The sequence below is a fragment of the Apteryx mantelli genome, chromosome 29 (genome assembly GCF_036417845.1).
Source record: "Apteryx mantelli isolate bAptMan1 chromosome 29, bAptMan1.hap1, whole genome shotgun sequence".
Classification (NCBI taxonomy): domain Eukaryota; kingdom Metazoa; phylum Chordata; class Aves; order Apterygiformes; family Apterygidae; genus Apteryx; species Apteryx mantelli.
Window position 1 is genome coordinate 3,878,705 of NC_090006.1, and position 279,403 is coordinate 4,158,107.

The following is a 279,403-nucleotide window of genomic DNA, read 5'->3' on the forward strand; positions in this document are numbered from 1 at the left end:
CACCATTGTGGGAAGAAGCCAAGCATCATCACTGTTTTCAAAAACTAAGGCTTCCTTCACAAAGCAATACCATACCCCATTCACTAGGCACAAAGCAGGGCTTGCTCTAAGCCAGATCCCAGGTGACAATTTGTCTACCATAGAGCATCCCCAGCAATAGGAAGCTTATAGCTTCTCCTTGCTTATACGTACCAAAACTACATTAGGTCACACAAATGGAGAAAGATAAACATAAAAAACAAATCTGAGGAGAAAACCCTCTCAGAGAACTCACCCTCCACAAAATCCAGTGTCACCTGAACTAGGGCTGAGGAGAAGAGTGTAACTAGGGGTAATCAAACACACCTGAGCCCAGCCTGCTCCACAGGTGACTCATCAGTTCACAGCACAACTGTTGTGTCTTAAATTTCCTTCTGCAGCAACCCTTTCTCTCTTCTGTAAAAATAGCGGCCTTCAGCTGTGCAAAGCAAACGCAGGGCCATGTAGCCACAAAGTTCCATCAGAAGAAAAGGAGAAAATGTGAGCATAGTATTTTACTTTCTAAATGTTAGCATATTTGGAGTTACAGGCACTTCCATTGTAAAAGGGGGAGTTACAAAGTTGTGAATTTTTGCAATCTGTTTTGGGTTTATCACTGTTATTTAATCATTATGTTAATGCATTCCTATGTGTGCATATATGTTCCTTTGTGTGTGTTGCTCTTTGGGATGTGCTGGCCTGTCCCTTTCAGATAGATTTAGCAAAGTCTTTTTCTCTATGTCTAGTAGCTGCTGAATCTTCAAGAAACTTTCATCTGCAGAGATTTACTCTTTTGAGGTGTGGCTTTTATGCAGCGCAACACAGAGGAAGTACACACCCTTGGCAATTATGAAAGCTTGATTTCTGTACTTATTTCTTTGCTTCCCTTCAGCACATTCAGGAAGTAATTGCGTGTGGAAAAACTTTTCCCCTCCCAGAATTAGAAGTCCTAGGATATTTGAAACTTTATTAAAAAAAAAAAAAAAAAAATCACATTTGCTTACCTCTCTGGTGAGATTAGCTGAAGTCCTGCCAGAGTTAAAAGCAAAAAACCTTAAGCCTAAGAGGCTAAAAGGAGAGGAGGATGGGAATAAATGCTTTATTCAGGCAGGCAGACTTGTTCCACCTGCTGAAGAAAGGAAATGAAATTAATTCCTCTTTATTTTGTTCTGTTTCTTCCTCTTTTACAGTAGGGCTGATGTCATGTATTCCCTGTCCCCACCTGCTAGTAGCAGAAACGTAACTATTTTCTAAGGGTGGACAGTAGAAGAAAAAGTTGTATGGTGATGGGGAGGAGGGGGAAAGCTGAAATAGAGGGAGATATTAAGTGCTTTGCTGAAGTTCAGTTTTGGCTGAAGCAGGTAAGACGCATGTAGCACTTGGGCTTAATCGTGAGTCAAACTCGCCAGTTTCCACAGGCCAGTGTGACTTGCAGCTGCCCTGATCGAAAGCAGGAAATTGCATTTTTGCTATTTATAAGCTGTGAGAGTGTAATAACATGAATACTGTATGTCTCTCCGGTCTCACCATCTGAGAGGTTTTAAGTATCTTAAAACTCCCAACAGATAATGCTTCTAAGATCTTATACAGGCATTCTCATCATACCAACCCATAACATGGCTCAGCATAACTGCACCCTTGTCTTCCATTATATTAAACTGGAGAAGTTACCTTTTGGGTCATAGCTCCCATACAGCTCAAGGTAAAGTGCTTCTCTTTAGTGCAAGTAGTAGGAGCCAGTGCTTTTGGAACAAGATGGTCATTTTATCTGCTATGAGTGTTACCATGTGGTTGGTTGAATGATGGGCATAAAATCCTAACAGGGCCACAAGCTTGTTTATAGTGCTTCTTTTCTCATGGACTAAATTACATTTTGTACCTTTGTGTATACAAAAGATGCAATGTAAGAACAAAGCGCACAGTCTCGGGTGAAGTCAGTCTAACATGGCAAGGATTGTCTCTAATTCAATCCGGTTTGTATGCAGTCTAATGCAAAAATACCTCAGTACAACTGTATATGAAGCTGCAATATAAATGCTGCTGTAATAAAAATGAGTGGGCCTGTTTCCACTGTAAATACGGAGCTATTCCGCTAGCTAAAGATTAGTAACACATACTGCCTCATGCTGCAAACAAGCATTAAATTTAGGCTGGCATTAAAGTAATATGTATATGTACAGATCATATACCTTGTAAAGGGGGTAGCTCATGTTGCGAGCAAGACCCTATATTCTGTAGAAATACAGAATGCGTTTCTGTTCATTGCTGTTTCCCAGATGAGTCACCTATGAGAGTTTGCAATGAAGCACTAACTTGCTCAAGTGGGTTGTTCAAACAGATTACTGCTCATAAAATTTCCCCAAGTAGAGCACTGTTAACTAGAGACTCTGGTGCTGCACTACTTATCAGCTGGGAAAAAAAATGCAGTTTCTACCAGTATTGTCAAGTTCAGCTTTTCAGGGAAGGGAAATTCCCACAGGGATGGGGAAGACTATAGCTGATGAGCACAGGCATAATAATAATAATAATAAAAAAAAGGCACTAGTGATTGTACCAAGATAATGACAGGAAATAAAAAGATTTCATGCACTGAACACTACAGTATTTAATCAAAAATGCTTCCTCAAAATGGCCTCCGAACAAAAAACTTGTTCTGGCATTTAGGAGCTTCTGAGATGGGATCCCTCCTGTCACTGTCATATTTGGTAATCAACTCTGTAACCTGTGCAAGTCTCATCTCCTTCCATCAAAGATACTTCTTCCCTGCCAACAGGGGGCTTATTAAGACTGACTGATGTCTACAAAGCAATTGGAAAAGGGACAGTGCCGTTTCAGAAGAGTGCTAAGCAGCAATTCTTTTCACAGAACATTATCCTAAGACCCCACCAAATATGCAGATGGCTTTTGCAAAGCAAGTGAATAGACTGCCCTGCCTTAAACATTATAATCTAAACTGACACATGTCCTAAATGGAGCAAAATGGGAGAAAGGGAGGGGAAAAAAAAAGTTACGAAAACTTAATTTTTATGGTGCAAAAAGTACAAGCAACCCTCTTTATCAGGTGTATGGCTGAGAATACAGCCCCAAGAATGACAGCTGATCTAACCACCACACTGGATTCCTTTCCCAGAACTTGCCCATGACCTCACTTACATCCTCTGTTCTCTTCATTCTACAGAAATTCTCATGAGAGAACCCTAAAAGGTGTCTACAGTCTATTTTAGAGGAGGCCTAAATTCCCCCATCTGACAGCATCCAGTTTCCAATAGCATGGCCAAAAAGCAGAAAAGCCCCAGAAAACTTTGTGCCAAGCATTCTCAAACACTGCCTAACAGAGCAATGCAGAGGGCCACCATACTGTGGTTGAGCATGCTTGATGCACCTTTAAACCAGTTAAATCAAATTAGAGCCCAAAAAGAAGTGATCACCTCCCTTCACTTAAACATCTATTCTTTCTTAATAAAGTATCCCAGGCATTAAATTTCAGGCCCAGTGTTTTCAGGGATACACGGGTTATTTCCAAGCCGAGCTATTACCAGTGAATGCGGTGACATTAATATGAGTAAATGCAGGAAAAAGGATGAAATAAAACATATCCTATTGAAGGAAATGAGAGCTCCTTAAGAAAGAAAAACACACATAGGAAAGACGTGGGCATATCAGGATACAAATGGGACACTGGGGAGCGCCGGATTCCACAAGCATGATGTTATTGAAGTGTTTGATACCAGAGTAAGCACCTGCAGATATGAATTACATCCTTGTTCAGACCACTAACATTGGAGTACTGACATCTCAGGAAGTGCTTATGTTATATTTCAAATCCCACTGCCAACTGCATAAATATCAAATAAATCAATCATAGATATAAAAGACATTATCTTAAGGACTTTAAAAAGCTGAACAAGCCACCTCTCTTCTAAAAGCAGTGCCACCCTTAAATCATTTGGGCTTTTTCTCAGTCACACCTGAACAGCAATAACATTAATGCTCCTGACCATGAGATATTAACTGCTTCACCTCTGTACACACAGATAAAATTGGTATAAAAATAGTTAAAAACACTAATACTTCAATGGTTGTGTCACAGTGTTTTGCAGACTGGAAATATACTTTCCACTGCTGTCAAGAGGTGGAGAACATCTCATTTTACACATGTAGAAACTGAGGCACCGAACTATGAAATGACTTCTCCAATATCAAAAGAGCTCTAGAACATCATAAACAAAAGCAGCTCAGGACTAGGAATCCTTGTAATGTTTATTAGATCACATAGTCTTGATTTTCAGCATATTTTGAGAAGGTATGCCTGCCCGGGACAGAAGACGCATTGTAGAAATGCAGTGATTTTGTGATAGAAAGACATTTTGTCACGTGCGTACATCAGGTAAAAAAGACTTGTTAAAATAGTTAATCTCATTTTAAAGTAATCTTGTAGTTTAACTGGAAGTATCTATTCTGTGTTGAAAAATTCAGGTCTTAAGTTTCTGCTAGGTCTTTGATAACTTAAAAAATTAAAAATATACAAATACTGAAATATAAAAACATAAATAATACACATGGTAAAAAATAATTTGGATTTTAATAATCCTTTGAGTTTTAATAACCTAACGTGTTACTAGTGTTAAGGAATTTTGGATTTTAAAAACACTTTTCAATTTAAGAGTTTCCCCATAAGCTCTTATTAGATTCATTTGTTATTTTTCTTGCTTGCCATGGGAGTCTTAATTACTATTGCTCCAAACACAGCTACCATCCATCTTAATCAAGCAGGGACTATTTGGCCATACCGTTAAATCATCTGGTATAATCGGTTTTTAAAAGTTTGTTCTGCAGTGAAAAAAATGGCTGAGAAAGGAAGCAAAAGTAAATATATCTTTTTACTTTTTGTTAACAGCAGCAGGAAGATTAAGCAGCCATTGATTCTACTAAATATTCTTAGAGTTCAGAACTTTCAAGTAGATGTGTTTTCTGACACACACATTCTGAGAGGCATGGTAAGGAAGTATGCTGGAAAGGATGATTTTTAAATTGGAATGAGTTTGTGAATTAAAGCAAAAGCATCAGCAGTAAAGTCTCAGCTTCATTACTGGTGATAATTTTAGTTAGAAAAACTCTGAAGAACACAAGCTCTTCAAAACCAAGTGATTTCCAGTGGCAACATCTGCAGGACTACCATCTTAAATGGATTGTTAGAGGAAATTCTGGTCCAGTCTCATAGCTGATCAAGCTATGGGGGTGACTGAGCTTCCTTTTCATAGAAGCACCCACAATTAAAAAAACCACACACTTCGACATGACTTGTCACTTGCTCTGGAGATGACATTACTCTTGCAAACTAAATACACCATCTGCTGCCTTAAAGGCTTGAAAAGCACTGGGAATTGTCAGTGTGAGAAGTTGGCCCTGTTGTCAACTTCGTTACATTTGTTCTATGGCAGAAATGAAACATCTAAATAGTTGGTTGCATCACGGTTCTGGACATTAGGTCAAACTGCTGATCTTACAAGGAGATTGTTTTTCCCTACTGAAATAATGCAATACCAATTATATACCCTCATCTAGAACCCACTATTTTGTATTTTTTGTATTTCCATTGATTTCAATATGCTTCAGAACAGTTTCACTCTTCTTACAATGCTGTATTATCTACTATATACTGTTTCTGTTATTGAATGATTTCATAACTTGAAACTAGCAATAACTCAGTGTAATTAGTGTGTATTTAATATGATTACATAATTTAAATATGTTTTGGCAGAAATCTTTTACAACCCTGTGCCAATTTCCAGTCATCAATTTTAGTGCCAGTCCCTCAACAGCTGGACCAGCTTAATGGTCTTTTTTGTTATGAACAGTGGAAATCTGCCTTTGCTTTCATTTAAAATAAAAAAATCACCCCCAAAAACAAACAAACAAAAACTTTTAGAAAGAGTAGATCTCAAATAAGAATAGAGAAAGCTCCTCTAAGGTTTGACCTTCTCTTCAAACACTTATGATTATAGAATATCATATAAAATTGAGTGGGGAAAAAAACAAATTCAGTTAAGTTTTTACTTGTTTTTGCTTTTCTAAGCACTGAAGGTGCCAAAGAAAAGACTCTAGAGACAAAAATCCTCTCTTTGTCCATCAAACAAATCTGGGGCAGTAGAACACGCTTTCCCCAAATGCCCACAGGAACATGACTCAGAATTGTTGCAAGACGCTCCTTTCTAATTCAGCTCCATGGTCCATTCAAGCCACTCACCAAGCACTAAAGTGTCCTGCATTTGGGCATGTTTGTCCAGTGTATTATTCTGGTAATATCTGGCTTTTAAGTTTTATTACACTAGTATCTATTTTCATTTTACATGCTGCAGGGTAATTGTGTGAACCAAAGATGAAGAACAATTCAAAACTTTTCTAATCCAACTTACATCTTGTATATGCTTTTAGGTCCTTAATTTGTCTGCAAAACAGACGTGGAGCTTTTTGAAATTGCAGGCTTATCAGCCCTTAAAGAACAGTTCTACAGAGTAAAAATGCTGAATTTTAAGAAGCCTGTTGACCTCCACTACTAAATTTAACGAATATATTTCTCATTGTTCTGAGATTTTCATTTGATAAAGGATACCGTATCAAGCACCTCCATCTTTGATGTGGAACTATTCCACAAACTAGAGGAAACACTATGCTGTTCCAGCTCAGACATTGTTCTTATGGCTGCTGTCCCATAAATCTATCCAAATACCTCCATCTTCTGATCTTCTCAGAGGCTCCTCTCATTTTAATCCTCAAACAAAAACTAAATTCAGAGTTTCCAAGGAAGCTTTCATAATTGTGATTTCATTAGTGGTGCATACATAAAACAAACACACCTTTATGCAGTATTACTGTCAAAAATGAGACATTCCATTACCAGTGTCCAGCTCACAAGATACAATAAGGGGAAAAAACGTAATGACAAAAACAAAGAAGGTTCACATTTCCTTAAAAAAGTCTAACCACCCCCCTTCACTCTGTTCAGCTGCAATAAGGTGAAAGGCTAAATGTGGACAGAATGGTAATATGTAAGCAGTTTCTAAGCTTTCTGGTGGGAATACTTAACAACATAAGTATGTTTCCCCTGGAGACCTTCTCCACCATTTGGTCCAATTTCTTACTCCAAGAACCGAACCAATTCATGATGTAATGCTCCAGGGAAAACATTCCTCTTGAAAAAGAGTATCTTCCTAGGGAGAAGTTTGAAGAAAACATCTTAATATTGTTTAAACAGCTTTTGGCACAGTCATACTAGTTGCACTGCATTCAGTATCGAAAGCAGAAAGCAGACTAAAAATAAGGAAATGGAAAGTTTTAGGATTTAGTTTAAGACTTCTCCTCAACTACCACCCCAAGTCCCTAGCCCTTACTGATCCTTAGTGGAATGAAAAAAAAAGAAACGTCCAGAAGCAGAGGTTTTCTTTGCTAATAAGAGAAAAACAATTTAAGGCTTTGGCTATTTGGTGTGTCAGTATGAAACTACATAGTTAATTCTGCCTACAGTCTTATCATTTTCTTTAACCCTTATACAAAGGTGCGACTCCAAGGTGTTTAACAGCACAGACCTGGCTGTGACTAAGGTTTTTTGAGGCTCTGCTAAGAGGCAGTATGCCAGGCATTAGAAAGAGTTCCTGGCAGCACTGCTTTGATTTGCTTCTTAACTCACGATGTCTTGTGTATGCATAATTCTCTGGGCTACCAACTGCTTCATTTCCCTTCTCAGATCACCACTTTGGGAATGAGCCTGGCATTTTGCAACTGGCAAGAGCTGGAAATTGCTGCATTAAGCAAGAGGAGAAAGTACTGGGAAGTCAGCAGCAGGATAAGAGAGGCAGACCAGAGGGCACCACACTCCAAACCAGAGGCAGCGGGGCACAGTGGTGCAGGAGAACTCAGCAATGTACAATAGGCTTCTATCCATTGTGAGAAGCAAGCAGTGGGAGAGATGCAACAGACAAATATTTAAGTGAGATTTGTATTCCATAGGTTATATTATGTAATGCTTAGCATTAAGATAAATTAAATGTACATTACTTACTACTTCTATAAACCTTACAAAGCTCTCTTCGCATAACATGGGTATTTATGCCTTTTTTTTCTTGAGGGGAGAGTAAAACTACCTTTTTAATCGTTATTAGTATTTGTACCCATATAATTACTTTTTCCCCAACAATTTTGCACAGATGAGGGTACTTAAAATAAGGAAATCACAGTCCAAACTTGAGTTCCCTTGCAACCCTACTGTTTTTTTATTAATGAATATTATTTACTACCAAAACTCAGCATTACTGACCTTCTGAACACGGAACTAAGTACATTTGTTTGTCCAAACATTTGTTTGACATATGCAGGTTATTTATGACAGTGAAGCACGACTTCAGAAGTGTCTTCAGTATACCTCGGTTGATTTAATGGATGGTGGTATTAAATCCATATTTTTCACCCTGATGCTACAGTGCTGGCAAATAAATGAAAAACAAAAACAGCAAGAAAACTGAGTAATACTTGATCCAAGGAGCAGCCCAAGACCATACACAGACCATGGAGAAAACAAAAGCCCAAACATCTGATTCCTAGTTGGGGGTTTAGTTTACTACACCAATATGGCTTTCCAGGAATAATTACAATTTGTTTTTACAACTTCTCTCCAGACTTTCAGGTACTTCATTTATAATCTTTTACAATTTCATCATAATGATTAAAAAAAATGAGGTTCATTTATCTACTTAAGAACATTAAAAGTTTTGTATTTTAATTGTTCAAAGTAATTTTTGCTTGGAGGGTGGGACTGTCAGAAATAAAGGATTTGTTTGGGGGGGGGTTAAAGGCATGATGCCACCTTGATAATTTATAATTTTAGTTTTTCATTGTTACTGTACCCAGAGGCCTTTGGGCATAGGTGTCTAAATTAGAAGTTGTTATTAATAAATATGGTTGTTCAGGCCATAAAACATGTTGCATCACATGAATCTGAGTTACACAGTGCAAGGTCTTCACTGAATTGATTGGCAATGCCAAAAAACAGCAGTAAGCCTGCACCATAAAGAGGGTATTTAAACTACACTTTAGTGGAGCTGGAAGCCAGTCCATAGCAGGCTTCTGTCAAGAGGTTTTTCTGCTAGTTTGCTGGGTCTTGCGTTTGTAGAATTTTCAGTTTCTTGGTAAACCTGAAACTTTTAAAGCCTTGAATCACAGCTATTTATCACCCATCAGGGAGCTACATAAAATGTATTTTCCTTCAGAGTGACTGTTCTCTTAAGAAAAACTCATTTGAAAAAGAAAGAGGAAAAAAGGAGACAAGAATATTTTTTTTAAACCTACAGCATAGCCCAACTAACAGGGATTCTTAAAACTAAATACTATGAACTGCAAAAATTAATGCCACCTGCAAGCTGTAAATATGTGTATTATTTAATTTTTTTTTCCCCCAAGTATTTTCTTTGGCTGTTATATTCAGCTGAACAAGGCCTAAAAATTGTCAAACTAAATTCTTGTTTAAGAGTAGAGCTCTAACTACTGCCAGTTTGAGTGAAACACACATCCAGGTTTAGGGAATACGTTTTGTTTGTTTTGGCTGCAGCACAGGGTAGAACATTTTCCATCCCATCCGAATGCAGTCAAAAAGGTTTTGAAATATTGCACAATAAAAGCCATTCATTATATCTGTCTCCTCTCCCTTCCAAAAACAGAAATGGCTGACCAGTTCCAAATCTGTGCAGGGGGCAGGAAGATGGGAGTCAAAGGGTCATTGGAAATAACCCAAGACTAACACCAGGTTTTTCAGGTTTGAGTTAGGGAATATGTTCCATGCCCTCATTCCCAGTGCACACAGGTTTTTCTTCTTCCCCCTCCAAAGCTTGGTTAAAGTAGTTAACTGCTCTGTTATGCACAATTTACAGGACTTAATTACAAAACTAATACATTAGCCTTCTTGTCTATATGTCATAGGCACAACTTCATCTTTTCCATGGGGACACAGGAAAATTAGACCCTACCTTACTTCAAGCTAGAACACTTTGATTTGTACTGTTTACCTCCTAATTTAAAAAAATGTGCAATTTGAAGGAATACTCAACTACACTTAACAGTTTGTTTTTAAAGTTATTATTTCCATTGCTTACCTACCTGTTAGCAGCTTGAAAATCATATTTCTTTCACTGCCCACTCCTGTTCCTGTGTGCTTAAACTATATTTGACACACTTTAAAGGCTTTTTTTTTCAGTTCCTTGTATATAGCTCTAACAATGCTTTTCTGTTTACTTCCTTGTGTATAGATCAGTTCACCACTAATATCCTTCCAGTTCTAAGTGAATTGTAAGAGTGCTAGAGGATTCAGAGTCAGGAGGAAGAAAAACACAAAACATTTTAGTGCAGTTCTAAACAGCTACATGATTATCAAGACTAGATGAACATAAAATAGTGAAGTTGATATACAACCCTTTTGTATTTCAAAATCTCTTTTTATTGCCCAAGTAGTCAGCAGCAAGTAGAGAAAAATAATTTGAAGATTACACAAATGTTTAATTACAGCTGACTATTTTAAAGTATGGCTTATCAGTAAATTAGAAAAAATGGCACATACTATTCTCACTATTTTCTTCTCCCTGCTTAGAATGACTGTCAGGTTGAGGAAAGCTCTTATTTCTGTTAATTCACAGGTGGGTAAACTTGGTTAAAAGTCATCAACTTTTATAAGTGATATGCATCTTAATTATGGCAAATTACTGGCATAAAATAATTACTGAAACCAACAATAGTAATAGGAGCCTAATCCTTCCCTTTAAAGCTTTCTGAAGAATTCAAGCATAAATATCATCGTTCTTTGTATCTTCAGCTCACTGACATGATGCAAGTCTAAGGAAAAACAACTCCAACGGTGGTATACTCCTTACTGACATTTTTCAGATATTCAGCTGTAAGATTGGACTTCATGGGACAGTGTAAGCAAAAGTAAGTAATTGCCCTTGCTTATTAATGACATCATTTACAACAGAGTGGCAAAATAATCACTCTCTTTCTAGGACCCATCATTTGTCCTCCAACTCAGTCAGTGCATGATAATTACATGGCTACCTGCTAAATGCAATTATTCACTGATATATACTTAATACTAGCTACTGAGAATATTTGAAACTATCTAATGTCTATACAAGACAGCACTTAATATCACTGAAGCACTTCAAACACAAAGTAATCTTTATAACAACCCTCTAAAGAAATAAAAAGTATTAGTTTCCCTTTAGAAAAACAGGGAGAGTGAATGACAGGTGAAAGAGACTGGCCAACGCCATAGATTTATTTAAACGCCACAATAATATACAGATTGACATGGAGCTCAGTACCGCACAAAACAAGTCTAATCAGTGACTTAAACTGAAGGCTACAAATGCCAACCTTCAAACTGGGAGACTGCATCTGCTAACTCCTCAATCTAACAGCCTCTGTAGTGATTCTTTACCAATCAAACTAAAACCATGGCTCATTTTCACATTGTTGATTTTGTGCATTCTTCTGACCAATGACTTTCTCTTAACTAAAACTGCAGGCTGTGTTAGAGTCACTAAGCTAACCTAGCAGGACAGAATACTATTAAAATCCATTAAAACTCCAGCTAGCACCACAATTAACAGCTGAAAACCAGAATTCCAAGTACAAAATAATTTGAATTTTGAGATCTGTCTGCACTCAGACAATACACCGGAATTTTAATTACTGCATCTCTAAGTGACAATGAAAACAAGAGACTTCAGAAAATACTTCTGTTGATTGAAGAGGGATAGTGAAGTTTGCTGGTCATTCAAAGCTTAATGTTAACTCAATTTTAGAAAAGTAAAACTGAACAGGAGGCAGAATTGTTCATTCTGCTGATCAAATGTATGAAAAACAATGGCAAAGAGTCAGCATCAGGACCACACTTCCTGCATAACAGCATGGCCATCGGCTTGCAGGTCACACTATGCCAGGAGTCTATACAGCTATTTTTCACTTCCTAAAAGTGACAGTCACACAAGATCTGAATGTTTAAAATATCAAGACCTTTTTGTTAGCCTTACATTTACAGATAGACTCTAAAGATGAAGAGCCCTGTCCCAAATTTCCCTGTTCCTTCCCAAGCTGAACAATTCCCAGCATTAGCAATTCTCCCACTCCCTATTCTGTGATAGATACTAACTCAGGTCTTAACTACAATCAAGTCCCAATTCACCCCTTGCATCCCTAATCTCTAGCAATCATAGAAAACACAGCCAGAAGGGACCTCAAGAGGCCATCCAGGCCCTACTCTTACCCAAGGAAGGATCATATGTCATTCCTGACAGATATTTGTTTAATCTGTTCTTAAAAGCCTCCAATGATGGAGATTCCACAGCTTCCCAAGGCAATGTATTCCTGTGCTCAAATATCTCTACTGCTGGAACTTTTAAAATGTCTATCAGAGATACTTTCCTCTAATTTAAACACAATATTTCTTGTTCCATTTGGTATAGATATGGAGAACAGATTATTAACCATGCCCCCCACTTACAGCCTTCTGCATAATTGAAGACTTGTCTCAAGTCTTCTCTCCAGATTAAACCTAGTTACTTCAACCTCTTTATATGTCTGTAGGCTACAACCTCACCCTCATTTAAGCCCTGCAAATTGCAGTCAAGCATCTACATGTAATTCCTAACAACTCTTTTCAACCAGGTTGTGCCATGACGCAAATTCAAACTTTGTTTTTCCTCCCCTTGGCCTAGCTCTTTTATTTCCAATTTTACTTACACTTCATATCTAAAGTGCACTTAACCCATCCACCTATGAAACCTGAGGGAGAATTCTCTTCCATTGCTGCTGTATTTGGTGCATAAGTCAGCAACATCACAAAAAGCACCTTCTGGGCAGCATTTTAGAAACTAAGCCTTCTAGTATCATATACACTAGTTCACTGCCTCTTCTTCCAGGACATCCCTTTAGTTGACCTGAATATTCAAGTCTGCTATTCAGTATCCGAGGCCCAAACTTTCAGGTTTCACTCACTGCTAGATTTAATATAACAGGTAAGCCCTAAGATCTCGGCTGTAATTGTAGATCTCTATTGTGTTTAAAAGAATGCTATACAATTTCCATACAGAAATTCATACCCAGAACGTAATGCATAAGCATTTCATCTTTCTAGTACAGATTAATTTTAATGTTTAGAAGAATGGTTCAATTACTGTTAAAAGCTAGTTTTGATTATTTTGGATATTAGAAATAGCAGCTATTACTAGTTAGTTTTAAACTCAAGTAGCTTTAAATTTTATCCTCAGCTAGTAATTTTTCAATGATGTTGTACACTGTGATGTAGTTTTCAAAGTAATTCAGATTTGCCCATAAAAACTCATGTCAGACTGCCCTCTCCTGGTAAACCAACATACCGCTATCACAAGAAGATTTAACCCAAGTAACTGTTGCCATCCTGTTTCCCAATCTAAAGTGTTCATTGCGACACAAAAGCAAACCCCAAAATAAAATCAAGGAGACTGTTTGGATAACTTCAGTAATGTTTCTAAAGCAGGACAAGATGAACAGCATTTAATTAATGAAGTTTCTTTCAAGTTGCCTTAGGATTTCTTGTCTTGGGAAAAACTGATGATGTCTGTAGAGAGAAGTAAAACATGCATAAAAATGAAACTGTTCTGTTTCTTTTAAGCTTTATAAAAGCAGCCAAGTACATAAAATACTTTATTCCACATCAATAATGGTAAAAACAAGGTCACAGCAGAGAGCATTTTCAATGTAAAGCTATTTCCTGAAAGCTGGCACAGGTATTTCACTAGGGCTGAAACAGAACAGCATGAGAAATGAAAGTAATGCCAAATGTTTAAGTAGACCACCTATAGTCATCATTTTTTATTACATTGTTCAAACTAGACAAATGAAAAGAGTAGGATGACAGGTCAACTACTGAATATTATGCACTACATTTAGTACATACACATTGAAGATTGAAACGTTCATCATACAATAAAATTGCACTTCATTTCTGTACACTGACTTTTCTTAACCAAATTAATTTTTAAAAATTAGTATGTTACATACAATAAATATTTAAAACAATTTTTTAAAATGATTAACCTTTCCAAAGAAGTATAGTTTAGTAACTCTAATACAAAATTTAGCCTTTAGTTATATGAACTCTACCCCAGCTGGTGCCCAGAAGGTAAAACAAAATCTCTGCAGAAGATGGGAACAGCACCCCCCCTTCTCCCCTGCCTCTTCAAGCCAGAGGTTGTTTCTTTATCTTATTTGCAGAGAATTTCAAAAATTTTTAGGACGTTTTTGAAATCTGGAAGAAAATACGGATTTCAAAAGCAATTATTTATAAGAGCAATATAAAATAAATATGAAGAAAGATCTAGCACATGGGAAATAACGTTTCAAGCAATTATAGCTAGAAGGGCATACATGGCCACACAACATCATGATTTAACTACTAAAGACAAACTCAGATTTTATATACTGTGATTAAACTTTAAAATATAACAAAACTTAGGCTTGAATCCTGTTCTTTCGAAAAAAGGAAAAAGTCCTATCAGCAAAAAAATGTATTAGTAGCAATTCACACCCATCTAAAATGTAGCTTGTCACTATAGTTTGTATTTTTGGAGCTATCAGCTTTGCTCCTCTCTACTTACAACAGCCAAAAGCCACACACATTTGCTGGCATTTCTCCACTTAACTTCATATGTTGTTTGTGCCTGAGTGGGGCAAATGTGCCAAGATGGCCTATAAAACAAATCAACTAATATTCACTACTAAGTTTCAAGGGCAAAAAACACCACACTGCTGTGCAAGTACCATGACTAAGTATATCCCAGTTGAGAGGAAATTCATCTTTTCCTTCTTGAAATGATCAAGCTTAACATTGCAGAAAATTTGTCCAGTTTTTATAACATTAGCAGCATTTAATTGCTGCTAATTTATTGCTCTAATGACAGCACCACAGTATAAAAACACACAAGCAAGGATGAGGACTAGAATAAAGAGGTGATATCAAAATTCAGTTCGTCGTGGGAGAAAAAGTTTTACCTTCTTGACTACCTGTCATTACTGTCTACTAAAATTCTCTGAGCCAAGCTAGGTCTTCCTTACAGTTCTGATTTTCAAGCACTTTAGAGTCATCAAGGCAAGGAAAAGCAATTTTAAGTTATTCAGAAAATGAGTAAGGAAATAAGGTTTATGTAATGCCTTAAGTGGAAGAAAGACGTAATGTCTTATTTCTAAACAGCACTTAGGACAGAGAATATCTATATTAAAATACTGACCTTTTCTTTAAAAATCAGAGGTAGCCAAAGTTTTGCTAAATGTCAGACTGGTTTTCGAGAGATATTTCTACTTCTTCATGGTGTTTTTGGTTACTTCTGTCTTTCCTGCATCCCAATTCTGTTATGCTCCTTTTCTGGGTTTGAGACCAATTTCTTGTTTCTTGAGGTGTGGATACACACGTGCTTTTCCTCCTACACCTTTTGCAAGGACCATCAGCAAGATGAACAGAGTCATTGTTTTCCTTTGCTGGTGCTGAAAATTGGATGAGGTTTTCTTCTCTATGGTGAACTTTCTCAGATTCCTTAAGAACAGACAGGCTTATTGTTCTTCTCCTAATCTTGCAACAGGAAGCTAACAGTGGAGGTTTCATTTGAATCTCATCAGCTACTTGAATCCATGCAAGTCCTTCAGTTTCTGCATCTTTATGTAGTCTCATGCTGCGTCTCACCCTCCTTTTCCCACCACTATCATCACTCATTCTTCTAAAAGGCTCTTCTAAGGAGTCATTTTTCAGTTGAGGAGCAGATAGGACTTCTTCCACATTAAAAGAAGAAATTGGAAGATTGTTTCCAGTTGTTTCAAAATGGTAGCTTTCAGTATAAGGAATATAGACAGTACTACTTCTTCCTCTTCTTGGTGGTCTACCTCTTGAACAGTCTTTTGGTGAACATTCCATTCTTCGGGCATCCTCATATACACCAGTGTCCTGAGGTTCCAGGAATTCTAGCCCTGTTAGCAGCTCTGCCTTATTTAAGAAATTTCCCCATAATTTCTTGTTTTCTATCAAGGAATTGCTTTTTTCTTCTATACATGCAGTCTCTTCATCTTGCTGGATGTAATCAGATGTATCAAATATGCCCTTTGCTTCTGGCACAACAATGTTTGGAAACTACAAAAAAATATGATTTTTTTTAATTACAGGTGAAAGGTAATCCGCTCAAAGATGGTTTCAAACAGCTGACAACTGGACTACTGCTCCTTGTTTTCCTCAGTAGCCTAGTTGTTCTCAAAAGTCATAGAATCCTGTATGTTGGAAGGAACCTGCTCCAAAGTGGGGCCAACTTAGATTGTGTTGCTCAAGGCCTTGTTGAGTTTCAACTACCTCCAAGGTCAGAGATTTCATGGCCTTTCCAGGCAGCCTGCTCCAGTGATTAACCACCCTTACAGTTAATTTTTTTCTTGCCCCAGAATATTACGTTATTTGATCTAACATAACTACAATTCTGACTTATTTTCTAACAGCATATCCTTAAACAGATCAGTTACCTGGTAATCAGTGCTTGAAACAGACTTTGGATCACCACCTGAAGTCTGAAACACCGCGTCATTGGAGCTGCTGACTTCCACAGTGTCCAGGTCCTTAGAGTTTGCACATGTGTGAACTGCATGGATGTCTTTCCCTCTCATTCTTTCAACCACTTTTTTCTGTTGAACATCCTCATAAGCATTCCTGCATTTGGAATTATCTAAAAGTCATTTGAATTAGAATAAACACAGGATTACTTGATTCTATTTGCAAACATACAAAAATCAATTTTTTAAATATTATAGTAAAAACTTCACAGTATTTTACTCACATAAAAGTAACCTTCTAAACAATCATTTCAGATAACTATCATTAACAAAACATATCTAGAAAGATACTGCACATCATTCACCTATTCAGGCCCAACTTACCAGTTTTAAAGAAAAAGAAAATACTGGAGTCCAGTCAAGTTACAGAGAGGCTTTTCTTTTTTTGGTCTAGCTGTCAGCTCTACACTGGAGTTCCATAACAGTTAAATTTATCCAGTTTGAAATTATGACATATTAGATCCTCTGGGCTCTACTATTAAAGATTACTATTTATTTCTTCTCCCTCATTGCACTCCAGAAGCCATTAAAGGTCAAAAAATGCATACTGGGCTTTACCTATACACAGAACATGATAGCTATCAACAGTTTTATAGATAGCAGTGTGAAATAAAAAATTAGAAGCAACAGAAGAAGTAAGGCAAAACAAAACTAAGCAGCACATTACCTGGAAAAACTGCATTTGTCTTGTGTTTGTCTTGCATTTGTCTTGGTGTGTTTGGAGATGAGGCAGAAGAGAAAACCTCTGGAATCTCAGGAATTGGGCTCAGGAGCGGTTTCTTGGAAGCCATTTCTCTTTCCCCATATAAAGATTTCTTTACCTTTTTCTTTCTTCTTCTTTTTCCATAGCTTGTATGTTTTACTCTCTGAAGAGATTGAATAGAGTACAATGCAATTATAATGATCCTTTGCAATATTTTCAAACAAGTGACATCATTTCTGGATTTTGATGGAAAACTGATTTCCCTAAAATTAAGGTTCCATCTGTTTTAACATCTACAAGTTAACCTAAATCTGAAAGGCTTAGAAGAATTACTTCTCAAATATGAGATACGATTTTTGTATCACTTAACCAAATCCAGAAACCACAGAGAAGAGTCTTTTAGCACAAAACTGTAGATTCCTCATTTATGTTTATTTGTATCTTTCCAGTTTAAAAACCAAATATGTTTTCCTTTCCAGTACAAGAAAAGCTCAAACTTTAGAAGTCTCACACCTTTGTAATACTTAAAACAAACTGGCATATAACTGGGCAAGTTTAAAGAGTTACTACTACATACTCTTGAGAAGAGCCTAAGCTCATTTTCTGTCAGTGAAGTCTGAAAGGTCCTTCTCTTTATCTCTGTGAAGTATCCTTTTTGCCCTAAAAGTAAAAACTAGCCAACCTTAAACAATAGAGAGGTGTGTGGCAGGGAATCTAGGAAAACAAGATAGACAGAAAAAAGAAAAATATTGGCAGCAACAGGGAAAAAACACTTTTTGGAAAGTCTTTACTACAAAGATCAAAATAATCATGCGAAATATACACAGGAAAAAAATTAAATGCAGAAGACATTTGGACAGAGAAATAAAGGCAGTATTCACAGATTACAGTGGGCTGTCACTTACTGGTGTCTTCTTGGCAGCAGATGCAGTTATGTTCTTTTGTCTTTGAAATTTGTTCTTTCTTGGATTTTTAGCATCGTTAGTATTCTTAGTACTTGTGGTTTTTGAGATGCTAAAATCAATCCCCTCTGAAATGGTACTATACTGTTGAGGAACATGAATTTTAAGTTGTTTGGGTGGGTATGTGTGTGCACACTCATACATTTGCTTTTTTAAAAAATACGTCCAGCAGCCACAAGAATCACATTGTAATTAGTCTCAGATACTTCATACATGTGGTCATGGAATTTAAAGATTCAAAGTCAGAAATTAAGATTTATAGAGATAGCCTCTACACATACAGTACAATACAGTTCTATTTGTTAAAAAAAAAAGGTATTTTAATGAGAAAATAGTAAATGTTCATCTTGCTATTTCTTTCAGAGAAGATGGGTTGCTTTTTTGGTATTACCTTTTTTTCCCCCCCTCTTCCCCCACCAATAGTTCTAGAACTAACACATCACTAGAGCAAGTCAAAAAACATTTCTTATAGAAATTGCTGTACAATAAGTTCTATGCACTTTAAAGTTCCAGTAACCAGAGGGATTCCTGTATGACATTGTTTGCCTTATGGCTAGTGGACAAAAATGTTAACAAGACTGAACATCTGAATGCACTGAACAGTGGACCTGGAACACAGTCATTTCCAGTGATACTGAAAAGGCATCACAGTTTACAGAACAAACTTGAATTTACTAGCCTCTATCTTACACTCCTACATCTCAAGGAAATTAAACCAAACAGAAAAATTAGACAGAAAACTGTTTCCATTCTTAATTTTGTGTGATTATAACTTTTTAGATTTCCATAAGTGAATCTCGATGTCATTCATTCTCTTATGAACGAAAGTCCATGAATAAGTCTCTTCTAAACTTTTTGTGGTAGCTATATGGGAAAGTTCCTGGAAAATTCAATAGAAATAGTAAATTTAAGTATGAGTCTTCAGCTAAAGTTGTTTTTAACAACTGGAAAACCACTTTTGGTCATAAATGACTTTTCCTCAAGACCATTAGCTACACTAAGAGGATATATTTCTATACATCTGGCTCTACACAGTCTTCATACCTGAGGGTGTAAAAGAATTCTCATAAACATTAAGAGATATAAAGAACATTGAATTCTGTTTTAAAAAATAAAATTAAACATCATCACTAAAGAAACTTACCTTTCTTTCAGTATAGGACCGAGTTCTTCTCATAAAAGATCTGCCAGTTTCTGATATTATATATAAAGAAAATAAAATATTGATTCAGTTTTAGCACAAAGTATTTGGATAGCCTCATCAAAATGTGATATAATTTTAAATCATCAGGCACAGCATGTTTAATTATCTTAGTCTTGAGTAATGCACATAAAGGGCTATCAAATATGAAGAGATAAAGCATGACAGTTTTCCTTACAAAATAAATCAAAAAAGAAGAAAACAAAATCTGTAGGAATTTTTTTGTAGGAACCCTTCCCTTCTCTTTACTGTTTTGCTTGCTATTTTAAAAACATCAAGACTACAATAACAGAATCAAGATAGTAAGCCCAATTATTTAAAATTTCAAATGAATTTAGAGACCATCTACAATTTAATACCATTTAACTATGGCATTCGCTAGGGTCTATTATATTCAACTTAACACCAGGGAACTGATCCTGTACAGCTGCTAGTAGTGCCAAGATGTGTATGCTCTTTAGTAAAAGCTAGACCCGAATTTTAAAAATTCTAAAACTGAATTCAAGATGATAAAAGCTTTCATGTTCTTTCACATCATGTCTCTCATGTTCAGTTCACAAGACCACCTAAATTCAGTGCTCTGTTAAGAAAATAGTATTCCACTAACATGCAAGCAGCAAGCCTAATCAGATCAGCCATTGCCACAGAAAAATACTAAAAGTTCAAATAACACCCATTTAAACTACACAGTGAACAAACACTGCAGCTACAACAAAGAACTTTATGAGAAGGCAAGAACATTTAAATGTTAGCATTAAGTTTTAATACATTTCATATAGATAAATATATAAATATAAATATATATAAATACAAATATATATATATAAATCTGTGGCATCTCTCAGTTTTCAGATAGAGAACAATGCATAGCTCAGAGACAAAATTAAGGACAAAATACGATTCAAGGTTACCTTCCATATTTTCAACATAATCCTCCACAGCAACATAATCCTCCACTAACTCTTGAAGAGGCTCAATACATTCCTTTAAGATAAACAATAAAAATTAAAGTTTAATTTACTACCAATATACTATACCAAAAATATACTAAAAAACACTTTATTCATTAGAGTTTGGAACAGCCAAATAACATGTTCTGTCTTAAAGGATGATGCAACTCATTTGCTGCATGTAACAAAAAGAAACATGATATCAGAAGTGGACACATAAGCCAAGGCAAGAACATTCAATATGCTACCAGTTTTAAACCCAGCTTTACAGGCAGAATTACTATTCAGAATTCATAAAGCAAGGGAAAAAAAAAAAGAAAGGTTCTTAACATGTCATTCTAAAGCATCAAGTAGTCTGTATTTTCATATTTTGGCAATTTCTTTTCAAAAACCAAACAGTCTGGAAAGAATTAAACATTCTAGGAGACTAAGAAGCTGTTTTTATAGTTTAAACAGACTTACATCACTGCAGTCAAAGTTTGGCTGGGATAATGGTTCTTTGGTCAGACTTGACCCTGTAAATGGACTGTTGCTTTGTGATTCTGGATGACGGACTGGCGTTGCACCTTTGCGCAATGGAGTATTTGCGGGCAAAGTTTTGTCAAATATTTCTGGACTTAGATCTTCTCCAAAAGTAACTTTTTTCTTCTTTCGCTTTTCAGAGCTGCGTTGTTCAGTTTCCTCTATTGTAAGAGGATATATTGACTGCTTAGTGAACTTAAAATACAACTTTCAATTCATAGGTCTCCTCAAGTGTCATAACACTCTTAAAAACCATCTCCCAACTAAACAGCAAAATACAACCCTTAGAAGCCTTTGGATTCAACCAGAATTTTCAGTATAGTTTTGTTACGGTATCAAGAATCAACGAAGGTGGAAAATAGAAGACTAGAAAAATCAAGACCAACTATTCTACAAGTTCTAGTTGACAGAAGTGTAAAATTTCTTGTAAAATAGGTGATTCCATAACTCCTGCTGTTAGACTCTTCCGAAAGGTTTTTCTTTTTTTAAATAGACATTATTTTCCTTTGTAACCTTATTTTCCACTTCATACAGTAAGATGTCATGCAGGAGCAGGTTCATATGCACATCGTTCTTCAGATATTGTAAGGAACAAAACCCTATGATCCTATGACATATGGTGCCTATTCACAGAAAAACACAGAAATGGAATCTGACCTGCTTGCAATAATTCACAGATGTTTGTGGTACTGCAGACTTTGAGAGATTCACCTCCTCTTCTGTCCACAGGATTGTCTGATACCTATCAGATTTAAGTGATACTTCTATTGATTGATAGGCATATTTAGCAACCATCTATTCAATGGTATTTAAATATTGCCCTTGTTCAAATCAAAAGTGAAAATAATTTTTTCTTTAAGTAACATTTAATAATCAGCCCAATCATTTAACAAACCTATTTGTTTTCTAAACAAATAAAATACAACAACATAAACATATAGCTTCTTGTAGCATGAAAGCATCAAAGCTTTTAAGATTAGCAAACAGCAGACAGAACTTGATGTTATCTATGAATATCTTTCTGAAGCATGGTTTTATCAACAGGCAAAGTATCTTTAACCATGATTCAACTCTGAGGAGTTAAAAGATGAGTGTGGAAGTGCATCCTTAGTATTAGTATCTACATTCAAGTCAGTCAACCAACCTTCATGCCATCCATTATTTGCTTTACTGGTGTTTTCTTCAACAGAGATCGAAGACGGGAGCCACTCTGTATATGTTCATTTAAGAAAACATTCCCTGTTTGTAGTGGTGGCTTGGTTTCATCAAATATTTCCAGGCTCAGTTCTTCTGCAAAACTAACTTTCTTCCTGCTTAGATCTGATGTAACATTACTTCTATCTTCTTTAGTGACACAGTCAGGACTGGAATCTTCAGAGCAAGTACACAGATATGAAAATTAAAGACTGAAGTAAAACTGAGAAGACTTTAGTTACAGCAACATAAGTTATAAATATACATGTCTCAGTTGATAGACTGTGTGCATCAACATCACTCAATATTTCATTCTTCTAAATTACTAAATTCATTCTTCTCTAAATTTCTGCTGCTACTATTCATCACCTACATTTCATATTTCAAAAATATATACAACATATAAAGGTGAAAAGGGAGTATTACCTGAAGAGATTTTGCATAAGGATTCATACCTCATCCATGTAAACCATGGAAAAAATTGTACTCAATCCAGAAGGACTCTCTCTACCTTAACATTCCTCTGCTTCACAGAGATAAACTGCTCAACTACACTTCTCTAAGCATTGTCTAGCTAACAAAATTAAGGGAAACACAAAGACATTACTTCCAGCCTGTGTTTATTTTTGGGCTTGCTTTTTGTATCAGAATTGGAAAAGGGCTTGCATACTCAAGAACTTGCCCCATCCTCAACCCAAACATTTCAGCTTCTCTAATAAAAGCTATTTGCTCTCTCTGTGAGCCGTCAAAGAAGAACTGTGAATTTTTAAACTGAGACCCGAGCATTGTCTGCAGCACCACTTGAAGAAGTCATGATTTACGGTACTTATTTTGTTCTTGTTATCACATACCCAGTTAGCCTTTATGCCGAAGTTGCATCAAGTTTCTACTGCATTACAAATCATAGACAAGACGACAAATATAGGATCACTGTTTCTGATAGAAATACTCTAGTTTTTTTAGTTTCTGATAAGAATATAACAAAAGTTATAATAGTGATGAATCCTCTTACCATGGCTTGTTTCTAAGATATCTTTAATTAGAACAGCCTCCAAAAACTCAACAGGCTTTTGTTGCTCACAAATCAGTTTCTAGAGAAAAAGTGATAAGAGTAGAAAGGTATTATATGTAATGACACGATAAAGAAATTAAAAATACAATCTGTTGGCTTTTTCTTGTGAAGCACTTGATATTGATCTGTTTTGCCTCTGTAGTCATTATTCGTTTTTTTGAAGTATTGCTTCAAGTGTTTATTTACTAATATCACAAATATCTGCCATACTTAAAAGGGAAAAAAGTGTGGAAGAATACTGAGGTTTCTCAGTCCTCAACCGAAGTAACAGCTGTTGAATACAGTAGAAATATTTCTCTTCCACCCATTTGCTGAATATTTTAATCTAAAGAGAATATTTCACATTTATCTGACCAAAGAACCGTAAGATTTCAAATCAATCTCTATACTCAAAGATAGTATGTAGTGAAAATTACACTATCCTGCCCTATGAATAACCTGAAACTGGACAAAACACAGTAAAAAAAGAACTGCAAGTCTATTAAATACAGGACTTTAACAATAGGGAAGCATTTTTCACCATATCTGGTCAGTAACTACTTGTAAATGGCGTCTTTTAAAATAGCATGAACTACAGAGCTTTTTAACCCCTTCAATGATAAAGATTTCAAAGTTTTTTCAATCATCTACTACTTCAATTGAATTAGTTTTCCCAAAACAACAAGGCTAAATGCTTAAAGGATTAGATGTCAGAAATGAAAGAGATGGAATGAAAAACCTTTATATTTTAATCACTAGTTTATGAAATTTCTTCCTAAACTCCATACAACTGTTCACACTGTTGCAGGTGTTTTACAACTCAGAAGCTTCTGGGTCCTGCAACATCAGAGCAATGTCAACATGTCTGGCAAAGGTGGACCCTCACTTCACTATTTTTATATATGACACTAATAAAAAGATCACTAGAGATATTTATATGCAAGGTATTTCCCACAAATTAATTTCTCCATCTGTATACAATACTTTGTTCTTTTCTTCGCATGGGATATCAAATAATTGCCAAACATAAGAGACAAAGATTAAGAATTGCATTCAAAGGCAATGATTAATAAAGTTGGAACTGACTTTTGTAAAGTTGTATTTGCCAAATCTGTGGATCTGAGATCCCACATAATTGCAGCTATGGATTCAAAACCAGAATTAAGACATATTTACATTTTATTAATAGAATAAAATAATTTTTCCCTTTGATTATCAGAATAGAACATAATCTTTTTGACTAGAACAGCTTATAGCAACCACATTTAATATTTGCATATAAAAGAAAACTGAGCACAGCCTCAGAAGAACCAGCAATAGATATCTGAGGTTAGGCTATATTTTCTGTCAGTCCAGACAAAGCAGTGTCCATACAAGATTGTTTCCATTGACTTTCCATAGTAAGTAAATTCTTACAAGGGAAATTTGCAGTGCTATTTGTCTTCTTCAGGTCCTCTACCCACACTCAGAGAGTACCTTTGAAACAGCAGCAGCAGGTTCAGTGACAATCACATCTTGGCATGAAGACCAAGTACTGCATATCTTGGTATCAGCCTTATCGCTGTCGGTGAAATTTTGTTTGGAATCATCTCCACTGTAGACGGACATTAAGTTTTCACTCCACTGATCCTGGCTGCGCTCTTTTGTAAAAGGTACTTTGTTCTGAGCTGCATCAGTTAACAACAACAACAAAAAAAACAAGCCCATACACAAATACAAACTTCAGATTTTTCATAAATGCTATTTTTGTATTTATTTACCAAAAAGATGGTGAGATTCAGCTAGCTAGATTTTTTCCCCCCTCACTAGAAAAATAAGCATGAAATTGAGTTTTACTTTGCAAATAACATTACATTACCAATTCTCCAAAACAGAGTAATCTTTTTCATATAAAGGTTATGAAAAGCATCAGTACTAAAAAAGTAGAGCATTACAGTTTGCTTTACAGTATCATCAGCTCATAGTTATCGCTGTACTGCCTTGATTTGCTTTTGAAATATTTAATATTTTCATTAAGAAATAAGGAAATTAAGCACTGTAAAACACTGTTTGTAAAGTTACTGCACTTAAAAGTTATTAAACAGAAGTCTCCACATCATGATCAACACAGATAACAGTTGCAAGAGCTAAAAACAATTGTTATAAGCTTTAAAATCATTTTGTTTTTATGGAAGAAGTGAGAAAGCATGAATATACTAATGCTTAGTAAAAAGTAAACTAGAAGTTATACATCTAGAAAAAAAACCTTTTCTTCAGAGGTTATTCTGAGAAATCACTATTCAGGATACTTTAAGAAATAAGACAAGTTTAAACCCACAAAAAACCTTCAAACCAAACACAAACACAACACTGTCAATCCTTATAATGGAAGATATTTTTGTTCTAGATTAAGCATTTGTTGTTTCACTTTTTTGCACTAAAGGAAGAAGTAATGCTTAAGATAAACTTTTGACCAGAAATATTTAACTTACAATAGCCTGCTTCCTGGGAAGCATCAGCCACCTGTGAGAGTCCAGAGAAGCCAATCTTCCCTTCATCTTCTTGCACTGATTTAAAAGATGTTTGAAAAGCACGTATTTTGTCCTTTAATGATCCAGCATTTTGATAGTTAAAAGGACTAGCCTGTGAAAACAAAATTAAACCTCATGAGACTTTTTTCCAGGATGAGGATGTCTTTGTTACTTGTTATTTATATTTTAGCATAACACAAACTCTGAGAAGAAGCAATTCTTGCCTTTAATATGGCTGCTGCTTTAGTTGTATGGTAAAAATATATTAAAAAAGAGATTAGATCAAGAAGTCTGTTAAGTTTTACTGTCATTTCATAATACATCCCTCTAGATCATATCCAGAATTTGTTGTCTAACAGTTTATGTTAGCTTGAGTGAAAAACGAGTTTAATTAAAAAAATAAGTCATTTATGCTAGTATTTACTTCACTTTGAGCTATCAACACTTTAATTACAGATAAATCAAGTATGACAAATGCAGGAAAGTTTACATTAAAAAAATTAAAGTGTATGAGTATGTTGGACATGAAGAAGAGACTCCAGACTATAATCAAACAAAACCTATCACATTCACTATTTTAAAGTAAGGTACCCAAGAGAATTCAACAAAATTAAGGCCATGGTTATTTCTTATATTGTCTTCCTTAGACATACCTTCTCTTCCTGTCAGTATACATTACATTTGAAGATTTACATATCATTTCCTAGGGGAATAAACTGACACATTAGATATTTGAGAAAGTCTCACCATTCTCACCTGTGTAGAGAGCTCTTTCTGCCTATTCCTTCTCTGTTGGGCAAGGTATCGAATAAGTGTGTTATTTTCTGGGGACCCCCGTACTCCAATTGTTGATCTTCGTCTAAACTTTAATGATGCTGGAGACTTCTCTGAAATTAACACAGGAGGAAAAAATACTATGAAACTTTACATGTTAAAACACTTAAAGCTTTAAATAGTAGAGAAAATTTTAAAAATAATTAAGTAATCAAATTAATCTTTAATTATTTTTTAAAAGAAGGGTTTATGCTGTTTATAGAAACATCCAGATTGAGCTGTTCAGCTCAGGAAACCTTCCTTCTCTTCTATGCTATTTTTCAACAAAATCCCTAAAAATAGATTCTAGAACTCTGCTCAACAAGGATAAAAATAAGAAATTAGAACATTCCGTTTGTCTGCAAATAGGAAATCAGAACATTCTTTTTCTACACACAAAAAAGAACACTACAGAAAGCAAGTTCATGGTTAAACTATATTTCTAGTGAGGAACTCTGTCTTTCCCTTTTTCAATTGCTCATTAAGGAACTGTCAAAAATACTTGCAAAATTTGTCTTATTACTTCATTCAGAAACTCACTGACACCATACAAATTGGATAGAAAAAAGTTTAAATGGAGAATTAAAGCAACATTACATCAAAATCATATCTTCATTTCAAACTCAACTGGACATGGTCCTGAGCAACCTGAACGTGACCTAATTTTGAAGCCGATCCCATATTGAGAAGCTGCTGGACCAGATGACCTCCAGGGTTCCCTCCCAGAAGCACAACAGACTTCATTAGTCACCCCAGGCTTACCTATAGATTGTTTAGCAAAAGATTCTGGAGTAATTCCAAATTCAGCAATTGTTACAGTTGCAAAATCAACAGGCTTTCTCCTCAGTTGCTCTGATATTCCACAATCAGATTTTTCTTCTGCTTTATTTCTGTTAGGTGTCAGGTAGCTTTCACTCCCCAGAGAAACAGGTCTACTTTTTGAAAAATTTTCCTTATTGCTCAAGGGCAACGTAGATTCACCAAATGTATCTCTATTTAGCGTATCAAAAAAGCATTCAGTGAGCTGATAGTTAACAACATCCTTGAAGTTGTGGTATGAATCTTTCTCTAGGTCTTTAATGTATTTCGACGTGGGTTTTTGCAATGGCGCTTGGTTCCCATCACTAAAATTCTCCTTCTCAGATGCCATTGTGATTTTGGATTCAGTCACTTTGCAAGTCTTCTGGTCTTTTGACAGATCAGGAAAACAGGCCTCTTTCTTCTCTTCAGTACTTCTACTCTTATTTTCTTTAACTTCCAGGGTAGCATTTATATTTTTTGATTGTCTGTGCATTGTTAGTGATGTATTCTAAGACTACAGAGATATTTAATCAGTCTCTGCCCTCCTGTAATTACAGCTCCCTACCAAAAGGAAGAAGAGATTTAACAGATATTTGGTAGTAGCTACTGTTTGCAAACTTCTACCAAATCTAGGAAATTCCTGGAGGAATTTTCTAGAGCGAAGGAGTTAGCAGTGTGAGTGGAAAGGGAAAAAACATATCTCTGGAAGGCTACACAGAAAGGACATATAAGGCTGGTACTAAACAGAGAAATGCACACTAGTGTAAATCCACAAAAGAAATGTTACACAAGTAAGAAAATACAAGGCTGTACTTTTATCCTACACAAACCTAAATCTTACATTAATATAAAATATATTAAGCACAACTACTTTTGTGGTGATTACTTTGCTGTAAGAACTGTTGCAATAGGTATCAGCACTTTGAGATTAACTTTGGAATGTTTAAGACACTAACATATTTTGCATTCAGTTTTCTAGATTTAAAAGCTAAGCACACAGAGTTCAAGAAAGTCACTCAAACTTTAGCTTCAAAAAAAATGTTTTCTCTGTATTTTGCCATACACAAACCAAAGCCGTTAAATACCGTATGTACAGCTTTTTTTAAGTGAACACCAAAAGCTGACGCCTGTATCTATCTGGTCAGAGAAACGAGACGTGGTTACTCAAGCGAGAAGAAGCGTCCAACATCGGCCGTTCCCAGTGACGCAGTCTTTCTCCACGCACCCCTCACCAAAGCGCAGCCCACATACACCCTTCCCCAGGCACCGCGCTTCCCTCGTGCGGCCCCTTCCCCGGGCAGCCCCTCACCGGCGCACCCCTTCCCCAAGCACTTGCCCCTCGCACCCCCCCGTGCCCCGCACCCACCCTCTGGACCCCGCCTCCGGCGCACCCCACTCCCCTATAAGCCCCCGCCACTGCTCCCCACCCCCTTCTGCCCCCCAGCACACCACACCCACCCACCCCCTCTCCAGTTCACCCCCCGCCTCACTGCGGCGCCCCCTCACCTCCGCCCTCACGCCCGCCCCAGCGCTGCCCCACAACCGCCAGCCTCGCGCCCGCCTCCCACATTCAAACCGGGCCGCACCACTGCGTATCCCTCCGCGCCTCCGCCCCTCTGCCCTCCCCCTTAGCGCCCAGCAGCCGGTAGGCGTCACGCCCAGAAATGCGCGAGGAAAAGGCGGTTCAGGGGAGCCCGGCCCCGTGCCTCCTTCCCGCCCCTCGCGCCGCTAGGGCTCCACGGGGAGCAGGGACTCTTTGCCTGCGGTGCGGAGGCATCACAATCCGGTACCTCACGCGGTGAAGTGACCCTTTGGTAACGGTCCGCCGAACGAACACCGCCCGCGTGACAGGCCTCACCAATCAGGAGGCTAGGCTCCAGTTCCGGTCTTATGCAAATATAGCGCTTTGCTCCTCCCCTGATTGGCTACGAGCGGCGCTACTCCCGCCCCACTCCCCGCCGCTCCCATTGGCACATCCCCGCCCAACCCGCTGCCCCTCCGCTCCGGCGGGGCGCGCTCCTTATTGGGCAGCGGGCGCGGCTGCGATTGGCCGCAGCCCATGTCGGTCAGCGGGCGCTGCCTTCCGGGTGCGGCCGGAGGAGCGGGGCGCCGCTGCCGCCGCCGCAGCATGAGGCGGGTCACGCTGTTCGTTAACGGCAGCCCCCGGAACGGGAAGGTGAGGGGCGGCGGGCGGCGGCGGGGCCAGGCCCGGCAGGCAGGCAGGCCCTCCCTTCCTTCCTCCGCGGGGTGCCGGGTCCCTAGCCTGCTTGCGGAATCGAAGCCCCCCCCCCCCGGCCCGTTCCATTCCCCTCCCCGCGCCGCCCCGGGGCTCGGCGGAGCGCCCGGGGTGGGGGCCGCCGCTGCCGCCACCGCTGCCCCTCGGCCGCCCCCCGCCGCCGCGCGTTCCCCTGCGGTGCCGCAGAGCCGCGGGGAAGCCCGGGGCGATAGCGCTGCCGCGGGTCTCGCTCCTCCCTTCCGCCCCCTGCGCTGCTGCCCGGGCTCTGGTTTCGTCCCCGTGGGGGCCTGGTCCTGGGGCCGCTGCAGAGCCCGGCACAGCCCGCGTGGCCTTCGGAGCCAGCCAGGCTTCATTCGCTGTATTCCGGCATCGACTGACGTTTCTGCACGCGGGCGCTCGAGAGAACCGCCGGCGGCTAAGATGCGCTTGCTGACGTTGCGCTGCGGTTAAAGTCACCTTCGGATTGCCATTACTAATGCAGGTCCTGGTATTCTGGGCGACAATGTAAATTAAGTCCTGCAGGCTGCTTATGAAGCTGTCTTTTGTGAAATGGCCATCTGAGTCTGGAATGGCCATTAGCCTTAAATTCTGCGTAGAAGAAATACCACCAAACCAATACGGTTTAGAGCCGGCAGGTCTCTGCCGTGTCTAACCAATACTGCATGTGACCGTTTTCTGTTGGCTAGGCAATAAATAATCTTGCTTAAACTTTTCTGACTTGTTAAAACCTATCTAGTCTCAAGAGTGAGCGTAGCTCAAGTTTCAAGGCTCAGCCACCACACAAGCAGAATAGGAAATGGCCCAGCTATGCAGTTCTACCAAATGTAATCCATGATTTCCTTAGAGAAATAAACAACTGAGTCATAATATTCCTATAGCACTGACAGGCATTCTTTAACTGTTGCTACCACTTCTGTACATTGAGTCTTGGCTGAGAGATGTGTAAGTTGCCCCATTTTAAGGGAATTATGTTTCTTATATCAAAGTTGACCCTGTTTTTTTTAAGGAAAGGTCCATATCTGTCTTCCTCTCCCCAGTGAGAAGACACTGATAGCCTACTACTCTGCAATGACAGAAACTATACATGCACAGTAGCTACAACTACCTCTCTTTTCTTTCGCAGGTTGTGGCTGTGTATGGGACTTTATCAGACTTGCTGTCTGTGGCTAGTAATAAGCTTGGAATAAAAGCAACTAGTGTTTACAATGGAAAAGGTGGACTCATTGATGATATCGCCTTGATTAGGTAAGGCTTGTCCAATAAAAGTTATCATGGATGAGGATTAAGACACTTAATATCCTGTTAATCCTCTGACCTTAATCAGTAACCAGTGCTTTCCTTAAAATCATCTCATCATTTCTAATCAATATGCCAGAGGTTCTTTTATGCCTCAAGGAAAATAATACTGTCTCTTAAACTTCAGAACATGAGTCAGAAATTGATGCAAGCTGCATTTTATGCCATTTAACATCACTCTGTGCTGATCCACAGCACAATGTATACACCAGGAGCATCCCACTATTCTAGTCTTGCACATGTCATTCTTATTTTTGTTAAACTAATGGGGTAGCATTTAAACGAGGTTTTTAGAATAGGCAGACGAATTGTAGCATTGCATTAACTTCATAAAAAACTCCCAGAGTGGGGGGAAAAGAAACTATTGTGTAAAATTTAACTGGCTAAGTAAAAGAAGTGATCCCTACCAGGTTCGTACGGGTACATATCAGTAGCATCTCTAGCGAAGCTGATAGTATTAAGCTCTGCTGGAACCTGCAAAATTAAGATAAAAATCAGATACTGAACTTCTAACTAATGGCAATTGATTATTATTTACCTGAGACTAATCAGGAGGGGATCCCACTGTCACTTATATAAAAGAACAAAAAAGTATGATTAATGATTTTTCTGCTCTTTCTCCCCACTCCCCCATCCCCTCCCCTTGCAGAGATGATGATGTTTTGTTTGTCTGTGAAGGGGAACCATTCATTGGTAAGTGTGTGTAATTCTTATGTTTAACATTTTGCTTAATGAAAAGAGGGTTTGTTTTGTTTTAATGTAAATCTAAAACTTTCTTTTCTGGTATTTTTCAAGAGACCTTTACCATATAGAGGACTCAAAAATATTCACAATTCTTCCAATAATTATTGTGTTCTTCTCACTTATGTAGATCCTCAGACTGATGTGAGACCTCATGAAGAATTAACAGGATCACACACAGATTGGTTAACACTCAATGTTGGAGGCCGATACTTTACAACTACACGGTAAAAGTACAACTAGTTTAGTTTTATTCTGAAAGGACTTGATTTCAGTAAAGTAGTTATAGTAGCTTGTCCTTAGTGTACATTCATTTTGTGAGGCTTCAGATGCTCATGAACTAGCAAAATCACTTTGTATGGGGCAGGGGGGCTTTGACTTCTGCAGCTTTCTCAGGATTACATATTTGCTACTACAGTTTTGCAACAATGTAATTCTTTAACAGTTTACATGTGAAATATAACTGACGAAAAGCCTGAACAGGCCTGGAATTATCCCTGGAATATTGCAGTTAACTAAGTGCTTTGTGTTTGAGATACCTTTACAATACTTCAGTTTACTAGGTCAGAAATGTATTTCTCTATCACGTTATATGAAATTAAATCAGTCTAGTATTGTAGCTGTTGGAATGCATATCATGTACCATTATTACCTGCAAGCTGCCAAGGGGAGGAAATACACTCTAACCAGCAAGTGTGTCTCTTGAGCAAAACATTCCATCTGAAAAATAAAATTGTGCTACCTTTATTTTCTAGGAGCACTTTGGTTAATAAGGAACCTGACAGCATGTTGGCTCATATGTTTAAGGATAAAGGTTAGTATATTGAAATAAAGTTTACCTTTTAACCTAGGAATTAGCAAAAGGCACTATCAAGGTAAAACTCTTGTCTGTATGTTAAAATATCAAAACAGAACATATAATTTATTTTTCCAATGCCTGTGTGATGTTTATCAGACATCTCACAAACTGAGAGTATAATTTCCACCCATAATAAATGCTTTGGGTGTTTTATTTTGATATTGGATTTTCTTCTTTTTCTTGCACCTTGCTCAGCTTTGTTAATAGTAGTCAACAGAATCAGTTTGCAAACACTGTACAAGACAGTCTTTAGAAGCAAGGGCAGACTAAAATCTTAACACTACTTTTATTCTAGCAATGGTTCTTATACCTATGATAAAGTGTGTTTTAGTTATGTAGAGTAGAAGAGAGAGATTTTTAATGTGCTTTTTTCCTGCTCTTATTTTCCTTCCTTTTCTCTAATGAAATGCCCTTTAAAGTGAAATGTTTGTCATCATAATCCAGGACCTTCTGGTAGTAACAATCTGAAACTGAAGCAAATGCTCTTCTCTTAATACATCAAGTTTAATTTTTTATATATATATACTTTGTGGAAACAGATGCTTGGGGAAATAAGCAGGATCATAGAGGAGCATTCCTAATTGACCGCAGTCCAGAGTATTTTGAGCCAATCCTGAACTACTTGCGTCATGGACAGCTCATTGTAAATGATGGCATTAATTTGCTAGGTAGGTATTACCTGTATGACTCCTAAATTATTACACTTTGGAAGTTGAACTTTACCTTCAGATTAACATGATAAGACCAGTGGGACTTGTATATGTTCACCTAAAGATTTGGTGCATTTTATTCTCAGTTCAATTCCACATGTTTGGTTTAATGAAGATATACTGTTTAAACTTACTTATCCTGAGAGCTTTAAAAATTCTCCATATTGGATTAATGTGTGGCTGTAATTTTGGATTTGCTATCTTTAACCTACTGCTGGCATTGGAAACATCCTTTCTGAGTTATTTTTTCCTTTTAGCTAAAAGCAAGCTAACGTTACCCAATTACATCTGATATGATGTATGTGGTTGACAGTTTTATTAGCTTATGCATTTCTTAGAGACTCCTTAAACTTCAGCAAGTGATCTATTCATCTTTGTGAGTGTGGCTAAAATGCAGAGTTATTAGAAGTGAAAATCTGTTGAATTCATCCTCTTGCAACAGTAAGGATGGATTAACCTAAAGTTTCTGGCATGTTCTTGGTGTGGCTGTACACTGTCTTCTCCAGTAAGGGAAGAATGCTTTTTTGTTTAATGTCTGCTTGTTGTAAATAATGAACACTGCTTTCTTTTGTTAGGTGTTTTGGAAGAAGCCAGATTTTTTGGTATTGATTCATTAATCGAACATCTAGAAATAGCTATTAAGGTAACTTATTTTCTTTTGTATGTGACTGCACATGTCCTGTTCTTCCAGGCAATGTATATTTTTAGTCCTGTCCATATTAGTTTTTAAACAACTCTCCCAACAGAATTCGCAGCCAGCTGAGGATCATTCTCCTATATCTCGAAAGGAGTTTGTCCGATTCCTGCTGGCAACCCCAACCAAGTCTGAGCTGCGATGTCAGGTGCGAAAACGCAAACTTTGTCTTGATCTATAGTGTTGGGGTTTGATGGTGATATACTCTGCCAGCATCATGTGACAAAAAACATGAAATTCAAGCCATATGTGTGCTTTTTCCTCTTTTTAGTTGAGTTTTTATTCTAAGCTATAGCAGAGTGACTTTAATGTGCAATTAAAGTGTGCTCTTTGGGGTGCTTTCCTTTAGAATGAAGGTTTCCTGGAGCAGCAGTTTGTTAAGCTGTTTATTTGCTAAGCTGTTATTTAAATGTAAAATGGACTAGCATAACCAAGGACAATGCTTGATAACTTTGCATTTACAGTACATTAGTCTTATGTAGCAGAATAGCTAGTCTTGTTAGATATATCTGATGACATAACAGGAAAAAGCCTGTATAAGTACTGCAAACTCTAGTTAGGTTTGACCTGAGGTGCCTTATATTTTGCTCTCTGAAGATCTGAATTTAAATATAATGAGCATATAAGCTTCCCATTCTTTTGCATATGAGAAAAGTTTTTATGTGGGGGGCAAAGTCTTCTGAGATGGATTGTAAGAATAAATGTCTGGTGTTCCAAATGCTCCAGGAGTTCTGCATCCTATGTGCTATATTATTCTTCTGTATGAATGAGAAGAGTGTTGTAGAAAGCAAATTTTACAGCTGAAGAAAAGTACTGAAGGTTGTATTGCAGTTCCGATTCTCTTAACTGTTTTAGTTTCAGAGCTACGTCTCATCTTCTCTTTTTTTTTTTTAAGGGTCTCAATTTTAGTGGAGCAGATCTTTCACGTCTAGATCTTCGATACATAAACTTCAAGATGGCTAACCTAAGCCGTTGCAACCTAGCACATGCCAACTTATGCTGCGCAAATCTTGAAAGAGCTGACCTCTCTGGATCAGTGCTTGATGTAAGAATTGTTGTGTCTTGGGCTGTCCTTTAGTTATTTTAAGGGAAGAGGAATTGGAACAAGCAGATAAGTGTAAAACATTTGTAGTTCTTCTGTTTTCTTGAATTATTCTAGCTAGATCAATTCAAAAGCTATTTGAAAAAAAGCTAAAAACAAAAGTAAAAAGAAAAAAAAAAGAAAAAAAGGCATTGGGAGAGAATTACCTACCTTCTTACAAAGATGGAGAAGTAATAGTATAGCAAGTACTTACACTGCCTCCCAATACCAAGACTGTTCTGTGCTTTAATAGGATTCACTGCATAAAGAGAAATGAAGACTATAATCTGATAATCTTTGGTATTGTTAATCCTCGCATTTTTATAAATGTCAATGATACATCTGTCTCTTATCAGTGTGCAAACCTCCAGGGGGTAAAGATGCTGTGTTCCAATGCAGAAGGAGCATCTCTAAAAGGGTGCAATTTTGAAGATCCATCAGGCCTTAAAGCTAATTTGGAAGGTAAGAAGTCTTTGCCTATTAGCTACTGTGTGGAAACTGAACAACGTATGTTTTTAAATAAAGAAAATACATATGGCATGTGAAAGATTCAGCCATGGTTTGTGCATTCCATGTTTTCATGAGAAGATGCCACAAATATGGGATTGAATATGTGACTGTACAATCATTAAATCCCAAGTTCTACCCTGACCTCTATCAATTTACATGGGTCTGAGCAAGCATCATTGGAGTTACGGAGTTTCTGACTGTTCTTTCTCATAAAACTACTCTTTGTGTATTTTAGGGGCTAACTTGAAAGGTGTTGACATGGAAGGCAGTCAAATGACAGGAATTAATCTCAGAGTTGCAACGCTGAAAAATGCAAAACTAAAAAACTGTAATCTTAGAGGAGCAACTTTGGCAGGAACTGATTTGGAAGTGAGTTATGATTCATTTCATATACTGACTAGTCAACTGATAAAATTTTAGGGATTGCTGGCTTTTGGCTGAGTTTTCCAGCTTCAAACTAGTCATAATGCATAAGTACTTAAGGAAAATAGATTAGCTTTTCATTAGTCTTAGTGAGATATGGATGATCTGGGGAATCACATTTCATTCCTGCCTCAATTTGGAAGATTAGTCTAAAGTCTTGGATTTGCCAGCTCCACAAAGGCACAGGAATGGCTTGTATCTTCTCAAAAGTGATGCATGGAAATACTGTTAAACTTAACTGTTAATGTTAGATCATGCCATCACTGGAGAGAAATGCCATTGCTTGGGCTTTGTGTTTTTTCTGCTGGGACAGCATTTATAGAGTAATGAGAGACTCTTACCTGACTGTTGGCATGTCATATACACCACTGTCTCTATTACAGTAGAAGGACAAACTAGCTCATTTTGCAAGCTATTTACATGGCAGTTCTTCCTCAAGTATTAGAGAAGTATTCAGAGTAATAACTGTTGAGATTGCAAGAGGCAGCTTCTTTGTAGCTTTTTTCAGCAATGCATTAGTAACTTCTGTAAGATAATTTGTTATGAAGAGTGTAAGTTTAACAACTTAAAAATAAGTCCAGCTGTTACTGTGAAAAGCAACTACTCTCTTACAAGAAATAACCAAAACTCTGAACTAGAATGATAGACTACAAGAGGTTGAAATTAATGATAGTGTACATGGCTTCTGTATCAATGTATTTAAGGTAAAATTTTGAACTAAGTTCTGGGTATACTTCAACTAATACATATTTTTTCTTTTACCCTTTAGAATTGTGATCTGTCAGGTTGTGACCTACAAGAAGCTAATTTGAGGGGATCTAATGTAAAAGGAGCTATCTTTGAAGAGATGTTGACACCTTTGCACATGTCTCAGAGCGTCAGATAGGGAAGAGAACTTGCTATAGAGGAAGCAATCAAAACACTTATTGTGACTTTTTTCACCTGCTCCCCTTATTAAGTTAGAAGCAATGTTTATTAGACAACTTATATTTGCAGTAGTGCCTAAGTAAACTCTTCTCTGATCACTTTTGGGGGAGGGAGCTTTTATTTAAGAGAGAGAAATAGATACTGTTTCTACCTTTGTGAATAGAGTGAGGAAGTGGGCCGGTTCTAGAACCGGAATGTGTGGCTTTTAGTTTTTTTTAATAGATTCATTGTTTAGCATTGCATTTGGAATGCATTTTAATTTATAAAGCACAATATATGCAATTCTATTTATTAAATCTGTAGCTGCAATATGAATAGAAAATGTTATTCATGTATAGTAGCAAAAAAGTTGAGGTTTACAGTTAGATTAGTGTATCTACAGTTAGTTTCTTCATTCATGCACAATGTATTAAATGACAGATGTGGTTGAGCCAATGTCCACATGACACTTTCAGGTACTCTTTTCTTTTGGGGTGAAAACAGTAGTTAACTGTAGTTATGGGTAATGTATTGCCTTGTAGTAGTTTGTATTCAGGTATAGAACAGCTCTATCATGTTCTAAAATACACAGTGGAAGTCCCTTCCACTGAAGAGATTGCATTTTAAAAAAGAAAACCTTTACATACACAGCAGATTTAGTTATAACTAAAACAATCCTGTTTAAAAAAGCCATCCCATTTTTGATCCTTTCCAAATTAGTGTGGAATTGCATTATCACAGCTGGTGAGAAAAATGCTCTTGCTTTCAAATATCCTATCCACTCCCAAGCTTGAGTACCTGTAGATTTTTTGTTCTTAGTGGGCAATTAAATGTAGATAGAGAAATATAATCTACTGTCACCAAACTAGAGATGGGCATTGGGGCCACAGCACATACTCCTTCCTCCCTGTCATTACTCCACTATATGGATGAATGGCACCTGTTTCCCTCAATGTACTATGCAAATACCCTTGTACACTGAATCCTTGAAAGCATGGGCATAATAACCCTTTGCCAGCCAAATCTTATATTCTTCTTTGGGCCTGCTAAAAGTGGCTGTGGAAGCCTCTTGCATGGGGCAAAAGCCCCTTTCTACAACTGCTTTACTTGTGAGCAAACAGGGAACTACATGACTTCTGCAGTGCAGAAAGTGGTGCACTTCATTTAATAAGCTGTTTCCACTATAGTATCAATCTAGGAGCTCTCATCTAACAAAACTTTTATTTTATACACAATCAAGAAGCACATGAAGAAACTATACCAAAAAAAGGTGCATCAAGAACTCTTACCTCAGATGCTTACTCAAAATACCCCAAAGCTGAAACTAACCTTGAATCTAAGGGAATACAGCTATTACTGGAAGTTAAGAACAAATGTATCCTAAAACTTACAGACTGTGACACTGTTAGCAGTGGTTTGAATTTCCACAGCTACTTCAGTGGGTTGCCTTGTACTTCTTGCAGTGTGGATTTACTGCCCTCTGAACAGAAGTTGTATTGTCTCAATAGTAACTATGAAAATGCTGCTTTGCCATTAATCTAGAAACATTAGTTTAGGAACAATATATGATTTCTGTGGGGGAATTGCAAGATTCTCCCTTTTCAAGTTGGGTTGACTCAGGCATATCACATGAACTTCTGGGACTCAAAATCCCACAGCCATGTGGTTCAGAATTGTTTTTTTTTGTTGTTGTTGTTTCCAGATTCCCAGGCCTCTTGATCTGGCTCTAGGACAACACTGTGTCCTTGGTAAAATACATCTGTATGTTCAAGGGAAATGCTTCATCAGAATTTTTGGAGTCCTTTCTCCCACATCATCACTTTCATTAAGAGTGGTGTATATGTTGTAGAGGAAGAAGACTCCTAGGGCTAAAGAAATAAATGAATTATTTTTCTTTATCATATTTTGTAGCTGGCAGAAGTAAAATATTGTATGGAAAAAATCTATTTTCATAATCACTGTGTATAAAATATATTTGAACTTTCACTGAAGCACTATGTTTTGAATAATCACAGCATGTGTCATTGTTCATTCACTTACAAATTTAAGGTACCTCTTTTGCTATGACAAAGCTGTATGAATAGCCTAAAGTGGCCTATTCAGAAATTGCAGGTTCCTGCCTAATTTAAACTGCATTAATAAAAGTGTAAAATATAAAAATGTCTTTGTGTTCTTAATTTAAAAAAGAAAATCTTAAACTTATTTGACTTTTAGTGGAAGGACAATAAGTTAGAAGAGAGTGGCAAATTTGATAGCTGGTGCTTTTCTTTGTATATAAACTTAAGATATTTTGTAGCTGAAGTTGGTATTTGCCTTTCATGAATCCTTCACTGTCACCTTAGCCTGTATTTGTATGTAACCAGCGCCTTCTTAAAAGGACTACTTGCTGTACACTAGGAACTATCCATGCTTGATTACTCATTTTATGAAAAGACTGAGTTTTAGAAGTCATTATTTCTGCACAGGCAATATGCACCTGGGCAGAAAGCAAAAGAACTATTTTTGCTTTCAAACTTAAAGCTTATTTGTCAGAAAAATAAGTAAACATACTTTGTGTTGTGGCAATTGCTGCGATGTTTCTGATTCATTCAGTTCCAGAACTTTAACATGACATCTTTTATGGTGTTTTGACTTCTCATTCATCTGCAACAATTTTCAGATTTGCTTTGTCCCCACCATTCATACTTGCTTAATACATTTTTGGAATCAGAAGTCATTAAGCCCAATTTACACAGTGCACATGCCTATTTAAAGCACTCTTTCCACATTAAAGATCATCATCACATAGCACAAGCAGCTACAGAGCAGTAATCTTGACCATGTCTTACTGCACTAAATAAGGAAGTGCTAAAGCACTTCCATAAGGAGAAAAAAAAAAAACCCAAACCCCCCCACTTTGTTCAACTTTGCTTTATGAAGTACTTATGATTTCAGTCTAGTAAACTCAGCGGCACTGCCGTGACAATACAAATTCAGCAAATCTACATAGATGTTAGAAATCACCCTGAGAACAAAATTGGGAAAAATCTAGTTCTTATTGCAGTGTCTCAAATACAGTGTACTTCTGGGTTAGGAATGCTCTCTAAAAGACATGAGAATGACTCAGTATGTTGGGATAAACCTTTCTAGCACTTCTGATGGAAGAGAGGTCTTGACTCTTGGAACTGATAACCACAAATGCAGATTTTCCAAACAGCTCTTAGGCTTCCATTTAGGTACCTAACTGCAGTGGCAAGTATTACAATTGCTCTTCCTGAAAAACAGAAGAATCTAGTGCATTTGAAGGTCTGAACTCATCTGAAAAGTCTACCTCAGCCATGTTTTCAAGTCTCTGAAAAGTAAAGAGAAGTCACACTCTAGACCCAGCTTTGCACTTTAATTTTTTTGACAGCATAAAGCTGGCACCTGTCTGACAAGCCCAGACTGAAACACTCCCAGACCTTGGATCAGACTTCCATTCGGACTCTGCCTGTGCCAAAATCTGAGTACAGCTAGTTGGTTTCCATTATGCAGGGCTGTAAAAGTATTTGTGGGTTGCTATGCCATGCAAATAATAAAACGAAAACAGCTGTCATCTTTTTCTTAACCTCCCAGCTTCTTTATATAACTTGTGACTGCAGTCTACAGTCTAAGAGAAGACAGAGGAACACTCACTAACCAGTGCAGTTCACAGCGCCCTTTTTGACATGCTTCTGTAGGTCAGCTCTGCAGCTACAACACAATCCTGTGCAGAGACATAGCTGTTGAGAGATGTTAAGGGTAGGCTGTCAGTAGACATAGCTTAACACGGTGGGTTAATAACAGGTGCAATTACTGGGCTAAGCAGGATCCCTATCCTTCAGGATGAACAAAATCTTCTATTTACCTTTAAATAACCTTAATTTTTGGCAGGCTGATCAGGGAAGGAAGTAGCCTTAAAACACTATTGCAGGAAAATCTCCCTTCTAAAATGATTGCCTACCCTGAACTAACATTTCTCCAATGGAAACAAACCATTCTCACAGCTTGATCAGTTTTATCAGCTAAAGTTAAACGTTGGCTAGTCTTGCTGTGATGTTGCATTAGAGCAGGAAGAATTACTTTTTGTCAGAGTCACTTAATCCTTCTTAAATTATTTACTTATTCTTTAATCCATTAATCTGACAGAAGTCATGGCAGGGGACCCCATCGGGGAAAGAGATGTTAAAAGACTACTAAACGTGATACATTCATGTATTATCATATATTATGTAATGATACATTCAATTGCACATAAAAGGGTGCATAGCAAGTCAAAATAGCTGCCAGAAGGATAAAAAAATCAGATTTCTGCAGTCAAAGTTACCGAGTTTGATGCCTCAATACAAGTGGCTACCAACCTCTTTAAAAATCCTGCAGTGCATAAACTCTCAGAATGAAGAGCCCCAGAAATGCTTATATATATCCATATGTAATATTACACATATATAAAATGTTAGTGCCTGGAAGTCCTATTCATGAAAGAGGCCCCATCATAACATAACAATGAGAAGATCCCTTCCCCAGCACGTTTACAATCTACTCGTCTATTAGATCTACTTAACACCACTTTTCAGTTTATAGATCAAAGACTATGAAGACACTTTAAAAACATTTAAGGGCTGGACTTTCAAAGGGACATGCAAAATGTTCTGTGCACTTGTGCAAACTTAGGTTCTTATTTACATCCCAAAGGACTCTGTGTTTCCTTCAGGCCTGACATAGACTAAATGGAATTCCTCCTCTGTTTCAACTGCTGTAAACCCCTCTCAACAAATTCAAACTTACCTTTTTTTTTTTAATTTAACAAATTAGAAGCCATTGAAAAGAAAGTTTGCGTTTTCTCCAAGGGGCAACAGCAGTCAGCTAGGTTGGCTGTTACCTTTATGGGCTTTAGAGAAAAGAGCTGAATTTAACAGCTACATCAGGGGTGTTCCAATTATGTGCTTTACTTCCGCATTACAGCAATTTTAAGAAGAAAATTGCAGCCCATGAGATAGAATTAGATTAAGTTACCTGCTGTGAAAGGTTTGGTGTTGAGGTGGTTGTATATAAAAAGGGAGATGACAACATGCAGGACATTTTCGAGACAGGAGGAGCTGGAGCAATTCTGCAGCTTCTTTCATCAAGCAGGTAATGTGCTTGAACAACACACCACATCCCATTTTACTTAGTCCTTACAGATGCTTGCAGTAGAAGTCACTTGCATTGGAAGAGAATGCAAAGAGCCCTTTATAAAGAGTTGGGACATTAGAACTGGCTAAACTGAACGTATCTGTCAAATATCAGCAGGGACTTTCACTAAGCCTTTGAGGTCCCGGCCCTCCTGAAATTCTGAAAGGGTGTTTAAAAAACCTAATTTAGAGCTCCATCCAACTTTTTCAGATATCAGTTTCTTGATAATGGGCTAATTGCATTCTGAGGGGCTCAAAATCCAGCTGTGGATCACACGTTGGCATAATACCACTGGAATGCAGAAGATTGGAACTGAAGAGTCACTCCAGAAATGTAACATTTTCATGATTCTGTAAGATAGAAATTGACCTATAATGCCAGTACAATAGGAAAGGTGTTTTGCTCTCTCACAGAATGGAGAAGTCCAGGAAGATGTTCATCAGTGTCGTCCTGCTTATTGCAGCTGTGGAAATCTGCTTTGCTCAACACTGGTCTTATGGCCTACAACCAGGGGGGAAAAGGAACGCTGAAAATCTGGTAGAATCATTCCAAGAGGTAAGTTCTAGATTTTAAAGCAACTTTGTCCTTCTAACTAGAATACCTTATATGTACAGGATGCAAGCAAGACAACCATGACAGTATCAGAGATGAAAGAGGCTTTGCTGTATGCGTATATATTATACACACACACTTCTTTATTAATCGGAAAGCTAAGAGTGATGCAGTTTAGGCAAAGATGACATTTGACAAGATCTGCACCAGCTATTACACGCAGATATCTCGGGCAGCCTGCTCTAAGGGCAAGATGGAAGTTTTAATTCTAAATTAAACCCGAATTCACCATCTCCATATTTTCATCCAATATTCTGAATGGCAGTTTTATGACAACGTTCATCCACTTCAGTGTGAATGTGGCAATGAGCAGCTGTCACGTGGTAACCAATTAGACAGTAACCACTTAGATGAAGTATTCAAGTCATAAGGCAGATGTGAAAGGCTCCATCCACCACTGTTTTTCCCCATGCTTTCTAATATTCTATTGCTTCATCTGTAGTCCCTCAAAATAGCAATTCCTACATCATAATTTTAAATTTACTGCAACACAGTAGTAGCAGTTGGGAAGAGGTGAATTTAAATTGTAAAGTGGAGCAGTTTCATCTTCATCTGCAACTATGGTGGGCTTGCCTTAGAAGAAGAATCTCCTTTCATGAAGGCTATATCCTTTCCCAATTCAGATTGAAAACCAAATGGAAAAACTGGAGGAAATGCAGAAGACTGAATGCCCAGGCCCCTATCAGCATTCCAGGTTTAGTGATCTGAAGGGAGCCCTGGTAAGTAACGTTTGTTTAGCACTATGGGAAAATTAAGGGACTGTCTCAAGCTGGGAAAGGGCAGAGAGGGGGGAGAAAAAGGGGTGGAGGAGGAGGAAAAGGCATCTAAGTTCAGTTCATATGTGGCAATATTGACTCTGCCTTTATTATCTGCATTATTATCTAGTACCTCAGAATCACAGTCCAAGAACAGGACTGCATTAATCTTGATGTTCCCATTCTAGTAAGGTCATTACTCACCAAATTAAAAACAAAAAAAATAAAAGGAGTGAAATACATTCTACCTTCATTCCAAATCTTTGCAGCATTCGCAGATGCTTAACTTCAAAGGCACACTTTGCCAGCTGAAGGATCAGGCCATATGGAAGCTGCTGCTCCCAAGGTCCCTAGACTGGGAAATGTATTTTCCATTAGATGCTGTAATGCAATGACAGCAGAGACTGTGTACAGACTAACTGCCACAAAAAGAACACTCAAGCAAAAATGTGCTCTTTAATTAATATAACAGCACCTTAACTAGGGCAGACGCTCACTACTTTCTGGGAAGTGACTCTGAGCTGCTCCTAAAAATTGAGACACTCAACCATCTCTACTTCATTTTTGAAGTGTTAAAAAAAAAATAAAAAAAAATCAACTACATACTCTTGCCCTTCACTGAGGAAAGCCTGGTCTGAACAAAGGCTCATAAACTCAAACACACTAAAGCACACTGAAGAGTTTAACTTCATTTGGATTTTCATGCAGAAATTACCTAAACTCCTTTTTTTTTAAGATCATCTTTAATCATGTTTGTACTGAACATATCATTGTGGGGCATTCATCTACATCTCTGGCTTCCAATAGCACTATTGGCAGTATGAAGAGCCAACCACAGTAACTTAAGGTGCTTACATATCTTTTTTTATTGCAAGAGACTATATTAGGCAGGGAAGAGATACCAGAAAAAAATGTCAGAATATTTCAGATGAGTTCTTTGATATCTCTTGCTCACTCAGGGAAACTTAGCTTTCCTTTGCAGAGCTGAAGGCTACCCAACTGGATGTTTAGGTTTGCTGGTTGGAAATTGCTGGTAATCGTGCATGATAAGTATAAAAAGTGTTTTTTTAGATTTATTTTGCATCTCTTACTCCTGTAGCATATTCTGAATCATGTGGCCTTCTCCTTTTTTTTTTTTTTAACTGCTTAATGACAGTGAAAACAAATTAAACCTTTTCCAGATGCAGCTTTTCCAGTGTAACACATTCCTGGAGTTGCTACAGGAATGTTATGCAATGAGAGGGGAAGTGTCAGGAAATGGTCCACCCCATGGAAAAAACTTTTCAACTTATCTTCATCATTTCCTGGAGAAGCTAATAGTGTGTGCAAATAAAGATACACCTAGCTAAGACACAGAAGGAAAAAGCATATTCAGGGAGCATTTCTATCCAAAACACCTCCACCTATCAACTCAGAGACAATAATGTAAACAAACATTCCAGTAGAAGACCAGATCCAGTAGGATGTGATAAAAGAACATGTTTTCCCTTCTAACAGCACTAAGGTTTGCCATGGAATGGTAACAGGGCAAATTTCCCACACTCTAATAACCCTCTAACACTTCTGCAAGCGTAGCTTTCTTGTCTCTGGTATCCTGACCAACTGCTGAGCTCACAGAGACATTTCACATACTGACGCTTTGGATAAGCTCATGCTTCTTGTCCTAAACTGCTGCCACAACGTACTGTTCAACAGCTGTTGGGTTGTACTCCAAGAAGTGCTGCAGTGGGGGGCCCATTAACAGATGTAAAGTTGGGCATGCACTTTGGGATGAAAAGGGCTATTATAAGTGTCAGTTACATTACGCCATGTTCAGATCCACACGCAGGTGGCACAGAGATCAGCTTGGGTCAGTTTGATGTCATTCTAATCCTCCTTCCAATCAAGATCATAATACAAACATTTCAGCATCTGACCACGCTTTAAAATTCCATCAATGTAACTTTTTTCCTTCTAAACAAAGTATATAATGTGTGTTTACAGGCAAGTCTGATTGAAGGACAAGCTAGCCGGAAGAAGATTTAAACCAAAGTCAAATGGAACAATGAACTCGGAGTAAAATTTGAAAGCAATGTTAAAAACAATTCCTCCTAAGATGACCTCTGCGTAGATTGCATTATGTGAATAAATATTCTGAAGTTACATGTAAATTGTGGAAGATATTGTTGTGTAGAATACTAGCTTATAGGTAAAGAGAACACAGTCTAGTGCAGTGGCAGGAACTCAGTAGCATAACATCATCTGCATCATGGCCTGCAAGGAAAACTCAAACCTGACAGCTTTTGTTTCACACGTACAGACAACGCCCAGGCAGAGGCACTGTCTGATCTCAGAGTCTCTAGATATGATGGTAATACAAGCTTTTTTTAAAAACTCAGAGATAAACTTACTGTTGGAATGCAATTCCACTCACACTTCAGTAATCTATGCATGTACGAAGAACGTTTTTAACCGGTCTTTTTTTGTCGGTTCACTCAAAAACTACATTTATTCTAAAAAAAGTATTTACAAATTTTACAGTAGTTAATACATTTAAAAAAAAAAACACAAAAAATTTATACATCTTGCTTTACAGTCTTAGTGAATCATGCCATTTACCTAGAAATTCAGACTCCTGTTCCAAAGCTTAGCTCCTACTTTTTCTCCAAAGCAGTTTAAAAGTCGTATACCTCTGTATAAAACAAACAAAAACTGGAGACCATGTTTCTGAAAGTTTCAAAGTATGCAGACATGCACATTTAGTGTTTTCAATGACAGCCTTAGATCAGAACAGTCAGACAAACACCATACAAACAAGTTTTTGTTTTGTTTTGTTTTGTTGTTTTTTACTCCTCTCTTTCCAAGCAGTTGTGAATCCTTTACGTACTTGCTACAGTGCAGATGCACACTATCCTCAGGGTGCTTACCAGACTCGATTTTCCATACTGCCATTCTGGAAAGCATCCCTCAAAGACTGCGATATGCAGGCACAGATACTAGCATGACCTGGCTTTATCAACTGGGGGCAGATTTTCCAGAGCACATACTAGTAAACCTAGCTGCTCCAATTAGTAAACGTACGTTAGCGTCAGAAGCAGTTAAATATACATTGCAAGCATTAATAGGAATTTTAAGAGGAGCAGAATTAGGTGAATCTCACGTGCTTTTAAAAAGCCCAAGTCCTGCCATGCCATCAATTGAACCACATTATTTATAAATTTTTGTTTCTGATGCAGTCCTAGGAAAAGCTCACCCTGGTCCACTAGATAATTTGGTCTACAATAGTAAATATAAGATAGAGAAGCTTTTAATTAAAAAAAAAAAAAAAAGTTGAAGAAGGGAAGCAGTAATTATCAGGAATGTTTTTACTACAAAAAATGAAGTTAAATTACAGATATCAATACTTTCATTTACAATTATATTAAATAAATAAGGAGAGAAAATTTGAGCCATTATCACTATGAGTCTAACTTGCTGTTAATCACTCACCGCAGAACATACACTGGGCTGCATAGTGTGAAGGTTATTAGATGCAGACTCTCAACAACTGCTACATAAACATTACTGTATTTTCTGCCATTGCAGATCACAGAGCAGTTCTCACTGGAATCAGTGTCCTTTCCTAATCCAATAATCTTCTGAAACAGAAAGCTGTCTGCTTCTCTCTCCCCCTGATGTGGATTACAGCCTGTAACATTTTTAAAGAAATTTATCACAGCATGACAAATTTTAATTAAAAGCTCCAGAAAACAAGCGTTGAGCATATTTCTCGAAAGAAAGAAAAATCCTCTAAGACTTGAAATTTAGCACTAGCTTTGAACAGCATGGCTATGAAATGGGATTAGATTTTGTCTTCTCTGAAGACCGGATATTTAACTTCCAGATTTGTTTTATTCATAACTACGAACTTGGTAGAAATGCTGCTGTTTGCTTTCATTTCTGGTATGCAGAAATGACATCATTATGGACTGCTCCCCTACCCCCATTTTTAGCCCTACAGTTTGAAGGATATTAGATGACTTTTCCAAAAGCATCCAAGTCATGTGGAAAGATGATTCTTATTTTGAAAACTAAGCAGTGAGACTTTAGATCATCTCTGGAATTTAATCTCAGAACTTAAATCAGGTAGGTACTGTAGCAAAACAAACAAAAAACACTAAAAATCACAATACTTTAAAAGAAAAAAAAAAAAGAGGTCTGGTGGGATTTTTCACAAGAATCTGGGCACTTAATTCCACTTCATCAGAATCAGTGAGGCCCCACACTTATTCACACACTTAAATGCCCAGCTGCTTTTAAAAATTTGCCACTTAGAAGACAATATTTTTTTCCCCCCAAAACTGGCAAGAAGTCCCTAAATCATTTAGGCACAGTACAGAAGTTTCAGCTTTTACCTCTAAGGAAGCTATGGTGACTTGTATCAGCTGAGAACATGACCCTTCGTCACCACCAACAAAACCCCCAACTTTTAAGTCCCTTTCTGGTATAGAGAATCTACCATGAAAATGCCCAAAACATCTTGGGAGGGGAGGTCTCCTTCTCACCCTCTGCTCTTTAGGCAAACAGTTGTCGCTTTCCTTCCAACAAGGGTGAGGTCTCAGCTACAACAGTCTCCTTGCTGCCTTTGTTGTTGGCCAGCTGAAGAAGAGCCTGAACTGTGCAGACAGCAAACCAAGAAACACTCTAAGGTGAGACAGTGCAATTGCAAGGCAGAGCAGACAGTAAGATAACATCTTCACTGCTTTTTAAGGAGTTTGGCTCTAAAGTAAAAGCCAAAGATCAAAACATAAATGAGAGGCCTGTATCAGGCGCTGCTCAAATTACACAAAGCACTGGAGCTTCCTAAAGTTCTGCCTGCATTAGGGTGGGTTAAAACAACAGCCCCACTTGCTCCCCTGACTCTCTAGGTGACTCAGGCATCTTGCTAGCTCAGATACTAGCATCTAGGAGCAGCACACAGGAGAGAGAGAGCAACTGTTGATATTCCTGATGACTGGCAGCTGCATGATCCAGGGGTAGGGGCAAGGGGAGGATAATTAACCACTTACATACACCAAGTATTTTGTCCATAAATCTAGTCTATAATGACAGCAAAGAACAGGGGGGGGGAAGGGAGAAAAAAATGGTAGGGAGATGGACTAACAATGGACTCAGAAAAGCAGTCAGAACCAAATCTCCTCAAGGTTCAAGTGCATTATGTTAAGGATCATTAAAGATCAGCTGAAAAATCCTTCTCTGAGGTCAGACTCATCCCAGTGAAGTCTTTTGGCTCAGGCCAGTTCCCTGCTTTAGGAAAAACATGTAGTGAGCACACAAGATACATTTAAGAGTTAAAGTTACTAAAGCAGATCAGAAAGGCAGGGAAATAAGACTCCACAAAAGTTACCTGGAACTAAAATACCGAAACCTGATCCCTACAGTGGACAAACCATTAGCTGGGATTCCTGCAGAGTCTCCTTTGCGTCTGCTGACTTATTGAAAGAGTTAAGAGGCAAATCTGCTCTGAAGAGGAAAGGCATGTAAGAATGAGGTAACTGACAGATGTGGAATGGAGAAAGGGACTGAATTAACAGTAGGTGATGTGAATATATACATTTCCTCAGATTACATCCTGCCATTCTGCCTTAAGCAAGATTTGCACTGAAGACAAAAAGTTCTTGTTCAAGTGAAGAATTTGAGTGTGTGCAGCAGTGGCAGAACGAAGATGTAGGTTACAAGAGGAAGAAGTGGACAAAAACGGAAAGAAAAGAAAACCCAATGGTTTTCAAGTCAAGTAATGTCTATGTCCAAGAACATAGCGAGGAGCTGACAAGTCCTACAATGCACCACAGTGTGGGGGTGAAATATGGTCAAGTCATCCAGAAAGGTTTCAAAGATTCCTCCGAGAAGGCAACAATCCAGAAGACAGTTGTATGTGCACTATAGCAGACATGACTGTGGATATACATGATGCGACTGAAGTGCAACTTTTGAAACATCTCCAACCTGTTTTGTGATGTGAATCTGATACAACTCTTTAATGAATGAAATTCATTACATATGGTTACAAAACCATATGGGCAGCAAAATAAATGCAGTTTCTGCAAGTTTCTTCAGCTGGAGTTGCACAGAAGCCAAAGGAACACACAAAGACAGGAGACAGGACACTTCAGTCTGAACAAAAAAACCCTAAGATTTGGGTTTTTTGAGGGTTTTGTTTTGGCTTCTGAAAAAGGCTTTATTGAAAAAGGCCTTAGCTAGGTTTAAAGAACTTCAATTTTTCAGTAAGGTAATGAAATCAGTTTGAGTCACATAAGTGACTCAACCTCATGGTGTAGTAACCTGCAAAAGAAAAGTATATATATTTATTATTATAAGGTACATATTCAGCAGAGTTTTTAATGCGCCTCCACAGCCTATTCCAAATAATCAGAAGCTAAATGACAGTTATGGTTAATAAGCAAAATCATTTCTTGGAAGAGACGGCCCATGACAAAATCTTCAGTAACACTGATGGTAAAGAAATGGGCCACAAACTGTATGCAAATACCCCAATTTTGCATGGGTTTGGATATAAAATTAGGTCCAAATTCCTCAGCTAGTTCCTCTTTATGATAAATTTTAAGAAACTCTGAACTTCCAAAATTTTGGATCTGGACTTTGCAGGCAAACTCTTTCATGTTTCCACAGACTCATAGTGAAAGGGAACAATAGCAACCAAGTGAATTTTTCCCTTCCCTGGAAAAAAAAACAGTGGAAATAGCAGCAACTACAAAAGCTATGTTTATAAATACGCTATTTGCATAGGCAGAATGGCATGATGAAATATTCTGGCTGAAGGTGACAAGAATAATTCTTACAGATCAAAATAAAAAGAAAAAAAGAATCCTCAGAACCTCACTGGCTTTTCAGCTGGTGGTATATGGGGCACCAACTGGCAGTTGAAACTTTGGGGAGGTATATAAAGAAAGTTTTAATTACATAGTTTAAAAATAAAAGAGGAGGAAAGTTCTTCAATGCATTAATTCTGAAATAGGCAGGTTAGGAATATCTGCTCAGCACAGCAAAAAAAGCTGCTGTAACTATATTTGGAGTGATCTAAGTCTTATAAAAGTAGAGCAGAGTAGAAATTCATTTTGCAAGAGAGGATTTTAAACTGAATTTGCTTCTGGCTTAAGTGCCGCACAAACCATCCGTAAGCCTGCTGCAGAACAGCAAGTCCCCACCCCAGCAGAGCAGCGGTTCTAACTAAGCTGCCTGAACTCCGAGACAAGTAGCTGAAAAGAAGCTGCAAGGTGCAGAATGGATCTGCCAGCTTTAGGGGTATTAATCATAAGTGGTGATGTCCTGTTTTTTAATCAGTCCTCATGTGGCAACTCAGGCATAGAGGAGTGCTGAATGAGTCTAAGGCCCATCTGATCCATAAATAAGGATGACACCTGTGCTGAATTTTCAAACACTGTACAATTGTGAGGAAAGGCTACTCTAATTGTGTGCAACAGCTTTTTCTATAATGGATCATATGAATTTAAAAACATTAGAAAAAGACACATGAATCTAAAAACATTAAAAAAAATCAAGATCATGTCATTTTTCTCTCTAGACAAATGGAAAGAATGATGCTGACATCCAGACAGAGCAGGAAATAAATAAAAGAGGAATTAGATTAATAACATACTTATAACAGCGTAACTATCCTGTCCTCCAAGGAAAAGCTGCAGAGAGCTGGAGTAATCCAAGCAACAGCAAACTTCATGGTTAATTGTCAAGTCTTTCACATGCATCCCAGATTTAAATGACTCCTTAAAGTCTAGTGCTTGTTAAAAAACTAGACCAAGGAAGGCTATAAAACACAAAATGCAAGAACTGCAACAAATGGGTGTGGGGTTGGGAAGGCGGTGAGGATTGTTTGTTTGCGTGGATTTGGCCAGCCAAAGCATAGGTTACAGTAGTTATCAAACTTGGTTTCTGAGGTCAAGATGTATAGCTAGCCCTACACGCACTCCATCCTTGAAGTTGTTGATATCAATACAGTGCTGGTATCAGTGCAACTTCTACCAATTCTGATATGTTCACAGGAGAGAAGCAACTTTTTACACCCTATTAAAAAAAAAACACAAAGATGACACATGGTACCATGTCCCAGATGTGTACAGAAGCCAAGCAGGTAACAATTCAGGGAAGAATATCAACTGCTTTGCAAGTGTTAAAACCAGAATCAGCAGTGAAATTATGACAAAGTACTGGTGAACCTAAACTCTCAGGAGTCAGCAACTACCACTACTGGAGCAGAGATGTTGTAAGGCAGAATTGTCTGTCTTCACCTTAAATACATAGGATCACTAGCAAAAAAGAGACTTACTCTGCTAACAAGGCTCAGGTCTCTGCCTGCAATCAAGAATCTTAGGAGACTGCACATCATATGCTGGCACCTGACATTTCAAGACCTGATATTTTACAACTAGGAAGGGCTGCAATCTGTTTCACTTCATGAGAATCAGGGTTTCGCTACACTTTCAGGGGCAGGAGGAGGGATCAGTGCATTAGAGCAACTGTATGGCTGTAATAAACCTATGTGAAAATACCATAGGAAGCATATCATAATGGTGTGGCTTACCTTAGTTCAAACGCTGAAGAAAAATCACTACTGTGACAGATTTACACTAGGAATGAGCTGATGAAATTGCATTGGAGAAAAACCCCAGGACAGACAAGACTAGGAAAGACAGCAATTTTAGTAGTGTGACTTCTCCCCCCCATGTGATTAGTGTCTCAGTACTGGGAAGGTCAATCAGAGGTTGTGAATACAGTTCCAATAGCAGCTTCTTTTGGTATTTCCCAGGAAAAACTCCAAGGGAAGTGAACGGAATAGGAGGAGAGATTACTAGTCTTTAGTGTTGGAGAACCCAGCATGTCAGTAAAAGGAGAGCAGCCATTTCACTCCAGGCATTTGCTGTTTTGCAAGCCAAGTGACTATCTTCACTGCAATCCTTGCTCTGAAGAGAGGACACTGGATTTTCTGGTTTTGGGGGGTGGAGGGGGAGGTTTGGCTTCACGTCTGCTGGGCAGTGGTGGGGCAACCTGAGAAAATAAAACGAAAATACACAGAAAAATAAACCATGACCAGGCAGTTAAGGCACTCTTCTTTCCTAAGCAGAAGAAATCCAAAACGTCTTACACTTGACGTTTCTTTCAGGACTAAATCCTCGAATTCAACCTCTCAGTACTACATGCAATCAATAAGGGGACAAACACACACATCCCCAGGAGATAACAGAAGCAGATATGCTTCAGCTGCTAGAATGGGAGTCTGGGATTCTTTCTGCTTCTGATCTGCAGTCTGACTGAATCAAAGTCTTTTGCTCCTCTGTCCCATCTTTTGTTTTTTAATAAAACGGAAATAAACCCATTTTCCCTCAGCATTTTAAGGTTCAACTATTTTTATCTTGATGGCATGATTTTCTAGCGAGTTGCATCAAGTAAGGGCCAAAAGGATGTAAAATGTTACCAAATCAGAATGCTGCAACTAACTCCACATCCTTCATGCCCAAGACAGGGGCTTGTAGGGTGTTCCTTGTTCTTGAAGGAAACTGCATTAGTGGGTTCTCCCAAGTTTTCCCTTTGCCTGCTTCAAGAGGCATCTTGTAAACAAACGATATGTGAAAGGTCAGGTGAACAAGAGGCTTGTGTGGCTTACAGCTTGCTTAGCCTATAACTTAAAACTGCCAAGATTTAGGGACTATTTTAACTAAGGAAGGAAGTCAACTCAAAAAAGAGTGCCCAAACCCTTCAGAAAATACTTTTACAATCTCTCTTTATAGCCCAAAGAGTTCGTTCAATTTGGCTGCAAGCCAAGCTCAATATTGTGAGCCAGAGCATGTTAGTAATTAGTTTTCTTACAAGACTCGAGGGAAGGAATATCTTTATTAATCCTCTTGAACCAGCGACTCCCACAGCATTCCTAGAGCTGGCATATTTTGTGCAGTCACACCACCTACAGTCACTATACCGCCCCTTTTCAGAAGCTCAGTCAATTCTGACCAGGTGAAGGTTCGCGTAGAAAAATCTCCCATTTATTCCATGTTTCAGGGCTTTATGCAGGTGTTATCTCTATCAAAAGTAAACAGTCAACTGTTTTGGTGCTTTCCAGTGCTGTCAGAGGTAACATCTTTAGCATCTTTTGGACTGGATGTAAAGTCTGACCATTCTTTGAATTCACTATTTTTGGTCAAGTTCCAGTTCAGCTTATTATGCTAAGTCCCCTTTGCAAATTTGACTGGGGAAGATAACCATCCTTTTCACAGTTCCAAAAGTACGCTTTCTGTTGCTGTGCACTAGTAAGCAATTACAGCTTCATACCATAAACATCTGCACTTCAGGGGCAGAGAAAATGATTCTGACACATAACCAGGGTACCTGCATGTTAAGAACTGCGAACCATTTGGAATCCTGTAAGAGACACTCTAGTGATACAGCATAAAAAAGCAGCTATACAATGGTCCTAGAAGGCAACTGACTTCATGAAACTGAGAAAAAGACTGTGGCTAAGATGGTGATATAATACAGGTTATCTGTTTTAAATGACTGATGCTATGCACTCTTCAAAAAATCAGACTCATCTGACCTGAGGACTCAAAATTGGAGACAGTCCTTTAACGCTTTTGAAAATGTGGGAATTCTTCTTCCTTCTTCTTTTCTCAGTAACACATTACTGTGATATTCTACATGTTGATCATGGTTTTTAAAGTCTTCAATCATTGTGCGTTTTTGGTTTTCTATATATTTTAATCAGAGAGTTTGCCTAACCAAGGACAACACAACCCTTTCACTTGAAAAAGGGACTGCACTTGACAGCCTTCTCTAAGTGAAAAGCTTCTTATTCTTTCGTGGTTTCAGGGAGTGAACCAGTAAAATGATTAGACAAATTTCAAGTAGCACCACCCTAGAAGCAGCTTGGAAAATTCCACCAGTGCCTCTCTCTCAAAAGCTGGTTTCCAAAAAAATGTCAGATCTCATTTCCTTACCTCTACAGAATTCCTTGAGTTGCTATTCTCATAGGGTTTGCTTTTGGGCGGAGGTGGGGGTGGTATGCTCTGGAAGCTAGCAGTTACCAATCCATCAGCTTGCAGTGAGGGAAAACCTAGAAGCAACAACAGAAAAAGGTAGTTAAGGCAGAGAAGGCTGAAGAGGAGTGGGAAATGGGATTGACCACATGTAATTTTAAGGGAGAATCATTTAATATTTTGCACTTTAAGTCTGCTAACAGATCTGTTTTAGTAGCTAAACTTAAATGGATATGTCAAAGCAGAATCACAGTTGTATCTCCCTTAAGTTCAGAATACCCAGAAGAGTTCTATCTCCATAAAATGAATCTAAGCTTATGTGAAAAATGTATGCCTGAGAGAACAGAAAATTGAATCCATTATCACATCTGGAATGTTCAAGGGATTTTCCTTTAAGCCCAGGCCTCAAACTGAATATTCACTTTGATTTTAACTCTGGTTGATGGGGTAAATAACTATCCAAACTTCAGAAGAATTCCTGGGGAGCTGTCCTGCTACTAATAGCAATTAAACCCACTTGCTAAGTGAAAGAGTGAAGTTTCAGATTCCTTTCACAGATCTTTTTCACATACTGCTCCTGTATTTCTTTGTATTTCTTTCCCCCTCCCCCCCTTAATTTTTTTTTTTAATTCTCTCATACCAGTTTTATGCTAGTTTATTTCATTATCTACAGTTGACTTGTTCTGAATTTACATCCATGTAAGAGGAAAGAGTCAGATTCTACATATGAACTTCTGTCCCTTTAAAAAAAAAAAAAGAGAGAGAGCAGTAGAGTGAGACAGTAGAGTGAGAAATAAAACAGCAAGAATAGCAAGGAAGTCTTCAGTGGTGACACTGTTGTTGCATTTTTACCTTACACATATATTTGCATGTTGCATCAGAGTTAACTACAGAGCCTACTGGATAAGCAAGGAAGGTATTCAGCAAATTATTTGTTTTGCTAATTCTTCAAGATAAATTCTTTCTCTTTCAGGCGTACCAGCTCTTATTAGCTGAATTTCCAGCAGCATAGGAATGTCTCCTCCTAAAACATTTTGCCACATGATGGAGCTGGTAGTTATTCATTAATGAACATGAAAGCCTTCAAAGCTTGCCCAGAAAATTTAGCCAGACTTGTTCTGAAACAAAACCAAGATGCTGAATTGAGGCAATTCCCCTTCTATTCAGTAAATTCACAGAGGTATTCCTCATTTATGGTAGCTGAGATTAGAAACTGGTTTTACAAACAGAACACATGCTGTTGGGCCATCTGACTTGATTTCCAGAGCAACAGGTTTTTAAAAACGTCTACATCATTTACACGATGCTCACCCTGAGATTTAATATTCCTTCCCACAAGTCAATACAGAAAAAAAGCAAGACAGAAATTGAAACAGATAAAGTGTTATCTGAAGTTCATCTGATTTTCTAATTTCGAGAAGTGGTATGTAATTCACAAGTATGATATCAGCCCCTTTGATAACACTTCCAAGTAATGTTACATGACAAAAATTTCTACAAAAGCATTAACAGCCTGGGGTTGCTTTCAGTAAACTACTTCAAAGTAGTTCTTTCCTTCATCCCCAACTTCTCAAAGTGAGGTTACCTCAGCAAATGGTGATTCCTACTATCACAGATACTGTCCTGAAGGATGTGCCAATTACTGGGCTACAGAACTTACTGCGGGTTCTTGGGGTTTTGGGAGTGATGGGTGGTGGGCTGAGTGGCGTTGATTGCTGGAATGAAGAACTCTGAAGCAAAGTCAGTCTGTTGTCTCCTAATTGAAGACTCTTTGGCCTCTGCACTTTTCCTGACATGCTCTGGTTGAAAAACAGAGTAAACAAAACCTTTAGAAGTCAGCAAGGTTGCTGCACACGTATCAGATAACCGGACCTGTCAGAAAGGCATCAACATGCTCCAGAAGAGCCATGTACAAGAAAGAAAGGTGCATTCAGGTGAAACAAAGTGCAACCACAGAACTGGCTGAGCCATGTCAAAAGGCATAAACAGTGCTATGACACATCCAGTTTTCTGTGGGACCTTACTAACAAGGTAGCAACAGCAATCTGCTTTTAATGACCTCAGTCTATTAACTAAGAAGGGAAGAGGTCAGAGAAGGAGGTGAGGCTAGAAAATGGTTTTACTTGACTAGCAAAAAAAGTCTGTCAAATGGGCATAATGACACACATTTTACCCTGCTGAGATACCATGGGGTACTGCTGTTAGTCATCCTGAGAGTGCAGTCATCGTCCATGGGACATTTGTACAGAGGTCCTCATATAGACAACCTGCCATAAATTTGCTTGGTCTTAACTGTCTGTAGTGATGGATGGTGCTTTGGCCAGCTTGATGTGATGTGGAGACTGCAGTATTCAGCTTCCCTTCAATCAACAAACTTTCTTCCTATTAGTTATACATGTCAGTAATTTAACAGCCATCAGTAGCTTTATTCACAGTCTAAATTCCACCTCAATCCCTGTGCCCAGGGTTCCCTACTGGCAGGACATGCCTAAAGATTTGGAGGTAGCCAAAAGGAAGTACTAGCCAAAGAGACAGAGGTAGAATTTAGGCCATCTGAATATGGTCCCAAGAGTCCACTATATGAAATATTTTGGTCCATTTAAATATTACTTTATTGCTTTACAGAGAAGGTTGTCATGCTCGCATATGTAATTGAAGTCGATGGGCTCTTTTAGACATTAATTCTCTATCTCCATCATTGAGCAATGGAGTATTTCTCACAGCACAGAAGGGACAACACATTGGTATACAATGAATATAAAACATATAAATACCAAAGCTGTTGGACATACAGCAAGCCTTCGGTTCCCTCTGGCTTTCTAGCTCCCAAGCAACTTAGCCAAGAGCTGCATATTAGCCTGCCTAATTTCTGTGCTGCACCATACAGCTACAGAACAGACCAGCTATAAAAAACAGTTTTCTGTGTGCTTCACAATGTTCTTCAGCATGAACATAACCCTTAACTGCTCATATGCTTCAGTAAGCTGATCACACATGCAATTTGCCCTTAGAGATATTGGGGGAGAAAGAGGGCAGGAGTTCTGTTTTGCATCTCTCAGCTCTCTGCAATGCAAATCTCAGACAAGTCTTACTGCCCTAGGAAACTGGTTGATACAAGTGGGCTTTCTTCCAGATCTTTTTCTACTAGTTTTACTTAATAAAGTGATCAGCAGCTGACATCACAGTTTGTGGGTTAAACCCATTTAATTCAACAGCAGCACTTCAAAGGCAGAGGGCCAGGCATCCTGAATCATTAATATTTACAACCTGAGACTCTCTTCTTGGGTGGAAAGCCTGTCAATATCAAATGGATTCTAGAGCCACAGTTCCCCTCTTTAGAAATATTCTGCAGCCTCCAAGTGCTGGCAGCATCACTCAGATTTGATGAGAATTCCTGAATCTACAGCAATGTAACCCGTTCCTGCCAGATTCAGCTCTGAGAGCTGGGGAGGGAAAGGAAAGAACTGTTAATTATTTAAACAGAGTATGTTAGGTCAAATAAGTATTACTGAGCCACCAGCTTAAATACTCCGATGCCTAATTCTCAGGTACTCTGACAGTGTAACGTAGTCTTAGCATAAGTCAGGATAATACTCCAAGGTCATACAATTCTGCTTCTGAGCTGAAACTTATCTATACATATTAGGTGATTACCGGGACCCCACTGTCAACCTGAATACCTAACAGTCTCCAATATATTCCTTGTTACAACACTGTCAGGGTGGAGAGTCTTTTATTCCTCTTTTGCAAATGATTTGCTCAAAGAGTAAATACTCATGCAGGCGGTTTGTAGCAGAGTACAAACTTAGACAATGAGTTTTTCAAAGTCCAGGCTGGTGACCTAACTACCAGACTATCCTTTTTCAATTCCCAGATCTCTCAAACTGATCTTCACCTTGTAGTACATTTGATTCGTGCAGTGATGCTGACTGATAGCAGCTGAGCATCTGGCTTGCCAGCTGGATTTTGAGTGGGCTAGCAATATCTACTTGCTCCAACACAAGCAGAACAATTCTGCGTGGTGCTGAGTGTATTGCATAGTCTTCAACTCCTGTAAGAAAGGAGGGTACTGAGTACCTAGATGAAACATCAGTGCCTCATGTTTCAAATCTGTACTTTAAGTCAAACTGCAGTTCAGTCTGTGACACAAGTTTTCCAAATAAAAAAAGCAAGCAATTACTCAGATGACCAATGCTTTTGGTATTTGAACCCCTCCCAGTATTTAATGAAGTTCCCAATGGCAAGCATGCCTGAAAGCAAAGGAAACACTAAAATCTCCTGCTGTGGATTTTATTATTATTACTATTATTTTTACCATTTTGGAAGTCAGTTCGGTTTCTGGCTCCTTCTCTACAAGACCCTGAGACTTGCTAGTACTCCTGTCCTTCCGCTTGACTTTGTTAATCCAGTTATCAACATCATCTTTTATGGGCAGTTCCTCAGCTCTGGAAGCTGTTGATGTTCTTCTCTCCAAAAGAGGCTCCAGAATAGATCTGCAGCCCACACCGAAAAAGTGAAAAAACAAGAAACATTAGTCCAGTCAAGTCATTTCACGTATTATCTGTGAAAAGGATGTGATCTTTTATTGTGTGTAAGAGGTTATTGTGGAAAACTTTAATTAGGACATAGGAATTCTCAGCAAAATTTCTGCTCTTAAGTTACTCAAGCAATTTTGAGTATTATGGCTTATGTACAGGACAAAGCGTGATCTACTTGCAGAGGGAGTAAGATCAGCATTTTATGCTGATCTGTGCCACTCAGTCTGCTGTGTTACCTTGAACAAGTCATCTAGACTCCCCGGCAATAACAGATATAAAGTAGATGCAAAGAAGTAACAGCAGGAAGATGTATGGAAGCTCCTTTTAATACCATGTAAGCAGCTGCAAACAAGGGGGTGGAACTAGTACCATATGGCTATACATCTCTTTGCAGACCACACTGAACTAAATCACATGACAGTAATCTTACTCCTCTGTTTTCCAGGATCCCAGGGGAATAGAAATAGCATACATCTGAAATACACTGCCTACATCCTTTCTCGGTATTACATAAGGAATTGGGTCTCAAAAGGCAGAGAATTCTGGGTTTAATTCCCGGATCTATCTCTTTGTATGCTTCAAAATCCCTATCTGTAAAACAGAATAATTTGACCTCCATTTAAAGCTCTCTAAAGGCATAGGTATTATTATTTTTATGGAACAATTCTTCATTTTAAAAGTGACTAATTATATTGAGAAGCCTCATCTTTCGAGAATACCATAAAATAACCCACTGTGGCAAAAGCATATCCCCACTCCTGTAAATCACGTTTAAAAGCTGACTACTAACCCGTCTGAACCTGGTCTGGAAGAAGTGCTGTCAGATGATGTGGAAGATGTAGAGATAACAGAAGAGGCCACAGATGTCACAGAGAGCCGTCTCAGTGTGGAAGACATGATGTAGGGCAACACAACAGAGCCTGACCTGCTCTGTTTCCTTTCGGTGAGGGAGGGACGCTGCAGACAAACACACTTATGATAAATCAGGTAACGCTAACTTACAAGCTGGAAGAGGAGAGGAGTATCTGAGTGTGTTCTTTTAAGGCAAAATACTAGACAACAAGATATGTTTACCAAAGTTATTACACCATATTGCTTCTCCACCTTCCTCTTCAGCTCTTTGAAGCAGGCAGTCAGTCTCTCATGTAGAGGCTTCAGCTGTTCAGTCAGCTTCTCACCATGGATCCTAATCCCTTCTGCCAACAACGGCATCTGAAAGCAGCAGCAAAATTTTTGCTCTGAAAGGACCCATAAGCTCTCCTGCTGCAGGAGAGAATTTTCTACACCTATTAACACATCTCAGACGCAATTAATGGATTTAAAGTCAATGTGTTTTAAGTTTGCAGAGGAGAAAAGCAGTCATACAGTACTGAAGCTCAGTTACTGACTCATAACTTGTGCACTACAGTAACTTGACTATCTGAACTCTGTATGTGTACTACAAAGAAATATGAGCTCTTTCCCCACCCATACCTATGTGTCCTCCTTCCTGATACAGATTCTATATTCTGCTTTGGTATACACGGCATGTAAAATGTTAGAACATCACTCCCTTGGCCTGCAAAGCAATGAGATTGTGAAGTAGCTTCAACTTGCCTCTGTTGTATGGAAAGGTACAAAAACTGGTAAATAATTTGCATGGATGGAATTTGCATTACAAAAACAGGACAAATTTTCACTGCTATGCAGGTGAAAATAGACAACTTTAATGGTCAGAGCGACAAAATATTAGGTCTGATGATTTCATAGGAAAGGTAATAGATACTTTGTTAGATTCATAAGGAAAAAAAAAAGAAAAATCTATGCCACACTGGCAAATATTCCAGAGTAACAGTTCGGAGCAACGCAAGGTAAGTGGAATATTCTAGACCACAATTTTACAACAGACAGTTCTCCTTTAAAAAAAAAAAAAAATCCTGTACGCATACCAAGACTTGTTCTTATAGTATTTATCTACAGTCTCTCCTCCAAAACAATAATGCTGGAAAAACAGAAACATCTGCACTAACACACATCTTTCCCATCTTTCACAACATGATACCTGTAAAGCAATTAATTCCTTAAGCAGTTCAACTTTATCTTGGTCTTCAGGATGTTCTTCAAGATACTTTTCTGTGAAAAAGGCCTGAAAGTAAAGAAGAGAGAAGATGATATCAGAGACTGATACTTTCACAGCTAGCTTTGAGTAAGAGACAAAGATCCCTGCACTTAAAGAGCAATTCATTGCTCTTATTCCTCATAACAAGATTGTTTTTAGTTTCTCCTTGTCATAAAGCTGAAGGAGAAAGTGAAGAACCATGATTATTTGTCGAAAACAGAAAAAAAGACTTCTCTTTTGTGTAAAAAAAATAAATAAATAAAATAAAATTACTCTTTTTTCTTTGAATCACTGATACATGAAAAACTGCAGTTACTTCATCAGAAGGGTTTTTTTTTTTTTCAATTCCAATTCCATTCTCATAAAATAGTATTGATTTGAATAATCAAGGTTACATGGTTACATTACTTGTCATTCAAATGTGAGTACCAGAACCAGTCTCAGGGTTCTCATTTAAGAAGTCCCTTTCACTTTTAGGATTCTCTAACCTACAGTACACAACTACATGCAAACAACCTAACCTCAGCTGCAGAAAGGTGAACCGGCCATCTCTTGCCTGCGATTTCTTTCAGCACTATGATTCAAAACCTTCCATACAACATTTTGCATGGGGCTTGTTATGAAGAGTTAGTAGAACTAAGACTGTGTTGAGATTTTGACTCGTATTTTTGGTTCAGTGAAGTACCTGTACTCTACACTTCTGTGTGTATTTACCTTTAATCAATAGACTCATGTATGGGCTTAAAGTTGAACAAATGCATGTACACTTTTCTGGACTGAAGCCTTAAAACTGTGCCAATTCGCACTACGTGCTATAGAGCATTGCCTTGAAATGTAACATAACTCCCAGTCAGAGTAATTTAATTTTTCTTTTCCTAGATAAAATACTTAAAAATTTTTCCTTCAGTTTTAAAACGCATCTCTGACCTATTTCAGCCTGTGCAAACGTTTTTTAGTTCTGCATTCCATTAGCTGGACGGTATGCACAAGTGTTTATAGGCCTACTGGTATGATTCTGAAACAGGCTAATGTCAAGAGGAGGTTAGCCTGTGAAAGGACTGCTGGGTAGGTCCCAATGGATTTTTCTTGAAAGTGTTTAATTATTGCAAGAAGAAAGCCCATGTTAAAAATGCAGACTTTGGCTTCTGGCTACAATGAAACAATTAAAACTCAAGATTCTAGTCGCCCACAAAAGCCAAGTGTTCTCTGCTGATCTTTAGCTGAAATAGGAAAATATGAACCAGAAATGAGTATTTCCAGATGTGGTTACAGATACTTTGCATTTCCTAGTTTTAACTGCTTTCCCACTTTTGTAATTCTAAACTTTATGTCAACTTTAATTCATAAAATGAGAGTATTTAGGGCCAAATTCACCCCAGTGAAGTATGCAGCTCCTCTGGAATGAGGAGAGTTATACCCTAGACAAATCAGACCCTCTCCCATTTAACTTTTGTACTTCATTTCATGTGACTGCAACACATCTGAAAAAAATTAAACATATTTTAACATCATCAATTCAATACATGGAAATAAGCAATATATTTCATGCTGGGGTACCATACTTAGATACCGGGAATAAACAGCTTAAGTTAAACATCATAACTGAAGAAGAACATACACCATGCCAACAACTGAACAAACCTGGGCGGTGAAGGCTGCTTTTATTCTGAAATATATGCTCTTTGTTGCAACACTACAAAGACAGAATATCAGCTGGAAAGAAAAATCCTTATCTGCTTTATCATTCTATATTAATACAATAGAGAAACATAAGCCCTTTTGCTTCCATTTCTGGTACTTGCACAGTTCACTGGGATAACGATGCACCTCACAATGCCTCCACGAGGCAGGGCCATGTTTTCACCATTGTAAAGACCAGAAAATGAGGCCCAAAAGAGGTGGATCACTCCTTAATTCTACAGCAGTGCACAGCTCTGAAACTAAACACAAGATGTGGGGGGTTTCCACATTCCAGTTTAGTGGAAATCTCTCATCCTTGTTCTTTTCTCTCCATCTTTGAGTTTTGAACAGATGCAGATAAAGCTATAGAGTACACTAAATCTGAGTAACAGTTGAGAATTGAACTCATTTCTCCCATGACTGAGCTACAGATAAATATGAAAAATAACCTTTTCATAGTTGGTATATCCCCCCATGACTGCTGGGTCCACAATCCCATTCAGGAGCATAGAAAGAGGATGTACAGGAAGACTCCGGTCCCAGACATGCTGCTGGACAATGTTGCTAATTTTCTCATTGGTTAGCTCCATGGTTTCTATGGCGTTCTCCAAGGGGCTGATCTCTTCCTGAGAGAAAGAAGAACTGGAATAAACCTTCATTCTCCTCCACTGAATATTACATTAAGTGGCTCCCACACATGAATGGTAGCACAATAGTTTCCAGCAGAGGATTTTGGACTCCCTCTGCTGTTTTGCCATTCAGAGAGATAAATGCAAGAATGACCTCACGCCTAACCCTGGAGAAGCAACAGTTTAGGAACTGGCTGCTGACTGTGCGGCGTGTTACAGAAGTAACCACTCCCCCGTGCACGATACAGTCAATGTAGAACTTTATTGCCTGGGGTAGAGCTTCCGCAGAATGGTATAAAAATACAAACATGTCAAGCAAGATACACATTTGCTTTTGTCTAAAGCAGAAGCTATTGGTGTGTCGCATCTAACAGTGGAAGAGGTAGTCCTAAATGTTGCAAGACTCTACTCCAGTAAAAATTCGGTGGGCTGAGATCCAGCCCACATGCAGAACTCACCGTTGTAATCTGCTTGACTTCAAACCACTTGAGGATGCCTGGGAATGAATAAGCTGTTGTGTAGGTTGTCCTTTCTATCCACATAGTCTAGTTAGAGAAGAAAAAAATTCCAAGATATGAGGAAAATACTAGTCTTCCAGTTCAATTCTCTCCTGTACTACAGCATGGAACCAGGCTTCCAGCACTAGCAGGCAGGACTGATGCAATGATTTTCACATTTCATTAATTGGGATGGAACTCAGTGTTTTTGGCAGCAAATACCACCTCTATTATTTAAATAGTACCAATAAAGCAACAGTAGGCTGTTCTCCTGTGCGGACCACTACCAGTAGGAGCGTGATTACAACACATTTACCTAGAGCTACATGCATCATGCACAGCCAGTACATGTAAGCAACAATATGCCTCACAGCAGCAGAAAACATGCTAATATGCTACACCCATGGCTCACTCTCCACTGCAAATCTTAAAAGTTGGCCTAAACTTGAACCTATCCTTCATGGTTAAAGGTTGGCTTTTTTTAAGGACAGCCACAATTCACCAGGCACACAGCTGTACTCTACAGGAAACTGCAGTTAGAGCACACAATATTTATGGCTCCTAGATCAAGGATTTTGAGCATTACAGCTTCAGCTACGGAGTCCCTCAACATACCAGATTGGCTCTGCCTAAAGATTGCAATATAAAGCGCAGCCCATTGCTCCTCCTGCATTTTAATAACCAAATTCCATTGCCACAGGCAGAGAAAAAGAAATTGTGACACTGCTGTTCAAAATGCCACTCATATAATAATAAATAAATACACAGAACAGTTTTCTCATTGCAAACACTCCAGGCAGTTGGAATTAGATGTGAAGGACTCACAGCGAATTCATTCTCTGGATCTTTTTCTCCTTTCCTGAATGGCCGGGAATGGGTGAACTGCTGTACCTCGTTTGCTCTGTAGTAGCTACAAAGAAGAAGAGTAAATAGTGAGTCTTCTCACCTTCCATCCTCCTTGCACTAATGTTCTTTTGTTTCTTTTCAAAAATAAAGAAGTTTAAACTGGACTGTGAAACAAATCTGTAGATGAGAAACAAAGGCACTCTACCTTGTGCCTATGCTACTTGAGAAAAAATATAGAGTAAATGTTGAGGGAAAAGGAAATTACTTTAAGATCTGTTCAGGAACAGGTTTGTCTTTATAGTTAGGTGGCAGGTTCATCACAGGCTTCACTATAAAGCATTGCACATCTGAGCAGTTACGGTTAAGGATGAAAAACTATGAATCCTTTTGGGAAAATAAAGAGAGAGAGAGAGAGAGAGAGAGAGAGAGAGAGAAATACCCTTCCTGTTTTCATCAAATGTCAAAACTTCTCAACAACTCCCTGTGCTCTTGTCACATTTAAAGAAAAAATAGTCAGTTGCTCATCAGCAATTCCAGGCATTATATTGCTTGTTGTGATCTGTATGCTAGTCATGAATCAAAAGCCCCAAAAGATAAGGGCTCTAGGAATACTTCCAACTACTGACATTCCCTCAGAAGCTTGGGTGTTCCAGATTTCTACTTTGGGGATAGGAAAATAGGATTCTGGACCAGGTTCCATAATGGATTTATCTGTCTCTTCCCCCCTCTAATTATTTGTCTCAGAACCTTCCAGTACAGACAAAGCCTCCCTCCCAGCCCTCGAAGCACAATGAAGCTAGTTGAAGAATGTAGGCTCTTATCAGTAAACATCTATTCCAACTTCAGCTTTTGCTTTTTGTGACCCTTGATAAAAATTCAAGAAAATTTTGTAATAATATCCCCAAGCACAACAGCTTACAAAGTTGTTCCTACAGTATTCATTTTTAAGAACTGTACTGAAGACTTTACAGCAGCAAAAACCCATATGAAAGAGTAAAGCATAAACAATTTGATCCAAATTAACAGATTATTTCTGTGAATCACCTGACAGCTTCACTCTGAAATGGCAATGTTTTACTGGCAGGTGGGGTAGCCCCCGTACAGCCTTCAATTCACTGAGGATATTTCTAACATAGTATTTTTAAAGCAAAGGCAAGGTCATTCTGCCCACATTGAAGAGCCAGCTGGATATATGCCAAATCTGAACCCCAAACTACACAGACACATTAGATCAAGCACTGAGCCCAAGCTAAAATACTTTTTCTCTCAAGAGAGCTTATTAGCTTCGGCTTTGGGCCATGCTAAGCATGCTATACAGTTTCTATTTCAGAACTGGTGCAAAACTAGCTAGTTTATGCATCTAGGCATTCCCTAAATGTTGTACAGCTTAATTAATGCCTCCATTACACTTTTATGAAACAACCAAAGCAAACAGGAGACATTGCATTTTAAGAGTGAGGAAACTGATTCCAAGGAGAGAGAAAAAAAAAGTCTAACGAAGGAATTAAAAAAAAAAAAGCAAGAAGTTATTTGGGCACTCAAATTCCTTGTCTTTTCCAGCGGTGTCTGCAAGAGTCAGAAAAGAACCTGTATCAAATCCAAACTATGCAGCTGCTCCCTCTTATAACAGGACTATGCCAAAGACCCAGAACCAAACACCCCCAAACTTTTGAAAGAGTTCAGATCTGGATCCAAATTTTGCAGTTCAGGTTCATCTTGAGCCAGAAACATTAGAACAAACACAAACAGATGCAAAGGAAGTAGCTGAAACAAAGCAGAAATAGAGAAGGCATTTTTTGACACCAAGTTTGGTCTTGAATGAATTTTAATTTCCTATGTGGATTTAGTGCTTGGCAGGCTCATTGCAAGGGAAGCATCTGGTATCACTGCTTGAGTTGTGCTTTTGTACATAGATTTTTAAGGCCAAAATGGACCATTAGATTCCTTAGTCTGGCCTCTGTAACACAGGCGAGAAGCCCAATAACTTGGTGTTTACTAACATACATCTTCCAGCAGCACATCTGCTATTGACTTGAAGTCACAAAGAGAATCTAAAGTATCTTCATGAGGTTGCACTTGGTCACACTCACAACTAAGAGAGGTCTTAAGCCTAATGATCTTCTCTACCACATAGCACAGAGAGGGGAAGGAAAAAAAAAAACAAAAACCAAAAAACCACCACACAAAGTGCAAAAAACAACCCCCCCCCAAAACCCAGAGATCTATCCTTAGGGCTGTTTACCCATCAATATAAACAAACATATTAAACATATTACACTTCCTAAAAAGCAATTTCGGGGGGGGGGGGGATGAAAGCAGACACTTCATAAATTCTTGTTAACTGCAAGGAAGTAGAAAGAACACCTCCTTCTTCGTATTCCACTTCCACTGTCTGTATTTTACCTCTTTGACCTGGAAATACCAAACTGGATCACACACACAGTGCTGCAGTCAGCACCACCTGCTTGAAAGGAAGGTACAAGAAATCCTGTAACCTGTTAAGGTTTCAATCTAACAGCAACTCATTTAAGCCTGACAACATCAAGTTCTCCTTTTACAGTATGTTTCTAAATTCACTATTCCAATAACAGATATTCCTATTTTCATGCCCAGTGTCTGTTTCAAAGACCTCCAGGAGCAATATGTTCCTTGCTTATTGATCTGTTGTTTACTAATTCTCCTATTCAAGGAAGAACAAGGAGGACCAGTGTGCCAAAACATATTAGAACTAAAAGATACACTGTTTAGGAGAAGACTTGATCTCTTCTCCTGGGGGAGCAGTGCTGGTCATCTTCTCAGCACTGGGAAACTGGGTCAATAGCTTCAGGTTGAAGTCTTCCCTTCGTTCATATTCTTTGCCACGGTAGATAAAAATTTTATTCTGTGGGCAGAAGAAAAGCAGAATTAGCACTAAACAAGGCAATGAGAATGAGCTTTCCAAATATACACAGAGTAGTCTCAGAGGTCTAGTTTACGTCGAAGGTTGTTTCCTAGCTTAAAAGGCAGTTGGAGTAAGTGAGAGAAGAAACACAGGCTGGAGTGACAGAGCAACTCATAGGAGCAAGGCCCTGCAATGGCATCCTCATGTTTGTCTTGAAAATTCATTTTTCCCCACAAACAAGTGTTATTGAACATGCTCACACTTTCTGGTGATTTTGCTTTATCCCACTTGCTGCGAACTGTTGTATACTTATCTAGTGCGTATACTGGATACATTTGCTGCTGGTAAGCTGCTGCCATAACTGGTCTGCATACTCTGCTGGCAGTACTGTTTTGGGCCTGTTTTATTTAGGAGTAGGAAACTTCACTACAGTATTTGACACAGATTGCCCCACTGACAGCCAACACGGACACACACAGGCATATTTGGGCATGTGAGATCATGCATTTTCTGGAGGGCACAATTCCCTCCATGCCTCAAGTCACACTAGTGGGCTCTTGATCAGACAGTAAGACAGCTCTGGGGCTCCCTAAACAGGCATCAAAGACACAGCAATTGACTTTTAAAGGACAGAAGGGGGAACTAGGATTAAATAGTCTGACTTCATCCTTGGCACAAGTCATGGTGTGATTGTGATTTTCAGGATGGGCATCATGGAACTTGTGTGTTGTGAGATAATGCACAACGAGAAGCAAAGAATCTCACCTATCCTTTCCTCCTCACCTTCAAGGTCACTGTAAACTCCCCAAACTCACACATTCCATAGATCAAAATTCAGTCAGACATTTAAGAGAATGTGTGTCGCAAAAGGTTCTTTAAAGCGGGGAACTGTATGCTCCTTGCCAGTCCACTTCTGATATGACATGGACTGAGGGACCTCTTTATGCACAGAGATTTGAGTTTTACCTCCATTCCATTTCTGGCTCTCTTCAGCTACAGCTAACAAAATGATGAGTTGTGCTGGCAGTTTTGCACCACAGAAATAATGCTAGACCATGGCCAGTTTATTTCACATTGGCCACCAAGCAGTGGTGGTTTCTGAAGGGGCTGGATTCAAACACAAGACCTCGAGGTGAAAACCTTCTATACAATCCAGTTCTGCAGTCCTGTTAACTTTTTTTTTTTTTAATTGAATTTGGGTTCCATTTAAGGCCAGCAGCTTCAAACCACTCCAATCTGAAAATGTAAATTTTCCTTGATTTTAAATAATAGCTAGGAATATTTTCTAGTATGCTGCACACCGCCCATCTGACTCATGTTAGCTAGATTCTTGTATTACAGCTAGCATACACTCAACAGTGCTTAGCAGTGGTCTCAAACAGGTAACATCTTTGCATTTTAATTGTTCTGCACTGACGTGCATTAATGTTGAAATGATCCACATCCTTAAAAATTAGGTTGATTCAGACTGAAAAGAGATGAGTAAGTTCTTGTTAAGCTAAAGATGTTCTAACAGCAATAATTGTCTCTCTGAAAATCACTAATACCTACGGTAGATTCTAAGTCCATATAAGAGCATATTAATCATCTAATAAACCCAACTGCAACACATTGACTTTAGCAAAGCTGGTAATACAAAAAAATTGGTCCCTTAATTGTCTTTCTATATAGGCTGAAACATTTCAAAATGATTAAGGGATTCAGATCTCTGAGTTCAATTCAAAGGAAAAGAAGTTTAGCATCTGAATTTTTGAGGAAGCTCTGAAAATTTATCCATTGGGGCTTCTGGGGAACCTGCGACTCCAGAACTTGAATGCTTACCCGGAGGAAAGAAGGGAAGCCCTGACCATAGTATCCAACAGCAAAGTACTCAGGTTGAGGTCTCATTGCCTTCATGATATTCTCATAAAAAGTAGCTCGTTTTTTCTGAAAAAGAAAGAGGTACCCAGCATTTTCACTTTTGAGTTCTCAGAGACACTGTCCAACTACAGTTCGTATTCACAGTGAAAATTCTTGATCTATTAGTTCTCCTCTATAGAATATTTTTACATGGGTTTTGGAATAGCTCATATTTGTCCTTTTACTTGTTTGGGCCAGAATCAACTTCATTTCCTGGTTTGCAGACATGAGAACAATGCCATGTTTTTTGGGATTCCAGGAAAATATTTAAAACCCTTGACTATTGCACACAAATTAAAAATAAAAATGTTAGGAAGCAGACACAAATGGTGACAAATGTCAGAGAACTGGCAGAAAAAAAACTGGGCAGATGATTCTCATATGAAAGAACATAAAGACCAGCTGGTTACATCTTTAACCTTAAAAGAAAAAAAAAAAAGAAAGAAAAAAGAAAATCAGTACAGAGACCATTTTATAATTCTATGTTTGTACATGAAAGCTTTATCACAGAAATAACAAGGTGAAGAGATATGTGGAGCCTGATAATACAGCATGCAAATGTTAGCTTATTTGATTAACACCAGGACTGCTAAACATCTGCACATGATATTATCATGCTAATAAGGTTAAAAAATACATATTTTAAAAATAGGAATTATGAAAATACTCCTCTAGTTTTAAGCTTAAAAAAAGATAGGGGGGTTATGTTTGCTTGTTCTTAACATGTTTGGAGCTTAACCTGCTCAAGAACATTAATGTAAACAGCCAGTAGCCTGCTGAAAACAGAGAAAGAAACCTTACCAGGAGATTTCCAAGTCCCTCATAATCAAAGACCTTGTTTTCATACATGTCAGCCAACTCCTTGCTTAGTTGAATGGCTTTTTCCCACATCTCCATGGGGGATGAAGAGAGGCAGGTGGGGAAAGCACAAACAAAATAAAAGACTCAGTTAAAAGCATTCATTTATCACAGAAAGATAAGCACTTCAATGCACTGCCAACTTTCCCTTAAGACTCCATGCTATCTATTTCTACTACGATGATCACAGTCGCACAGCTCTTAATCTGTAGATCTCAAAGTGATTTATAAAGCAGGGTTACTATTGCTACTCCTGATAGAGAAAACTGAGGCACAAAGAGATGGAAGGACACGCCTAAACAGCAAAACAGAGAAGCCTCCTACACTAATACTTCAGCTCCTGTGTCACACTTCCTCAGGTTTGTTGCATTTAGCTTTTTCTCCTGCCACAGACAACTTCTCATAAAAGGAAAAGATCTGTCTCTTGTAACAGCCCCTTACAGTCAAATTCTCTTCTCAGCATATGCTCCAAAGAACAGCCACCTCAACAAACCTTCCCTTCCATGGCCTCCACACTCACAAGCAGTGAGCAAGAAGAGAAGAATCCAAAGTGCAACTAACACAAACTTCAGTATCAGCCAGGCAAGCCACATTTATTGCCATACTCTGCAAAAGCCATTGCCCAGGGAAAAACAAACAAAAAACAACACAAAAAAAAATCTATAGTTTTCTGATCTACTCAGTATCTTGAACGGGATTTTACAGATGCTCTTTGACTAACACAGGAATAAAAAGCTTCAATCATCTAAGACAAACAGACACTCTGCTTGTGCTAGAACTCTGATCTTTTTTTAAGAAGTCAAGCCTAAAGCATCAGACCTGTTGCGGAATCATGCTTGCTTTTCCCTCAAATCCAACTTCTACTAGCTACATTCACCAAGCTAAGTATTTACCAGTGAACCAAAGGAACACTGAAGGGACTCACTTTGCCTCTGTCAAAGAAAGAGATAATTTCTTGGTAGAGTTTTTCCTTGAGTTCCTGTTGTGAGTAGACATAGTAGCTGTCCCTCTGCAGCAGATGAGCAGCACATGGCTTCTCAGACCACTAGAATATAGGAAAACAGGTAAAGTTAAAGGAACTGGAATGTTTTAGGTAAACAAATCCTACAGTGGCTAGACTCACCTTCTGTATGGATGTTCTCAAGACAAATCCAGCATCAATACAAAGGGAAATCAAGGTGATTTTAGCAGTGATATAAGTCGAGTTGGCTGACTAATACAAACTAGGAATGCACACACAAACACTGTATCTCAGCTGCATGGCTAGTAAAGAGTAGCCAGTAAACAGTAATTTCTTATATCACACCAGCCAGCAGCTCAGAAAAAACATCTGATTATGCCCTTCTGCTACACATATCAGTGGTCAGAAAGGTTTTTCTGCATGCAAAAGTTCATATTAAGCAACTTAAAATTCATCTGAACTTGTATAATTGGTTTGTAATCACATTTAAAAATCACATTAAAATTGTAATACAAGTTTTGTTGTATCTGCAAAATTGGTATGGTTTTGGCTTAAGACGTTATCATCAACTGAGACACTGTAACTGAATGGGCATGCTCTACTAATCTGTGGTAGATGTGAAGTAAGAGATTGACTTAAATACAAATTAAGATGGCATAAGCTAATGCATTTTTACAACGCAAATTGCTCACACAGAAGTGGAAGAAACCGTAATACGACCCTGAAGATGGGTCCCTCACAGTTCACAAAGCATGTGATAAACTGATGCTAGTAATGTCACAGGGATTTTTTTTGTGGCTTTTGTTTGTTGTTGTTTTTTTTTCTCTCATCCGTTTAGCTGCTGTGTAATTTCTAAAATTATGAAGCTCCTTAATGACCACTAGAACCTACATTATGCAAAGCCACACAACAGCAGAGAAGAATGAATTGTTTAGTTTTGAGCTGTTTGCATTTAATTTAAAACCCATACACCGACAGTAGAAACAGAAATTGCCTCTAATGTATTACCTGGAGCAGCTCTGCATGGAGGAGGAGAGTGTATGCTGCCTCAGTGAAGTTCTCGCAGTCTGTGTGCAGGTCCCGGAGTTTGTAGAGATACCTAAATAAACGAAAAGCAAATTGTTATTTCATATGAAGGATTCCTGTAACAGTGTACAGGACACCAGGGGAAATAAAGGCTTATACACAGGTCTGTGGAGGGAGCCATCTTACCTGATATAAATATCCTCTCGTTTCTTCTCCTTATAAAAATTCTGCCAAGAACAGGAAAAGGTAAGTCAAACTGATGTAAACCACCATGGATTCACATAATCATCTCTAGAAAAGTAACTTAGGCATCACTCAGATATTGCAATGATCTTCACTATCGTTTTGCTCACTTAAATGCATATATCCCTGTAACCAACCCTTTGGTATAAGGTGGTTTTATTATCCCCTCTAGAGAAGGGATTAAGTCAAAGAGAGGAAGTGATTGTCCAAGGTTACACAGATTTTCTGTAGTGGAACAGGGACTTAAATCCACATTTCCCAAATTATCAGCTAGACATCTTTCCTGCCTGTATTTCAGGACCTTGGATTAAACAAACACCAGCCACATGATTTGATTTTGGAATGTACATCTTTCAAAGGTTTATAGCTGTTGATAGCTGGCAGCCTGATTTGGGCCCAACATTAACCAGAAGAGGCATGAAGAATCATTTAAAATCCTGAAATTTTCCTTTAGTCAGCTCTTATTCAATAGCTTCCTTCCTGGAGCTACACAAAGATTATTTTTCAGTGAAGTATTTTGCAAGGCAAACTGGTCTGCCCCAGGATTGCACCACACAAAGTTAGGTCAGTAAAGAAGCACCCGCATCCAAATCCAACCTTCCCCATACCAGCACATTGACAGTGCAGCTCATGCGGTTCTCCTTGCTTTCATCATGCATAATCGTCCTGTAGTCCAGCAGATTTTCCAGCAAGCTGCTGACCAGCAAAGTAAACACTTCTCCAGAACCAGACAGGTATTTATGCTTCCGACAGTGCTCCAGGAGACTGCAAGAATATCCAGAGAGAGCAAGAGAGAGAGAAAGGAATACCTGGTTAAAGTTCTGAGTGGTGGTAAATAGAACTTCAGTATAAGTTATCCAAACAGTCACTCAACTAAGAGTCAAACACATTCCAAGAATAGACTCCCACAGTGCCGAACAGAACACAGTACCCACAGGCCTGACATACCCAAGTTAGGCAGGTCCAAAGGTCAAAGCTTGCCTTGTCAGTCAAAAGCCTGGGCTTTGCTTTTAGTGCTAAAACAAGGCTCTGATTTTGGTTTAGCCTCCAAGCCTGTTGTTCCCAAGCTTTTCTACTCACAATCCCCTTGCCAGCTTGGCACCTTCTTCTAGGCTTACATCCCCAAGCTTAGAATTATTATGTAAATTGCTGCTCTAGCATAAAAGTATTATTTTAAGGCAGTAAGTCTCAGTGTACCTGCTTAGCATCAAGATTGCTGTCAACTGCACTGTCTCCCTGCTCACTGGACTAATGAATTAGGGTTTCTTTGCATTAGAAAAAAGCCAATTAAGGTGGAAACATGAAAGAGCCTCCATGCTTGTCACAAAACTTACAGTTTCTCCAGCAAAATCTTGTACTGTTCATCCCCTCGGCCACCCTCCACTTCCTGGTCCAGCTTGGTTATCAGCTCGTTTTCAAACTGAAAAGACAAGAAAACATGTCAAATGGACATTAACTCTCAAGAGCATGACTGGAACATTAGTCATGCTTGTGGCTAGTGCTTCTGAACTGCCCACCCCGCCATCACACACTGGTTTTACAAGCCAAGCTAGAGAATGTTTTCACTACTGGAGCAGAATAAAAATGGTAGGAAGTCAATATAACAAGAATGGGGCAAACAAATGAGCCCTCTCCCATCTTACAGTCACTGGAAGTTGATGCTCTGGTGCAGTGTTTCTCCTTCTACCCCATCCACTAGCAATTCAGTTTTGCTAGAATGGAGAAGCATCTGTAATGACCAGCCTACAGATGATAATAGTCATTCACTCACCCTAAAGAAACTTAACTACTACCATCAGTTAAAGGTAAGTCACAGTTCTCTGACCAAAATAAATAGTTGTGGCTGTTAATTAAAGCACTTCTCATGCTACGATAAAGTGAGTGCCATGTGATTATACGTGTCTAGCCATGGAGACATGCTCTGTTATGTGCAAGCACATCAAGTACAAGTCATTTATAATTCAGTTACCAAGATTTAAATATTCACGTTCCAAAATATCAAGGACACTATAGCCAGTATATAAATATTACTGGAATGGAAAATCCATGTCACACATCCTGTTTCCTTCTACTGATTCCAGAAGCCCCTGGGACCCCGGGGCCAACAGTGCCAAAGACTGACGACCCCAGGGGAAGAAAGACCCCACATGCACACTGAAGTTAGGGTTTAAGCTGGTGCAAGTATGGTGCTTAGGGAAACACACGTCACATTTGACAACAGTCTGAAATGCCAAGGTGGCTGCCTCTTGGATGAATGGCTCCTACCCATCTCCAGGGAGAAGACTGTCTACAGCATAACTGGAGTGTCCCCTGTCTGCCAGCTGAGATGTTAATGTCTAATATCCCTAGAGGAAAGCTGGAAGAAAAGTCCTTAGAAACTGCAGTGAAAACTTAACATAAGGGCAAAAGAGAATCCTCTATTTCTTCCTTCTTTACTAGTGTTTTCTCAGTAGCAATAACAGCAACTTCCAGAGGAATTAGCACAGGGTTGGAAGTCAGGGACCCAGGTTCTGTTCCCAACTCTATCCTTTGACTTGTCTAGCCCCCAGCAAATCATTTCTGTCCTCTGTATCTCCATTACATAATGAGGGCATCAATATCCACAAGTGTGTTGTGAAATTTAAGTTAATGAGAAATTAGTCAGTATGTAAATAGCTATGTGGTGTTATTATAATTCAAGTTGGACACTTGACTGTCCAGCAGTTTTCTTTACAGTAACTTACATATACAGCCAAAAATCTGCCTAAGGGGAATTTATATTGTTATTATAAATGTAAATAGTAGACACTACTTTGTAGAGTATCCTTTCAGGGTCTCAAAATTGCTTCACAATTTAGATGTGGGTATTTACACATCTGCAAATGCATAATGCCTTGAAAACAAAGATGTTCATTGAATCACCCAAAGTCATGCAAGGGTACAGTCAGGGACAGAACTGAGGAGTCCTGCTCTTAGTCCTCCACTTCAATTATTACATCAAACTGCTTGTCAGTAACTTCCCAAAGTGTTTGGCACAATAGTGGGGCTTTTTTTTTTTTTTTCTTTTTTTTAATGCTCTCTTCTTCTTCTTGCCCAATGTGTACTGTGAAACAACTGCACTGAAAATACCAAGCTCTCTTACCATATGGAAGTTTCTAGTCACAGTAAAGTTAAACTCGCACTGCATCATATCAAAGAAGATAGGAATAGTAGCTTTCCGTAGCTCAGGCTCTGGAACCAGGGTTACCTCCAGGATTGGGCCTACCATTGCTGGAATGAACTTTATTTTGTGGGGACCTGCAAGAAAGACAAAGTCAGATACAGCCTAATGGAACATGGCTGCTTGAAGGCATGTGATGTGCGAGTATCCACATGTGTAAGCACATTAGTCATATAAAATAAAGACAATAAAACACAGGCATTCTGCTTAGAAAGCAATTTGTATGTGGATAATGGTCACTTCAGGTGGAATTAATATGTTATAGCTCCAAAATTCAGAAATAGTCCAAAAAGGAAGGAACTGAATTGTATGCACATTGTTAAACCATGAAGGTTCTCTGGAAAATTCTACTCTTGTCCTTCACATGGTAGAACATCCTTTATATGGAATCTCTAAGAGATCATCTCATCAGCTGACATGGAAAAAAGATCTGCTCTTGCAAACTGATTTGTTTCCAAAAAAAGGAAAAGAGACTTTGTGATCTGAAACAGCTGAGCCTATATGCGTTTCCTCTACATTAAATACGAGCGGCTTTTACGAAGAAATAAAGAATCTGAAATTCAGCTTCAGAGCTCAAATAAAGATAATTGTCTTTAAATGGAACTCACCCAAATTATACCACATATCCCTTATTTTGAAGCCAATTTCTTTCCTCATGTCCCCATACCTAGAAAGAAAAAGAAAGATGAAAAGGCATATACTTTGGAATTAACTTTGAAAAGCTGCTGAAGAACTTTAACGGTACAACCACAAAATAAAACCCTGTCCTTAAAAAACACCCCACACATAAACCTGAATATGCTGGGCATTTATGACAAGAATTTGGGGACTTGCAGATGATCTTCCCTGCTACGCATCTGCCAAAAGGTTCCTCAACACCACATACCTTCTGTTAAGGACAGTTAAGAAGTTCAACCCTTCCTTTTTAACTCTTCACCCTGCCAGGCACCAATACTTAGTGCACAAAGGAAGACAGTGGCCATGTGCTTTTCTGGCAGAAGACTGTAGACTCCCTGAGAGCAGCTAAAGCTGCCATCTTGCTGCTTCTGCAATTTTACCTAGAATTTTGCTGCATTGCGTGTCTTCCCCTAAAGCTTCAACTGCAGACGTCAAGAGAATGGAAGAATATTTCATTACCAGGATTACTAAAGCCTTTATTATTGCAGAAGAACGCTAGCAAACATAAACAATGTATGCTCTAATGAAACTCCAGACCGACATCCACAGAGATATTTAGGCACTTAATTCCATTGTTAAGTATCTTTGTGAATTTGGCCAAGCTACTACAAATTACATATTTTGCAACAAATTACCACCATTTTGTTGCCCTTAATTCACATAGTGTTAAGCTCATCTCATGACTTTTGGGACTGATGAATGCCTCCTGAAATGCTCTGGCTTTCAAAACAGAAAAAGCAAAGAGGGGGCTAGAAAGCTGCAGGGCTTTAAGGATTCTTGCTCACCTACCTTACATTACAGGTGAGGACTCATAAGGTATTGCTTTGGGAACTATGGCAAGCCTTCTATTGCAGACCTTAAAATGGGAAGACTCTTTTGGCAAGGTGCTTAAATTAATCTCAACAGTTCATGGTCTGTCTAACCAGACTTGGATATCTACTGTGTAACACCTAAACATCTGGGCTAGTTACTCCTCCTCCCTTTATCATTCACTAATCGAGCACTTCCATGGCATGCTTCATCTCACTCGAAGATCGTATAGGGCATATCCGGAGAAGCACAAATACAGTTTCTTAAAAGCAAAAAAGGCCTGGCCACTTCTTAACATAAACTCACTTCTTGATAATTTTGTTGCGTTTGGCTTGTGAGAAGGTCTCCAACTGGAGGGATTCATGAGTGAGAAAGGCCACTGCCAAATGGAAATAGTTATTCCAGAGCTGTGGAAGAGAAACAAGTCTAAAATAGGAGAAGACAAAGGAAAAGTAACAACTGGCACAAAAAAAGCTACCCAGCCTCAAAGGCTGCAGTCTCCCAGGTAAATGTTAATGAGGAAGTAAGTATACTGACAGGGAGCGTAACATAGCTGAGTCAGTGTTCTCAGCCATAACAGGCAAGCAAGAAGCATATATCAACTTAAAATTTTTCACGCATTTTAGCTTGGACTTTCCACCTAGAGGAAATGGCAATGGGTACGTCCACACGAATTTTGTTCTTAACTAGTCACACGTAACTCAGCTTTAGCCAGCATGCCACTGAACTTGAGCTTGTAAAGCCTGCAACAGTTTCATTTGCTTGCACTCGTTGCTGCACTAACAGTAGTTCTGTAATTCAAAACTGGCTTGCATTCAGCCGCTTTTCTGTGCAAGACTATATGGATATTTCTACTTGAATCCTCCACATCAACAAATCCAGTAACAGTGGCATCTGCTTCTTTTTACTGCCTTTCAGGAATCAAGAGGGTCCACAGGAAAGTCCAGAAAAAACAGAACTATTACCTGGAGTTCAAAATTTGTCTGATCCAGAAAAAGACGGTTGAGTACAGATGTAAATTGGTTCACTGCCCGGAGGAAAACCCTGGAAGAGGTAGAGAATTCAATTAAAAATGTGGCTCTTCAAAGAATAATACTGTAGTTTTGGGTTTAATCCCAAGACCCCTACATGCAAGCTCAGAAGGAGATAAGAATAGATGGTCCCAATGAGACAAGTATTCCATTATAATGCTATTTACCTCCTTCCCATTATAGGGACATTCAAGGAAGTTATTCCTCTGTTCCCGAGCAAAAGAAACATTTACTGGGGGCGTATGACAAACAAAAGGCCTTTTGGGTCATCCAGTCTCTACAACAGTGCAGTGTCATTCCAAATGGTAGTTTCTCCTATGCTTAGCCTATCGTCACCACTGAAGCATCCAAACAACTGCCGCCTTCATGTCATTTTCCACACTGTACTCCTACGATACAAGGGAGCAGTACTGTCTCCACTTTGAAGATGAATGGTGAGAGAAAGAGGCAATGAGTGGGCCAAGCAAACAGCAGTTACATGCCTGTTTCCTCATTCTACTCCCTGCACCATCAAAACTACCTGTGGGAACATTAAACATGCAGGCATATAGGCCTTGCTGTATCATGGATAGCAGGCTTTGACCATGCTTTGAAATTTAGCAGAGTAGATAGTAGGTGAGTCAAAGGCGTTCAAACCGTACGGACTTAGTGGGAGAGACTTAATGTCTCATACACAGCCAAACAGAAAGCCCATGGCAGAGGAGAGAGATGAGCCTGGGTAGCTCCAGTTCACGTGCCAGGACACTAAACCCTTGATCATCCTCTTGTTCACTGTAGCTTTGTTTGCCAAGTGATAGTGATTCCCCCAGATTTGAAACCAGAAGGGCTTCTCTGATTTATGTTGCACTCTTTTGCAGATACAGAAGTAACTGGATGAAAGACTTCACGGTCTTGATTGCGTGCCTTTGGGCAGAAGAAAGATTTCCAGTTCCATTAATAGAAACGTTCAGGCACTAGACCTTACTGAAACCTAATCTAAATCACCCTGAATCTGTAAAAGAAAATAAGCCTCTGGAACACAAGTGATTTGCAGGACTGCTAGTGTGAATCACCCTACTTTCAGGGCCAGAAAGACTCCAAAGTAGTCACAGGACTTAAAATAGCAGCAACTATATACCTGCTCTGCATCATATTCATGACTATCCAGTCACTTGCGTAAACATTTTTTCCAATCAGATCCTTAAACATAATGAATGTTTCCATCAGGAAGTCCTGTCAAAAAAAAACAACAACAAAAAACAAAAACACAGCCCATTAGGTTGGAGAGTGTAGTCTTTCAACCACATGAAAACAGAGGAAAATGCAAATGTGCAGCTGCATTGATTAGAGATTGCATTGGTTAGTAATCAATACACAGTACTTCTAAGAAGGATCTTTTATTGTGGGAGTATATTCCAATAACTACATTATTTCTGACATCTCATATATCCAATTACAGAAGGAAAAATAACTCCACAGAACATGCACCTAATCTTTTTAATTAAATCTGTCTTTACTGTTTTGAATTAAGCTGTAGCACAGGGAGCTCTGGTGCACAAAATGGATTAAAAATCAAAACCAGTATTTGAGGACTTGTTTCCAAATGTCTGAATGATGACAGTGAAACAGTCCAAAGCACCATCTTTTATAAACATGGAACTCTAAGGTATTGTCACTTCCCCAATTATTTAAGTCTTTTCTAGTCTGTTTTTTTAAGAAGGGTCGTTAAGAACATACATACAGATACATGGTTTAGAACTTTACTGTAGTAAAGATACTGTTTTCACATATTTCACAACTGATCCAAATAAAGTTATCACACCTTAGGACCTGGGCAAAGTAAGATTGATTTGCAGGATTTTTTTTTAATGCATATGTATGAAAAAAAGACAGAGTGAAATTAGATAGTATTAATAATACTGACCTTCAGACAAAGAAAAAAAAGTGATCTCTACAGATATAAATGCTACCTATCAGCATTTAAATAGATTCTGTTCTTTGCAAAGACAGCACATTTGCATTCAAAATGTGAGGAACCCACGAAGGTCACCTGAGAATTCACCACCTTGCAAAGATCACCAGCAAAGAAAAACTCTGTTGAGCTGAACAGCTTGCTCTAAAGAATTGGCAAGCAACATTGATGTAGAGAGAGAAATGGTCATTTGGTGCTGCCTCAGTAAAAATCCTTTAGTCATTATTAAATCAGAGCTTGATGGAAAGTGCTGGACTTGACAAGGGGCACCTTGAAGATGAGAATTAACTTGTAACAGTGTTAAACCAAACAAGTAAAGATGCAATATCAGGGCTGAAAATACCACAGCATATAAAAGCCAACAATAAACAACAAAAACCAAACAGCAATAAAAACAATCATTGCAATAAAACCAAACGCAACTTTTGATTGGTACTACAACACCACAAACACGGGCTTGCTTTTGTGGATTTAAGAATCGGTAAAAATTAGATTACGAATTGGTATTTTGGATCAGTATCTCTTTAAACGACATTCAGGTAGTTTTAATGATTACGTAATTCATCCCTCCGATATATTTTACTGCAGAAGCTGTGTGTATATATATACATACATACGTACATACATATATATATATGTGTGTGTGTGTGCGCGCGCGTGTGTGTATATATATATGTATAAAATTTAAAAGAAATATTCCCCTATTTGAGTCAGAGGATGCAGAACTAAGGCAAAATAGGGCAAGTCTTCAACTTGTAAACTTCAGACTGAAGCTCAGTTTACATTTCAGGAAAGCCTTTAAGCAGCTGCTTAACTTTACCTTGATCTTAAGTTCAACTCATTTCCTATTAGCTTAACCGCCCTTCAGGAAAGAGGATTTCTGAACTGAGGCCCACTCAACATAAAATTTGTTTCAATTCTGCCTTGAATCCATCTTTTTCTGAAATCCATCAGATTTGCCTTCCTCATACTCTTCTTCCATGGATACAACATTTCTACATAACCCTGCTGAAAACCTTTTTTCCTCATTTATTTAATGAACACTACTGATATTCCTAAGCCTACTTGATTTTTGTTTTCTAACGAGTATTTCAAAAAAAAATTGTGTGATATAAAAAGCAATTCTAAAACTAAAACTGAGTGCTTTCTATAGACTATCCAGCTGAGAAGCCTTTTAGACACAGAAGCGAGAGAGATGTGTGTGTCCTGTAGGTGGCTATGTTGCTCTACAGATTACAAGCAATTCCAACTGTGCAGGGAAAGAGTAGTCAGTCACCTTGCCATTCACAATAAACCATAAACACCTTCTTGTGGGTTTTGATCTAGCTTGTACAGGAAGAACAAAATTCCAGGCTCTTCCCCAGCCAGTATTTAAATAAGCAAGTACTTCTAAGTTGCATAACTAGGAGTACAAGGACAAAAAAGCCAGAAACTGTGCCATGCTTCGGAGACTTGCATAAATATAATTTTTGGTTCCGACTTTCTAGGCAGTTTGAGACAAATCTGGACAGACCAGTCAGTTCGAAAGCCCCTCACCCCCATCGTAACCTAATGTTTCATCTGGTTTCATACTGAAAGCCTTTGGGAGCATGAATTGTACAGGACTTTTAACATGGAGGAAGTTATCTACATTGCTGCCAACTGAAGCAGGACACTTGGTTCTTTGGTTTGAATGGAAATTACTGAATTTTGCTTTTTGGCTATTATCCCATGAGACTTCATTAAAAGAATACTTCCCTGTTTTTAGAAATTAATATACATATGCTTTCAAATTTGCCATCTTTTCTTTCGTTTAAAGGTATTTTTAAAAAGCTTTCCAATCTCTTAATTAAAACGGGGGGGGGGGGGGGGAGGGGAAGGGGGAACACCACAGAAAGAAGTAGATAAACAAAACAGGATCACAAAGATAAAGAAGGAAAAACAGGAAAATGAACTCTTTTCCCTTTCATCGTCATTCACTCTTTTGGTTCCTGACCTTTTGCTTGCACTGACTTAAAGAGCCATTAAACATGGTTTTTACTCAATGCTACAAATGCTAATCTCAGACTCTACTGAGTCAGCAACAGCCAGCCTGTGTACCGAGCGGGGTGATGTGAATATATCCCTAATGACTGTGGCATTAGGTGCCCAGAACTCACTGCTGACTAATGCAGTATAATCACTCAAAACTGAATACAGTGACTTGAAATGACTTTTCAGAAGCAGAGAGCAATTCTTTGTGGACTGAGCTAATCCCCCCAGCAAGGCTGACTTACAACAATGTCCTGCCTGGTTTTGAAAGTATTGATGTAATGGCTGTAATGGAAATCGTCCATCTGCCTCAGGATAGCTGTCATGCAGGCCACAAAAATACCCTACAATAGAAATAAAACAAAACATTTGATTATTTTTCTGTGTTAAGCATCATAAGCTCAAAGCGTGGCATGTGCTTTCAGGGTTCTGCCTAATCAAATATCAGAAACCAAAGTCCTGCCGATCTACGTACTGACATCACTTTGTGTGACTCTTTTCTCCTATAGCCCAAACCAATAAAGACTTGCTGAATTTCAAGTATGAAGTCTAGGAATCGCTTTGTTTTTCACAAGAATCACAGCTTGCAAGAAAAACATACCCTTCAAGCAATGGAATATATTTATGTATGTGGATGACATACTGGTATTAGTGTTGATTTGACCTTTGTGTCATTAAAAATAAATAAATAAAATATTGCTAAGGTATTATTTTTCTATCTTTCTGAACACTAAGCACAGTGTGGATTAGAACGCATCGATTTTCTTACACCTTCTAACCACAATGCCACACAATAGAGTCAGAAATGCAACTTAGGGATGTCTCATCTTTCAACATTTAATCCTATTTTAGCAAAGATAGCAAATGTGCATCTTTTTGGCAAAGAATTCTTGTGCATTAGAGGCTGGGAAGAAATCAGGTTCTCTATGCATAGAGGCCAAAGGCAATTTGAAATCACAGTCAACTATGGATCAATTCAAACTGCTGCTGGAGTAGGACAATTTGTATCCTAAAACCTGTTCCCAGAAAACCACCAAAAGCCACGCTTAGCGGCACAGAAACACTGCAGAAAGCAGAAAGATTTCATAAGATACTGCCACATACTGAAGTTCCCCAGAGAATAAACTGTACTATAACAAAGTATAATAACAAGAGATTAAAAAGGTAATATCTGAAATAAGTAAAAGGCTCTCACAATGTGTGGAGACTGTCTGCTCATTGCAATCACTGTGCGGTTTATTCTCCTCAGCAAGCGCTCCATGATCAGCTGGATGTGGACAGCAGTGGGCCCCTAGAGACATTCAATAAGGACAATTTGAGACAATTCTTAATATGAACTGTTCTACAAAGAGCTCCTTGCATGGAGGGACTGCCCTGACAGTGGTTAGTCGCTGCCGGAGGATACAGAAAATGGGGCTTCCTGCATATTAGCAATTGATTCAAATACTGCAGGTTTACACTTGGTGAAGAGCTAATATAACTGATCTATATTGACTTCATTAGTTCACCCTGGCACAGCTAAACTGAACTTGGCACCTTGATTTGGCAGTTGTTTGCTCTGAACAGTCATTCAGTTCAAACTGTTCTTTTCAAAGAAGCTTAGAATCAATTTCCATGTCCAACACCATGAGTGACTGTGCATTCTAACTTAATAATGAGGGCTATTCCTATTTCATAACAGAGAAAAACAAACCAAATATTTAGATTACTTGCTCCAAGTAATTCTACTAGTCACCAAAGCAACTGGGAGTAATATTTTGTTCCATAACAAGGACTGCAATTGCTTCTTGTACTGCAGTGGTAGCCACTGACGCAACCTTTGCACAGCCCCCCCTTTAGGCACAGCTGCTTTATCTGTAATGAGATTCAAAGAAGTATATGGCAATACAATACAATTTCTGTAAACATCTGAACTTCATAACTCTATAAAGCATAAGTTGAGAACAGTTCTTTGCCATAACTTCTCAAAAGAAGAATTATTCTCAATTTCCACCCCTCACAGTTCACACTCACCACATCTTTCCGATTTAGGACTTCAAGAATATTGCTAAGTAGCTGTGAGCAGGCCTCATGGTCAGGCTTGTTTGAATTGTCATCCAACTGGCCACTTAGCTGGTCTATTAGTAGAGGAAGAAGAGCATCTCTGCATTCTAAAAAAATGAAACGGAGCAACACATCTTGTTGGTCTCAGTATTCTTCAGCATTCAGTACACATAGGCCCTATACGATAACTTTCTACTCAGCTTTATCTTGGACATGAAAATGTATGTTTAAATCCACTTGAGTTACCATTGACAGACTAGAAGAGACAAGCTGTAATTATATGTATTGCATCAAATAGCTCTGTCTCTCCTCCTGTCTCTTTCTAAATACATATATTGGATCAGGATCCTACTGTATTAAGGATTGTATAAACACAGAACAACAACAACAGACTCTTCGGTTCTTCCAGTTTGGGAATCATTTTGTAACCATCATGGCAAGGAAGAATTTTAAATATGGATTTAAAGACGACTTAAAGGACAGGCGAACTTGAAAGACATTTTTGTTTGTAAAGGCGCATGGCTCCATGCAAAACCCAAAGACTGCCAAAGACTACTCACCTGACTGTTTAAACAGATCACTCTCCACTATCTTGGTCATGCAGTTTAGCTTCTGCCGAACTAACTGGTTGTCGGGAATACTTTGGATAAACTTGCTGAAGAGGACACTAGTGTGCAAACCATAAAGTAAGCAGATGGTCAGCATTTTCACCCAGTATGATTTCATCTACACTGACACTCTCCTGCACCTGGGCAAGTCAAGCATTTTTGTCACTTTGTTGACACGTCACCTTCAAGTGGTCCACAGGCAAATTACTATGGAGCTTGACATTTCATTTCCAGGAAACTTAACAGAGAACTTGCACTAAAACCAAACAGTATTCAGAAACTGCAGGCTTATACCCCTCAAAATGAAGCTTGCATCACAAGACACACTAGGTATATCACACAAGCTTATAAATTGGGAATACTATCTACCTGCCCTTTATAGCTAGCATAAAATAATCATATTTCCATACAAAGGGCAAGCACAATTTTGCAAAGCTTCAACACAGCACTGCTGAAACTTGAAACACTGCTATGTATGATGTCAAGAGCATATCCTTCCAGATGCCCCTCTCATCAAGAGTGATGGCTCATTTTAATCCTAGAATTCCATTAAATTAAATTCCACATACATTTGCTGTCTGTCTGCTGCTTACTAGCAAACTATTTGTGTCAGAACAAGGAGACATGGAATGGAGGTTCTAGGCAAAGCTATAAACAGCGAAAAGGAGAAATCCACAGTGTTACAAGTTTCCTGAACAATTACAACTTTTGTTTTCCTGACAAAGGTCCAGCCTTTGTTACACATTTGGATTTGCCTCAGAAGTAATGATTAAGAATTGATGGAAGCTTGTACAGTCTTTCATGATATGGCTTTCCAGTTCTCAAAATTTTGTTTTTGAACAACAAAATCTCAAAGTTCGTAAGAAAGTACAGTTGAAATGCATAGATTCCTTTGAACTAAATTGACTTCCTCTAAAGCCCTGCAAACAGCTTCCTCAAATTCATGCAGCATATGCATCATCATGTCATAATCACAGTGGCTGGTTTTAAGAAAGTTTCCAAAATTCTTCCCAAAAGATGAGTTGGATTTGGAGGACAAACAAACTTAATATAGTCACCTGAGTTCAACAGGGTCAAATACTAGTTTGACATCATTTATAATGCTTGGTAAATACTTTAAAGCTGCCCCCTGCAAGAAAAAACAAGAACACAAAACACAAATGGAAATAGTTAGATTAGCCAGTTCATTCTAAAGGGTGTAAAGCCTCAAGAACAACACACATAGCTCACATGACCCATGGCAAATCTAGTTTCATCAAGAGCAAATATGCAGATACCTGTAGAGAACTGGCTTAAGATAAAATTTATGCATCTGAAGAGCCTCCAGCAACCACACATCTGCAGTGCAGAGTAGAAAAGGTGAAGGAGGAAGGATTCCTGGCCAAGTTCTTTAGTTTTTGCAAACATCCTGCAATTCCAGAGATTAAGCTCCTTGTAGTCTGACATGAAAAGCCCTAGTTAAATTCAGTCCCTATTCTGTATGCTTTAGCATTGTCTGTGTACCCACTAATAAGTTATCTAGGTACTAGTTTGGCTTTTATCAGTGCAGCATCCAAGCACCTGTGTGCAACAGCAACTAAAGGTCTCTGGGTGATGCTGCAGAGAGGTGTTCTCTTATTTACTTCACTGCTCCATGTTTGCTGTCAGCAGGAACTCTCATTGCACGAGAATCAAAGTTGGGCTTTAAATCATCCAAACACTAATTAAAAAAGCGTTTAGAATCAGTCTTTCCTGCAAAGAGAGAAAGGTATGTTGGCCGAAAGAGCTGAAATAAAGCAATCTAGAGGCCTCACTGCAAGGCTGTTCTGTTCCTCCTCAGATCCCAGAGAGAAAGTTCATATTCCAGGCCTCACCAGAAAAACAAGCAAGTACAAAATCTAAGACACATTTAGGAACCGCTTGGCTTGTCAGTACTTTCATTCCCTGAGTTATGTTGATTATTGCAGTAGCCTAACATTTCCATCTCCATCACCCTCAAGCTTGTGTCACTGTCTGAACTGTCTTCCAACATTATATCTTGGCTGGTTGTTAGCTTTCATCCTAGGAATTGCTGCAGGGTTTCAGCTAAGCCACAGTTACAGAATGCATAAAAAGCTCTCATTTTTATTTGATAAACTTTGGGGTTTAAATACTGCTTTCCTGCCACACTCAGTTCATTAGAACAGATATTCAGCAGGATTCAGATACGACTCATCTCAATGGGTTTGAGTATCTCAAAGCTTGTCCCTCTCCCCAACCCCCAGCTGATCAGTTGATCTAATAAAAAATATTACCTCTCCCTGAGAATTATGCATACCTTAATCTTGACAGCCTCTTCTAAAGGCCGGTCCATGAGGACATTGAAGGAGAGGAACAGCTTGCGTATTGCATCATTAAATTCATCTCCATCTTCACTTTTCCCATAAAACCTACAAAGAACAGAAAGAGCTAGTTACACATGTAAATTTAGGCTAGAAATAGTGTCACAGTAGCTGAGACAATTTTGTCCTTTGGAACAGCATCTTAAAGCAATTTCCTTCTACAAAGAAACAAGTGTAATGGCATTGTGGGATACTGCAGTTACTATAGCAGTAATTTCCTGCTGAAACTCTGTTGTAAGTGAAAAGCTGCACTTTTCTAACTGCCAGTGTCTCAAACTGCATTTGTCTGCCGCCAAAAGCTCAAGGAAAATGAGAGAAGACACTGCACGCACATTCCCTTTGAAGTAAATAATATCTGTGGGGGTCATCTTCTGACACCATTAAATAGAGTATTTTTCTTTAGAATATTTGAAATTATTGGTTTTTTTGTTTTTTGTTTTTTTTTTTTTTTTAAGTAATACACCTTGAGAAGTCCTTCAAAACGCAGATTTTTTTAAAAAAGGAAGTCATCCCATTTGTTATATTTTTAATGAAGAAGCACTATCCTATGCAGCTTATAGCATGCTACAGATAACTAAAAGGATTCTCCCTCTTCAAATTAGGTGTTTCAGTCTTTATTCATCTTTTTGTCTCCAGCCATAGACAAGAGGTAGAAGGACACGCTTCTTGATAACTCAAGAATGAAGGATACACCAAAGAATATCCTTTATGGTGGTGCTGAGTGGAAGCAACTCCACTAACTTCCAAAAGGAGGCAAAATAAGGATGGCAAGGACCTTTGCCTCACCTCAGGTACAATATTCGTGACTGAACGATGAATCGGAATAGGTACTTCAAGGCTTTCAGAGCAGCAAACAGCAATTCTGTCTTGCTGGAGTCATCTGCATTTCCCACATAACAGTTCAGTACTTTGGTGAGTTTCCTTTGAAAGCAAAAAGAAAAGGAGAACAAATATAGACACAGTTAAGTTTTGCTGTAAGTCCAGTTTTCTTATTCCAGAGATGAGCCACAATCTGATGTTTAGATAACAGACAGGGATTCCTGTTCACAGCTTATTTCATTCTGAAGCCTTTGGCTTCATGGGGTGCCGGATTTTCAAAACCAGTTCATGAATTCCCAGGTATCTAGCCCAAACCATGGCTGTTAACTGCATCAACAAATTCCAACTTCTTGACTTGCTTCTCATTTTCTGTAAAATGAAGGGTTCAGGAGGCTGGAAAACCCATTACTACTTAAAGTGGATTCACACCTTCTCCATATGTTAGCATCCTCATATGCACAAAGGAAAACGTATGTGGAGCACAAAGGGCTTTTGAAGCAATATTTACTGAGTACTTTGAGAACTGTGGACAGAAGCTGCATAAATACATTATTATCTGTTATCTAGTCTCTGCAAGGATCAGATGTAAGATCAGGTTCTTACAGCCCTTTATCAGAAGGGCAGTGAGAGCTCTGGTAGCTAGTATTCAGGCAAAACCCTCTTCTCTTCATTAAACAACTCACAGCACCCAAAGTGGCGCATGAGCGATAGCTGAGTATACAACAGATTCTGCTCTTGCTTGCTCTACTTACCGCACTGCCAGCATCTAATTCCTTGCTTTGTCAAATTTTAGCATGAGGAGCACACAGAGGACACTACATAACATTCTAGTCCACTTGGCATTAAGCAGATATCACGTTATCAAGCCAAGCTGGAAAGCAAGGCAAGGGAACAACAAAGCTAAGACACAGCATGCCCATTAATCAGACAAAGAGGTTTATTTATAGTAGAGAGTAATAAGAATGATGAATCTTCCACAGGCTACAGGGAGAGGAAACCACACACAAGTAGTGATTGCACAGCTAGGACAGGGAAGAAGAAAGCAACCCAGGAACAGAGGACTTCAGAGCTTTGTCATACTGTGTTTACCCACAGATTTATCTTTAGGTTGACAGTCATTACTAGAAGAGGCTGAATGTTCAGGGTGGGAATTCATGTGTATTAGTAAAAATCCAAAGAGATTTTAGAGGGGAAAGGGAGTTTGTTTTTTGGTTTTGCCCTCCCTATTGGCCTCAGTTTTAACTTTTTATTTTCCTGTTACTGTGACAGTAACGACCTTTGGGTTGAGGGCCCCTAGAACAAGGGGCTGGAAGCCAAATCTGGATTTTACTCCTGGCTTCTCCACCAACATCCTGGTACCCTTGGACATGTAAGCCATGATTAGGTGTAGCACTTAAATGCCTCGCTTAAGCGCATGAAGTCAACAGGGGGACTAACAGGACTAAACTTTAACATGTACCTAATCAAATTCTGTGCCTCAATTCTTCTTCCTTCTCTTATAAAACAGGACTAATGATTGTGAACTGAATTGCTTTGAGGACCATAGATGAAAATGCTCCAGGGAAACAGAACTACTCCCACTGCCTACACCCACACATCTGGATGTGAAGAACTGCAAGTTTCTTTTAACAAATGAGAGTCTATATGAGAGAGTTTCATTATATAAAAGTAATCTCATGTAATCTGCATGTTTAAATCCCACACTGATATTAGCAGTTCTTTGAACTCTGTGGTCTCAACCACCTGCCTGGTTGTAAGCAGACAGTGGGAGCAAACACCGTTCTCTCTGCTATCATTAACAACAATGTCGTGTGCACTGTTTCAGTCAAGTAAGTTTTCTGATTCTCCTCCCCATGACCCTACTCAAACACGCACTGCAAACCGTAGCACTGAGTATACAGATTACATTACTTTCAAACTTTGTTCTGTTCAAAGTTCTTAAAAAGGGTTGGGCTGAAAAGCCAAAGCAGCTCCACAAGCAGCAGTACTTATCAGACCCAACTTCCCATATGTTCCCTGGTCAACAGATTTCTCCCCACCCCAGAACTGAATAATGGTATTTTCCATTACCTTCTCCACATACCTGTAAATTCCCCCTTCCCAAATCTTCTGGCAGCAATATTAGACTAAGAGTACTCAAGAGTTATATGGGAGAGATGTATACAGACGGACTGCATTAATGTCGTTTGCTATATGAAACCAGTCTGCAAAGCATGGAGGTGATTTTACCACGCAAAGAACGTAGACTAGAGTTTGAAAGACTCTGCATTATGCAGATTGATTCAGGATTTTCCATGATAGTATCATCTTTTCTTACAGAAAATTCTGACAATAAAAAACTTCTCATAGTAAGTTGTTACAGGTTTTTTTTCTCTCCTGAAAGCAGGCAAGAATAAGGTGAAACACACAGCTACATGTTCTCATGCAGTCTATGCTGCTCTTAGTGCATCAGTGCAGCTTACCAAGAGCTTCAGTGAGACATAAGGCCTGTGAAGACAGCCTGCAGGTTTGTGGTTACCGATACTTACACGTACGCCAGGGTTGCACTGAAGTGCTTGTAAATGTAAGTTTCAAGTACAGGGTTAAAATGCTGGAACTTGATGTCTCCGATCAAAGAAATAATAAATACCTGCCAAAAATTCAAAAAGAAACAGATATATAGAGCTGCACAACCTTTAACTAACTGCAGTGTAACTCAGCCTCTAATCAGGTCATCTGTTCTGCTGGATCATTGTGCTTTCCCCCCCCCCCCAAGTGCATTAATGTTACAGATAGTGTTGTTCACATTCTAATGGCAACTAAATACTGCGGCGTGCAACCACATCATTTCTCAGACAGAAGTTCGGTAGGTTACATCGGCATTTAGACAGGATTCCTAGAAAATAAGGCAGTTGCTCCATGAAGTGGCAATAGTGATATAGGAAGTGGCACTACTTGCAGTCATTACATGAATACTGTCATAGCACAGGATTAAGTAGGCACAGAGCTGCTGAAGGCTCTGTTTCTCAAACCAGGATAAAGAAAAAGAAGTTCTGATCGCTTATACTCAAAAATGAATGCACACGAGGTCTATAACACTCTTAATCCTGCTACTACAATGAAATGCATTAGAGCAAGGACATTCTGTCTCCCTATACTCATCTTCAACACCAATGTCAGCTGGATACATCTGACTTCATGTTTCTTCCTAAACTGTTAAGCACATACTTGTTGAATAGCATCAAGTGTACAACTTCCTTATTGTGCTGCACATCAAAATAGTGCCTTTCAAACACATTAAGCAGCCTCTCTAAAGCAGCAGCAGACTCTTTGTGAAGTCTTTTGCTCATTTATTACAATCCTTCCCTAAAGGTTCAGGGAAGCACTGACCCCTATTGCATAAGGATTGGGGTAGCGCTTAGGGTATGAGGGTTCTGCTCCCACCATAGCCATAAACCCTCCACTGTGAGCCTGGGCAAGTCATTTCCCTTTGTGCTTCAGATAGATAATACTGCTTTTCTCTTTTGTAAATTGCCTTGATGAGAGAGTTATCTGAACAAGTTACCTATTTATGTAAATGCTCATTATTCTCACTGTGGTCATTAAAATGTCATGGCATATTTCAGTCCTAGCTCCTGAAAATGCTTGAAAATGCCTTAAAAGTGTCTTTAAATATAACCTATTACTCAGAATGAAATATCGATTTACCTATCCAATGGAAGCAAGCAGCATGAACAGACTGAAAATGGGACTGAAAAAGAGATACCCTAAATCCACAGAAAAAAGTCACTCACCAGTGCATCAAACACAAGGAAATCATAGGTTTCATTCTCTGACATTTCCATCATTATATTGAAAAGTGCATCAAGGGTGTCTTGCAAAAACTAGAGACAGAAAATAACGAAAGGGTAGGAAAAGACTACTACTTCTGGAATCCTGCACAAGAGCCTGCTCTTTTGGACCCTCCTTCCCCTTTCGGCCTAAAGCAGTTGAATTGTTAAAGTTATACATGAAAGAGCATTTTGAAATGGGATCTTAGTCCTGCATACATTCACATGCTGGTCATGACTGCCAAGCTATTCTCCCTAGTTATAGGAGCAAGGCCAGAAGCAAAGCTGTAGGTAAACACCTCTGCTGCAGAAGGATCTTACCTAGCTGAATGTCCCAGCTTTCTTCTCTGCCCTGCTGCAGAGCAGAAGTGCAAGTGCAAAGGTAGCTGTCCATGCAAGAGAGCTATCGACTGCACTTAACTTTGTCCATGTACAGTTTCAGCTCGCACTGGATCTACTTAACCACATACAATGTACTAAGGCATGGCATTTTACATAAGTACTGGTTTGCAGGTACACAGCCTTTACTTTCGTTGCTCAGCAGTTAAAACAGGTAAAATCATAGCTTGCATAATCCCAAAGATCCACACTTGGAACCACAGGAAGTCTTAACAAAGCATCTCCTACCTCCCTCATATGGCTGCTATTTGCTGTGGTGCTTCCCCACATTTCAGGTCTGTTCCCCAAGCTACTCTGACCAGAAGCTCTTTGGGCCTTCTCTGCATTCTGTTCCTAGCACAGCAGGTCCTATTCACAAAGGAGGCCCAGAGCCACTACTGAAAATTAACAGCTGGGCTTTGCAGGTATCTTTTTTTTTTTTTTTTTTTTTGGCAAGAACGCAAGGAAAACTGAGGAATCACTCCCTGATTCTCGAAACACTTAATTTCTATGCAGATGAATTCCGCTGATGAGAGATCCTGAGTCAAAGGATATCTTTTTGTTCTCCCGTTGCTCAGCAGCTACAATAACAGCCCTCCTAGTCTATATACAGAGCTTTTGGATACAGCACAATTATAATCCTTCAAGGTTACCATGAAGCACATACATAAGTGTCCACACAACAAAATGACTCAAATCTCTATACATACCTTTACAATTTCTCCTCCTTCCACCTCCATTAGCTTCTTTAGGTTGTGGGCTATGTTCTGAGAGTTAGAACGCCAGTTCAACAAACCTAGCAGGTCAACTAGCAAGGACAGAACATCAGCAATTAGAAACAAATCACAACAAAACAGCTGACTTCCTCTGATGGTTGCAGAACAATAAAGTACTACAGGTTATTTTTAGAATCAGCTTAGAAAAAGTCACACTGCCATGTACAGAACATTACCTTGAGATGGCTCTTTTGTCTTTGCAAGAAAGTTAATTTTGCTATTAATGGAAAACCTTGGCATGATTTTATAAACTAAGGCATTTGGTAGACAATTCTGCAGGCTTTTCATGCACTCGAGAGAAGATACCTCAAGCTGGGAAACTTACTATAGTGTATGACTTTTCTGACAAATGTTCTATGTTTACTTTAGAGCAGTCTCTTAGAGATGTTTCTTCAAGTTACAATTTAAACATCTTGTATAAAGTACATTAAGCTGCAGACTGTTTATCACAGTTCCAGATTATCTCAGGACCTCAGGTTTAGGTACAGACTACAGTTGAGGCTAGCTAAGTAGTTCATCAGGTTTCACACGCATCTCCAAGTTAATGAAAGATGTACACTAACAGTGGTCTGCAACTAAATTCATTTACTACCTTCAAATTTAAGAATACATGTGAAATAGACAGCATTGACAAGGAATGCCATATTCAGAAATACAGTGTACATGTGGGGAGGGTGGGGGAGAAAGACAAACTTGCTCGGCTTGCACTTCCGCCTGGATGATGAAAGTCAGATTCAGTCCTCACACACATGGATGTATCAGTACGACATTTAGCTAACAGGCCCTAAACCTACTCAGACTGCGAGCAGAGCAGTTCGTGCCCATCTCCAGCAGCTATGCAGACACACCTTGATGGAGCCACAGCTGGTGACAATTTTCCACCTGATTCTTTCCCAAAATCACAGATTATGTTATACTAAAAGCCTTCCTGAGCTACACTGGGTGCTTTAACTCATTTAAATCTCACATCACTTATGAGCATATAATGTATTCACTCACATACACACGTCCTTTAATTTGGCCACTTTGGCTGTATGCAAAGCAGAGTTATTGCATAACAACATACTGAAGACATCAGTTCTAATTGCTACATTCTTAACAGCCAGAGGTAAGAAGATAATTAGCCTTTAATTTAAAGGAATCTAAAAACACATTTACACTGTCACTGACAGTTGCCATTTCTATACATGCTGACAAACTTGTTAGATTTAACATAGGTAGTTTGGGTTCAATATACCTGTGACATGGTCTGTAGTGGCTGCATAAACATCTTTGTAGCTTGTACTGGCAATACTGATGCTGATAACACTGGGATCAGGCTGCCATTGACACAAGAAGCAGCAAGATTAAAGCTAAAGGGATATGTCCACAAGTTGTGCAATCCAGGCAAGGTTTTGGGTAAAGAAAGTGCTCTCTTACTTCATCAAATATACATCACAGTACTGCCAGGGTGCTAATGCAAGACCTACCATTCTGGGTGAGCTTGGTGGAGCAGATCAGAGTGGCAATCTGGAAGCTGTCCTTTGTACTGTCCTTTGTGGGTGTGAAGGTGGCTAGATGGTGCAGATTTTTTCCTGAAGGGATCTCCTTCTCCTCCATCTCCATTTTTGTACAAGGAAGAGTTAAATAGCATTTAGCATCTTCCATTTTCTTGTTATCACCCTGTTGAACACAGCAAAGACAAGGGTTATCTTACACTTTGATCGCACCTTATCTGACCTCTTGCACTTCTCATCTGCAGACACATTAACACCATACACACTTCAACACAGTGACAGCCAGAGAAGGCTTTAAACATTTTTTCACGTCTATAGTTATTTATTCACATTGTCTGTTTGGGCATCTAACTTTAGCGAATGAAAGCTGCCCATATAGCCAATGGGCTAAGCTGTTTTACGGAGTCATTCAAGACACGGAAATCAGTTCTTTGTCACTTTGTAGGTTCCTGCAGCAAGGCATTAACTTTTTCCTGTTACTGTGATTAAACACCATGTCTCTCTTCTAGTCAGATACTAATCCTACAAAGCAGGTGTTCACCAGGCCCGTTTCTTGCATGTTGTCTAGATGAATGATGCTAGATGAAAAACGTTCCATGCAGGTGTGCATACATATAAGGATGTAACAGATTTGCATCCACACAGTTAGAGAACCAGTGAATCTAGAGCTGTCAGTGACTTATAAAAAAAATTATTGTCCTATTATCCTGTAAAATATTATTAAGAATCTCTGCACTGGTGCAATAGAATTTGTGTTGCTAAGAAAGAAGTTAGCCAAGAGAGTTTTTCTGGCCAGTTGAACAGAAATGAAGACTGCAAACGCCCAAGCTACCTTATAAACAATCAAGTTGTGTTTGCCGTCCTGCAATGTTGTTCCATCTGCATTCATCAACTTCACGAAGCTCATGCCAAAAGCTCTCTCAGACTTATCCCTAGCTGCAAACAAAGAAAAATCTTTACCAGTATTGGCCTTGTGTCTATACTGTCCATACGCAACCCTATAACTGCACGTAACTTCTTCTTTAACTGCATCACATTACATGAAGGAGATGGCCTACTTTGTGACCCACTGCTGAAAGAGCTGTCCAACTTTCCCTCTCATCTCCAGTCACTTAGGAGGTATCTGCAGTTGCACAGAAAAACTTCCTCTGAAGCTTCTTTCTCCACACAATTTCATTGGTTAGCTGTTCTGCTAGATGGACATGTATAATTTCATAGAGTTTGGTTGGGGTTTTGCAAATTTAATCTGTGAGATATAGATATTTAATTTAACAGCTTTAATCATGGGGTAGTTGACTTATTTAGGATGCTCTGATATTTTAAAAAATAAATTAAATAATACATTTTGAAAGGTAGATATTTGCACCACAGTAGAATCTGGAATCTCCATGGACAGGCCACATCACATTTAGTAAAATGAAAGAAGAGGTCTGAATGCAAACATGTGCATTTTTTTCTTTTTTAAACTTGTATCTACTTGCTCTAGCTTTGAAAGTCTGTCACTGCATCTGCAAATTACCTTAAGAGATTTTTTTTCTTAGAGCCTTTTAAGGGATCAGTCTCACATTGTTCAGCTCATATCACCAGACTCTGAAGTAGTGCAATAAAATTTCTGGCTCTAATTTTCTTATTAGCCTGTCATTAACTTAACTGGAAATCCTCCCTATAGGAAGACCATTAGGGACCAATCAGGTTATAGCCTTGCACTGAATTTTGTCAAGGATTTGAAATGAATTAGAACACCACCATACATGGAGAAGCCAAACTAGCAATATGCATGGACAATTGTCTTTCAAGGGGGATAACACTTTGCTCTCTATATAGTTTCAGTTTTAGAATCAAACCAACAACAAAAGCCTTTTTTTTTTAAAAAAAAAGCTATTAATAGTTTGAATTATTTCTCTTTATTTGCAAACAACATTTTAATTTCCAGCTTCAGGCTGAAAATATCACAAGATAGGCTTCTGTTTTATTTTTGTTCCTGGTAGGAAAATCCACAACATTGGAAATAACAAGGACTCCATCTTTGTTGGATTCTCAAAAAAAAAAAAAAAAAAAAAAAAAAAAAAAAAAAAAAAAAAACCAAACCTCAGGACGAGACTAGGAAGAGTACAGTACCCTGCAGGTCTTAGTTTCTGATACTCACATTCCTGTGATGATCGATGACGGAAAGTGAATCTTAAATGGCAACGACTGACTTCCTCTATTGCAATGGACACCTGCACACGATAACACAATGAGAAAATGCCGTGACAGCATTCTATACCTCCGGTCCACTTACAGGACATTCTATTACTCATTAATCTACTCATTTTAGTCTCATTTTCTACACAAAGGAAGCAAAACTAAAATGCACACTCTTACCTTTACTGTTTCATACCAACAAGGCTGCTTGACTTGATAATAAACAACAGATTTATATTCAGAGACACCTTCATCACCAGCACCGGGATGGATAGCTTTCTTCAAGAAAAGGACAAGGGGGGAGGGGAAAAAAGATAAAGATAAATTCTAGGAGGAAAGAAAAAAAATATCCTAGGATGAAAGTTGTCAAAGAACGTAAATGGCAGGGTTACTCAAAGTCTGTTTCAGTGTCAAGGGAACTCAGTGTGTGTCACTTTGAAAATTTTACCAAATCTTTAAAGATTTCCTCAAATCAGTTATTAATGTGAAAAAAGATCAGTGAGTCCTCAAATTTGGTCACTGTGATCTCCTATAATCTCTTGCTCATTATCACATAGCTCTTGCATACAGCTGAAGAATGAATAAGATCCTACGCGCCAGAGCTATCACATACCAAACTCAGCAGCCTTGCACCTCCTGCAAAGTCCATCATACCTCTTGTAGATTGCCATCTTCATCATGTACAGACATGGTGACTTCTACATTCTTGGGAGTCTTCTTCTTCCCTTTGTCAAACTCCCCTTGTACCAGGGTGACATAGATATCATTTCGAACATCACCTAAAATTCAGAGCCCTTAATGAGTTATTTTTCTTGTACAGACAGCTGTAAAAGTTTATACAAGTTATACAAGTCATGTAAAAACTTTTAAAATGCATAAGTCCCACCAAAAACCTCTCTGTCTTTAGGTAAAATTTATTTTTTAATGAAATCAGCTCTATAGACCTAAATCTGCTTTAAAAGGATTAAATAGAACAGGTTAAAACTGTATGTAGTACAAAATGGCTTTTTGACTAAACAGATTTTTTTTTTATTTTCCAAAGAGTCCACTCACTATAATTTAAAATTTCTCAAAGAAATTTTTCAGTTTTCACTTATTTGACAAAAAATAAAGAGATCAGCTGGAAACTTCAGGAAGAATGAAAACATGTTTTTTCAGCTAGCTTTAGAATAAATTTGTTCACAGCAGGAACTCCAGAATTTCACCCGCCTCTGATTCACAGAGCCATGCGGGTAGGCATATGGGACCTACCAGGAAGGATGATCTCAGGGAATCCCATTTTGCGAGCCACAGCTGTTGATCTGTCTACCAGGTGGGAAAAATCCTTTTGAACCTGTACTAGATCACCAGGAAGCAGTTTCAGGGAAACCCAAAGGCCTAAGAAAAAAAACACTTCCTTACTGGAAAAAAAAACAAAAAAACCCCAAAACAAACAACCTCCCCCCCAAAACCAAAAAAAAACACCAAAAACCAAAAAACATGTGAACACATGAAATTAAAACCTATGCTCAAAGACAGAAAACTGTTTCATCGTCTGATCCCCAAGCTAAAACATCTCAAAGATCCCAAGCAGGTTCCCAGTTGGCCCAGTTTTCCAAGTTTCCCTTGTGCTGAACAGGACCTTACTGCATCTGATCCTCTGAAGTCAAACAGAACCCTTCTGAGATGAATGTGCTAGCATATTTGAGTGAAGGCCAGATACGCAAGCAAGAGCAGGGGAATCCAGAACAAAGCATTCAAACCCACCCAAGCCATTTAGAAGATGCAATCAGCCATGTTCACTTAAAAATAGTGCATATCCACATGAATAGGTGTATCTTTAAAATATTACATTAGTAGCAAATTAACTCATGAGGAGTGTAACAGGGAAAGAGTCTTCCATCGTCTAAATAAATACCGAGTGACTGTCACATGACATGTTTCATTCTAATCCAAAGGATATGAATCTATCAGTCATCAGCTAGAGAAGCAGTTCTTTTTACCCAAGTAAGAGCAGCTCCTGTTTTTATCATTTTAGCTCCCAGTGTGCTGGGATGACAGCCATCACAAAGAGCGCAGGTTTGGCTCACAGGAGGTAGCGGACTCTAGTAAGCTTTGATCTCTGGACCTTCACTTCCTTTGTAAGGAAGGGGAACCTTTCCCCACATCAGGTTTTTTATTAGCTTCTCGCCTGACTGGTGTACCTTGCCCTTTATGATTCACTTCCTTTGCAGCGATGACTTTGTTGAAGACAGAAGTGAGGGGCTCATTTTCTCCGATCACATGGGAAGTTATCAGAGGGGACATGATTAGCTGTCGCTGTCTGATGTACGTTTCCATGGCAATCCTGAGAAGAACAACAGAGGCTGGGAGGCAGACAAACACCAAGCATGTGCTCTGCAAGACAAGGGCTGGCCAACAGCACACTTTGTTTTCTTTTTGTTTTCCAACAAAATTTTAAAAAAAGATTCCACGAGAATTGTTTTTCCCCTCACCTGCACAAACTCAACAGAAATACTTTTAAACTCTTGAAGTATGAGCTATGTAAGTGCTTGCTCAGGCTTAGAATAGCTAGTATAGGCCAACCCAAAGAATCCCTGGCTACATTCCTATCATATTGAAATTGCAGCCTTCAAAACAACTGTAAGCACAGCCAGCTCCACATCATTTTTGTTTTTCATCCACAGACTGCCTTGCGGACCTGTGAGAACAGGTCTCGCTATGGGTAACTCGCAGGAAAAGCTCAGCACATTAGGCCTTGCACTCCCATCCCTGACTTCAGGTGTGTCCCAGGGCTGTCTCTGGGAGACCAAGTAGGTGAACTGGTCTTCACTTAACTCTGACTGATGTGAAATCACAGGAGCGTTGAACCCATCCCAAAGGAAACCTTTGTCACAAACATGTCTAGTGAGCTTTGGATCTAGAACCAGGCTTCACTTCTGTTCCCACACCACCATTAATGAACCAAAGCACATATAAAACAGTATCTCCACAGGTTCCCGTTCACTTTGTGTCCAGATTTGGATTCAAACTCAGCCTCATTAGATTAGAGGAAAAATTAAAAGAAAAAGAAAAAAGGTACCAGACTAACATTACGCAAAGGAAAAACATCCTTCTTTGCAGCCTTTCAGGCCCTGAAAGGTAGGGAAAAAAAGCAAACTCCCCTGAAAATACCTTGAAATGACACACAGCTTCACCAAATGGATTGCTATATCCAAGACTAATAACATGACTGAGTCTACTCAAAGAAGGTTATTGCTTCTGCACTGTAATGTGCTAAAAAGTGAGCAGTGTAATCAGAAAGCAGGAAGAACATGAGTCTAACTCTCGTTACAGAAATGCGTAACACAGTGGGGCTTGAATTTCTTTCTCAGAAAGAGGAAGAAAGCCCTTTCCCAGAGAAGAATCCCTCCCCTCTGACTCACCATTTCAAGATAAATGTGGAAAGGAATAAGCTGACAATACACAGGGTGCTGTACAATAGCAACAATGAGGAGTTGTGCTCCGCATACACTCAGGTGTTTCTGAAAATCTTGCCTCTCACACCTATAATGTTTTTTTTAAGGTCACATCTCCCAGACCCCACATCATCACTTTGGGTTGTGCTCTTATCTAACTCGGATGATATTGGTGTCTAATAATTTCAGCTGCAGTGCCAAGACTCTCTAAGCTATTTAGCTTATCATACAGACATGTAAATCAAGAATGAAATCTTGCTAATAATATAAAGGATCTTCTGGCGAATGTGAGGCTTCAGAAGACTGACAAAATCTTCTTGTTCAAAGACCTGACAACTGCCATTAGCTAATCTATTTGTAGAGGCCTTCTCGGTACACAGCCAGACTCCCATACAAATTTGTCCTTCTCTAAAGGACAACTGTCCCAAATAAGCGAGAGATGTCATCAACTCTGAATCTAGTACTTACTGCTGAAACGGAATAAAATGTTGCTTTTCCTCATCGTCCACCTTTCCATGTATGATATCAGTTATGTCCATCACTGCAACAACAAGTTCAACACAGTTCTGCAAAGTTGCTAAAGGGAATCTAAAGGGAAAACAATTTTTCCCAATCTAAAGGGAAACAGCAGTTGCTTAGTTTTGGTCCAAAATCCCTCATGACAGCAATATAGAGAGACACTCTCATCTTCTTAACTTTTTAAACAGAACCTTTTCATGGATGCATAAGTCAGCATATGGTAGAGAATGTGAATACTCTCTTTGTTGAAAAAGACAGGTGGGACTCAAACATTTCTATGAAAAGAATTTATATTTAGGTTTCAAATGCTCGTTATTTTGAAGCTGTTTTCCCCACACAATTTCAAATGAAGGCGATCACAAGATCTGAACAGGAACTGGATGCCTTACTCACTAAGGCTCCTTTGAAAACTTCAGCTTTATTCCATTAATCATGAGGACCAAATCCCTCTTTAATAAAGACCTGAAAGTCTATCGTGCTGATGGGAGTGCATTATCTTTTTATGGGCTGACAAAACAAGCAGTGAGTAGTGACAGTACTTCATCTTCATATACAACTTTCATTAAAAGATCTCAGAGAAGTACTATATGCAGCTCAGTATCAGCATCTCCATTCTGGAGACAGAGATGCCAACACCAAGAGACTGATAGGCTTTTGCTGGCATACAGCCTATGTTTCCTGATTTCTAGCCTACTGTTGCAAGCACCGGACTATCATGCTCTTTTCTCCAACGAATTAATTTAGCAACTGAGTATTTTTCAGTCTCATACCTGCCACACCAAACGGTCTCCGGAGTCCGCAGGTATGTTTCTTTCCATCTTTTAGCTCCATATGCCCTACCCTCACGATCTGACACACCAAGCTGATCTTCGGCCTGATCAAGTCAGAACTGCTTAAATCCTAGAAATTATTTAAAATAAAGAAAGCTAAATCCATCTGCTTCATGAATGGGGAAGAAGCCAACAGAGAGACTAAAAGACTTTTCTGTTAGGTGGTACACATATATGAAAGGAAATCTGTTTTTTTAAAAAGGGGGGAAAAAAAAATTGTTCCCTTTTTACCCTAGGAAAAACATACTGCAAAGATTCTAGCAATTTCTGTACAGCAATTTCTAAATGTCCCATTACTCTTTGATAACACAGACCAGCAACAGTACTGAAAGGAGACTAAATGGTGTTAATTGTCAGAGTGATATATCCTGATGACCAGACAATTAGTTTGTCACCTGTTACTTGTCAGAAATTATTCCATTCATATGTTATTCTTCCATTACTATCTTGTTGCAGCTGACAAACTCCAACACAGAAGAGAATCAGCAAAGCAATGAATTACAAAACAAACAAACAAACAAAAAAAACCCAACAAAACAAAACAAAAAAACCCCACCACACCATTATCATCTCAGGGCTAGATTTTTCAGTAGAGTTAAGTTCCAAAAAAAGAAGTGCCAGCAGGATTTTCAGAAATGCATGGGCAAGGAACACCTACTGACGGTACCATTTCAAAATAATATCCCTTTATTAGAGCACTGGGCTGCCATAAAAAAAAAAAAAAAAAAAAAGGAAAAAAAACTTTTCAGAAGTGTTCTTCTGAGGCTGCCTCTAAGATCTTAACCATCCACCAAAAAACCTCCCAAACCCCACATATGACCACTCTCTACCCAGGGCAGGGGGAGAACAAGCACAGAAAAAACAACAAAAAACCCACAAACACAAATGTCTGCAGCATGGGGAAGAATTTCAAGGATGCAAACACAACTTACAGTAAAGACTGCTTGAAGATTATTTAGTTTCTCAATTTCTTTAGGCATCCCATTACTGCCCCAACGAACCAGGTAATTTTCACTACAAACAGAAGAAACAAAAAATTCAACACCTGGTATTCCCATTTCCTGTGTAACAGCTCAAAACCATTCTGATCCTGTAGGAATATTTGAAAATTTCTGCCCAAATCCTCTATCCCAAAGTGATTCCAAAGTGACTCATTTCACAGAAGCCAGAAGGCAGCATGATGGGAATGAGTACTCGCAGTTACTTCCCTGCCAAATAACCCTGGCAACATGTGCCATACCTGGTAACTTCAATGAGGGAGACAGAGGGTGCCTGACACCCTTGTGCCTCCTTGACAAAGTTCTTCATTTCTTCACCTACTGGTGCAAAACACCCAGCCCTCCGATGTGTGAACTTGCACTGACTTGACAGCAAACACCATGCGTACACATGAGTTTAAGGGAATCAATGAATCAAATACATCAAGACTGGTGACAATAATAGGGAAACTTAGGAACATAAGGAGATAATCTAGGATTTGACTAACACATCACAGAAACGCCCTACTTTAAGAAGGGGAGTGCATGGGCTCAAGATCTTGACTCCCTATCTCATATGAAATTAAATAGCCCCTTCCCAAACCACCAGAGGGGCCGCAACCAACAGAACTGATAAACTTCTGCCAGTTCTTCCTTTTTAATCTCCATACTGGGTTCATTTAGAAAGATCACCATGATGATTATATTCCTGATGCATCTAAAAAAAACCACCTGATGAATTTGGAGAGGTCAGGATCGTAGAGGCTCATTAACAATTCTGCATCTTCTCCAATATTGCAGACAAAATTCTTGAAGTTTACATACAGGCTATACGTGTGTGTTGTGTTGAATACTGCCTGCCCTCGAAGGTCCAAATTCTGTTGCAGGGACTGCAGAGCATAAGGAGAGTACTCTCATTAAAAACAACAAGAATTTAGCTAAAGTAGCACAATATACTTGAGAGATGTACAAATACAATGGGCACAAATTACTTGAAGAGGACTAAGTTAGCAACAAGAAGTACCTTCTCTTCCTGGATTCTTTCATCGATCCTTTTTGATGCAGTTTCATGGGACTTGAAGAGAGAGATTGTGCTAGTTTCATCTGGATCCAGGATATTTCCATTGTCATCTCGTACAACGAGATCCAACCCTAGGATCCTGGATAGCATACAAGTCAGAGAAGGAAAGAAGTGACATGGTCTGTTGGAATCAAAGATGACTTAAAGAGCACAAAGAAGAGATCAAACTGTGGACTTGCACCAGCCAGCGAGCACCGACTCCATTCCTTGCAACAATCACACTGCTGGTTTTCCTGCCCAGAAATCCTTCCCCCTGCCCCAGTATGTTCCCTTTAAAGGAAAAACAATTATCCAGGTGACTTAATTCTAAGATGATAATTTCTTTGTTCTCACTTAAGGTTTTTTGTGTTTTTTTTTTTAAGGTCTGTTTATCTTTGCATCTCTTGTATCTATGAAGCTTATGGATGATGGCTAGTTATTATTCTTTGCCATAAGCTTTCTTCTCAGTTGACCTATTTGATCTGAATGATGTCTGACAGGCAGATAAATGAGCTATGGAGACAATTCTTATTCTCTACAAACCAATGAAAGGAGGAGTTTTGGTGGTGTATGGAATTGTATTACTTAACATGCTAATAAAGCAGTTTAGTTCCTAACTAGCATCTAAATCCTGGCTCCAGGTAGCCAGCACAAATTGTGCTCCATGGGAGACGCCATGCGCCAGTATTTCTGCAAAATTAAGACACGTAAGATTTCCTGCCAAGTGAAGGAGAGTGCTGGCATATGAAGAACCAAATGCTACATGCCCACCTGCCAGGTTAGTCAAATTCTGAGGGGAACTGAAAACTGTAATTATCCCCTTTCCAAGGAAAAATTTAAGGCCGATTCAGTGTTGCTATTGCATGGTCATTCTCAAATCCGAGTTTCAGAGCCTTTACTGAGATTTGGAATTCTCCCCTGCCCGCAGACCATAGTTTGAAGTTTACCTGTTGCCATAGTCAATTTTAGCAGTGACTTTCTTTTTGAGTTCTGCCAGCTCATCTTTGGGAAGGGTCCCAGACAGTATCTGTGACCTCCATTCTATCAGGCTGTAGGTCATTTGCTGTACATGACGAAACTGTGTTGTCTTGTTATCCTACAGGGGAAAAAGGACAGTTTCAGACTAGCAGTAGCTTGAAAACTATGAGCTCAGTAAGCTTTCTGAAATGTATTCTACTGAATCGTTAATACCAGTTGTGTTTAACTAAATAAAATATCTGTGAGACTGGCACTGCATGACATTGACAAGATTAGACCATGGAGAAAATTCTCCAGTGCTTTACACTCCCAGGGTTCAAATGTCTCAAGATTTGGGGCCTTCACCATTTCAGATTAAAAAGACTCTGGATCAATGCTGTTAATACTTAACTATGCACCCCAATTGCTCCCACACAGCAGAGGGACAGAGACTCATTTCAATTACTTCCCCATTCTGGCTTCTGCAAAGAACATGAATGATATCAACTATTCATAATTTGCCCCTCAGGAACACAAACCTAAAGGGAGCTACAAAGAGCCAACTTCCATTTGATTTGGGAAAAAGTGAAGGGGAAAACAGAAGCTAGATTAATCTTTAGTTTCTATAGGGAAGACACTAGAGACATGTTTACTAAAGGGAAAAAAAAAAAGTGTTCTTAACTCAGGTTAAAATAACTGCAAAGAGAAGGCAACTTGGGCTAGCAGACTGAGTTAAAGCTTTCGGGGAAATACAGGCTTACCTAACTGCCAATTTGAGATCTGCCCCAATTTATCTACTCAACTGGTTACACTAGCTAAGGCATGTTAACTTAACTTGTTAAAAACTCCCACCCATTTTTATATTTATTTTGCAGTGGAGATATATCCACTGGTGCAATGCTTGCTGGAAAATGCAGAAATTAAAGTGACACAAAATGCTGCCATACAGAGAAATCCTCTCTATTTCTTTTCTCTCAAGTACCTCCCTTCTCCTTTAGTGTTTTGTTTTTCTTTAATATATACTGCAGGGGAAAATAAAATAAACCTGAATCCATTTCAAACCACAATATTTTCCAAGACTATTTTAAGTCTTATGTGGGTTAAGCAGAGACACACAAAAGATTTCTGCTCTTAAGAAAAACAGATTCTGAGGCTAGGACCTTAAAGTTATTCATGGAAGGAAAAAAAAGCCAGGAACAAAACTCTCTTCACACAGTAATTACGTCACATAGGGCTTCTCATTAAATTAAGAGGGTGGAACAAATTCTTGTGGTTTCATGGCCCACAAACAAAACATATTTATGGTTTGGTGAAATTTTCAATAGGAAAGCTTGCTCTGGTTAAACTATATGTTTAGAGCTAATTTAGAACAATTCTCTCATCTTAATTAAAGTCTCAGAGCACATACTGGGCAGGCTGAAATCACTACTGACTGAAGAAAAAAATCAAGTTTGAGTGTTTTTAATCTGCCTAAATCATCAGCTTTGAAAGAAAGCAATTCATTGTGAACCCCAGTTCTTTGAGCAAGCATTTCACCTACCTCAGCAAAACTACCCAATCTGTGCAATAGCGTGGGTTTTCTGGGATAACTTTGTCATATGGCCAGGTCACTAAACAGATTTAGGAGATAAGAGGTCTCTTCCCAGCTCTACTGAGAACTAACATATTACGTGACTACAGGCAAGTCACTTTTCCCCCGCCACCTAGGCCCTAATTCTCTTCCCATCCTTCGTCTATCTTGTCTGTTTGAACTGCAGGCATGCTGGGATGAAGACAGTCATTCCATTAAGTATCTACAACGTGTTTAACAAAAAGGGGCTCAAACTTGTTAAAGGTTAAACATCGTGGTTTCTGTGGACACAGCCAGTGGTCTATGTGGGTCCGCATGGGATTCTATAAAACTGTTTGATACTTGCAATTTATAAAGAGGGTAGACAGCAGGCGCTTTAACATGAAGCGTAAAGAATTGCTGCTTAATTTTATAGGCGGACAAGTGGAGACAGAGGGTCACAAAATGACTCAGCAATAAAGACTGGGAGAAGAAGCGTAGGTATTTGGATGCCATCTCCTATCCATTGGAAAATTGTGCTGATTCATCATCATTCTGCACTGTTTAGGAATAATTCTGGCTTTTTTCCCCTGCTCTCCTCTCTGTCCTTCATTCAGAAAACCTGGGATGAGATAAGCACAGGTGGCAGTTAAGACTATTTACAGAATGAGCTGACCATTGACCAACGCTCTGAGTTCCCTCTGGGCTTAGGACAAGTAGTACTGCAGCTCAGAGTAGGGGCAAGCAGATTTTCTGCAAATTTTATAATGTGTATTCAATCTACTGATCTACTAGGAACAAGTGGTGGTTGTATGGGGTTTTTTTGGCTTGTCTTTAAAAAAAAGTACAATTTATAGAGAGTATGTGTGGCCCTCCAACTTCCACCAGATGCAGGTTTTTCAGTTCAAATATCTCTAGAAACATCAGATGGCTTCTTACTGATACCACATTTGCAACCTACAGCATATCTCCCATAAACAGCAGCTATTGAGGTTAATCAAGCTTCCTTTCCCTCCCTCCCCCCACCAGTTAGCTAGCAAATTCCCCTTGTTGCATGGATTAATATGCTTGGGGGAAAAGTAAACTGAATGAAGATATCTGTAAGTGACAGGCCAAGTTTTAACAGGCCACCAGCTTCAACCACATTCCTGAATAAACAATTCTCGCCCCGTTACTCCTATTGACTCTTATGCCCTCTTCCTCCCAGACAAGGCAGAAAGAGCACTAATATGTATTAAAACAACAGAGCATGGACTAGGTAATTCAATTTGCCACTTTGGGGGGGAAAAAAATGGCTGGTACAACACATAGAGAAGCTGAACACCTCCTGATGCATATCGCTTTATCGGAAAATCATAATTGACAGGAGGGAATTTTAGGCTAGCTTTAAATAAAGTTCTGTCAGGCAGGAAATAAAGATACTGCTAACAGCAGCTTCCAACATTGATAAACCACAAAATAAATAAATAACACAACCCCAAGCCCTTCATCTGATGAATAGGTACTGGTCATATTCAGAAGCGTTGTTTGCACAGAACTTCAAGCACTGGACTAAGGGTTGATAAGGGTTTGTTATCCTGCCTACAAGTTCAGAAGGATTTAAGGGACTATGGAGAAAAAAGAACTGTGGAACAGAAAGCTATGACTCTTGTCCTGAGCAGATGTTGGAGATTCTGGGGAAAGCAACTGCCAAGATTAGATGGCATGCTGTAGCCATTCTGGAAGAGACAGTGTAGGAGAAATGTGTATTTCAGATGTATAAATACAAATGCATATTTTCATCTAAGTATTCAGGCATGCACTAATGCATGCATGCACTAATTCTCATCGCTGATGCACAGAAACAATTAGACTGAAAGATACACATTAAATAAGTGTTAAGAGTCAATTCAAAGAATAAAGACAAGTGTGCTGGTTCACTGAGGTATCCCGCCCTCATACAGGACAGATGCACAACGGGCAAGGCAGGAATCCTCATTCTGCTAGTGACCTGTGACTCACACACACAGTCCCTAGCAGCTGACACGATGCTGAGTATGACTTGGGCCAATGCTGAGAGTCAAGTCTTCGTCAGTGCTCTATCATCACACAATTATTCAGGTACAGCAAATCCTTTGTAGCATAGACTGAACTGTAGTTCTGTCTATGCTCTCGTATCTTGTTCAGTGGAGAACAGACCATTTTTAACCTTTCTTCAGACCTATTTTACAGTAATGGTAGTTTTCAATTCTGCATCAGGTTCTATTCAAAGATCTTAAAGTTTCACACAAAATGTCCAGTCTCAACTCATCTGAGGTCATTTAATATTCTGTTCATTCACCAGAAAACTGAAATGCAAAGAAGTTATAGGCTAAAATACAGCAAAGCATATAAGCCAGTTATTCACTCAATAGCTGAAGATAGTTCTGCTTATGTATATGCTCAAGACTCCTTGAATCCAGGTCTTACATGACTCAATATCACCCACCATGCTACTAAGCAAACAAAGCTCAGTCAATCTAAATCATAATTTACTTTCTCTAGTGAGCCTATTGTTTAGATAACACTGCCTATAACTAGAGACCTTTTCCTAAAGTTGGGAATGATCCAGTCTAACCCAATTGGACCTCTTCTGTCCCTCTTCCTCCCATCCATAATTTGAAACACAGATCTGAGTCTCATAACAAAAAGCGTTATCAACATAACTGGATTTTGAAAATCCCACTCTTAAAACACTCTGATGCTTACAACGTACAGACAAATTTCTGGCTGCACAGATGGCAATAAATAAGAGTCTTTAAAAGTCTTTCACATTGTTTGCATTGCAGCCTGCTTACCTGAACGGAGTACCCCTTCTCCCCCTCCCTGCACCAAACACCAACCACTGAAGAAAACTTACCACATATAACTTGTGCCAGATAACTGCCCACTCCCTCAAAGTAGAAGTGAGTTCTTGCCCAAGGGGCAGTTCACCTGGAATCACTGTTTCGTGCTGTCTAGAGAAAAAAGGAGAGAGAGAGAGAGAGAGAGAGAGAGAGAGAAAAAGGGTGTTACGCTCAAGATTAAAACCTATTAGTAAAACAACCTTTTTTGATAAATACATAACTAGAAATTAGAGGCCTGGATTTTCATACAGTTCATTCACACACAGTGCTAAGATTTTTAAGTCTTCAATTGGTTCTCCAACAAATACACGCACATTCATTATCTATTTTTAACACAAATATATTTCCTTTTAGTCTTATTTGTCCCCACGGATGCACTCTAGAAATGTAACACAAAACCAGACAGAACTTAAGTTTCAAAGAATCACCACTTGAAATTGTAACGTGGCCACAGTAATAAATAACAAAAGTACTTTTTAAACTAACTTCCTGTTGCTACAGCAGTAGCAAAAAATAAAATAATCAGAAAATAAGCTGTAAGAATCAAATGAGGAGTGATTTCCTTAAATGTTTTCCAAGACAGGAAGGGATCCACACTCCTGCTGGCTACTTGGCTGCAAGCAAGAACGTGTGATGACTTGAGGGAGTCCCCAGAGGAGCTAAATGTAAGTTGATTGACCTGCCTCGCTGCTAACATGTCTTGCAGAGCTTTATTTTGGCAAATAGAATTCTTTTGCATCTATGCCTACAGCTGTTTTGGGATGTAGTGTGCTCCGGAAAAAGAAAAAGCTATGCAGCTCCAGAAGTCTAATGTCGGTGAGATCCCCTGTTGCGCACACAGACCAGTGGCATTCATTACAAGCAACACTATAAGTTTCCTAAATGAAACAGCATTCTGTTTTTGCTTCCAACAGTACATCTCAAGAAACTCCAACCTACCCCCGATCCTTCACAGTTGCCTCTTTTAAATGAATGTATGTTTCTGGGAAAATGCCCTAAAAAAGACAGAGGAAGAGAAATCATACTCCAACATATAACATGACAGAAATGCATTCAACAGAAAGCAGCAAAAAGGGGTAAGAACGCTATCAGAACAATAACTGACCGATGTTATTGTTTACCTACAAGAGAAATATCTTAGGTCAGTCAAACAGCCTGGATATCATAAAAAAAAGGAAAGGTGCCTCAGGTTATAAGTTTGAGCTCTATATTTGATATTAGCACCTCAGAGAACTCGCTTCCTTGCTTCACTATGATGATACTTATCTTCCTGTATGAAATGCTGTAAAATCTTACCAACCATCAGTCATACTTGTTTGTCCTTGCTACAAAACATTCTGATAGTCATTTGTCAGGTTGCTCTGGACCTGTGGTTGTCTACAAAAGCTCACAAATGACAGCATTTGTAGGAATTCACCAGCCCCAAACTTCCATTATTTAAGTGAAACAACCCTTCTAGGAGTGTTGCAATCCTTTTCTATTTTCTTTTCATTCCCATTCAGGCCTGGAAAAACGCAGAGGTACTGTGAAAGAGGTTATCCCATGAGAGGTGCCAGGATTCCTATGGGAAACTAGATTTCCAGGCAGTTTTCACTCTGCTTTTGCAAACCTCAAGAAATTTGGCTGAGATCCATCCATGCATAACTTTTGGAATATGTTCCAAGTCAAATCCAAACTGTAATCTCAGCTTTATTTATAACCAATGGTGGGTGTGTATGGGTCCAAGACCGTAATAACACAGCAAAGAGCTGGTGTACCTGCACAGGCAACAGTCAACTTTGCTGGTTCAAACTATGTTACACTTGCTTATAATGGGGAGTACCTAGTTAATGGTTCCAAAACATTTAGCTCAAGGATGTTTGTTTCTATCACTAAGGAAAAGGACATTGATCAGGACACCTGCATAACATCAAGGCAAGAAATAAAACAGGAGAATAGCTGACCACAGCAATGGATGGGGTCTGGCAAAGGTGTCAAATAAAAGTTAGTTACCGAAAAGAGAGGTCATACCTTCTTAGACTTATTTCGGAGTGTGTATCCTCGGTACCAACCTGTCAAAGGGACACAAGTATTTTTCTCTGTATGCAGCAATTACATAGCCATTATCATTCTCATCACAATTTACAACATTAATCCTATTGATCTTGCTCATTTGAGATCTACTACCGCAAATGCATCTCTATCACATTTGTAGGAGGATTTGTTCCTAAGACAGTAGAGCAGAAGGATACCTCTTCCTACTATAAACCAACACTCTCATTCCACTTTGTACTTCTATTTGGGTTGTACTGATAGGGTTCAAAAGAGAAGCAGGCCACTTCATGCTATATATTGAGAGTGTTGGCCCTTGCTCTGTGAAGCTTACAAATGAAATACACAGAACAGAACTACTGCTATGATCATTCGACAGGGAGGGAGGGAGGAAGGGAGACACAACCGCAGGCCCACGGTCACATAGGAAGTCTCTGACAAAAAAGAGAAATAGATTCAAGTGTCTTAAGTCCAGTTCCATTCCACCCAGGGTAAAGTCTTCTTTCCTATGAAATGTATTTTCACCCAAATCAACACGAAGCTTCAGCACAATCTGTATGATATGTAGGTCAATGAGCCAGCCAAAAGTCTGAAGACTGAAAGAGAACACTTTATTGGATAAAGAAAGAGATGAGACAGTAGGAAGGAGGGAGAAAAAAAGAAAAAAAAAGAATTGCTTGCCCCTGTACAGATACTGTTTTTCAGTATTATCTTGACAAGATCTAGCAAAGTCTAAAATACAGTGTAATAACTGTGCTACTAAAGACTCAGAAGCATATGCCACTTTCAGACGTGTATTCTTCTCTCTTCACACTTGGGTTTTGACCAGTATTTTGATTTCAAGGACACCGAAATGCAAGTGTATGAAAGAACTAGTGTATTCTGTTCTTCTGCCCTCAAGTGAGCCTTGCTTCATGAGTAGAGAGGAGAGGAGTACAGTGGTGGGCAAGTCACTCCCTTTCTTCTCCCGCCATCTCTAAATTGTGTGAGGTAAAGGGCTTTTTCCTCTCCACCCTCAGTTTTGTCATTTATATCGACCACTTCAGAGCATGTGTATGATCAAATGCTTTTTACTGAGAGCTTGTACCTTGCCCTGTGTAATAGTCTCAATCACCTTCAGGCCTTACAAAGTAATGTACTTCAAGTAACACCACAAAACATTTCAGAGAGAGAATCTGTTCCATTTTAAACACTTACGTGCAGACATTGTGTCCCTTGTATTGTTCTAGGATAGGATGCGAACTTGCATTTTCTTAGTGACTCTTTGCCACTAAAAATACCATTCAAGGCACATCAAGACATTTTGCTGCCTCAGCTTTCAATTAACCATACTCCTAGCACCCAGCTTTTTGAATCCCTCCTAAGCTTCTACTTGCATTGCAACTGAAAACCCTGACCCTATCTGCTAGCAAACATGAAGGGTATAGATTATGGTCCACATTGCACGAATGATGTTCAGAGCCATGAAGACAGACAACATCACTGACCCAAGAAGATGATGCCCGTCTGACTGGCAGAGGGAGCAGCACCAGGAAGGCAAAGGGAGCTAGAGAATAATCAGTGACACAAGGGTCATAGAACTTAACGAGAATCTTTTCCCAGTGATTTCAATTTGCTTTAACACAGGCTCTTAACTCTCCTATATCACAGCTTCCTCATATTTAAAATGGCCTGCTGGTATTTACCATAACCTTGTAAAACATTTTGCAATCATTGCACAAAAAGCATATTATATATTGTTATGCAAAACTGTATTTCAACACTCATTTTGTGCAATCTTTTCAGAATTCTTCTCCAATTTTCAATAATCCTTTCTGTTCTTTTTAAAAGAATAGAAGGTTTTTTTGGCAATGGTCAATGGTCACTTGACTATTTTTTTTTTTTTAAAACATACAAGCCTAATGCTCCAGAAGAATGGTATTTTAGCAACAACAGGTTCAACCGTTCAAATGTAGCCATTTCTAGAACATTATAAAGGCGTGTTAACAATGCTGAACACCACTACATAACGGTTCGCATCAACGTGCTAAAGGAGAAAGGCTTTTCAGTTGAAGATGACATGGCAAATTTCAACTATTACAACACTCTTTCAAGCTGAGGTCTCCTAAAGAAAGGAGGGCTAGCAGACTGACTCTTGCACAGAAATGCCATAAAGATTTTATTTCTTTAACTGAACACAAGTTCTCACTTTTACCTTTCATTATACCATTTTTATGCAGTATGTTAAAGAAGGTTAGACAATCCAAACAAAACTGCTCAAATTAAATTAGTTTAGACAACCGGAAGTTGTGCTCAGTGATGCAATCACAGAGACTGTCCCAGGTCACGCGCTTAACACAAGGTCTCTGCCCCTCTTCCACAGTAATGCACTGTTTCTCAGTACCACCGTATACACTACTGCACTGTACTGCAATAAAAAAAAGGGGATCCTTCATTTACCTATGGCAGAGGAAGGACCAAGACTGAAGCTAAGAAAAAGTTACATGCAAGCTTATTAGTATCAGGAGATGAAACTGGTCTGAACCATGGTATGTGGGCACACATTCCTTCTGTCCCTAATTTGGTTATTCCCCGCAGCTTGCCAAAAAAAGTAAATGTATATCTGTGTGTATATACACACACACACACTGCAGATTAGTAAAGATTCCCCCCCTCAAGCAGAAATGTATCCTACCCAGCTCACTACTCAAGGACAGATTTCCAGAGTGAAAGTGAATCCTCCACCGAAAAAGCCCTCGAAAGTTTTGGAGGCCTCAAGTTTCCTTATTTTCTTGAATTTTGCAGCATATGGCCAATCTTGCCACTATTTGGCAAACAGGATAAGCAGTGCTTGGCTTACTATCCAGGGGGAGAGGTCATTCTGTGCAAAGACCTCATGCCCTTCTGAAACCAAACAGCCAACCTTGCTTTCCAGTTTACAAGAGGGTATCAAGCCCAAGACACCCAGACTAACAAAACTGTATGCTTTGTTGAGGGTATATGTGCATTTTTTCTTCTAAAGAGAAGGTAAGTCTAAAAAAAAACCAAAAAACCAAAAAACACTGTTTTCCTCCATATGTTCATGTGTAATAAATACACCATGTTGTTTCAAAGCCTGCTTGAAGCCAAACTAAGACATCACAGAAGTTCTTTAAAATCAGTCTCAGTGTAGGCAATGAAGCAAAACACTGAATACGCAAATTCAGACTTTCTTTGTGATGCAGATCTACCTCATTTAAAACTGCACCTGACAGCAAACTGGTAAAACTGCAATATGCCACAATCTCCGTTTTCCTGGATTGAAGCAAATACTCTACGGTCTGAACTATGGAGTTACATAACCCAAAAGTGAATGGCTCTCACAGGTTCTCCCTTTCTGGGCTCAAGCTGCAGCGAACGCTAGCATGTTACAGCCTCAGCTGCCGTTTCTGCTCTGAAGGCCATCATTTCAATCTCAGATTTGTTGCCCAAGTTGAAACAACCTTTTACAGGGGTAATCATCCTTTGACAAACCCTTGACATAGACAAGCTGCAGCCCAACAATATGAACAGGCAATCATCACCTGTTATCATCCCCTTACCTTCTTCCACACACTCCTACTCCAAGCCTAACTGCAGCCATAACTGGGACTTTTAAAGTGTTAGTCAAGGCACCCACTTAGTGCAGGAGAAAAGAAAGCTTTACTAACAAAACTGGAATGTTAGGGCCTCTTCCCAAACTTAGTCAACTTTCTGTGGGCTTCCAGCCTTTGCAACAGACCTATAACCCCTGATAGCATGAACTTAACTAGCATAGATGAGCAGGGGTTTTCTCACTGTGAAGCCCTGAGGCAGTACAACAGCAGCACTCGGCTGTTAGGCACTCGGCCTTAGAGTTTGCCAGATGCTGCAGTCTCTGACAAAGCCATAGAACCTTAGAACTTTGCGGTGCAGGCCTCTGTATTAAGCAACCTGCACCTCTACCTTCTGGCTTGCACTTTAATTCCCTTTATTGCTCTTCGCTTCTCCTACACCTCCCCCAGTGGCTTAGCTGTATCAGTGTTATGTCTCAAAGCTATTCAGCCAGTTGAGAGTCAGATAACATTTATTGTTAACACCAAAACCCAGCGCAAGCTTCAACCTTGCTGCCTCCCAGTCAAGGAACAAACTGTGCACTTCAGTTCTTACAGACAGAGTGGAGCCAGCCAAAACCCCAGACGCAGAATACAAAGAGCTTTCAAGTGAAGGCTGCTTGATACACAGAGACCCTTCACTGAACGAGGCTGAGGAAAGAATACCAGCTGGCTTCAGCCAGAAGGAAAAAGGAGGCATGTTCTAAATGATGGACAGAACGGAAAGGGAACTGCAGGTACAACAGTCCTGTCAGCCCTATGGGAACTCAAAGATACTCAGTAGAGCATCCTAAAGTAATGAACACTGGCAAGAAACAAGGTTTTCGAAGTGATTGTTACCATTGCACAAGATCCTCTGGACAGCCCTAAAAATGTCCCCCTTAACTCCCTAAGGAATGCTACTGATAGCCTACAGAATGCCCTCAGCTGAGAACTGGAGGGGAACTTAAACCAACTGAAAAAAGAACTTTTTCCAGGACATCTCTGAGCCTTTCTTCTTGCAAAGCCAACGCCCTGGTTAAATGGAACCTTCTTCTAAATTGCGACTTGTGTATCCAGGTAAGAATGGCAATTACTGGAACAAAAACAAACAAACAAAAACTCCCCCAATCCCCCCACTTTTATCAGACTGGAGTTACATTTGTAAGTATACATCATTAATGTAAGAAAAAACAAAAAAGGTTTCTTGGGAGAACACTAATTCTCAGAAGCACAACCACAGAAGTCTGGAAACACAGCTGAAAGTTAATGTCCCAAAAGAAAAAAAATAGATATAACAAGCTAGGAGAGTTTCCACCCAAACAGAATATCAGAATTTGGAGTTTCCAAACTGAATTCTATTTATGGGAAACAAGAAAAGACCCACAGCAGAATTACCATTCAAGAGGCCATCAGCATCTTTTTCTTTGAAATTACTGTAGTACAATTAAATATTTTTCCTGGAAAGTAACCAAAAATTTGGCATTTGAGAATCCAACGTGCCCCACTCACAAACTAGGACTCCACAATGCTAGTCTCAGTGTATGAAAACAACCAAAATATGTTTGTTTTCCCAAACAATTACAATCAATCCTACCAGGTTAAAGTTACAAACTGGGAAATTTCAGGTTAAAAAAGGGGATACTATTTGAGATTCATTCTGTATTATGGACTGTCTCTCTGTTAAACAGCCGAATAAGCAGCAAGTTGCAGGACTGAACCACCACCTTGCTAAAAAAACAACCCCCCCCCCCAAATAATCACATTTTGGAAAGTATAAGATGTATCCTTTTCATAAAAGCATAATAATTTAGCACTGTTGCATATTTTAAAGAAAAAAACCCCACACCCAATATCACACACATCAGCGTAAAAACACGCATCAGCAATTTGCTTTGACATGTAGGAACTGGCTGGCTCCTTCCAGTGCCAAGGTCAAAGACAAGTGGAAAGAGAACAATTGGCTAAGAACAAATTGCTAAACAAGCAGCCTGCTGCACCAAGCAGAGATACTGAAAAGATTTTGTAGGCTGTTTCTTTTTCAAACTGATGAGGCCTGTGAAAATGACTGAGTTTATATTTCGGAAAGAGCATTTGGATTTTGGAGAAGGTAGACACAACCCTCCAAATGAAGAGGTGATTAGTATATTCTTTAAAATAATTAGGTGGCTGCATTCTGTTCCTAATAGTGAAATAATCGTTAAACAATATAGCTTAATAAGTAGATATGAAGCACACAATGCCATTTTCACCTAGTTTAAAGTAGGAATTTTGTTTCCCTTCCTGCAAGATACTTTACATTAAGGTAGATACTAGGAAAAACTTACCTGTAAAGTACTGGGAGAGACAGCCTACTGAAGGCTTTTAAAAGCATATAAAGCCAGTTCGTGGCTTAAGCCAACATTACTGTTTAAAAAAGTAGACCTGTCCTTTTCTTTCTTTCATCCATTGCCTCCCTTGTCTCAGATCAAAGAACTAATTCAGGTTAAAAGCAATTTTTTTTGTTTAATTGGGTTATTTTTCAGCTGGATCAGTTCATCACATGACTACACAAGTGCTTGGGATGGCAGAAGGAGAAGCTAAGGAAGACAGGTATGGAGTAAGAACAGGAATGAATAGCCAGAAGTAAGACAGTGTGTTTCTTTCCCTACCGGTGCTGTCTCGAGATGCTAGTGAAGCCTTACCTGGACAAACTTCTTCCAGGAACAGCATGAGTATGATGGCTGCTTCTCTGTTTTATGTATTTTTAATACTGTTTCAAAACTCAAAGGTATCCAGCAAGCACTACATAGTGAGCTTTGGGCATGGAAGATATACCAGAAGTTGGAAATCTAGATCTGAACTTTGGATTATTTTTTAAAATGCTTGATTTGTTATATTTAATTTTAAAACCTACTGCAGAGTACCTGAAAGTGATCTGGGACCTACCTTCATACATCTCCAAAATGTGAACAGTATCACCAACTTGCAAGGAGAGTTCCACATCCTGGGCAGCATCATAATTGTAGATTGCTAGAAGCGGGAAGAGAGGCAGAGAAAGGTGAAAAACATAATCATGAAAGCAGTGAAGTACACAAAGATAACATAGATGTATCCAGATTTGAAAAATCTGATTACAGAAATCATGTATCATATCCTGACAAAAGCAGGATATGATTTGGAAAAGGCATTATAAAGCTACTAAGCTACCCTGTGTACACGATACACTGAAAAAAGTATGTATCATATCTATTTCCAGATTGTATCTTCAGTTCCCACAAGGATAAGAGACATTATTCTTACCAGCCAACAGAGTTAGTCTTTTAGGATACAGATCTGTGATACCAGAGGAAGAAGTTGTCTTCAGTTGACTCACAACCTGCCCAGCAAAGGGTGCTATTACCCCAGGCAGTGGCTATGGATCAATCAGATAATTTTTATTTTTATTAATGTTTCACAGAGCTAACTACAGTATAATATTCACAAAAACAGGCAAAACAAAATAAAAATAGTTTTAAAACAAAAAAAAACTGCTTCTCTTCTGTATTAAATGCCTCAAACTATTGCTACTAAAGGCCATTCCCAGACAAGAACTAATTTTAGCATGACAACTTGAAACTCCCTGCAAATTTAATCCCTACAAAAGACAAAGCTAATCTGAATACTTATCGGATTTCCAGTGGGAATAGGATTAAGTCCAGCAGCCAATGCTTCTGAACTGCCTTTCCTCTGGAACCTTCCTGAGGTGCACAGTTTCACTGCTCTCACTACAGCTGCTGAAGGCTCGTCAAGGTGAGAAAGTTGTGCGCTCTCGTTTGAATTGACTTTCAAACCAATACAAGTAAAGAGGTATACAGAGCAGTGAGGAAAATGCTTTGCTATGGTACAATGAATTGATCAGTCAAATCAGAACAGACCATTCCTTTACCAAAAGGAGACTACCTTCTTTATTTAAAACCCTGGTTTAAGCAGAGATAAAATCCATGTCTTAAAATGCAGCAGCACAATTTTCTCCTACAGATGAGTGTTTAATGATGTTCCTCAGGTGCAAGGAAAGTAGCAACTCTTATTTAAGTCTCCAATTGTTCCTGAATAGCTATTCCCCAAGAAAATGTATTTGTGAAGTACAGCACAATGCTTGTTTTTTAAAAAGGCAAATAAATCAGATAAACATTTTCAGGGGCTCTGGGAAAGTTATTCAGAGTTCAGAGGGTTTGTATTTGAAGAACACTCTCTGAAAATTAAATAAATAAATCAGCTACTATGTCAGGAAATTCACATCAAATGCCTATCATTTCTGTCAAGATGAGGTATATTGCCTCCTGGCAGGAATCCAGCTTAAACAAATGACTGTGGCTTACCACAACAGAAATTATCTAACGAATACTAGCTTTCTTTAAAATATCGTAACTATAAATAATCTAGCAGGAGCAGGCAGACTATGTGAATTCCCTGCAGTATCTAAAATAGACCCTGGTCACAAATAGATGCTTGCTTTCCTAAGCTGCAGGGCCAGTGTTTGTCCACAGCGGCCCTAATTCATGCCTGCTGTAACTTCAGTGACTGCAGAGATAGGCGCAGGATGTGTTTAATCTATACATTGTTTTCCAGAGGGTTACAGGAATGTTTGCTAGACTTTTGATTCTAAGGCACTAGTTGTTTGACATTCCTGTTTCTCTTCCCTCCCCTCAATAGTGTTCTAAGCCAAGATATTTAAAACTCACTAGTGATACGGATGTCCAGTCTAGACACCTAAAAGGTCCCAGAATAGGCCCAAAGTAAAATCCCATCAGTGTTTTCGCAGAAAAGCTTGTATAACATTTATGGGTGGAGACAGACATGAATGTTTACAGGAGTAGATGAGAGTCTTCCAGTAAGAGCTGCCATGTATTGACATATGCCAAGATCACAAGTTAATCTGAGGGAAGAAATGGTTATTACTGTATTTGATTCAGTTAAAAAAACCAAACCATTCTGCTAAATGCAGCAAGTAAGTCTGAAAGGATTTGCAGAGGCCAGCATAAAAGGATAGCGCCCAGGCCGAACTAACCTAACCTCCCTGCAGCCATACCTTCTGTTGCAGTAAACCTGCCAAATCACTAGCGTTGAGCAGGGATGTTGCAAGCCATTTCTTGGATGGGACAGCTCCAAATCTCCCCAAGGTGCAGCAGGAAGTGGTGTGGATGAATAAAACAACCCAGGCTTCCTTTTGGGTCGCTGCTGGACTGCTGGCCCACACTGTGCTAAGGAGACACTGTGCCACAAGGAAGTGTCATTTCTCAGATGCAGTCCAAGCACCGAGCAGTCTATGGACATTAATAATCCTACAGCACTGTCAACAATGTTAGAAGATTTAAACCGCAGCATCTTAGCCAAATTCTAACTTGGCTGATTGCATTCTGCCTACCGAAGCTTCCTCCTGCGGTTACAGCTGGACTGCCTTACTTTAAGTCTTAAAATAGTATTTGAGATTCCTGTTTCGTGTCTGTGCTCTACATGAGAAATGGCTGCTTTTTAGAAGTGCACATGTGCTTATACGTATAGGAATTCCTACATACAACTTTTAGATGCCTTGGGTTTCTTTGGGACAGACACTATAGAAATACAAGTCTCTATTTTTCCATAAAATGCTGCTTTAGCTTCAGACAAAAGCAGTCTGAGCAACACCAAGTGCCTAACAGAAAGGTGGGCGGGCATCAGACAAGCCTTTCTTTTGAGAGCACAAGCAGTTAATTCAAAACCAAAGAACACTGCAGCCACAAGAAGAGGGAGTTCGAAACACTGCAGCTCCCTTCCCTTCTCTTTCCCTGCTTTATGGGAAAGGTTTTGGACTCCAGTATGTACCAGTTACAAGCAAGAGGAACATGCTTCTGCCACTACAATTCAAAGAAAGGCAAGATTTGTAGTATCTTTCTTTACTAGATTGAATGAAGCAAGAACAGAGGGCCACTGTATATAAAGTCTCCTACCCAATGATTATGTGCAAGGTTATAAAAGACAAATTGCTGGCATATTTTCCCTGGGAGCTTTATTGTTTGCACTTGATGCGCCCTAGTGCCTGAAGTCGCTCCCATCCAAAAGAGTTCATCCACAGTTATTTAAACCATTTAGCCTCTTTTTCATTCCGTGTATTTAATCTGACCTTTTTCAGACTTAAAAGAAAAAGGAAGTTGCACATAAACATGGCCATGGCATGAAGAAATAAAAATCCTTCACATAAGAACTTAAAAGTGCAGCAATGAGGGAATTAAAAAGAAGACTTTTGCCCCTAAATTTTCAGGAATTACTGAAGATAGGTCTTTACCCTTCAAATTAAATTTGAGACTTTTTCTTTGAAACTCACTTTAGAAGGGTGATCCTGTTCCTTTTATCATCCTGAATGAAAACTAACATTGAAGTCTAGAAAATTTGATCAGAATTAAGAGCAAAAGAAAAACACAATCCATCAGAAACAGATACTGTGCTTGTTTTAATGATCATATTCTTTGAACATAACTACAGGCAAGGAATCATTTTGTTTAATTTACATCAAGGAGGTCTCCCATTTTGATTAATGGAAAGTAAATTTAAGGAATAGCTTTTTCAGCAGTGCATCCAGCCTATAGTATTCATTAGAAGGGAAGGTCAGAAGAGTGAACATTGCAGCTGGTTTGAAGAGGAAAACAGATACCTTTATGACCAAAGAGAGCAGCCACAGTTATGTGGGTGAAGATAGGGAGAAAATTCCATGCTGCAGGGCAGAAGGCGATTCCTCAGAGTGGATCAGGAGGAATCTAAAGGCATTGCACAACTGGCCAGGTACGCTGAACGCCAAAGGCTACAGCGCTTCGCTCTGAGGAATCACGCAACGGTTGCCACCAGAAATAAGGACTACAAGTCTGGCAACGGAAACTTCTGAGGCATCCAGGGCTTTCCAGGGTAGCCAGGGCTCTGAGTAACAGCTACCAGTGAGCTGGAAGTTCCCGAGAGCAGAGTTTGATGTGGGCTGGCACATGGCAGTATTATAATGGGAAGAGCAGGTTTAGTTGCATCACTCTCTCCAGTCGTATGAAGGCACAAGATTAATCACAGCACATTCCTGATCTGTGAAACACCAGCCAGTGGCACTTAAACAGTAGGAAGCCTCAACGCCATGCATAGGGCAGAAAACCAGAAGCAGCAGAATTGTAAAAACCTTGAAAACCCACAAAGCTTCACTGAGTCCAAGAGTCCTGAGAGAAGTCTCAGTTGTAGTAGGTCAGCAACTCACTGAGCCCGATATAGCTTTTATTGAAATCAGTGGGATTTTTGACAAACATTTCAATGAAAGCAGTGTCAAGTTTATTCCTTCAGCTCCTATCAACAACATTCATTTGGAAGGAAGGTGACAGTCCAGTCAGCTCCAATGGCACTTAAGGATTTGGCCACACTTTAAAGAGCCAGTACACATCTGGACAAGTCATCTCCTACACTAATGTGGTGTCTTCCACATAATATTATCAATGCGTGTTAGAAAGGTGGCAGTTCTTCTGCATGCAGAGAAACTGAGGGACAGAACTGAATGCCATATACAATTAACCTGTAACATACTCAAAGATGAAAACCCAAAATTTTAATTCCTAGTCCTATTTTAAGAACAAGACCATAACCCATTTTCAAGTCAGTTCTGAAATGAAAGACTAGCTAAAATGGCTGAAACTAAATGAATGAGGCAGAAACTGTCATGTATCACTTTGTGTGTAATTCAAGGCAGAATGAAATGGCATCTTTTTCTCAATAACTTGCTTAAATGCATTTGAAATGTAGATTATTGGCCTGAAAAAAAATGCAGCTATACTGCAAGAGCCGTTATCTCTCACTTGGCTCAAAATAACCACTCCTCCACCCATTACAAAGACACGATAACAGCTTCCAAATACCATATCCCACTTCTCTGAAGTCTGCCCTTACAACTATCCGATAGGAGAGGGCTGTGCCTTGCTTCCTCTGAACAAAGAATCACATTCAATGCTGTAGCAATAACCAGACTTAGTCTCATTACATCTTTCAACCAAAGAGTCAAAAACTACTGTACAGAAAGAGAAGTATGTGCTTTTATGCTGTAACAACCCTGTATTAAGAATTGGCATTTATGCTGGACAGCCTCATTTGGAGAAGGCTGGTATGCTGTCTGTTGCCAAGATAAAACCAAAAAAACAGTAGCTTTATTTAAAAAACAAGGAACTGCCCAAGGAATTAATTCTTAATAGGAACAAAGGTTTTTTGATATTCGGGCGAAAACTTTCTTATAACTTCCCAGGAATTTATGGCTGAAAAATTGAAAATAGCTTAATTAAGAGTTGTGTGTCTGATTTCTTCAAAAAGAAGAGTCCGTCATGGTTCAGGACTGTGAAACGTGCACATTAACCAATTGTTATGCTACAAATGACTACTCACAATTGGCTGATGCTGATGTTCAGTCTCCATTCTGCAAAGTTCCAAGTGAATGCTTAGCATTTTGAATGCAAATAATCCAAAATAACAGGATTACTCAGATGCAAACACTTTAATAGTCATCATTATGCTTCAGAGTCAACCATCTGAGGCACTAAAAGCGGACCCTTAATCTCTTGTATATGTACTGTTTCAGACTGACCTCACACACAGAACACATTTGGAAGGACTTCTACTTATCCTTAAATCATTTTGGGTTGGTTTAAAAGAAAGTTCAGCTGACAAATTATAGAGTCTGCCTATGCAAAAGGATATGACACAGCCTTCCTAATTTGGACTCTGTCAATGTCAGTCTTTACATTCATTCCTTTCCTTTGAACCATGAGAAAAGCAGGAAGATCCACACTGTCCACAACATGTTTCTAACATTTGCAGTTCCATCCTAAGTCTATGCTACTAACCAAATCTGAATCAAGGTGTTCGCTGCTCACCTGCGAGGTCAAGAAGGTGCATTTTCCAGATGCACAATTGATCAAAAGTATGCTAAGATTTTTCTGATTTCCTCTGAACACAGAATATTATCCTGGAGATGGGGAAAGCTAGTGCTCTAAGGTTTTGCAGAGTGTCCTGAACAAACACTCTAAATCCAACTGATTGTCAGGTTTGGGACTACTTTTTTTCAGTTATGCTATCATCAACATTGGGTTATTTCTGTCTTTCTCTTCATTATACTATAGAACATATGCTGGGACCAGTGGTTTAGTCTAAGGCCTGCTTTGCTTTAGACAAACTTAACCTACCACGCTCAGCCCACAGGAAGAGAGATGGCTTCACAAGTGTTACAGAAGTACTCCAAAGAGATGATGTAAGGGTCTGTTACAACATTAAACTCCACAGACCAAAACCATAGTCAGTTCCACAGCAACGCTTTGGAGCAAGCGGCAGATCCAATGACAAATTAGCCAACAGGTTAATTAAAACCTTTTACCAGATTCAGATCAGACACGCTGAGATGATTCAAGACTGTTCAAACAAGAGACATACTGATTATAAAGGAAAATCTTTTATAAAGGAAAATCCATCTTTTCATGTCTACAGAATCCCCATTAGTCATCTTCCCCTCAACTCTTCATTGCAAAGCATTTGTGCCACAGCAGCATTCTGAAAAGAAAGCAGATTGTGATCTCCGAGCACATCTATACTGCAATATAGGGTAGAGAGATAAATCCTCAGACAGGCATTCATGCAGACATTGGAACCGACTCCGACTTCACCCACAGAAACCCACTCTAACTTCACCCACTGACTAAAGAATCAACTCAATTCAGCGCTTTTAGGGTTTATAATAATCCAGTCCGGCCTCAAATGTTACATGAGCTGTAGAATTTCACCCCCACAAAAAAGTTCAATTTGCCCTTCTACCCATCTCAGCCAAGACTTTAAGATTCAGCTGTGTTTACATATGCAGTAATTTTCTGAAACAATTTCCAGAAGACATGCACCAGAGCAATCCATAAAAGAGCCACAGTACGTAAGCATGTATTTTATCTTATATATAGGAAATGTACACACAAAACATTAGCTAAATAGATTTTCTTCACAACGTGCTCTGCTTCCTTATGCTATTTTTACTCTAAAAGGTCCTTAAGGATTTTCATTCAGATAAAGAATTAATCTACATTAGCTATCTCAGCTCATGTCTGGAGTAAGAGGGACTGCTATGAGCCAATGGAGGAATATATTGGTATAAGTAGTATGAGAGCCAACCTACTCCTGACTGTACTACCTCTGACTGAGTCCAATGCTTGATACATCAAAATGTATTTCCTTCTACTAGAACTGCAATTCCAGTCTTGGAGTATAATGAAATGTCCCCTTTTGCAGAGACCTAGATGGAAGGAGAAAAAGCCTGATCTACCACCTCTTGTAGATTTATCATTCTGTAAACTTTTATCAGGTCACCTTTGATTCATCTTCTTTCTACAAGAATCATTTAAGGTTGTCTGCACCCTTAACTAGGGTCTGGTTTAAAGGAGTGCCCTCAGTTTTGTTCTCTGCACTACCGTCCTCCATCTGCTTCCTGCAGTCAAGGAGAATGGTGCCTGTCTGAGGTGTTCAAACATATAAAAAGGGAAGATAAAAATCATGTTAGCCACAGTGCAGAACAGCTTTTAAGGCCACAGTTTATTTCAGGTCTGCCTAATTCAAACCAAACAACATGCAAAAGCATGTCAGTGTTCAAGTGGAACGAACAGAAGCAGGAGCAGCCAATTTGGAGCTCACATGCCAAAAGCAGCTTCCAAAGCACAAAGATGACAACGCATGGCTTGCTGGGTCCGAAAGACGGCTCTTGAATTAACAGTTCTCTAACCCGCTGCCAGAAGACCTTGCTACTTCATTAAGCCAACCCTCCTTTAGTTGACACTGAGAAAAGGAGCCAGTGACTCCAAATTGCCATTCAGGTTTTAGCAGTAGTCTGTTCTGAGCAGGATAAAGCTGGGTGAGGGAGCAAAGGTGCAGCAACAGTTACCAATGTTTTAATTACAACTGTGCTACAGAGAAACCTCAGATCCTGGTGCTATCAAAGCTGCATCTTTTCCCAGTTCTAATATCACAAAACACATCTACCTAGTGTGTTAATTACTTTATTTACCACAATATACATTCGACTGCTCTTTCACTGCGACACAATGATCTTCCCAACATGCCAGATACAAGACAAGGCTTTCCTTTCCACATACTGGTGAGGCTATGAGAACCAGATACCATAACGGCAGGTGACTTACAGATCTTATTAGGTTAAAGGGTGCTTGATATTATTTTAAGGTGCTCATCTTCCATGCCCTGCAGGTTTATTTTGCATCTTTGAAATTTGAGCAGTAACGTCTAGCCTGAAAGATGAACATTCTCTCAAAAATATACTAAATCATAGGGTTGCCTTTCAGAGCAATAGTTCTAACCTAGGAACATGGTCTCATCCATCACATAACCACAGAAATCCACAGTTTTGCCACTGACTTTAAAGGAATCAGAAGCTGGTTTGTAGCTAGGCTGGCCTACTGGTATCAGAGAACTCAGTAAAACTCTTAAAATATTACGCACATTCTTGATGCTTCGTATTTTGGAGAGACTTGAAAAAGAATGTGTGCATAAGCACTCTTCAGGTTGTCCTCTGCAAAACAGGTTTCATATCTATAAACTTCTGTATATCTACTATGGTACTTACATTCCAATTCTGACCACTGCACATACCGATTAGAGAGTATAACTTCAGTTTTCACAAAAGCAACCTCCTATTTTGAATGTTTCCATTTTTGTGAAGTAACTGAGGCTCATTTTACAATGCACATACAATCGCAACTGAATTTGTGTCCACAAAGTCTGTTTGTAATCTCCCCCTTCCCCCCCCACAAATCCTGCAACTGTTCACTTTCTTTGGATACAGAAAGTGCAGCATCCATTTCTGCAACAAAATTTTCAAGCAGATTTGTAAAAACAAACGAAATCCATCACTTGGTAAATTGCACCACTGCCGATTTCCAATTTGAAAGTGGGTGGCACTTTCAAAAGAACTAAGAATTTTTGCCACTGGCTTTAAATTGCTGTCCTAGTTCTTACTGGGCAAAACATCAAAGGGAATGAAAAGAAAAACTTGGAATTACTACTGTACAGAACTACAAGTGTTACTATCTAATGAGTTTTCACTGCATGCATTACTTCCAGTGGGAGTGAGGGTGGAGATATGGGGGAAGGTCTAGCGAGTAAAATATTTGAGCATGGAGCCCAAGTGTGCCTACAGGCTAGCTTTCACCATAAAGCTCACTTGAGTTAAGACTTATGCATTGTCTCTTGCTAGCATCACACCTACACATATCAACCCTGAACTCAAGCCGACAGACCCATGGGGAATCTAAAGCTAAAGTGAGCCCATTTCATCAGCTGCAAATACAACTCACCAGAAATACAGCCAGAAACTAGTGTGGCACAAGTGTTCTCAGGCCTCCTGTACATTCCAGTTTCCACCCATGTGCTCAGAAAGAGACAAATTCTCCCAGGATTTGCATGAGAAAACATTGTAAGAGTTGCTTGGCTTACTACAGGTCAAGGAAGTTGGGGATATGCTGCCAGAAGCCTCTTTCCCTCAACAGGACAGCACCACTATGGAAACTCCACCTTGAGCTAACTCATGCTGCAGGACTAACACAAGTCGAATTTCTAATATGCACTACCACAGGGATTTCGCTGGTCTGTGTACCTTCAGCACTTCTCATTCAACACGGGTGTCCCAACAGATTACTCTCCCATAATGGATGCCTGGTTTCATTGATTCGTGTTTGCAAAATGATGCAGGCTCCACTTAGAGAAGTGACACTGCACAGCGAGATAAACAATTTCACATTTCCAGAGACCTTTAATCCCAAAGCATTTTATCTTGCCATCTATCTCAGGTAACAAGCAAATAGCAAGCAGAGGAATAGTGTGAAAAGAGGAACAGGAAATCTTGGCTGGAAGCTAAGGGACTTGCTCTGGAAGGAACAAGGCCAAACAAGAATACTGATCAGCAAGGAGGAAGAACAAGCTGCTCTCAAATTTGCTGTAAGCACAATCTCAACTCAAATGAACAAGATGCAAGGAGATGAAGAATTTGGTACCATGCTAGGTATCATGCATTGCAGCCTTCCTCTTTTTCTAAAGCCACTTTATTCCTTTCCATCAAGCCTCATCTCTATTCAGTGTGAAGCCCCCATTACATTGTCAGAGCACTGCACAACTGGAGTGCTGCAAGGCACTCCAATTTAAGCTACTCCTGCATTTAAAAAAAAGCTTTTTCAGAACAACTTAGCCATTATTTGCCCATGACACTGAAGCAATATTAGAACTATACAGCTGAAGTCATAAACTGCTTTATTACTAGAGAGGATCAAAGTACCAAGTTTCCCAAGAGCAAAAAAAATCTATTATCTCCATTATATCGCAATCATTTTTTTTGCCCAGATTTAACACTTAATAGATGCAGGTCCTCTTTCATTGCAGCAACACATTCAAAAATTAGAGTATAAAAAGGGGCAAAAGGATAATGTCCACAGAACAATCACTACTTCTTTTAGATATAGCCTGACAATGTGCTGGACACCTATCTGAAAGCTTCAAGAGGCTGCCAGAGCAATTCATCCTTTAAACAATGCTCCCCCGCCTCTATTTCTGAGGGATCTTCCTAGGAGGTACAGTCTGTACCATACCAGAAAGACATTTTTATCATTTATACTGAAAACTTGTATTGTAATTGCAGTTGGACCAAACCAGCACTCTGCATTCTTCAGTCTTTGAAGCAGACCATGACCTAGAAGGCTGTCTGGTAATTCATGTTTATGTCCTGGTTTTATTAGTACAGGTTTCCTGACAAATGCACCAATATTCATTGAAGTATCTTAGGTATTCAAAGACAAATTAAATGCATTGAAAACACAGTCCTCATCCTGGCAGCAAGGGGATAAATGTGTTTATGACTTTGAATTAAGGTAGTTTTAAGCTTGGCCGTGATTGTCTTTAACATGGTTGCATAAACAGGACTTTTTTCCCCCTAAAATCACTAACTAAAAGAAATGTCCAATCATTCAAGCTAAATCCATTAGCAAAAAAGGAAGTGACTTAAAGAAGCTCTGTCAAGCTTGCGCATAGAATTCGTGTAAATGTTTTGACTTTTCAATGACATGGAAGAATTACTACAGGTTTACTGCTTCTTGATCAATATGGTATTGGTTGAAGTTCTCAGTTTATGAACTTTGGAAATTAAAACCAAAAATTAACTAATAATTGTTCCTCTTCGCATTGTGCAAAATTACAGTCCTATGACAAAAGAACCACAGGAATATGCAAGAGATGCATGCGAAATTCAGAAGCGGCAGGCAGACCTGGCTCCAGCAGAGGCTACTACTGACACTTATGAGCTCTTGAGACTTCTGAACAATTGGGCCCACATCTTTTAAACAGGAGACAGCTCAGAAAACCCTAGAAAGCAACTAGCAGTTCTGAATGCCCCACAAAAACAGATTGGGAGCCTTTGTAAAGAGGCCAGATTGTTAGGAAGATGAACTGTATGATAGTTCAAAAAACAAAAAAAAAAACCCACAAACAAACCACCACACACCCCCCCCACAAAAATCAAGTCTGCTAATGGTGTTCCAAGATGGCTGTCCAAGAGCTAAAGCATCCAGAAGTCAGAAGGCACTTCTAAAAATGTTGTTTCCACTTTCCAAAGTGAGAATAAGCAAAGGAAGGGTTACAAGTCTTATTCATGTCAGCAGTGCCTTTGAAGTCCACAAGATTAGTTTCACAGGGAACTACTTAAGAAGTAGGGTAATAATCACCAAAAGAAAGAAGAGAGACTCACGCTAATACGGATTAACAAAAGAAAGGACTATGGAAGCAAAAAGTAGCACAGCCAACTCTCATACCAAATAAGCTTTGGAAACAGCAATTAAAATTGAGGAACTAAGTTAAGTACCATCACTAACCAAGCAATAAAATGTGTCCTGCCCTGAAGAACCAAACTCTTAGCTATCAATGGTATCAGGATTTTACTTTTCAAGGCAACCAGTAGCCACAAATCATAATAAAGCAAATGGAAAAAAAGAATAGTTATAGAGAGCATTTCTATCAATAGAGAGAAAAAGGGTTACTTCTACAGCGGGAACTAGATTTGCAGTAGCTTCCTCCACTCTTGCCAGAAGAGAAAGCTCTGGGTTTTTTTGTTGTTTTTATAAATAAATATAAAAATAAAACCACTCTGCTCTGTAATTACAACATCTCCCTGTACTGGTTCCAATACAAACACTGTAGGTGCATGAGAACTAAGAAGTTAAACTCATTTTATTTTCATTTTCTATCATGGAAAGAGATAAGCAGCAGCAAGGTGCTATTTGTTTTTTTACTAAAACACATTAAAACCCCAAAAGCCCAGTTTTAGGAAACTGGTAAGTAAAACACTCAAGTCAAAGTAAACAAGTGCTGTTTAGCCTCCATGGAGGGCAGATCCTAAGGCTATTAAATTCTAGAGACTGAATTTATATCAAATTTTATTAACAAACAGGTAAGGTTTTTTTTTTTTTTTTTAAACTCTAACCTCACTTTAAATGCTAAAGTCTAGACTTCTTACTATCCTTATCACACAATGAAATTCTGTCTAGAGCCAAAAAATCCTTTTAGATTACAGCTAAATATGGATTTTGTAGCTTACTGGGTATGGGAGAAGATTTAAATATTTCTCTAAGCAGAGTCTGATATGCATTTTATTAGTCGGATACACATTTTATTTATATTTACTTCATTAAGAGATAGTAAGATGCAACATGACTTTTTCTTTCTCCCCCCTTTCAGTCCTTTTGTCCGAATTCAAGAGAGGAAGATGAAAGCCCCCCCCCCCCCAAAAAAAAGGATGCTTAATATCATGCATTCCTAAACCTGGTGCACAAAAATTTTGCACTGTACATGAACTTGTACTGGAGGGAATAGAGATTTAAGTTTTCTTTTTGGAAAAAAAAAATGGCATCACTGTCCACATGACAATGATTAACTGTATAGAATAGGCTTTCAGTTCAGCTTGAACCTATTCCTAATTGAATTAACATGCATCTAAATAAGCCTGTTTTAAACGGAAGTGTATCAGTGCAGAGATATGTGCTAATTTAAATAAATAAACCTCTTTCCCCTCCCCTCCCCCCTTTTCTTTTTTGGAAAAACATCTCACCTAAAGCTAACCTGATGCAGCTCTACATTTGCACGGAGTTTGATCCCCTTAAGCACACTTCTCTAAAAATGGAATTTTTACTTAGTCTGGGCTACTCATACCATCAGGTCTATGTAGCCAGACTCTTGCATCCTTCCGGAGCCCTTGTCGGGAACCTGTTGCACAACAGTGGACTTCAGTTACAAATCAGAAGCATTCTGCAGGAGAGCTAGCGCAGAGCATGCAGCAAGTTGAAACAAATAAGAGTTTTGCTCTAATTTGACACTGCGTCATCATGATGTACTATCAGTACTGTGTAACTTTTGATCACAGACTGTATTTCAAGACAACTTTGCAGAGGAAATATGAAGTCTGAACATGAAGCCAAGACCTGATGGCCAAGCACATCAGGAATTACCACAAATCAAATCATTAGTAAGAAAATCTTATTCTGCAGCACTCTCTTCCTCTCTGATCCTTTGCATTTCTGCTCACATAAATCACAAATGTAGCTGGCAAGCCCTGGTTTACATTTGAAAAATTATTGCCATTCCTAAGACATGATGCAGCTGATTGTAACTCAACCACCACATGGTATTTCAATAGAGTAAATGCTTCTTTGCTACAAGAATAGACCTATGCCCTGGCCCCTCCAGCAGACAAGACTATAATGGGTTTAAAAGGTCACCAATAACTATTAGGGGTAATTACCTGTCAGTTTACCACAAAATCCACTCAAAAAAGAAAAAGAAAAAAATCAAAATAAAAAGATGATAGACTGAAACTCAAGGTCTGTTATTTGCCATCGTAGCAAATAGTTTCTTTTGGTTACATGACTGAGGTATTTTATCTATGGCAAGTGGCCATGCCTTTTTTTGGAACTGGATCAAAGCAAGCCATCACCTTTCAAATAGCCACCCATTTATTTGCAAACTGTAAAATGGAAATCCCTAAAATAAGAGGTGAAGAGGCAGAGAAAGCTTGGGAACTAAAGATGCCCAAAAGTTTCTCAGTTTGTTTTGTCAAAAAAAAAAAAAAACAAACCAACCAAACAAACCACAAACCACACACCACAGTTAGATCAAAACACTTCCTAAACACAGAGTGACTGACCAACTAGTTTCCCTGCACCTGCAAACCCAACATTTTGTTAAAATACTTTCTAAACAAAATATGACTGATTTTACTCAGCACCTATAAGGTTTACTAAAACACAATCACAGAATCACAGAATCGCTGAGGTTGGAAGGGACCTCTGGAGATCATCTAGTCCAACCCCCCTGCTCAAGCAGGGTCACCTAGAGCACATTGCACAGGATTGCATCCAGGTGGGTTTTGAATATCTCCAGAGAAGGAGACCCAACAACCTCTCTGGGCAGCCTGTTCCAATGCATTAATATACCTCACTGACCAATGAAGTTTTTGTGGACTTGTAACAACATACTAAGATATACATTTAACAATTTGGAGATACCATAAGCAACATATGTCTTTGCTTTCTCTTGCTCTTTTTGAGCAAGACATGACAATTTGTGGCTTTTGGCCTTTTGTTGCAAGCTATAAGTTTGACATTGGGTTGAAGCATTTTGTGGTTTATGGAGTGAATTCTCCATTAGCTATTATAAGCTGCCAGCAACTGCAGAGGACCAGACACCATAACCTTCCTGGTCCTTTCCCAGTCCTAGCATACAAGCACTATGAAACAGCAGCTATCCCCAAACTAAGGGTAAATTTACATTTCAAGAGATAGCCATACCAGGGAACGCAGGTACAAGCCACTGTTCTTACCAGAATACAAGCTATTCTGGACCTCGAGTCTTAGAGCTCTTTCAGTAAGACCCCAAGTAATAGTTTCTCATCCTGGAAGGCCAGATTTGCGAACTGGTTGAACATAGGTGTATACATAGATCAAACTACATAATTGTAAACAAACATCTCACCCTGTTATTTCCCAGTCAAAGATGGCATAGACAGCACATGTACCTGAGGCATCACTACCTTCATCTGGAAACTGTTCTGGCTGAAAATTCGCCACTTTATTTTCAAATTTGCTTTGAGCTTGCTCAGTTCCCTGATCTGGCTTACCACACTGCTATTGCTTGCTTTCTGAACTGTTATTGCATGAGGCAAAAGGTAGAAGGAAGGGGTCAGACTGCTTCTTCTGATAGCAGCCTGGATTTATACCGAAATAGAGTAACTTATGATTCCACAGACCCCAAATACTGGAACGGTTGGTACTGAAACCATTAATTCAATCTTTTCCAGTCCACAAAGGGTACTTACGTGTTAAAAACAGAAAAATAATTTTATTGTTGACACCTTTTGTTGTAAGTTAACCGTTCTAAACTGAACAGATAACAAAAAAAGTGTTCCATGAAAAACTGCAGGAAGTCATTCAGCTATTCCTTCACCCAAAACTTCAAAGCAAACTCCTTTCACTGAAGCAGGTATATGTATGTCTGTGTGAAAGGCATTCTGCAAATGACACCTTTTTGAGAGAAGTAGCTGCCCATGGATAGGTTACTCCATTTAATTGGGAGAAAAGACTGACAAGCTTTCAAGGAAGAGGCACCAGATCGCATCTTTCCTTCCCAAATTAGAGGTTAAGCATGTTGAAAGGCAACACTTATCGAGATCCAGAAAATGCTGTTGCTTAAAGAGGCGAGATGTTGCCCATCAGATGATGGGCAGCCTTTTTATCCCTTTACAAGGCTGAAGTTCCCAAACTCCCATTTGTTGTTGGGTTGGAACTCAATGGGAACAAGAAAATGCAAGCTGTTTGTCTCTCACATATGCTTCTCTTAAGCTGCTACAATTTCCAGTCTCACATTCTCTGCTGCGCCATTTCAAACTAAGCATATATGCCACCTGTGGTATCCATGCTAAAGGTAGCAGTCACCTGGTTTAGACAACTGAGGAGAAAACATCTAGATGGCAGCCAACCAGTTTGACCCTGCAGTCAACAGATCTGTAGAACATAATCCAGGACATAAACCATTCTGAGTGGAACTGCAAAAGCCAGATGAGTGACAAAGAATCACACTGCTTGCTTCTTGGAATTTCTTATTGTGCTGGTACAATTTACAGGGTTGTGTTTAAAATAAACACAAAAACTTCTGTATTATTTTCAAGAGCACAGATTACTAACAGCCACAACGCTTGCATTCCTTCCTTTAAAAAAAGAAAAGGGAACAAAACACCTTATCTTTCCACTTCACAACTATCAACTTGCCCATGCTACCAGTGAATGAAACCTGCTACCATCTAATGGCTTGTATCATGCAAGTCAGTGGCACTGCTTAGTCCCTCATTACAACCACCTTCGTAATGGGTACTAACAGGCAACCTCTCATTAATCTGCTTGCTAACCAAGGTAAGTGGCCCAAGGAGCTCGCACTCCTTTCAACCCACATCAACTTCTTGAGACTGAGTCACCAGGAGAAAAAGCTTAATGCCTCTGCTCTAACCTGGTCTTTTCTGTACAGCAGTAGACCTCTTCCAACTCACTCAATCAGTCCACACTCTGCTGCAAACATCAGTGAGCCTGCAAACATCAGTGAGCCTACAAACTAGGATCCTAGATCCTACAAAAAAAAAAAAAGCTTATAATGCTTAAGTCTTATGATGAGCATGTGCCATTATCATTTCCAACAGGAAAGTTAAGCACAAAAACAAATAGAGGACTGGTACTGAAGCGCAAAGCTTTAACACAGCCCAGGATGCAACTGTGGAAAGGAAACTGCCAGAGTTCTAAGACTCATTAACACCATGCAGCAAACACTGCTTGATAAAGTCAGCGACTGCAAAATAATTCTGTTTACCGTCTGTGGGTTAACCCGGCTAATTGTGCTTATGAATTCAATGCAAGAGCTTGGGCATTACAGACAGTTTGGTTCACATGCCTGCACACAGAGGATAAATACCCTTTTCACACAGGTGTCTGAACACACAGAAGTAAGGGGATACTTCTCACCGACACACTTGACCAGGATCATATGGGAAGCGGCAGTTCTGCCTCCACCCTGCTTACTCCCAAGCCAGCACCCTTTATGGGAAATGAGATGTTGCCTCTAAGCCAGCAAAAAAACCTCACCCCGGAAGCAAGAATGAGTGTTGATGAGTACTGCCTTTGATTCATCCTACTGCCCAAGGCCATTCTTGAGATAACACAGCCTTGCACAAAAGTACGCCTAAAAAAAAATCATAATCTAGCCCAAACATTCAGATTAGGGTTATAATTTACCTGGTAATAATGCCAACATTTTTAGATTCCTGATGCTCAGGTAACCTCACCAAGTCATACACACGGGCTCCCACATCTCAACAAACAGCCTAGGCTGTTACCTACGCAGAGGGAAACAAAGTTCAGGGTGTACACTACTCCACACCCTTCCAGTTACCAGAGCAGAAACTAGATAAGGTTGTGCTGCACATAGTATCTCCGAAATCACCCAATCAAACTTCAGCCACAGTCCTGCAAGAAGTGGGCGGTCTTTCTACAGAGCCACTTCGAAAGCAAGCGAGTAACTTTTTTTCAAATTCATTTTATGCAAAAGCATGCAGGATGAGATTCTCCAATTCTCTCACACAACCTCAAAACTGTGTGGTTTTCAGTTTGGCACACTCTAAAGACAAGGAGAACTTATCAGCAACAGTATTGGTTCTGTTCCTCTTAGGCGAAAGTAAGCTAGCATTCAACCATCTCCTTTTAAATGTAAGAAGGCAGACAGGGCAGAAGGTACAAGTTAAGCCTTCGCTGTTCCTTCCCCTACACCAAAATACTACCCATCAAGAGACCCACTCCCTGCAAAAATATTACCCACAGTCCCGGATTCCCTCATTTCAACACTCATGTCCTATCATTATCTTTTCCATTCGTATTTCCTTCTGGGAACAACACTAGACATTTTTGCTGCTACTTTAGAGGTAGCTCTTTACTGTAAAACACGCTGAAGAGGAAAACTTAAAGTCAGCCCTGAACTTGCAGGACTACAGAAACCAGAGCACCAAGGGCATGAACTGAGCAGGTACCCCTGCCTCAATCCCCAAGGCCCAAAGAGAAATACAGTCCCAGTGAATACCCACAGCCCAAACTTGCAAGCGGAAGAAGGCAGAACCCTCCCCCCCCCCCCCCGAAGAGTTTTTTTAATGTGTGGAGGAGAGCTCCTGGGTGTGCAGGAAAAAAAGGAATGACCCTACACAAGGGAGGCCAATGAACGGGCAGTGCAGGGAAAGAGGGGAGAGAGCAGCCGCGGAGCTGCGGCAGCAGGGAGCCGTGGTGCGGGAGGAGAGAAGAGGCGGCCGCCCGGGAGGCCGCGCAGGGCGCGGGAGCCGAGGGAAGGGGAGCCCGGCGAGCGGAGCGGAGCAGGGCAGGACCGGCCGAGGCGGGCGTGCCCGAGCAGCCCGGGGCTGCCACTCACCGACCCCGTACTTCTCCCGCTTGGTGGGGATCCAGCGGGCCATGCCGGCCGGCGGGCTCTTCCCCACGGCTCGGCTCGGCTCAGCTCAGCGCGGCCGCTCGCCCGCCGCCGCCGCCGCCGCGCTGCCTCGGGCCGGGCGCCCCGGGCCGTTCCGCCATGCTACAAAACTTCCCAGCAGCCGCGCAACTTTCCTGCCTCCCCCGCCGCGCCGAGCGGAGCCGAGCGGAGAGGAGAGGAGGGGACGGAGGGCGGGAGGAAGGCGGCTCTTACCCGCTCCGCTCCGCTCCCCTCCGCTCCGCCGGCGATCACCTGCTCCTGCTCCCGCCCCGGGCAGCGCTCCAGCCGCGGCCGCGGAGCCGCCCCGGCGCGGCCCCGCCCCGCGCTCGCCGCCACTGCTGCGAGGGGCGATAACGGGGCGCTGGGGAGAAATGAGGCCAAAGCCCGGGGAAAACGCTGGGGGGGAAAGCGGGGGCGGGGGGAGAGAAAAGTCACGGTCGGTGAGAAATGGTCCTCGTTACTGCTGTTTAGTATACCGATACACACTACATGTGTGGGGATATTTCCCCGCTATTAACAAAACTGTACAGGTTTTTTAATTAATAAAAATAAAAGGGTTATTTAAAAATTATTCCAAGCATTTGGAAAAGCAGTCACAGGACTGCATTTTGCAAAAGACACAGTGTTCTTGTTTATCAGATTGACTTGGCGCCTTATGATGTAAATTTCCATTTGACTTCAGTGCTGTGAACTGGGACTTGCTAAACTCTCTGAAATCGGTGCTACAGAGCCGAACGCTGTGCACCTCCCTGATCCTGCAGTGCAGCTCTGAGGTTCCGACCTGAACCGGATCGTCTGGCTTCTGCAGTTATCTGGTCTGTGGTGTGGCAAATCGCCTGGGAGAGGGGTTTTCAGTAACACCTACTCCTTATAGCCTTAATTAACCAGCACCTTTGCAAACTACACTGGTAGCTTCTTTACAAAAAGTGAGGTCCAAACAGGGAAGGAGGCTGGACCTGAAGAGACCCAGGTTCTGATCTTATCTCTGGGGTCATAAGTAACCAGGTCTGATTTGTATTAGCGCCCCATTTTTGCAGTTTGCCTGTCTCCCATGGAAGTCAATGAGAACTGTGATCACTAAGAATATTTGAAAATCTAACCACCTGTTTAACTGCACTAAAGCTTGTAAATTTGGGGAGATAATCTTTCTTATTATTTTACATTACAAGTGAGAAGCACTTGGGGTAGCTCTATTTGCTCAGCTGTTGTGTGGCCCTGGGCAAATCACTTCATCTCTCTGATTCCCAGCGTACCTCTCTCAAGTGTTCAGAACAGCTTATCATACTACAGACTTTCTCACCTGTGTTTCTTCTAGGTTTAACTTGCCTTGATCTTCACTGGCGCCTCTAAGTGGTAGAATAATACAAATATGAATTAATTACTGCTAATTTTCTCTCTCCAACAAATAAACTTGTTCTTTGCCAGGCAGGATTTCAGACATAAGGACATTTGATACCACTATTAGCCACAGTACCAGCGTACAATATACTGTATTTTTAACAATACCTGGTGATCTGTCTCTGTCAAGAATGTGTGGCCCATGAATTTGTTACATGCACAGTAAGTTAGTCATCTAGCTGCGGTGATCGCAAGTAACGTTACACTCAGTTTCTACTAGAACAGCCAAACCCTTCTCTAAAACGTTTGGATCTTCTCCCAAGGGCTGCTCATGACGACTGAGACATTCCTATCTATATTCAGACGCATACATCTAAACCAGTGAATGTCAGATCACTGCAGTTTAAAGGTTAGAGATGTGAATGGGCTCTTTTAATACTTAAATGGCACTTGAAGCTTCAACACAGAGTATGTCAATAAGTAGAACAAATTATCAAAAAATATATATATATTTGCAAGCTGGAACTAGTTAACTAAATTGTTATTTATAAAACACTAATTCAACCCAGCCAAACCATGTATCAGATGTTGCACTGGCACATATCTAAAGTCAATGCTCTTATTCACAGAAACCTACTGTTCCTCCAGCTAAAGATTTAGTAGTAGTGCCACTAAGTGTAGAGCTTATAGTGCTTCTGTAGCGAGCTGAGGGCTCACAGAAGTACGGAGCACTGTATAGGGCCATGTCCTTCTTCACAGGAGGGGGGCATCTAACAACCCTATAAGCTTGTACAAAGAACAGGTATTTAGATATTTCTTTGCCCCTTTCTGGATTTTGCAAATCCTTTTACTCTGGAAGATTCATCCGGACTTTTTTATGAAACTTAATTTGGCAAAGTGCTTTGAGACCTTAACACAAAGAGCAAGGTACTTACTTAGGTTATCAAGACACAATTAAATGGGGTGATGGTGGCTCCAGGGCCCTCTGCTCTGATCTGGGGCTCTCTGGATTCCAAAATATTCCCTGATACAAATGGAAGAAGAGGCTCTTCCGTGATCCTTTTGCAGTGTATGGCAGAACAAGCAATGCAGAGGAGACTGCCTTCTTTACATCACCCTGCATTCCCTTCCATCCAGGAAACTCTCCATATGCCCCTGGAGGGCTGCTTTAGGTGTTAGGCTGCCCTAAGTGTTAGTCTTGTAAAAGTTTCAGTGCTTCAAGCTAAACATTCCTCTCTGCACATCAGTGTGTTACATGTGTGCAAACATCCAAACTCAGTTAAAATGTCCCTCCTTAGAGAGCGAATAATATTTGTTTCTTTTCTGGTAAAGATAGTTCTTTTTCTTTCCATTTTATTTATGCTCGGCAATGGCTTTCTATAGCATCATGTCCTACAAAGGAGAGAAGCAGCTTGATGAGTATCTTGCAGATGACAAGAGATGGACTGCGGAGAGTGCTTAGATGTGAGGCCAGAGTATTAAAGCAGAAAAGTATTCAGGAAGACACTGAAATTAGTTTTTGAAAGGAGGCCTGTATTCTGGGTGCCAAGGCCTTTGGCTAGAGGTTCTCTAATGAAGAGTTTAACCGACAGCCTAGAACCTTGATTTTACTTTAAGATTCTTGATGTTATAGTTGAGCTGGTTGAGCTGTGCCAGTATTTTCCAACACAAGTAAAAGAAATTCTTGGCAGCAAATGAAAAACAGAGCAAAGCATGAAAGACAGACAAGCAGTAACTAGAGTAGCTGGTTTTATTACTAAAGTAGGGAAAGTTGGTGAATGATTCATTAAATGTAATGATTTGCAAACGTCAGGGGCACATGGAATAAGCAATCTCAGCTATTGCTGAAAGATTTTATTTCAGAAAGCCTTTTATTTTAGTTTGTAATATTACCAAATGCATTGGATGATCTTTTCTTTCATTCTTTATTTTCTTTTTTTCAACATTTAAGTATTGCTTAATCAAGGCAGTTAATGGTGAACAGTATGAACCCTGTTCTTCTTTGCCCCACACAGGAGCAGAATAGTTAGTTAAATTCTAATTGAGGTTATATCAGAGATTAACTTGGTTTACATATGTACCACATCGAAACCAGAATACTGAGATCATGTTGCAGATCAGAGCTGGTAGAGAATTCTGGTGACTGGGATTCATTCACATTTTTAGTGCACTAAAAAGTTATATTGCTTTTGGGTAAAGTATCAGACTGCTGAAGGAAAACCTCTGTCTAAACTTAGCACTTCACAATGTTAGTTAACAGAGTGATGAAAAACAACCTGTGTCCAGGAAATATTTTTGAAGCACTAACTGCATCTCCTTTCTGTGGCGTAACTGGAGTTGAAAAAATGTAGTTCTGGTGCCCTCCCCTGTTCAAAATAAGAACTAAAATAGTGAAAGAATGTATCAATCTTTATAGGATGAATGGAAAAGAGAAGAAAAGAAGACATTTCCTGAGGTGACACGAAAAAACCAGCCTGGATCCTGTTTTGCTAGATTATGTGCACATACCAACCAAAAAGATGATACTTGAATCAAAGGGCTTACAATCCAAGGCCAAAGAAAGGGAGCGGTAACAGAGTGGAGGAAACAAGGAAATAATGAACCCATGCTGTTTAGCAAAATAATAAGTTGTTTTAGCACACCAACTCAGAAACTACTACTACAACTAAAGCCCTATGGTCATTAATTTAACTACGCAATCTCCACAACTGATGAATGATCTGGTTCAGATTTGGGCCCTTATTTTCTGACTACTAGCAGAAACCATAAATAAAGGCAGGAGAGTATGCTATCTAAACAATTAAATATGCAAATACATACATACACCACAAACAGGAGAAAACAATGTTTTTACACATCTGCCTGTACATGTTTTATTATGAAATAATATTTAACATGTTATCTGAAGATCTCACAGTCAAGTTTTATATACACACACACATGCACACACAGAGCTGAATATTTCACTGTTCATCTTGTTATCCAAGTCAATAAAGGCTTATATGATAATGCTAGTTTGGTTATTTAGTTTGCATTAGTTCATTTTTGTCTTCTGTTAATGGGCTATTTCTAAACTACTTCTCAACTAAACTACTATTTACCTGGCACCGATATCATTGGCACTCATCTCTGGATTATTCTGCATCAGCATAGCTGTGAGAAAGGGCAAACATCTATTACCTAAACTGATGTTTATAACTACTGCAATCGATCTTTCAATTATCACATGGGGCTACAGTTTGACAAACTTTTACAGAAGTTATTTCTCCTATTCCGGACAAAAGAGAAAACAAAGGGCTGTGTAACTGACACCACTTCAGGCATTGCAAGATCCCTCTCCTGCAATTATATCTCACAGTTTGTTCTACCTGCAGTGATGGAAGGAAATAATTTCTTCACTGAAAGAAATATGTAACAGATCTGTGCACTGATCCAAGATCTAAGACGAATGAGCATTCACTGGTTCCTTGTTTTGTTTATAGGACATAGAATAAATTGCTTCTTACGCAGGGCATACAGTATTTCTCTGAACAGGCTAGAGTAGCAAACTCCTCTGGAGGCTAACCGCATAGGATAACAAACTGTTATCCTGCAGGATATCCTAGGATGACAAACAAGCAGAATTGTGGGTAAACAATATTTCTGAGAAGATGAATAATGCAAAAGATGCTGTGTAAAAGTTGTTGCTTTTGCGCAAAAATCTCAAAAGCAATTAGGTGATTGGGGAGCTGAGATTCCCTTTCCACAACTGATGTACATCTTGGGGACATATTTTTAAAGGTATTTAGATGCTTAATGATGCTGATAGGTATGTAGCAGGAATTTCAAAAATGCCTCCAAAGCTAATTCTTGTTGAAAATCATGTGGGAATGGTAATTTTCTCAGAAAGCCATTCAGGTTTAGATTTGCCAGTGTATGTCTCAGTTAATAAAGACCTGACATGAGATGTCCCCCACACTGTGCCACGCAGACTCATTAGCTCAAATCCAGATGCTGCATAGATGCTGTCTTCACGTGGCTTATTCAGCTGGGTTCAGCAGTGTCCCAAATCTCCCAGTGTTCATGACTTCAGGACCTGCATTCAAATTATAGGCAGGCACAGATTTCCTCGGAGAGGTCAAAAGGATTTTACTTGCCATTATCAGCAGCAACTGTCATGGCTAGTATCCACAGCATGGGATATGTCTGCAGCCCCACAGCTGTGTAGCTCCCCTGGATCCCTCCAAATCAGCACTGCATTTCTTCAGTCGTAGTGGACTAGAGCTGTTGATTTCAGTACTATTATGCCACTGTTGAGCGAAGGTAATACAGTGCTCAGTAGGGTAATGGTTTGTTAGACAGGTTTATCGCTTTTTTTGTCAAGGGAAATTGTAGATGAAATGTAATAATCTCTGTTTCATATTTTTGTACAAAAATTTCCAAAGCCATCTGAGCGCTGAAACCTGACTCCTTTTCAATTAAACAGGAATGGGGACTACAACAACCCTTAGGCAGCTTTGAAAATCTCTGCCTTGATGTATCCTTAAATCAGATGAACAGGTTCTGAGTAATCACTTAGTTGGTGCTTCCATTTTAATAGCTTTGTATTTTTATGTCTGAGTTTATTAAAATTTCAAAGCTTAGCTTCCCTACCCCTGCCATGTGTTCCTTATTAAGGAAAGACAGAAGAATCTTCCCATCTAGTCTGTATTTTATCCAGATGGTGATCTCTCCCTTTGTTCAGGCATGAATCCCATCCAGGCAAACCAAAGCACCAGTCATGAAATCACACTTTTGCAAAGCTCAGTAGGATTTTTTGCTTCATAAGGAAGCACAAGGTGTGACACCATCTTTATAACACTGAAAAATATGTTCAGTATTGCAAATGCCAGCATGATGCATGCATTCATTTGCTTATCTGCACCAGCTCAACATGAAAAGGCCAATACCTTACTTCTGTAAGTACTGGAAGTCTCAAACCCAATATTCCTGTAGTGAAACACAATGGAAAATTAAACTTGAAGTTTTAGAGCTTTCAAAAATCTCACTTGTAACATTGTTTTTAACTATCTTCATCAACCATAATTCACTCAAGTCCATTTATTGCTGCCACATGCAGTGAGAAAGATTCCCATGGGCCAGAAGCAAATCCAGCTCTTCAGCTCATGAATGAATTACTGCTGGAAGACATACTTTATTATTCATATTAGTTGCTCATTCAGTGATCTTGTTCCTCAATGGATGTAAATCAGCACAGCTCCATTGAAATCAATTGTTTTGCTTGCTATTCACATTTTATGCACCGAATGTTGGTCTCAGTGATGTCAAAAAGGGTGGCGACATTAACTTCAGTGGGAGATCACCTGATGCTGTATTTCAAGTCGTGATGCCAAGACCTTTCCCAATGGCTGAATATTAAATTGCTTTATCTTGCTTTTGCGCTTCTTTTAAAAAGGTCAGAAAAAGGCATAGGCAGAGGTTATCCTGCAGTTCCCTTTGTCTTAAAGACTGCTTGCATGTTTGATGAAAGGTTTTACAAGTCAGTGGCCTTGGGTAAAATCTTATATTTTGAACTAATTCAAAATTGCTGGAGTGGCATTTGGACTATTTGTTGGGAATAACAGAATGAGAAAGTTCAACAGGAATAGATCTTTAGTAGTTCAAGTTTTTATTACAAAATTTGTGAAGAAAGAGAAAAGATCTCTGTAACCTAGTCCTGTCAACAGCTGATCTGACAAAGTAGGAGCTACCCAAATGAAGTAAAGCCAGCAGACTGAAGGAAACAGAATACAGTCAGTTGCTGCAAATGAGCATTCCTCCACCAATGTCAGTGTTTCTATGTGGATTTACATTAACTTAGGTTATGATCTACTGCCAGAGTAGCAAAAGCATCATATCTTTAGTGGGTGACTGAAACAGTGCAGGAACTTCCACAAAATATGACCATTATCAACTTGCATGACTTGTTATTTCACTAGACATCAAGAGAGAAGGGAATCTGAGTACGTGTCTGAGTGGGACTTGTATCTAGGTAAATTCTGGGTTATTTAAAGCTTCCTCAGTTACTGACTTGAGCAGATTTGAGCTTTACAAATTAGGAATGATAAAAAGCAAGCAGCAAGTAACTCTCCCTTCAAAAATATTGATGCCATTACCATTCCATTCTTCACAGTAAATCAGCCTAAGGAACAAAAGACTAGGAAAATACAGAAAGCGGTCTTAAAGAAACTCATTTCACTGGTTTGTAACGGGAAACTAGAACTGGGAGAGGAAGAACAGTTGAGTTGGCACTGCCTTTTAAAACTACATAGCATGGCTAATTGCTGTGAAGGGAGAAGGAAAATCTCATTTTTTAAATCTTTACGCTAAAGAAGTTTTCAGAGCCTGGGACACAACCTAGGGATCCCAAATTCCCATTCGCTACTAACCACTGTATTTTACTCTTTTGCTATTTTATTAAAGACCACTTTGATGCTGGAGGAAGAACCGTATACATAAATTCAAGAAAGATCACTTTCATGACTGCTGGGTTCACTTAAACTCCTCTGGCTCAAACCGGTATTTGTCTATGAAAAAGGCATAATAGTGGTGGCTGTCCTTTCACCTAGTTGTTGATGGCTTGCACAGAGCCAAATGGTCACAGGGTTATGTTTTCTGCCCTTTGTTCCTAATTATATTAAAAGCATATTCATTCATCTTCTAATATTGTTTTCCATGTAAGTAATTGCATACAGCAGTTCCATAAAGGCTCTGCAACTGTGAAAAGGAAGCGCAGAATTTGGCTAGATTTGGAACAGTAGAAAAAATGTCTCCAGGGCAAAATCTGTTTTATGACACCATTCACACTGTGAATATGCTTGGGAATCCTTGTCCTATCTTACTGAATAACTACTGTGGAGATAAATGTTTTGTTACTGTTGATAAAATGCCTTAATTTCAATGCCAACGTACTGTGGGTTTTATTATGTTTTATTATTCCCATTTTCTATGGAAAATTAAACTGGTTTTATAATCAGTGAGATACAACACAGCTCAGTTAATTTCCTCATAGAAAAATAAGTGTCATTATTGCTGCTATTGTGTCATTCTTCATTCACCCCTAAGAGACAATCCATTGCTAAGAACTAAAGGATAAAGGAAAAAATTACTGAATACATAATTACTCTGTATTTACAAAGCACGGAACAGCAAGGAAAGCTGCGATGGAAGTTTAACAGCAGAAATAGGTAGAAAGATGTTTTGCCAATACTTGAAGAGCTGAGAGATGAAGTCAGTAGTAATGCTCAGATTGACTTTAGTAAGATCAAGATTTCAACAAATTTTTTCCTGAGTGTAACAGCATGAACAGCAAGTGATGTTTATCAGGGAGGGATACATCTGGCTCTAGCCAGTAGTTTGATATTTTAGGCAGTCTGCTTATTTACACCAGTATGAATCCTGCTTGAGTCTTTCTTACCTCTCTATTCCTGTTTCTCTTCTACCGCATATGCCAGAATCCTCAACCGGAGTTGGCACAGCTGCAATAAAGCACTAGCTACCAAGAGACATCTTGCAACCTCTGGATTTACATTTTACTTTTGCTTTTGTTCCACTGATCCTGTTTCTCTCTCCTTTTCGAGATCATGTGAAAGATTAAAAGGAGGAAGTGCTGGCAGGCATTTTCATTAAGAATCACTGGCTAATTCCAAAGTGCCTATTAGTAGAAGCCCCCTTGCAATGCCTGTGGTATCTATCCATCAGAGTTGAATCATGGATATCGATTGTTTTATATTTAATGTATCTCTTACATCTTTAATGTCTGAAGAGCTTGTTCCCGAAAGTGTCCTCAGCAGGGGGTAGGGTGGTCAGATCTACTCAAAATTTCCAAGGCTAGAAATGAGCTTCCAATAATTCTTAAGAGACGTGCAAATGTCACAGTTGTCTTCAGCAAACTGCAATCAATAAAACTTTTTTTAAAAGCTGTACTCTTTCTCTTCCTCTGCTCCTGGGAGGTCTATATAAAAAGAATTACCACAAAATCAAGCCTCTGATTTCAGGAGTCAGGATACCTGAAAGCTAAAAACACCTTTATAAGTTGGAAGCCTGCTACATGCAGGAGTAGAGTGTTTTTTCCTAAGGAGTTCAGATGCATTTTGTAAAAAAGAGTAATTATTTTTGATTTATTTCAAAGGTTGCTTACTGACAAAACCATCAAAGAGATTTGATTGGTGATGGGAAGATATAGATTCAGATGGAAGGAGAGCAACAAAAGTGGAAGGACCTGACTGATGTCACAGGAGTTCGAGGGTTGCTTGTCTCCACTGTCATATGTAATTATTTCTCACATAATAAACCAATGCTGGTAATAACAAAAATGAAGTCTAGATCTTAGGACTGATAAACACTAAACTCTGCTGTTTCTAGACATGACCATAAACAATAAAAGCACCCCAAAAGTCACCCATCTATATTCAAATATGAATATTGTGGCTCAGAATAATCTCTGCTTAAAATAGTATGTATTTTAGTTATAAAGATGTGTATATGTTTTATTTTGCTGGAAACAATTAATGATTATATGCAATTCTTCAAAAGTACTAATTTACAACGTAGGGGTTCTGGATGTAGTATATTCCTTGTATCCCCCAAGAAGAAAAACCCTGTATTTACTTACAGGTTTTAATTTATTTGCATAAGGCGCTTTGAGATCTTTAGAGGAAATGCTCTGAACCAGCACAAAATTTTATTGGATGCATACTTCAGAACAAAAAATAAAGACCGATTGCTTCTTATGACTCAGTTGCACGGGAATAAATGATACATTTCATAGCCCTAAGAATTTCTCCATTCATCTAATACTTCTTTTTATGAGTTTTATTTTTTTATTTTTTTTTTCTTCAACTTTCTTATTTCCCTTTCTTCTTGCTGAAAAATGAAGAGGAAAGAGACATATTCATATTATGGAAAGGTAAAATTGAGCAACAGTAACAATACAGTAATCACTTTTTCTAGGATACTGTCTGATGCATGTAGTGCTGCTGATAAGAGCCTCTCTTCAGAGCTTTAAATGTGTTCCTGGTAAGTCAATTCTCTCAGGCTTAAAAGAGATTTTCATTTTTAAAGGAAATTTCTTGTAACGTCTTATTCAGTTTTGATTCTCCAGAGGCAGAACACTTCTCCTGGGAACCTCTCCATTCTGGAAATAAAAATTCAGGTGACATTCTAAGTTTTGAATCTCTCTTGCACACGTATACCTGCAGGATAGTACGCTGGCTCTGGGCAGTACATTCACCACATGATAATGTACTGAACATCAAATGCAGAGCTTTTTCTTTTGTAAAGGGGAGAAAAAAGAGAAAAAGGGGAGCAAAGTAGTCTTGGTTCTCACTCCTTGCAGGAAGGGGGTTGGAACAGGCAAATAATGAACACCTATTACCAATACAGTCTAGAGGTTTGAAGACCTCTGGCAAAAACTCCTAATACATCTCTTAACTTACGCTCTGCTTCTCATGGCTGTTCTGTGTACTGCCTTCTTCCTCTTCCCTTCCCATACAAATCTCATGAAAGGGGTACAGAGCTTGAACAAGGACTTTCTGTCATTTCAGTAATGGTAACAGATGCCCTCTTTGTTCTCTTGATGCTCCCAGAGCATGAGGTTTATTCTAACAGAGAGTCCAACAGATTTTTTCATCCCTCCAAAGAAGCAAAGTTTCTACAGTTGTACTGGGAGGGAGAAATCCCTGCTATGGGGAAATGGAAAGTAGCACTGAGGGCAGAGGAGATCATAAGTCCGTAAGAGGGAGAAGTAATGACAAATATATCAAAGTCTGAAGAAAAGACTCCCTAAATATAAGAATCAAAGGAAAGTATTGCGATGTAGGGAAAGGGAGGGCATTAGAAACCGTTTCTTTTAAAAGGTCTAAGCCTACAGCCCTCATGTGGGAGTGGCAATTCTGCATAAGAAGAGATCTACAAATGCTTTATCTCAAGGGAAGTTCTCAAGGTTACTGCAGTCCCAAACATCTAGGAGAAGACGCTATTCTATCTGTTAAACACTAGGTGCCACTAAGAGATCAGCATGGCAAACAACCATCCTGTCCCAGACTCAGCAGGGAATAGTCTAATCTCTGGAAGGACAGAATGCTCTTCACTGCAGAACGGCAACTGTCCTCTGGACCATTTTTTGGCAAAGCTACAGCATAGTCTGTAATCCTTGGAACCTGTGGGCTGGTTCCTCAGCAGCAGCAAAAGAGAACAGTTCAACATAAATACATGGAGAAACTGCATTTTGCATGGCTGACTAGTTAGCTTGCAGAATTTAATTTTATGAAACGTTATTTCCTATTAAAGTCCCTGCCTGCTTCAAATATTTCTGCAGCAAACACCAATAAAAAGTTCATCTCACATTTACAGGAGAGATTCAGTTTTCTGCATGAAAAACTAGCTCCTCAAGAACAAAGAGACACAACATGAGATAAACTTGTCATCAGTGATGTTTTCTCTATTTGCACTGTGTGAAACAAAAGGGGTATTTTCACACCCATGATTTATAAGGATCTGTATAGATTTGCAAGTAAACTACAACTCAAAACATCTTCCCTTTTCAAAGCCATAAATGGCAGTACAAAAGTTTAAAAGCGGGCAATTGGCCACTCAGTTTTTAAAATTAATGTTCAAGAGAAATGTCGAGAGAATGCAACAAATACCCTCTGCAGGCTTCTCTCAGTATGCCACATCACACCCGTTTTATTTTGAATATGTCATATACCTGTTGTTTTAGTAAAACTTCTGTATTCTGAATACCTGTCTGTGGGAACCCAGAACAATCAGAAGTCACTGGGATGAGATACTGTCAATTGGCTGAGTTGAACTCACTAGAGTAGATCGCTCCACAGCGCCTGCAGGAACTGGGACCCATCACCTTGCATGGAAATAGCTCATCAGTTGTACTTTGTTCTTTTGAAGACTGTGCCTCTGCCAGGGGGCCTCTTGCTTCTGCAGAGGACCGCATGTGCTGCATTCAGAACCACGCCCTCAGTGATGTACCATCTTCCCACCTCCGCTACTGTCTATAACCCCCCTCTCTAGCTAGGCCAAGCACCTTGTTTTCAGAGGTTTTTACTTCCCTACGCAGTCAGGAAGCCTGAGACACAGCCTACCCCTGCATTAGCATAAGGCAGCTAGCGCTCTCACAAGGAGAACACACTGACAAGGCACTCTATTTCTGTTGCTCGGGAGTGTGCTAGACTGACGTCAGATCACTGTTGCCAGGCATTTAGAAATGTAGGCACTGTCTGTAGCAAAACAAAAGCGACCAAACAAGCAAAAGAAAATAAAATTACTTGTTGGCAACTGGTAATTCTCTACAGTAAGTAAGGAAAAGCTTCCCTCTGTCTTCCTGTTCTTCTGGACTTTAATTAGTGAGTTTAGTACAGAAATCCAAGAGGAACAGATTGTCAACACCCTAGATATTCAGCCCAAATAATGCTTAGCTCTAACACAGCAGTCTAGAAAGATTGACTAATTTGTTCACCAAAACTGCACTACAAGGAAGGCAGGACGACTTGACTGTATTATTGCTTTACTGACATCAAAGAATAATCTGAGTAAGACAAAGAGTGTGATCATACACCAACTTTCCTGGTGGAGGATTAAGCACTGTAGCATTCCAGGATCAGATCCATGTTCTTTTGTAAGTATATGAAGTAACAGAAGTGGAGAGATGACAGCCTTTAGCCTGGAACATTAGTTCAGTCATGAGATATAAATTAGAGTCACGCTAAAACTGCATAACAAATGAAAAAAACCTGCAAGAAAAGGATGGAGCCTTTTGTCTTAAGAAAAAATGTGTGCGTTTTTGGTGTGTGCTCGCGTGCAAGCTGTAATTACTAGTCAAAAGTCTGTATTAGAAAGCAAATGAGAATACTGGATCTGAGCTGCTGTAAATCAGCACCACTCTGCTGCCTTCAACGCCATGCTGACATCTCTCAGGTCTTTGAATGTTTCTGATGTCTTAAGACACAAATTCATCAGTTAATTCTAACTCTTTTCAGTTTAGTGATACAAGTCTCTCTGGTTTCAATGAGTACCAGATGGGATGCCTGTTTCACAGGTAGCAGCTCAATGTATTGTTTTAGGGGAGGGAAGGCTGAAGCAGACTTGATCTGCAATTTGACAAAGCCAAATGGAACACGGAAATGTTTGTTTCAGCACTGCAAGGAGCAGAGAGATCTCCTGGTGAGGTACACCGTCAACCTGCTTGGGCTAAGGAACTCTGCATCCTTTAAGATAGAGAAGGAAAATTCATAGGGCCTTATCTACCACTTGTATACTTCCAGTTTTTGCCCATGTGGAAAAAAGTTGATTAGGTCTATATGCAAGACGGAACAGAAAACACCCTGAAGGGAACAACTCTTCACTGGGCTAGAAGCCCCATCCTGAGAGTAGGTGATCTCCTTCTGCAAAAGACACAAGGCTATCTACTCACATTGGAGTTAATAGATTTAATTTCTCATTCAAGTAATCCAGTCTTATTAACAGGACTGCTGTAGTAGTACAGTGTAATCACCCAGTATAAAATACTTCAAATTTAATTCAAAAAGAATCAGGAAATCAAGCACTATAAAAGACTGGACTTTTGATTAATATACAGCCGGAGATGGTGCAATCCAGCAAAGCTCTACTGAAGAGAACAGCAAGAGTTTATATTACTTGAGCTCTAAAACCAGGCATTATTCCCTTCTCATAACATGGAGGAGGACATGCAGCTCAGACCTTGAGTGGTATAGAAAAAAACAGCAGCACAGTCAGTCCTGGCAGATACAATCCACTTGAGAATCAAGAAGAGTTTACACCTAAAAATGTTCCAGCTATTTATGTCAGTTTTGGCAAGCTTGCTTCTCTGAGATTACATAACATTAATGCATTCATATGATGCATTGTCCCATCCATCATTGCTTTAAGGCTGCCACAGTTTCATCTTAACGTCATCTCTCCTTTTCTTTACTTCATCTGTCACCAGCAGAACTAGCATTTCAGAGGCCAACAGAATAAGATCCAAATTAATTTGAAATGTCCTGCCAGACCCCTGACTGGTTGTGAAGCTGTTCCATGAGCTATAGCTCACACCTCTTTCCCCCTTTTACCACTATACAACATCCAGCCCAGACCCCTCATGTTTGCTTTCAGTTTGCTTTGTTTCACTCCTCACAATTCTGCTGAGAAATGTGCTGAATTTTTTGTTTGGGAGAAAAGGAAGTACTCAGGAACAAAGCATTTGGTACTTTTTTGGTGTGAACTGTGCATTAGCATTAATGTCTGGTATATTAACTCCTGAATCATTCTTTCTTTCTTTGCAGTCAATAAATTTAAGCTGAGAATGTGGCTAAATCTGTTTTTCTAGCTCTGCTACAGTGAGTTTTAAGGCTTTGGAAGAACCCATGTTCTAATCTCAACTTCCAGCCTCTATTTCTGTGTTTCAGAAAATATATTTTTGCTCTGATCCCACCTGCTGCAGATCACTGCATTCCCCCCCAAATCATTTAGGAGTTGTCTGTGTGCAGGGCTGCTTTCTTCCTGAGGACTGGCACTTGGTGGCACTAGAGTTCACATAAGGGAAAGTAAAGATACAGATGAATCAGCAGCATTTCACTGTTCATATAGTTGATGCACAGTGTCATCTAAAAGCGTTTGCTCTACACTAGAGGTAACATCACTCAATCAGCTTTGAAGTCTGGCTCTGCACTTTCTTTGAAAATGTATGTGCTGTATAATTCTATGTGAAATGCTACCCAATTACAGTTTTCGGCAAGCTTCTCCGAAGTCTCCACAGGATTTGGAATTGTGAATTCTTGTGACATCAGAGGAAACTGAACAACTGTTTCATTTCTAGTGACAAAAGTACAATTGGACACTTCACAGACAAGCAAAAACGATGTCTGTCACATTATAATTACAGAGACTAATCTTGCAATCAGACCTACTATAATTGTCCTTGATATTAGCAGGAAGCCTGATCAGTTTTAGCTGGACTCCACATAATCTCCAGGACCCCATGCATACAAATGAGCTAGCAGCATGAGTCCATAAGAACACACAAGTCACTACTGAACTGATAGCCTAAATTATAGATCTGTTTTGTTTAAATTTGTTTAAATTTTACCTTTTGATTAAGGTTAATGGGATATTTGCCACTAGCTTCAGTTCAGTGGAAGAAAGATGAAGTCTTGGCTGCATATTATGATCAAAACTTCAATTAAAAAAGGATGGGATCTAAACATGAAACAGAAAGTGCATATGGTGACTTTGGAACCCTTCTTATAGCAGCACAGTGTGTCAGGGAAATAACAAATTACAAGCTAGTCTGTAGAACTAGCTGTCTGTAGAAGTAGAATGGTGTCTTTCTTTTGCTTAAAAAATAACTGCGATCATTTTCTATCAACTTTGTAATACACAAATTCACATGCTTTAAATCTGGTATTTCTGTTACAGACAGATGTTTTATATATAAAGAGAACAAGCACTCCTGAGACTATGAAAGGCTTTATAAAACTAAAGCAACAAGCAATCAATAACTTTGTATGAGGCTTTGGACCTGCCCAGTACAGTATTGCTGTTATGAAGGCAGAGAATAATGTTGCAAAATCAAAAGAACTTCAAATTTCAAAGAATTTATGTCTTTCAATCCTGTAGAAACTGCTTCTCGGTATTTTAAAAATTCAGTGTCTTTTAGGACTGTATGTAAAATAAGTTTAAGGCTCTGTTAAAAATCCCAAGGAACTTCAACAGCCTAATAATCTTTTTTGTAAGTGCCTGTTTGACTCAGCAACATTCAGCAACCATTGCACAATGTGTTTGATGACTATGTGAAGTTACTAACAGGATAACATGCTACAGAGTGCTGAAATCTCTGGCTAGCTCCTCTTTATATACAGTAGAACCTTTTAGCTCACTAAACTTGGAATCACTGAAAAAGTTTTGTGGGACTAAGCAAAGAACGGGTAACTAGGCTGGGAATATGTGCTGTATAAAGTTTCTCATCCTTCATGGGCTAATTGCTGGTTTTGGATCAACAGTCGTTCTAGCACAATGTCTGAATACGATCGCTATCTCCAACCATTATTAAACGGGAGGGTTAACAAGGCAGACAGTCGGAGTCCAGTTTAAACCTCACTGCAGCAGAGACTGCAGCAAGTGGATTGGACACACCCTATTAAAGATGCAGAACATCATTTCTGCCCTTCAAGCTTACTTCATCCCCTTTGCTGCAATGCTGTCGACAAACACAAAGCGTAACCCTTTTTAGAACAAACTGCCTCAGAAAAGCAGACATCAAGTTGCGCAGTATTTAAGCTAAAACTGCCAGGATATAAATGGTCTGTATTCACTGTAGATATCCTCTTGCCTCAAAACAAAAAAAGGTTTCCATATATATATATTTATATGCATCCAAAGAACATTTTGGTGTGTCGCTTTTCACATAGGAAGTGCTTGCTACAGAGAACAGGGTCTGTAAATGCCTGCCTGAGAATCTTAATTCCCAGATCTTCATTGCAAAGATCCAACACAAGGCAAGCATGACCGTGCAATTTTTCCTAACCCATCTGGGTTATCTGGTAAACTCCGAGGCACAGGTTCGGCCTGAATTCTCCTACAGGCTTTGGTCAAACTTTGTTGAAATTGATAGATGCAGTTTTGATGAAAAATCAACTATTTGTAAATTCAGGTCAACCTCAGTAAATACTTACAGTCAGAATAATGGAGGAAAAGTGGAACTTTGGGGAAGCTACAGCAGAGAAACGTTTCCTAAAGGAATGCCTTTGACTTTTCATTTCACAACTGACCTGAATTTCTGCCCAAGATAAAAATTCTGTCTGCCTCAGACTGCCAAACAAATGAAACTACACAAGCATCTCTGATTACTGTTTTTCCCTGTCACTGACTAAAACTCCTGTGCAAGGATTTAAGGAAACCTGGACAAAATATTTTGTAGTTCAGCTATTCTAGGTTGTCTGTGGCTGGCTTGCAGGGGAGCTGCTGCAGACAAAAAATTAGAGCAGTCCCAGAGGTTAGACCTATTTGAATTTGGGAAGAGCTGAACCTGCAGTATCCTCACTCCCCTGTGAAGGGCAGCCCAGATTCTGATCCTGACAGCACATTGTGAGAAACCTAGGAGACTTTATTAATGACTATGCAGCATGGACAAGAGGGATGCATTGCAGAATCATACGTCTTGCTGTTCTGTTTCAGTGCCTAGATTTCTGCCTTCCTCTCACCCCTCAGCTGAAGTAACTGTGTTAACAGTCTTATCCAATAATTGCCTGAGACTACAGAAAACAAGAAAATCAAGTTAAAACGCAGTTCCATGTGGAGGGAAGCAGTGACACATTTTTTTTCAGAGAAATGCCAGTTACAGAGAAAAGAAGAAAAAGAGATGACCTATGAAAATGCAGACAAGAGTGACATTGAGCCCTTATGCATAAGCTAGGCACAGTTACCTGATGGAGAAACGTATGTTCTTTTGTATTCTCATCAATGGCTAAATCTCCCAGTAAGAAAAATAAAAATTTGTCAGTAGCTTCTCAGTTTTCTTGCTTGTCTGTAGCAGCTTCAAGGGTGATATCCAGTGTCTCATTGCTGGACAGCACTGAATCCTTCTTGCATCAGTCAGAAAGAAAATAAAGTACAGTACTGTTAAACAGGTGGGCCTCATTCTTGTTTTACCCTAAGGTAATTTAGCAATGATTTCAGTCAAGCTAGTGGAATCAGTGGTGGTTATAAAGACGTATATGAGAGAGAGAAAGAGAGAGAGATTCAAACTAGTAAGTGTCATATAAGGATGCTATACAATTTTTACACCTACATTTAAAGATCTTTTTCCTGATAACTGTGCCTGTGAAAGCAAAGCCTTGTCTAGTAACAGAGACTGCTGGTTGTAGGACTGTGTTGTAGACTGGAGAGTAGAATGGTAAGGAAGCAAAACAGCAGAAGGTTCCTTGGATCATAGTTGAGGACACGAGCACTAGCAATTCAAGCACCACACCTACTTTTGCATGTATAGGTCCTTTCCATTTTACAGGCAGAAAAATCCAGCTCCAAACTAACTCAGAATTCAAGGATGTTTGCTGGAGATTTTTAGCACAGATCAATAAAAACTTAACGTGCAGAACCAGTGTTTTGTCTCAGATCTTCAAGCAGTTAAGAACTTGATTTTAGTAGAGCTTTCCTACTTCACCACATCTGAGGATACACTTTATTATATTTAGTGATTTACAAGAAGAAAGCAAAGAATTTTGATACGGTTATGCTTATTTCATCTGCTTTTATTCCTTCTCCAAAGACTCTGTTCCTGGGGCTTCCTCTCTGGACAGGACAAAGTTAACTGGACTAGAAAATGCTTTCTTCCTACCTTCCACACTATAAAAATAGTGTCTTTAACCTCTGCTGGCTAAAGCAGCTCTGTTTTGTTCCATTTCAATTGCTGACTGGACACTTGAAAAGCTAATTTCCTTTGGGTAGCCAGTACAAGAATTCTGGGGGTTGATCACTGGAAATTCTGGTCACTCAGTCTTCAAGGTGAATCTGAAGGGGTCTATCTGATCACACACCTAATGCTTGGAGGAACGAAGCCTAGAGATCAATATTCCTGGTTTCTTCAATGAGCTTTGGGAATGCAAACAAGCGATTAGGGCAGAAACTATTGAACATCTGAGTTAAAAACAACTTTTGTATACTTTGACCTTGTGATTTCCAGATTTCTGCCCATATGCCAAGAATATACTTTGCAAGTTGCAGCATCTATTTGGCTCCCAATCCAGTTTTTCACCTCCAAACCTTATTTGAAGTTCAAATGCCAAAATTTATGGCTGCACGTCTGTTAATTCTTCTGGATGTGATTAGCTGCAGTGCCAAAGTAAGATGATGCATCGGTGTTCTTTTAAGACCAGTGAAGCTAAGGTACTAACTCATTTAAGGCACTACAGTGCTTTACGATGTAAATCATGTTAGCAAGAAGCACAAAGACACTGGCACTAGAGTGCAGATACTTCTGATCCTAATCACTAGGTACGCTACCTGCCTAGGATTTTCTGAGCAATGTATTGTAGATGCCTTACAACACTGAAGCCCTTAAGTCTCAGATATGCAGGCTTTTACATACATTTTAGCCTTTGCATGACACAGTGTAATGCAATTTGAAATGGGAACTGTTCAGGAAGAGTTCAGCCAATGTGCTGAGGTGACTGGTACAAAAAGGAGAGTATAGCATACTGGACAAGTATCATAAATAGAGAATGTGGTAGAGAAAGAGTGAATCTGCACTACACAAAACAAATCATCCTCTTTTCTGTAAATCTTCTGGAGAGGAATAAAGGGCATCTAAAGACACAGGATTCTGCTTGTAAAAGACCCTATTCCTTGGTCAAGTTGCTTGTGTACACATGGGAAACTAAGATATCCCAAGATTAGGTGATGTGCTGAATGCTAAAATTGGTCTCAGCCTGGAAAATATGCAGCAGCCACTGGCTTCCAGTCCTCAGAAAAAACACTCGAACTGAAAGATTCATAGCTTGGTACATGAAACCTTTCTAAACCAAAACCGAAATATCTTAATTGCATGCCATTAGTTCAACTTACTGAAAAGAAGGAAAGAGGGGGAGAGAGAGCAAGAGAGAGCGCATGTTTATTTTCAAAAGAATAGAGTTGCTTGGTTTAGTGACATGCCTGTCATGTAAGGTCAATTTGTTTGCTGTTATCTGCCAATGCACAATAGCATCATGTTTTGCTGTCACTGGTGATTGCTAGACAACTCACAGACACTGGCAGTTCTGCAGATATGCCACAGCTTGGTTAAATAAAAATGATCTCATGAAAGATACAGGGTCAAATCCCTCTTGAACCTATCCTTACAAAACATCTTTGACTAAAATGGGAGAAAAGTAAGCAGGATCTGGCCCATAGTAACTTGGTACTAAAAATTTAAATCTTATAGGATGATTCTTGATTATTCACATAACATTTTCTAATGTTATTTACAATGGTGGTCTACAGTCAGATATCCTCTTCCTTTAAAAATAATGGAATCTCTAAGAGGCTAGGGCTGAAATCTAGTGTCTACTGGAACAAGATGCTTCAAAGCAGTTGTGTTTGAGATTGAGCATGTTAAGAGCCTGACAAGAAAGAGACAGGCCTTTCTTCCTCAAAAGTTTCTCCTTTCATGTTTGTTAACCTAGCTGTTATTATATTAAAGACTCATCACAGCTACAGACTCCAACTTAAAGTTCTCCCTACACAACAGTTTCTACCACTGTTTTGCATTTCAAAGGAACACAATTCTTAACATGAAAGGGTAAAATATAGCAAATACTAGGTGTAGAAAAGAGAGTAAGTAAGGACTTTTAGGTATGCAGAGCTGAGCATCAGCGAGCACTGAAACACTGTATTGAATAGACAAGCATTTGGAACAGAAGGTATGTTTAATGTCTGTGGTCCTACACACTGCTACTATTGACTTAAAAGCATTGGCATGACAGCCCAAAATTTCCCAAGCATTTATGACCCTTCCATAGGGGAACAGTGGGGCAGGGTGGGAGGGAGGGGCAGAGATGTCCCCTCTTCCACAGCAAATCACCTGCTGACTTAATAAGAAGACAGGAGCATAAATATCCTGATTTTTTTAGGGGAACTGTTGATAAAGCCCCCAATAACTCTAATTGGTCTGAGATGGCTTGTGTGAAGACCTAATTAAAGGTCCATAGAAAGCAATAAAGAGAGTCTCACCTTCTTGAGTTAATTCAGGATCTAGCAATGTACTAGGACAGACTGCTTATATAGATGGAGTTAAACTACTATGGGTAAGATAAGAGTCAGCCTTGGAATCTTATAGGAATACCACCTTATTTTGTAGGATTGTAATGAGGACAGTAGCACAGGGCAATGGATAATTGAACTTAACACCCAGGTTCTGATTGGGCTTCTTTATTGCATTGTGCCATTTGGGCAAAACCTCTTCCATTATTTGTTTTCCTTCGTTAATTTAAACAGTTAACTCTGGAAATCTGTGCCTGTACAGTACCTCTTACAAACCTTTCACAAATGTGCTTATCTCACTTTCAGTTTTTGAGTATCATCTCATTTTAACATTGGAAGGGCCCTTAATACTACAAGAATGTCAAACTTATACATGTCTGTATGTAAGTATGTATGACTGTGTGTCACAAAAATGTATGTTTTGTACACATAATGAAAGGAAAGAAATCATGATTATGGCATATAAGAACCACCACCAAATTGTTCATCTTCATTAAAACTGCACTGAGTCAATATTGCTTGCAGCTAGTACCTTCAGGAGAGGAATCAGGCAAAATAATGAGAGTTAATTGCTTTGCCAGTGTGTATTAGGTCACTGTGTCCAATGATATTGATCAACAAAGACTGGCTAAAGCAGGCTTTTCTGACGTGAAATTCTTTTTGCCTTGTGCAAAGAGTAGAATAATATGAAGTGCTAAAACAAATTTCTAGTTGTTCCAGACTCTTCCAGTAAAACAATGTTTAAACAAATGTATTCTAGCAAAAGATTGAATGAACAGGCCATTTTTAAAATCCGAGAGCTGAGATGCAGGGAGGCACTGTTTATTTTTAAATCACATTTGCATGCAAAATCACAGCTTGCAGCCACATCTGCTGAACCCACAATAGCAGTTGCCCTTGTAATGCGATCTGCAGACTTTTAAAAACCAGCCCATTGATTAGCTGCAGGACTGCAGGATGTGATTTTATTTATTTATTTATTTATGCCTGGAGCAGCACACTTAATCAATGAACACTGGCTGAGACCGGTAGGGAAAAAAAAAGTAGCAATAATCTAATATCAAAGAAGGCTTCTATGCACAAACACTACTAATCAAATTGGCCTTCATGACTACCTAGAATGAAATTTAACCTTAACTATGACTTCAAGTTAGGAGACTGTGAGTAATTATCTTGTAGATAGCTTCTTTCTTAATGTTATTTATTATTTCTATTGTGGAAGAGCACTGGAATCCTGCCCTAAGCCACTGTCCCATAATGTGAAATACTGAACACCTCTTAAAATAAAAGCAAGATAAGGTAGTCTGAAAAAAAGTAGTTTAAACTAGGTTGGAACTCTCCAGTAAAAAGCTTTTGTAAGCAAACAGTATAATCAAGTAGCTAGAATAAGGGTCTGCTGGTAAAGATTTCTGGTTTTTACTCCTAGCTTTTGGAAGGTAAGGAATAATTAGAGCAGCCTCAGGACCCTCTGACTGTATTTTACTCTCTGGGCAGGAAGGCAGACTAGTAATTAGGCCACTACATGGGAGAAGAGAACTGAAAGTCAGGACATCCGAGGGGTATTTCTCAAGGTGTAACGGTAGAACAGTCATTTTAGAGCAGAGGATAAAATGCAGTAACCCAAGCTTACCTTTCTGTAAAGCAGGGACATTAATATATGTAGATAAGTACATGCAGAAGTGTTGTTACTCGCGGCTTTGCATCTCTTAAAAAGAATAGCAGCAAAGACAGTCACTATGACAGTGGTTGTGTATTAAGGATATTACCCAGTGTTTAATTTTGGCCCTTACTCTGCTGTCTTTCCAATCAAGGCAAAATTCTTGCTGGATGCAAAGGTAGCAGATTTGTCTCATTAAACTTTGAATAAATTCACAGCAGCAAACTCTGCACGATCCTCTCTTTTCAACTATTGTTCATGCTGTAATCAGGCATATCCATCACACAGCTCTGCATCTGTCTGTGTCCTCTCTCCTTCACACAACCCTCATCCCTTCGTCCGTATGAACAATGGATGTGATGACCTAATAAGTCTCTTCCATATGAGATAACTACATCTGGGAATATGCCTTTGTTCATAACTTACACTATAGTGTGGACATGAGTGAGGTTAGCATATGGCATTTGCTAATGGTCCCTCCTATTCCACCTCTCTCATAAGATGATTTAATAGAGATGATGTCAATATCCCTTAACAAATTGAATTAAAAATGTTGCTGCAGCTGCACATGTAATAGAATCTACAAGCTCCTCAGTAACCTACTTAATTATGGAATAACATTTTAGCCAGTAATAGAAGGTGCACAAGCAAAGACATGCAGAATTTGGGATGACGGTTGGGAAGACACCTGCCTTTTACAATATCACCATTTATCAAAACATTCAAATGCACTTACCTTGCCTATGTGATGAATGTAGATATGCACCCATTCAACTTCTCACACGTTTTTATTATAACCAGTATTTACATATCACAAGAAGAGGGTATTCCTGGGGTAACAGTGCTGATGTAAGACTTCAGAGAAATGAATTGAGTTTCCTGATCTCCCATGGACATTTCAGGAAAATCACTTACAGCCATGACTACAAAGATCTTTAGGACTATAAAGATGCTAAAAGATGCTTTGTGAGACTCACAGGGATGTGCAAGCGTGTTAGGTGACTAACTCTCTTTGAATGTCCAGGGTATTTATATGTCCCCTTCCCAAGTGCTAAACAGGTGTAATGGTGTGAAGTTCAGATATGACAGAAATGGGAGCCAGCTAGTTCATTCTCTGATTAAAAGTGTTCATTAAGAGCTTTATATTACTTTTTAAAGTTAGGCTTGTGCTTAAGTATCTTTTTGAACTGGGACTTGCATGACAGTTTTTCCAAGTTATTCTGCCAATATAACACCAGATTCACAGAGACATGAGAGAGAGAAAAATATAGCTGTTACACCCAGCTAATAACAAATCCACTGTAATGGGCTTCAGCAAATTTCTTCTTGCTACAATTCCAGCTAATATATGACATCCATGTAGGTGGGCAGCCTACAATGGCTTATAACTAACTCTACTACCTGCTGATGCATCTGTTTCATACACCATTTTACTGTGGTCTATAAATGAAGCTGCATACTCAAGAGTTTTTCTCCCTTCATCAAAGCCTCCAGGATGACAAAGAGATGGCATAAATAATTCACAGTATGTTACCAAGAAAAGCACTGAAGCTGCAGCACTTACTTTTCTTCTTATATGCAGTATTAGTCCAGCGATGTGACTTGTAAGTTCTAGATCTTGAAAAACACTGTGGTTGGAATGATTTCATCTTGACAGGCAACATTTGGAGTATCAGAAGACATCCTGGCTGAAACAAACACAAGCCTGCTCAGTCTTTCTCTTTGTTATTTACTTATTGCTACGACCGGCCTATTATTTATTGGTTTAACAGGGGTTATCATTTTCAATAGTTTATAACAGTAACTGTTGCCCAAATTAATCCCTTACCACACACCTTTTTAATTCTTCCCCTTTGCCTCCAGTTCACTGAGCCATGCAGGCTTGTCTGGCAAGATCTCCTAGGTAGCCTTGCTCTAGGGATGCTCTATCTATCTCCTCCTTTGCTTTGATCTAGGAGAAATGAGTGACAGCCGCTAGTCCAGTGTGACAGAAGAAGATTCTCATGCTCTTCCAACTCTACATCTCTCTCCTCCTTAAAATGCATAAAGACGTAGCTAGAGCCTCAAACTTAAGCCCAAATTCTTGGGAAATTAATGTACAAGTATCTGCCACAGACTCCTGCCATGTCTGGATCTTGAGGTCTAGCAGCAATCCCTGTTTCCCTGGGGGGGGGTGCACTACTATCTGGAAGGCTTCCCTAAATAATACTACTGCTATTCCTAAAACAACTATTCACGCCTGGATTTGCTGAGGAGGATAGGTGAAGGGAATGGGGAATAAATCTTAGGTAACACCTACCTGGAGCTTAGTTCATTAGCCTGAAGTACTTATATTGACATCTTTGGCCCTGAAGCTCACAGATTTGATTCAAACTTTGGCCATAAGCAAGGTATGAGGTAACAATAGACAATGACATATCCAGAATGTATAGATAGCCAAAGATGTTAACAAATGAACGGTGTCTAACATGCTGATGGACAGACCCATAACTTTGTATTGTTAGTTCATGCTTCCTTTCCAATAAAGCAATTACATTCAATCACCATGTGCCTCCTGACATCCATTTATAAATTCCCCGATCGATAACCTGTACCATGCTTTCACACACAAAACATCTGGGATCCAATCTGAATCCCAGCACCTCTCTGACTCTTCTCAATTTCTCTTTCAAATTATCTCATACAGATGGAGCATTGTAATTAAGCCTGTCAGATCCAAACACATGCAGTGAATCATTTTCAAACACAATTACTAGAGAGTGGGTCTCTGGTGGGTGGGTTGCAGTGATGGAAATAGGAAGAGAAATGTTTCACAGGGTAAAGTAAACCAGAATAAATCCAGATATGGGTTAAATGTCATTTAGCTCTAGTGCTCTCTGTGCTAAACAGTTTATTATGTCAAGCTAGGCAGCATAATCTTGATAAAGAGCTGGGGTGGGAGTGAGCCATATCTCCTCTAAATTTTATATTCTCTTTACTTCCTGAACATAAAAATGGATTTATATGGCATGAAAAACATAAATGAAGCTACTTTTTGTTGTTGAAATTAGAGTCACGTAATGAAAAGCTGATAAAGTATAGCATAAATACGACCCGCTCTACATCCTGCTCAGCCCCTGTTCACATCTGCTTGTTTTGCCATACAAGTGCACTGGGCGTTTTTAGGGATTCTGGTGGGGTCCATCTGTAATCCCCCAGCCCACATGGCAGGTTGGTCTGTACATGCGGGCAATTTTAACGTATGGCATGGACAAACCTTGCAAATCTCAATCTGCATCAATGATTACAGCAAGGGCTCAGATGGTAGGTATTTATTCCAATTATTCATGGGATGGCAAGCCAATTTTGTGCCTTGTTAAGTAAATTACTTTAACAGGCTAGGTTTACATGTCTGGTGTGCTAGCCTGGGGAGATGAGTTTGCTTTTTGCACACAACCTTTCCAAATGTTGCCTGCCTCTGCAAGAAAGATGCAGCTAGTATTCTCCATTCAGAAAGACCACCCAATAATCGGATTCTTAACCAGAACCAATAATCGAATGTATTAACCTAAGATACTAACAAAAAAGTCCTTGCTTTGCACTCCGCAGTGTAATTTTGGAGAAACTCATGAGAAGCCATTAGGTGCCTATACTCTTTATATGAGTAAATGCAATAGGACCATCTTTAAAAAACATTGCCAGTACAGCTTAAATGTTCTTTAACTACTTTTTTGGTAGGACAATCCAAATTTCCTTTTAAAGCTAACTGAATAGTATTTGCAATGCACCTTGAGATCTGTAGATGAAAGGCTCCAGAATAAAAACATGTTTTACTCCTTTTTTATTAAATCAAAACATATAGAAACACATATTGAAAAGAAATCGCTGGGTGAAAACCTTCATGCTTCCTCCCCCCTTTCCTTTCCTCCATCTTTTAATTCTATTTCTTTGATAAACCAGTATACTTCAAAGGCCAGGTCTTTAATGCTCCATTTGTAGCTACACAAAGTGTACTAGGAATGATCTGCCTATCAGGTAATAGAAGAGATTCATAGGCATCAATTCCAAATGTTCTAAAGCAGTTTACTAGGCTCAGAGACTTCAGTGATAAGTGTGGGAGGAAGACAGAGAAACCTAGAGAAGGGAAGATTTCAGTCTTCCTCCTGCACACACTCCTTATTCACTTGAGTAATCTCCTTAAAGCTATTCAAATGAAACCTTGAAGAACTGATGTTACAGGCAGACAGACAGATACTTCTATCCATATAACAACTTTATAAAAATTGCAGAACTTGACAAAAATGATTCCCCAGTTACAAGCATCCGCTCTAACCCTCTGTCTTTCTACAAGTAAAATGACTTATTCATTATATAACATCTGCATACTCCTAAAGATGCACAGCTAGGAACAGCTGAGCTAAAAACAGACTTGAAAAAGGAAACAACTTGTATACAATAGGTATGTGAGCAGATTCTGGAATACAGGCTGAGAAAAAAGGGAAGTGTTTTTCCTGCATCTAACCAGCAGCTCATGAGAAGCCACGTTTTCAGAGCACAGAAACAAGTTCATAAGTACTCATCCCTCTAGCAAATTCCCCTGAAAGTCATGCTCCCAAAAAAGTTAGGATTAGGACTATATGAGATTTAGAGCAGAACTGTGCCAAGGCCAACTGCCTAGGTTTATATTTGGGGCTAGTACAGGTCATTGGACTAAAATTAATGCTAGAGTTAGAAGCAGCAGGGACTAATAATCAAGATTTTTTTGTGTGTAGCTAATGAACCCTGCTGGGCTCATGGCTATTTTTAAGGCTACAGTTAGATTTCAAACCACCAAGGGCCAATGAGACAGATTTATTGTGGGACTGGCCACAACTGGTCTTGCTTTGTCACAAAACTTGAAGGAGGGAGAACTGTTTTTAATGATTCATTAAATAATAAAATGTTAATTCTTGCATGTATTTCACCATTTTACAGCATTTTAGAATTAATTACAGTGTGATCACCATAGGAAAAAAGATATAAAAGCTAATGCATGCAGAATTTGGATTGCATGCTGTAGACAGTACATGGGGCTAAACACTACAGTAAGAGGATAAAAAATTTAAGTATATTAACATATATACTTGAGTAACTTGTATATGTCTGTAAGTATTCTAGAAAAAACAGTGTGATCACATAATTAAAAGACTTCATCCTAACGCATAGACACACAACAGGTATGATGACTAACACCCACCATTATTAAATTTCAAGACCCTGCTTTAAAATATGGGAGGGCAAAAGAGTTTCTAAAGCAAACATTAAAGTGTTTTTTTTTAATATTACTTTTAGAAGTTGTGAAGAAATGAAAACAGGATTTTAAAATGGGAAGTATCAGCTAATCTTAAAAGAATAAGCAGTGCTAACATCTCTCTTTGTAATAATACAAAGGAGGTAAGATTACAGGATAGTTCAGTACAGAGTTGTGAGGCACGAAGCAAGAATCATCATCCACTGACAAGAAAGCTTGCTCAAACAAGTACTTCGGTTTTCAGGAGACCAGGACCTTTCATTTAATAAATTCGTATCTGGTATTGCATATGTTAACTTCCCCTAATGTCTGGAAAGAACAATGAAATACTGATGGAAATTTTTCTTGTGTCACTTGCCAGTGTTTAGTCAGCACCCATTTCTCACCAAGCTCCTGCCTCTGTGAAACAAGCACAGTCCTGCACAGAGATTCCTGTCTCACCTTCCTGCAGAGCATCCTCCCCAAAGCTGCATGCTGGGCACTTTGAAGAGTTTTACTGAGATGTTCTGCAGTAATCCCTGAGGAAGAAGAGGTTAAAGAAATAGCTTGTACAGCAGTCAGTGCAAAGTAGCAGTACAGAGTGTTTTATTGCTGCCTATTCCTGCAAAACACAATAAAAATCATGTCTCCTGCACCCCAGCCCTTCTTCCAAGAAACGCCTGCCCAATAGATAATCATTGCTGATTCAATGCCCAAGAGGGCTTCTTTAAGGAAGAAAACTGCTGCAGTATACACTGTATTCATCAAATATTATTGCTGCTCTCTAGAGTAACAGGAAGATCCATTACCACAGGAGGAATAGATTCAGCATCATCTTATAGGGGCTACAGCGATAATTTTTTATTTTAAAGCAATGGCTTCTTTTGACTGGGATCCAGAAGGGGAAAAAAAAGAGAGAGAGACAGGAGAAAAAAAAAAAAAAAAAAGCCAGGCTAGCAGAAAAGAGGAGCCTGAGCTGCCTCCATCAGTCTCACTGCGGGAGGCTAGGCAAGACTGGGAAGTTCAAAGGGAGGAGCAGGGCTGCAGAAGTGACTCAGCATCCTTCTGCGGCAAAGGGGAGCGTGTCGGCAGCCACCGCCCTTCTCTGGCTGCGAGCACCAGGCCTGCCCTTCCCTGCCAGCAAGGGCTGCCGGATGGACACTGCAGCCCTGCCAGGCCCCCTCCCACAGAGAGCTGCTCTCCTGCTGCCCAAAAATCTCCCTGGAGATAGTCTCAGGAGCCACAGCTCCCTCCACAGTCAGTGCCTTCCCAGAGCATCTACGGAGCCCATTCCCCAGGGACACCACCAGCAAAGCTACCGTACCCCCCTTCCTTGTTATCTCCCCACTGCAGACCAGAGATACCACTGCACTCCCTCAGAGCTGCAGAAAAGCTATTAACTCCCACTCTGCCATATTCACCTCCCACTCACTGGGAGCAGCAGAGCAGCTGATACCCTCTTCTCTGCGTGCGGTCTAATTCTCACATGGCTATTCCTATTCTCAGCTATTCCTCACAGAGTGGACTGTAATAATGTTCACAGGATAGAAAAGAACAAAAGGGCCAAATAATATTGCTTGCGCAGACCTATGACGGAAACTGCTCTCTCTAAAGGAGGTATGTATGAAGGTACATCTCAGAAAGGAATCTGTCCTTTATTTTGACAGTCGCCTCAGAGTTGCACAGTGTACAAGGTCAGCCACAAGCAGAGAACTCAATCCTCTCACGTGGATCAGAGTGGGAAATTAGGCTCTTCTCAATCCCACGGCAGAACTGGGCTCAGTTCCTTCCATCTGGATGGGGTAGGGAGGAGTCACTTGGTGCCCATTAGCACTGCCCTGTAAGCATCGCTTGGCAAAGGCTGCAGGGAAGCAAGGGAGAAGAGACCTACGACTGGTACAAAGCCCATTCCTGCTTCCTTCTCAGCCATTTCCTCATTTCCTGCTAGGTTTGGCTTGATTTCCTGTCTGTTGACATTCTCTTTCTATTCCTTATTTAACACTTTCCTCTTGGGCATGTTTGTTTTTTCCTTTTTTTTTTTTTTTTTTTTGTAAATGGACTTTTTATTTTTTTCCCAATCTCACATGGCCCCTTCCTGTTCTCAGGATGCTTAGAAAAAATAACATTTCTGAGAGAAAATTCTTCCGATCCCATAGATCATCCAATCACCCCATTCTGTTGCATCACTTCTGGCTACTTTTAGGAGAGTTTTATGTAGTATAAACCACAAACAGTAGCTCTTGGGATGAGGTCTGGGAGCCACCAAACCCCTCTGTTAACTACATGAAAGCTGGGGCAAAGCAGGTGTTGCTGCTGAATGGGAAAGGGGAGGCTTGCTCTTTCTGATTCTTTTCTTGCTTGCAGCAGTTGGGCTGCTGGCCAAAGCGAGCCTCGGACACGCTAGCTCCTCCTCTATGCGGGACTCTCCTCCTCTATGCGGGACTCTCCTCCTCTCTCCCTCCCTTCTCCTCTCTCTTTGAAAAGTTGGTGCAGTGTTGAACTTTTGCCAGCAACTGGACCTGCTGCAAAAGCAGCAGCTTCCCACGGGGAGGAAAGAAGAAGCAGGCTGTGCTTTCTCTGAGCTCCACTTGACAGCAACCACTCTGACAATCCCTTTTCCCTCTTCCTTCCCCTCTCCGCTTACAGCAAGCCTCTATCAGTCCCCACTACAGGGAAGGAAGGCATAGCAAGGTCCTACCATCACATTCCTGTGGTGACAGGCAGAGGACACTGCCAAGAGCTGATCCAACAGAGGTTGCTCTCTCCTGTTCCACCTGCAAAAGGTCAAATCCTCATTATAATGTCCCATCCATCCCTAAGATGCACAGACAAACCTCTCCTAAGTTTTCTCCTTGGGCTGCAAGTGCCTCTGCTACTGTCCCTGCCACACCAATCCTATAGGCCCTATATTTCACCTCATGCAGACAGATTCCATCTCCTTCCCCGAAAAGCCAGAATTAAGTTTCAGATCCCTTTCTCCCCTCCCATCTGCCCCTAAATTGCTGCTCCATCGGCGTAAATTCCCAGCAGGAGGCGCTGAAAGAGTACATGGCACCAGCAAACTACTGCAGTCTTCCTCCAGGGAATTGTAAATCCAGAATTAACCCTTCCTTCAGCCTTTTCCCTTCCCACTGTTCCCAGCATTTCTCAGTCCAGTGCAGGCTGCTCCCAAGATGACAAGCCCCCTGAAGGAATGATTTAGGTCAGATTACATGGGTAGTGAGTCTGCCCCTCAAGGCAAGCCCTAGATGCAGCTGAACAGTCTTGGCCAGGCTGAGCAAAATCTGCAATGCGTTCTTTCCCTGAGCTCAGCAGCAGCAGCCGAGGGGGGGGGGGGGCACTGAGCTCACTTGCTTGCCTCCTGTTTCACATATCGGGTTGCATTACTACAAGAAATAACTCCTCCCTTTCCCTTTCCTCCTCCTCACCCATCCCACACATTTGCACCTTGAGGAGGCACCCCAAAGATGCACCATCTCCTCTCTCTGACTGTGCTGTGCCTACAAACAAAGGCACTTGCTTCCTACTGGCTGTGCTGTGCTGCAGGAGCGGCTGCTTCCAGGGCTGCAGGCTGACAGAATGGCTTCTCTTTCTTCAGCAAAATCCGCAGACTCAGAGCATCTGATAAGCTTACCAAACAGCTGATCTCCAGACCTACTGGTCTTAACCCAAACTTCAGATGTTACTAGATCTAAAGATCTTATTAGTTACAGAAACAACCCAGCTTGCCCCCCTTCTACTCTCCTCAGATTAGTGGAAACAAGAGCATTGCCCTATTACAAATCACTTTAACAAATAAAACAGAAGGAGCATCCCAGCCTTAGAGAGCTACACATGTCCCTAATTTCAATTTATGGATGCTGTGGGTCTTGTGACAATTTCCTCTTTGCTACCTTCATGTACACACTTGAAAGAAAAAGAAAGATGAAAAGCAAGTCGCATGTAGCCACTATTGAAGTGAAAAAACAAAAGGAATTAATGAAGCTGCTTTCCATTTTGAGCATGCAGTGGGTATTATAAACAAATTAGGAATCTTTTCCTAAAATCATAAAAAGTAGCTTGAAACTTTTTTCCCAGTCCTTCAAAGGCAAAAGCATATCTCAGAGCTTGTACGAAGTTCTTTACTGAACTTTTTTAAAGTGTATACTTTATGATGACAAACCATTGACTTAACCGATCAAGAGACACCACTAAGCTTTATTTTTACTTATATTGCCACACATTGCAGAGCCCCATCAGTCTGCTAGACGCTGCATCTATACAAGTCTGGAGAGAGGACGGGCTGTTGAGTGCTTGCAATGCAATTAGGCAAGCAACAGCTTGAAGGGAAAAATGTTACAGAAATTTGAGGCATGGAAGACCCAATCTCTAAGCTGTTGCCTTCAAGAGCAAAGGAGATGTATGTGTGTTTCAGGAGGAATAACTGACTTGCGCATGACCACACTAAGCACAAGGGCTTGGTTAATTCTGATAACAACCATTTTTGGTCTATGTCTATGGACCATGCTTAGATCTCTGTTTTTCCCATGATACTACAGGCCTTTTTAGCTCATGAACATAAAGGAAACATTTCCCAGCAATACAGTTAAAAATGTATACACGCTGGATTATTCATCTCAACACAGTGACAGCATATAAGCCACTACTAATACCATTTCGTAAGTGCCACTGAAAGGTGCAATATGCTCTCATTAATGTCACAGTATGTGGTGCAGTAACACAAAGAGGTTAACAGTGTTAACATCTTATCCTCTGTTAAACATAAGAGGCTTGACTCACTCCTGCTGGTCCTGAAAAGGCAAACTGTATCTTTGGGCAGATGAAGTATACATCTCTCTGCTTGGAAGGATTCATCAGAGAAAGGTGATTTTAATCTCTCGTTTTAGAGCCACAGCACCTCAGCTTTTGGAGGCTGCTTAGTAAATGTGCTGAATCAGAACATCCTCCAGATGCTGTGGCTGTTCACCAGACAGTCTTTGAGATGCGCCAACTGGCTCTAAATTTCCTAGTGCAGCAGGGCTATGGGCACTCTTCGCTTTTTAATTGAAAGCTCCTCTTCACAATGAAACAAACCCAGTGCATACAGCCTCACAGCCTCTATCTTGGGAATGTGGAAATCAGTTTTATTCTGCTGCTGGCATCCCCTCTAATACCAATAACAATAATTTATCATAAAGGCACTAAACAAATTGTATACGGGATTTAGTTCTTAAACAACCACAGTCCCATGAGAACTTCAGATATCCAGCACCACTTTGGCTCAACAGAAATGTTCTTCATTCTGATTTACTGCATCAGACTGAATGTGCCAATCCTAGGATTTAAAAAAGATATTGTGTCCTTGTGTCCTCAGGGCAGAGGATCGTTTTACCAACTGAAAATTTCTAGGAATTCCAGATCAAAGTACAGAACTGAAAGAGAGAATCTTGGCTGGATTTATAAGGCACAAACTGATGCAGTGTGGCAATTCATAAACTGGCACAAAAGCGCCTGGTTTGATGGTTTTGTGAATTACATACTTCAGAATCCTCTGCTACAATCTCTTGTCTTCTGGGCAATTATTGTTCACATCCATTTTGTAATTTTGATACCCATATACCCAAAAAAAGAGCATTATTCAAGGACATGCAACCATTACGCTAATGTACGGCAGGGCAGGGAGCTCTAACTATCTCTCAGCTTTCCCAAAAGGTCATCCCATCTGCACCTGCACAGGAGCCAGGAGGCACTGACTATCCACCCCTAAAACTCTTACCTGCAAACAAGTAGCTTTTACATTGCTGCCCAGCTCTATCATTCTCTAGTGCAGAATGCAGCACTGAAAGGTGAAATGTGACCTTTCATGTTTGGCTTAAATATTTGAAATATGGTTATTACAGCCTCACAAACATCCACTCATGTATTCCAGCAACAGAAGCAGAGAAATGAGAGATAAAAGGATCTATCTGACTATCTCATCTTTCCTAATCCCCTGCCTACGCAGAGCTATTCTCTACATCATCCCAAATGTTTTACCCTGACTCATAATAAATGGCCAATACTTTCCTTGAAAAGTAAAGTTAATGCCATTTCTACTCAGTTCTGATAGCCATGCTTGTGAACCACCAGACCATTGAAGATTTACCTCTTATTTTACTGTGAAGGCCTAGTTACTGCACTCCTTTGAGCTGCTGGAGGAACTTCATCCCAACTGCAGCAGAGGAACTAGATAAACCAAGTAATCCTCCACACTCCTCTGAGCTAATTACTGTGGCCAGAGAAAGTGCACATTTCACCATTTCTGCTGTTAGACAGGAAGTGGACTAACATTGAGAAGGTAACACTACCATCTGCTCAGCAGCCACAACATCCCTTTGAGATTTTGGAGTAATTAAAACAAATGACTAAGTGGCTGTTGGCAATCCCAAATATAGAGACAGAGACTGGTTAGTTACAGACATAAATGCTTCTGAAGTTGTTATTCTGAGAACAGTTATTTTACACACAAACCAAATTCATGCTGCAAGTTGTTACTAACCTAAGGGCTTTTAAAGGGTCCAAGATAATGACAATGAAAGTGCTAAAAATACTAAAACTGAAAATTCTTAAGATACAGATCTCTGGAAAAACATAGGCACCAAACTCCCATTGGCATCAATTAAGTATAGAGGGAAAATAGATTGCGAATAGGATTAGACAGAATGTAAGAATGCGAAATCAGTTAATGAATGTACATTTAACAAACTGGAAAAATATGATTATGATGATTAAGCCAAGTGAAAAAAATCAGTAAAAATTTATTCATATAAACATTTTGCAAACGCATAGAAGATACAAACAAAATGTCTGGAACAGCTGAATTTAACTCACCATTTAAGTTTTTATCACTAGTCTCAAGAAGGCTAAGAGCATATCAAGAAGATATTACAAATTTTGAAAGAATGACTATGATAGATCCTGATCTAACCAAGCCTTGTCTTCTGTTGTGAGAAGTATGGAATGCCCAAAGGCAGCAGATGTTGCTTAGTACCTACACAGGACTCACAGAAACATGCATTTGCTCTTGCTACTTAACAGCGGAACAAAGACTATTCCCAGGCTGAGCGGATTCTCCCACACCATGGGGCTAACCATATTTTAGTCTTAGTAAGCATAGAAGGAGATGGTTGTCATACAGTATTATAGCTATTCAGATTTAGTAACATAAGACAAAAGCCTGGGAACTTGTCATAACTCCAAATCCTGAAAATTTGATCTTTTTTTTTTTTACTTAGCAATGAAAGACCCCAAAATCTGCTTGTGATTCATAAAGGTTCAGGATTTCAGTTTTGAGCAATTCCCTTTTCACTCCCCCATACTCAAAAAGAAAAAAAAATTATACCACAGTTTTGATGGAAGTGAAATGTTTCCATTTTCCTGAAATATTTGCACAAATGAAAAACAACAGTAACTTCTCATCTGCCCTTATTAGTAATATCAACAAAACACTTGAATTCTCACAGCTAATACATGCCATGAGAGCCTCTTGGGCACTCTAAATCAGGTTGTATAAATTACAAATAGCCCTGCATTAGAGTGGTGCAAAGCCATTTTCGCTCTAGGCGTAGTGCCAGAGATTACACCTCTGCAGACACAAATGTTTCAATTAAGTTATACTAGCGTAAAATCGGAGCAATGGGCTGCTTTTCCTATTTCATCCAACATAGGCAAAAGCCCTTGCCTCTCATCCTTGAGAACTAAATACAATACCAACAACCTGATTCATGCAAGAAGATCTGATGTAGAAAATTAGGTGCACTGGCTGCAGAAGTTTAGTAGTTTTTATTCATAGACTGCAGAGCTGAGCATCTTCAGCTCCCCGCTATGAAACTTAAGCAGTCAACACACTGCAGTACAACAGTCAGACAGTTTTACTGCTCTCTTTTCATCTGTGTTTTATGGTCAGCAATACATGCCAGATAACTAGATAATGGGATGCTTATATCTTCCTAAGAAATGCATGTGTAGATGGGGGTGGGGGGATTAAACATATATTAAAAGGTAAAGTTGGCTTTCTGTGCACCCCACCTACATATGCAGCAAGGTGAAAAATCTCTCAAAGGTTTAAAAAATAATTCAGTTATAGGGGATGAATTCCTCAACTGTTCACCAAGATTCTGTGATCAAAGGAAGAGGGTATCACTGGACTGGGAACCGGGAGTTGAAACCCTGCTCAAGTTCCCTGCATGACCATAGATCTACAATCTCTCTGTGTTTTAATTGTGCATGCAGACCACAAAGAAATATTTCTTTTGAACCACCTTTTATCTTTATTGTCAATTCATACTGGTAAGTTTTTGGAAGGAGGTAAAGTCTCTGACTATATTATGAGGCTTTCACTTGCTCTCAGATGTGTGGTAAACTCGGTCTCATCTCTTTATGGATTTCTACCCACTGTATCACCAACAGAACCAACTTCAGCTTGCACAGTCAAAATGTGGTCAGCAGAAATGGGAAAACAGAAAAGGAGATATTTACAGTTTGCCTCTGGATATTGCTGCTGGTATGAGCTTTAAAAATAAGAGTGAGTCTAAACTTCTCTTATTATTACCATCTGTGTTTGCTCAAGCACATGCTCTTACAGCATACATTCCTTACACAAAACTATATATACAAAATTATTTTCACTTAGCATTTAAAACTTTACAATTGTCACAAAGTTGGTCTCCCAGAGCAACTCTTTGGGGCATACCAACACCTTTTCTTTGCCCCTTAACATTCAGGTCTTTAATTGGGTCCATCGCTTAAGATGCCTGAGTACAGACTGTAAGTAGAAAACACCACCACATAACAGCACAGGGAAATAGAATTTTGTGGGTGCATATATTCACCTGCTTCTACAGCTAAAGGCATGTGCACAAACACATATAAAAGTACTCATCTATTTCTGCAAAAACAAATGCAATATGCTGTAATTTTCAAAGGAGTTTAAAGGAGTTTTGTGTTCAAATTCCTTCAGGATTCAATGGGAATTGGGCATTTAGAGACCTCTGAAAATCTCATTTAAATAATTAGTCTTGGTATATATTACCTATCTAGGCAGAGAACTATGCTCTCAGTCAGCTAAAGTAACTCCATTCATTTTAATTTATTATTGCTTTAAGCAGGAATCAGGCAGGAACAACAACACAGGAACACTCAAGACAAAAAACTATTACACTGTGTTGTGAAGAACATAATTAATGTTGTAAAAAAGATTTCCAAGACAACGATAAAAGATGCAAAGACAGGTTTAAGGAATGCCTTAGAAAAGTACTGGAAGGGGAAAATATGCTAAAGGTTACAAATGACAGCAAGATAAAAGGACGGAAGTTGATTCTGCTGCTTTTTTGCAGTCCCACTCTGTTACTGCTATGGGATACATACATGATATGCCTATCAGTTGGCTCTATGATGTACCACAAGATCTGACTGGCTGATTCCGATCTTGCACAGTCCAGTGTAAACTAGAAGTGACAACCATTAAGGCTGATGAGTTAATACTAATGAAAACATAATTAGAATTGGTCTCTATAACTCACTAAATCATGGGAGAAAAAAGGTATCTCTGTTGCAATCATCAGAAGTTTAGTCAGCCGAGAACTGTCATAATTATTCTTTCATCTTTTATGGCATCATAAAATACTACTTTTAGGTGACAGCTTTAAGACAGGTAAGATCATTCACAAGGAGACAAAGTATTTGAAAAGATGAAGCTCAGAGCCTCAGCTAGCCTAAACTGGCAGGGCTTCAGTGAAGCCTATGGCTCAGTGCCAACTTGCACAAGCTTCTGATGTGGCCTTTGGTCTCTTGAATCTAACCCTTTACTTTTCATTTTGGCAAAAGACCCACTTACAGCAATGAGTCTTTGCAAAAGAGTAAATGATCTCTTTGAGAATGGGCTGAGTGGGCTTGTTCAAGCCATGTACATTGCTTTGCAGCTGCCAAAGTAGAGGAGTTTCATCTTGTTTGTCCAAGAGCCTTTGTGTTTACATTTAATTGCTGGAATCAGACAAAAGCCGAACATCTTTTTAAATTCATTCTAGTAGCTAAGAACTAGTCCCTGAAGCTGCACGAAGGAATTTGCCATCAGATTTTGTGGCCTAGTTTGGAGTCCTGATCCAAAGAGTAAACAGAGCTAATGAATCTTCTAATTAAGCATTCATTGATAGAGTTCAGATGAAAGAAGCGGCTGGTTGTTTCCTCCAGCTCTTGTAATCAAGAGGCAGAACAAACTCAAAGTGAGCAAATTAATGTTACTGTGTGCAGCAAAACAGAATCGGTGCAAGTGGTAATAAAATAATGAAAGCTGCTCAGACACTTACTATATATGGCACAAACAAAGCAAACAGCAGTTCAAAGGAAACAGATTAAATACTTATTAGTATTTCTTCTGTGTCTTCCAGATACTATACTTCAATCCTTGCAGACAGAATTCCCCATGGGCTTCAACAATGCATATTAGTGTTGTCTCATATTGAAAGGACTGTTTGGAATATAGGATGCAAAGACCTCCTAAAATGTAAGATTCATTCCAATTCATAAAGGAAAAATGCAGCAGGATTAACAGAGAATAAAAATAATAACAGTTTAAGTAAGACGGAGTATTTTCATTTGCACATTTCAATTCAGTTAATTCAAAGACCTTGATAAAATCTGCAGGCCTCCATTCATCACACAGAAGAGGGGAATTTTAGACACATACATAAGCTCTAGGTTCCTAAATTCAGAATAAGTCAAAGGAAACTGGCCCTCTTATTCCTGTTCGTGCTTTTCAAGATTTTCCCCTGATAGGTAGGGCATTAGTGACATACAAGACTAACTGTCAGGTGTGTTCAGCACAGGGTCAAAACCTTAAAAGAGCCCACAGAGACATGTAGGAATTTTAGCATAAATGAGAATAAACCCCAAACCTCAAAGAAATGTCTTGTTTTTTCCTTTTTTCCCCCAGAAGTTTTAAAGAGAGAAATAGCTATAAATTCAGAAAGCATTGTCTGGAAACTCTGAAGTCCTTAACCAGACTTTTCTCAGATGTAGTTTTCTAAGGGTTTCAATGAGAATTCCCTTGTTCAGTTTTTGCAACACAGCTCTCTGGCCAGATCAATAAGAGGACCTATAGGGACAGCTCAGCAGTAGGCATGTTTTACTGCATTCCCATAGCAATAAAGTACTGGCACAAAAAGTCACTGCTACAAAGGACCTGTTCCAGCTCTTCCCTTGAATAGATGAAGATTTCCTTCCTCCTTCAGAATTGCTCTGTTCAATCTTTCCCTTGCAAGAAAAATAAATGTGAAGATCACTTGAAAACCAATGGAAAATTCACAGAGAGTAAAAACTGCACAGGCCAAACAGCAACAGAAACTGTTCTGCAACCATGGGAAATCAAAATAGGAAAGAATTTAAAGCCTGTTTGGAAGACTGAATATCTCAGAGTAATATCAAGAGCAGATCAGATCTTTCAGTTGTTTCTGTAATCCTCCAGTAAAGTCCATGTAAGTTCAGACACCAAGGCTCCCCATTTAAGACTTGTCAGAAGTACTAGCAAAATTGTAGAGCAAGGAGCATAGACAGTTTTGTTCACAGATTAGGTTTGCCTGGGGAGGTTTGGGGCTGACCTAGCAGCCCCATAGGCATATATGAGATGACTTGTGACCCCTTCCATCTTTGCCATCCTGGGTCTGCCATGTGAGTCAGAAAACCACAGAAAAGCAATGCGCACAGTTCTCCCCAGCTACTTCTCTTACCCTCATCTTCCTCAGCTCTGGCCAGTGATGCTGCAATTACACATAGGCTAAACAGACAACAGTCTTGCCCATCTTTACAGGGAATGGTTTGATGCTGCTGGCAGTCTGCCAGCCTAAGTTACTACCTCTTGTCTATGCCCAAGACAGTCTTCAGCGAGGCTCCTTTCAGGCCCATGACCCCCTGTAGGACTGAAGCTGAGTTGCCACATTGCATTCAGTGGAGACTGAAAGGTGTTCCCGCTTCACTTCTCAGTGCCAATGACAATGGACTGATGGTTTATGTCCTAAATTTGCTAACAGTGTTCTTGACGTAGGAAAGAAGTCGAGGTCTAAATGTGCCAAGGAGGTTAATTTCTCTTTTCAGGTGTGGCAGTGATCAGATTCAGGCCTAGTTCAGTTTATGCATTTGGCGTACTGGTGAAGGACGCTGTGGGAAAGCCACTGTTCTGCATGTAATTGCTTTACTGCAGATGCAAAATAAAACACAGTGTCACTGAATGTCAAAATACTTTACAATGTATGATATCTCTCAGATGCCTGTTTTGTGAGTATAGGTACCACACACAGAACATCAAACTGTGTTACCATCTCATTTTGTATATTGTATAACATGTAGCGATGTAATATTTTCACCACTGGAAGAGCCTGACTCCCCACTATCAGAGCTGTGCTCTTACAGAGTGGGAAAAAATCAAGTACAAACAATGATTTTGCTTTTCTGATTCAGGATTGCTCAATTTCTGTGGAAATTCAGACCAAGCAGGCACTGTTCTTTATATGCTTCTGGGATAAGTTCAGGACCAGACAATGCAGACTGTTCTGCCATCCACCTCAACCCCAGGCATACTCCCGTTACCCTTTCTGTTGGACAAACTTCTCTGATGCAAAAAAGGGTTTTGGAAAACCCACTAGGTTTCCAATTCCTGAGTGTTTTGTAGCAAAGGGGAATTGTTCATTGTCTGTATCTGGTTGCTTTCAAGTTACCTTCTGTGTTCAAAAAGGCCGCAGTATAGGAGAGACTTTGGTCCTAAATCTAAAGTCTTCCTTGTGAAAACGCCATTGCTAGATTGGGTATCTTAGCTATGTCTTAGGCACATGTTACATAGTGTGTTGCAGAAGGAAGTTTGCAGAGAGAAATTTATTGTCACAATGTTGTTTGCTTTTGCCTATGCAGCACTAGCACGTGATTGCACAGCTGCCATTGTTTTATCATGTCATTACTGTCATTTCTGTATCATTCATCATGATAACTGCCATCTAATAGGCTGCCCAACTCAGGGATGTTTCCAAGGGCTGAATCTGGCCTTGGGATTGTTCTGTCAAAGCCTGTGTTAGATGAAATCATGAAACTCACCTAATTATAATAGCAAGTGAGCAGCTTTAGCTTCAGCAGATGGAAAGGGAAATAATGCTAAGCTGCTGGGTGACTCATCTCTTCTCTACTGACCACCTGCATGTTTTTTTTTTTTTAATGCAGTCTTAAATATAGATGAGGCGAATGACACATATCATTTCATTCTAATTGGAAGCCAATCTTTATCTTGTTTCTCTGTTCACTACCACTTCAAAGATTTTTTCCTAACAATAAAATATCAAGGGGCTAGATTACACTCTGCATTACAGCAAAAAGCAACTAAAAGGAGACAAAGGGAATGGGGAAATCAGAGTCAGCATTACCCTGACCTGGAAATATGAGTTTCCAAGGTAAGATGTCCTGAGTAGTGGCTTTCCTTTCCTTATAGTAACGAAGCTTCATCCTTACCTCTAAGTCACACAGAAACTCTGCACTGCAGGCACACTTTCCCATCTTCCTGCCACACACTGCTGGCGAAGAGGAATGGGTTTTCCACTCATTTTCCCTTTCTAAAAAATATGAGAAAGAACATTAACAATCCACAATTACAAAACTTAATTCCCAGGGACATGAAGTAGAGATATTTTAGAAGTTGAGATATAATTCATTCATTAATCTATGAATGCATGGCATAGTAATAGATACCATTAATAATTAAATCGTATGATCAAATTGAATGTAGGGGAGGCTAATCCATTAGCATGAACAAGGTATGCCAGTTTACATTAGCTGAGTAACCCATAACGATTTGTATTTAGAAGCTCACTGAATCTCTCACCAAGCCTGCTGTTAACCTTGTCATTTGCTTTAAATCCATATTGCTCATTGCTTCCTTGGGTGCTCTGCGAGCTACCTCCTTAGGGCAAAAGTCAAAAACAATCTCTTAGTTAACGCTTAAATTTACCAGCATATAAAACCATATATGGGCTCGTGTATTTTTGCGTATTCAATGTCTGAATAATGGACAGCTGCTCTATCATGCATGAATGCAACTGCTACTTAAATTTAAATCATGAATTTTGAATAAAATTTTGAGTAGAAGACTCACTTTTCAATGCTCGTGAACACAGAGCAATTCCATCGATCTTAATGAGGACACTTTAGATTTACAAAGTAAAGGATCTCATCAGCTCTGCTGTGATGTAGTGATGCATAAGCCTGTATTAGCTCTTTCCACAGGAGTTGACTCCAGCCTCTATGAGTCCAGATGAAAAAGAGACCGTAGCTTTGAACCTCTCATAGGCCACGGCCCTTCACAGCTTAATATCCCTCATATTCAAGTACCCTGAAACCTATGAAAGCCAACACCACAAAACAGGTAATGTTCTGCCTGTGAGACCACTATAAGGTAGTGGGAAACACAGTGAAATCAACCCTGCTCCGCCTTTTAGATGATTGTATTAAGCAAGCATGCCTTTGTGCCAGTAATACTGAAGTGTCATTGCAATTAGTGATTCGTTTACCGAGTAACTTTTTCCCTTTCTTTAGGGAGCAATTAAACATTTTTGCAGTATCTCTCTCTAATAAATATTACCAAACCCTGTAGTCTACATTTATTCCTTTCTCAAGCAAAACTTCGAAGTTTTTTTTATCATTAAAATTAGCCCCTCTGACTCAGAGAGACAAATTACTGCTTTTTTGAGCATCCTATGAAACCTGCACTCAGTATATTCCTATCTTACTATTGATACATCTCTGTTGCACAAATACTATCCTGTTTTAATCAACAAATGGCTAATAACCTGGTCAGAAGTAGCTGTGAGGCAGCTGTCCAGTTTTATTCTCCATATTAGCCAGATTAGGCAAGGATAAACATTAAATCCCTGTGGAGCAAGCCTCAGACAGAGCTGCCTCTAGATCAAGGAGCAGAGAGCGCAGAGCTTGATACTAATGTATTTTGCTGCGACACCAACCCACACCCCTTTTTTTTTGGTCTTCCTTCGTACAACTACCTGGTTATTAGCAACCACCTTCTAACGAGGGTCGTGGTGAGGCCGGTAGAAGCATCTGGAAAAGCTCGGGCGCCTCGCCTCACCTCGGGGCGGGGGGGGGGGGGGGGAAGAGGGGGCGTCCGCCATTTTGTGCGCGTCCTTCTAGTCGGGGGGGTTGCAGGTGCGGGCGAGGGTTGCCTGCGCCCCAGCCTCCCCGAGGGGCTGCGTCTCCCCCAGAGCCCCCGGCCACGATGCGTGGTTCGCGCCGAGCCCCGCGGGGGGTTTGTCAGGGCCGCCTGAGGGGGAGGAAAGAGCGGGGAAGGGGGTCACGCCCGGACCCGGGAGGCGGGAGGGGGAGCGGCAGCCCTGAGGTGAGGCTGAGGCGGGAAGCGCGCTGAGGCGGGAAGCGCGGCTGAGGCGGGCTGAGGCGCGGCGCAGCCCTCAGCACCACGGGCCCGAGCGAAAACCCCTCAGGGCCGGCGGCGGAGCGGAGCAGGGCGGCCCCCAGCGCGGCGGCCCGCCCCAGTACCGCCCGGCGGCTGCGCCTGCCCGCCCTCCCCGCCGATAAATAGGGGCGGCCGGGCGGCGCCGATGCGCAGAGCAGTCTCTGGCCCCCCGCCGTCATGAGCTCCTACGGCTACGACCCGTTCTTCCCCTCCTACAAGCGGCGCTACGCCGAGAGCCCGCGGCTCCACATCGCCGCGATGCGCGGCAGCGGCGGCGGCTACAGCGCGGCGCGCTCCGCGTACTCCAGCCTCTCGGCGCCCGTCTCCTCGGTGTCGGTGCGGCGCAGCTACGCCGCCTCCAGCGCCTCGGGCTCCCTCCTGCAGTCGATGGACAGCCTCGACCTGAGCCAGGTGGCGGCCATCAGCAACGACCTCAAGTCCATCCGCAGCCAGGAGCGGGCGCAGCTGCAGGACCTCAACGACCGCTTCGCCTGCTTCATCGAGCGGGTGCACGAGCTGGAGCAGCAGAACAAGGTGCTGGAGGCCGAGCTGCTGGTGCTGCGCCAGAAGCACGCGGAGCCGTCGCGCTTCCGCGCCCTCTACGAGCAGGAGATCCGCGAGCTGCGCCTGGCCGCCGAGGAGGCGACGAGCGAGAAGCAGGCGCTGCAGGGCGAGCGGGAGAGCCTGGAGGAGACGCTGCGCGGGCTGCAGGCGCGCTACGAGGAGGAGGTGCTGAGCCGCGAGGACGCGGAGGCGCGGCTGCTGGAGGTGCGCAAGGGCGCGGACGAGGCGGCGCTGGCGCGGGCGGAGCTGGAGAAGCGCGTGGACAGCCTGCTGGACGAGCTGGCCTTCCTCAAGAAGGTGCACGAGGAGGAGCTGGCGGAGCTGCAGGCGCAGATCCAGTACGCGCACCTCTCCGTGGAGATGGACGTGTCGGCCAAGCCCGACCTCTCCGCGGCGCTGCGCGACATCCGCGCGCAGTACGAGAAGCTGGCGGCGCGCAACATGCAAAACGCCGAGGAGTGGTTCCGCAGCCGCTTCACGGTGCTCAGCGAGAGCGCCGCCAAGAACACCGACGCCGTGCGCGCCGCCAAGGACGAGGTGTCCGAGAGCCGCCGCCTGCTCAAGGCCAAGACGCTGGAGATCGAGGCCACCCGCGGCATGAACGAGGCGCTGGAGAAGCAGCTGCAGGAGCTGGAAGAGAAGCAGAGCGCCGACATCTCCGCCCTGCAGGTGAGCGAGCGCCCCCCTTCCCCCCCCCCCCGCCTTGGGTGCGATGAGTGGGCGATGCTCAGCTGAGCGCGGCGGCCGCCGTGCCGGGGGTGGGCTCGGGGGCGGGGGGGTGCCCGGGATGCCTGGCAGCATCGCCCGGAAAGCTGGCACTGCTTCTACTTAACACATGTAGCATAAAAATGAAAGGTAGCATAAAAATGAAAGGTATCATAAAAATTACAGCATAAAATACATGGTTTATATGTATCTATGTATAAAATACGCATACGCACATAGGTATATCATTTTATGTATATACATATAGACACACTTTAAAAGGGTTTCCTTGAGCTAACACTTGGGAAAGCATAAGGGGAAAGAGCATAAACGGCTAAAAGCAAAATGAAGCAATAAACGAACTGCAAGGCAAACTAATGCCTTAGCCCTTGACTATGGGAAAATTGGGGTGGTTTAGGCTCTTAATGTTGTTAAATAGAAACAGGATAATAGACTTTAGATGGTGGCGGGGGGAAGCCTGCAGGGGAAGGTAGGCTCTGGTAAAGGATGTGCTGCTATGTCTGAAGGTGGAGCTGTTTGATCCTTCCGTCTGCTGAAGCAAGGTTAAGTTAACAGGATGGGTGACTTTCCTTGCAAAGCATTGTTGCTAGGCACGGGAGAATTTTATGTTCTCAATATTGTTGCTTCCAACAGGATACAATCAACAAATTGGAGAACGAGTTAAGAACCACGAAGAGTGAAATGGCTCGATACTTAAAGGAATACCAAGATCTGCTCAATGTGAAAATGGCCCTGGACATTGAAATTGCTGCGTATAGGTATGATGGGGGGGGGGGGGGAAGATTGTTAAGCGAATCAGAACTTGGATCAGGTTCCGCCTTTCTCTCTGACTTGAAGAGAATCCATTTTATTTTTCATTCCCCAGGCAGAACGCTTCATAGATAGGTAGGTGTCAGTTTTATCAGGTTGTCTTCTCCATTTTCTTGCCATCAGAAGCAGCAAAGCTTTTAAGGTAAAATATTTGCTTTAAGCAAATGCTGCACTATGCAGCAAACTTCAGTCAATATAATCTGCATGTATATGAAAACATTAGTTCATCACTAGAATCTGTCAATTATCCGTCTTTACAGATAGAATATTCCTGCTGCATACTTCAGATTTCTGAGGTACTGAAAAGTGACTTTGTGTCAGGAGAACATCTAAATACAGATGGCTGTGTTCTCAAAATTGTTATAATCATGTGAGAGATTTTTCAGTGGGATTTGTTTCCAACTCTCAGAAGCAAGCTCCCCCAAAGAAATAATTTTACAGCAGAATTGCTGCTAAATTGCTTTTTAGTGTTTTAGCCCAGATACTATTAGAAGCTCTTGTTTGGCATTTACAATTTCTATGAATGCTGCAATGGGAATGTTAAGAAAAGTGCCCATAAGCCTTGTCTCATAGTTAAGCCTAATATCAAATTGTTAGGTCTATATAGTTCTCTGCAAGACTACAGGCTCACAAAATGCATCTCTATCTTCACCTGCCATAAGAATCTAATCCTAGAGGTATTTTTCCCTTTATTTCTACTTACAGAGATAAGTATAAATTTCCCAGTAACACATCTCTGGAGCGTGTTTTAAATTCTTCCAAGACATTGGGATAGTATTGCCATATAGGAGTGCAAACACTATCCCATGATGAATAAGTAAATATGCAGTCTCTGGGGGCATGCAGACCCTGCTCGTTACACTGCTCGAAGTATAATAGTATCTGGGACCATAGCTAAGTCTGCTGAACACTGCTGCAGCATAGCTTAAATCATTCCTGTTTGTTTCTTCCTCTAGGAAGTTACTGGAAGGTGAAGAGACTCGACTCAGTTTCACTAGTGTCGGAAGCATCACCAGTGGCTACACCCAGACTGCCCCCACTTTTGGCAGGTCTGCCTACAGTGGTCTGCAGACCAGCTCCTACTTGATGACAACCCGTACCTTCCCCACATACTACTCCAGTCATGTCCAGGAAGAACAGATTGAAATAGAGGAAACAATTGAGGCCGCTAAAGCGGGAGAAGCCAAGGCAGCTGCCCCTACAGAAGAAGGTGAGGAGGAGGAAAAAGGGGAAGGTGAGGAAGAAGCAGGAGGTGAAGAGGCTGAAGAAGAGGAGGAAGGTACTTAAAGTTACTTTCAAATCCCTCTCTTCCACACTTCACCCTGCTTATGTAGGGTAAACACCACATATTCTGGTGACTAGATCTAATGTTTAGACCTCTCTTGATGTCAGCTCATGTGAGCAAGGGACTGTGGGATTAAGCACATAACATGTGAGCAGGAAAGCCTGAATATAGAACAGAAGATCTGGTAAATATTCAATATTGGGCAGATTGCAGAACTGATTATACACCCTTGGAAATCACTGGGAGTTTTTCAAAAGTTTCCCAAGAGAAAAATGAGAGTATTTTAAAAGCACACAATACTAAATCTATATGGTATTAAACAGTACTTAGCTATTACGGGTATTCTTGAAGAAACAGGAACATCTTGAACTAAATACTAATTCCCAGAGAGCAGCCTGGGATAATTGGAACATCAGCTGATGCTTGGGGGTGTAACTCAATAGAGTTCAGTGTGTAGTAAGTTAAACTGCCTGAGGTCTGGGTTGCTATTTTTTTGCTTTCTTCAACCAAGCCATATGCCCCTTCCTTGCTGCCCCATGAATTATTTGTCACGCTCACAATTTTAACAAAAATATTGTCCAGGGTTTTTTCCAGGTTCAGTTGTATAACTCTGAAGAAGGATTTAATCTGAGCATATCTGAAATGCATTTTTTACCATTTGGCTATTTTATGAGCTTGTTAGCATGAAGGTTAGTTTTAACCAAATGATAGTTAAAGATCCAGTCTGAAGTTCACAGAAAGAAATGGCAAGATTCCTTTTGAACTCTGCATAAGGCTTAACGCAGGAGTCCACAATCAACTACAATTTTTCAAGGTCAGGATTTTCAAGAGACCTATAAATATAAGGTAATTTGCTCCCTCTGAAATTTCAGATAAGTTGACTGTAGTTTTGTTAGTCTCCCTTGAAAGTCCTAGATAAAACAAATGCACCCTGCTTTCATACAAAAATCTGTTAGCCCCATCAAACGTAGGCTGACTGCCATCCCAGGTGTGTGGTGGTGAAGGGTGCAGGTGTGCTTACCCCATGAAGGTGGGTTTAGGGATGGTTCTAAGTGCTGTGTTGAAGGTGTGGAAAACTTTTTGTCTTTCAAAGGTGCCAAGGAAGAATCAGAAGAAGCCAAAGAGGGTGAGGAAGAAGGAGGAGAAGGGGAAGAAACAGCAGCTGAAGAAGGAGAGGAGTCCCAAGAAACTGCTGAGGAAACTGGTGAGGAGGAGAAGGAAGAGAAGCAAGTAGCAGGAAAAGAGGAGAGTGAAGTGAAGAAGAAGGCTTGATTTAGACAGTCCAGTTTTCTCGTCAGGCCAACAGAATAACTGATAATTGACTGAGCTAAAATTGCAGTCCCACATATTTAATTCAGTGACCACTGAGGTTTAAAGTTAATGATCTATGATGTTTCTCTCCATGCAGAGTATCAGTATGCTTGCAGAGCGCCCACTGGCTTGCTCCCTGAATGCCGCATGGTCTTACACATATGAATTCAGGAGTTATGTCCCACTTGGGTGATTCAGAACCTTTAACAATTAAAAAAGAAAAAAAAAAAAAGTCATGGGAATGAAAGTTTTCTTTAATTTGCATTTAAAATAATTATGGAAACCTTGTGTGGGTAAAATAATGGAGGCTTCAATAAGTATGTGCAATAAAGCTAGTCAATAAAGAAATGCTTACACTGATTCCTTGTATGTGTCATGTGTCACTGATGCATTTAATGATGGGTAACGTGGTATATTGTGAGCATAATTACAGCTGAATACTCATCTTTCGACCCTGTGCAACAAGATATGAGACACTGGTTTCTGTTTCTTTCTAGTTCGTATCCTGGGGGCCTAATATGCAGACAAAGTGGTATTGGAATTTCTTAATGTAGGTGCAAATATGTAATGTCCACATGGGAATTTGACCACAGTAAAAAGACACTGTGGTCTGACTGTGCTCTTGTCTTGGTGCCAGATCTGACTGGGCTGTTGTACACACAAACACAAGATCTTTTTTGCTTAATGAAAGTAGGAGGAATTTTAACTGAACAGCAGTACAGGAGTAAAATCAGTATTGGCAAAGAGAAGAAAGATATGAAACTAATATAAACATGGGTGTTAAGCAGCAGTGGGATGTTGTTTACACTTTCAATAAAGTGTAGTCAGTGATAAAATGGAAGAATGACTGCTGACTTGAGTGAGGTTTGGCACAATCCCTCTATAAAAAAATAATTAAGGCTGTGTCCTGTGGTGAGGAATTGGAGGGAAGGCCAGTGTGGTGGGGGGAGTTCTCCCTGCTGTGTGGATGTGAACTGCCTTCTTGCAGCATGCTATCCTAGGCCTGCACACCGCTATGGACTGTAGAGGCTCACTCCAGTGAGAACTTGTCAGGGCTTTTTAAGCTTTTGAGTATCAGCCAAGGAAAGGTCTAATCTGATCTGTGATCAGACATGAAATTGGAACAGCTCAAAGAGCTGGAAGAGCAGCAAAGCCTGACAGTAATTCTGAAGGCAGTGTCGATGTCCTCCTGTCCTGTAACCTGAGCCTATTTATTTTCCATAGACTAAAGCTAGTTTGCAGAATTAAACCTTATACTGAGGGCAAGTGCAAGATGAACAATTTACAAAATTTTGCTGCAGATTAAATCACCTTAAATAAGCTGAATTTATGAAAACTCATGTTAAAACAGATAGGTTCTCAGTCAAATTTAGTTAGCTGAATTTTACATAAGAATTTGGAATACTCTTTAATTTTGTGCATTGATTTCATGGGATTGCTTGATTTGCATTAACTCTCCTTGATGGCCCCATGTAGACAGAAAGAAAATGTCTCTTTTTATACAAATTTGGGAGGGAGGGAGTTCCATGGACCTCTCCCTTTTGAGCAATGAAAGTTATTAAAAAAAAAAGTGAGTGAAGTAAGTGCCTAACAAATGTCTTTCCTTCCAAACTTTCAAGAGAAACAGCAGGAGAAAGAAAAAGGAGCTTTGGCAAAAACATTCAGGAAAGAGAACTTGTGCTCACACATAATTCCCATACCTCCTTTTCAGGGAGTCCCTGTAGCATTTCCTAATGCTTTTTTTCCCCTTTTCTTGTATTTTTTGATGCTTTTGAGAACCAGAAGGCAAGCAACTCAAAATTAGTTTTCCTTTTTTATCAACAGCAGCTCTTCTGATGACAGTTTCTTTTCAAAATTCCATTATTCTACTCTTCATAGAGATTTTTCTACATGTGTGTTTATGCAGGCATACTCTTACAAAGCATGTTTTGTCTTCCCCCTCAAAGCAGTGGACAGCAGTGTGTAACTGCAGTACAACGGACAAGATACTCGCAAGCCAAGGTATTTGCGCAGCACTTTTAAGAGTTACCGATTGGAATACAGGAGGCCTGCTCCTTTTGGTATGTGGTATCCCTAGTTCAAACACAAAACTTTAATTACAGCAGAGTATTGAGTGTAAGAGATGAGACTTGGAATTTCACTTCAGTGTCCCATCAAAAATGCTTAGCATGGCAGTTCAGTGGGAAGAGAGGATCTGATCCTACAGAGCAAAAAGCACTAGTTATGCAGTAGATTGGGACTCATCACATAGATTAAAGCCAAATCACTGTGAAATAGATTGGCATTCTTCAATCCACTGCCCATATTCTGCCTTTCTGCAAGCACTATGAGCTCCTCATAACTTCATCGCTTTACAATATCTGGTTTTGCTTCCTCTTTCATGTTCTTTCCTATGGATAAACCCCTTCTTCTCTCAGTCCTTTGCATCCATTTCTCTTCTGGGGAAACAATACAGCTTAATCAGGTCTTACCTCACTGCAGCTTTCTAGACCTTTGTGGTCGGACTGCTAGGGACACCCTCAAACCAGCACAGGGGGGAGGCAGGCGTCTGGAGACTCACCAGCAAACGCAGATTTCTCCCTGCAGTGTACCTCAGTCTGAGCCTCACTCCTTGTGTGGTTTTTTTATGTATTGCAGCTGAAGGAGAGATTTCACTAGACTGTGCCGGCAATGTGTGAGTCACAGTGACTCAGTAGCAGTGAGCTGCAGGGGCTGCCCAGCCTGGTTTGCTCCCCCCGGCCCTGCCTCGCTGCAAAGGCAAACGGGCGAGAGGAAGGGTGGACGTGTGTGTTTGCATGCCCAGATGCTCTCAGAGTTGCGGAGATCCTGCTGGCAACACTTGTTTTACCTTTGAAAATCCAGGAGCGCACTTTGACGCAATGCAGTAAAAGCAGGCAGAGGGAGACAGGATAGAAACTTTCCCTTGCTTTAATCCAAGTTGCAGCCGCAAGTGAAGCAGCAAGCCTGTCCCTGAGTTTTCTCGTGCTGTTTAAATAGACTGGATTTGGCATGGGCGAGATCTCTTCACAGGGAGGACGAACACAAAGAAGTCCCGAATGCTTTTCTTTTCGAGATGCACATACCTGTGCACATAAACGCACACTCAAGCATGTTCCCCTTCTGTACGGCAAGAGGAAAACATTGTACAGATATAACATCCAGATTCTAGGAATTTACTTTCCAGTAGCTAAATAATTTGCAATTCATCATTTGCTGCCTTCCTAGATTAATTAAGTGTAATTTAATCCTGAACTGAAAAGGAAAAAAGCCTGCAGGTGAATGGGAAAAACACAGACCCTGATATCTAGAGAAAATTCCAGTGCCTGACTCAGCACCCTGACAAATGCAATCTATATGTTTTGTAATACTTCACATTTCTTTTCTACCTGGATTTTAATTCTGGAATGCTGAAAATCTTTCAGTCATAGCTCTCCAACAACCTGCAATGGTACAAAGCTCTGGTTTTAGAGCTCCCTAGGTCCTGAAGTCCCTGGGGGTCTTGATGGCATGCCTTAAATCAGATGCATCAATATTCACAGAGCACTTCTTTAATTATTACTTTTTCCTTCATTATCTTTCGTATCGATTAATGAACTTCTTTGGTGTTTGAAAGTAATTAATTCCTTCAGTGGTTATGCAGAGTCAAGAAGTAATTGGTGCAGAACAGGCAAATAACATAATATTTATGCCTCTGTGCCCTGAAATTGCACTATCATCTTCTGAAACTGTTTGATTGCAGATGTCAGCAGACAAAACCTCCTGGCAAAATTAAATATTAATCAGATCTTGTAGTTTTCTAAATATTTAGAAATGTGTTAACCTGTTAATTATTTCTCTTAGGATTTGATAGAAACATTTGCAGTGGGAGGTAGACTAACATGAATTTATTTTATATGTTAGATCATAAAGAGAATATGAAAATATTTTTATTCCTCCCCTTTTTCCACCCAAAACATATTTCAGCCTTCAGTTATTATCTATGACTGCATTTTAAGAATATTATGAAGTATACCATGCAAGTGGGTAGTCCATGAGTTTACTTTCCATGTAGGCTATGTCATTGCTTTCTGCAAACCCCTCTGGTCTGTTTGGTTAAATTTAGCAACAGCCAAAAATTCTGACCATCCTATTTCCTGGAAATAGTTTAGATAACACTTTTTATAGCATAAAGAAATTCTCTAAATGGAATAAACAGTGGCAGCAAAAGGAATTTTATGCCTGTATGGTCAAAATTTAATTCAGTGCACAAGGATGATCCTTCTTTGTTCTTGATGCTGAAGATGCCTAACTTTCTCTGTTGTGAGTAGCTCACTGGCTTCACAGTTTGTGACATTTTAGCAAATTCTGAGACTTATTTGGAAGTGTATAGAAAGAAAGTTTTATGTTAAATATTGGTCTCTGCTTTAGTTATTGTTTTAATGTTGTTGCTCTCAAAAATTTGCATTAGACCCGAGCACAAAGAGACAAATAAGTTGCTTCAATGCTCACAGTCCACTGGAGATTTCTGTATTTTAACAGAACTCAGTACAAATACTTACCATTCTGCATTACTTCTGACTGTGCTGACAATAGGTATGACTGGGCTAGTTAACATCTTATTCATAAATATATAGTTATTTTTATGTCCATATACACATGTAACTTCCATGAATAAGCTTGCTACAGAGAAGCTGCCATTTAATTTGCTAACTCTACTTTAATTAAATGTCACTCAACCAGCAATCTGTTGAGCACAGATTTCCATTAATGATATCAACAGGAGAAACATTCATTACTTTGCTACACAAAGACATTTAGATTCGTTTGAAAGGCTTATCTGCTGTGGACTTCTCACATATTCTCCAGTGGGGAACATACATAACCCTTTCAATTAAAAACTCTTTGATTTTCAATTATTGATAGGATAAAGAATTGGAAAGCATATGCAAATCATAGATTTTGACCAGACCTTCAGTTAGTCAACAAATTTCAGGATGCTTTGTATGCTGAATCCAGGCTGCCGAAAAAGTGGTTTGCATTTCTTCACTATTTATGGTATGTGAGGCAGTAGCTGTGCCCTTTCTTTGCTTCCCTTTTAAAATGCGATAGAAATAAACGTGATATCAATCCCATAAATAGACACATAGGGCCAGAGTCTCAGGTGACAGAAAAAGCTGGTGGTCTACGAACCTCAACAGAGGTGTGCTAAGCAGTTTTTGAGATATTTTTTATATATTAATTAAACAAGGTCTTGATAGCACATGGATTTGATTCCCAGTAACCTTGAAACTTTGTATAAGCATTTGACTAGATGAGGAAAAACATTACTATGTGCAAAATGTGTGTGTAGAACTCCACCAAACTGGAATTGGGGCCCTCCTTCTTTTCCCCTTTTGTTTCATTTGTCTCCATTTATTTTATTTATTTTCCATGCAGTGTGAGTTTTAGAGGGCACTTTAAGTAGCACTGTTCTTAATAAAGCCAACCTGCAAGTGGCAGCAGACACAGGCCAATGCTCAGGAGGCCTGAAAATCTCAATCTTTTTTCCCGTTCTACTGGAAAGGAAAAAATTCTTTCACTTGATTTCATGTATGAATCATATCACGTGTAATCTGAGCCCCAGTTAGCCTAAGTTCAGACCTTGGAATTATTTTTAGATGAAAAAATATGTAAAATATGAATTATATTTTTGATATTTCATATCAGTGTCATCTTTGGGACAGTTTCCTTTTTTCCAGGAATTTATTTGCTCTCAGTTTTGAAACTTTGTGCTTAGAGAGAGATTTCCCCTGTGGATCATTTGAGACAGAGTGTTGATGAGAAGGATGTCACCTTATAATTCAGACAGGAATAAATCGCAAGTTACCATATTCTGAAGAACACAAGATGTTTTGGTTGAAATGACTTAATGGGTCTCTGCTCATTTATTAAGTGAGAGATGGCTTTCATAAAAGATACCGTGACCAGTACCGGTTCACGTACAAGCTATCGCCACAGGAAAGCTAAGGAATGAATGGTTCTGGAGATCACCATGTCTTTAAGGCTCACCTTACATATTGAGACTAGCATGTATAGAAGAAAATTACTACTTCTCTTATACTTTGATTAACATTCTTACACTCAGTGCTATGCAAGCAGCATTACTCAGATAAGTAATTTTGGCAGCACATGGCCTAGAGACCTTTTCATTATTAGGAAAAGCAATTGCAACTCCTTTATAGGTATATAAAGGCCAACCTAACAGAATTCAAAAGAGTTCTCTTTACTCCAGAAAGCATGGGATATGGCTCTTAAGCATTTGCTTAAATAACACTAAAACACTTGAGCTTATGTAACCACATAAAGTTACAGGAAGTTTGTTCATCAAATCCAATTCAGTCTGGATTTCTAAGTGAGGAGTTAGAGAACAAAAAGAGCTCAAGCAATTTTTAAGCCCATGCAACTCCATTCCTGTTCAGGACGGCTTAATCAAACTTCAGGGAAGGATTTTAGTTGGAAGAGAATCACCACACAAATCATGTTTTCAGTATTGACCTTTATTGAGCAAGAACTGCTGTGACGGTTTTACATCAAACAACAAAAGGTTGCATACTGTGCATGTCAACTAGGTTCTCCCATGAGCAAAAGTCCACCCTAATTGCACCAGTGAGGTAAACATAATTATTTATAAGTAGCTTTAAGGCTAGGAGAGTTCTGTTTTTCTCATGAATATTACTATTACTGTTTTCTGTTTGTTTTTGGCTCAGTTGGTTCTTTGCATAATACGTCTTAAGTCGTTCCTCAGATATGTCCCTCCAACAGCTCAGGAAATTCAAAAGCTTCCTTTGCACATTTCGTCTCATGCACTATTATTATTATTTTTTAGTTCCCCAAGCTCTGTGGAGGGAGTACATCTTGAGCCTGCATGCATTCCCCCCCCCTCCCCTATATTGCACAAAAAAGTAAAATACTGTGTGTTTGGAGCCTCCATGAGAGAACCCATTCTGCTTTAAAGCCGTCACTCACATGCATTTTGCAGCTGTCATATGGCTTAACCTTTTGCACCGACCCAAGCTCTTTAATTTTATTTTGCTATAATTTGTTTTATTCACTCTCTTTGATCTCCTTTACTACAGCATGTGAAGTAACTTTCTCCACTTTCTTGGTGGACACTAGTTTCTCCTCAAAGCTTTCTTCATGTTCCTCTACCTTCTGAGTGACTGTCACGGACTTTGTGATATATGTAGTTGTACTGTCCCCACCTTCGCTAGTGATTTTCTCTGCTTTTTTGGTTACTACAACTTTTTCACCCTTATCATCAGTTGGGCTCACGTCTAGGCCATTGGTGACAACTCCCTTATCTTCCTCCTCAGCCTCTTTCTCTTCCTTTTTCTCCTCCACCTCACCATTTACAGCAATGTCTTCTTTCCTGGACCCCTTAGAGGCCTCTACCTCTGCGCTAACTTTTGTTACCTTTGTGACAGTGATGGTCTCTTCCACCACAGGCTTTTCATCTTTGACTGGGGAGGCTGGCTTCTCTGGAGAACGGGGCTTCTCTGGAGTCACCGGCTTCTCTGGAGAACGAAGCTTTTCTGGAGTCACCGGCTTCTCCGGAGAACGAAGCTTTTCTGGAGTCACCAGCTTCTCTGGAGTCACTGGCTTCTCCGGAGAACGAAGTTTCTCTGGAGTCACCGGCTTTTCCAGGGCTGCTGCTTTCTCTGGAGTTGCAGGCTTTTCCGGAGATGCAGGCTTTTCCGGAGATGCAGGCTTTTCCGGAGATGCAGGCTTTTCCGGAGAGGCTACCTTTGGTGTTGCTGGCTTCTCCAGAGGTGCTGCTTTCTCTTCCTCCTTGACTGCTTTCTCACCACCTTTTCCCACTTCTCCAGCTGGTTCTTTCTGATCTCCCTTGGCCTGCTCTGTTACAGGAGATTTAGGTGGGGATTTAGGTGGTGACTTTGGTGGAGGTGTTTTGACCTTCTCTACTTTTGCTCCTGCTACAGTTGCATCCACTTCTTCAGCTTCTCCCTTCCCCTTGGCCTCAGCTTCCCCCTCTTCCTCAGCCTCTTCCCCTTCTTCCTTTTCCTCTATCTCTTCTTTTTCAGAACCTCCTTCTTCTGCTTCATCAGATTTTGCAGCTTCTTCCTCTTCTGCTTCTTCTTCCTTCTCCTCCTCTTCCCCAGGTGCAGCTGCTTGTTCTGCAGCAGCCTTCTCTGGAGCTATTTCTTCCTCTGCAGCTTCTACCTCTTCTGCCTTTTCTTCCTTCTGTTCTTCTTGCTGGGCCTTTGCTGCTATTTCTTCCGCAATAGCTGCTAGGGCATCTTCCATTTCAGACTTTTCATCCTCTACTTTTGTCTCTTCAATGATTTCTTCTACAAATTTGTGCTGGACCTTCAGCTTTGGTGGTTCAGCTTTTTTCTGTATTTTACTTGTTATTGTGACAGATGGTTGTCTGTGTGTGAATATGGGTCCAGTAATGCTTCCAGAGAAGGCACTGAATCTTGTCTCTTCGCCCTCCAGTAGTTTCCTAAGGGAATCAAAAGGGGTGGGGGAGAGTGAGCATAGAAACCCAACATGGGGGACAGCTATTGAAATATTTCCCTTTTCATCAGCAGGATGAAAACAGTTTTTTGCATGTATAGAGCTGATCAGCATAATCCATCATCCTCAGCCTGGCTTCTGCTTTCCTTGGATCAGCTCTTTTGGAAAACTCATATTCAGCAAACAGCTCTTTTAGCTGATAAGCTAAAATTCATCCTTAAGGTCAAGAACTTTAGCATGGCAAACTGAGTAACTTCATTAGATTCATTATGACTTAGGTCAGCTGAGAACTGGATGCAGCCAATGGACTCAAAATATTGTGGTTAAGATTTTTCGGAGTCTACTAGAGCATACAGTCTAGTTCTCAATAGTCTGGGCATCCACCTTCCCAGTTTGCCTTTGAAAACTAGAGGCTTAAGATTTTTGTCCAGCTAACCTATCTTTGGCAGCAAACAGCCTTGGAACCTAGGGTATCTGCTGTCTATGTTCATCTGTGAACAATGTGAGGACTTCAAGGGATCTGAAGCTGTTTTCTGTTTTGACTTCCCTTATATTCACAAGGATTTTTCTTTCATCTAAGCCTGTGACCCAGAAAAATCAGTAGTTCTGATTAGAGTTATGAAGTGATGCAAAGGCGGCTGAAAGAGCCTGCCAGGTGGTGGCAATAGCAAGCAGCGTTCCTGCTCCAGAATCAGTTCAGAGTGGTTGCCAAAGGAAAGTTGAGCAAGAAAGCTAAAGTGTTTGTGACAAGCAGATCAGCACTCCCTGCTTGCAACCATGATCAAGCAAGTGCACTTTGTCTCTCAAGTGAGAAAAGGGAATTCAAATGACAAGCACCACTTGCTTGGCATATGCAAAGTGAAACAAACAAATTAAAAATAACCTTATCTTTTGCTTCATCTTCTGCTTTTGTAAACAAGGGCAGGATGCGGCACCGGGGTGCCACTGCATGAGTCATGCTAGCCTGTTCCCACTGAGGGCTTTGCTACTGATTACCAGAGAGCTGGTCACTAATGAACCCTGGTTTCTTACGCTAAAGACTTCTCGGGTCTGCATAGATTTTGAAAGTTGTAATACATTTGGTTAAGCTTTAATTCCACTTATGTTCAAAGGATGTAGTTATTTCTTATCAGTGATAAGGCTTCGCAGAAGCAGCAGCATCTGCAGTGCTATTAATATTCCAGACACATCCGCAATGATCCTACTGTACCTGTATGCAGCAATTTCAATATCCAGGGCCATCTTGACATTGAGGAGATCCTGGTATTCCCTCAAATGACGGGCCATTTCCCATTTTGTTCCTCTAAGCTCGTTTTCCAGCTGATGAATCGTGTCCTGCAACAGACGCACAAAACCTCGGTGACAAAGAGCTACGTTTCATGCAGAGACACAGCAAAAAAAAAAAGTTCCCGAAGCGGAGACTTTCAGGAACTCACGCAAACACGCCGGGAGCGAGGGCGGGGGCGCAGAGCGGGGACCCCCTGCGCCCCCCCGCTCTCACCGCCGGCCCCAGCGTGCCGCCCCGCAGGCAGCCCTCGGAGCCCCGCAGTCGCTGCTCGGGCGGCGGCTCTAGCGCCCCGCTGCCCCCCGGCGCCCCGCTGCCCCCCGGCGCTGCCCCCCCGGGCCCCGCGGTACCTGGTAGGTGCTGAGGTCGTTGTTGTGGCGCTCCTCGATGTCGCTGAGCTGCCGCTCCAGGGACTCCTTGGTGCCGCGCACGGACTCCAGCTCGATGCTCTTGGACTGCAGCTGCCGGCGGTACTCGGCGATCTCCTCCTTGGCGGAGCGGATGGCCTCCTTGTTCTGCTCGGCCGCCTCCGTGAGCTTGGCGTAGCGGCACTTGAACCACTCCTCGGCCTGGTGCATGTTGTGGTCGGACTGGCACTCCAGCTGGGCGCGGATCTCCTTCAGCGCCGTGGTGAGGTCGGTCTTCAGGTAGTCCTTCCTCTCCACGGTGGCGTGGGACGCCTGGAGCTGCGCGAGCAGCTCGGCCACCTCCTCCTCGTGGTTGCCCCGCAGGAAGGCCACCTCGTCCTGCAGCGACTGCACCTTCTTGTCCAGCTCGGCCCGCATGAGCGAGGCCTCCTCCATGTCCTTGCGCAGGGCGCGGATGGTGGCCTCCGTCTCGTCGCGCAGCCGCGCCTCATCCTCGAAGCGCTCCCGCAGGCGCTGGATGTCCTCCTCAATGTGCTCCGAGTCCAGCTGGATCTGCGCCTTCTCGTGGCTCACCTGCTCCAGGACGCCGCGCAGCTCCCGCAGCTCCTGCTCGTAGGCGTCGCCCAGCTGCGCCCGCCCGGCGTGCTTCTGCCGCAGCGCGGCCAGCTCCGCCTCGATCTCCTTGTTCTGCTGCTCCAGGTAGTGCACCTTCTCGATGTAGCCGGCGAAGCGGTCGTTGAGCCCCTGCAGCTGCTCCTTCTCGTTGGAGCGGCTCAGCTTGAGCTCCGCCGCGCCGTTGAGCAGCGAGGACTGGCTCACGTCGAGGCTCTCGGCGGAGCTCAGCACCGTGGAGCCGTAGGCGGCCCGCGCCGCCCCCAGGTTGGGGCGCTTGTAGGAGGAGGAGACGGTGCTGCCCGAGCCCCGCGACCACGACTGCGAGCGGAAGCCGCTGGACGGGGAGGCGCTGGCGCGGCTGTAGGTGGCGCGGGTCTCGGTCACCCGGCGGTACGAGGGGTTGCCCAGGGCCTCCATGGCGTAGCTCATGGCGGGGCACTCGGGGGAGCGGGCGGCGGCGCGGCGCTGCTCCGGCCGCCGCCGCCGCTTATATAGCCCCGTCGGGCGGGCGGCGGCGCCGGGGCGGCCCCGCACACGTGTGCGGAGGGGCGGCCTCCCCCCGGCCCGGCCCCGGGCCCCGGCGCCGCCTCCCGGCGCCGCCTCCCCGGCCCCTTCCCCGGCTCCCCCTTCCCTCCCCCCTTGCCCCGCTCCTTCCCTTGCCCCTTTTCCCTCCCGCCCTTCTCCCCCGCTCCCCCTCTCCCGTGCCCTTCCCTTCCCTCCCCCAGCCCCGGCTCCCCCTTCCCTCCCCCCTTGTCCCTTCTCCCCCCTCTCCCCCCCCCGCTCCCTTCTCTTCTCTTCCCCCTGCTGCCCTCTTCCCTTTCCCCTGCTCCTTTCCCCTTGCCCCGCTCCCCCTTCCGTTACCCTGCTCCCCCTTGCCCCTGCCCCTGCGCCTGCACCCCTGCCCCTCCTCCCTTCTTCTCCCCTTGCCTCCCCCCTTCCCTAGGCCATCTCCCTTCTTTCTTTCTTTCTTTCTTTCTTTCTTTCTTTCTTTCTTTCTTTCTTTCTTTCTTTCTTTCTTTCTCTTTCTTTTTCTCTCGCTCTCTTTCGCTCCTTTTCTCTTTCGCTCTTTCTTTTTCAATTTCTTTTTATTTTCGTTTCTTTTTATTTCTTTTTGTTTCTTTTTCTTTCTTTTCTTTCTTTTCCTTGCCGCCTCCCCCCCGCTCGGGCCCCCTCCCTCCCCCCAGTCCCCTCCCCCTCCTCCCGCAGACGCTATGGCGGAGCGGAGCGCGGGGCCCGGAGCCGGGCCCGCCCCGAGCCCGCCGAGCAGCGGCCGCCGGAGCCCGCAGGGTAGGGCCGGGGCCGGGGCCGGGGCCGGGACCGGGACCGGGACCGGGGACCGGGGGCGGCGGCGGCGGGGCGGGGCGGGCGGCAGCCCCGGCCGCGGCGGTTTCAGCACCACGGGCAGCTCCGGGGCCCGGCGCGCCGCGGCGCCCGCAGTGCGGGGGCGGCGAGCGCTCCCGATCCCCATCCCCATCCCCATCCCCATCCCCATCCCCATCCCGCAGCCGCGCGGGGGGCTCGCGGCGCGCAGGGGGCCGGGGGCACCAAACAAGCATCCCCCCACCCTCGCCTTCCCCCGGCGGGCGCTGACATTTGAAGGTCAGAAGTGCCTAAGGAGGGGAGCGGGGCGGGTTCGCCGGGTGGCTTTGCGGCAACGCGAGCTCCCTGCAGCCGCTCCCCCTCCGCCCGGGGTAGAGGGCAGGCGCAGGAAGGGGGACTCTGCAGAGGGAGGCTGGCTGCCTTCTGCCGTGCAGCCGCTGCAGTGCTAGTACAGCCCGGCAGTAAAAAAGAGTTTAAAAGATCCCCTGGCATCCACAATTCTCTGCCTTGATTCTTCTTTCTCTCCCTCCCTTCCTTTCTTTTCCTCTGACCCTCACATTCTAATCTAATGCTTGGTGCATTGCTTAAAAATAAACTCTCCTTCTTTGAAACCTTGCAAAACATTATGTTTACATGGTACAATATACTTTCGATGGGTTGCATTACAGTGACTAGCTAACATCCAGACTTTGAACTTCTCTTGGATGTATTACAGCTACACAGGCAATTGATTAGTAAAGTGTAAAGAAAAAAAAAAAACTGCTGGTGCTAGAAAAAGCACTGCTACTGCTCCCCTAGCAAAGTGAAGCAATGCTGAGGGGGATAGATTTTAACTCCTCATTCGGAAAGGTGCTGAATATGTGTCTCTGCTTGTGCAGCAATCTGTGAATTTTCAAGTAGGTGATCTTGTTAACAGGCAAAGTCCCAAAATTGCCTTCTTGCCTTGAAACTGGGACATATACAATTCCCATTTTTGCTGCTGCTGTGGCTTCATTGTGGACAGCAAGGGAAGTCTGAGGGACAGGGTTAAACTTTGCAAACCACATGGAACATCGGACCTCCACGGGCTCATTAATATGATGCTGTCATAGGACTGCAGCACTGCAGTCAGTGGCGAAGAGAAGTCAGAATTATCCAAGGTACCTCCTGAAATGCATTTGCAAACATAGGCTGTTAGATGCACTGTTAAACCTCTCTGGAGTTTAATAGGACAAGCATAGAGAAAAGGTTTCATTATAATTGAAGCAATTATGGATTCTAAATTTGTTCCATTAATTTTGGCAAAAGTTTTCTCTGCAGGAGAAAGACATTCCTCTGGATTTAAATAGTCTATTATGGCATTGCATTTTGTTTCTTTTTAGAGAAGAGGATATACTATGATCTGGTTCATTACTGTTTCTTCCCTGTTAAGTAATGACTGGGGAGGAGGGAACACAGAACATGTTTTTATACATACGGAAAACTTACTGTAAAAGCAAACATATGGTTAACAGAGGTGCTTGGGAAATTTTATTATCCTTTTAATGTTCTGAAAACAAGATAATGGTGTTGAAAAGCAAGTAAGAAGGGACTTATTTAACTTTGTAATAAAATTCCTTCTCATTAAATACACTGATGCATAGATTGTTTTAAATCCATTTATCCAGTATGCAAAACATACTGTTGCTTTATAATCAAGCAGTGATAGAATTTGACTTATTCATTGCATATTTAAATTCAAGCAATGCAAACCTCCGCAGGATACAATCATTTTCATAGTACGTATTGATTACCTTAGAAATCAGGGTATTCATTTTAGAAAAAGTTTGCATTCACACAGACATTTACAAGCACCTACAGAAATCCTTCTGAAGTAAAATACATTGCTTTTATTTAAAATGCATTCTGGTAACATTCACTTCTGATCCCTAATGAGATGTAGGTGGACAGTGCTCATGCTACATTACTCTGAAGGTGATCTGAAGGTTAGAATGAGTCAGGGAAATCAGTCAAAATGTTGCCTTATTTCTGTTGAGCAACTAATTCCCTTTCCTTGATATCAATATCCACTATGGAGATTTTGAAATTAAGGTCAGTATTTCTGCTTATAGAGAAGTTTTCACCTCAAGGTTTAACAAACAGGCATTGCTACTTTGGAGCAAACAGCAATGTGATGTCTCATGCTTTGAAGCGAAAGAGTGGAAAGAATAGTCACTCACACAGAAACAAGAAGCAGCAGCATTGATTTTAATCCTAGTTATACTCTATTGACAAACCTGCATTAAAGAAATACTATAAAAGGATGAGACTGAGTTCTGCAGCCTCCTTAAAAAAAAAGAAAAAAAGAAAGGAAACAAAACACAGGAGACAGCATTGCACGACGGTCTGACTGCTTCCAGATAAGGGAATTTAAAACACATTAAATAATGATTAATTAACTTGAAAATGCTAGAATCAGCTGGGTAGAAGAAGAGATGGTGTGTTTTGTTTTGTTTTGTTTTTTATGGAAGGACAGTGGAATGAAACGGACTGGACAGATAATGTAATGCAGTTAGTTGGGACTGTAAAAAAATCATTTACAACTTAAAGGGGGTTTCTCTTAGAAAGCGGCTGCCTACTTTCAATATAAGCCTGATATAAGAGGAAAAGGTGTAAGCAATATTCATGAAAGGAGGGGAAACTCCGACTTCAGTAGGAGTTTTGTCAGAGTTAAAAAAGAGTAAGGAATCCACTCGTATTCAGCACCACAGAGTGGTGTAAAGTGGTGTAACTCTCTCAGCCAATGAAGTTACACTGATTTTTATTAGCTGAAGATCTTGACATCCCAGCATCTTAGTTGGTGACCATAAGCTTACCACAAATAATGGCCCAGATAATCAGCTGGCGTAAAGTGGTCTCCTTCCAGAAGAGTCAACAGAGCAAGGACGTTTTGGTCCAGCTGAGGATATGTCCTAATAATATTTATACAGCGACAGCTATGAAAGAAAATGCTTAGGCTTTTGCACTAAGGGCCTAGTCTTATGAGGTGCTGGATACTTCCTGAAAAAGGCTTTAGGACCTTAAATCCTAATGAAGGCAGGAGTGCTCGGCAGTCAGCAGGCGCGCACAGCGCTCTGCAGGATGGGGCTGTGGCATGAGTAAGCAGCGCCAGCGCTGAGCTGCACCGGCAGCTGCTCAGGAACTGCCGCTCAGCGAGCAGCGTTTACTTTTTTTTTTCTTTTTGTAATTTTTTCAGGATCCTGAGACTTGAAATATCGGGTTGTGTATGGGGGTTAGTGGTGGGTTATCGTTATCATTCACAGTTGGGCAGCTTCTCTTCAGCATCGTTTGGGGACACAGTCAGGGCAGAGAAGGAAAGGGGAAAAAAGCATAGGGGTGGGGACTGAAAGAAATGTGGGCATTTCAGTTCAGTTTATCTCAAAGTTGCTGGGAGTGGTGATGAGGCAGGATTGCCTGACAAATGTAGCTACTTCCAGCTTTTTGCTAACGTGCCACAGGATAAAACACAGAGGTTCTAGCGGGGAATGGTCGTGCTTTGAAAAATACATATGTTCATTTTCTTTCTATTCCAAACTAGACTTACTCAAGACAGAACTATAACACAATAACATTTTCCTAGCACAATCCTGGTTTTCCTCATTCTCATTCAGCTAGTGATTGTGTTTTAGAACTTTAAATCAAACATTTCCAGACACTTGCATTATTTTCTGTATGCAGAAATGCTTTGGGTTGCCTTTGTTGATAATAAACTGCGCCTAGAAAGGAATAAATGTCCTAAACAGCATTTGCTTTCAGTTTGTGAGTGAATGAAGATTTCTTGCAAATTTTTGCGGCTCATCATTAAGCTTACTGCTGTTACTCACTTTCCTGGATGTATTTGCTGCGAGGGCAGTAAAACTACAGACCCAGGTTTCTTTCAATGTCAATACCAAGAATGATTTCACAGCTACAAGCATACTTCAATAATTTACTAACTTTCAGTGATTTACTAACGCATTTTCAAAACGCTGCATTGCACGTTTTTGATAACTTCTGGAAGGCAATGTTTGCACTCCTGGGCACTCCCTGCCTCGTTTCAAAGGGCCGGTTCTCAGCGTGTGAGAATGCACAAAGCCCTGGCAATACCCAGCTGCTTCAGTGAAGGGCTCCACCTCGAGCGTTATGATTAATAATAGAAAGATAATTGTGAGTCAAGAAAAGTTGCGGATCCTGCTGTGAGTTAGTGCATCTTTATAAGGCATTACCTGGCATAACGGCATGCACTTGGATGGGAGGGAAGGGGATTATTTAGCACCTCCAGCTCCAGGACAGATATCGCAGTCCCCCATTATCCACGAATATATTCTAGTACCATATAGAGTCCTTGGACAGCTAACCCCCTCTCCAGGCTACTTAATGTTGAACTCAGTCCTGCTCGTTCCTTGAACTGCTCTTTGACCAATCGCCTATAGATGTGCAATGAGCTTGCTAGGTAAAAAGGCGACTCAGCATACAAATGAACCGTAACCTTTTCTAATGACAACATTTCTGAAGTAATGTCCATGTACATTAAACAGATATTGGAGAATTTGTTTCCCACCAGAGAACTGCTTTGTGGATTCCCATATCAAAGACGCCAAAAACCGACAACGCAGCAATCAGGCTGGCTCGAATAGCTTTCTTAGGTGGAAGGAGTTTGGAGGTGAAGGTTAACGCAATAGAGTCGGAAGCAAACTCACACACGCTTAATAAAGGAAATGAGCTCAGATGAAGACCTTGAGCCTCAGTTTCCTCTCCAGTGCTCTTCCTCTATATCATCAGTGCAACAGGGATGCACTTCTGATGCTACAGCCCTGTTATAATGCCAGAGCGATGTAAAAAGATTTGCATGCAGTATTAGACTTACGTCCTCTGTCTATCAATCAGAAAATCTTGAAAAATATGTAGCAGCTATAAGACTGCTCTAAGGACTTCAGTCATAATGATGCTTGTTAAATATTACCATCTTTTACACATAACTACCATTTTGTCACAGCCAGCTTTATTCAAATACCTTGCTAGAATTAACTCACATGCCTGTTTGGAGGACTGGCTTGAGGTGCAGCATGAATGAGTGCGGAGAGTGGCAGGATGCTTTGCAAGGCTATTCAACGGTAGTGGATACCCAGCCCAGCCTTTGATGAGGCTGGAAGTACTTGTTCACCCCTGGACTGAAGGAAGGGCTCATAACAGAGCTGCACCGGCCGAGTTTGCATGTTCTAAAATCAGATTCACTGGGGTGTTGCAAATCACATTTTCAGAGAGAATTAGAATAGATGGGGGTGTTTTTGCCGGTTGAGCGGGAGTATTAATCTACTTTTAGAAGTATGTGCCTGGGGTTAGCATAGCACTGGTCTGGAAATCACAATTGAGGTCCATTAGCTTAAATTGCCTTGCCTGTTTGGATATAATTCAAATCAGAATTTCTTGATCTCACGCCGAAATGCACACTGAATTTCACATGCGTCGTCTTTTTAAAGCCATAACTCTAACAGGAATTGCATGTTGTTGAGGAAACGCAGAGCCGTTTGCAGTAACCTGTCATCTGCGGTCATAACTTAGAATAACAGGATTAGCAGGATGGCAGAGGAGGCAAAGGTGCGTGATGCGATCGTGTAATAATGTTCTCTAATCAATAGTCAGGAAATGGTTGATTTCAGATTTTCTGGTTCCTCTTGGAAATCTTATCTGTTTTTAAGGTATTAAATCACCAGATTCTTCCATTTGTAGAGCTGGCAGATTCAGGCATGCAGGAGAAGCGACAGCACAAAGGGTCAGCCCTGTTGCTGAGCCACAGTCCAGACAAAGAAAAACTCAAATTTAATTATCTGTAAAAGAAAAGCAAAGGAAAGAACGTATCTTTGTTGTCTCGATGCTTCTACACTATGCTTGGTTTTATGGATCAGTGGTCATTTTTCCTACCTGTATTGTCTGATGGTTCAAATTGAACTATCTTGAAAGTTGGCACACAGAAAATAGCACAGGTTGGGGTAGCAATCTTTTAGTGATAAAGTGATCAAAAATAGTTCTTCCTACCTAGTTTTGAGAGTTTTTCCTTAATCTTCCCCTTCTAGAAATAGAACTTTGAAAAGTGGCTACAGTGCTTCCTGTTATGGCCACGTTTCCTGAGGGTGTACAGATCATACGACAGTGCTGCCGTACTGCAAAATTATTCCTAGAGTGCTGCTTCCAAGGAATAATGGAGAAAAATTATTGCAGGCTGGAAATCAGAGAAAGTTAGCTGTGTCACTGGCTAACTTTGTCATCAGTTATCACGACACATATGTCCTGTTTGCAGTTAGAGGCACTGATGGGGATAGAAGTCCCCTTATTCAAGGCAGTGAGAGCACATGGCCAGGGAGATCTTGCCAAGAAGCACTGTCGGGTGCTTCCACCACAGGGCTTATGTGCAAACCACATTTAGGACCCGTTTTTCAAAAACCCTCTTCCCCTCTGGCCAAGCTTGTCCAGATTGCTCAGAATATCCTGGGCCTAACACCTAACCTGAAACTTAAGTGGAAGTTAACACAACCAAACTGCTGATTACATTAAAAAAAAAAACAAAAAACAAAAAAAACAGTCACTCATCTTGACATGTGAATGGGCTGAGAACTCTGTAAAATCCAGTCCCGGAGACGCAGAGCTCTTGGGCAAATTGAAAGCAAATATAAATCAGTGTTGCTCCACTAATTTCAGAGAAACACTCACGCTAGCTCCAGTTGGAAATGTGACCCACAGTCTATGAGGATTTATGTTTATAGCGCGTGGACTTAATGCTGCAGACAGTCACTAGACTATATACGGCGGCTGTCGCTGATTTGTTCGGGGGCCTGGCTCCTTGGTATGCATTTGTGTTTCTCTCTCTCCTCTGTTTATTGTCACGCCGCTTTTGCGCTCGGCTTTACTTCAGTCCTTGTTACTCAGAAAGCGATGGCTGTATCCTGCTTCTTCACTGTGACATTTGACTTTCCTTTTATTGACTTGTTTTTAGCTGAGGCAAAAAAAAGTGCACTTAAATATGGATGCTTCTTCCTTCTAAAATAAAAGGCCTGATACAAGGAAACATGTTGTCCCTGCTAGTCTAATTTGTATCTAGGTTAACTGCTCTCCTGGTGGATGTATTTAATTGATTTACATAGGGAAAGCCAAAGAAAGTCTGCAGCTCAGTGAGGGCTCTACCCCACTGCAATGACTCCCTTTTTTGTTTTAATTAGTGCTAAAGGTGGAGTCTACCTTGCAGAAGGCTACTGAGATCTCTGAGGAATCAGTTGTAATTCAGATGCTGTGTGTTTTCTTTCTCTGATGCAGACTCTCGCGTAGGTGTTGAACAGAACCAAAGAGGATTTCAGGTAAGAATGTCTGAAAGCAAAATCAAGAACGAAGGGAACGTTAAAGTAGTCCTGCTGGGAGGGCTTACCTTGGATGAATTTTTTATGGGTGAAAAAAATGTGAGTGTCATGGTATGAATTACCTTACTGCCTTGGCTGGGGAGCCCCAAGGAGCCCGCGGCAGGCGGTCATTCTGCTTTTCTCCGAGTGGCTGTAGGACGACGCTATTTCACCTCTCAGGACTCCTTGCTATGACCTGCCTCAGCTTTGTGGCCTGAACAGACGCTAAGTTCAGATATTCCCCCAGCAGCGTATCAAATATTGCTGGGTCCGAATCCCCTGACAAACTGCACATGTAAAATCCCATGAGGGCAAACACAGGCAGCACCGTGCAGCAGCCGGAGCAGCAGCAGAGGCCACGCGTTGCTGCGTCACCTTTGCAGACGAGTCTTTGCGCGCCCGCGGTCTGAGAAGACTGCCCTAAGGGCTCTTTTCACGAGGAAAACGTGCACAGCGGATAACAGGTTCGTGACCTCTGTTTGAATTGGATAAGTAATCCTGGGGGTGGGCATCCTTTCTAAGATAGTCCCGATATTTTTAAGGCTGTGGTCAGAAATCCGAGCCGCTTTTTGCCCGGAATGTCAGTTCAATTTCCCCAGTCTCACGACACATAAGGAACATTCTTAGCAGAAATAACTATAACCTGATTAGGAGGGAAGCAATAAATACAAATCAAATGGAACCGTGCAGACACTCATGGAAGGAAAATCAATAATTTTAGTAATACACTTTGCAAACTCATTTTATCATAAAAAATATATAGCTCTTTAGATGGCTTTGTTAGTGGAAGCTAAAAGTCCTTCTTTTTATCTCAAGGTCCTCAGCTGCAGTAAATTTGTAACTTTTTAAACAAATTTCTAAAGCAGTGGTGTTACATCAATTTATACCGAGTAAGAGCAGAGTGTTCCGACGTGCACAGGAAGGACTAGCACGGCCATCCGTCCCGAAGGGATAAAGGACAAGAGAGACATTTACAGGGAGCTGCCTGTGGCAGTTTGGAAATGATTCCATTATGCAATTTAAAAATGGAAAAAACAAAGGTAATTTTTAGTGGTTTTTTTCAGTCACTGACTTTTCTGAGCTGCTGTAGATTTGATTATATCAATGACTGTGATAAGATAGAGGCTTGTTTTTCATTCAGAATGGAAAGAAACGTTATCAAAAATGTGTTTTTCTAAATTTGCTCGTATAAAGGTAACTGTATATTCCTTGGAACAATTATATTCACTAGGGTCCTGCAGACATCTCATCTCTTCGAGGCTCCAGCATTTCTGCTTTGTAAGTATTTGTCTAGCTGATCTTCTATCAGCGTGTTCACCGCTCTGATTTTTTTTCTTTCTTTGCATTAAAGGTGAGTGTGAGAAGGACCTGCAGGGTTGAAAAGATATCGATATACAGAAATACAAATGACCTTCAGCAATGCTGTAGTCACAGCGATGCCGCAAGACCATGGCATGCAAATTTGGTGGGATTTGCTGCATTGCTTTTTTTTTTTTGGAATGTCCAAACTTCAGATTAGCATTATCTCCTCATTAACTGGCTCTATGTCTCTTAAAGAGTTTCCTTAATGTATCTGAGAAAAGAATCTAAATGTTATCACCTGTAAATGGCAAGCTCAGAATATTCTGCCTCGTTGTTTCAAATGCTCCTTGCCTTGGCTTTGCAGGTTATGCCTGACATTATTTTGTCAGGTGTGAAATACGTAGGCTTTAGAGTTATAAAATACAACCGACAAAACTCCCCCCAGCTGATCTCTTAACCTGACTTGTGAGCGCGAGTTATTTAATGTTTGTAGAGCATGAGAGGAGGCTTTATCTAATAATCCCCGTTCTCCTGGCGCTCCCCGGCCTGCTCCCTCTGCGCCGGCGCCTCCGTTCCCCTCTGCCTCCGCCGTGCAGGATCCGACGACACTCAGCGTGCAGCAGTCAAACTGCAGCAGACTGGGTCTGCTGACTTGCACCGGCTCTTTGGCTGCTGATTTTCCCGTTTCAATGCGATATCCTCTCCCATCAATAGCAGGAACAACGTCTGTAGATGTTGCTCTTCTCTCTTAGCGCTTCCTGCAGCACAGTCATGCCCTGCTATTTTAGGTGCTTCCAATAGTTGTAATTTCATAGTCTGTAATAGGCATCACACTGGGGTCTGAATTCATGGAAAACTACATCTCCTGCTCCTGCAAAAGGATTTGGAAGAGAAATGGCAAATTGCTGAGAAATGGCAAATTCTGCCTTGGGACAGCATCGCCGAGCTCGGGGCTTAAACAGCCGGGGAGACCCTCCCTGCCTGACCTTGGCAGAATTTCTCCCCTTCCCTTGCCCCCAGCTCTTTTTAGCTCCTTTCCGAGCTAAAAACCTGCCGACACAACGCACCTCCGGTGTGCTGGATCTCGCACTGCTGTAAATCAGTCTCCCTGACTAGCTTCCCGCTCTGCTCAGAAGCTTTTCTAAACGAAATGACTTATTCTGGTATCGCTGTCCCTTGGTCAGTGCAGTTTTTACGCACTGAAAACCTCAAGTCTTTTGTCAGGGGCATTTCTGCAATATCCTGGAGCAAGCTCTAAGCCCCCCTTAACGTAGCACGTCGTACAAACGAGCAAGCACGAGCAGGCCTGACTTTTCCTTGCAACTGCACCGGCATGGGGATAGGAATAGGCTATTCCTGCTCATCCCAGCCTAAGCCAGGAGCAAACTTGATGCCCTTGGTAAGAGCAACAAATTGTAGAACTGCAGTGGAAAGAGAACAAAATCCCAGGGGTTATCTGCTAACGTCAGCAGCGCCGGCACAAATGGGAACAGCCTCCTGCCGGACGCCTTGCTCCCGGTGTGTGCCGGCCGCGGCAGCCCGGCACGCGGACGCCGTGGAGCTCTGCTGCCCTCCCCGAGCCCCGGAGCCTCCAGGCCCTTGTGAGCTGGTTGCAGCATGGGCCTGGGCTGCGCAGGTTCGTCTCATCCGCTGTGTATTTTGTTTCCTTCCCCTGCTACAAAAAGCAGTACCTGCACACCGTAGCTGCTTAATTGCAGCATCCGCTTTGGGCTGAAATTTGGCCTAATTGCACCGTTCCTGCAGGAAGGATTCGGTGTGTGATAGCAGCAACCTTCGTCCCTTGGAAACGTGATGCACAGCGTGTTCTTATGTGCAAGGCGCAAAGTAACCGAGGCTGCTTTTTTCTGTGGCCTTGAGGCTGTATCAGCGGGTCTTATTTCAACAGTTGTTGTTCTTGCTAATAAAATGCTTTAATCTTTAATCTGATAATAAAGCAGCGTGGTTTGCACGGTGGATGGCACGCCAAGCTAGGGCTCAGACTCTGGGCCCTCTTTCCATCTCCGCCACTTGTCTACTGGGGAACCTTGGCCACATCACCTCATCTCTCTACGCTTCTCCTCCTACCTGTTGAATATGGGGTTAATGAAACGAATGAAAATGCCTTCTTTGCAAGGCATTTGAGATCCCCCGGTGAGGAAGAGCAGATAAGAGGCTGGTGTCCTTGTCAGTGTGGCGGCTGGCAAGTAGTGAGAACAGCTCACGTATGAACCTCTCTGCTTGAAGTTGTGCCTTGGTCCCATCTTCATCCTCTGCATCAAAGTCAGTGTCCCCACCTACCAGCAGGGAGGGCTGAATTGGCTCCCGTGATGATGCTCCATTCCGGTGATTAAATGTCTTTCAATAAACCAAGAATAACTTAGTGCAATGTTATTAAAATAGAACTTTATGGGCCATAACGTGCCATCATTTCATATACCGAGCTCCTGCTGAGTTCATCAGGACATCTGTGCGCAGAGAGACTGCCGGCTGGTGGTGGCCCTCGGCCTCCTCCGCTGGCTCATCCAGCCTTTCCGGGAACTGGATTGTCTAAGAGAAAAGCGACTGCACGGCGTGACATGCTGCAACGGCGCACGCAGCGAAGCCACTCTGCTGCGGATGCTCTGTGCGATAGGAAATAGAGAAAACACTTAAAATATGTTACTGGGTTTCTCAGACACATCAACCACCTCAGCACTTTTCCTTGGGGAAAAAAGGGTCACTTCTCTGTCATGTCTCCAATTTTGCTTCCTTTCACACTGAATGGACTAGTCAGAGATGCTGCCTTTAGTGTAGCTTGCTGGTAGCCGCACATGGGCACATCCATGGACAAAAAATAACGCTCTCAATGCTTTTCAGCTTAGAAGAAGGCTGATCGCTAAGGAACTGTTGGCTGTGTAAAAAAAACCCCAAAAGTATTTTAAAAAGTTTTTTTCTTCTCCTGAATATTTTGGTACCATGATATCGTCACCACTGTTCCCATCAGAAGTAGAGGTGAACAGACGTCTCATTACTTTATACATAAAAATGCGGGTATGGAAAATCTATACACAAAGTATAGATTTCCTAGCTGCAAGGCAGCCGGGAGAAATTGCTGCTCGCTGGTGCTGGGCGTTGCAGGCGGTACATCACTGCCTCCCCGGCCGCCGGGCTCATTCCTCTGCGCAGCCCGCCAACAAAGTGAGTTGTTTACTCTTGTGTGGTGCGTTTATTAGATTTTCACGTTCTCTGCTTCGTTGCTAACCCTGATTAAAGTAATATTAAAAGAAAAACCTCACCATGAGTTTGGTGGCTCTGAAAACTTCTGGGAGGGCAAAGGACGAGTTTATTGGCTCGAGCTCCCAGCGCGTTTCCCTTACGAGCCAGAACCGCCCCCTTCTCCTATTTTAATTGTTTCAAATAATTGTTCGAGCAGGGCAGTAAATCGGAGGATGCAAAACAAAAGTCTCAGCCAAGAGCAAGGGCTGTAATGAAAAGCTAACGATTCTCATCCCTTTTCCAGCTTCTCAGGCGTTTGGTCCTGATGTAGACTGGTCACAAGGAGAAGTCGCTCTCAGGCGAGTGCCAAACCACTGCACGCTGCCAAGCTTCAGCAGCGGTTTTAATCAGCCGGGGCGCTCCGCTTCCACGCCTGTGCCGCCGTCCCTTCCGCGGACACGACGGAGCTGTGTCACCTAGCTAAAACCTGCAGAGGGAACGTTCTGCGTGCGAGGTCTCGCCTTCAGCTGCACTTACCAACACTGCTACTTACTAGTCAAAAGTGTAATTTGAAAATGCCTTTTAATTAGGATGAAGGTGTTTTGAAAGCAACACGGAGAGGGATGGAGGCAGATTCATCCGCAGCAGCAGCGTGCGACAAGCGTCCGCGCGCGGGGGGTTGAGGTAATTTCGAACCCTGCGCTGCAGCGGCAGGCGGATGCTCCTTGAGGATAAATGCAGCCCGGTTTCTTTTACGGAGCAGCAATGAGTAGGTTTCGGAAGTGAAGGAAATAACTTATGTGCTTTTAACATTTTTTTTTTGAAGTGAAAGAATACAAGTAAGGGCAGCAGTGACAACCCAAGTGGGGTTGCAGGAGCCCCGGTGCCGGGCGAGCTCTCACCCCGGGGGGATCGGGGCCGGTTTCCCCTGGCAGCTCCGTGCTGGGAGCCTCCGGTTTTACCCGGCAAACCACAGCGCTCCTGCGGCGCTCCGGGATTGCCAGGCCCCACAGCGAAGCCCTGCTGGCTTTGCAGCACACCCCCGGGAAGGCTTTTAAGGAATTGCCTGGCTTTTGTCACCCAGCAGAACAGCGTGTTTCCCTCTCCGAGGCCAAGTGACTTGACCGAGGCCAAGCCCCGAGCCGGCATCCTCGGTCCGACCACCGGATAAGGATGCGGTCGCTCACCCCGCTTGTCCTCTGCCTTTGCTCGCTGCCTTCTGCTCTGCAGAAGCCAGGGGCTTGTTTCCGTTTCTCCTGTATTTATTAGACTCTCAGCACAGTTCCCCTTCCAGAGCAATTTTCCGTCGCAGTCATTTCCATTTGCTGCAGGTAATTGTGCTACCTCAACGGTGCGGGCCGGACTCTATTGCCTTTTGTTCAGGCTCGGTGATTTGGCAGTAAATTAGGTGCTTAACACGGTCGGCTGAAAAGCAGGATTAAAATCTCCTGGCAAAAAAGATTGCTCAAAGCAAGACCAAGAAGTCAGAGAAGTTCGCAAAAGCGCAATGCCTTCTGGCGGGGAGGACGGCACCTGCGGCTCTTGTCAGGGTGGATGTACTTAAGCCTTGACTGCAGGCTTTGTCCAATGCGTTTAGCTGTGAAATATGATTTTCATGTCCCCACATGTGGCGTTTCAAAGGAACTTGCTTTTTGGGAGATTTCAAGCCCCCTACTTCCCCTCCCCAAAGACACCTCTCGGTACGAGGCCTTTTTAAGGCAACTTATGCTTAGCATCAAAAATCAGTAGCCACAAATGAAAAGCACAGGCTCAGCGTGCTGCCCACTGTGCTGCTTTCTAGGGCTTTGTTCCATCTTCGGAAATCTAGAGGGAAACCGGGAAGCCCTTGACGCGCGCTTTGCGTGCGCACGGGCTCCAGGGCAAGGCGGCTCCGGGAGCGGAGCCAGCTGTGCGCAGCTGTGCGCAGCCGTGCGCAGCGCGGCCCTCGCCGGGGGCCGCTCGCTGCGGGAGCGTCCCAGCCGCTCCGCCCGGCGAAAGGCTCCGCGCCGTCCCGCCGCACGGCCGAGGGCCCGCGGGAGTCGGGAGGCGGTGAGGAGAGAGGTGTGGAGGATGTTCCGGGCGATAACGGCTGCGTCTGAGTGCAAATGGGCTTGAAGCATTATTAATGTTAATGGAGACCATTTATAGCTCAAACAAAGAACATGTTCTCAAAGGCAGATACAAAAATAGACCTTTTTTTTTTTAATATATGAAGTTTTAAATGCTGAGGACTAGCCATGGGAGCTACTATGTAGTTATTTTATGTGGTTTCTACGGAAAAACCTTGCTGTTTAGACGCTTGTGGGGACTGGAAACCGTGTGCCCTAATTCTTTTCACACCCCGACAAGTGAGAGATGCTGCCTCTACCTGGCAATGCCGTTAGGTTGATACGGCTAAATAGCAAATTTTAATTTTTGTGTGTGCGTGTGCGTGTGCGTGTTGAAATCCAGCAACAAAGATGATTGGAGCTGGAATAATAAAAATAAAAACGCAGAGGAGTTCTGCAGGGGATGTAGGACGTCGGGGAGGAGGCAGCAACTAGCAGCGAGAGGAGATGGGTGTTCGAGCGAGGAGCGCGATGGCAACACGTGGCGGCCGGAGCCCCTCCGTCCGCGCGGCTGCGCTGCTCTCCCGAGCCCGGCGCGCTGGGCCCGAGCTCCTGAGGGGCCCGGAGGAGCCGCCGGCGCCCGGCGTCCCTGTGTCAGGACGTGCTTCCAGCGAGACGGCACGACCGCGGATTACTTGGCTCGCTTGTGTTCCCGGGCTGTGTATTTATTAACGCTCACTGTATATTTTCCCCCACAAATTTCACGCCTGGCAAATTTCCATGAATATTTACTACCCATATTGCAGACTACGTCCCTCCCACGGCAAATATTTTGCTACATTCAAATTTTGCTGTCTAATTGTGTAGGGCTTGCAATTTTTTCAGAAGAAAAATGGGCCTCGAGCTGTATGATAATATTATGAGCACAAGACTTTTTTTTGTTGCATTGAATCCTTCAGAACTTTAATTTCATACCATTAAATGAAAAACAAACTCAGGCTTTAATCATTTGCAGCCCTCCGCATGGGACTGTGCTGTAGCAAGCCCGCGTTCCTATTTATTGGTGTAAAGGCTACACGAGCGAAGCCGAGGAGTCAGATCCTGCAGGTTCACATTCCACAAATTAATGGAAATCCTGGCATCCAGCACCGTGGCTATTTTTGCTGTGAACGCTCGCGGTGCGGCAGCTCCGGCTGCCGACGCCGGGAGCGCAGGGAGCGCCGGCGGTAAGAGGCGTTGCGCCCCGGCTGACGGCCGCTTTGGGGTGCTGCCTGGGAGCACTGGAGCCATCCCGGAGCATCCCAGAACGGAGACACAGAGGGAATCGGGAGGCCCCAAGCGGCTCCGCCGCATCCCCCGGCTCTTGCTGCCCAAGGCAGGTCTCGCTTGCGTTGGCTTTAATTGGAAAGCAAGGAGACCGTGCTGGTGCCTCGCGCCGGCCAGCAGCCTGCAAGAGCTTTTAGCGCCCCGTCATCGCACCGCAGACCACGACATCGCGTTTCATCCCTCCTTCCTGAGGCAAACCCACCGGGGAGAAGGTCCTTGTTTCGAGTGAGGTGCTGAGGCTTCCAAAGGCCGGTGGAAGATCAGGGCGGATTGGCGAGCTCCTGTTAATATGTGCGGAAATGAATGCGTGAGACAAACAATTAAGGGCTAAAGTAGTCCGGGAAAAGCAGGCGATATGAGTAACTGCCGAGCTCCTTTTCCGGGGGCTGACTCGCTCCGCGGGGCTCTCGCCTGCCTTTTATTGATGGTTTCGGTTAGGTTCCCGGCCATTAGCGTTTTACGAGCCCTTTCTGCAATGACCCTAAAGGCCAGCGCTCGAGATGGGATTAATAGTGGTTCAGATTTAGCACCAAGCCGCATTTAGATGGCTGCAATTTTGCAGCGCGGTCGCTGATCACGTCCTCGGACTCGGCGACGTTAACGGCACGGCTGCCCCGACGCGCGGAGGCAGCGCGGGAGCGTTAGGGGAACGACTGCTCCCGGGGGCCGGAGCCCGGGGCGCTGCCGAGGACGGTGCCCAGCGGCCGAGGGCTGCCGCAGCCCCCCGTCTCCTGGGAGGCCCCCGGGGAGCAAAAACCTCTCGCATCGCGGCCAGGAGCCGCCCGGTCCGACAGCGCTCCTGAAACGGGGCTCCCCCAGCAGGGGTTTGTAACCGCTTCTCAGCCCCCCCTTTCTCGCAGCCCCCGTTTTCCTCCCCGCTCGCCAGAGCAGCGTGATTCACACGTTATAGTAACCTACATTTGCCTTGGCGCCGCTCGCGGGCTATAAATAGACGGCAGAGCCGCCCCGGTCGATTCGGCGGCAGGGAGCAGCGCCGGCGCCCACGGCTCGGCGGGATCCTCGGCGGCGGCCCGGAGCGGCGGCCGGTCGGTCGGTCGGCTCGGCCCGGGGCCGAGGTGCTGCTGGGGCCGGCGGGCGCCGCCGCGGGGCCCCGGGGGGGCTGCGTTTCGGAAAGCTCCCAAGCACTCGCCCCGCAGCGGCCGGCCCGCGGGAGCGGCTCCGACGGAAAACCTATCGGCAAAGCCACGGTTTCGCTAATGTCAAGCGAGATCTGCGAGGGGGATTCGACCTCTGGCTTTAACTGGGAAATATTCACCCCCGACGAGGGGAAGAGACAGGGTGAAGTACGTAGGTGGGAGCGGGGTCTCTTGGCGCTGCCTTAGTCCTGCCGAGGTCTTTGCAGTAGTCGGATGCTTTGGCAGGTGCGAAGTGACATCGGGGCACAGGGTCTGGGGCCAGGGAGGTGCTCGCGGGGGACCTGCCCCCGCGCAGCCCCTTGCAGGGCTGCAGCCTGTCTCGTCCCCACAGATTTTCACCACTTGAAATATTGCAGCGCGGCTCAGGCCAGCGCTTGCTCTCCCGGCTCGAGCGCTTTGCTGCTTGCGGAGCAGCCTCTCCCTGCTCCCGTTAATCAGGAACGTCCGCGTCGCCCGCCCACGTGCTGACCGCACCGTCGAGAAAAGGGCCGCGGTGGCTCCCGGGCCGGCGCTGGCTTGGCAAAACCTCGCCTGCCTGTAGGCGCCGGGGGAAGAGACGCGGCACCGACCGACGGCCGGGCCCGGGGCAGGGCAGGACACGGCCGGGGCTGAATTCAGAGCAGCGATTCCGTCTCCTTTCGCAGCCCGGCTCATCACGCCAGCTGCATCTCCTGTCTCACCAGGTGCTGAGCCCCACGGAGAGCTTTCGTTTCTCCAGATTTTGCAGGGTTTTTTATCAGACAGGATCTGTCCTGGCTTTCCTGCCAGGCCCTCATCTTCCGCCGAAGAGGGTCCGCGAAAGCAGCGGTGCTGGGGCCTCCCCTGCGCCGGGCAGCGCCGTGCCGGGCCGCGCACGCCGGGCCCCCGGGCTGCGGGTGAGACCGCTCGCGCGATAGCAGCAGCTGCGCGGGAGCGAAAGGTCAGCGCTTTTAGCCGGAGCGAACCCCGCCGGCACCGGAGCAGGTGGGCGCTGGGGGAAAAGAAAAGCCATTCTGCACATTTTTTGATTGACTGCACAGTTTTATGCGCAAATCTAAGCGTCATTCACTGACAGCATTGACTCCGATGGCCGGAGCAGATGGGCACAACAGGTGATATTTTAAGACGAATGCAGGAGACGGACCAGCGCCTTGAGCCTTGGCAGCGGCCGCCACCTTGGAAATGCCCATGCGCCCAGGACACGTGGGTTGCGCGGGGCCGGGGCAGCTCCGCACCGGCAGCTCCAGCCCTAACGCCCCAAGGATGCTGCGGAGACAGCAAAGGCGCCCGCCGGGCAGCGCGAGGGCTCGAGGGCTTGCGACAAGGGGCTGCTTCCTTTTAAACGTGCTGCTGCTCGGTTGCGGGGTAGATTTTTTCTTTTAAAGGGACAAAACCAACCAAATAAATAAATAAATAAATAGCCCTTTCCTTTTCTATAAGATTAAATGCTTTCGTGTAGTTGTGCATTAACCTTTGGTCCTGCATTAGGCTGCTGTTGTTTTGCACCAGCGATGCTTTTAAGCCAGGATTGCAATTAGCCAAAGTGGCTCTCGACAGGCTTCCAGGCAGGCCGGTGCCGGGGGACGGCGTCCCCGCGGGGCAGACAGGTCTCCGCTCCTCCTGCGCTCCGCAGAGGCTCCCTGCCCGGAGGAGGCCGGAAAAGGCGGAGGTTTCGCTTACCCCGGAGCGGGCTGGGGGCGGTTTCGAGGCAGCTTTCTGACCGAAAAGCTTCCTGTTCGGGGCATTTCCCCGCCTGGGCTCTCACTGCCCCTGCTTAAATCACGAGAGTGCAGGGACCCTCCCCTGAGCCTTGATATACAGCAGGGATGGTTATAGGAAAAGCTTTTTAATAGCCTCAGTTGCAAAGCTCATTTAAAACAAGCCCGTCCCCAGACAATTAAATAACCGGGCTATGATTAAGAGTATTGATCAGCGCTGGAGCCTCCTCCCACCCTCGCCTCCGCGGGGGACGGGAACCGCGCGCCCAGCTCGGCCGAACCGGGGAGCTGCCGCCGACTTCGGCAGCGCGAGGACGAGCCGGGGGCTGCCGCGGGCGGCTCGTAGCCGGTCCCTCGTCTCGCCAGACGCAGGCGCTGGCCGCCCGGGGCACCCAGCTGGTTGCCAAGTTCAATCAACTGCCAGCTTTACATACGAGAATACACATCCTTCGGTAATCCAAATTTTTATTTGGTAATAAATGTTAATCACCAGAATCGATATTCACATTATAATATTCCTCCTCATTTTATAGGCTCACGCATGTACAGTTGCGCAGAAGAACCCTTAATTTCCATTGGTGTATAACGTGGCCTAAATGCTATAATACACTTTGTATTATCTAGGTCGCGTATTTGCAAAGGGTAACACGTAAATGCAAAGCTCTTTCATCAAGAAACCCTGTGCCTGGTCCAGATCCTTCTGAAACCAGTAAGAGATTTTTCATTAATATTAGTGCAAACGGGATTCAGCCTTCAGCATGGGGAGCACACGGACCACACGCACACAAAATCTGCTTGCAAAATATACCACCGGATTTTATCTCTGGTTGTTTTCATGGTGAAAGAATAGAGATTACAGTGAGGAACAGAAAGCGAATATATGTGCAGTGAGTCTAAGTCTATTCCTATCACGAAAAAATGTGAGCCGTACTTTGGAATCGGTATCTGTTGTTCTATGTCACATTTAAAATAGAAATTGCCTGAAACCTGTTCACCTGCAGCTGTGCGGTTTAGGCTTCCCACAGAAAGGAGTCTCCTGCCAGTCTGTTTTCTCTATAGAACAGATTGGAGCTGGTATAAAAATAAAGCCTTTACAAGGGGTTTGCACTGGGCTTTGTGCTCCTTGATACTCTTTTGTGTGCCATAATGTCCCTGAGGATGAAGGCTGGGTCAGAGGCACCTTGAACTCTATTGAAAGGAATTGCTTAGTCCATGCATCCCTCACCTGGGCAATCTAGCAGGAAAGACTGACGCTCAATCAAAGCAGCTGTTTTCCTCAGCCCCAACCGCAGCAGGATCTTGAAGGTCAAACTGCACCTTAATATATACATATTTTTTTGTAAAGCCAGAAAATGAGCAGCTCACAGTAGAACCATGCTCCACACCTCCTTGCAATTGCAGGGAACAAATGACACTGAATAGGATTTTTCCGAAGGCAATATGTGTTTCCCAGTTGCCCCCCAACACTACCCCAGTGACAACAGGGTTTCCTGTGTTGTTTTTCACACTTATCTGATCACAAAGCTTCACAAACTGACTACGTTTAGCACCACTGGTATATGGGCTCTTTTGGATCCAAGTGACGCAAAAGCCTCTGCTGAAAAGCTGGAGTGTGAAGGGTCTGAGGATGTGGCTGAGCAGGGAAGAGTCCCGTGTGGAATAGGCGGCATCTCAGCCTTTTTCCATATGTCCTCTCCAACACCCCATTATCCCAAACAGGGGTTCATTGTACAAACCTCAGGAGCACCAGTGAGGTTCCCATTTGACTCATAGCTAATAGCAACTCTATCAACCTCCAGATGACTAAGATGATGGAAGAAGTTCAGACATGATCAAGGTAACCTGAGCAGGTTCAACAGAGCAAAACAAAAGGTACCTGCAGATCTGCTCATGCTTGAACAAACGCGAAGCTTGGGCTGAAGCCCTCTCCCTGCAGCTGCCCAGCAGTCCAGTGCGGTTGTGCATGTTCTGCTAGTCATGCAAGAGCAAAAGGAAATCAAATATTCAGCCCAGGTAGTTGCATTAATTCAGCGCCTGTCATGAAGCAATGAAAAGTTCTAGCAGTACTTGGCATCTGTTGCTGGTACTTGGACATAATTTGCTTTTTTCCAGCTTATAATGTGACCTTGGGGAACTCACATCACCTTCTTGTGCATCAGCTGTTCTGTTTGCAAGTACTCAATCATATTTGCAAAACATTTTAGGCTCAAGAGCTGTAAAAAGCTCTGTCAGCAGTGTTAAATTGCTGGAACCCATAGCCAGGAAAGGGAAGGCTGTGATTTCCTAACCAGATCCCTCCTGCAGTGGGGCTCCTACGGAATTTCTAAATTTGTTCGTTCAAATTCTTTGCTATTAAAACTCAGCTTTGTTAACAATGTGACTATTAGATGGAATTAGAGTTTTAATTGACAGACAGCCACCCAGGGGTTCCTGCTCTTCAGCAAACCTCGCAATTAGCCGTGTGTCCCCTGACGTTCCAGTGATTACAACATGGAGAGAAATGTTAGCTTTTACGATGACTAGCCATCCCACGAGTGACTGATGGAGCATCAGCCTTGCTCTTCAATGGAGGCCTGATGGGAATGGGAAACCATTTATTGTCTTTGTGAAATGAAGTTGAAGGTAAAAAATGTTGCAGCTTTCAAGCTGCAAGGATGTTTCAGCAATTTACCCCCCCAGCTCTTGGCTCGTTTGATGTGTTGACTTCAGGAGACAAATGAAAAACAGTTGAAAGTATTTGGGTACACACAATACATTTTGGAAATTGAATTATAAGCGGAAGCATCAAGGGTTAGACACCGAAGTCTCGGTCCTGCGCAGGAGACAGAAATTCAAGCTGTTCTTTCTTGCTAAAGCATTATGGCACTTTTTGAAGCTTGTAAGATTATTTGCTTCTATTAGTACAATTCATCGCCCCACTGCCATTTTTATGAAGGACAAATCTGCAAGTCACAGATGGAGAAAGACGAGAAAGAAGGAAATTAGAATGGCCTTATCTCAGCCCACACATATTTAACAGGGAGGCTGGAATGAGGGCCCAGGGGCTTCCAGGAAATGTGTTCATCCCTGACAATCTGGAGCCATGGCAAGATGATCGTTGGCAAGGGGATGAGGCTTGTGACTATTTTCTGGAGACGAAGAGGCCCATTCGGGGGGGCCTGGCTCGGCTTCCACTCGGACCTCCCATGAACGGCTTTCTGCAGTTAGATGGGAAGGATGGTGGGTTTGGTTTCCATCACCTTCCTATCTTCCCTTCTCACTTTGGTTTGGTTGTAACTACTCGTCAGGCAGATGCGCTGGAGATTTCGGCCACTCTTGGCTATCTGCTCTTCTGCTTTGCACCCGCAGAAGAGCTGCAGGGAGCCTGCGGGAGGGCTGTATGCAGAGCCGCTTCCTCGGCTGGTCACGAGAAAAAGCCCAAACCCAGTCTTTGGTGGGCATCTAATGGCCTGCAGGGCCAGTATGAGGCCAGATCAGTGACCCCCTGGACAGTAATGCAAAATTTGCCAGAATGCCTCAGACGGTCCTTGCACTTAATTTAATATTCAGGGTGACATTCAGTTAAATGTTAGTACCTTTAAGTCTCCAATTCTTCCTAATTCTGTGGAAGATCCTTGAATGTCTGTTCCAGAATGAATTAACTCTGTATGACTATATTCATCACCTGGAAAATGCAACTTTAAAAACATTGAGTTTTAGGACTGTGGAAATAAGGCTCAGGACACGTTCACTCCTATTCTGTCTGTGCTGCTCTTTATCCAGTGAGCCCAAAACCTCTATTTTAATGTTAGTCTGATCTTTGCTCCCTGCTGAGATTCAGCTTTCAGTTCAGAGTGGATTTGTTTGTTTAGCCAAAGTATAAATCCATGAGAAAGCAGTATCATAAAGGAAAATGTGGCACACCTAACTACACCACCAGAATGAAAAGAGGTCTTCAAGCCTCATATTGCTTTGTCTGTATGGGATTTGTTCTGTTTATAAAGCAGTCAGAAGGAAATAAAACAGAGAGTCAGATGCAGTCTCTCCTGTTTATGTATCTGTACAAGTTCCGCTTCTTGAATGTAACTTTTTCTATCTCCTTTCTTGCTTGATCAAGCTTAAAACACAATGTATTTTGACTGAACCATGAAAACTTTAAAAGAGGCGATTAGAGACAGAGGAGAGAACAAAGCTCCCTTCTGCGGAGGTTCAGATCATGAGGGAACTTCTGACCTTGAAAAAAATCTGCTCTGGGATCAAAATTTAAGTTTTGACACTAACTAAGCAGCAGCAAGGACATTTATACTTTAAAGCAATTTAAAAGTGCTTATATAAAGTGCTTGATGATCTTTACAGTTTACCGTTAAAAATCTTTCCGGTATGGAAACTGAGCCCCCATCTTCAGCTGAGCTCGGCCAGTTTGGCCAGCTGGGGTCTAGCCCCGACGGCAGGCAAGGGCAGGTGCTTCTCACCCGCCACGTTAGCAGCTGCCTTCCCTCGGGGCCAGCCCGGCCCTGCCCAGCCACATGCTGCTCCCGGGGTATATAAATCCCCCCATGAAGGGGAGTTTCTATGACCTTAGAGGCTCTGTTTTGCTGGGATGCTGCATGGCTGGTAGGGATAGTCAAGGTTTCTCCAAGGTGAGTCTCTGTATTTGTTTTCTGGGAATAGCTCACCATGCCTTGAAGAGGCTGGGATTTCCAGCATCTTGTAATCTGGGGAGCAGCTAGTTGTGAAATGTCTGTGGGGCTTTGCTGGCAAGGAACACTGCTTGAGCAGCAGGCAGGTGGTGGCTAAGGCAGTGTTTCTGTGAGTCTGTAGAAGGAGGAGGGGAGACAGCAGCTATAGACTTATGATCTTGAGGAACAACTCACCCTGCCAAACCCTTGAGTATGGGCTCCTTAAGGGTCCAGAGGTGATCAACACCATATCCTATTCCTGAGGCTTTAATGTCTCTAGTTTATTTTCCTGGCCTAAGACTTCCTCTGTTCTGAATTATGGCAGTGCTAATAAATGTTCTGACAGTGTTAGCTTGGTTACAAGGGAGCTCAGGAGGCTGTTATTAAGAGACACTAATACCAGTTTCAGATGTAACAAGCAGTTTGCAGGCCCTTGTTCAGGCAGCTGTGAGGATTGGACTATCCACAAGTGCTGAGCAATTGCAAGATGTGAGGGGTTTCCAAGTGTTAATGAGTTTTCCCTTGCAGGTCATTGGGGAAATGCTTGCTGTCTGTTTTAACTTGGCTTTTTTCTCTTTACCAAGACAAATCAAACATTAAGAAATTAAAAGATGGTGGGAGAAAGACACGATAATGAAATCCTTTCCAAGGTGGGAGTGACTGACCCTGAAGGGACACTAAGGAAAACAGGAGCAACTTCTTCTGCAGATTAAAGGTGGAGGCAGATGATCTTGTTAGCCTATTTTAATGAGCTACTGCCCTTTTGGCTGGGAGATGGTGACTTCACTGTATCCAAGCTGCTGGCTTGTTGGGAAGGAGACTGGCTCTAAACTGCCTGTGGGCTACCAGCCTGCAAAAATGCTCATGTACTGTGTACCAGTTGGAGTCTGAATCCAAGCTTTCTTGGAGCTTTGGCTTACTAGTGCCCTGAAACATCAGCTGTGAAGTTCAGAACCACAGATTCCTCTGTGAAGACACTTTATTCTTATTTATCTTAGTCCCCAGTGCTCATGTCAGGTGAGATATCCTGAAGGCTGAATAAAACTGCTTCCACTTATCAGCTAATGGCCATCTCTACCTGCTCTGAATCATCTAACAATAACTTACTGCAGAAGTGATTGGCATGGCTTCCTGCTCAATATCCTCAAGAGATATTAAAGAGCAGCCATGGGAGATAAAGGGTGGTTATTCACAGTGGGGGAGCTAAAATGGATCCTGCCCAAGACCAACAGTCAAATTAAAAATAAATGATTCTGAAACTGATGTGGCACACAAGCAACATCTCTATCCAGACAGTTATTTCACTTGCTGGGTTTAAGATGCTCACCTTCGGGAGACTGTTTTATAAATCTGTTTCAAGTCCTCTGAAATTCATTTGACTTTTTTAATTCAAGTGGGAAGCCAAGAGCTCACAGATTGCCTTGCTGCAATAGCAGTTTTCTTCTGCACTTCAGCTTTGCAGAGCTTTCTGAGACAGTATCAAATCAGTAGCTACCAGTTGAGGATCTGGTGGCAAATTGTATCTTGCTTATAGGATCTGAACTACTTTTCCCCCTACTCTGCTTATATGCCCTATTTTTACAGGGGAGCTTGCTTGCAAGTAACTTGTTTGCTTTTCACTAGCATGGTAATGTGCAAGGATTTCAGTCTGTAAAAATGATTAACCTTTTGGTCAGAATAAAACCCACAACCATGGTCTCAAATGATGGATATAGCTCTTTAGCAAGGCAAGTTAGGGAGATTTTTAAAAGTCAGTCCTTAATCACCATCTTGGCAAAGATGTCGTACTGGAGTGTCTCAAAATGTGGGCCCTCCAGAACTGACAGCACTCTTGCTAGTCAGGGCTTTCTGTTGTCTAAGCAGCTGATCAAAAGCTTTTTGTCAGGAAGGATTAGTTGCTGAGGAAAAAGTAGGCTCAAGTAGGCAAGCTGATAAATAATTTTTATCTCATTCCTGAATCATCCATCAGTTTGTTTTCCTGATCAGACTGGTGCAAAGGATGGATGAGTTGTTGCTATCCTATTTGCTTGGCTCACCGTGTACAAAGTAAGTGATTGTGTGTAGGTGCTGGTCTTGGTTCTCAAACAAGCCCCTGAATTGAGTAGGAAGAAATGAGAATTTTATACCTAAATGCATTTTTTTCCCCCCACCATTTCAGGCCAAACTCCACTGTATTTGAGATGTGCTGGCAAGATATTTCAAGCTTTTTTTATGCACTACTAACTTGCAAGAGATCCATGAGTGTGTTAAATAGCTATCCATTAATATTGTGCAAGGCAACAGCAAAGAAAGTACAGCAGAGTTACTTAAACACATGCCTTAACCTCAGGCAGGAATTTCACTGGCTTCAGCTGGGCTCTCCTGTACATAACCAGGGATTGAGGTGCCCTGCAGTGGCTGGACCTTGGCCATGTTTTGCCACTGACTGCATGGATGGAAACACCTTTCCTTTTACTGTGACCAGCTCCTTCCCTCCTTTGGTAAAAAGTATACTGGAGATAAAATCCACTATAGGTTTGATCCTTTGTTTGGGTAGTAATGTCCATGTCTGAGCACTTACTTTCACAGATCCTCAAAGGAACTTAGCTGAAGTCAGGCGTAGGTGTTTTATATGCTTGGGCACTGATTTGCCCTTATTTAGGCATCAGTTGTGGATATAGGTACTCAGCTTGAGGTATATACTGTTCAAAATGCAAGCATCGATAGGAATCTTTCTCATTCAAGAGTAGGAAGACCAGTCCCTTTCCAGTAGTCAGTAAAACATATATGATATATTAAATATGCTTCTGCAGCATTCCTCTGAGTAGTGATTGGAACTGCCTTCTTTGACCTTTTTTCTCCACTGAAAGCATATGTGATGTTCAACACTTGCAGGAGCAGCTGAACAATCAGATAAACATAATACAAAAAGCAGACTATTTTTAGTTCATGGCTTGCTTCAACTGACTTACAGTTGATGTCTTTATTTTACATGGCCTTCAGGAAGGATTTCTTTAATTCACTTCTAGACCTTGAAGTGTAAAATTGATCTTTTCTGGCTCTTGGTTACTTCTCAGCAAACAAATGTTTCTCCCCCTGGAAAAGGACTTCATATACTTAGATTAGTGGCACATATAGTAACAAACACTTCAGTCAGCAATCTAAAGTGTAAGCAAGTCTTAAGATATGACTGTCTTCTAGCTTATTTAATAAGGAATGCATTAATTTCATTGAGGCAAACAAGAAACATCCTGTTGTGATGTTTGTCTTGAGTAGTGCTATTTATCTAGATGCTGTGAGGTAATTTGGTTATCTCCTTTTGTCTTCCATATAAAAACAAGAGGTCAAATGCAGTATATGGGCACACATATGGATTAATTCATTATTGGACTGTTTCAAAGGTTATTTGTGGAACAGTAGTTTTTCTCCTTGTCAAAATAGGAAGTACTATACTTTCCAGCTCTCTGGAGTCTCAAAGAGCACTTTTTCTCTTTCCCAGGAGTAACTTCAGAAGATGCACGGTCCTTAATCTTTGTAAGAGTCAGCAATGTCTATCCTCTTGAAAGAAAAAAGTCAGTCAAAGTCAATCTTATTTGAAATGCTTGTAAACACTGAAGACAGGGATAGCTCACATCATAGAGTTCATAAATTATATTACAGGTCACTATTTCTGCTTGAGCTGCAGTGTATTTCTAGCTTCAATGTATAGCTTGTGTAGCCCTTGGCTTATGCAGGATACAAATGAAGTTCTCAAAGCCCAAGGCCATCTAGCCTAAACAGTGACTGCTTCATGCTTCCACTCACATTATGGACAGTCAATCCCTAGAGCAAAGCTCAGTCTTTCCATCAGAAAGCTCAAATATGGCCCAGATGCCTTGGACAACTCAAAAGACTGAAGCAGGGCCTCAGGTGGGCTTGAGTGTTGACATGAACATACATATTTGAAGTAATAAATTCATGCTGTCAGAACCCAATATGGATTTGTTTTCTTTCTAGAAAGATTTGATCTTCCTGCAAGAGCTGTGAGTGGCACATAAGCAGCAGGAAAACACCAGACAGCAAGATAACTCCACTGAGGAAAAAGAAGGGCAAGTCAACTCATGTATTTTAATTGTAATTCTGAAAGCTTTACTATGACAAGCAAATAACATGTCAATAATGACACATCAGAAGAATCCTGCATGGCAAATAACCTTGCCTTTTTCCAGCTGGCAAATCTGCTAGAAAATGTCAGGCAGGAGCTATTCAAGGGTGTCTTTGTCTTGCTGACACCTCTCTGGATGACAGCAACATACAATGTGTAGTTCAACATGGGCTGTGCAGATTAAAGTACAATTGAGACATTACTTATGTGGACTTTTTCAGTAGCTTCTGGAGATGGGAATAAAAAATAAAGGGTTCTGAGCTGCAACACTTTGCTAAGGATTAGACCTTGTCTTGATTTCTTTCTTTATTTCCCACTAGCTATCCATCTATAATCAGAAGCCATGTTAACCCATTTGTGACTCAAATCAGAGGGAAGCATTTCCCTTAAACTTCTCTATCAGGATCTGGGGTTTGGTGTGGTCCATATCTGTAACGGACTACCTTGTTTGTTCTTTGGCCACTGTAGATTGGTGCCATTGCCCTCACGTTACAAAACAAAAGCCATCAAAACCTGCTTATGAGCATACAACTCGGAACACTTTTTATGAAAGCAAATGCAGAAACAATGAGCCTCTGAAATCACTTAAGTGGAAAATAAGCCAGAACACAACTGGCCTTGGGGATATTGTATTTGTACTGATTGTTCTTGAACAAATTTTATGATGTGTGGAATTCAGCATCATACTAAAACCTTTGGAAGAGGAGCTCAGTACTGGAAAAGCATCTGCTAAAGTCTGGTGACTGTTTTTGGTACCTGTTACATGGAGCCAAGCTCTTAAACCTGACCAGGTCCTTGGCAGGCAGATTTCTTCTGTAAAAACCTGTGAATTGTAAATACTGTAATTAATTTACCAAAATCCTTAAGTCTTATTCAAAAGCTCTAGAGCTTTTATTGACCAGTATTTTGTTTTGCTTTCAGATTCTTTATGAAATACTTAGAGCCATCACCTCTCTAAAGCAAAAGTCAAGGCGAGATGATGTTTTGGGGAAGCTTCCAGTGAAAATGCTTCTATATCTCATCCTCTATGGAGTTTCAGCTACCAAAGAGAGACATACATAGATGACTGCACATCTGCTTAGAACACAGCAAGGGCAATATTTCTGCTTGCTCATCTTAAAGAACCAGTCCATCTGAAGAGAAATCCTAGCATATGTCCTGCCTCATTACATATTTACTTGAATGCTCTAATCAAATGTAACAACCTGATGTCCTAAGTACCTGTCAAGTGTATAATAAATACAGATTTGCAGAGCTAGAAACACTTTTTTTTACTGCATCTGAAAGATGGCCTTTGACAAACCATGTAGTCCTTGGGGGAGTGGGGGGAGTGATGCAAGTCATTGGAGTTGTCCTTGAATAATGCTGAAGCAGCCACAGAGTTGTTCTACTTGGTCACAGCATATAAAAGCCTCTTGGCTTCTCAGTTGAACTCCTGGAAGGCTTCAGTCTGGAGATCCATTAAAAATAATTGGGTTGAGAGAGCTCAAGAAAATTGCAGCAAAATAAATGAGGTAGCAAGTAGAGGGGCAGAGTCTCAGTGAAGGAAAAACTGTAGTGAGCTATTCTTAAAAAAAAAATCAATAGTAATTCCTGCGTTGTTTTGCTATCATCTGAGAACTTTACCCAACACTTTAAAAATGGTCTTGGGGGCTTAGGAGCTATATTTCCATTTTCAATATGGATTTGATTATTTGGGGGTTGAAGTGTTAATATTTAAGGGGGGGCCAGTAGTTTTCTGAAGTGTCTAGGTGAGACCCCTAAGGAATCAACAAAAATAATGTGTTCAATATGCTTCTCTCTGAAAAGTTAGCTTATAAGATCTTTAGGGGACCTGATTCTTCAGGGGGATGATGTTCTGCACTTTCTGAAAATCAGGTTTTGAGGGAAGCTAGAGCTGGTGATCTAAAACCTGAGAATTTGGGTATAGACAGGCGAGGCAAATACTCTAGAACTGAAGTATCATGCTAGCACAGCCCATACCTCCCAAAAAGGAATTGGCAGTTTATTCATTTCAGTAGTTGTATGTGACAGATTATTTGAAATCTGTGGTCTTTACTACTGTCTCAGTTGCAGTGAAGTCCAGAGGGAGTCTGAAGAACACAGTCCTGATTGCAAAATTTTCTCAGCTGATGTAAACTGGGAGCCTTCAGGAGGCAAAAGGAATGGATGTAGCAGAATTGCACTCTCCCTTGCAGTGAGAAAGGGAGATTATTAAAAATAGTTATTCTTTGTCTTGCATAACTACAATAGAAATGTTCAGGCTGAAGAACCATAAAAAGAAATTAATTTCATGGACTCTGTACAGAATTATGATGAGTTTTCTAACTAATGGCCTTTGACAGATGGAAGGGATAATAGAAATGCAAGTGTATTCTCAAAGAAGCAACAAAATGAGTTTTTTAAATGATAAACGTTGTTGCACTAAAACTATCAATTTGTTTTGCAAAGGAAGAAGTTTCTGATTGAGTGGGAAGGGGAGCTGGGGAGGTCAATGGAACAAACTTCAAAGAGATAATGGGAGAAACAGGGGGAAGCAAAGTTGCACGGGCTCATTCAGGGTTGGGGAGAATAATCTCTCTTTAGAAACAAGCTATCCAAAGCCTAGGGTGGTGTGGGCAGTGGTGGGGTTTTATGTGGAGGTGGTAGGAAGAGATGGCATGCAGTACCCTGTAGACTTTAGACCCTTTGGAGGTCTTTGCTAAGGTAGTTAAAAAGATTGTTCTTCCCCTAATGGGGACAACCTGTATAAAGATGCAGTGTACCAGTGTCTAAATTAAACAGTGCTGTCCCAGCTTTACTAAACAGCATAGATTAAAGCCCCTCAGATTTTGGGTAGTATTGCAAGGATAAAATCGCCCCCTTCACCTGTATAGCTATAGCAGGACAAACCCACCTGCCACTATCCTGCTCTGCAGTAAACAGTGGTATTTTCCTACTGCAAACAGTCCAATTCAGAGCAAAATGTTGAGTGATAGTGAGCATAGAAAGCACTTTTTTTTTTTCTCACAGATCACTACAAGGCTTTCAATATCAGATTTTCCTATAACCAGGCACCAGCTGCCACTGGACAGTTCAATGTGAGGCTAGATTGATCTGTGTCTGATGCAGGGGCCCTTGAAAAGAAAACCGAGGAGCGGAAAAAGAAATAATATGAGGTGATAAAGACAAATGGTGCTTCTGAGAATTAGCCCTCAAAGGAAATGCCAAAAATGACATTTTTAAATGGGTGGATTTTTCCACCTCAGCAACAAGAGATTAATAACAAAGGCTATTAGATTAACAGGTGGAAAAAAAAATGGTGCTGAACAGGTAACATTAGTGATGGGCCCAGTTTTGTGCGCCTGTGAAGTCAGAAGTTTTACAATTGTTTTCCAGTGGATGCTGACTCAGACACTAATATTCTGCTTCGTGAAGAGTTATCTCTGAAGCTATACGCTGGCTGGACCACATTGTTATCCCGAGTGTCTTTGCAGGGAGCCCAGCAGCATGATAAGTGTGTTATGGGTAACTCAGACCTGATAAATTTTCTTACCAAGGATGCCATTTACAGGAAAGAAAAATAAATCTTTTGAACCACAAGATGAAGAAAAACCCTGGGACTGTTGCTAAATATAGCCGTGGTTGTGAAAGCAGGAGAACTTGATTTGCAGAAATTTTCTGAGCTAGGAAACTGCAAGACTGCACATAGATTAATATGTCAGGGTAAAAAGCAGCAGCATGCATACAGAATGGCAGAAAAGAAAGAAGACAGAAATCTGATCGCTGCAAATTTCAAACAAGGTGGACTAGACCTGCTTTTAGCCAGAGCCTGAAGCCTGAGATGGTGTATTTACTTCAACAAGATGGAGCAGTCATGGGAGGCATTTGTGTTTCAGAGATTTTTGTCTACAAAAACCATCTATTGCTTCTTCCTTGTTCTGGGGTATACCAATTTCGTACTGGCTATGTGTCTAAAGCAACACCATATATTTCAGGGGATCTGTACTTAATTCATGCCTGTTGAAGTGAAATGCTTATAAGTCTTAAATGACCCAAGGGCCAGATCCAGAGCTTATGGATTTCAGTGCAGTGTCATTAATCAGTGAAGCTATCTGTTGAATGAGCTTAAAATATTTTTTGTATATCCCTCTTTGCAAAACTACTGCAGCAGTCTCCAGTGCAGGTCCTAAACACCCTTATTTATGAGTTTTGGGACTACTACAGTATACTAGTAATGATGAACACTTTTAATAGGTGCTATGCAATGCTGTAGAGAAAAACAGTGGCCCAGGGTGGAGTAAATCCTACTTTTTTCTTTATGCAGCAAAATATATAACTTTTAAATAGATAGAAAAGGAGGTAAGAATATGAGAAGACTAAAGAATAGCCATGGAAAAGAAAGATAGCAGCGTAAGCTGAAAATAACCACAAAGGAAATAAGTCTAACAGACACTAATTTAATGTTGTCTAACATGAGTAACTATGTTGAACCTGAAACTTTAACCAGAATAAAGCCTGAAACTGTATCGCTGTAGGACTGACTGATTTTTATTCTTTCTCTCAGTACCGGAGTCAATGTTGAGACTTTTGGAGTTCTGTGAACCTAGAGGATTTAACACTAGAAAACCCATTACTTTTTTCACTGATTTGTGGTATAGGGACATTAGATGTGTAACTGCACTAATATACCAGATTTCTGTGAGGTCATTTATATTAGATCTGGAGACATAATCACTGCTGAAATAAAAATGTTTGAAAAACACTAGAAGTTTTCAAAGCCCAGCTGAGGCAGAAATGCATATTCTGGCTCTTTATTCTTACAGCGACTGCATATTCATTGAAGTCAGATAAAACAACCAGCATTACTCAACACTTAAAAGACTGAGTGGTGTTAGTGTTGCAGTTGAACTGTTCTTAAGAAACTACTAGAATTTCAAACCCTCAGCTGTTCGCCTGCAAACTGATACCGTCTCAGCTTGTGCATGCTTAACCAAAACCAGTGTTCTTGTAACCAGAAAAGAAAGTGAGAAGAATTAGGTGTCCTCATTCTGTAAAGTACTTCTTTGTATTTGTAATACCTCTGTATTACAGAGGCTTTACAGGGACTATATTTGGGCCGGATGCTCAGCAGGTATAGTTCCACAGATAGCAAGGGAGCAATATTTGTATTTACCCTTCAAAGAGCCTTAAAGAAAAGGCTTAAGTAAAGGTTGTTCATGACCTAGATTTTTCTTTGACAGCTCTCCACCTAGCTGTTAGTGGACAAGCAGCCTCCACAGAAAGCCATCAACACTTTCCGCATTATTATTACCTTCAAAAGAGCTATCAGAAATGAGTGATTACTGACTTCTCTCCTTGCCCTTACAGGCAGTTCCCCCAGTGCGCTCTCAGACAAGCTCACACTGGTAACACCTGTGTCCTAGCATCTTGAGCACTGTCTTAATCTGAGGAAAGAAATTGGGAACTGAGGGATACATGGTCAGCTGCCACAGATCCAGGTAGCTCTACTGAAGTACACTGATTTATGCTACGGACATCCATGGGTAATCTAGCACTGCTGAGATCAGTGTGACTGCAGTTTATACCAATTAGGAATCTGCTATTTTTTTCCTCTAATGGAAGTATGTTCAGAACTGGGCTCTCTGAAGTCAGTGCAGCTATGCAGATTTACATGAATGACTTCTATTCTAAGGAATACCTACAAAATAAGCAAAATCACTGTAGTAGTTCCCAGCTTCTTTGTCTCTTTTTTCTTCAGTAGCTGGCAGTTGATATCATCTTTATTTCTGCATACTGCTTACCTAATCACATGGAATTAGACACCTACATAATGCAGTATTTGCACAATCGACGCTAGCTTAGTGGAATTCTGATCTGATTGGGGAATCCATAGCTGTATGGGGATTTCTGAGGAAAAGAGGCCAGGAAATGCAGAAAAGGAATCTGGAGAAATATGACTTTACGTTTTCCTGGAAGGCCTACAGATTCTTTTATTATGCCTAACTTGAAAGAATAACCAAAATCCACACAAATTATATGTATATCCCATTAACAGGCCATTTAAAAGCACACATGTTGCAAGGCTTTTTTCTTGCATGTGTGAGAAGAATTTGGTGGAAAGACTTATACAATTTTTATGTTCCTTATAAAAAGCTAATGAGACTTCTCCAGTGCTCGGCGGTGCCAGAAAACTAGACTTTCTTATTAGAGCTATAAAACTTCGCCCACCTAAGTCCAATTGCTTATCTGAAGCAGTTGAAATATGTCAACCTTATGGCAAATTTTTTTCTTAGTGGCACATTTTTATTTAACATTTTGTTATAAATGGCTGGGTGGTATCTATCCCCAGGCATGCCCTTATGCATTTATTGTGTTTGCTCCTCCTTTTTCTACCTTTTATTCTTTGTCATTTCTGGGTAGAATTCAAGGATTTGAGGTGTATTAGTGGTACCATTTCTTTTAACATCTCCCTTTAGTTTTTTTCTCCCAGATTATCTTTGTAAGAGCCTCTATAAATTTCAGAGCAAGACAGGCATGAAACAGCCTGAGACCAAATATAGAGCTGAAGAAAAACATACAGGCATAAAGGAATACCATAATGAAGAGAATACCTTGAATTCATGTGACAGAGGTTCCACGTATCCACAGCAGGGATCTCCGCTTCTCCACCATGGGCCCGGTCCTATTCTCACTGGTGCTGAATGTTTCAATGAGAGTTAGATCTTGCAGCTAAAATCTACTTGTCTCTGTGTAAAAGTAGATAACACACCCCAATTGCAGGATCCAAAAATCTAGTGCAGCTGATGATGTAATTGCTGTTGTCTTTAAGACCATTATGTAAAACAGTTACTAGAAATAATTATTTTGAAGAGCCCTTCATTTGTGTGCCCGGTGTTGATTCTAAAAATATGAGCAAATAAAGAGATAAATTATCCATTTCCTGTTGATCCTGAAATGCCTAAAAGGTTTGTTAATAACAGAAGTAAAGCAGATTGATGTGCATTCCACCACCTACTAATTTCGATGGATTTGTTTATATCTGGGATAAATTAGCAAAGACCTCATATAAACAAGGTATTAGAGTTGGCAGCTTGCAAAAAATCCATGATGCAAGGGGATTAATGTGCTATTAAATGTGTTTTGAAAATGACATGGTCATTAAACTGATCAACTCAGCTGCAATGTTCTTGTCCAAAGGTTTTTCTAATCCAATAATCACAGGAAAGACTCTCCTAGAGATCTTAACTAATACCAGATAGAAGGTGGTGAACAAACAGGCAAGCTGTGAGATGAAGGGTTAATGTACTCCTACACTCACCTCTGAGGACTGCCTATCAGCTGTCTGGGGATCTGGGTCTCTCTTCTGTGGGATGTTTGCCAGAGTTCAGTGGACATGCCATTGGACCTGCGTTAAAAAGAGATGCATGACTCTCCTGTCTCACGTGCTGTTTGTCAGCTTTAAGTGTAAAAGACTTAAAGATATGCCCAGGACTCGGATTTCTTGTTTTATGCAGAGGGAGGCTTCTTCCTTGCAGCATCAATATGTGGAGTGGTAGCATGTTTGAAAGCATGACTGCAGGCATCGGAAGTGTTCCTTTGGGAAGCCTGTCTGTGAGGTGTTGATATTGTGCAGCTCAGGACCAATCCAGTACCTCTGCAGAGATGCTCAGTATCTTGCAAAATCAACCCCTAAGAGAACTCATCAAGAGCTGGCAGGTGACCAGGACAACTATGAGCTCACCTTATGTATAAATCTGTTCCTCTACTCCACCTCTTGGAGTTCAGCACTTTTATGTTCCATAATGCTGTTATTTTGGGAATGATCCCAGGCAAGAACACAGCTAAGAATACCTTCTATTCATCAGACACCTGGGCTCTGTGTTGTCCACCCTGGTGATACTACTCTGTTTATAGCTGGCAAGGCATGTCACATTTTGGAAGGCATTAATCACTGGAGCTGTTAAAATTGCTTTTGACGGACTTAAAAAATATAGCATGATCTTAATTAAAGTGATAGAGAGACAAACATTGTATTTAAGATTCAGTTTGGTAATTTATTCAAAAATGGCTCCAGCCAGATAAACTGCAGAAGAAGATGTTATTGGTTTGCCAGAAAATGTCCTTTGGTCATTTGATCTCCCTGGATTGCTTTTGTTCTGCATGAGAAATGGGTTTGCAATTTTTAAGATAATTTACAATAAAGCAGGTGCATCTGTTTTGAATGTTTAGGAACTGCAGCACTAAGGGTGAGAACCTCAGCTGCTATAAATTAACTTATATTCACTGGGATCCAAGATTTCAGCAGCCCCTCCCATTCCTCTGGGGTTAATAAAGAGATAATTAGGCTTTAATTGCCCCTTAATCTACCAAACAAGGAAATAAATCAGAGGAAGACTATTGGCACTATTTGCTTGGCCCTTCTAACTTCTGGTCATTCTTTGGGTCAACTTAAAGAGGAGGACTATTCCCTGAGTGTTCCTCCTTACAAGGAGGTAGACAGAGAAGACTTGAAGATGGATAGTAACCCTCAGCCTCACTGCTCTGATGTAATTACTTTAATCACATTACTGGTTGCTCAGAGATGGAGGAGTAAGCTGTACTCTCTTGAAGGATTCAGCATACAACCTAACCTGAGTTTCTATTTGTTCCCTATCATCTTCAGAGCAGCTTTTACTCCTGCACAAGCTACTGAAGAATGCTGGCTTACAAGAGGACCAGATACGGGGAGGTAAAATGGGGAGAAACACTCTTCCACTCTGCCCACTGCTTATCTGCATCTGGACCGTAAGTGTCTTTTTGCCTTTCTTGGGTGCTGTGAACTGTACTCAGTGATGTTCTCACAAACCCTGTGGTATAAAGCGCTATCTCTCTCCCTGTCTACTGAGCTAATTTACTCGCATTGCTACAGCTAACCCTCTGGAGGGGTTTTTGAGATATTCGTCTGTTAGGAGTATTTTGGTCCTGGAGGGATATGTATCAGTTGTCTAAAAAAAAGTAATGAAAGCAATTCTGCAGGAGGCATCTCACACAGAACAGCACCAGGCAGGTGTCTGGCCTGAGGGGTACTGGGAAAAGGGTAGTGATACAGGCACAGCGGGTTTGCTTGCCTCTCTGGTGCTGTAGTCAGGTGCAGGAAGGAAGATGAGTGAAAGCCCATTGTTATTCTCTTCAGAGCCCAGTTTTGCTAACGCAGCACTGCCTACGCTACTGACTCACTGGTCTCTGCGGAGCAAGGACTACTTCCTTCCAAATGGAGATGCTCAGTGCAAGCAGGAGTGTTTCCAGGGCTGCGCAACAGGCAGCTCTGATATCTTCTTTCTCCTCTTGCTTAGCCTCTGGACAGCTCTTCGTGCAATCCTATGAAGCAGGCAGTGAGGGAGAGAAATGGAAATAGCAGAAATTTGAAATAGGAGTATCAAAAATTAGAAGGTCCCAGATCACATAATGTGCGTGAGTCAGCCAGACAGGCAACGCTTTTGCTCCAAGCCCTGCCTGTCAGCAGAAGGTATTGTTGCAATATTGCAAAGGTATCTAACTGCCATCCTGAGCTGGCTGGCTGCCTGCATGGTTATTGGGAGCCTGGCTGTCAGGAGAGCGAGAGCAGGTTAATCTATGCATGGGAGAGTGAAGCTGTGAAAGAGACCAGCTGTGCCCATGTAAGCGTGCAATGTCTGTGACTCCAAATCCCTTTTGGGCTGAGGGCAATTTGAATGTGGGTGTGTTTCGCAGGCTTGCATATCATCTCCTTTGTTAGAAGGAAAATTTGCTACCTGACACTTCTGAAAGCATCATTCTAAGCCTCCTGCACGTTCAAAGTAGCTGTCTTGATGTCAGGGGCTAATCCACAAATGGTGTAATTGGTCCACTGACATCCTGAGCAACACCAATTTATATCAGTTGACAATCTGCCTGTGTTACTTTTTTTCTTTCCCCTGACAGATTCTGCCATTTCTTTTGACCCTTTAGAATGATTCTTTGTAAAAGATTCCTAGACCAGAAGATAGCTCCTATGGGTTCTTTGAAATGGTATCTGAATTTTTAGTCAATCAAGAAGTGGAGATACCTCTAAGCAATCATCACAGGCCCAAAGACTGGAGTAATAGTAAGATCAGGTGTGATGCATTTTCCCACAGGAATTTTTCCTCCTGAATTCTGTAGCAGGAATTCTTATCTGTACATTGTGAAAAGCAAAACAGAAAGGCTTGATATGAAATTCATTTATTTAGTTTTATTAGCTGTATCTCTAAGGTTAATTCTTCTCAGTCCTAGCTTAGAAACTGGGAGTATTCGACTGAGCTGTAGCAGTTTAAATGCAATCAGAATCTGTCATGTTTCAGTACATGTATTGGAAAGCCAAACTGAATGTGAAGTGTCTAACTTCAAAGCATTAAAACAGAGACACTACACTAAAGAAAAGGTGCCCTTCTCTAATAGAGCTGGACAAGGTTTTATATGGTTGATTACTGGAATGATGTCAAAGTCCATCTTTGCTTCAGTAATACTAGAGTGAATAACGAGACTGATCTTGATACAGCAGTAATACCTCTTTGCTAGAGAGCAGAGAAAGATCTACAAATAAACATTATGCCTCTTGTGTGATAAGCAAGAATAACTGTGTTTCCAAAAGGAAAATCTGGTGGACAGTGGTTATGTGACTGGCAAGAGGTGGGTCTCCCACAGTACAAGTCCTGATCCTTTGATGTAATTGCTTTGTTCTGAAGGATTTCAGCTCAGCAAGATACAGAGTAACAACAGTTTTGTGTCTTTGGGGCACATTTTAGACTGCATTGATGGATATTTCACAGGCTGTATTGCAAGACCAGCCTACCTGTGTTTGTCATTGGTTTTGTATGGGTGTGCTTTGCGAAAAGGCACTGGTCTAAATCCGAATTGAGAAGACAATTAGGATGGTTATATTTCTTGTCATCATCCTGAATACAAAATTAAATGCTGTGCATTTCAGGTAGAATACAATCAAACCACTATGCTGTATTTGTGGTTTCTTGTTTCCTTTTGGCATTGTATTTTGGGTGGCTAAGCAATTCCCTCTACAATGACTTTCTTGCTAGCACAGAAGGTGGTTTTTTTCACCCCAGAAATACCTTGTACTTGGTAGCAGATACTTCTTTGTTTGAACTAGGCAAAAAATTTTAGCTGTGCGTGTGTGTAATACTGACAAGGACCTTGTGATTTGTCTATCTAACCGTCAGGGTGTTTTGAGATGTACCACATATGCAGTTTATCAAAGTCCTTTAAGAATGAAAAAAGTGTCATTATGCAATTGGAGAACTAAGCGCTTAAATATTTACAAGGAGAATTGATATCAGTCACCATGGGAAATTATTTTTTTTTCAAGGGATTAGAATCAAGTAGAGAAGGTGGTGTTAAGCTAAAGGACTATGAATAATTTTACTGACCATTTAAAAAAATGTAATTAAGGTTAGAAATGCCAAATCTCATGCTTTGGGTTATCCTCTGACCTTGCAAGGAGATGCCTTGCTAAGGGCTAGAGTGGTAACAGTGGAAATCAGCAATTCTGACATGGTTCTGCAGAATTTTCTTTTGCTTGATTGTGGTAAGTGGGGAGGCTGCTTTTGAAAAGAAAGCGATAGAGCAGCAAAGGAATAAGAGGGGAGAGTCTTTGTTCTCCAAGATGATGGTGGAAGAATCCTGAAGTAATATTGTTACAGGCCCTATTTTCCCCAAAGGAGCTGGAAGGACATGAGGCAGCCAATGCATGCAGAGAGAATGCCCCTTTCTTAAACTGATTAGATTTTCTAACACCTTTGAGGATCCAGGCCAGAATGTTAGTGCTGTTTTTAAAAAAAAAAATCCACTGATGAAATAACTTGAGGTATTTAACTCCAGATCAAATTCTCAACTGGACTTGAGTTTTTCTGTACCAATATAAACAACCTGGAATGACCTGTAAGCAAGTCTAGGACTGACGAGATTACACCAATTGCATAAGTTTGGTAAAGTGACTGAAATAGCAATTTTTTTTCTCTTCAATATATCTAATGTGCAGATTAAGAAATGCTTTGGTTATTGATATATTTTTTTTTCCCAAGACACTGTAGAGTACTGGATAAAGAAATGACTATTATACTTGCTTTTCCCTCTTTTCCAGTTCACTGTTGCCAGCAAAAATAAAGGTGGGGGGAGAGGAATATTAAGAGGGATTTTCTGTCACAGCTGAGAGTAATGTATTTACTCGCACAAAAATCTGGCTTTTGTTCTGGATTGTGTATCTCATTACTGATAAGGAAGAATGCGAATCACACCAAAAGTATTGTTCTTGATTATGCATATGTCAAAGACTTATTACCAGCAGTGTTAATAGGTATTTGTATATACCAGCTGCTCTCAACCAATAGGTCTCTCTGGGGAAAGCCTTTAGTTGCTGCAGGATAAGAACCAGCTCTTCCAAGGAAATAGTGCTGGATTTCAATAGCTGATAGCCAAAGAACCTGTTCCTGAGGGGTCCTTAAAAGTGAGGAGGATCTATCAGTTGGCCTCCCAACTTTCTCCTTGCTCCTGCAGGGGACTAGAAAGCTAATACCCATTAATATTAACAAGAGATTGCAGCAGTCTTACTTCTGAGTTGTCTACACTGGCCAGCAAATATTGGATGACATATAAAGGTGTCTGTCGCCTGCCCCTTTTTCACCTGCTTGTCACAAATGAGCTCTTAGCACAGAAGTTTATTTAGGAATGAATCCTGCTATTCTGCTCATTCATCTCCAAGGGTAGGAGGTTATCTTGGGAAGCCAAGAGGATAAATACAGACTCTTGGACATGTTTGAAGAGCTGCTCTGGCACTGGAACTACCCTGGCTGCTGCTGGCACTGGTTTCCTGCTGTTCCTTTGACCGTTCCCGGCCATGCAGCCTCCCGGCAGCGAGGTACTGCAGGGCGCAAAATTTGGCAGGCGAGAGACCTATTACAAGTGTGTGCAGGGGATGTTATTCATGGAGCAGGCAGGAAGCTGGGCACCCACAACCCTTGTGACACACAGCAGCTCCCCAGAGCTGGAAAGGCTCCTTGGGCATATGCTCGTACTTGGCTACGGTACAGAATGGCTGAAAGGCAGTCAGCGTAGAGATAACAAGCCTGTAGAGACACAGACAGGAGGATAGGGATATGTGGGAGAACTAATAAGCCCTTCTGAAAAAAATATTTAACTCTTGGCATACCACCCTCATTCCTCTAAATCACCATAAAGTGTCAATTTTCTAGCAGTCCTTCCTGTCACTGCTGCCTGTGGGCAAATGCCAAATTTCCTTAATGTGCCCTGCTCACTGGATGGTTTGAGTCTTTGTACAGAATCGAGGAAGTCCACTAGTGAGGGCCAGCCTTATTTCTTTTTTTCCAGACGGCTGAGATTCCCAGAAGCTGCGATTTTAGGCTGTGAAGCAAATGTTTGGGGTACACCAAATTCCTAAGATAAGTGACACTGGAATCAGGCATCAGGTATCAGCTCTGCTGGAAACTTGCTTTGTGTTTCTGAGCAACTTAAATACAGATTTATAAAACTGTCCCCAACAGGGGCCTGTTTTCTGTGGCTTTTGTGCTGTCTATAGAGTTTTGTATTTCTGGGCCTGAACTCCTCTTTGGATACCAAATTTGAGAGATCAGTGGCAATTCAGAGACTAAGTAGTTTTATATCTCTGGGCTTTAGTCTCTTTGTGCTGCCTTTATCTATAAAATGGAGCTCCTAATCTTCCACTCCTCCCACCCTTCACACCTGTAATTCTCCAAGCTGTTTAGCCTACGGTTTCTTTGGGAGAGCAATTGCTTCTATTGTCGCAAGGGTCCTTTCACGGCAGTTAGCTGGGGGAAAGGCCTTAACGGGATGAGAACTGAGTCGCCAGTGCTACGCAGTGCCTGCCAGTGGAGCAGGCATCTCGGCTGGTCCTCTAGGGTGACAGAGGCATCTGGAGGCTTCGACACTAAATATTCTTATGTAGGAAGGCTTGGAAGACCAGTGTAATTGGGTAAGTGCTTCATGCCAGGGACAGAAACAGTCTTTGGGTAAAAGGTAGTTTTAAAAGAGGAGTTTTATTAGACTGGATTATCAGTATTATGTAACTTAATGTACTGCAGCAGCATGACTCTACAGTTCTGTTACAGCTCTCTGCTGGTTACAACATTTTATTACCCTGTGGATGCCAGGATTGGGAGATAGGATTTATTGATTGCTATTACAGCAGGCTGATGTTCAGCCAGTTGAAAGCGGTTTCAAAGGAGGCTCATTTTGCTGATGTGTGGTTTTGCCTTAAATCTGATCTCAGTCTGGTGTACTCATGCTAGACTTGAACACCACAAAAGACCTTCGCATTGAGTTGGCTGGTGTCAAGGAATTCACATAAATAACACTTAAACTTTTCTCTATGACAGTAGATAAAGGAATCTGGCAGGAGGTATTGCATAGACTACTGGCAAAGGCATCAGAAAGGTTGACTTTGCAATTTTCAAATTTTCAAAGGGAGCTTGAGTTAGAACATCACTCAAATATAGAATCAGATTCCTAGTGCATGGAATTCATGCTAGGATGGGAAAGAGCAGGAGCTGAATCCTGAAGTTTTTAAAGGGTCAAGACTGCCACTGAGCCCGTGAGGGAGTGTAACAGCAGGAGAGGTCAATTGCTATAAATCTTCTGCATACAAAAAAATCAAGAGTTCTGAATGCGGACAAATTAAAAAAAGTAGAAGTGCTTTTGAGCATTTCTTCCATGGTCATTATTAACTGGTGCTGCAGAATGTGAGATTTAAAAGACAAAACAAACAATTCCCTCCCCACCCCTGTCGCCATCAAACACTGCCAAACTGCAAACTTTCTAGGCTTTCTAGTTATTCAACAATAATCTTCCAAGTCTGACAGGCTTTGCAGTTCTCCGAGTTTGCAGATCATCTGGAGCAACACCTCTCAGAAGTGTTAAGAAAGGGAAGAGATTATTTAAATGTTGGATCTGTTTTTCTCAGATTCTCAGTCTTTTCTCCTTTTTCTCTAAGGTAAGAAACCAAGTATAAAATGAGTAAAGAATAGGATTTCTTTCTCTAACAGAAACATGCTTCTGGATGAAAATTAAAAGGATGTCCATTCTCAGATCCTCAGTTTTGTTTCAGCACATTGTGGTGATACAGATGAAATGCAGAGTTAACTGCTAGATGTAGATCTGGATTCAGAATTTAACTGAGCTAATTGGAAAATAGTAGGGAACAAAGTTTTTTTTTATAGGGGAAAAATTAATATTTTCTCAAACCTGAAATTTTGCAAAACGACTGCAATTTCTTATATTTTCCCTGATCAAGTAAAATAGGAAAAATATATAGAAACTATACATGGTATATAAGCATATTAGCTATGGGAAAAATATTAATATGAAACATTTCAGCAGCCCTAGAATCCATTAACTACACAAAATTGAATCCAGAATTTTCATGGGCAATGGTCTCCTTTGAAAGTAATAGTATTTTGAATATTTGGATCCTTTGGGGGTTGTGAAACTGGAGTGGAAATGATGCAGTGAAGCCCTTAAAATTAAATTTTCAAGCTCTACTCAGGCCTATACATTAGGAAAGCAAAGTGCATTTAAAAAGAAATTACTCTGAGCCAAAGAAGTGTGAATAAGCTTGCTTCAGTCTGTTTTATAAAAGTGTGAGTGGAGCCTGACTTCACCTCAGCTGTTTGCTGAAGCAGGTGCTGTGGAATCGCAGCAGGACTCCCTAGGGCCAGTGGGGCTGGAGAGGAGATAGATGTTAGAGGAAGCTGTCTTCATCTCAAGTCAAGCAGCACAGGAGAAATTAAATCTATATTCACTCTTATTGAGTGGCTTCTCTCTAGCTAGGAGGCAACGCGATCCAGAGGCCATATGAAAAAGCTGGCATGAGTCCTGTTACCTGGTCTTTCACCTGTTTCCTGTGACCTTGCTCCTATTGATATCAGTAACTTTTGTCTCAGATTTCAGCGACAGCAGGATCAGACTCTGTCTTATCTTGGACCTTGGAGGAGACTGTAGTGTCACTTGTTTTATCTTGTCTTGGTTTCCCTGTGCATGCAACAGGGCTAAAGACACTTTTATGCCATGCCCTGAAGTCTATGATTAGTTGTTAAATGGTAAAATGCACAACTAATTATATAGGACTGTTGCCTAATTAAATGATTACATCTCTTCTAAAGACAGAGTATTTAAATTAATATAAAAGGAAGGCTGGTCTGAATATACAAAAAACTTGAGCTCTGTGAATCAGCCATAGGGCACTTGCATGCACGTACTTTCTAAAGCCAGTCTTTGTTATTTAAAATAATTCTGGCCACATGGGACAGGGAAGGGAGGTGAAGCAGGAACATATGTGTATCCACCCTAGAGACAGCACTCCTGCTCTCCACTCCAGCAGGCTGACTGCCAAAACAACACGGCTGATCTACATTTTATCTGCAATGCATCAATAGTTTAAGTGCAGCCCTTTTGTGGCACTGTTCTCATTGCCTGTGCATAGATGCAACCTCACCAGCCCGCCCCACAAAAATGCTGCATTCATCTGTTACTCTTGGGTTGCTGTGTATTAGCCAGCTGATGCTCTTCTGTGCTGAAATAGCTGTATTCTAGAAAAAAACAAAGGCAGGCGTCTTTACACAAAAGAGAACTTTTCTTGCTGAGGTTATCTGAAAACTAGCATAGCTGTGAGAAGAGATTGTTTATCTGTAGAAGCATTTTTAAGATGGAGCACACAGAGGGGGGAAAACAGCAGGCTATTCAATGCATTGACAAGTCCTTTGAGCTGCTCCATCAGAACAATCCCGTGTGTCAGGTGGTTCGTAGAAGTTATCGTAAATCTTTACTTGCGTCGATGCATCCCAAGCCTGCTGCGATTTGAATGCATTGCTCATGTTTGTTTTGCGTAAGGTACATCTGCATTGCTGTTGGGAGATGAGACTGCAACAGTGTGTGGAACCACCCAAATACGCTTGATTTGGGGCAGGCTGGCTCTTGGGAGCAAAGAAACTGTAGCATGAAGACTTAGGGTAGAATTTTGAGGAAGAAAATTGCCATGAGCCAGAACTGTCTATTATCCTGCATCCTGTATTTCTTATGCTGGTGCAGAGACAGGTCAGGTTGTGTTTTACATGCTTTTGCGCTGGTATTAAAATCATGTGATACACAGGCAATAAAGAAAGTGTTCTTTGGTGAATAAGTCTTTATAACTTGTGGTGGGGACCAGGCAATGCTCTGTGCAAATGCCATTGGCTTCACTAAGACCGCTTCCAAATGTCCATGAAAGGTGAAAGGACTTTCTCTGTATCAACAATATAGTAATATGGGAAGACAGACAGTTTAGGAGAGAAGCTGATGTTGGAACTAAAGTAAAATCGAGAAGATTTTGCCCACTAGCTCATTAGGATTAAATTTTGCTGGTGGATGTTACTGTATAATTACAATGTTTTCCACAAGCCAGAAAACAAGTGTGTTTTTAGCTATTCCCCACTGGGGTGGGATGAGGTATAGAACAAAGAGGAATTGGATCCTAGTAGGTTTTCAGTTGCTTTGTAACAACAATCATCAAAAAGTGCAGCTCCCCTTTGGCATGAGAAGCTTTAGCTGCATTTTGTTAAGGAGAGCCTGGAAGCTGGTGAACCATATTAGATGGTCACATTTTGAGGGATCTATGATTCGACCTTCTTTCTGCCCCCTGAAGGTGTTTAATGAGGATATGGAAAACCGAGAGTTCCAGACAAGCACTTGGGGTGTGATGTGAGAAAATCAGATTGCCTTTGGAACAGCTCTGTGCAGCACTACAGCAATGTCATCGTATCCTGGGACTTTAACCCAGACGCTTAGTTAGGTGCTAAGGTCTTAGGCTGTTTATAAATAACTGAGAGGAGGTGCTTGGAGAGGGAGCTGAACTTGGCTTTGCTAGTAAGAGGCAGGGCAGTCCCAAAAATGGGGTAGGAGAAAGGATTCCATCTTGGTCTCTGGCATTGACCTTTCATGTGAATTTAGCTGAAATAAGGGGGAACATCAAACTTGCAGAGATTAAGCAAATTTGTGATTAAGTGACGTTGCTTGTAAGGTGATAGAGCTGCTGGGTCTTGTGTGGGTGATACAGAGGGTAATCCCTTTTTCTCTTTATCCTAGCTAACCTGGAAAGGACTAAAGAATGTTTATTATAAGGGATGTAGCTGTGATCAGAAACCTTTGTTTTTGCGAGAACAGGAAGGTTTGCCAGCAGTTTGCCACCCTTAGTGTTTTAGTAAATCTAGATGAAGAAATCAAGGCAGAGGCCTGTTTTTTAAGCTGCTTAGAGGTACCAAATCATAAACATAGTAAGATTTACCAGAAAAGACTAGATATTGCAAAGAAAATGGTTTGGCCTGCTATATTCAAAGCCTTAGCTGTCTATCTTGCCACACAAGTCATCTTCAGATTGATGCTAGCAGCAGAATATCATTTAGCTATCATTTGATTAAATGGAGCACATCTGAGCAAGACATGAAGCAGCTCTAATAAGAACTGGAAGAGATGGTGTCTTCACGCATGGCTTCTAATCCCCTCTTATGCTGAAAGCAGTTCATGTTGGGTCAAGATGTCCATTTCTGGCGTTGTAGCTCATCACACTAAGTGCTCAACTGTTTATGACTAACCTGCTCCTCTGTTTTGTCCCTAAGTGGGAGCAAAGGAGGTAAAGTGAGGGACCAGACTGGATGGAAATTATGCAAGCCCTGTCTGGCCTCAAAGCACCAAAATGGCATAGCTGCTACACAACTACCCTTACTTGGGCTCTTAGCATGATATCTGGTTACGTGCTCTACAGTTGGTTTCGACATGGCACACATCTGCAGGACAAGGGCATCATTCAGGCCTCTGAAAATTTGTCCCAGTACGTATGAAAGCCATGTCAAAACATCTGTCACTATCTGCATCACATGTTTAGGCTTCTGAGGATATATCTATATTTTGATATGTATCACAGAATGGGGTTTTCTAGTTCAAGAACGCCTTGTTCCTCTGCTCAGTCCCCTTTTCCACCTCAAACAGTAAGAGGGGTGGGTAAGTGAGTGACAGGGTTGTCCGATCGAGGAGGGACAGGTGATTTTGGCAGCCCTGAGTTCTGTTCCTAGTTTTACTTCTACTTTCTGCCCTTTAGAAAAATGTCCTCAACTTTGGTGAGCCATCTGTACCACTCTCTCTTGGGACAAGTTTTTGTCATTTACCTAGGAAAGGAGTTTATCTATTGGACAGGACAACCTCGACCTAGAAAACTGCAACAGAAAAGAAACCCCAACTAGGCTGGGTTTAGGAAACGGATTTCTTGCCGAGGGCTCCCCATTTTGTAATGCAAATCAGCCCCATATTTATTCATTTCTATTTTTAGTCCACACCATAAAAAACAGTCTTGCTCCACTGTCACCTTGTTTGCATTGGAGTTCATTAGAAAATGTAGTCATGTTTGTGTTGAGCTGCCTGACTGTTGCATGCATTTCTGCAGCTCCCCTAGCTGACCTTATCCTTGCTCTGGTGCCTTTCCTGATTTTAGCTTTTTCTCAGGGATTCCTCTAAGCTTGATCCCTTTAATTGTGGGAAAAGTTTAAATTGTGACAGTAGATGGCACTCTATTAATCCTTCTCACAACACATTGCACTGGCCATAGAAGGAGCTGGAGGGAGAAGTGTGGTTTTTTAGATGCTGCCAGAGGTGCAAATAGGCTGTGAGGGCCTATCCAAGGCTCTGCTGTCTCTCTCCTTTCCTGGATGGCACAAGCTATGTCCATTATTTTGGTAGAGTGCCAGTAACAGTTAAGGATCAATATCCTCATACTCAAAATATTCCTTCCTCTTCTTTGTAGTGCATCTTAGTGCTCAGCCTGCTTGTCTGGGCAGGTCAGTGAGTTTGAAAGCCCTTAACAGTGACTGCTAAGATTATGTGTGTCTCTGGGTGCTGCGGGAAGCCACTTCCACATGAGCAGATTCCTCCAGGATGGCTGCCCCATGCAAGGCAGAATTGATGCAGCATGTTGTCCCCAAGATTTATATAGGAAGTTTTGAGAAGACTCTTTGCTTTTTTCCCTAGAATACATAAAGCCTGTCAGACTGAAGACATATGTTTTTCCTTTGTGCCTATAAAATATAATCCATCTCCACTCTATGTGAACTAGACACTGCCCTTTCAGCCCATTATTAATGGTTTCTCATTTGTTTTTTTGTAGCAATCCCAGGAATGAACTTGTACTGTGCACAGACTCTGTGCAACCCCCTCAGCATGCATTTTACACCCATGCCTCTTTCTCTGCTGATTTTGCATTTGTTCTCAGCCATGTACTGAGCGTGTATAACTGAAACTCCATGGTGAAGTTAGGAGGGGTCATGAATTCAACAGCCCTGTCGTCTATTTGAAGTTAACAATGTTGTTCTCTAAGTCAGCACCACTGCACTGGCCTAAACCACTGTCACAAAGGAAAGCTGATTATAAATGGGATGGTTGGTTAGAGTGTGACTCTAGTTTAGCATCTTTTAAATCTTTCTCTAGAGATTTTCAGTATGTCTCTACCTTTAGCTTTCATTTGTTGTATATAAAAAAGGAGCTCTTCAGGAAATCTTTAAAGGACTACTTATTACAACAATTTTCTCTCGGGTTGTTGTCATTTGCTTGTGAAAATGCTACAAAATGAAGAAATCTCTTGTTCTAGCTAAATTTTGCAGATTTCAGAAGTTCAGGTAAAACTGTACATGTTAGTATTCTACCTTCATGTTGAAAAGATGCTTTTAATATAGCAATTCATTAAAATACACATGGTGAGAAATTTCTTGAGGGTTGAAATAGTAATTTGTAGAAGTTTCTGAATGGAGGCAAACGGGCATCAGTGAAACATCTCTTATTGGAAGGTGAGAGAATATCCTGGGTTTTCTGCCACATGTTTTGGAACTTATTTGCACACTCTCAGTGGGTAGTTGGGGAAAATTCCTCTGGGAAATTAAACAGCTGAAGGAAGTAGAAATCAAGCCAAAGGCTGCTCTGCAAGGTGACAATCTATAGTCCTCTGGCCTCAAGAACAGAATTTAGTTAATGGGGACAGAAGCCTTGCTCATGAATGATAGTCACTGACCTTCAAGGAAGAACAATGAAAGTAACGTTAGGTCCAAAGCATTTCATTAGCATTGTTCAAAGCTGTTTGTTTTTTTTCTCCTAAGATCACCAGGAGGCTTGTAGAACAGTTATTAAACTGGCTAGGAGCATTTCATCCAAAGGTTATTAGTGGAGGAGGAAAATTTCCATAGGTTTGAAGTTGAGTTTAAGACAGATTTCAATGACAATGTCTGGAATGTGGTGACAATTCAGGTGGAACTGGGGAACTGTGTGCTGCAGTTAATGGATATTTCTGTGTAGCTAGCAATTCTCAATCCTCACTGTAAAAATTAAAAGGCTATATATGTAAAGGTTATAATTTGAAAGCAAATCTAAGAGGATTTGAAGCGATATAATATGTTCTTTCATAAGTGTGAGGAAAGACGTATGTTTCATTACATTCTATTCCAATTTAGTCTATATATGATCTCACACTGTTGTTTGGAGGCTTCTGTCTCCACATACTGAATTTCTCTTCCTGAAGTGGCTAAAAAAGTGGCTAAAGTAGTCTTGAACTTACTCTTTTTCTTTCTTTATGATTTATTTTCTCTGCTTTTATCTCTTTTGGGTCTGTCAAGACATAATCTTAGACTCCTCTCCATCCAGTTAGCTCCAGCAATTGAAATATAAAGATGATGTAGAAAGGCATGTAAAATGCAAATGACTGAGCCTGAGGGAGATGAAGAAAAGGTGGTATGGTTCAAAAAAAGATATTGTCATGAGTCCCCTGTGTTGATGAGAATGAGTAGCTAAGAGTCTTCTAGAGCATTAAGGTCTATGCACATTATAATGGACCATAGTGTTTCTCTGTCTCTCAAATCGCTTCGGTAATGTATGTAGGCTTAATCCCAATGCAAAAAATAATAGCAGCCCTTAATGCAGTAATAAGATTACATGCACAGCTCCCAAATAGAGATAGCCAAGCTAAATCAATACAGACTTTCCATGTCCTTATTCCCACTTCACATCCCATTATCTCCAATCCCTTTAGAGAAGTGTTTTCCAATAAAGTAGCCAAATATGCTTTTTATGTTCTGTAGTACACTCTCTGATGCTGCAGTTTCAATATATCGAGTGTGTATATGCATACACACTTATATATGTATGAAAGATGATTGCTCAGTACTGCATGTAATTACTAAATATATGGTATCATTTCAATGGTAAATATATATATATGAGTAATTTCCTTGAATACAAAATTGCTGAAGTCAATATGAATTTGTATGAAGATACATGCACAACGTTATCCCTCTTCCTGCTCTGCCTGGTGTTTAAACCTTGCAAAAACCTACTTTCTTGATTCCCAGTAATTGGGAGTCAGTGGCAAGGGAAGTAATTTTTTCAGCATCTCTGGCTAGTTGAGAGAAATGACAAACTGATGAGGAAGTGTGTGAGCTCTCTCTGTACAGGAAGCCACCTTGACAGTCCATTCCAGCTCCACTGAATCCATCTTAAGTATTTCTTTTGATTTTAATTAGCTGTAACTCAGCCTCTTACAATTTCAGTAAAATCTTGCAGCTTCTTAATCACATGAGTATCCCTTATTAACTTCTCTAGTTCCATTAAAATTCTGTTTGTCAATGGGTTATTCATGTTAATCAGGTTATTCAGGATCAACCCCTGTATCAGCTATGCATAAACGTCATATAGTCATTGTTGAAATACACCCATGAAAAGAGGTATCAAAGCAAATTTAAGGCAGATTTTTGAGTCTGTTTCATGTTATTTGTTTTGCATTTAGATAGTTTCTTGACAGACGGCAGATGCTTGTTTATTCTTGAAAGCATTTGTTTCATTGGCACTTCTAATAAAATTACTGAATTGATGAACCACAATATCCATCACTTCAAGATATCCAAAAATGCTGTGTGGACCCATTAGCACTCACCTTGGGTAAAGTGAGTAGCCAGATAGGAATTACCGTATTGATCAAAGTGGTGTTTCAGTTAGTCCAATATCCTTGCTCTGACTGTGGGCAGTATCAGCTGCTTCAGCATAAAGTGGAGCAAGCCCTTTGAGAAGTAGTTCCACAATGACTTGCTCTCAGGAAAAGCTGCTTCCTGACCCTCATCTATTTCTAAGGCAGACAGGGGTTATGTTCACTCTAAAACATGTGAAACATATATATGAAGAGCAAAGCTATTCAGACTTGTAGGTATTTAAAAAAAAAATCCTGTTAAGCTATCAAAGTGTTTTTTATCAGTTTTGCCTTTGCTACTGTCCAGTTTTAGTCTGGCTATCAGAGTCTCTAGGACAAGCATCCTATATCTGTGCTATCATGCCATGCCTATGGGGAATAATTTATGCACACAACCCATAAGGGGCTTCTTAGCACTGGGCTTAGGAGTTCAGTCATAGTCCAATGCTAAGCAGAGAAGTCATCAGATTGAAAAGCCAATGGCATTGCAATCAAATAGATTATTGATTATACAGGTGAAGACTGCAGGAACCTGCTGCATTAGCAGAATATTAGCCCAGGATACAAATATTCCTTCATTCTCACAAGAACTTTTTAAAGTAATACACTTGATTGCAATATTTTAACCTTTTTTCCTGACAAACACAATCATTATTTGTTATTTAAGCAATGGCCCTAGAGAAAACATGACTTTGCTATAGGAAGTAAATAGCCTGCTCCCTTGACAAAAAAGGTTAAACTGCCTTCTAATGAGAAATGTGGGACTTCAGAAGTTTTATAAAAGCACTATTAGGGGAGAATTTGAATTAACATAATACAAAGACCACTGCATACACCTGGCTCTTACTGACAGCACTGGATGGTGTGTATATAGAGCAGTTTTCACCCTTGTACATTCTCACAGATCTTGAATCTCTTCATAGGGGAGAATTTTACTTGTGTTGTGGAAAAGGAATATAATGTACTATATTTGAATGTATAGTTTGTGCATTTTTGCTGAAGTGCTGTAACAGCTTGTCTTGGAGAAGTTACCCTGGAACAAGATGGGATGTGACTCTAAGATAAAATAGTTATTTTAGATCTGAGCAAGTTGAAAGTTTGAAAAGGAATGGTTCAATCAAAAACAACTTTGAAAGATTTTGTTAATATGATTCTTTTGTTCAGAATGAGTTTCCAAAAGGAAGCTATTCTGCAAGAGCTGTTGAGTCCTGGTACTTCCTTTTTCTTTTTTCTCCTCTTTTTCCTCAAAGGTAAGTTTCCCCTGTGGGCAGCCTGAACTGAGTGATAAGTTCTGATCTCTGTGTAGGTTGAAAAGATGTGCTCTTGGTAACTAGATGCTCTTAATTCTAGTGGTCATAGTTACAAAACTAAGCCCTTGCTCTTAAAGACATTGTTTTGGAGCATTGATTAGGACATATGGGGGACAAATTCTTACTTGCAAAATGGTTCTCCAAGTGAGTCTTTTTTATGGATTTGTAAATGATCTTGAGTGAAACTCTTATTTCTCTTCACTTTCTCTCTGTCCTGCTTATACTAATTGCTCTTAGTCTAGGGCTTGCTTTCTCTAGCTTGTACACGTTTTTCACTGCACTATGCTTTTTTAAAGATATTTTGGCCTATTGTTGCAATGAGATAGTGTCGAGAGGCGATGCGTGAGTGTCAGAAGTGTAGTAAATCTGCAATTTAATATACCAGCTTATGGCTGTTCTTGGCTAGCTTCTGCTCTGCTCACACTTTTTTCATTATGATAATACAAGCTCAGCATTGCATATTAAAAACAGAAGACGGAGGAAGGCTTAACTGTGATAAGGTCAGAGGCAGCTGAAAATAAATACGTGACTTTACAGCTCCAAATGGAAACTCCGCCATTCTGCTACTCCAATCTGTCGCATCGGTTTTATCCAGTGTGAACTGAGTGCAGTTTTCTGCCATGAATCTGGAAGAAGAATACAGAAAATCAGACTTGGGAGACTGATCTTAAACAATATAACAATTAAAAAAATGGAGAGCAAAGTTCAGGAGCATCAGTATTTCTTCATCATGGTGCTAAATAAATGGTTTTGCCTGGAAGCAACAGTACTTGGCATTTTGCCTAGCTAAATCTCACACATATTCTAAAGCTGACAAAACAATACCTATTAACTATCACAAATGGGTTTATTTTTCTGAAAACAAAATGGACTCTTTAAAATCCTGTAAAAACTGTCATGTGTAGGCTGTGAGTTAACTAGCGCAGGATATTCTTCCATGCTCAGAAATAAAATGAAAACCTGCTCTGACTGATTTAATACTGTGCTGCTGAATAAAACCTGATTCGACAAAATGCCTCACAAGTATATAATAGCTCCTTTGACTTAAACACCATTTAGGGGTCTTATGTGAGATTCCTGTACCTTTTCAGCTGCATGAAGGCTCTTTACATGAAGATGGGTATTCCCTTAGCTAATTCAGCAGTCATGCATGAAAGACAGGATTGCATGTAAGGCCACTCTTGCTTTCCTTGTAGGTATTCCGTTCTCTTCCAGTAGGACCAGACCCTCACATCAGATGAGGGATAAAGTTTTCATAAGTTATTTCATTTAGAAGCTAAAATTCACTTTAAAATTACCGCAGTCATGTAGCTGCAAAAGAGACTTTTCAAAGGCACAGTTGCCTCAGGTTACATTTTGGTGCTTATTTTCCCTTGACAGGTATTTACACCTCAAGAACTTAAATACTTTTTTTCTGTCTTGCTCTGACTTCATTAACTTACAGTGGAAATTGCCTAGACTTTCTTTGCATCTGTGAAAATCCACTCTTTAAAGTTTTGGGGATATCCAGTGAGATTTCAGTTAAGTTTACTGCCTGTTAAACTAGAATGAGGTTTTGTAGTACTTTATAGTAATATAGTAATAGTACTTTTAACTTGGTAACTGTCCATGTATGTGGTGTTATGTTGTCAAATGAAAAATCATTTACCTAATTTTCATGAAGGACCAAACTACCTCCTACTCATGACAGTGTAAGAGCATCACAGGGTAGCTACAGAACAGCTTAAGAGTATTACTCCACATGAGCTTATGCTACAGGTACATGGCTATGGGGCAAAAGTACCAGCGATCAAAGTGCTTTTAAATTTTTCATTCAGTGTCTCTTCAAATGTGTTTACATTGGTCTCATGATTTCCACTTACTGGATATGTGCATTACTAGTAAGAGAGACAGAAATTTGCTTACTCTATTATATATCATATTTGTCACTAAACAATTCTTGATTCAAACTCAGAATATCAAAGCAGACAGTTCACTGCTTTGAAATATGCTTTCAGCCTAATGCAAAGAATGCAATTACTTTTCAGGGGAAGATTGTTTTTCCTGATACAGCTTGTCACAGTAATTCCTCTGCCGGGTCTTTAAAAAGTTTATTTTTTCTTGAAAAACAGAGTTTTTCTTGAAAAACAGAGTTAATTAACTCTGAGGTTCAGTCCTATGCTGAATATACTGAGTATTATTTACAGTGCATTAGAAAAAAATCCTGTCCTTATTTGACTTTAAGCATATATATTTTCTTGGGGTTGTGGATGATAATGGTTATCTGCCATTTCTAATGACTTGCTGATTCACAAGCTAATTATTCACTGAATCAGCTGAAATCTGAAAAAAAAGAAAGATGTAAAGAATGTCACTTTGGCAAACTATTGGGCAGGTATTTAGATGAATAGGGCCCATTCTTTGAACATTAGTTAGACTTTCCAGAAGATTTTTGCAACCTCACTGTTAGTTTAAAAGGTTACTGGCATGATAGAGAAGAAGCCTTGTTCTCTTTATACTGGTATAAATAATCTTCAAGTCCAATGAAATCAGCAGATTCTGCTGATTTTGGAAAGACTGGCTCTGTTATATGGAAATTCAGTAATAGTTTTTCTAATAGTCTGTGTCCTTTGAGGATTTTCAATATCTTCTGTGTATAGCTCACTGCCACTTGTGCTCTAGAAGCCACCCAAACCCTGTTGAACAGTAACACAGATGTCTGGTGCAGCTTCGAATGCAGGTATGTCACTACAAAAAAAATATTTGGAGCCCAGCTGCCTCTGTTGTGGTTTCCTCATGCCCTCCAAGACCAAGTTTTACCCAGTATTAGTGTTAGTAGCAGTGAATATTATAATGAAAGAAATTCCAAAAACTTGCCTTTTGTTCCTTATTCTCCTCGTTTAATTCTTGGGGTTGATGGAATAGAGCTGGACTGGTAGATTTTTGTTTCCTCCTCATCCTTTCTTTCCTAACCCTTTCATACCAAAAAAAATGTTGATGCTTTCTGATAAAAGGGATGGCAGAACAGTGGGTTTTCTGGACAACTGAAAGAGGCTTGAAATTGCTCTGTTTGGTGTCATTTTACGTTCTGCCTATTGGCTTGCAAAAGTGGCCAGATGAAAGTTGTCCTTTGGCTGACACCTGAAGCCTGTGCAGGAATTAAACCCAACTCTTAAAATAGACTTAAAGTAATATATTTGTCTTTTTAAATTTCTGCATGAGGTTGAATTCTGGGGAACAGATATGAGCGCTTTTTTTTTGTCCTTATCTCCACTCTGTTGTATTTCAACTTGTATTTAAGCAGCACAAAACAGAATCTGCATTTGATCTCATTGTTTAGCTCTAGATATGATTATTTTCCCAAACTCTGGTGTGTTGAGATCTGGCTTTGGGGAGATTATTCTGACTTATTCAATGAGTTTTGCTTCTCACCTTATGGCTTCCCTGGCAGAGGTAGCTGTCTGAGTTTTCAGCAATGAGCATTGCATGAAGACATTCTTGCTGTGCACTAAGTTCTGTTGACTTCAACCAATTCCCCCAAGTGTGAGAGTCTGCTTGTAATGATAGCTTGCAAAAATAAGAGCTGCTTTAGTATCTATAACATTCCTTCCAAGACAGGAAAAATGCATTTCTGCTTTGAGAAGTGGATTATGTCTTTTCAGTTGACCATGAAATATGTTGAACATGGAGCAAAGCATAGATGAGTATTCAGCTGAAATAATAATGGAGCTTTGACAATGTGGAATGATGCAAATTAGTGTCACTGGCTAGGTAACAGGGGATAGATTTTTGCTATTAGCCTAAAGGGACCCATCAGAGAGCCACTCTATATATTGAATCAGGCCATGATCTAGGAATGATGTCTGATGATGTCTTTGCCTGAGATTAAAAAAAAAAAAAAAAAAACCCTCATCTTTAACTGGCTACTTATCATCCATAAATGGAATCATTCTTGTTTTACTGGAACTCTGCTGGGACTAATGCATCAACTAAAAAAAGTCAGGTCTTTTAGGCTCATATGAGACACTGCTACAGCTAATTGAGGCTAATGTCACTGCAGAAATTCAGCACAGCAGGGAGCATGTGTGTGTGCATGAAATGGGGAGGGTTTATGAGAGGACTGAAGAAAAATGTTAATAATTTCCTGCAGTATCCTTCTGTGATGTCCTTGTACCCTTGTACAGTTACTATAAATAGCAACAAAAGATATCCCTACATGCAAACTCCATGGTAACTTATAATAATAGAGAGAACTCCATTTCTTTTGAAAGCTTGTGCTTTGACATTGTTTTGGTCTTGGTCAGCTTTAAACCATTGCAATTTAGCACAGACATGCACGCAGAGCTGCATCTTCCCCTCTGTTTGTGAGGCCTGAAGAACAGACGTTGCTGATCAAGAAAACTAGGGAAAGCTCTTACACTGCGCTGAAAGCCAGGACAGTGTCTGGGAGTCGCATTCTTGGCTATGTTTAGTCAGCACAGATAACTTTTATTGCATATCCAAGAGACACAGTCACTAGATGTGTTTTTTCAAGTGCGGATGAAGGGTTTTGGGCTGGCAGTACCTTTGTCCTCAGGCTGGGTGCAGGGCTAGTGCAGCCAGGGAGCAAGGTCCCCCTGCACTGCTGTCTCGTGCAGTGCCAGCTCCCCTCCGCCCAGCTTTTTCCCTGGATGACCTTTAGGAGGAAAAGGGGAGGCGACTCGCTCAGTCCCTGTGCTCTCCGCTAACACAAAGGAGCCAATTTGTGTAGTGGCTTTTGTGGATGAAAGCATCTACCGTTTCATAACTGGAGTGAGGCCACAAAACTAATTTCATACATCAGATGCCCTTCAGCTGGTATTGATGATCAGGGCACAGCCTGGTGCTGGGTTTGAACGAGAGACCTAAAGAGAGCAGATGGGTTTCTGGGCAGCTTCTCTAAGCGTATAAAGCACAAAGCTGCAACACGGAGATGCCAGTGCAGGAAAAGGTGCTACAGGCTTGACCTGTTATCACTCCACCAACAATCTGTTAATTCAGTAACTGATGATGAACAGTACCTATTTCCTGTTGCCAAAGGCTTGTGTAAACATGGGTCCTCATTGCTAGTCTAGTGGATGTGTGACTGGGGAGCCGAGCTGTGACAGTAAGACTGCTCCAGTGGCATCCTTGCATAAAAATGCAATAAAAATACAAGGCTGAAGTGAACTCCATAAACTCTTAAACAGCAATTTCATTGTCCCAGGAAGTCTCTTGAGAAAGGCTGAGGAAGGCCATAAATATATTTTTTTAAATGGGCTAATAAGAGCAAACTTGTCTAGCTCAGGGAAAATAGGAAACCTTTCCCAGAGCCTGTGCTCATATTGATCTGAGCTGATTTTACCATTGCCAGACTCATCTGTCCCAAAGGAGGACGTGGTCCAAGTTTTTCCTCAAGTTAAACTGTCTTAAAACTTGATATCTTCAGCTCTATCATGCAATTTTTTGTTTCTTTTACTGAATAAATCTGGTTATATGCAAGAGGAGGGTTCACTGGAACTGTCACTGTGGGAGAAAAAAATGCTACCTTCAGGAAAGACAGAAATGGTGTAGATAAAGAACCCTTCATCCATCAGGATCAGCTATTTCTGTGAAAGATGTGTACAGCCTTTGTTACCAGCCACATCTTGTTATATGTAACAGCTATCAGACAAGCTTGCAAACACGCACAGAAAGCCTGGGACCTAGAACCCAAGGTCTGCTCCCAGCTTCACCCTGACTTGCTGTGTGGTCTCCTAACTTCCCTTCTTGTGTTCATCTTGTTCTTTAGCCTATGAACACTTGAGGTCTTGCATTGTCTCTTTTCATGTATATGAATAGTACCTGGTGGCTGGCAGACGTTCCTGGAACAGCACTGGTGGAAATGCTGCCTTGCCCAAATGACCTGTCACTATGCAAATCTCCCATCATTATTAAAACTGCCGGAAACCCTGATGAAACAGAGGATTCTCCCACGGGCTTAAAGGGCTCTCTGATCCGCACACAAGATCAATGCCAAAGACTACATTTATTTTCACAAGACCTCAACTGTTTGGATACTAGAGCACTAGCTATATCAAGGGTATTAATGGGGTACAGACTCGCTAGCCATTTGGGAGTGATAGAAGGTGACAATTCTTATCAGCACAGTGATGCAGAAGCTTGTTCTATTTGGGATTTTAACTCCTTTGTATACAATTATGAACAATATTGATGAAAACTAGACTGCTGCATCAGGTGCCATTAAGTGAATCAGTTTCACTGGGGCCACTCATTCGCTTAAGGATAAGCATGTGCTTAATGTCTTTACTATTTCAGGGCAAGCAGTATCTCTTGCGCTCCTCTGCTATGATCTGCAAAGGACAACAGCCTGCCAAAGAGCACATGTGTAACCCATTGGTGAAGATGTGTTTGAAGTCCCTTTCTCTTTCCCAATCTCAGAGCATATGACTTGCTTTTGCCCCCAGCTATAGAGCCCTGGCTGTTCAACTGACAATGCAGCAGATCGTGCCTTTATTTCTGCCAGGCCGAGACATGATTGTCAGCCAAGAATCGGGGGTTGTGCAAGCGCAGCAGCCCATACATTACAGCAGGGTTGGTATTTAATTTGCTCCAATAAAGGCTTGTGCAGCACAGAAGCAAAGGAGAGCACAGCTGGCTCCCCATTTCTTTGGGGCTGCCCTGAAGCCCCTGTAAATCAATAAGCAGGTTATACACTGCTGACCCTTGCACATAGTTAATAAGCAGGGTAAAAGGCCAAGTTTTCTTGCTTTTGTCAAACCAGCTGCTATTTTCAGAAGGAAATTCAGATTTGCAGGGAGATGGCTAACTGGAAGTAGGTCTGGCCCCAGTTATGTGTTTAGGCACCCGTAACATCTGACCCATGAGCTGCAGGGGAAGGAATTTTTGTTATAAATCTTGGGAGTCAGTAGAACTGATTCTTACATGCTCTTGAATAAATTGTTCATTCATCTTCCTGTCCCAGGTAATCTAGGACTGCTGCAAAACAAAATTCATTAATGTTTGTCCTGTTCTCTGTAAAGCCCTTTGGAAAGCTAAGTATGGCTGTAGATTGATCATGTTTTTAAATCTTGAACATGTACACTAACAAGGTCTGTAATTTAATCCTGAATATTCTTCTGCTTATTTTGGTGAAGAAAAGATATTAAAGGTGAGTACATAAGAGCTATGTGATCTTGCGAGACAGCAGTAAACTGCTCTTTTTTCCCCCCCCTTAATTAAAAAGAAAAAAACCTTTTCACATCAAACAAGAAGAGAAGATATGGGAAAGGCTTCTTTTCTTGAATGACTCATTCTCCAAGCAGTAGTAGCTGCACAAGGAAATTATCCAGTTTTGAGACCTGGCTGAATCAAACAAGCCTGTACTTAACATTATGTCCCACTGAAACCAAAAGGACTCAAGTATGTGCCCAAGTTAAGCTGGGACTCGGTCCATGTGGAAGCCTCCTGTTTTTCTTTAACACACTGTTGGGCTCAGAACTTAAGCTGGCAGAAATGAGTGCAGTTTTGCCATGTTGTAGAATAGCACCAGTTTACACCTGCTAAAAATGAATCTCTCTGGCTCGTGTTTAATGAAACTCAGAAGTGAAAGCAATGCAAAGAGACTAGAGGTGATTGTTTAGGGAACGTAGGTGATTTTCTAGCTTTGTACGCCTGAGCAAATATTTCAAAAAATAGTATCTGAAGTCTCAACAGATTTAATTAATGCACTTGTTAATTGCATTTGGAAAGTATTTTTGGAGACGTGGAGCACAGAAGGAGAAGGATGGAAGCTTTTAAAAATGCATGAGGAGCCAAAGCTGTAGAAGCAGAATTGCTTATTAAGAGGAAAAGCAGAGTCACTCTATACTGTTTTGTGAAGTAATGTATGTTACTGTGTCCTTAAGAGGTGATTTGTTATGTGATCTATAAACTGTTCTTCTACTCCAACACAGTTGAAAGGCAGGATATTTGCACATAAATCATGCATTAGCCTTTGTTAAACTCCTTTAACTAAATATTGCTTTGAGATGCTAATGGCTACATAGGACATCCTGTGGCAAATTTGCTCTACAGTACCTCTTAAATGAATTGGGTGACTTCTCCTTTCGTTGTATGTAATTGGAAGGTTAAAACCTAATTTCCTTCCCCTGGACATTAAATGGCTGTGCAGCTCCAGGACCGAGCTAGAGACAGTTAAATCTGTTCAAGCTGAATTAACTGTTAGTCTCAGCTTGCTTGTGCATTGCCTGCTGAATTCCCTAGCTTTTCTCCAAATATATCCTCCACCCCACTGCTGCTGCTCGCTCCCTCAGGATCGGCACTGCGCTTGTTCAATATCACAGGTATTCCCTCCTCCCGCTGCCACTGCAGGCTTGGGTTGGGAAGCCCCAGTCCTGGATAAGGGAAGGCCAGATCACACTGCCTCCCGTACTGCAACTCAGAACCATGGGATACTGAACTTTAGCAGGAGCAAAGGCCTGCAGTGAAGGCATGCCCTCATATGCTTGTGATCATAGAGGAAGCCTGGGGAGCAGTAGGAAATGGATTCTGACAAGTGACTCATCCTTTCTGTTTGGGCATTTCTGAAAACACCCAAATGATTTAGGAGCATGAGATCCATGGATGCACCCGGTAAGGGTGAGTCACTTAAAAGAATTAAAGTAAGATTTGCAAAAGCAGCTAAACTTCTGTATTTTTTTGCTGCTGAGATAAGCTACAACACTGATTTATGTTGTTGCATTCTCTATGATAAATGAAGATATCACTTTCCCACAGTAGTAATTAGAATCTACAGTGTCCTAATGAATGTGTAAGTATCAGTTAGATTTGCTGACTTCTGGATAACAGAGCTCACAAAGTTTAATGTCACAGGCAATGCCCCTAGAGAAAGATTTGGTCACAAGGGTCAAGAGGGGATGGGGCTCTTGAAGTTCAGAATATATGGGCTGGAACACAGTGGGTATATCACCATTCAGGTTTATGCTCCAATTTCACCTTTATGCGTGACTGAAAAGCAATGATCTGGCATTTTGCTCCCCTCAGAGCCCTAATGTATAGTTGGTGGAATAAATTGCCTTTCCAGAAGAAATCGTGTCATCATTAATAAATAGTAAAGCTGCATTAGTAATTACAGGAGCCTATTTTTTCCTGATTTTATGCAGAGGTCTGTTTCACTTAGTATTTACAGCTGCACAGTGCTGTGCTAATTGTGTTGTAATTTTATTTCCCGTTGAAACAAAGTGAACCCAACCAGACCACCCCCGTAGGGTCCCGATCCAGAAAAGAACTTGAGAACACGCTCAATACTAAGGCTGTGTTTATGTCTCTACAATTTGAAGGTATCATACTGATACAAAAAGAGGATTGTTACTTTTGCATTTCATTTGTGTAATCAGCTGTTTGCTGGCAAAGCTTAAAATATGAAGCAAGTCCAAGGCAGGCCACTATGGTATTCTAAGAAGTGCCTGCAATGTGGGTGAGGAAAAGGAGGAGGAATGAGAACAAAACCCACCTCACTTACTTTCATTGTTGGGCTCTGTTCCTTTGTCTTCTGTTAAACGGATGTTATGATCAGGAGCTGTAATGAAAGAAAACATGTTTATAGGATGACTGTTTTCTAAATATATATAATTTCCCCTAGGGTGCAAATGAATCCTGAATAACTCAGTCTAACTTAAAAACCAAAAGAAAACAAAACAAAAAACCTGTATACCAAAAAAAGTAAAGCACAGCTTCATGAAATTTACAGAGAAAGATCAGCGGTGCAGTCTCAGTCAAGCTGCCATAAGCAATTAATACTTTAGATGATGTGCATGTTTTTGCTTTTCATGCTAAATAACATGTCCTCTTAATTTGACTATAAATCATATTTTCTGTGTTCCCTCAAACAATTATTAACTTTGAACTACAGCTTTCTAATTCTAATTTCATTTTACTTTGCATCGTTGCAAAAATTGTGTGCTATTGGTTGTTTCAATGAATGTTACAGATTACTTTTTCCTAGGGAAAGATATACCCATTAATCTTATCATTTGATCCTGTAAAACATTCTCATGAAAGGTACTCTAAGTGACAGCTCTTGAAGTCCTTGGGCAAGATCTTGAACCGAGATGAAGTGGACAGTGGGAACTGCTCCAGGAGGACAGGGGAAAGAGCATGTGGTTGGATGCTCACTGCTATGCTTCCCATACCATTATTTTGGGGCTTGTTGCTTGTTTGCAACTTTAGAACATTAAAGCCTCAATTAGAGTTGAATAGAAATTTCTTGTCAAAGTATTTCTCATCAAAAGTTGCTTCCATCAGAGTCCTTATTTTTCAAAATGTGTCATTTAGTCTACATTTTGCTTTAAAAAATCGAGTGCATTGTTGTGATAATGAATGGGATATTTCAGAATGGGAACACTTTGAAGAAAATCTTTCCTTTCTCGTTTTTGATATAACACAACAGGAAAGTAGTTTTTTGCTTCTAAATATAGATTCTTCACTCCTGGTCAATACCAGAAGGTAGTCCTAAACTGCTTGCAAACAAAAAACAGGATGATTATTTACATTTTATGTTTAGTGCTTGTTTGGGATCAGAGGAGTGTACATGGTAAAGCTGGAAACTTGCTGAGTGTCTCCTACATCCTGGTATAACAACTCACTGTCAAGACTGAGTTATTGCATTAACAAAATAGTGCTCTTCAGGGCATCCAGAAGCCATTTGTTCTATGCATCACTGAAGGATCCAGCTGCCCTCTGTGAATAAGAATGAAGGATGCATGCAGCTATCCTGATTAACAGTCCTTTCTAATTGAAAGCTCTTCTGGTTGTTCTGTTCCACAAGGAGTGTTGCCTTTAGTCTCAGCAATTGGGGCATCGTCAGAGAAACTCAGTATTATCTAAAATAAACCAGTCAATGAAGAATGCTTCCTGCATTAGCATCAGCCTAGCCTGGGGACAGTCATTTCTGGATCTCTAAAAGGTTTGCTTTTTGCATCTCTGCACATGATACAATTATACCCTCATTAACTCTACAGGGAATGTCTTATCTAGGTCAAGAAGTCAGAGATGATGTATAGCTGAGCTAGCTCCTAGGGCTTTTCCTTAGGACTCTTGCTTTTCTGATCAAAAGATTCGTAGTCTTCCAATAGAAAAGTAATCTTTTGGGAAGTCTGATTAAAGCGTATGACTTTCTATAACTGACAGGGGTATGGCTGGTATCACATCTGGCTGCCTTTGATTTCTCACCCTGAGGGATCCAATACCCGTTCATGGCAGACCTGAGCAAACCCTGTTCTAATGCTGCTAGCAGTACAGCGAGATGCTGCCCATCCTTTGCTTTATCTTTTTTTCTATCTCCTTTTATACTGACAGGCACTGCAGGGGACACAGCAAAGGTACCTGCCAAGTGCACAAGTAGGGAGAAACTCACAGCCCTGGTGAGTTTATCTTCCACAGCTTGGACAAGGAGGACACTCTGGGATGGGGTTCAAAAATAAGCCTGACTCTCTTTTTCTTAGTTGCAAACAGTAAGATGCAGTTCTAGCCTTAATTATTCCTTATCTTAGAAAACCCACAGTGCTCTGTTCTAGGAGCATTGGATGGTGAGTGGTGAGAAATCTCAGTATTGTGGATTTGTATTTTCTAAGGGCTTTGCTGCTTGCTGCTTTGTAGCTCAATATTCAGCCTCCCTCCATCGTGTCATCTTATGATCTCTGGGTGTTACCACACAGTATCATCTTGAAGGGCACTAAAACTGTAAAACTGCATTTGTGAGGAGCAGCAGTGATGATAGTAAGAAATGTAATGAGTATGAGAAGATGTGGGAAGGTAGAGCCAGCTTTCAAGGTCTGTAGTTGCAGCTGAGGGTTGTAAATGTTCGGTGACTTGATTCAGCAATGCACGTGGGCTGAATGAGGTGGGCTGAGCTTTCCACAACTTAATGCTATCTGGAGACATCTCAGTGCAAGCTTCCAATGTATTGCTATGGGATCCAGGCCTTTTCAGAAGACCCATATGGGGGGGTGGATTTTCAGCTGCTAGTGTAATAACACACTGGATGCTTTCTGAATGTATGTGGGATTGTGCAATACTCGGATTGCTAGTTGGACTGGGATTGTACTTTGAGAAACAGCAGTGGAAGAGGAACACTTGTTTGGAATGCAGCAAAATAGATCGTCCCATCTTAACCCCTGGACACCTGGCTGTTACAGTTATAAGCATTGCTATAGGGCAACCCACCAAGTGACCATCATTACTAAGTAAAAAAACAAAAAACAGATTTAAAGTAATACTGCCCACTTGCTCATTTAACTTGGCTTACGAGAGAAGGAATTTCCATGGGTTCAGTAAGGTTTGACAAGTGGAAACAAAACCAGGAGTTGATTAAATGCGCTGTCCTTTCCTGTTGTTTCCATGATGAACTGATTTGTGCCTGTCCTGAAAGAGATGGCGGCTCAGGTTATTTGACCATAGAGATCTGATCAGGAGCTTCTCCCCTGAGTTGCACCTTACAAATGCAGTCCACAGCCCTTTTAATTAAACACCCATCCTTGTAATCAAATGCTTGGCTTTGGAGATGTCACCTTGTGTAACTTGATTAGATTTTACCCTGCTAGAGGATGGAATCAATTTTTCTTCTACTTGTTTGCTAAGAGGTTTTTTATTAATAACGCAAATGGAAATTTAACTTGGAAGGTTTTGTCCTCATATAGATTTGGTTCCTCTTGCCAAGTCTATGCTCGTGGCTCTGTAGCTGACTCAGTGATAACTTTGGCTTGTTCTGGGCCTTGGTTTTCCCTATATCTTCCTATTGCGCCAGTTCCTCATAGGTGGAATGCAAGCAGATCTTCCCTGAACTGATGATCCTTAGTTAATGTCAAGTATCCCAGCTTTAAGGCAATGAGGACTGCATGTGTAGATACATCCTGACTGGGTTTGTCCTTTAAGGTTTGCATAACTTAAAAGCTCACATTGCTGAAGTCAAACTGAGAGATTATGAAAATACATTGCAAAACCGAACTTTGACACTTAAGAAAGAAGCAGGCTTTCCCAGGGTAAAGGCAAGCCTGTCTGGATTAAGTGGCTCTCTGGCATGTTGTGCGATGGCCTCTTTCTAGAGCTCTGACTCATTTATGCAGTAAAACATTTATGTTTTACAGCAGTAGGGAATGTTTGCATAGGTGAAGTAAAATCACTCAGACAGAAAACACTGCTTTGGGCTTCTGTCCCCTGTAGACAGCAAATCTGTGTGCAGATGCTCAGCACAGGCACTTGAGAAACCTCTGCATTTGGTGCCTGCCCAGTGCTGTGGATGTATAATTGATGCAGGCTTGTATCATTGCTGCAGATTCCTAACAAGACTCGCATACATTAATGTATTATTTTATCAGGCCTCAGGGGCTTATGGTTTATGTTCCTGTGCAGGTTATGTGGAGTAAATCAGTGTGTAAATCTGTAATGTCAGCTCTTCAGCAGTAACTTCTGTATGCACGCTTGTCCTGCAGTGGGGTAGCTTGCTTGCTTCCACTAAGGAGTAAGCTACTTTTTGCTTACTGATGGAGAGACATAGGCCCTAACAAGGGAACAGCTGATGCCCAAAAGACTCGCTTCCGATTTCCCTTTCTGATTTCCCTATAACTTCGAGACAAAGCAGAGACAAATTCGGGGGGCTAGGTAAATGTATATGGGGCCACTGCGAAAAAGCAGGTTAGCCGATGCTCATCCAGCTAATTCTGGCTGTCCTAGTGAAGTCAGACTATCTTTGAGAAGTCTCATCATTACTAGTGCAGCAGTAGTTGGAAATATTTAATGGAGTTTACTAATTCGATTCGAGAAAAGAGACTGCTCCTCAGTGGAGAAAAAAATGGACTCCCCCCTGGATTGGAGTGCTGTGATACGTAATTATCTCATTCTAGCTGTTGCCCTCTGTGCCCACAGGTATTCAATCATTCTCACTTAGTTTTGGCACCATAAGCATCTGTCACACAATTCGTTTTGTTCGCAGACATTTCCTTCTGATAAAGTAAATGTCAGATGGCTGTTTTGGGGCATTTTTGCTGATGATTTGATCATTTAAAAAAATTGTTTAAATAATGTTTCTGTATTGATTAAATTTGCATAAAGAGGGAAAGCTGCATATGCTGCCATAAATTAACTGATTTGTTTTTTTGTGCTTACTACTGCTGTAGAGATCTGTCCTAAAGCCCACTGTTTAATTCTTACTGATATCTTCATTTAGGAATAATATGGCTATTTGTCAACTGCAGATGTGTATTTATGTTGGTAAAAGCTTTAATTATAGTGAAAGATGGGCATAGATTTAAAATTAGGGGATACCACATGAGAAAACTCCCTCATGCTCACCCGAATGCAGTAAGAAAGCAGTATCTGACAGTAATCATCATATATTCAAGAAACAGATTCTGCTGCTCCTGTCTATTTTGAGAGGAAGTAATGGTAGCTTTTTTCTTATTGTGGTCGGATGTGGAGGTCTGCAATGCTGTGAATGTTAATTTTATATGTCATTTTTTGTGTGTGTGTATTCAAAACCCTATACATAGCTTTGTGTGTACAGAGTACATGTGTATGCTATGTATGAATTATAGCTGTTTAGTTAAGATTTTTACATCTTTTTATAAATTCTGAGAGCTTGTTAAAACAAAGCAAATGCAATCAATCAAATCTACTGGTAAAATGTTGACAGGCAGCTACACTGAGGGATTAAAATGATAGATTCTTGGAGGTGCTTTGAAACAGAATGATGCTAGGGACTCTGTTAAAAAGTACTGCTGTAAGGGTTCTGGTTGGATGGCAAATGCAATATCATATGTAGTAGCATCTCATGGTAAACTGGTGGCCTTTAGGTCAAATCGTATTTTAAAGGAAAAATTTCAAGATGCAAATGTCAATGCACTTTAAACCTATAACCTGTTCTCTTTATTTTTTTCTGAACACCATGCAAGGTTAAATTTTGATGAACATACCCTACCAAAGACAACATAGATGTGAAGCTGTGTGACAAGGTTAATATAACAAAGTACCACAGTTCTGCATGGATATCTGTTTTATTAAAAAGGTAAATGGCTAAGAAAATGCATTAACTTTTGTAATCAGCCGTGCTTCATGTGGCTTAGGCAGTACAGGATCATGTCTGAATTGTGCTATGTAAGGTAGAGGGTAAATAAAGGATAATGGTGCAAATACAACTTTGCATTCTGTTCAGCTTTGGGTTTGTCCAGAATATAAATCATTAGCCTAGAATTTCTCAGAGTAATCTAAATGCCAAGATCTGAATGAATTTCAATGGGGTTTGAGTACTTAAATCTCTTTTTATCTTTTGTCTCATATGCTCCATTTTCCCTCTGTATTCTAAGCATAATAATGCTTTATCCCTTTGTCTTTTTTGTATACAAGCACCTGACCTCAGCATCTGTCTCTTCCCCGTCCAACAAGGGAATGTCTTGCATTCTGCAAAATGGGATTTTATTCTCTCTGGCTGAGGCTTTCAGATGCGGATTTCATAATCTGATATGCGCTTAACAGCTCTAAGTAGCCTCTCTGAGATGATTTGATATTCACTTTTCAAAAAACATTGTTATCCCCAGATAGGCTGACAGCCTTTTCGGACAGACTATGGACTGAATGGCACAAGGTGGTTTGTATCAGCTCCCGGTCCCCAACTGTAGCTTTCCAGACAGGTATTAAACAAAATAGTGGGTATTCCATAATGGAAGCTATGATGCTACATCTTATCCGCAGCACGGCTACGGATCCGTCCTGTGTATCATCTTATGTGCTTCCTCTTTCAGCAGCTTTTGCAAAAGATCCCGATATGTGGTTCTCCGTTTAGTTTCAAAGCCCAGTGACGACCCAAATGAATTTTGCTGCAGTGTATCGGTATGGTATTTACTTGTGGAAATTGCAAACCTGTAGACTTTAATAACGCACTAGATTTGTTGCACTATAAGCCACGGCGTAATTGTTAAAATAGTGCAGATAAGCATATACTGTAAATACGACTTTTGGATTTAACTTCATTTGGCTGGGGGCGGGGCAGGGAACCAAAATGCCATCAGATATCTTTATTTCTTGATTTACGTTAGTCTCAAATATAAATAAGGCCATTTTTCAAATGTGTGAGTCTAAACTGGAGGCGCCAATCTCACTTTTTAATGATTTGAAAGTCACTTTGTCCTACAAACCTCCATTTTTGTGTCGAACGTGTTAATCCGAAGGGCGTATTTTCAAACACGGATCAGACAATACTCGTTCCCGTCTCCTTCATCTGCTTGGGCTCCAGCACGTGGGTGCCAGAACATCAGCTGGAGTTAATTGTTGTGGTCTGATTAAAATCGGTGTCGCTATGCCAATTAGCACTCTCCAATTCATTGTCTTTGGATAAAATGATGCAGCGTGATCCTGAGCTCTACATACCGACCAGTAACTCCTGTCTAGCGCTTAATTCGTGTTTAAGCAGCGCCGTGGAAGCACCAGTACATGAACACAGCGCCAGCAGCGGGGAGTTACTGGTTTGCTACCCACCAGCCTTTCCTAAAGCCGCTTTTAGGAGGCGCGTTGTGCCCTTAAACGCCTTTTTCGGCCTCGGGGACTAGCGAGGCGTCCCCAGGCCTCGAGACGCGGCCCCGCGGCTCACCGATCTGAGGGGTACCTGCGTCCCGGCTCCGCAGCTCGCGTTGCCACCGTAGAAGCCGCTCGAGGCGTCGGGTGCGAAGCTCCTCGCTGCTGTGTGGTGTGGTGTGGTGTGGCGGCTTGGCGGGGATGAGGGGCTCCGGGCCAGCTGGCCGGGGGGTCCGGGCTGCGAGCGGAGCAGCGTTAGCGGCGGGTGGGAAATGGCCCCTGCCTGGCGGCGAGGCCTGTCATGCTTTGGGGGGTGGGGGGGTGCGTGTGGCAGCTCTGCTCTGCGCCACAGCTGGGATTTGGCCTCAAAATGGAGAGAGGAGGGAAGGAAGAAGGGGGGGGGGTGTTGATATCCCCTGTGTGGAGCAGGTGGGAGGCCTGGCCGGGCCCCCTGAGGGGGGGGACGCGGGTCGAGGAGGGGACATGGCGTGAGGGCGGCTGTTGCCGGGGGGAGGCGGCCACTGATGAGCCCTGGCAGGCCTGGCTGGGGAGCAGATGTCGCCCGGCGACAGCGAAGGGACAGTGATTGGCCGAAGGGACAGAAATATTTATTCGTTGGGCTGAGGGGGAGCGGCCGGGCGCTGAGGGGGAGCAGCCGGGCACTGAGGGGGGACAGGACCCGGCAGGCCCGAGGGCGCTGTGGGCACGCGGCAGCCGCTGAGGCAAAGTGAGAAACGCATTTTTACCCCGGTTTGGGCCGTGGTCAGCAAGATCCCGTCCTGTTTTGAGGTGCCCCCGGAGCCGCGGCCCCCCCGTGTTGCCGTGGCCTGGGCTGTAGGTAGCAGGTAACCGCAGGGCGGGTGCGGGCGAGATTTATGCTTTTATTTATCGCGGTGTTGTGTCTTTTTCCCTTCCTTACCTCCCAATAACTCTGGACTGCCTCTTTTAATCTGTAAACTAACAGGCAAAGCTACCTGCGGAGCAAAAGAAAAGAGAAGAAGGAAGAAAAAGGCAGGTACTTACCTCCTGCAGTTGTGCTGTACGTGCAGATATTGAATTACTGCGCGTATCAAGCTAATTGCCGTAATGAATGGATAATAATAATCCTCTAACTGCCTGTGAGACTGCTTGATGACATACTGGGCATCTTTTAGTTTGTCACTACTTTAATCCATATTTAGTTGGTGACTAATGTAGTATGACCCAGAGCTCTTTCTTATGAACCCTTGTATTTAAGCGGTTTGGCTCAGATAGCTATTTATTCTCCAGTTCCTGTTCTGGTTCCAGATGGCTCTCTGCTGTACAGGTATGGCTGCGTGTTTAGGTAAAAGCTTCGGCTTTAAATTGCTATTGCTCCTTGCATAGATAGAAATAGCCATTCTGGCCACAGGGGAATGATCAATCCAGGGTCATATTCTACTTGTGCAGCTGATTTACTGCATATGTTCAGGTAATGAACATAATTTTGCACATAACTCTATTAAGGTGGGTATTTCCTTCCTGACGACTCTGTCTTGAAGCAAGAGAACTGCTAATGCACTGCTTAAAATTGCACTTTAGAGCCATGCACAATAAAGGGAACAAAGAGTTTTGGTTGCTGAGTCAGTACAAGCTTGAAATGGGGTGAAGTTATCTCTTTTCTTCTGATTTCCTGCATGCAGACTGTCAGTCACATCTCTGTTTTGCTGTCTGACACATAAAAAAGGATACCCCTCTTCTGAGGGGACGTGGTGGATCAAAAGGTTGTTGAAAATGAGGTGTTGAGGTACAGTGAAGCTGGTACAGTCCAGAGGTACTGCCGTTGCCTTCCACCCTGGGAGTCATTCAACCCTGTGCAGGGTAGCAATAAATTGGAACTAAATTAGTACAGCGGCACATTGCCCTGGTGTAAATGACAGCACAAGCTGCAGGGCAGTGAAGAATCAGCCCCATCAAGTGGAGGAGTTTGTAATGAACCTTATAAATCATTTCTTTCCTGGAGACGCTTTGGATACGTCTGTGAAATCGGTATGAAAATTAAGGCAAGCACTGTAAGTGCCATTTTCCCTTGGAGAATTGAATGTGGTTTATTCCTGGCTATGAAACATCAGACAGTGTAGCGCGCTAAGAGGCAGTGTTATTTGTGAGTCTACAGTGTTTCATTTTGTACTTATTGTTTAGTTCCTAGTGATTATATTTTTATTACAGTCTCCCTGACCTTGACTAGCAGCGCTAAGCAAGTGCGTGTTTCTGTCAGTACTTATCCAGGAAGATGGTTTCCCTATACTAGACAGGGAGCAGATACTGCACCATTTGCAGCAGAGTTCCAGAAAATTACAAGATCTTTCGTTAGCACAAGAGATTGCAGTGTGGTTCTTTCCCATAATTAGCTGAGTTGTTAAGTGCCTGAAATAGTTTTTAGAGTGAAGAAAGTAGCAGAAAGCAGGAACTAATGGAAAAAGGCTGAGAGAGACAAACCCCCAGCCCATTTCTAAGCTGAAATAGGGTAGAAACACGCCTGTTCTTCATTGCGGGATCCAGTCCTGCAGAGCTTTGCCAAGGCTTCAGTGAAGTGATAACATCTGTAATTTATAGCCTCGAGGCTATAAGAGCTGAGCAGTGAATTGCATATGACTCTGTGCCCCAGAAAGCAGGCAAGGGGTTAAAATTGCTGTTAGGATTAAGCACAGTGTAAAACTTGGGATATTTTCTAGTTGGGCATCTTGCTCTGCTTTACCTCCCCTCATTGCTTCCCAGACACCTGCAGAGAGCTGTGTGCCCCCTTTTGCCAAAGCAGCTGAGTCTTGGGGCTTGTCTAACCTAAAGCAGGTTTATACCAGTGACATTCCTTCCAGGTGCCTAACAGTGGAAGCTGTACCAAAGCAGCCTTATCCCGAATGGGTGCCAGCATGGGAAGCAGGCAGCTCAGTCATGCTAGTGCTGTTTCATATTCAGAACAGGGCTGCGACGATGAGAAAGGGATTTTCACCAAAGCACACAGCAAGTCAGTGGCTGAGCTGCTGCAGTAAGCCTGGTCTCCCAGCATCATGCTGCCTCTGAGAGGGAGTGGTTCTTCCCCTGCAAGGACAAAACCCTCTCAGCAGTGCCAAAATTGCTACCTATGAGCATCTCCTTTAACAGACACCTTGCAGTTTTCTTGTTGCTAATGCAATTGTGGCATAAAAGGTGCAGTCCTTTGGTATTGCTAGCACTGCAGCCTGGTCTCATAGAGCACTGATGGCTGCTACCCGCAAAAGAAAAGCAGTGCTGGTTGGGGCCAGTTCCCCTTGCAGGAGTGGGCAGTAGCCCATCTCCTTGCCCAGGTGCAGCCAGCCCTGCTGTGCTGTTGCAGGCAAGGAGGGTTCCTAAGCAGCAGAAGTTGTTCTCTGTGTATTAAGGTGAAATTCTAACTGCCCGGAACAATTTTGTTGCTGATCAGTTTGTCTAGCCTACTGCTGTTTCTCATGTTATTTTTAAATCTTCACAGTGTAGAGTGGGGGAAGGCTGCCTTAATTACTGCAGATAAAATAAATCAGGGAAATCTCATTGCAAATGCAGGGAGACGAGACAGCTCTAACTACAGCTCCCTGAGTCATCCTGCCAATAAGGCTATTAATTTTAGTCTGAAGGAACAGACTGCATATTCAGAAGCACACTTTAAAGATATTACAGGCTTCCAGATCTGAGATGCTTGCTCTCATACTGATGGTTAAAGGATCCAGCAAGGTGATGTAATGCACTCTTGGATGAGAGTTGCCAAAATGCAGAGGCACTACGTGGAAAGACTCCTGGGTGGAAGGTCTTAAACCAATTTTCCTTCGTGGTAAGATTGATGGAGGGAGTCTGCCATATGCATATCTTTAGAATACCTATTTATAAGAGGCACTTGTTGTTTAGAAATGTATTAATCCTCCTTGGACTCTGTGGCATTCTTGCTAATTTGAGTGTAAGAGTAGGTGAATCGGAGGCAGTATAACTCAATGGCAGGAGCCCTGGTTTTAGAACTGAGGGAACATTGTGTTCGTTCCCAACTCTAACATTTGAATAAGTCACCTTTCTCATTACATTGCTCTTTCCCTCTCCCTCTGAGATCTTTGTAAAAACTCCTGAAGCATCAGGAGTGGTTCTAAATCACGTCCTGGCAATCTGGCACTTGGCCTATCCAGAGTGTGGAGGAACTTGTCTGAGTTCTTGCATAATTTATTTTGCTCTGTGACCGGTTTTGGACTAACGGATCTGCTAGCTGCAGTCTCATGCTCTAGCTTTTACAGCATTAGCCAACAGAAGGGATCACACAGCTACTAAAATGAGATCTAAATTTTTTATGCAGCTGAAAATTAGGACCAGAACAAGCAATCTAAGGTGGGAAGAACAAAGACAGGAGGCAGTCGGTTATGTTAGTGTAAGAATTATGTTGGCTGCTTTAGCAGAAGTGATTCCTGCAAGTACTGAGAGCTCTCTGCTTCCAGTGAAAACCAGAAGTCCTCTGCACTTGCACTGTGACTGGGTTTCATTCCACTGTTGACTGGATGTGTCCAACCTCTCATGATGTATGTCTCAATTCCCACTTGCTTATATCCATTTATGGATATCTTCTCCCCCCCCCCCTTTTTTTCCCAGCTGGTAAATTCTCAATAAGGTGTGTGTGTGTGTGTCTTTTTTTTCTTTTTTCCTTTCTCCTCTTTCCCCTCTCCTGTGGCTTACAGGAAGTTCCCTCCCATCTGTTCCTACCATATGTTTTTGATGGCAATTTGCACACTGGATCGGAACACGGGGATGATTGGGACATTGCATTGCAATTTTTAAAAATAATTTCTCTTGGCAAAGCAAGATTTAGCTGCATCTAGAAAAAATGCAGGCTTACTGTTTTCCTCAGTCTGTTCACTTTTCACATTCGAAATCAGTGCTCAGCTACATTAAAACAAAGATGAGGCAGCTTTTAATTACCATTATTTAACTATAAAGGAATAAAAAGTCACTGCATAAGGCTCTGGATACCCAGACATTATAAATAACCCAGTTTAGTCCTAGATGTAGTGAGTAATTGCTTCAAATGGATTAACTGCAATCATCATTACAGTTCCACTTTTTGAAATGCCCAGTCTGAGAAAGCTGACAGGCTGGAGAAGCAGTCCAGTTTATTGTGACCATATTCCATACCTGCTGCATCACTCCAGCAGGATCTCTTTTCTGCAGTGGAACAAGAAAAAGCCTCCATCACAGGAACTAAACTGAGTAGCAGCACTCCTGCATTGCTTGAGTTTGTAAGGATATTCTGTTGCTTTAAAGGACTGTTTTCATTTAATGATGCTTGTGATATGCTGGTGGTATTTCCTCTTTTCTTCCCTGAGCTGATCTTTGTGTAGATTTGTTTCTTTGCTTGCACTCTGTTTTCAAAAACAACATGCATTGTGCATTTGTGTGCACTAAAAACAAACTGATGGTAGAATTTACTTGGAACACAAAGGCGGTGTGGTGTCAGCCCATTAGTTATTATAATTAGCACTGCACAGTTATTTACACTGCGCAGTCCTGCCAAGAAATTCTCGTGGGTTAGGGATCAGTCCCGAGTGTCAGCCAGTTGTATTCTCTTTGTTAAAATGAAAACCAAGCTTAATGCCTGATGCTGCTATTCTGAAGGCAATGCTGTATATTTGCTTTGCATAGATGCAAGTCACTGCTGATTCAATAGCATGTGGTGCCAGTGGAAATGTAAAGGGTGGTACATGGTCCTGGCTGAATCCCCAACCCAGGGAATGAGAAATGAGAACCTGGTATTGCCCAGATAAGAAGGAGCAACCTCTGCTTGCCTGCTTTTTGCCTTTACTGCCAAGTGGCTCTTTGAGTGGCAGTCAAGTTTCTAGAGGGCTGCAAGAGCCTCATTCAGTACCTTTTGAGGCTGATGTGAGTTGGTGCTGATGAGCTTTGGGTCATGCACTAGAGTCACTGATATTCATGGTATATGGCCTTCATTTCATTCCCTAATCCAAGTGGAGAAGGTTCAGAGAAATGCTATGAAGTAGATAAGGGGAATGGAGATCCAATTCCATGAGAAAGCTTGAATCTTTAACTGTGCTAATGAAATCCCTGTTTATTTAGCCCAGGAAAATGAAGGATAAGACAGTATATTCATATTCCTTCTTTATAGAATGGAGGTAAGCATGGGAGAAGGAAGAATTTCTAAGGCCAGCAGATAATGTTGACAAAATAAGAAAAACTAGCTGCCCATAAATCGATTCTTAATTTGAAAATAAGTTTGAGTTTTGTGTGGCTAAATTTGATGGTCACCTCTGATCAATCCCAAGAGCATGTACGCTGTGTAGGAGATGCTTCTAGTCTTATGTTCCTATAATTACTCTGGATAATATTGTTCGGTGTGGCTCAGCATCTGAGGATGGCATCCCAAGCAGGGTTTCTGGTGAGTAGCTAAACATAACCAAGGCTCGGCTTGTTCTAGGGTTTTGATTTGTTTTTCCCAATGGCCTCAAGAGGTGTATCAACCTGCTGAAAGTATCTGGAAGTTGCGTCCAACTTTCACAGGATGTTTTGGGAAATGCCACCACTACTCCAAGAAAGAAAGGCAGTTTTTTGGTTAGATAAGGAAGCTTGTTTCTCTCTGGTTGTCTTTAGGGCTGTGCTTTTGTGTGAATTCTCCAAGGTCTTGTAACTGTTGTGCTCATACTTGTAGTCAGTCTCTCCGTGCAGGCATTATAATATGATCTTCCACCCCTGTCCAATGTGACACTCAAACTTGTAGGAATAAGTATATTTGCCAAATTTGGTTGCAACTGGCCAATAGATTTAATGGGCTAACAACTAGGCTTGACCTAGACAGCCTGGATTTTGAAGTATTTATCAAATTGTACTGTGCAGTTTGGAGCAGTAAGAATCCAGGTGAAGAGAGATCTTGAGAGCAATTTTCATACAAGGAGAGGAAACATGAATGCTTTGCAGACAAGGCACTATGTGCTCCATGCATTTCCATACCCTAGAGTACAGAAAGATTTAAGCCAAAAGCACAAGAAAAACTGAAAGTTGATCATTCTTTTGGGATGCCAATCCTGTTCCTAGGATATTTTAGAGAGAGCATATACCTGTATCTGACAGACGTGTTGAATCCAGACTGTCTGCTAGCTCAGTTATTAGGGAAGTGCTTGCACACAGCAGGATCATGTAAGCCTCATTTGCTTAAGAAACTCAACTGAAAATATATTAAAACTGAATGCACTGTGTGCAAGATTAGGTTCTGTTTCTTCTGCTGGTAGCAGAAGGTGAAAGTAGGCACATCTATAGGGTTGCTATACAATTTTGCCATGCTTTGCTGGATTTGTTTGCTAAATGCTTAAATTTTAACCTTAAGAAACAGAAATGAAAAAGCTGTCTCTAGAATAATTTTTAGCTTACTTGCATAATACAACCCTAATTTAAGTGATTTTCTTTCAAGGCATAGACCTATGAGCTCTCTAACTGGGCACTGGTGTGGTTATATCTTTAAATCTCTACATTCTACAGTAGGCTTTTTTTTCCCATATAGAAAACCCCACCCATATCTCTGCAGTATCTGCAGCATGAATTAGAAAGTCCATTGGGACATCTAGGTCAGCATGAGCAGATCTGACATCAGCCTGCAGATTATGCCCACAATCAACAGTGCTGCAGTTGTTTTTCTTTCCTCCCTCCCCCTCTTTGTACTAAGAGAAAATTATTCTCAAATGGCAATTCTAAGAAATGTTAAAATGCCTCCCCAGTCAGTCTTGTCAAAATGCCACTCTCTACATTAGAAGAAACTCCCTTGCCTTGTGTGTAGAGAATATATATAATCCAATAATGTATACTTGCTAATGCAGTATTGACTGGAATTCAGAAACCTGGCAGAGAGATATAAAAGGAAGGAAGATGAAAGCTGATGATGATGCAGAGAAGAAAAATGAAACTCTATTATCTGATAATAAGAGCCTCAGCAGCAGAACTGGTGGCCAGATCCTGAGCTCCATTTCAATGCTGTCTAATGAAAGCTACTCCACTAGCTTCGCAGAATTACTCTTTTTGTCTATTTCTATAAATGAATTTGCCCTGAATTGACAAATCTATACCAAAATACCACTCCTCGCTTCTGTCTCCTATCTGCCAAGCAGGCCCTGCCTGCGTTTCACTTGGTCCTTTTTCTTTTCTACAGCTGTATATTAAGATATAGTTCTGAATTCTCCAATTTCCTGTACTTTTCACAGCCTCAGGGACTTTCTCTTTTACATCCTTGCACTATTTTTACAATACTCTAATTATACTGGGCTCGGTGGAATTATGCCTGATGTATCCTAGGGTAAAACTAAACTCAAGCTCCCTGATTCTGAGCTCAATTATATATTGGTGTAATTCAGTGGAATTAACCTTAATTTATCACATTGCAACATGGGACAAAATTTATCCCTAAGTGTGGTGATAAAGCAATTGGGAATAGGCATGTTCCCTAGCAATTTGCTTTGAAGTGAGCTGGAAACCTTAAAGATTCCTATATTCCTTATAGAAGGGGAGCTTGTATACTTTCACTGTGGGTCATCTGAAAATGGAGTAAGATATAGTCATTATGCCCAAGAGCTTCTGGTTTAAGTAGCTGTGACAGGCAGAACCTGGGAAAGGAAGGAAGCTGATGCAGAGAAGTCAGAGGATTTGTTCAGGGTCATTCTGCAGATCAGTGGCAATTCTGGAAATAAAACTCACATTTAGTGAATTGCTCCCTGTTAGAAGAATATGCATATTTTTTTTCTCAGAGAGCTTTTTTTATAGTCTGGATAGCTTTTCCCTTCTAATCCAAAATCATTGTTTCCAGTGCAGAAAGTCTGTGGGAGACGCTCCAGGATTGTACCCTACCATCCATGTGTCTTACCTGGTGAATATCAGTGTTCTTGCAACAAAAGGCAAATTCTTTAGTGACCTCCGAGTGCCTGTGTTTTAGGTAGTCAAGCTATAGCTGTCTGGTACTTGGCTTTTGGAAACGCAGATGTCTCTACTCCTAGTGATCCTGAATACTGGGGATGGGTCGAGAAACCTACTCCTGGGTATCTGAAACTAAGACGTGCTCAAAGAGAGATCGTATATGAAACCTGCATCACTTCATGTCAGTCTGAAATAAGTATGAATTAATCTTTATTTCAGCTGTACAAATTATTTAGTGAGGTATTTCTATATCTTTTCCTGCTGCTAGATGCAGAAAAGCAGATCCAGCTCTGAGAGATGCTGTCATGTTGATTGTGCGATAAATATGTCAAAAGCAGATTGAATGGCTGTTTCTTAACCAAGGGCCAGCGCTGGACAGTGCTTTTCCATCACTTGAATGGTGACATGCTTGGATTACTGTCCAGAGGAGCCTTTGTTCCCCTGCAGAGTCCCATTAATTTCCTGTGGGCATAACGGTCTGTCTTTGAGGACTTGGTTGCAGACTTTATCCTCTGCTAGAGATGACTTTAAGCACTTCCTTTTATTATTTCTCTAAATTGAATGCCTTCCAATGCTTGAATGCAGTAAAAATGACATTTAGAGAGAAAATTGGGACACAACTCTTAAGTTCCAAAATACATTGGAATAGAAAGCTGTGTGGAAGGACGGGGTAAAATAAATAAATATTAAATATCCTTCTAAGTCATAGCCTTTTTGTCCTAAGAGGACAAAAATATTTTATGCAAGTTTCTCTGTTATAAATGCAATATACTAACTTTATTTTGTTTTTTTTTTTCTACTGGAAATTTTAGCATGACATTAAAAATGGCAGCTAAAGATCAGCTGGCAAATTATGCTAATTCTTTCTTCTAACCTCTTTTTTTCTGATTATGGATTGGGGGGCAATAAAATCCCTGAATGTTATCATCTGTAAAGGCTTCCATTAACATTTTTCTTGCAACGCACTGTTTTACATACCAGTAATGAAAATACAGGAAGGCAAAAGTTAGTGCCTTGATGTAGCTTCTGTAAGCTGAGATCAAACAGGAGATCTGTCTTTAATTACTTCAAGTCCTTCAGCAAAAATTTTAGATTCCTACACTTAGATGTAAGGAGTAGCTTCATAATTTGATAGCAATAACAGGTCCAGAAGAGAGGGATACATCTCCCAAAGCATCAGCACAAGTACTGCTTTGGATGGAAATATAGCTATTTCAGATCTGGATACTAAAGGAGGAAAAGAGAGTTTTGGGGTGAGGATTAATGAGGAAGACTGAGTTTGCACTGATAACTTTGAGCCTTTGACAGTTTATGAACATTAAGAAAAAACTTGTGATTTGAGGGGGAGAGATTTGCATCTGTCACAGTCGGGCTGTTAACACCAAATTCTTGCCCATAACCAGTCTCAATGAGTATGAGTGAGGGTGGAGGCACTTCTGTTCCAGCCCAGTTCTTTTAAAGGGGGTCCCCCATCCTTAAAGGAAGAACTGATTTTCTTCTGTACTGTTCTTTGTTGCGTCTGTCCTTCTATGGATTAAGGCTGTGTCAGGTGCTGTGAAACTGTAGAACAAAAAGAGCCTGGTTCCTTGGTGCCTCCTGACTTGTGTAATCACTTAATACCTGTACACAGTGCGACTGCCTGCATGGTGCCAGGCGCATGGAGTGTCAGCAAAGGAAACCACAGTAGAGGATCCTCCTTTGGCTACCTGTCAACTACAGCAAGTGAAATTCCATTCATCTACATTATGCTTTGGCAAATTGACCTAAAAAAGAAATTGTACATGATTTAAAGATGCGTGGGTGGCTGAAGCATGTTTAGATTTGTCTACCTCCCCTGCCTTCCTTGTTGCTATTTGACTTGCCTCTGGATCCATTTCAGGGATTTGGTGACTTTGAGTTTGCGAATAAATTGTTTCATTTAAGGGTGACGTCCAAAGCTTTCCCACTGCCAAGGAGATTCATGCTTAGGGAGGTCTGTTCTGCCTGTGTGACTTGCCCTGAGGCTCTGGGGACGTTATCAGTTGTAAATGTCAGTCTGCATTTATGCTACTGCCCCTTTGGCATACGCAGTCTACACATACTGATGTTTGAATGCGTTTAATTGTCTTTGCTAAGTTTTCTTTGGCCTGAACTCCAGGCCAAAGAAGCAGCAGGCTAATAGGTCTTGTATTTGAGCTCAGAACTGTGTGACTTAATTTTTTTCTTTCTCTGATCTGCTTTGCGGTCTTGCCTGGATCTGCATTCCTTTTTGTGCCTCCATTTCCTCTCCTGCTGTTTGGTGCGGTTGCACAGCTGGACTCTGCACGCTCTGCTGCTGTGGCTGGCCCTTCCTCAGAAGGACAGTCCTGCCTGCTCTCTTCAGTGCTCTGAATCACGCACTGGAGGGGAATAGAGCAAATCTTTTAAAATAGTAATAATAAATGGTTTCTTAGGCTTGCTGAAAAATACTTAATATTCATGTGTGCTGGGATTCCAAGGAGCTTGTGCTAGTGATTAATTTGATCTAGTTGGATCAATTTTTTCTCTCAATTGCTATCAGAGAGGCTATTTTTGTCCATGGAATCAATCTGGGAACAAACTGCCAAAGCTTAATGAAAAGTAACTGTGTTTGGGGCCCAAGAGACAAATTTGGGGCTCACTTGCATACCATGTGCACCTCTGGCTGTCTCTTACATTTGTGCAGTATGATTACTCCTTTTACAACCACTTAGCAGAGGTAGCAGTGGTCATCTGAAGTGGAAGATAGAATGGTATCGCACTCGCATGGCTTGTTGAAGACAAAGGTATAAATCACTGGGATCTGCAGGCATGGTGCAGAAGGTGATGTGATTCACTGTGTATGATTCCTTTAAAGCCATTTTCAAATATGAGGTGTTCATAACCTGTTTGGACTAACCCACTGTTTCAGATAATTATTGTTTTCATATAATCCCAAATCTGATGTCAGCTGAGGAAGCCTGGTGACTCCCCCCTGCTCCCCTGCTTCTGAATCCAGAACCAAAATATAGCACTTAAAGGCTGTCTGCTGGCTAGAGGTGTGGAGTGGGTAGCAAGGATGTCAGACTGCTTACCTTGCCACTTCACTGTCAGAAATGGTTTTATACCTGCACTCTCTTTTCTACGTATGCTACAGGTGTGCTGGTATGTTTGACCTGGAGTTGCCTGTGGGTTTTCATCAAGAGTGAGCAATAGTTTTTGAGGCAGGGTGAAGTGTAAGGCATAGAAGCTGTTCCCTGAAGGTTTAAGCTGAGAAAACACTAAACTTTGCCAACCTGCAGTCTAAGAACAGATTGTCATAAAGATTGTTTGCTCACTGCACTTTTCCTATCCCTGTCTACATGCAGTGTAAGCCTTAATTCAACAAACATGCACACAAATACCTGAATGCAAGTAGGCAAGTTCAAGATCTGTAGATCGAAGTGTTTAAAGAAGCCACACAGGTGGATGGGCCATTCTGCTAACTTAGCTGTGGGGCAGTGAAAAAGGACTGGGGTGGTAAATCTGATCCATGTAGCAGTCTGAGGCTTCAGTGTTCCCTTTTAAGCCTTCAAACTAGATGCAATTAGAATAAAGTGCCTGGACTCACCTGGTGTTTGGAGCCATGCTGGGAAGCATTTGTTTTTGCTTTTATTTCTGTGTGACTATCAATTCATTTTTCACTTCATATTATGAAACTTCATTAATTGAAGCACCTTCCTCTTAACACGAAGCATTTTTCAGTGTCAAAGGCTATGGGGCTGAATTATCCCCAAAGAAGGTGTCATACAGATAGACGCAACATTAAGGACCTGATTAGGTTATTAAAAACTGATGAGTAATTTTCTCCCAATTAGTGCACTGCAGCTACAATTATACCCTCTACCAAGGTTCTTCTGTGTTCCCAGACACAGGACTGTTCGCATCAGCCATTTCCAAGCCCTGGCAGGTCCGTCAGTGCTTCCCTGACAATAATGGAACATTAATTTAGTCTCTCTTGCCCCTGTGAGTTGTAGCTGGCAAAGCCAAGGTGCAGCAGGACCTGCAGACTGACATTTCAAAATCGTTTGAGAGCAGCTCTCCTGGTTTGCAGATGTGTTCTGAGCCTACATGGTACACAAAGGGGAATTCAGCAGCCATCTCAGCCCAGGATCTTGGGGTTTTTATGTACTCAGCTTCACTCTTAAGTTTGTATGTAGAATTATAACTAAATCTAGAGTTGAGTGAGCTAACAGAAGGAAAAAACAGCTTATGCCCTGACTGTGAGGCCGATTTCCAATTTTTGGGTTTAACCATTGTGCTTCAAGATCTATTCAATAGAAACTGAAATGGTTTTGCATTAAAATATGGACCTGAAATCTGTAGGGCTGTGGGTTTTTTGGCTCAGAAGTCACCACTGGTGACAGTGCTATTTAAAAAATCCAGCAAAACAGGAGGGGACTGGGATACACTCAGCTGCAGTCTGGAGGGCAATAAGGTGCCCCAGGAAATGAGGGTTGGTATATGAATCTGACAGGTGCACAGAATGGCAATCCAGAAGATACTGTGGCCATTCCTCCTTTATTCCACCCATCCCATATTCCTAATGGGCTGCACTGATCCTCTGCAGCAGAAAGAGGAGTTGCACTAAATTACAGCATCCAGCTGGGGCTGCTATTGCTTCTGTCACTCAAAAGAGCAGCCCTTTTTTGCAACTCACCATTGCAGCCAGGAGAACTTTGAGCATGTGATTTATTTGTATTTTTAGAGGTGAAAATAACTTGTCTTGAAAGATAAATTTCTCTGTGGACTATATTCCTCAGCAGGGAGCTCTACTAATTGTAGGAGCATAGTGCAACTTACAGTCAGGCCACAACTAAATACCAAGCAGTAAGAGTATATTTACACTAGGCACTGTACAAACCAACCCTTCCCCAGACAACTGCTAGACTGAGCAGATAAAGGGATTGAAAGGAAAATGTTAAGTTAAAGTCCTGAGCAACGCAGTGTGCAGGGCGGGAGGCCAGGGCTTGCTATTTCAGGTGTAAGGCGTCCCATAGCAATGTCTAAGGTTGGCTGATTGTTTTGAAAGTGGCGTTAATTTGTGGTTACATTCCAGTTTCATCACAGCTGATTTTGTAAGAAGCATGTTCCACTGAAATATTTGATGTAAAGGCTTGGCCTCAGCATTGTAGATACAAGGGCAATATCAAATCATCTTAAAACAGTACTGCTATTTAAATTGCTTTGGTCATCATATTGAAGGCAAAGCAACGTGAGCCTTATTCAACACTGAACTTAATGCAGTGTCTCTGAAGGCTGAGCCAAAGCCTCTGAAGTGAATGGAGGTAGTTTAGTTGATGTCAAAGGATTTTGGATCATTTAGCCTGGTGCTTTTGTTTTGATAGTTATCAGCCCTTAAAATCATAAAGTTACAGTAACAAGAGTACATGGATCCTGATCCCTGAACTCGATTTGAGCACACAATTATCTTTGTCTTAACGGTGCCTTTTGGATTGAAGCCTGGGGGATTAACTTTGAGTCTATTCAAAATGCAAGAACAAAAGGAAACTTAGGGCTTCAAGAAAATAACATTTTTGAGAAAAGATGATACAAATGCATGTAGGTGTGGTACAGCAATGTTAAATGTCTGCTAGGATCCACACATTTTAGTCTGAATAATAATAATGATACATTTGTTATGAAGTACTGGGATTGATCCCTCTTGAATAGGGATTGGCAAGAATCACAGTGCTGTAGCCAAGCTTCCTTAGCTATTAACTGAATAGCTGAGTTCGTAATTTTTTTTTTTCCCCTTCTGGCTGATTTTCATATCTTTTAAATCAAGACAAGTCTAGCTGCTCTTGCATTAATTGGGCTCTACAGGCATGACTCAGGAATTATACCAGTGCAATGTAATGGAGAGCCAAGCCCATGAAATCAAATCTCTAGTAGTGTAAATCAACATATCTGAATACGTGAGCAGTTTCTGCACCTGCAGGTCTGGTCAACAGTGTACATGCAAGGTCTGCCTGGAGGGTTCACTGAACACTGGCATTTAGTCTCTTGTTACAGTGACTGTGATCTTGCTTTTTTTTAAAAAAAAAAAAAAAAAAGCCACTTGCATGGAAGTTCTGGCTGCCCGGAACTTTGTATTCTTTGCAGACAAATATTACCTCATTAACAAAACAGATGATGATAACATCTTAAAATTTCAGCCTGGGTTTGTCTTTGAATCAGTTTTAGTCCTGAGTGGGGTGGGGTTTTTTTCCTCCTTTTCCTCTCTTCTGGTAAGCTTGGAAAATCTCCAGGAATGCTTAATTGGCTTCCTCAGACTGTTGAATTCCTTTGTGTCCGGAGCAGTTTATCTTTGGAGCACTGTATTAATGCACTAAGCGAACTTTTCTTTTTC

The 279,403-nt window shown here is 41.0% G+C and overlaps 6 protein-coding genes across 13 annotated transcripts; 3 read left to right on the forward strand and 3 right to left on the reverse strand.

Annotated features, from left to right (window-relative positions):
* Positions 1-10,516: 10,516 nt before the first annotated feature.
* On the reverse strand, positions 10,517-28,653 carry CDCA2 (cell division cycle associated 2). 4 transcript variants are annotated; one of them, XM_067312292.1, is made up of 15 exons: positions 27,349-28,653; positions 26,521-26,660; positions 25,735-25,885; positions 24,740-24,930; positions 23,225-23,303; positions 22,163-22,389; positions 21,676-21,760; positions 20,959-21,179; positions 20,458-20,530; positions 19,490-19,539; positions 18,289-18,429; positions 17,348-17,546; positions 16,594-16,793; positions 15,327-16,216; positions 10,517-13,657 (listed from the first exon to the last, which is right to left on the reverse strand). In XM_067312292.1, the coding sequence occupies exons 1-14, from the start codon at positions 27,878-27,880 to the stop codon at positions 15,362-15,364; spliced, it is 3,144 nt and encodes a 1,047-aa protein (XP_067168393.1). In that variant the 5' UTR covers positions 27,881-28,653; the 3' UTR covers positions 10,517-13,657; positions 15,327-15,361. The 4 variants fall into 4 exon arrangements, with proteins under 4 accessions (XP_067168393.1, XP_067168395.1, XP_013809953.2 ...); XM_067312294.1 differs by lacking the exon at positions 10,517-13,657 and adding an exon at positions 13,681-14,347; XM_013954499.2 differs by lacking the exon at positions 10,517-13,657 and having other exon boundaries at positions 13,681-16,216; positions 26,530-26,660.
* Positions 28,654-29,473: 820 nt separating this feature from the next.
* On the forward strand, positions 29,474-37,525 carry KCTD9 (potassium channel tetramerization domain containing 9). Of its 3 annotated transcripts, none has more exons than XM_067312362.1 (12): positions 29,474-29,563; positions 30,747-30,868; positions 31,569-31,612; positions 31,791-31,887; positions 32,416-32,474; positions 33,059-33,187; positions 33,805-33,872; positions 33,976-34,071; positions 34,819-34,968; positions 35,361-35,466; positions 35,750-35,883; positions 36,707-37,525. In XM_067312362.1, exons 1-12 carry the CDS (start codon positions 29,516-29,518, stop codon positions 36,821-36,823), a joined length of 1,170 nt encoding a protein of 389 aa, XP_067168463.1. In that variant the 5' UTR covers positions 29,474-29,515; the 3' UTR covers positions 36,824-37,525. The 3 variants fall into 3 exon arrangements, with proteins under 3 accessions (XP_067168463.1, XP_067168465.1, XP_067168464.1); XM_067312363.1 differs by lacking the exon at positions 29,474-29,563 and adding an exon at positions 30,097-30,104; XM_067312364.1 differs by lacking the exon at positions 33,976-34,071.
* Positions 37,526-42,388: 4,863 nt separating this feature from the next.
* GNRH1 (gonadotropin releasing hormone 1) lies at positions 42,389-45,434 on the forward strand. The gene is made up of 3 exons (XM_013954399.2): positions 42,389-42,570; positions 43,251-43,346; positions 45,366-45,434. Exons 1-3 carry the CDS (start codon positions 42,430-42,432, stop codon positions 45,405-45,407), a joined length of 279 nt encoding a protein of 92 aa, XP_013809853.1. The 5' UTR covers positions 42,389-42,429; the 3' UTR covers positions 45,408-45,434.
* Positions 45,435-45,845: 411 nt separating this feature from the next.
* On the reverse strand, positions 45,846-136,222 carry DOCK5 (dedicator of cytokinesis 5). 2 transcript variants are annotated; one of them, XM_067312445.1, is made up of 54 exons: positions 136,042-136,220; positions 117,433-117,516; positions 110,915-110,955; positions 109,844-109,899; positions 108,919-109,015; positions 104,482-104,630; positions 103,499-103,634; positions 103,207-103,364; positions 102,430-102,511; positions 101,438-101,567; positions 100,617-100,689; positions 98,895-99,037; positions 97,963-98,088; positions 97,366-97,490; positions 96,892-96,990; positions 96,674-96,746; positions 95,360-95,463; positions 94,501-94,693; positions 92,966-93,063; positions 91,842-91,931; positions 90,597-90,697; positions 88,036-88,170; positions 87,186-87,297; positions 85,948-86,018; positions 84,842-84,948; positions 84,252-84,388; positions 83,434-83,529; positions 82,484-82,582; positions 79,395-79,489; positions 78,212-78,290; positions 77,553-77,653; positions 76,367-76,425; positions 75,681-75,835; positions 73,894-73,979; positions 73,168-73,324; positions 72,503-72,543; positions 72,299-72,389; positions 71,255-71,374; positions 70,273-70,362; positions 69,394-69,498; positions 67,431-67,572; positions 64,957-65,038; positions 64,671-64,755; positions 63,807-63,893; positions 63,169-63,345; positions 60,983-61,066; positions 60,016-60,153; positions 59,732-59,898; positions 58,719-58,896; positions 56,064-56,202; positions 54,365-54,480; positions 51,958-52,421; positions 51,019-51,440; positions 45,846-46,053 (listed from the first exon to the last, which is right to left on the reverse strand). In XM_067312445.1, the coding sequence occupies exons 1-52, from the start codon at positions 136,082-136,084 to the stop codon at positions 52,320-52,322; spliced, it is 5,634 nt and encodes a 1,877-aa protein (XP_067168546.1). In that variant the 5' UTR covers positions 136,085-136,220; the 3' UTR covers positions 45,846-46,053; positions 51,019-51,440; positions 51,958-52,319. The 2 variants fall into 2 exon arrangements, with proteins under 2 accessions (XP_067168546.1, XP_067168547.1); XM_067312446.1 differs by lacking the exons at positions 45,846-46,053; positions 51,019-51,440; positions 51,958-52,421; ... (6 more) ...; positions 63,169-63,345; positions 63,807-63,893 and having other exon boundaries at positions 64,672-64,755; positions 67,433-67,572; positions 136,042-136,222.
* A 43,520-nt stretch (positions 136,223-179,742) lies between these two features.
* Positions 179,743-184,633, forward strand: NEFL (neurofilament light chain). 2 transcript variants are annotated; one of them, XM_067312340.1, is made up of 4 exons: positions 179,743-180,810; positions 181,501-181,625; positions 182,634-182,956; positions 184,056-184,633. In XM_067312340.1, the coding sequence occupies exons 1-4, from the start codon at positions 179,755-179,757 to the stop codon at positions 184,232-184,234; spliced, it is 1,683 nt and encodes a 560-aa protein (XP_067168441.1). In that variant the 5' UTR covers positions 179,743-179,754; the 3' UTR covers positions 184,235-184,633. The 2 variants fall into 2 exon arrangements, with proteins under 2 accessions (XP_067168441.1, XP_067168442.1); XM_067312341.1 differs by having other exon boundaries at positions 182,634-182,887.
* Positions 184,634-190,770: 6,137 nt separating this feature from the next.
* Positions 190,771-195,480, reverse strand: NEFM (neurofilament medium chain). Its single transcript, XM_013954335.2, has 3 exons — positions 194,405-195,480; positions 193,980-194,104; positions 190,771-192,755 (listed from the first exon to the last, which is right to left on the reverse strand). The coding sequence occupies exons 1-3, from the start codon at positions 195,464-195,466 to the stop codon at positions 191,336-191,338; spliced, it is 2,607 nt and encodes an 868-aa protein (XP_013809789.2). The 5' UTR covers positions 195,467-195,480; the 3' UTR covers positions 190,771-191,335.
* Between the last annotated feature and the right edge of the window lie 83,923 nt (positions 195,481-279,403).

Bases quoted from the DNA above. Each gene is read 5' to 3' on its own strand.
- CDCA2 (XM_067312292.1), bottom strand. From the start codon at position 27,880: ATGCACAGACAATCAAAAAATATAAATGCTACCCTGGAAGTTAAAGAA. The intron at 24,931-25,734 runs GTAAGTTAAATA...TAACTGATGCAG, and splicing joins TTCCCAGGAAGCAGGCTATT to CTCAGAACAAAGTACCTTTT. The intron at 19,540-20,457 runs GTAACCTTGAAT...ATATAATATCAG, and splicing joins TTATGTTGAAAATATGGAAG to AAACTGGCAGATCTTTTATG.
- KCTD9 (XM_067312362.1), top strand. From the start codon at position 29,516: ATGAGGCGGGTCACGCTGTTCGTTAACGGCAGCCCCCGGAACGGGAAG. The intron at 29,564-30,746 runs GTGAGGGGCGGC...TTTCTTTCGCAG, and splicing joins GCAGCCCCCGGAACGGGAAG to GTTGTGGCTGTGTATGGGAC. The intron at 33,873-33,975 runs GTAACTTATTTT...CTCTCCCAACAG, and splicing joins ATCTAGAAATAGCTATTAAG to AATTCGCAGCCAGCTGAGGA.
- GNRH1 (XM_013954399.2), top strand. From the start codon at position 42,430: ATGGAGAAGTCCAGGAAGATGTTCATCAGTGTCGTCCTGCTTATTGCA. The intron at 42,571-43,250 runs GTAAGTTCTAGA...TTCCCAATTCAG, and splicing joins TGGTAGAATCATTCCAAGAG to ATTGAAAACCAAATGGAAAA. The intron at 43,347-45,365 runs GTAAGTAACGTT...GTGTGTTTACAG, and splicing joins GTGATCTGAAGGGAGCCCTG to GCAAGTCTGATTGAAGGACA.
- DOCK5 (XM_067312445.1), bottom strand. From the start codon at position 136,084: ATGGCCCGCTGGATCCCCACCAAGCGGGAGAAGTACGGGGTCG. The intron at 91,932-92,965 runs GTATGTATAGAG...TTCTGTCTCTAG, and splicing joins AAGGAGGAGAAATTGTAAAG to TTTTTGCAAGACACCCTTGA. The intron at 58,897-59,731 runs GTTAGTAGTCAG...TGTGGGCTGCAG, and splicing joins TCCAGACCAGGTTCAGACGG to ATCTATTCTGGAGCCTCTTT.
- NEFL (XM_067312340.1), top strand. From the start codon at position 179,755: ATGAGCTCCTACGGCTACGACCCGTTCTTCCCCTCCTACAAGCGGCGC. The intron at 180,811-181,500 runs GTGAGCGAGCGC...TGCTTCCAACAG, and splicing joins CCGACATCTCCGCCCTGCAG to GATACAATCAACAAATTGGA. The intron at 182,957-184,055 runs GTACTTAAAGTT...TGTCTTTCAAAG, and splicing joins GGCTGAAGAAGAGGAGGAAG to GTGCCAAGGAAGAATCAGAA.
- NEFM (XM_013954335.2), bottom strand. From the start codon at position 195,466: ATGAGCTACGCCATGGAGGCCCTGGGCAACCCCTCGTACCGCCGGGTG. The intron at 194,105-194,404 runs GTACCGCGGGGC...CGTCTGTTGCAG, and splicing joins ACGACCTCAGCACCTACCAG to GACACGATTCATCAGCTGGA. The intron at 192,756-193,979 runs GTACAGTAGGAT...TGATTCCCTTAG, and splicing joins ATTGAAATTGCTGCATACAG to GAAACTACTGGAGGGCGAAG.